Below are 288,358 nucleotides of genomic sequence, written 5' to 3'. Positions count from 1 at the left end.
TTCTTTCTGATGAAGCAGAGCAACTAGACTAGCATTGTTCTAGTCTTTGGTCACAGTCTTTCTCCTGTAGTTTTGTAGGGCGAGCAACAATAGCCAAACTTTGACATTTTTTCAAAGAAAATTCCGCACTGGCTGTATGAACGACTTTTTTTTTATTTTTTTGACCGGTTAAATTCATAGTCGTTCTCCTGAAGTTATTCTGTATACAGTTCAGCAACTTTCCATTATCTTTCCTCCAACCTTAAACATTGCACTGGACACTGCATTTCGAATAGCTTCACACACATCATTTGATTTCACTATCAATATGTCATTAATTTTGTTATTAACTATCCATGTTTCTCTCATTAATCAATGTAATACTTTAAAATATTTTTAAATAAACGCTTTCTCGTTTACGTTTTCTAGTGTGGCGCCATCTCTCGCCTTTACTGATCACAAGTGATATCCACTCTACTCTAATTTTTGTTTCGCCTCCTTTATTCTGTAGCTGTATTCAGTTATTTCTCTAATCAAATTTTTGTTGGAGAGTGTCTCTGAAATATTTCCAAAAAATTATCGTAAGGTATCATATATCTGCTTAGTTACTTCGTAACATATTCCATAGAACATTTGAACAATTCTTTTATCGAAATGTTAAGAAACGAGTCAGTTTCCAGGGTACATACACATGCTTAGTGTTAACATCAATGAAGCCATTAGTTCTTTTAGTCCTACTTATGCACCAACACTTATTTTTTTTTTTAATTTTATTCATTGATTTAAGAGGACAACAGTTTTTAAACAGAAATTCATCCTGAAATATCCAGGATAAATGATTTTACGGCAGATTCAAAATTTGCTTCGCTATCTGTCACACGTTTTACATTATTGGACAAATGATGTAAGATTTTTGTTGTTGCATTTCTGAGCCACTAATGACTTTAGTAATATGTAGTAAAGGTAATTCTTCCTTCTAGTTTTGTAGGAATGAGTCCGACTCTTCTTCTCAAATTGTAGCGGATTATTTATGACGAATTTAATTAGCGCGAGTAAGTATTGTGACGGCACAACTAAAATAACTAACTCCATGACGTGCTGCCTACATGACGTCTGTAGGTTAAGACCCAAATTATTCTTACTTTTGGCTTTTGTGGAACTACATTTTATTTCTAAGTGGTGAGTTACCACATAAAATTATCCCACAACATATTATTCAGTGGAAATACTCAAAATATTTAGGAGGTTAATGCGTTTGTTTAGAATACTAGCAATTATGTGATGAGCCCAACTATCTGAACTTAACTCTTTCGGAAGGAAAACAATTTCTTTCTTCCACTTCAGGTTTTCACCAGTATGTACCGTCAAAACGTTGGCACATGCTAACGTATTTACTGACTTCTGCACATATCCTACATTAATTGTTGGAATGACACTATTTATTCTACAGAAGTGAATATAATACGTTGTTCGTAAGAACCGCTTAAAAATTCCTTCGAAAACATCATTTGCAGTATCGTCTGTTGCATTATGTCTAACAGTATTTATTGTAACACTAGTATCGTCTGCCAGAATTACCAGTTGTGCTTGTTCCATGTCAAATGGATGGTCATTCACATGCGAGTGTGTAAGGAGTAGAAGTGAAACAACTCTGAGTGACTCCTTTGTGATTTCTCCTCAATCATTAAAGTTTCCAACGCTTTCAAAGTTGTTTAAATTATTCAGCACAACTTTTTGCGTTTTATTTGTTAAGTACAATTCAAACCAGCTGACCTGAAGTGTGATGTATGTTTTGCATTTCTTGCTTCTGTTTTCGTTTTCTTTAAAGGCAAAGAGAAAAGACGAAGCGGTAGCCCAGCGTAGAGCCTGCGCCTACCGTCATGTATTTTTTATTTTCAAGTGTGAAAACATAAGATGTTTTTCCTGTGCTTCGGTAAGAGGGAGGACTCTCTCTCTGCTAATGAACGAAGGTAGACGCACGTTATTTTAGAGCGTAATCGGCGGTAGCCATTTTGGTTATGAAAATAAGTGGAAAGTCTGTACTTTTGATGTGTGAGAAGACACAATACATTCGCATCTCGTTAGTGGAAAATTGAGTTATTATTCCAAGTAGTACTGTAACATAGAAGAATTGGAGAAGCCCATCTGTGTACTTGGAGGTTATCATGAAGATCCGATTACTATGTGATGCACACGGAGAAGATTTTGTAGGCGGATACGGCGATCGGACGTAGTATTATTAATTGGTAAGCATAAATCTACAGCAAGAGAAAGACTATTTCGTCCATGCAGAACTAATATGAAATAATATGAACCCATTTACGTACATAACACCGGTTATTGTGCTTGTCGGCGTGCCGAAAAATTGATCTCATTATTTAAATAAACCTAAACATTTTTAATTATATATTTTTTATTATGTAATAGAAGCCATCATTCCCATTAGAGTTTTGTTTTTCTAGGAGGATAGCATCATTTAAACAATCAAAAGCCTTGGTAATATAAAAATAATAATACCAGCTGGAGACATATTATTTCTGAAGGCTTGTGCTACTTGACGAGCAAATGTATAAACAGCATTCTCATCCGGCAAACCCTTCTGGAATTCAAACTGTGATATGCTAAGTAACTTGTTTCTACATAAATGTGAAATTTCTCTTTAGTGCGTTACTGTCTGCTGTAAACGCTTCCCTTCCACTTAGTAGTTTCCTTATTTATCAAACGTTATCTTATCTTCACAAGTGTTTGCTTGAGATTTTCACTTTGCCTTTAGTTCACTGTTCAATTGGAATTTCCTTTTCATTTGCATTTAGGCAGCAACATGTTTCATTGTTTATCGAAGGATTTCTACAAAAATTTTCATCTATCTTAAATGTTCGCACAGTCGTCTCTTTCCACATTGTTGAACATGTTATGTGTCTCTGTTAGTCACAGTGACTGAAGTCAAAGCATTATTTGGGTCAATGCTTCGTTTAATAAAGATTTTAGATACCGAAAATTGGCAAAGGCCATCCCCAGCACAACGGAATTTCCTGCTACTATATCATATAAAATCTGAGGTTCATGCGCATAACAGAGTTTCATGATATCTGACTCCTTAAAATAACACAGCCATCTTAATGAATCCTGTAATGGCCAGTACAGTGTCTGCTGCAAGGGAATGTAAACTGTTTTGTCACCGGCAGTGAACGATTGTGTGGTCAATGGGCGGTGTTGTCATGTTCCCCGGTAGTTATTAGTTGACACAAGAGGAGGCCATTAACCCAGCCTGGTCGTCGCGCTCTCCTAACTGAGCAGCCAGGCTGTAAATACGGGGCCGGGCCAGCGAACTTCCGAACGCGCCGCTCCGCGCTCATCACGTATGCGGCGACGAACCGCCGTCCCGGCCTGTGTGCCGAACCAGGGCTAGGCGCAAACAGCCGGCCGCCCACTGCTGTCAACCTCGAGTGTTGTCACGCCGCGCGGCCACTGTGCACGTGGCGATCATTTGCCTGAGGCGTGGAGCGTTATGACGAGTATATTAGGTGGTCGTAAACTGACAGACGTCAGATGAATGGATGGCCAGCAAGGAACAAAGGTGCAAATGTGCACAGTGATGATAAAATATACGCAGTTCACAGCAAATACTGTTCAAGTTTTACTTTTAACTGTTCGTGTCGGAAAGATGACTAACCAACACACCTTGAGGTGTCAAAAGTCATGGGATACTTCCTAATATCGTGTCGCACCTCTTTTGCCATGCGTAGTGCAGCAACCTGATGTGGCATGATCTCAACAAGAAGATGGAAGTTCCACGCACTAATCTTGAGCCATGCTGCCACTATAGCACCACCATAATTGAGAAAACATTGCCGAGGTAGGACTATGTGCACTATTGCCAGTGGAGGATTATGTCCGAGAACTGACCTCTCTATTATGCCCCGCCAGTGTTCCATAGGATTAATGTCGGGAGATCTGGCAGGACAGCTCATTCTCTCGAATTGTCCACAATGGTCTTCTAACCAGTCGCAAACAGTTGCGACCCAATGACTTGGCGCATTGTCATCCATAAAAATTCCATCGTTGTTTGGGAACATCAAGCCCATGGAAGGCTGCAAATGGTGTCCGGTCAATAATCGGTTCATTAGGACCAGAGGATCTTTTTCATTCCATGTAAATACAACTCAAATTGTCATAGAGCCTGCCGGTCGCTGTGACTGAGCGGTTCTACGCGCGTTAGTGCGGAACGGCGCTGCTGCAACGGTCGCAGGTTCGAATACTGCGTCGGGCATGGATGTGTGTGATGCCCTTAGATTAGTTAGGTTTAACTCGTTCTAAGTCTTGGGGACAGATTACCTCAGATGTTAAGTCCCATATTGCTTAGGGCCATTTGAACCGTTTTTTGTTATGGAGCCACCACCAGGTTGCACAATACGTTGATAACTTGGACCCATGGCTTTGTGTGGACTGCGCCGCACTCGAACCCTACCATCACCTTTTACCAACTGAAATTGGGAATGATATGATCGGACCACGGTTTTACGGTCGTGTAGGGTCCAACCGGTGTGGTCAAGATCCCAGGAGTGGCACTGCAGGCAGTGTTGTGCTATTAGCAGAGGTAGTGACGTCGGTCATTTGTTGCCGAAGCTCATTAACGCCAAATTTCTCCGCATTGTCCTTACGAATACGTCCGTCATACGTCCCACATAGATTTCTGCAGTTCTTACACGCAGTGTTGCATGTCTGCTAGCACTAACTGCTCCACAGAAACACAGTTGCTATTCGTTGTTAAGTGAAGGCTCTAGGTGAGAGATAAACGCTGAAAATTGGTATTCTTGGCACCCTTTTAGCACTGTGGATCTCGAATTATTCAGTTCCCTAACGATTTTAGAAATGAAATGTCCCATGTGTCAAACTCCAACTACCGTTCCGCGTTAAGACTGTTAATTTCCGTCGTGCCGCCATAATCATTTCGGAAACCTGTTCCCATGAATCACCTGAGTACAGATGATACCTCCACCAATGCGCTGCCCTTTTATATCTTGCGTAGGTCATACTACCGCCGTCTGTGAATACCTCCGTCTAAAATAAAACAACTTACATCTAAATCTACACCTGTGCTTCGCAACTCACCTTACGGCCTGAGGGTGAGTGTTTTTAGTGAGGCACTGTCACTGTCGCATTTCCCTGTTCCTGTCACTAATTTTTCGCGGGAAGAGCGACTGCTAGAAATACTCCTTGTGGTCTCGAATCTCTCTGATTTTAACTTCATGGCCTTTTCGGGAGATATTCGTAGGAAGAAGCGATATATTGGTTGCGTGTTCTACGATCACACGCTCTTGGAACAACAGTAAACCACTGCAGTAGGTGACTGAGCATCTCTGTGACAATTTTATCCTCACTAAGTCGACCTGTAACTTACTGTTATACAGCAGACTGTTTTATATGCCGTAAATACAAAAGGGACTAAAAAAAGTAAACTACTTATTATCATAGCAGGCAAAGTAATTTTCATTGAATGTTGCACTGACGCAGATAGAAGATAATATTTTTCAACGTTGTGATCAATCCTCTGTAAACAGTGGTCGAAGCGCTGTACAACTCGTTGAATTCTTCGACTACAGAAATTCGTTCCTTAGTCACGTAGCCATTCGAGAAACGCTGTGCGAATGTCTTCATCGTTGGAAAATCTACTTGTCACCAAGATGTTCTTACAGCTTGTCGAAAAGATAGAAATCGCAATGTGCAAGATCTGGACCTCCCGTTCGGAAACAGTATCGTCCGCGTGTCCTTGGTGAAATTCTTGGTAGCATTTCACTACGGCTCCATGCGACATTGCTTTTGGTCCATATACGGACAGAATTTCACGCTGAATCTGTGTACAGTTTAGACGTATGTTACCAGTTCTAGCGCCTATTAAGTTACGTCCTGTGATGCACCTCTTGTCAGTGCCGCAGTAGAACTGTCTGCAGGAAACCCGAAAAATTTACTCTCTTCTGACAATGTGCCACTCGAGTTGTGCAATAATCTTAGTGCAGCATGACACGTGGAATTTACTTTGGAAGACTCTATGTACGTTACAGCAGTGGGGCGAAGATAGGGTGTGAAACACAACCACTTTCCACCATTTATTAAAAGTAAGCATAGCAAAATCAGTACCCAACTAAAACTAAGCATTAATTACACTTTTCTACATTTTCACGTGCAAGCGGACAAATTAAAATAAAAAAAGTGAAATAAAAAATTATCACCACAACCATTACTTTCAATTTGTCGAATTTACAAACTGAAGTTAAAAAAATCATTCACAAGAACGATACTTTTACGCGACAATAATACCTTGTAAAATGTCGAAATTCTTACGACAATTTGGTAAAGGTAGTTTTTCTCAACTCACAGCCTCATAATTTTCTTAAACTCCACGAGTGATCCGTAAGTACTGAACAATAAATTTTTAAGCCACCATTTAAGCCCCTTGAAAGCAAGTAAATATTGAAAACTTAGTACAATCAAATACAACGACTATGGCTTAACTACTATAAAATTTACAGCTGCACCCAAGAAAGGTAGTTTCCTATGACCGAACCAGCCACGGTTCCCCAGTCAGTGCCAACTGACATCGAATTTTTTCAAAACCAAACGTTTACAGAACCTCCAATGCCCATTCAACGCCTCGTAAGTCAGATACTTCTTCTCACACTTAAATCAAACCTTTCTGGCTACAAATACAACATCGCTTTACTCCTCTAAGAACGCTCAATAATTTTCCATCTTCTCCGTTTCATTTCACAATCATAAGCCACCTCCACATATACACTCCTGGAAATTGAAATAAGAACACCGTGAATTCATTGTCCCAGGAAGGGGAAACTTTATTGACACATTCCTGAGGTCAGATACATCACATGATCACACTGACAGAACCACAGGCACACAGACACAGGCAACAGAGCATGCACAATGTCGGCACTAGTACAGTGTATATCCACCTTTCGCAGCAATGCAGGCTGCTATTCTCCTATGGAGACGATCGTAGAGATGCTGGATGTAGTCCTGTGGAACGGCTTGCCATGCCATTTCCACCTGGCGCCTCAGTTGGACCAGCGTTCGTGCTGGACGTGCAGACCGCGTGAGACGACGCTTCATCCAGTCCCAAACATGCTCAATGGGGGACAGATCCGGAGATCTTGCTGGCCAGGGTAGTTGACTTACACCTTCTAGAGCACGTTGGGTGGCACGGGATACATGCGGACGTGCATTGTCCTGTTGGAACAGCAAGTTCCCTTGCCGGTCTAGGAATGGTAGAACGATGGGTTCGATGACGGTTCGGATGTACTGTGCACTATTCAGTGTCCCCTCGACGATCACCAGTGGTGTACGGCCAGTGTAGGAGATCGCTCCCCACACCATGATGCCGGGTGTTGGCCCTGTGTGCCTCGGTCGTATGCAGTCCTGATTGTGGCGCTCACCTGCACGGCGCCAAACACGCATACGACCATCATTGGCACCAAGGCAGAAGCGACTCTCATCGCTGAAGACGACACGTCTCCATTCGTCCCTCCATTCACGCCTGTCGCGACACCACTGGAGGCGGGCAGCACGATGGTGGGGCGTGAGCGGAAGACGGCTTAACGGTGTGTGGGACCGTAGCCCAGCTTCATGGAGACGGTTGCGAATGGTCCTCGCCGATACCCCAGGAGCAACAGTGTCCCTAATTTGCTGGGAAGTCGCGGTGCTGTCCCCTACGGCACTGCGTAGGATCCTACGGTCTTGGCGTGCATCCGTGCGTCGCTGCGGTCCGGTCCCAGGTCGACGGGCACGTGCACCTTCCGCCGACCACTGGCGACAACATCGATGTACTGTGGAGACCTCACCCCCCACGTGTTGAGCAATTCGGCGGTACGTCCACCCGGCCTTCCGCATGCCCACTATACGCCCTCGCTCAAAGTCCGTCAACTGCACATACGGTTCACGTCCACGCTGTCGCGGCATGCTACCAGTGTTAAAGACTGCGATGGAGCTCCGTATGCCACGGCAAACTGGCTGACACTGACGGCGGCGGTGCACAAATGCTGCGCAGCTAGCGCCATTCGACGGCCAACACCGCGGTTCCTGGTGTGTCAGCTGTGCCGTGCGTGTGATCATTGCTTGTACAGCCCTCTCGCAGTGTCCGGAGCAGGTATGGTGGGTCTGACACACCGGTGTCAATGTGTTCTTTTTTCCATTTCCAGGAGTGTAGATTAAGCCCCCACTCAAAGTAAACAGCGATACAGTCCAAACCGGTGCTATTCTCCAGTCAATTAAGAAACTAGCTCTGCTAGTATACCGGGACATCACTGCGACACCGCACTGGCCTCCAGAACTAGACTTCACTCTGCCTCCCCATTGCTACTCTCTATGACATCCGATGGTCGCCACCAGCGCGTGTAAAGGAGGGGATACTTCGCAAATATGCCACTCATCTGCACAACATCATGGTTTAATGAAGAATGAGATTTTCACTCTACAGCGGAGTGTGCGCTGATATGAAACTTCCTGGCAGATTAAAACTGTGTGCCCGACCGAGACTCGAACTCGGGACCTTTGCCTTTTGCGGGCAAGTGCTCTACCATCTGAGCTACCGAAGCACGACTCACGCCCGGTCTCACAGCTCTACTTCTGCCAGGCAAAGGTCCCGAGTTCGAGTCTCAGTCGGGTACACAGTTTTAATCTGCCAGGAAGTTTCTGCATGGTTTAATGATTGCTCTACTGTATGGTTGATGATGGCATCCTCTGTGTCAAAATATTTCAGGGGTAAAATGGCCCCATTTATGACCCCCTATAGGGGTTTACTTTATGCGATGTTGCCAGAAAAATATATAATTAAATAAAGGCGGTTTTTGGTCGTAAGTGGACTGTTAGATCCCTTAGTAGTTTAAGTACACAAGAGAATGTAGAATGAGGTATTGGATAGACTGACCTTAGGTAACGTGAAGTGTAGAGTTGGGTATTACAGAAATCTTATGAACTGAGTTCAAGGGTACCTGCACCAGACCAGGATTTATGACGTATCACATCAGAATTCAACGTAAAAAGGCATAATTTTCTTAACGTGGATAGCATAGCCGTATATTTGTTGATGGACATTCTGAAGTTTTCCTCTTCAGTTGTTTTTCACATATACTCAGTTTATTATACCTCGTGCGACTGGCGTATTTCAGCTTCTACTGGCCATTTTCAAGCGCAGTAGGTGACAGGATAATTGTAAAACACATCGTGACCAATTGTAATTTAAAATGACCTCTAAGAAGGAACTGGCCAGTTGTACAAGATAAAAAGTATTGAACAGTTGTGAAAAACAGCGAAAGTGGAAAACTTCAGAATGTCCTTCAGAAAGATGGAGATTGTATACTGCCAGGGTGAATCCGAGTCTGTGATCGCAGCAGTGGAAGCAACGGATGTTTACTTCAGGGAGGGTAAGCTCTTCAGTTCCCCAAGGAAGGCCATACACAGGGGAACAAGAGAGATTCCACTCGCTTTTACGCTCAGTCTTCCGGTAGGAGGCTATAGTAAAAGATGTAATGCAATCATTAATAAGTAGTATCAACGGTGGAGGAAGGATACAGAATAGCTTTCTTACCTTTGTCAGAAGTTATCACAAGTACCTCAATTAATTAACGTAAATAGCAGTGATCACGAACAAAACAGTAGATAGGTAGGTTGGTCGGGGAAACGAATTCTGTTCATCAGACATCTTACACCGAAGTTCTTTGGAGACGGAGGAGTGAGCCGTACTTCAGACTGACAACAAAGAATAATTATGGCTCAGACTTACACATTTTTGGTAATCAAAGTTGGCGGGTTTGTCATGATGGTGTGTTCGTTTAAAATTATTTTGTATGTTAATACGTATCTCTTTTAGGATCTTCAATAGATTGTGCTTTTAGTCTAAAAGCCTCTTCTGCTCCACATACGTGATTGTGCTCGGAAAACTGTCGTACACCTCAGTAAATGTATATTTCCTTACACAATGTTCTCATTCTATGAGATATCTTACTGGAGGACGTAGATATTAACATAAAGTGACAGACTGAATAATTACAGAGCCGTTTCCTACAGCAACCTACCTTCTCTCTAGTGATATAGCGAAACAGCAAGCCACAACGTCACAGAAATGGCCTGATAATGAACAAGAAATTAGGAATGTTCCTGAAGTACAATGAACAGCACAGGGAATGCTTTATCACAGTTAACACCTACACAACCAAGAACGGCGACAACAGTGCGTGAGTACATGAACATTACTCGTCAGACACAAGACAGCTCTGATATAGGAAATACAAAAGATCCAAAGAAAAGCAGCACGTTTCCTTACATATTCATTCAGTAAGCACGAAAACGTGACGGAGATGCTTAATCAACTCCAGAGACTGGCGCTGCAAGAGAGGCGTTCTGTATGATAGCATGATCTAGTTTTTAAATTCGGAGAGTTTAAGCTCTTGGAAGAGTCAGCTTTTTCCTTAGTAAACCTCGTGTAAGGACCATGGACGTAAAATTATAGAGATTCGAGCCGACACAGAGGTTTAATAGCAATCTCTCTTCCCTCGAAGCATAAGCGACTGGAACAAGAGAAGTAGGTAGTGACGCGGTACACAACGTACCCTCCACCACACACCGTAAGGAGTCCTGCCTAGATGTGGCTGCAGTAATACAGCCAAGCAGTCCTGGAAGCAACATAGGTAGTAAAGTGATTGTAAAAATGTCTGAGTAAATAAAAGATATTATTGAGTATGTTATGGAGTACGACAATTTAATAATGATCTGCGCATTTGAGACTGGATAGATCGAAAAGGAATAGTACGACAGGGGGTGAGAGAATAAGGTACTTGGTACAATTCCGCACAGAGAGCAAATTAATCATTTCTAACACTTACATTAAAAATCATGTAAGTACGTTGCATAGCTAAATATTCCGGAATGTTTCCGACAGTGTATATAATAGGAAGACTGAGATTTGGAACACGCTTTTAAACTGGAAATCATCTACAGAGACAGATGTTGGTTTTAATCGTAATTTATTAGTTATGATATGAAGGTAAAAACTGGATACATTGCAGATTGCAGAAAGGTAGGAAGCTAATGATATAGGATGTCGATAAGGTGAAGCAATGGGATATTGTTGAGCCATTCAAGGGGAGCATTAGGCAACAATTAACTGAAACAGGGGAGGCCAGCGCATGGGAAGACGAACAGGTAACATAGAAAGAAGAAATAGTGAATACACAACCACACTTTAAAACTACGTGCCGTTGGTATCTCTGGATGAAACACAGTAGACTGAATATAACTGATGAACGGAGTTACGTTTTATAAATTGGTACAGTACGTACCACGCAATGAGGGCGAACGAAATGCCTCTCACACATCATGCCGAAGTCTGGAGCTCGTTGCGCTACAAGGCATCTGTCTTATTTTACAAGACGGCAGAAAAAACGCGCATGACAGCCTGGCGAGGCAATACATCACACCGCCGCTCCATCGGGGGCGCCATGACAGGCGAACAGCGAGCGCGAGATGGACGAGCAGATGTCACGGGAGACGAGTGGTGACGGTGGCTCACGGTACACGTGTACCAGCAGGAGGAGAAATCCGGCGCGACAGGTGAGGACACACGCCTACATCTCACAGTCCCTACCGCTCATTTCTTCGCCTCAAGCTACACAGGCCTGTATCGTGTTATCCTCTACATAATAGGCGGCAGGCGTAAAGAAAATTTCAGTACTGAGTGAAAGCAGGGGGAGCAAGAGAAAAAGAGAGACATAGAGGGAGATCTGGGGGTGGGGGGGGGGGGGGGGGAGGTGGGGTGAAGATTAAGAACTAAGTAATTCGTGTAGTAATTGGTTGCTGAAAAATGACTGCTATTACAGCATTTGCAGGGTGTTAAGAAGTTAGTTATTCAAAGGTAACCTATAATTGTGAACAAGATTAACAACTTACAGAAATGTTTAATAGAGCACTGAACACATTATATCTTTAAGTTTTATCTACAAATGTTCGATATGCCTACCTTGTGCAACACGAAAAAATGTACCATCTATAATTAGTTTTCTGCTAGACCTATGTAGCAAGTATTTATGTATGGCAACTGCTTGTGTTGTCCGTTGTCGCAGCTCGTCGACGTTTCCCGGAAGCGGAGGACCAAAACACTGCATTTAATGCAATCCCATACACAGAAGTCCTTTGGGGTTACGTTGTTGATCGGCCAGAATTCTTACGGAAATTGGTGGCCATTTCAGGAAGAAAATGTGGTGGCGCTCCATCTTGTTGGAAAATAAAGTGCCGGCTGCGGTGGCCGAGCGGTTCTAGGCGCTTCAGTCTGGAACCGCGCGGCTGCTACGGTCGCACGTTCGAATCCTGCCTCTCGCAGGGATGTGTGTGATGTCCTTAGGTTAGTTAGGTTTAGGTAGTTCTAAGTTCTAGGGGTCTGATGACCTCCGATGTTAAGTCCCATAGTGCTCAGAGTCATTTGAACCATTTTTTGAAAATAAATTCTGTGCCTGTATCCTGTTGTGGTTGAGGCATTAAATAACGTTCAGATATGTCTGGTTACTATATGACTATTACGTTTGACTCGGCAAAAAAGAAAGGACGGTACATTTTGTGACAGATTACGGTGCAAAAAAAAAAAAAAAAAAAGTTAAAGGAATCTTTGGATGGTTAGCGTACATGTTCGATTACATAACGTGGCTTCTGTTCACCACATATCCCTACATTGTGCCGATTCACTTTACTGCAAGTATGGAAGGTTGCTTCACTACTGAACAAAATTTTATCAAGAACATCACCTTCAGTCTGCATTTTGTTAAATACTTCTACACAAAACTCAGCTCGATTTTCTTTGCCACTTTCATTTACGGCTTGCAGCAGTTCCAGTAAGCAGCGCAGGAATGACAGACGTTTCCGTAATACCTTCCACAGAGCAACAATAGTCACTTTAAGTACTAAGCTAGCACATCTCATTGATTTACCTGGACTACGAATGTAGGACTGTCTATATTGTTCAGTTGCTGCCTCAGAGACGGCTAGGTGGCCTTGACCTGACGTCGTAAGTGATACAAACCCAGTCGGTGAAACCACTGTACCAGTTAGTAACAGTTTCTCTTTCACGTGTTAGCTTGCGATATTTAGTCCTGGATTGCTTTGAACTGTAGTAGCTTATATGGTTTCATGAAACCATAAACAGCACTGCGCACACTCTTCACCGCTGGAATAACTCATTCGCGCATGCCACCTGCGAGAACTAACAGTGTTAGGCGAGAATGAAACTTGAAGATATACTGCTTTCAGTGCTGTATCAAACATACCTATAAGTTATTTACCCTTGCCACATTTAAAGGTTCCTTTTATGTAATTAATTTATAAGCACCGGGCACTCGGCACGAATCTGCAAAAGGTGAGTCAACAACACAGTATTTACGCACATTTCGATGACATCTGATATTCAGCAGAAAAATGGTTCAAATGGCTCTGAGCACTATGGGACTTAACTGCTGAGGTCATCAGTCCCATAGAACTTAGAGCTACTTAAATCTAACTAACCTAAGGACATCACACACATCCATGCCTAAGGCAGGATTCGAACCTGCGACCATAGCGGTCGCGCGGTTCCAGACTGTAGGGCCTAGATAGAACCCCTCAGCCACTTCGGTCGGCTATTCAGCAGAAGCAGAGCCATTATCAGTAACCGTTCGCTTGCAAAAATTACGTAAAAAGCGTTGAAAATCAGTCCTTTTCACTATACCAATGTACCGTCAATATGAAGTAAAGATCCAGAATGAGATTTTCACTCTGCATCGGAGTGTGCGCTGATATGAAACTTCTTGGCAGATTAAAACTGTGTGCCGGACCGAGACTCGAACTTGGGACCTTTGCCTTTCGCGGGCAAGTGCTCTACAAACAGAGCTACCCAAGCACGACTCACGCCCTTCTTCAAAGCTTTTACTGGTTACTGGCAGTGGTAAAGCTGTGAGGACGGGGCTTTAGTCGTGCTTTGGTAGCTCAGTTTGTAAAGCACTTGCCCGCGGAACGAAAAGGTCCGGAGTTCGAGTCACGGTCCGGCACACAGTTTCAATCTGAACTAAAGATATTTCACATGTCTGTCACAGAAGTAGGTTTTTCTCTCTACAGATAGGGTAGTGTCTGCAATTGAAACAATTATATTACATTCAGCTAAATCGTAGAGGGAGACCAAGAGATGAATACACTAAGCAGATTCAGAAGGATGTAGGTTGCAGTAGGTACTGGGAGATGAAGAAGCTTGCACGGGATAGAGTAGCATGGAGAGCTGCATCAAACCAGTCTCAGGACTGAAGACCACAACAACAACATTACTGGTACAGTAGTTATTAGGGCGAACCACTATTATTTTTCACCGAGCGAGGTGGAGCAGCGGTTAGCACACTGGTCTCGCATTCGAGAGGACCACAGTTCAATCCCGCGTCCGGCCATCCTGATTTAGGTTTTCCGTGATTCCCCTAAATCGTTCCAGGCTAATGCCGGAATGGTTCCTTTGAAAGGGCACAGCCGACTTCCTTCCCCACCCTTCCCTAATCCGATGAGGCCGATGTCCTCGCTGTTTGGTCTCTCCCACCAAACCAACCCAACTAAACCCCATTATTTTTCACCTTAGTTAGCCTGTGAATATTAGCGTAGACTAGACGTACTTAACCTATAACTTTAACTTTCTAGTGCTATGCAATGTATCAGGTCACTTAACGCGATATTTTAGCGTACAGTATTAATCCAGTTCTAGTGAGATGCCACTTCATGTTTTGCGCAAAATACCATACATTATGATGTCTCCTTACAGAGGAAAGGTAGAGCATCGGATCAACTGCAGCAACGTTAGCCACGCCCACCATTATAAAATAGTGAACAAGAGGGAGAGAAACGGACATTTGTTTTCCCGAGAAGAACACTGAAAAACCAGGTACAAGTTCGTCTCACAAGTTTTGGTATTGCATAATGAAAATAACATGAAAAAGATTAGATTGTAGGGTCAGAAATTACAGATGACTGTATGTTACCCTCCCTGGAAAAAAGAGCTATGTAAATTAATAGTCGATAGCTCGTTAGACCATAAATTTAAAAATAGAATTGTAGGTAACACGAATCTGATATGTGACGAAATAGTTTCCATTATCTTGCACAAAAGAAGCAATGTTCTCGTATAAAATGTCAGTTGTTTCAGCAAATCACTTATGCTAATTTTTGAATCGTCCCTTCAACAAGGGAACAGGTTACAATGATTTCTGCAACCAGTTATCCTCGAATCCATTAGAAACGGACCAGTACAGAAAGAAAGAATGGGACAGCTTCTTCAAAAAGGTCATCGACCTGTAACAAAAAAATCGTTCAAATGGCTCTAAGCACTATGGGACTTTATATCTGAGGTCAACAGTCCCCTAGACTCAGAACTAATTAAACATAACTAACCTAAGGACATCAAACACATCCATGCCCGAGGCAGCATGCGATCCTGCGACCGTAGCAGCAGCTATAATTAAATTCAATTACTTTTCGATAGTAAGAAAAAGGCTTTTAGAAGACTAATAACAATACCAAACAATACAGTTACAATAGCCTTTGCAGCATAAACAATCAAAATCAGATTCAGGGAATTAATATATGGAAAATGTTTAGATAAAAGAATAATACATTTCGTTCTCATCATCTGTGAATGATAGGAATTAAACCTCGAGCTTAATTAACAAAATATAGATAATTAATCGTTTAGCATTGTCAGAATGCTTATTTCAGCAATTTCAACATTAATGTGCTTTTTATGTGTTTGGAAAATGTCTTAAACTTGTTCTAGCAAAGTAGGGAATATTATAGAGTGTTTGATAATATTGTAAAACTATTTCATATTATAAACTATTTTTGAATTGTTATAACGTGTAGTACATTGTAGGAAGAGTGTAAGTACTCGGTCTCTCGTATTGTTAGGGCAGACCAGTGTTGGACCCACTAGAGGACAAATCTGAGCGTACATTTGAGATAAGTTCTTGGTGCATGATCCAGGTTTGGATTTACCATAGAGCAACTCGTGTGTTGGATATTGTCTAAAGCAGTATAATACACTCCTGGAAATTGAAATAAGAACACCGTGAATTCATTGTCCCAGGAAGGGGAAACTTTATTGACACATTCCTGGGGTCAGATACATCACATGATCACACTGACAGAACCACAGGCACATAGACACAGGCAACAGAGCATGCTCAATGTCGGCACTAGTACAGTGTATATCCATCTTTCGCAGCAATGCAGGCTGCTATTCTCCCATGGAGACGATCGTAGAGACGCTGGATGTAGTCCTGTGGAACGGCTTGCCATGCCATTTCCACCTGGCGCCTCAGTTGGACCAGCGTTCGTGCTGGACGTGCAGACCGCGTGAGACGACGCTTCATCCAGTACCAAACATGCTCATTGGGGGACAGATCCGGAGATCTTGCTGGCCAGGGTAGTTGACTTACACCTTCTAGAGCACGTTGGGTGGCACGGGATACATGCGGACGTGCATTGTCCTGTTGGAACAGCACGTTCCCTTGCCGGTCTAGGAATGGTAGAACGATGGGTTCGATGACGGTTTGGATGTACCGTGCACTATTCAGTGTCCCCTCGACGATCACCAGTGGTGTACGGCCAGTGTAGGAGATCGCTCCCCACACCATGATGCCGGGTGTTGGCCCTGTGTGCCTCGGTCGTATGCAGTCCTGACTGTGGCGCTCACCTGCACGGCGCCAAACACGCATACGACCATCATTGGCACCAAGGCAGAAGCGACTCTCATCGCTGAAGACGACACGTCTCCATTCGTCCCTCCATTCACGCCTGTCGCGACACCACTGGAGGCGGGCTGCACGATGTTGGGGCGTGAGCGGAAGTCGGCCTAACGGTGTGCGGGACCGTAGCCCAGCTTCATGGAGACGGTTGCGAATGGTCCTCGCCGATACCCCAGGAGCAACAGTGTCCCTAATTTGCTGGGAAGTGGCGGTGCGGTCCCCTACGGCACTGCGTAGGATCCTACGGTCTTGGCGTGCATCCGTGCGTCGCTGCGGTCCGGTCCCAGGTCGACGGGCACGTGCACCTTCCGCCGGTCACTGGCGACAACATCGATGTACTGTGGAGACCTCACGCCCCACGTGTTGAGCAATTCGGCGGTACGTCCACCCGGCCTCCCGCATGCCCACTATACGCCCTCGCTCAAAGTCCGTCAACTGCACATACGGTTCACGTCCACGCTGTCGCGGCATGCTACCAGTGTTAAAGACTGCGATGGAGCTCCGTATGCCACGGCAAACTGGCTGACACTGACGGCGGCGGTGCACAAATGCTGCGCAGCTAGCGCCATTCGACGGCCAACACCGCGGTTCCTGGTGTGTCCGCTGTGCCGTGCGTGTGATCATTGCTTGTACAGCCCTCTCGCAGTGTCCGGAGCAAGTATGGTGGGTCTGACACACCGGTGTCAATGTGTTCTTTTTTCCATTTCCAGGAGTGTGGAACAGTGCAGTGACTGACTATTTCGGAGTCTTAAACAGTTTGATTTAATATTCGTAATTTGTTGAGTATTAGTGTTGAACAATGCAATGGACCACACACACGCACTTCTATCAAATTACTGCATCTGGACTATTTAATATCGTCACTGTAGTATGTGCTAGCACCAGTTAGATGTAGTAGTAACTACGAGGCTTATTACATCGAAGATTGATCGTGAGCTCATAAGATACAGGTTTTGAAGTGAATAAATCTATGTACTTACTTTACGTCAGTTGTGGCCAACATCATTGTAGTGAAATCCATTATGGGATCCTGTATTTATTGAACAAGCATATTTTAGCTAATGTATGTAGTCGTCGAAGGACACCGAAGGCAAGATATTCACAGGTATTTAAACCATTTTTAACTACTCACTAACCGGTGGGACGTTACAGACCTACATAGGCCGCTTCTATTTTAGAAATAAACAGTTTCGTGATTGGGACAATGGGAACACGGTCGTTGTAAATATTTGATTGACCTCTGAGAGTGGGACTTCTGGCCTTCATTACTACACATTCTCTAACCTCTTGTGCTGAGAACACCAATTCAGTTTTACGGCTATTTTAATCATGGCGTTAAATTTATTGCTTTGATTTCTCTTGAGATCCGTAAAACTGTTACTATAAAAAAACTCGTGCAGCTTGTTGTTCATTCATAACGACCATCGTACAGCCCTTTCTTGATTTCAATGTGACCTGAAACGTCCCTTTCTTGTAAGATTTAAATCACTTCGTCATCATTTCCTTTCCTTTCCTTCCAGATTTCCCTTAACCTCCATGTCCACGCTTATAGACGCATTCAACAGTCCGCAGCTCATCGTCTATTGGCTAGCGTTGCTGCCTCTGGATCGCGGGGTTCTGGTTTCAGTTTCCTCACGGTTTGGGGACTTCCTGTGCCCGTAGACTGGGTGAGTGTGTTGTCCTCATCATTCGTGAAAGTGTCTAGATTGGACCGTGTACAGATGGGGAATTTGTGCAGGCACTGCCGACGGCGCAGTTGAGCGCCCCACAAACCAAACATCATCAAACACATTAAACGTCTATGGCTCAATATTCACAAACCCATCATATTAGATTTACCGTGCCAGTGGTTCCACGGCTGCTCGAAACACCATAGTTATCTCGCATAATCTTTTAATGTATGCGATTCCAGTCATTATCCGTTACCGTCTGCTCACTTGATCAGAATTTAGCAATCATTTAATAACTGTAAAATTATTAAGCGATTTATATATTGTGTTATAAACTAGTTTAATAGTTTACATTGCACGGCTACACCTCATAGCTATTAGCACACTGTCACTTCTCAATATGAGGTATATGCACTGTAACTCTAAATGGAGAAAAAAATCAAAACTTTTGGACGAAAGATGTGACGAGAACAGTTTTGTATATAGAAGGAATGGTGAAGTTAACGCGAGACCGTCGGTGTACTGTTGCGATAATCTTCCGAAGAGCAACGTGAGCTGCTAATATGGAAGAGCAGCGGGGAGCGGCGGAAGCTCATGCCAGAGCCCTGATAGGGCTTCATACGTGCAGCACGTAATGCGGGCCGCTGTGTTAATTAATAGCAGCTTAACGAGTCCCGCCAGCTCACCGTTCAAAGGCGGCCTCGCTCCACGTGTGCCATCTATGCATTACTCATCTGCCGTGTTTTAATGCGCTGGACCACTGCGACGTATTACAGTGTAAATAAATGGCGAAAAATTACAAAAGCGGATTTAGTTCCGTTACCAGCTGATGTGATCGTCTCTACTCATAAAGGGATCATTACAGTGTCCCGTCAACTAGTGATACCGGCTCATTTTATACTTTTATCCTATATGTCACGTTTTTAGTGTTCTGTATCTCAGTCGGTAAAAACGGATCACGTTGAAGTCCGCCTGTCTGTCTGTCCAACTGCTGAAAACCCTTTCTCTCAGGAACGGGTACACGTATCAAGTTAAAATTTATGTTACATACTTGGCGGTGAAAAGAAATTGTGCTTCTAAATCAATGCAATAAAAAGATACGGTCATTTATGTCACAATATTTTATTATTCGCATACTCACTCATCAAAATCTATAGGGCACCGCCAGTTGACCAAGTCTTGAAACGTGGTTAGAAGCAAAAGGTAGAGATAAAGGGAAAAATCTGAAAGTTGTTAATTTGCAAATATACCCCTCCCATCCACCCACCGTATGTTTTGATCATTTGTTATTCGATTGTTTACATGTTTTCATGTTCCTCAGTCTGTTAGGATCACTTTTTTCAAGAACAGGTTCAAATTTGTGTGACATACTAAGATATATGGTCAATTGGTGGTGGAACGAAGTTAAGCTTCTATGTCTATCAGAGGATACCGCCACTTATGTCACATATTTTGTTACTCGGAAACGCACTCATTAAGACCATTGACCTAGAATCGTGGCATTCGGCAAATAAGCAAGGTTTAACACAGCAAGTACAGGAACCAATCAGAAATATATTAATTTGTAATTGTACCATACGAAAAAGGTTTTTGCATTATTTATCAGGGTGTCGGTCTGTTCGTCCGGCTGTTAAAAGTCTGTGTTCTCGGAACAGGTGGGAGTATGAAGTCGAAATTTAAGTCACATGCTGATATTTATATTACTTTAATGGTATAAAAATGTTAAAAATATAAGTCAATACAATCAGACGATATGGCCATTTACGTCATATGTACTGATACGTGCAAACTCACTCATTAAACAGACAAACTTGTATATGGGGCAACAGTATTCATTTTGGGTATTAATAACCGCTTCAGCTGTATTTAGTCCTTTTTTACTGGATAACTACCGGTTTCGTGGCATTAAAAACCACATATTCAGGTGGAAATAAGATTAAAACATTAGAGCGGAAAAGCTCGGAACCATTTTACCAATCATTCGTTCTCGGTCAAAACAAAACACCGCTAAAATCTATGTTATAGATTAAAAATTGACAGTACATTGAAATCTGACCGATCAGGGGGTGGGTGTGATTAGAAACATTGGCTAAGGTCACTGTGTTGGCGATTAATGAAATTCGGAGCAAAACACTAGGGCCGGCTTGTCATTTGTAGCCTTTATTCCTTATAGTTTTGGTGACTAGGCAAGGGTTGAAAAACCGAGCTGTCGAATGTGTATTTTTAATGAGCTTTATATGTGTTTTGGCATTAGTAGAAACTTGTAACAGCAGGGAAACCTTTTAAAGAGTTTCGTATGTCAAGATAACGGGACTTAAATGGACGCGATTTACAAGGTCAGTATGATAGCAAAGGGAGTTTCAGGTCAGATAACGTTCTTACCACTTCCGGTATCAGCGTACACATCCAGTGTCAGGTTACACATTTGGGCGACTTATAATGAATGTCGGCTCCAAAACCCCCGCCCATCCAATGAACGACCTGGAATTGACCAAGGTCCTTCAGAGAAACCCTACACTCACCTTGGACAGGGGGACTACTTACATTCAATAGCGTGAGGAAACTCGATACTGGCCAACTCATATAAAATTTACGGTATACCCCTCATCTCCCTATCCCTCTCAGCAAATAAGAGCGCAATGAAATAGCGATAAACCCAATGGGCCAATAAGATTCGAGTTCTGTCTCCACTCCATTATCATCGCTTTCTCAAATGGCTCTGAACACTATAGGACTTAACTTCTGAAGTCATCAGTACCCTAGAGCTTAGAACTACTTAAACCTAAGGAGATCACACACAGTCCGCAGCTCGTGGTCGTGCGGTAGCTTTCTCTCTTCCCACGCCCGGGTTCCCGGGTTCGGTTCCCAGCGGGGTCAGGGATTTTCTCTGCCTCGTGATGACTGGGTGTTGTGTGCTGTACTTAGGTTAGTTAGGTTTAAGTAGTTCTAAGTTCTAGGGGACTGATGACCGTAGATGTTAAGTCCCATAGGGCTCAGAGCCATTTTTGAGATCACACACATCCATGCCCGAGGCAGGATTCGAACCTGCGGTCACGCGGTTCCAGACTGTAGCACCTAGAACCACTCTACCGCTGTCTCAAATGTACAGCGTTCTTTATTCGAGGTCTGAGAGTAGTGGGAGAGAGGTTTAATTTTGCTATAAATAGTAATTCTATAGTGAAAGGCATTTTGAAGTAAAGAACTAATAACAATGATACAACAAATTTACTTTATGGTTTACTATCGAACCTGTCAATGCTTGACAACTGGGAATTGGATATGTGTCCTAATCTCCTTCTCTCCCTCTTTCTACCCATCATCTCGTCCCTCCTCTCTTTGTCCATCTCCTCCACCCACCCGTCTCTCTTTATATCACTTCCTCCCTCCTCTGTGTGTATCTCCTACATCCCCTTATGTCTCTCCTTATCATCGTCCCTCCTCCGCTGTCCCTCTCCTCCTCCCCCCCCCACCCTCTCTATGTCCATTTCCTTATGGCCCCACTCTTTGTCCAACTCCTTTTCCCCTCTCTTTGACCCTGAACCTTGGTTATTGTTATTGCCAACGAATCCTTGATCGGGAATTGAAGTCATTTAAAATGAGTGGGTAAATCGGTTGGGATCGTTGTGTACAGTGTACAAGACATCTCTCCTGATGCTGGATCTCCAAGAATAGTAGCGTTAATGACAGTATTTCGTATAGTTACAGTCTGAAAACTGGAAGCATTATCAAGTTTCGGATGATTCAGAATCCTTAGCGGTATTCACATCAGTCATAAGCTGATAAACCATAAATACGACTTTCCTGTTTTCCGTTAAATCCAACAATAAGGAATAAAGAAAATTAGCGGATTGTCGTGCAAACAACTTTTCCTTATTTTGTTTCAAATTCTCTGACTTTGACTGACTTTGTAAAGCAAAACGAACCCACTCATTTTCATAGTAAACCATTTTCTTAGTCTCAGGCAGTTTTAACAGAGAATCTCTAAATAGTTACTTAAGAAGATATGTAGCCTGTTAGACTATGGTGTAAACATCTTAAGTAACTCGTCAAGAACATTGCAAGATGTTTACAAACAACGTTTCCACTCACACAAACACACACACACACACACACACACACACACACACACACACACACACATCTGTCACGTCGCTCCGCCAGCAAATGCCACTGTCAGGACGGGACATAACTTGGCCTTCGCTGCTGTGCCAAAGTCCTGATGCTGCAACACCGGGTACTCCCCTAGGACTGTTGCCAGCTGAATTGTTTGGAGTTAATGAGGAGACGTGTCCCATCCTTTTGTGGAATTGATGATATAATAAAGTTATATTATTAAATTGTCCACAGCATTTCCACTAATTCCCCACCACCTACGGCAACATCATACATACACCACCCCCTACAGAAGTGCAGCTAAGCGGTAGCCCATACATGTTTTTCAGTCACTGCTGTTGATTTTTATTCAAAATGTAAATAGTGGTGGGGTTCGAACCTGGAACCCAGGGCGTTTTGATTACTAATCAAAAGCGCTGTCTCTTGCCTGTCGGTCCTTGTCTTTGTATACATGATACATAATAGGTATACAGTATATGCACAATAATGTATAAAGAATCACACACACACACACACACAGTTCATCCAACTATTCCATATACATATACACATCAAATCTTGACAAATACATACACAGCCACACACTCATTCGCGCCAAAGAATAGTGCTAGTATAGTGAGGTGCTGATTCTGTCCCCACCGATGAGCCATTTGACGTTATGCTGTGAAAGATTTTCAATTGCTGTGAGGTGTGTAAATAATTGCCTCTCGATTGAAAGATTGATCTGAGCTGCACAGTCTGAAACCGATTCACCTCGTCTCATCAGGTCGATAACTTTCTTGTTTTGGGGTGTTATTCCAGAATGATATCCAACCACACATCCATAGGTAATGTAGCAACCATGTAAAGTGAGTTTGGGTTGGCTAAGTTTGGCATTGCAAAGTCGTAGTGAAGGTCTTACATCAGAGAGATTCCTACGTAGACAGGCTTAATGAACTGCACTGAAACCTTGGCCATCTCCACAGCGACTATCCATCATTGAAGATGGTTACCCGTTTGAAATTTGGTCTGGCATATAATTTATTGCGCCATGACGCTCCTGTCACTGAAAATTATTGGAATGTCGTGGTATACACTGATTTTGTCCGTGCTTTTTCCGAAAATTAAGTTCTTCATTAAAGTGAAAGTTTATTTATTTATTTATTTATTTTTTTTTCAAAATCACTCCTCACAAGAACCCTCTGTTCGTTGTTTACATCAATGTATTCCTTCAGCAAGAAATACTGCCTGAAGGAGATTCTGTGGATGACACAATTTCCGTCCGAAACCTGAGACCATGCTGGAGGTTTCTGTACTGCAGAATAAGTCGCTGATTGTTCCCCAGCATTGTCAGCAGATTCGGAATAGAATCAATTCGTGGGAGTAGATGCACCAGACACATTGGTAAGCCACTGGGCTCATCATGAAAATGGGCAGGATACGCCAGTTGCACCTGCAGAATATATTCTTCAACAGTATCCTCGGCCACATCATAGATCTTTTCCTTCAATCTGGCGATTTTCTATTCAGACAGCCATCAGTACCCTCCAAATGGTAGACTTTGTGGGTTGTGTATTCGTAAAGATTCTTTACATCCAGGTAAATGATGTAACTTAAATCGTCCGATGGTCCTTACTCCTCATCATTCACTGCAAGCTACTCAGCCTGTGCACAGACTGTCGAAGTCCACTGTGATTCCCACGTTTGACGAAGATCGGCATGTCAACATACGTCATCAGTTCGAGCTCCCAAGTGTTCTTCTTAAGATTGCTCCCTGTGGAAGTCCTGGTGCAGTGTAATAGAAGGCAAGATTCAGATGGTATGATCTCAGTCACATATATCGCAACTTCTCAAAGATGTTCACAGCAGGTGTACACATGTTCTCATGTAGTCTTGCATATTCTTTGAAAATAGAGATGTTCAACTCCTGCCACAATAATTTCTCATAATCCACCTCTGGTACGGTTGTGACTCTAAGTTTACTGGACAATACGGTTTTGTCGGGCAATTTGGTTTGAAAGAGTCTCCCCACTGAAAACAGGTATTGGCACTGAAACATCTCTCTTCTTCGCCGCAAGCTGAAACTTTGCATCGTCAGGTTATGCGGCTCTTGTGATATGCTTGTCCTTCTCAAATATCCTCTCAGATAGTTTTTGAGAAGACGTATGCGTGAAGCGATTCAAAACAAGGAATTAGAGTGTTAGCATTGATTTGACTCTCTTGGGAAACGAGAAGTTCTTCACAACAGGATCATGTGACACTCACCTCATCGCCCTGTAAACCGAAAACACCCAGGTGCTGAACGAGAAAGTAATTATCCTACCCACTCAAATTGTGAAAGAAGAGGGGTATGTGCTGTGGCAGTTGGTACTTTAAGTTGCGTGCATTGTGATCTTCAGCAGTTTCCGCTTCTCTATCCTACCGCAGCACACAAAAGATTCATGTGTTTTGAGCTGCACTAAGAACTTCCTCGTTAGATGACAGTGGTCTCTACGTGGAGTTCTCGCGTCTGTATCCAACTGCAGCCAACAAAAGACACTCAGCTGCTTACTCGTATTATGCATCGCTCACCTGCGAGTCGGTTACGGGGACGTTGTTGTGATAAATCACATCAACTTTCCAAGCATAGTTTTCGAGATCAGTGAGGAGCTATCTACCAGGATTATCTCTCACATAAAATTCTAATGTATTGGGACTGGTGTCGTAGGAGAATACAATTTCAAAAAAATCGGTTTACAGTACACACCATTTTGTGAAGGTTGTATGGGAGCCATTGGAAACGTCCTCAAAATGCGACGCAGGAGCTAGGAGGCACCTAAAGTTGTCGTAAACGACGAAGGGCAATGCTACTGATACTGGGCGTTTTTAAACCTCAAGAACTTTTTGTACTGAGTAGAATTTCCATGCATACCAGTTCTGTGGGTTGAGCAGTCAGGCAGTTTCCTTTCAAGATACTCATTCTTAGCTAACGAAATGAGCCAAATATGCCAAAAATGTCTTGTACCAGAATGTTTTCACTATTGGGTGGAAATCAGGTGGAACAGGTTTTTGATTAATAACTTTTCTTCTCAAACTTTGAGAATGTTGAGAAATCTGCATACTGACAGGGTAATTTTGAAACGTACAGTTGTCCAAACAAAAGTACAGTGCGCTCATCGTCATCTTCTGGGTTACTATTGTCAGCATGTAGGCTGCGCACGTGAACTGAATAATCAGGCTTCTGCCTCACTAATTACGATAGGTCCTGGAGTTTTGAAGGAATGAGACGCCTTGAAATTGCAAAGTCTGCGGTCATCAGATATTTGATTTGTTTTCATTTTTAATATAATTTAATATAATTTATATCGCAAACAAGAAGCGGTCAGTCAAAAACGTTTTTATCTCCAAGATTGTAGACATTAAACCACATTTTCCGGCAGCAATATTTTTTGGGAGAGAGATGAAACTCGACTCACCCTTTAGTGGATCATAGACATGCAACTATATATCAAGGGAGTACACGGTTGAGTGCTTTACCTCAGCCTCTTTCCTGCATATTGGAAAAATAGCTATGAATGGCACTCTGGACAGAAGTTCAGAGCCACTCTGTGATGGAATAGCCCCATGATATCATGCCAATTTTTCCTTATATTTGGATATTTAGACTATGCTCCTTTCTTCACCAGCATCACTACCTTTTTTTGTGGGAGGGGTCCATGAGCTTACAGACTAGAGCTGTGTTACACTTAATGGCAGGATAAAACAGGCCATTGACAATTTCTGGGAGAATCCTTCCCAATACACCTTAGCAGGCCTTGAGAAAAGTGGTTAGATCTCGGTAGTCCACATTCATGTTATCGGTGCAGTTTTGTGAGAGTGTGTGTGCAAGAAGCCAGCATCCATGGAGCAACTCAGTGCAACCACAGGACTTCCTTGGTGATCTGCAAAGGGGGAAGTCAGAGGTACTGCTGTTGTTGCTAGGCCCAGAGTGATGTTGAAGGGGTGTCAGATGCCATGAACGCTCATAACAGTTGATACTTGGTCAAGGGTGCAACTGCATCGGCAAATGAGCTAGTGTCGCCTGCTTCACTATGTTGTTGTTATGGCGATGATGATGATGATCAACCTGCTAACATTGGTGTTTGCAGGTGTGACGAATATATCGTCAACAAACCAGGCTTGAGTGATGAAGGCATCAAAGGTGGCTACATGGTAGAGTAGTCCTTAAGGTGGAAGCCCATGTCTGCATATGGCCTGTATTTCATCTGAAAATAATAAACAAATAAAAGTTAATAAGTGTGAAGCCTAAATAAATAATACTAAATGGGAGCGTCTATAGTAATTTGCTGATCTTCTGAATTAGTGATGGCATCTGAATCAGAGGTCCTCATCACATCGTAATTTGTGTCAGTGTTTCGTAATTTAGTATCCTGCCAATCCAGCGCAGTATTAGCGTCGAGTGGGTGTGGAAACGTTGGTCTGGGCCATTGGCAAACGAGCGATGATGACGACGAAGTAGAATTTTGTGCTGATGTTTGCACTACTGCCGAATACATTGTGCGCGAACTGAGCTGGAGTGACGAACATATCATCATCTTTGCAAATCGTGGACTAGTTGTTACAGGTGTACTTCCGACTCCACACACATTCATCACATTTGCAACAGAAGAAGAAAAAGAAGAGGCAGAAGAAGAAATGAATCATTAATCTCAGACTCGCAATTGTCGGGTCAGTGCAGTCAATTCGGGGTCATTTTAGTCGCTGATAAACCGTCATTTCCATTACGACATTTCATCTCTGGTGATTCTGTTGGTACTGTTGATGTTGCTGCCAGAAAGTTTCAGACTGGGACGGTTTCTCACAGCAAAATTACTCGTATTTGTAGCCGAAACCCACACTGATTTTCTTATCTCAGTCATTGGGGAACGAGTGTTCATGTCTCAGTAGCGTGGTTTTTGCATACGTGATGGTGTCTGCTCACGACGGTGCAGATACCTATACCTCACATCACGTCTGCGCTTGTTTTTAAGTACAAGACAATTTTTCAGTGCAGGTGCACACCCTGACTTATAACATGGGCCTTGCTTCTGCTCTTCAAAGGGAAAGAGTAGTTTACCGTCGGCTTGAGACTCCCTCTGCACCACGACAGGCATCTGCAACACACTACCAATGCATCAGAGGCAGCTTCAAATAATACCATACTTGTTTTGGTAATGTGCTTTTTGCAGCAGTCAGCCATCGATGTAATTGTCAGGTAACAGTCTGTCTACTAGGCACCGCTTCCGCAATAATAATAAAGAGAGTTACGGAAGGTACTCAGGATAACTGTTCTTAGTCTGCAAGCAAGGGCTCTCAAGTTACTTGCTGACAATCCAGTAGTACTGGGCAGCTGCCATCGCACAGAGCCTACCTAGGACTCTGCTGCCATTATATGGAAATACAGGAGCATGACTCTATGAAACAGTTACCTGCCTCTGACAAAATATTGTAGAATCCTGAATGTTTTTGACAATAGCACTGTGCAAGGAACGTTAAAAAATAGTTCTGTGGAATTTTATGCGTTAACTAGATATGTTATATTTTGACTAAAGTTCAGTCTTGATCACGTCATGTATCACGTCATGTATCAAGACTGAACTTTAGTCAAAATATAACAATTTATTGATCACTGCTTTCCAAAAATGTTTACCAAAACTAGATATGTTAAACTAGTAAATCCTACTTAAATTACTAAAATTACGGACAGATAGGTAACATATTGTCATTGGTTCCCCACACGTGAAACAGTCGATTATTTTGAAAAATCAAGAAACAGCAAGACAGTTGCTTAATCCTAAATATGTTATTTTGTTCAACACTGGTCTCGGAACATTTAAAGTTCCATCAACTGGTATAATCTGTGTCACTAAAAATATTCCGTTGCACACGAATGGGAGGAGGTCCTCAAGTCTGAAGCAGACGGGGAAGTATACGGATGAAGTTTCTAAATTAAAACAAAATGAAAGAGGGAACAGGGCGTTACTTACAAATAAAATCAGTTAATCATGTGAGTTTATCCTCACCCCAGTGAATGGTGCCAACAACAACAGGAAGTCAACGATCACTTTGTGAACACTGCAATACGGTCCGATGAAGCAGCATTCACTCGTGAGGGTATCTTCAATATGCACAGTGTCCACCACTGCTGTGATGTTGACCTACAAGTCATCCGCGACTGTGGATATCAAGTTAGCTTTGGTATCGACGTCTTGGCCGGAATATTGGGTGACAGGTGTATGGGCTCCTACATGTTGCCTGGTTGGTTGACTGCACATCGGTATCATGAATTCCTCTCAAACTGTCTGCTTGTTGCGCTGGAAGATGCTCCACTTCATGTTCGGCAGAGGATATGGTTCCAACATGAAGGTGCACCTCCACACTTTGGAATTAATCTGTGACAGTATTTGGACAGAACATTTCCCGTGGATTTCTTCCTTTGGGGACACCTGAAAGGGCACATATACTGTACTCTGCCGACGAATGTGGAACACATGTAGCGCGTGTTAATGCTGCTCTTGTTACTGTGGACGCAGCTTTGCTGGGAAGGGTCTGAGCATCTGCTGTTCTGCAGACATTTTCTGTTGTGAAATATCATGCGGTCATTAATATGGACATTATTATTGTAATTGGTTGCTAATATGCGACATCTGAGTGTTCATATTACATGTAGTATAAATGACAAGTAGATGTTGTGTTATTGTACTGTGATATCATCTTTAGGATCTCGGAATTGATATTGTTTTTGTAGTTATTGTGTGCTATGGCAGGTCATTTGTTTCAACTGTCTATTTCTTATTTGTCTAACCACGTATTTGTTAAGTTCAGCATTACAAAATGTTGTAAATTTAGGATACGTGTGACCTATGAAAGGGTGTATATTACAGTGAGAAAAGTCAGAATGAAATTAGCAAATAGAAAAAGATGCCCCAACTGAGGATCGAACCCTCGATCTCCTGTGTGCTAACGGAAATTCTATCCACTGCACGAACTGTACAGGAAGACTAAAGTATGCTTATAGAGGTACTTACCGTACATGTGATTACAGTGTTGGCACTCTTTAACATCCTTTTTCTGCCGGATGTACTCGCCGGACGAAATTTTGTGGCACTTTTTTTAATGCTGGCATGTGAGGAGTCGCGCTGCAAAGCCCAAGTGTGCGAATTTTGCTTCACCATTTATATATATAGTAACGTTTATGTCTAACATCTGATGTTAATGTCTATCAAAGAACTGGATATCTGATTACATGTATCTATGTGTTTACCTTAACCTGTTTTAAACACTGTATCTACTAGCAAGAAAGCAGTACCAGTAACACCAAAGTGATCAAAACCTGTGCACTGTAACGACAAATTAGAGGTAAGTACATTCAGTTCTAATCGATCTTACAACAGTCCTGTAAATCTGAATAAGCACAAAAGTGGACCGTGTGCGAAAATCCATAAACTGTGAAATTTATATTTCTTACCTCGTATTGGCGTCGCCTTGGATAACGCATTGTTTTGCTCTCAGCACAACTAAAGCTAATGACAATTGCAAAACCTAAAATGCTACTCTCATCTCTACTAAACTAACTATAGTGTCATGAGCTATAACTCTGAGATACATTTAGAATTTGTTTAAATAAAAATGACTTGGAACTGGGAGGCGCAACATGATTGAGGAGAATGACTGTAATATCTTACCTGAAAATCTTACTATATTGTGAAACTGACTTTACAATTGTTAAGTCATATCATAAAAATTGTATTTACAAACGATTTACAAAAAATACAGTAAGAACACTTGCGGTTACATACAAACCTTGTCTCATTTAAATTCGTTCTAAAGCAGAAGCGCATACATACATGAATGTTGATTACCTTATTGGAGATCGATGTTACATTACATTTAACGTTTTCCATGGATTCCTTGGAGAGGAGTCTCCAGGATGTGAAAAGAGTCAGAGGCTTTTTTTTTCTTACTCAGATACATGAATATTGTACAGTTCTAATACAGACAGAGTTATGAGCTATAATCCTTGTGAAGATATTCATCGATGAGGTAGAAGGAGTTGACCAACAGGAAGGGCTTTAATTCAAACTGAAACCGATCTTTATCACATACAGGGCCTTTTATATGCTCTGGTAAGTTATTGAATATATGACTGCCCATGTATTTGACTGCCTTTGGTAGTAATGTTAAACTTTAATAGTCTTATACCTATTTTTTTGGTTCTGGTATTAAAATCATGTTTTGCACTATTTTGTGGAAAAAGGACATGTTGGGAATGACAAAGGACATCAATAAGTATATGTACTGAGAAGTAGTAGCTAGAATACCAAGTTTCTTAAAGAGATCTCTGCATGATAATCTAGGACTGAGACCAGATATAATTCTAATGACTCGTTTCTAAATTTTGAAAATGTTCTCTTTTTCTGTGACAACTGGAAGCTGTTTCGAAAGCCAACAGCTTCCCTACACCGTATTAGACATGGTGTTGTGTCGTGTTTTTGCTGTTTCCATGTTTTTCTTTACCCAATGTACTTAGACCCCACTTTCTGCACAGCACAATACTAAGACATTTAAGACTACATCATTTGCTTGATGACCTGCTAGGATATTTGTATCGCAACAGATCGTGCAAAATGTTTATGTTCATTTGTTTCCGCCTGTAAAGTATCTTTCCTAACATGCAGATAGAAAAATTAAGAGAAATATTTAAATCTTGTTAACATTCTGCAGTATAAGAATAAAGGTTTACGTTGGGAAACGCATTGGCACAATGTAGTTAGACATGTAATACACTCATGGCAATAAATATATGAATTCTTTTAGTGCTTCTTATTCTTTATGTTCTCGTGCCCTTGCTCGTGATGTATCATGCCCTGGTCGTTATTTACTTAATCATTGGTTGAAGGCACATTGCCGTAAATGACTGTCACTGTTTCCACTAAAATGGTTTCAAATATTTAATCAGACTTCACGAAAAAGCTATCCAGGCTCGACTGGTGGTTAGTTAAATATTTAAATGACTCAATACGATAAGCAATCAGTTGTTTTGCCTTTCAGAAATACTGAAAACGCATCTGGCAAATAACAGCGCATAAACATATTAAAATATATTACTGGCTTTGAAGGGAATACTATTATAATTAGTAGACACCATGTAACTGAAGTGGAAGTAGCTATGGTACATGGAAAGTTTCGTAAAAGAAGATTGACTGTTCATTTTACAACCTCAAGACAGCCAAGACAGAAGTAAGTAAGATAACAGGAAATTTGCGCTTCCTTCCTTCAGTTGTTTGTTTTTCAGAAAATAGAATGTGCCCCTATAGAGATGTTTTGTAACCTTCCAAAAATATAACGGGTTTTTAGGTAAGGCCTAATCAGTGTCATTGCATACAACATAGCATATTACAGTTTTTATGTTTATTATTATTATTATTGTTATTATTATTATTACAATACGTTTTTGCCCTTGAGACAGTCATTGGACTTGAATGTTACATGATTATTCAATATTCCCCTTTTTTCATATCTTCTTCTTCTTTTTCTCTTCTCAAAACCTCTTCATTCTTTGACTGTGTTCGTGTTTACTTTGTTCTATCCATATTTTACCTGGTCTCTTCCTTTCTTTTACTTCAAATTTCGTGTTCATAATTTTGTTTCTGAATTTGTCTCTTTCATCTATCATTTCTGTATTGATTCCTTCTTGTTTTAGGTCTTCTTCTATTTCATGAAACCAGTTGGTTTGATTGATTGAGCTGTTGACTACATCAAAAATCCTCTTTGTGACACTAGTGTTGTTCATTCTGTGTATGTGCCCAAAGGATTTTAATCAACTTTTTCTGATTATGTCTGTGAATCTGCCTGTATGTTTGTGTAGTTCCTTAGTTAGCCTCTTCATGCATATACCATCTCTATGTACTGCTCCAAACATTTTTCGAAGGATTTTACGCTCTATCTTTGCTGTCCATGTGATACCTGTTGCCCCGATTGTGGTTGTTTCTGGTTCACAGATGGCCTCTAGTTGTACAAATGTACTGTAGTTCCTGAGTTTTGCCTGTATTGAGATGCTTCTTTTATTGTAGTGCATCCATGTGAGTTGCTAGGCTTTCTGTAGTTTTTCTGTTCGTTCTGTTCTGGATGCCTTGTTTGATCCTTCTGTTTGTAAGTATTCTCCAAGAATTTTTCCAATCTGTTAATCAATCCGAATTTTGTCTGCATGACTTGTGTATTGTGGTTCTTTCTTTGCATATATTGTGTTTTCTCATATGATATCTGTAACCCCGTTTTGGCACAGACCTCATACACACTCCTGGAAATTGAAAAAAGAACACCGTGAATTCATTGTCCCAGGAAGGGGAAACTTTATTGACACATTCCTGGGGTCAGATACATCACATGATCACACTGACAGAACCACAGGCACATAGACACAGGCAACAGAGCATGCACAATGTCGGCACTAGTACAGTGTATATCCACCTTTCGCAGCAATGCAGGCTGCTATTCTCCCATGGAGACGATCGTAGAGATGCTGGATGTAGTCCTGTGGAACGGCTTGCCATGCCATTTCCACCTGGCGCCTCAGTTGGACCAGCGTTCGTGCTGGACGTGCAGACCGCGTGAGACGACGCTTCATCCAGTCCCAAACATGCTCAATGGGGGACAGATTCGGAGATCTTGCTGGCCAGGGTAGTTGACTTACACCTTCTAGAGCACGTTGGGTGGCACGGGATACATGCGGACGTGCATTGTCCTGTTGGAACAGCAAGTTCCCTTGCCGGTCTAGGAATGGTAGAACGATGGGTTCGATGACGGTTTGGATGTACCGTGCACTATTCAGTGTCCCCTCGACGATCACCAGTGGTGTACGGCCAGTGTAGGAGATCGCTCCCCACACCATGATGTCGGGTGTTGGCCCTGTGTGCCTCGGTAGTATGCAGTCCTGATTGTGGCGCTCACCTGCACGGCGCCAAACACGCATACGACCATCACTGGCACCAAGGCAGAAGCGACTCTCATCGCTGAAGACGACACGTCTCCATTCGTCCCTCCATTCACGCCTGTCGCGACACCACTGGAGGCGGGCTGCACGATGTTGAGGCGTGAGCGGAAGACGGCCTAACGGTGTGCGGGACCGTAGCCCAGCTTCATGGAGACGGTTGCGAATGGTCCTCGCCGATACCCCAGGAGCAACAGTGTCCCTAATTTGCTGGGAAGTGGCGGTGCGGTCCCCTACGGCACTGCGTAGGATCCTACGGTCTTGCCGTGCATCCGTGCGTCGCTGCGGTCCGGTCCCAGGTCGACGGGCACGTGCACCTTCCGCCGACCACTGGCGACAACATCGATGTACTGTGGAGACCTCACGCCCCACGTGTTGAGCCATTCGGCGGTACGTCCACCCGGCCTCCCGCCTGCCCACTATACGCCCTCGCTCAAAGTCCGTCAACTGCACATACGGTTCACGTCCACGCTGTCGCGGCATGCTACCAGTGTTAAAGACTGCGATGGAGCTCCGTATGCCACGGCAAACTGGCTGACACTGACGGCGGCGGTGCACAAATGCTGCGCAGCTAGCGCCATTCGACGGCCAACACCGCGGTTCCTGGTGTGTCCGCTGTGCCGTGCGTGTGATCATTGCTTGTACAGCCCTCTCGCAGTGTCCGGAGCAAGTATGGTGGGTCTGACACACCGGTGTCGATGTGTTCTTTTTTCCATTTCCAGGAGTGTAGATATTCCAGGGCTTCTTGCGCTTCTTCTCTGTTGTTGCTGAGTATTGCCAAGTCATCTGCAAATACTAGGCATTTTATGATTATCTTTTTTGCACGTGTTCTTCTCAACACAATTTCTTTTACTTTTTCTTCCCACTGTTTGATAATTTTGTCCAGGTCTATGTTGAATAGAAGTGCCGAGAGACCATATCTTTGTCTGATCCCTGTATGTATCTGAAATGGCTCTGAGATTTCTCCATAAATTTTGCTTTGGATGTGGTGTCTGTGAGTGTGTTCTATCAGTACCCTTGTTTCTATCTATTCCATATTCTTCTAGTGTGTCAAAGAGTGTCTGCCTGTCATTAGAGTCATAGGCCTTCTTAAAGTCCACTAATGTAACTACAGTGTTGTTCACCTGTCTGATCTTCAAGAGTGTTCGCATGTTCCAAATTTGTTGAATACAGGACCTTCGCTTTCTGAACCCTGCCTGGAATTCACTGTCTTTATATGCAATTGTAGTTTCAGTCTGTTCAGTAACACCTTGGACAGAATTTTAAAGGGTCTGGTAATAATGAGATCCCTCTGTAATTATTAGGGTCTGTCTTGTCTCCCTTTTTGTGGAGTGGGTAAATCAGTGTGCATTTCCATTCCCGTGAAATTTTGTCCATACTCAATATTTCCAAGACAATGTTGTGAATTGTCTTTGTAATACTTTGCGCTGTTAGTTTCCAGATCTCAGCGTTAATGCCATCTTCCCTTGGGGCTCTGTTGTTCATTAGCTGTTTTATAACCTCCTCTACCACCGCAGGCGGCTTCGAGTCTGGGTTTAGTAGTGTTTTCGTGAAGTTTAATTTTTCGTTTTGCTTCTCACAGTTGAGGGGTTTATCAACGTATCCTTTAAGAATATTGCAATTTTCTGTAGTGTTTGTTTCTAGAGATCCGTTTGTTCTTCTGAAGCAGGTACCTGGAGACTGATAACCCATTATATTTTCCCTAAATATTCTGTAGAAATTTCTCGCGCTATTTTTCTTGAAGTCTTCCTCGATTTCATTTAAACTATTATTGTTGTATGCCCTTTTCACTGCTTTAATATCTTTTGAGGATTGTTTTTGGACTTTGTGGAAATCCTTCCATGTTTATGTTGTTCTGTTGCTGTTAAACTTCTTCTATGCTTTAACTCTTCGTTCAACTGCCTGATCAAAAGTTGTGTTCCACCATCTATGTTTGCGTTTCCTGGGAAGCTGACCCCTTCGCATTGCCTTCTGAATTGTCTTCACCTGGTCTGTCCATTCCTTGTTGTATTCTCATTAATTTGTTCAACAATTTTGTGTCTGTTTATCTTTATGTATTCTGAAGCTGGTGTTATAATTTTGTTCTGTGTTGTCTACCTATTCCTTGGAATTGGCCTAATCTTTGCTTGTAGCAAGTGATGGTCGGAATCGAAGAATCCTTTGCGAGTCTCACATTTAGAATTTCACACGTGTTCTTACTTGTTATGGCTACGTGGTGTATTTGGCATTCTCTCGATATATTTTTGGGCGTTTCCCACGTTGTGTGTTTTCGTCTTTGTTTCTGAAATTGTGTCGACATAGCTTTTAAGTTAAAATTTTGACAGTATTAAATACTCCCCGTTCGGGCTTGTGCGTTTGTGTGCTGCATGTGGGCCTGTGATTTGCTTGTACTTCTACTCTTCACCTAATTGTCCACTGAAAACTCCTAGTGCAATTTTGTAGTGTTTTTCTCGTATTTTGTATGTCATTTCTTCCATGTCGTGCCAAAAGTCTTCTACTTCTTATGATCTCTTCCTGTTGTGATGGTTTGTATATGCATGTGTGTTGATGATTGTGTATTTTTTCCCTGATTTGTAGGTTATTGTGGAGATTCTTTCTGATATTCAGCTGAAATCTATGATGTTAACTATGACAGATTTACGCACTGTAAATACTGTGCCAAACATTGTTGGTGTTCCTCGCCTGACAGTAGGTTCTCCTTTGTGTATATTGTTGTTTTCCGTGTTCAAATGGTTCTCGTCAGTAAAACACGTCTCTTGTATTGCGAGGATTTTGATGTGAAACTTTTCTAGTACATCAGTAAGCTGTTTAAGTTTGCCTATCTAAACCAGTGTATTGGTGATGAGTGTGCCAATAAAATGTTTGCGAAGAGGTTTCGGGTATCTCCGACTCTTCTCTATTTCATGATGATCCTGATCCCCCAGACTCCGATGACCAGGAAAATCCAATAAATTTACTGGGGCCTGGGGTAGTGGGTATCTTTCCTGTTGTTCCATCATGATTCTTTCATGTTGAAATTGGTTGTAGTGACCTCTGTTGGAGATTACAATTGTTAAAGACTTGATTGTTGAGATGAGGACTTACTTGTAGTATCTGCACCAGTTAGGAGAACGGACGCTGACCACTAGCCGTTTGTATATATTGCAGTTTTTTGTATTAGTAAATTGTTTTGCGCTGTAGATGTGTCCATATTTGTCCGTTCTTGTTGTGCGTGAGTGTGTTAGCGCCCGTTTACCCGACCAGCGATATACATGTCACAGGTACGAGATATGTGACCCATGGGTACACAAGAGCGATGTTTCGCTAGAGTGTGCACTCTCTGCTGGGAATATCTCCACGTCAGAAGGCGACTGCTTCATCAAAGGTAACGCGCTATCCCGTGTGGGTCAGAGAAACACAGGTCATAAATGTCAGCGCTTGTGAACGCGTGCAGAGGCCTGGGTGGCACGAACGTAGGGCTGCGCACGTGCTGGGCACGCGAGACACGTCTGCCTTCGTCTAGGGTGAGCTGTTTACGGCGCTGCCAGCACGCAGGGTGCCACGGGAGAAATACGTGGAGCTGCACTCTCCTGCGCAAAACAGCAAACCATCGAGAAGGCTAAAAGCAGCCCGGTGGGCTGGGTGCAACGTAGAAGGAATGTCTGACGTTTACGAGTCTGCAAATCCAACCCTAGAAACCATTCAGAATACATGAAGGGAAGTACGTCTGTAGGTCTGTAGTAAAAATCGGCAAATACACTGTTCTGCAGAACTTAAGGACGAGATAAATAAAGTAACACAACATGTTAAGAACTCGATGGAAATGAATGAAATTAGGAAGCATGCTGTCCGAAGTTTTCCAATCGTGCGTAGAAAACTGGACGTCACATGGCCTGATGGTAGCGTGATCATAGCGCCGAATGGAGAAACTGGGGTCGTGTGCTCTTGTCAGATGAGAGTAAAATCATTACAAGCACTGATTTTGGATGTGCCCTTACACGGCGAGAGATGGGACTACGTAATGGGCCCAGAAAAATGTAGAACTTGATGTACTGTCTGAAATAAACTGCATAAATGTGCAGTCACATCTTGATAAGATTTCAGAGCTGTGCAAAGATTGGCTACTTACTTTAAATCTTCAAAAATGTAGAACTGTACACAAAACGGAGGAACGTAGTATCCTATGACTATAGTATCAGCGAGCCGCAATAGGAATCGGACAACTCATACAAATACTTGTGCGTAACAGTTTGCAGGGATATGAAATGGAATGATCACATACGTTCACTTGAGAGTAAACCAAAGGCAGCTCTCGGTTTACTGGTAGAATGCTGTGGAAGTGCAATCTCCCTACAAAAGAGTTTGCTTACAAATAACTAATGCGACTCATTCTAGAATATTGCACAAGTGCGTGGGACTTGTAACAGTAGGAGTAACGGAGAACACTGAACATATACGGAGACCGGAAGCACGAATGCTCACAAGTTTGTTTACATTACATTTACCGTTTTCCATCGATTCCTTGGAGAGGAGTCTCTAGAATGTGGAAAGAGTGGAAGTTTTTCTTTTTATACTCAGATACATGGCTATTGTACAATTCTAATGCAGACAGAGTTGTGAGCTACAATCCTTGTGAAGATGTGACGATATTCATCGATGGAGTAGAAGGAGTTGGCCAACAGAAAGTTGTATAATTCACTTTGAAACCGATCTTTATCACTTACAAGACCTTTGATATACTCAGGTAAGTTACTGAATATATGAGTACCCATGTATCTGACTCCTTTTTGTACTAATTTTAAGCTTTTACAGTCCATATAGAGATTGTTTTTGGTTCTGGTATTATAATCATGTTTTGCACTATTTTGTGGAAAAAAGACAGGTTGAAAACGACAAAGGACGTCAATGAGTACATGTACAGAGAAGTAGTAGTTAGGAAACCAAGTTCCTTAAAGAGGTCTCTTCCTGATGATCTAGGACTAAGACCAGATATACACTCCTGGAAATGGAAAAAAGAACACATTGACACCGGTGTGTCAGACCCACCATACTTGCTCCAGACACTGCGAGAGGGCTGTACAAGCAATGATCACACGCACGGCACAGCGGACACACCAGGAACCGCGGTGTTGGCCGTCGAATGGCGCTAGCTGCGCAGCATTTGTGCACCGTCGCCGTCAGTGTCAGCCAGTTTGCCGTGGCATACGGAGCTCCATCGCAGTCTTTAACACTGGTAGCATGCCGCGACAGCGTGGACGTGAACCGTATGTGCAGTTGACGGACTTTGAGCGAGGGCGTATAGTGGGCATGCGGGAGGCCGGGTGGACGTACCGCCGAAGTGCTCAACACGTGGGGCGTGAGGTCTCCACAGTACATCGATGTTGTCGCCAGTGGTCGGCGGAAGGTTCACGTGCCCGTCGACCTGGGACCGGACCGCAGCGACGCACGGATGCACGGCAAGACCGTAGGATCCTACGCAGTGCCGTAGGGGACCGCACCGCCACTTCCCAGCAAATTAGGGACACTGTTGCTCCTGGGGTATCGGCGAGGAACATTCGCAACCGTCTCCTTGAAGCTGGGCTATGGTCCCGCACACCGTTAGGCCGTCTTCCGCTCACGCCCCAACATCGTGCAGCCCGCCTCCAGTGGTGTCGCGACAGGCGTGAATGGAGGGACGAATGGAGACGTGTCGTCTTCAGCGATGAGAGTCGCTTCTGCCTTGGTGCCAATGATGGTCGTATGCGTGTTTGGCGCCGTGCAGGTGAGCGCCACAATCAGGACTGCATACTACCGAGGCACACAGGGCCAACACCCGGCATCATGGTGTGGGGAGCGATCTCCTACACTGGCCGTACACCACTGGTGATCGTCGAGGGGACACTGAATAGTGCACGGTACATCCAAACCGTCATCGACCCCATCGTTCTACCATTCCTAGACCGGCAAGGGAACTTGCTGTTCCAACAGGACAATGCACGTCCGCATGTATCCCGTGCCACCCAACGTGCTCTAGAAGGTGTAAGTCAACTACCCTGGTCAGCAAGATCTCCGAATCTGTCCCCCATTGAGCATGTTTGGGACTGGATGAAGCGTCGTCTCACGCGGTCTGCACGTCCAGCACGAACACTGGTCCAACTGAGGCGCCAGGTGGAAATGGCATGGCAAGCCGTTCCACAGGACTACATCCAGCATCTCTACGATCGTCTCCATGGGAGAATAGCAGCCTGCATTGCTGCGAAAGGTGGATATACACTGTACTAGTGCCGACATTGTGCATGCTCTGTTGCCTGTGTCTATGTGTCTGTGGTTCTGTCAGTGTGATCATGTGATGTATCTGACCCCAGGAATGTGTCAATAAAGTTTCCCCTTCCTGGGACAATGAATTCACAGTGTTCTTATTTCAATTTCCAGGAGTGTAATTCTAATGACTCGTTTCTGAATTCTGAAAATGTTCTCTTTGTGGGAGGAGTTTCCCCAAAAGATGATTCAATAACTCTTTAGTGAATGGAAGTAGGCCGAATAAGCTAACTTCTTCATTTTTAAATCACCTATTTCTGCTATCATGCGTACTGCAAATGTAGGTCAACTAAGGAAGTCTAGAGTGTGAGATTTCCAATTTAGGTTGTGGTCAGTTTGTAGTTCTAGAAATCTGACACAGTCTACAACTTTCATTTCATTATTTCAATGCATTATACATATAGGATGAGGTGTTCTTTGTGAGGTATTAAACTGTTTGTACTTGGTCTTGTCAAAATTCAGTGACAACCCATTTTCTGTGAACCACCCATTGATACAAATATTTCATTAGCTGATTGCTCAATGAGATCAAGGGTACTGTTTTTTGTACCAATACTTGTATCATCTGCAAATAAGACAAAATTTGCACTTAGTGACACTGCATGTAAAAGATCTAAAGTGTTCAGTGAGAACAATTTACGTGTGCAACAATAAGAATGCAGTGGGAATGCATTTACATCTGTTGGACGAATGTTATGGAAACAAACACTCCAAAGCCACGTAAGCCACATGCAACGAAAATCTGTAAGGCAACCATCTGTGGGTGGTATGCTTATAATTATGTATTATTTATATATTAGGACAGTTAATCTGTAAAAAACACACCACATGTCATAAAGAAAGCGTGTAAACCGTCTGAGGATGAATCACAACGATTCGAAACCGGTAACGGTATCCTTTGAATAAAGGAACTGAAAGTAAATTTGTGGCTGGTTGCTGTCATTTGTCTTCAAAGAACAGCCACGGTCTCCATCATGTCATCATATGACAAAATTGCAAATTACGTGATCTGTGAATGGATATCTAATGTCACATACCTTCACAAACGTACCAAAAAACTTTCATATCCGTGATATCTGAATCAGTCATGTATTTCGATCCAAAGACGGACAAACAAACTGTTGACCAGGTGGTCATAAGGTTTTGGTTCATCAGTGTGGCTTTACTCTGAATGCTGGATACACTGCAATATTTAATCGAGCGCTGATAATAGAGGCACGTATAGCCCTGAACTTTCTGACTGGTTCTTCACTCCCAACGGTGGATATATGTGAAGCACGATGGTGTCCTGAGATGGCAGTTATCGGATGGAATGTCAAAGTAGTCTTTCCAGTTAATGCTTTCTGGTGGTTCTTTTCTTATACTATAGTTATCGTAACACTTTACCATATCCTTACGTAGTGTAAACTGTAACATCTCTGCTAGGATAAATGTCATCAGGAAACACAAAACTGAGATATTACGAGTCGGAGCGTAAGAGTTGATAGGTTAGAAAATTTAAAAATGGAAATGGGTCGGTTGCAGTCAAGAAGTTCGATATAGAGGGAATTAGCAAAGCACTGTGCCTGAAGAGAGGGGTCTCTTAACATTGTGTACAGGATAATCGATACAGTATTATATAGCGGTAATGCAGTAGTAAGTTCAATAATGAATAATAAAATAGGAATCCAGATAAACTACAATGAACAACATACAGAACGCATTGTAGTAGCCAAGAAGAATACAAGCCCACACCCTCTGTCCCCTCTACCCAAGTAGCACCAGTTTATATGAAGACTAGCTAAGCTGATGTGAAGAAACTGTAAAAATCAGGAAGGAGGAACATGGACTGGAGGAAAGAGGCGAAAGAGAAAGCTCCCTTTTAGAGGCGGCATAATGTAGTCACCGCTAATGATTTGAGAATTACGGAAGAGACCTGAGGAGACTGGTTGATTATATAATATTAATATAGAGATTTCGAAATTAGTTGTTAAGGTGTAACATATTATCAGGCGCAGATGTGGATTCAGACTACACTTTGTTGGTGAGTAACAGCAGACTAAAACTGGTGAAATAGCAAAACGGTAGGATTTGAAGGAGATGTGACATGAATAAACTGAAGGAACCAGACATTTTTGAGAGTTTTGGAGGGAGCATGAGGCAACGTTGATCTGAAACAGGCGAAAGGAATACAGTAGGTATAATATAGTGAAGGCAACAGAGAATTACATAAGAAAATGGATGGTAGAACTTCTTGGAGAACACATAGGATATTAACTGACGAAAGGAGAAAATATAAGAATGCAGAATATGAAGTATGCGATAGAGAATACGGACGTCTGAAAATGATATTGACAGGAAGCGCCAAATGACTAAGCAGGAATAGCTAGAGGAGAAATGCCAGGCTGTAGAAACATGCATGACTCGTGGAAAGATTTATTCCGCTAACAGAAAACTTAGAGATCTTTGAAGAAAAGAGAAGCGGCAATATGAGTATCAAGATACAGGTGGCAACCGAATAGTAAGCCAATACCGGAAAGCTGAGAGGTAGAAATAATATACAGAGGGTCTACAACAGCACAATAAACTTGTGGACAAATGTATGGAAAGAGAAGAGAAGGTATGTGGATACAAGATGGAGATTTGATGCTGTAAGGAGAATCTGACCGAGCAATGAAAGACAAAAGTGGAAACAAGGCCCATGGAGTAAATGACATTCCCTCTGGATTACTGAGATCCTCATAAGAGCAGACCATGACGAAATTATTTCACCTAGTGTACTAGATATACGAGACGGCGCATGTATCTTCAGACTTCCTGATGAATGTAAAAATTCGAAATCCAAAGAAGGCAGCTGCTAACAGCTGTAAATACGACTTAATAAGTCATGGGAGGAAAACATCCACACGAATTATTTACAAAAGAGCAGAGAAACTATTAGAAATTTTGAAGGTATCAGAGATAAGATACAGGGAGCAAAGATTATTTACAACTTGCGTGGACACCGGACTACAGCTATAATATTCGAAGCACATGATACGGAATCAGTAGCGGATAATGGAATGAGAGAGTGTTGTAGCCTATCCCCAGTGTTATTCAGTATGTACACTGGGCAAGGTGTGATGGTATCCAAGGAGAGATTTGGAAGGGGAATTACGGTTTAGGGAAAACAATTAAGGCTTCTGGGTTTGCCAAAGAAATTGTAATTCTGTCAGTGTCAGCGAAAGACTTGGAAGAGCTTTTGAACGGAATGGTTGGGGTCTGGAAAAGAGATTATAAGGTGAAGACAAGCAAAAGTAAAACAAAGCTAATGTAATTTAGCTGATTTATATCAGCAGAAGGAGAAGGACTTAGATTAGGAAAAGAGACACTAGAGTTAGTAGAGGAGTTTGCCTGATGGGCAGAAAATTAACTAACGTTGACCGAACTAGAGACGATGTAAAAAGAAGACTGGATAAAGAAGTGGAAAAGTTTTTTTAGAAATAGGTGCACCTTAACAAGTAATGTATGGTTAAGTGTTCGGAAGCGCGCGCCGTACGGTAGTGAAGCGGGGACAATATTGAGAGAAAATAAGGTTTTGAAATTTAGAGGTTACAGAAGAAGATGGCTATATCCAATTATGAGGAGATAATGAATTGAAATGTGGGAAAATGAAATGTGTGGCACAAGTTGCCTAAATTAAGGGATCGTTTGAGAAGATGCATCGTGTGACACCAGGAATAGTCAATTTAGTGATGGAGGGAAATGTGGTGGGAGTGGGGGAATAAAAATTATAGAGGGAGATCTGGACATGATACAGTAAGCAGGTTCAAACAGATAGAAGTTTCAGAAGTCATACGCAGATGAAGAAGCTTACACAGGATATACTGGCATCGAGAGCTACATGAAACTAGTCTTCGGAGTAAATACCAAAGCAACAGCAACCTTTGCAAATATGAATACAGCTATCTATAGCCGACAATATTATTCATGATGTTTTTGAAGACTTCTCGTGGGAAAAACCAAAACAAAATAAATTTTCTCGTTTGAATTATACAAATCTGTGATGATGTGGAGTTTTACAGCTGTAAAGAAATTGTGAAACAATATTGTAGATGACCAACAGCTGTTTCTTTTTATTCTGAGTGCTAACGGTTCCGATAAGTAGACGATTATCAAGCCGAAGCAAAGTGCAACCGGATTCTCAGTACAACGTTTGAAACGAAACACTTTGTTTTAGATAGAAAAACATAGCTTCTGTTACAGCAAATAATTTCCAAAATATGTAGGAGATGCACGCAAGAGAATCATACATTTCAAACTGAAGAAATTCTGAATTGTAGAGGTGTGGAGTTCCTATATTCGACTTCTCTCACGGACTGACCCACCACATTTTACATTGTGTGCGTAAGAGAGGCTTTGTCTTATTATTCTTCCGTATCTCTAAATACATATTGGCAAAAATTTACGGTAATTCTGTCCTTTAGTCACCAAATTACATCCAGTCTATATTATTTGTTCGTTCTGCATTAGAAGCACAGGATGAGGGCTAAGGATTGGGTCTTACGAGCTCCTATTTTCTCTAGCCATTGCCCTAATTACAAATGCCCTTGTGGAGGGTTTGTAGTTAAGAAAATCAGATGCTGTCAACTTACGTCTAATTTTCGAATCCTCTCCTATCTGTGGTGCGCTCGCGTGGCATCATCGTATTACTAGCATCAGAAAGTTATAATAAATTATCAATGTCTGTTATGCATTTAAGAGGCGACATTCATGAATCTGACTGAAAAGTCAATTTTCAATTTAAGTGTGGTTTATCAGTAGAAATCATCGACAATAAGTTCCCGAAGTTTCAATGATGGAATCACATCCGAAGTGTCTGAAGAATAAAAAAGTTTGCGACGCGACCTTCCTGCCACGACCACACCCACTTCTGAAGCAACACAATATTAACTCGGTCCGTGGACAACTTCCAAACAAATTTGCACGGGTTATATATAGAACGCTGTGATATACACGCTTGTGTTTTATAGATCATCTGTGACTCTCTTCTATATCTTAGAAACAATATCAAACCAGCTGCTTTGTTTATGAAGAAGAAATTCTTCTTTTGCCTTGTGCTACTGACGGAGGTTTACACAAGTGTTCGATCCTTGTATTTAGCGACGGGAAAGTAGGGAGAATGAAGGTATTAGAGAGAATGGACTTCAAGATAGGAAATTTCGCTTAAGGCGTATCTGGAAAACATAGATTTACAGCACGTCTCTGCAGCTAAAAATCAGTTACAGACCTGGTAAAGAAAAGGACGATCAAAACAAATCAAAATCTGGGCGCTTCTGAAGATGTGACATAAGTAAAAACGTTTTGTTTATCTTTAAAAGGCATTTTCTGAAAATAATGTTTCTTTATAAAGTTTATACACCTTTTCCCAAGAATCTATAAAAATTAGAATTATGAAATTTTGTACGCTTATTTGTAAGAACTCAATAAATGTTGTTTCAAGAGGAAATTTTGAAATTCTGAGAGTAAGCTGAGATATGGGGCAAAGAGCTAAGAATATTGCATGAATTTTAGATTATATTTACAGAATTATAATGAAAAAATTGTTAAAATTCTCCTACTCGATGTATTCAAGAAAACACGCGAGAGAAGCTTGCTGTATGCAAAGAGAGTAAACAGAGAAAATTTTGTAGAAATATCTAGTCCAATTTCTGAGGAAAAGGCACATATCTTATTTTTGGAAAATTCCTTAAAAGTTAAATACATCCAAACCAGTAAATGTGTTATTTTCATGTAAAGCCTGGTACAAAATTTCATTGTCCTGTCTTCCCAGTGTGGACTTGGTGCATTTTTTAAGTATATATGTTTTTCATGAACGTCCCCTCTTTAAGTCCGCTCTTTATAGCCAAAAATTATCCACATTTATACATTTCTATCCTAACCAGTTAGTTACAATGAGAATATGGTACGTGGTGTATCAAAAGGAGTCATGTGATTTGGTATGTCTATATTCCCGAAATAATAAACATATACAATGAATTTTGTTTCTTGATGGACGGGAAACTCAAAATGTTTTTTTTTTTTTTTTTTTTTTCAATACGTTTTCTTAGGTGTTCAATATGCCCTCCTTGAGATGCAGAGCATATGTCAGTGCGGTATTCAAATAGTTTCCACACTGCATTGAGCAAGTCTTGAGTTACAGCTTCCACACTTGTTATGCGATGTCTCAGTTCATTCAGTGTTGTTGGTAACGGAAGCGCATAAACAGAGTCTTTTATAATTCACCACACGTCCGGTGACCTTGAAGGCCAGTAATGTAAGGCTAAATCATTTGGTCCAGTGCGACCTGTCCATCGTTCAGAAATCCTTTTATTTAAAAATTCCTGTACTTTCAGAAGCTGGTGTCGGTAAATGAAGTTGTTCGAATCAGTCTCCAACCGTGGGAAAATAAAGTTCTCACGTATATCGAGATATGTGCTTCCTGTAACAGTGTTCCCGGCAAACAAAAATGGACCCTCCACCTTTTCCCGTGGAACTGTACAAAACACATAAAATTTTGGAGAGTCCTTCTCATGTTTCACAACTTCATGTGGCTGTTCCGTACCTCATATTCTCACATTGCGACGGTTCACCTTTCCATTTAAATCGAATGTTGCCTCGTCACTAAACACTTAGAGCGGAAGAAAACTGTCTTCCTCTATCTTGCCAAGAACGAAATTACAGAACTTCACACGTTGGGGTTTGTCACCTTCACGAAGACTTTCAGTAGCTCAATGTTGTTTGGGTTCATGTGTAAAAGTCGACACAACGCACGCCAGACGGACATCTGGGGGCATGTTGAGCTGTCGGACTGCACGGCGAACAGATTTCTACGGACTCGTTGTAAAACTGTGGCGGATGCGTTCGACGTCTGTTTCGGGGACGGCCCGGCGAGTTGCCTTTACACAAATAACCTTTTTCTCGGAACTGTTCATGCCATCATCTAATCCTCTGAACTGTAGGAGTATCCACATCGTACCTAGTAAGAACATCACGCTGAACAATTATTACTGACCTGCACTGCGCAAAACGTAGAACACAAAACGCTTTCTGTAGTCCCGACACCAGATTTACTAGAACTGAAGTTGGTGCTCACTGCTGCTACCTAGCGGGAACCATGTAAAACTCGAGAGTTTACTCCTTTCAGCAGTACGTTGTTCATGCACGTATCTCAAATAACATAAGAGTTATGATTTTTTTTAAAATCGGATGATTCTTTTTGATACACCCTGTATTAACGTTTAATCTGAAACTGGCGCAATATTGGAGTATCATTGTGAGTAGGCGCATCATGTCCCAATATATGTCAATCAAAGCATTAAAGCGGCTTGTAGTGACTTACGCGGGCGGCCTGTAGTGACAGTACCGGAATGTGGGCTGTCGACAGCGGCGCAGAGCGCGCTTCTCCGCAGCCCATAAGGGCGGAAAGCCGGTAGTCTGTGTGGATGTCGCGGACCGGCGGCGGCGGCCAAGTGTTTGCGGCGGCAGAGTGTCCGGTGTCCCGGAGACGCACTCTACGCTGTTTACGACCCTCTCCACGGCTCTCCAGAGCTGCGCTATCTCCGTATTTACTTTCACAACGGAAGCTCGGGACCCTTCTTTCCACAATCCCTGCGCCGCCGTGGCTACACTCCTGTCTAGGAATGTTTCCTCTAACACTGCCTGCTTCACGTCTGACGATTCGATGTTCACATGTTCACAAAAAGCGGGTCAGGAATTTAACAATTTGGAATCCCTCCGGAAAGCTAATAGAACGAAGTGTCGTTATTCAGTAATCGACGTGAAAATTAGTGTTAATAACTCAGACACAGAACACAGAGTACCGAAGAAAAAAGTTTTAAAGTTTACAGTATACTCAACAATTTCACCTGACAACATACGTGTATTTATGAAATAAACTTTTCAGTCTCAGACACTTTTATTTGTCAATATTTATTAATGCGTCGCGTTTCGGCAGAGTGCTGCCATGATCAGGTACTTTACAATTACATGCACATTAAATTTAATTATACATCCCTTTGGAGCGTGAAGAAATCTGTGTAATAAGTATGCCTGTGGGTTTATACCAGGTATACCGTAAATTATCGCTTTCTATGAAGATTTACGTACTTTAGAGTGCACTCTTATGTGCGTTATACTTTTAAATCATCTCCGTTGTCTCCACAACATTTTTGTTGAATGTATCATTCTTCGGCACACTAGACTCGACGCAACACCCAAGAACAGTTTTATATACCACGGATCCTTAATTGTTAAGATAAAACTTACTTCAGTTGCTAAGATAGTACATATATATAGTACTTCATATATAACCGTATCTATGTCATGATAAAAATGGAGATATTCGTGTTTCTCCCTCTTCTTCTTCCCTTTCATCTTCGGCATCGAGTCACGAAAATTCAATAATGAGAAACACATCTTGCTTTATTCGTACATGACACCTTCCAAACAATACCTACGGGTGAACAAGTAGATTACGTATTCCTAGGTTTCCGTAAGGCGTTTGAACTGTGCCACAGCCTCGACTGCTAATCAAGACACGAGCATATGGAGTATTGTCAGATATTTGTGTCTGCTTCCATGAACAGATATTGGACAGTACAAGTACCAAATAAAAGTAAATTCGAGTGTAGTGCAAGGAAATGTAATAGTATCCCTAGTTTACACTTATAGGTAAACGATTTATTACCGGCATGATAAGCTTATTCGCTCGCGATGATGCTGTGTGTAGGGAAGGATTGTCAATGGTCGACCGCAAGAAATTGCAAGTTTCCATTTGATGTAATAAATGGGTAGCTCTTTACATAAGGATGAGTGTAAGATAATACCTACAACAAAGAGAAAGAACGCGATGTATGCGATTATAAGATTAGCAGTGTACTTGTTGACCACATCGCTCAGTTATTTTGTGGTTCTTGTATTGTAAGAAGCTATGCGAAATGGAACGATCAGATGAAACCAGTGTTAGGAAAGGCATATGGAGACTGCCTTTTTGACAGGAAGCGCAGTGCGCGTTGCATCTGTATCGAAAGTCGCATGCGAATCGCACTGGGATTCAGCCATCCTCATTTCGAATACACATTCATTTCGAATACACTTTCTTGCATATCTATTATGGGAGAGTTCTTTGGTATGTTTTCCTAGCATTCGCTGGTCGCTTTCGATATTCCTTTGCTACATGGGAAGTATTTAGGTTTTTCTGGCGTTCTTTGGAATGAGCATCTCAGGCAATGAACGCTTAAATTGAGGTCGTACCACGTGAACACGTTGAATTTGAAGGAAGTAGTCATCGTAGTGAAGAATTTTTAAGCAATCAGTTGTAAAATAGTTGTAAAGAATCATTTGTGTGGAAGCAGTTGTACTGAGGCATTCAGCCTTGCCATGCAGTGCAGTGCAAATTAATGTGTTTGTCGGTGTTGAGCAGTTTTGCAGGTGAACTGCATGTTCTTGTGAGTTGGTGCGGAGCAGGCAGCGCTGAGCCGACAGTGGCCGGTAGGAAACTGTTTGTATCAGACAAGCGGTGGTCTGATAATTCTAATGCCACTCAGATTAAAGTGCATAATATTGGTGCTGGTATTGACAGTGCATGCAATATTAAGTTTGAGAGAACAAACTATAATTTTTTGAATTGATTCTGACAAGCTAATGTTGCCCCTCTATTAATTCCCCTCAGCTATTCGAGGTAACGTGTTACTGCTTTCGTTTTCAAACGGCTTAACGTGTTTCTAATAGCACTGTACCTAATTAGATTTTATAATGAACCACGTAAGAGAGTGGCGATTAGGCTGAGCTAATATTTAACAAGGGGTCTGGAGTTAGTAAATCATTGCTTTCATTCACAAAACACATGGGAAACATTTCTTCATTTTCTAAATACTCCAGAGTCAGTGATCGAACCAGTGTAACTATATTAAGTATAGCTAATGCTATGTGTTGTATTAATTTTTGAGAGAGTTTGTTGTTGTAATTCCGGAGTACCAGAAATTAAACTGAACTTTCGAATTTCTTCACCTTGATCAGATTAGTGCTCCCAGATCTGGTTTGTCTAGAGCAACAATAAAGAAATATTTTATGATTAAAGTTATTGAGGATTATTAACTTTTGCTGACTTGTAAGAGATGAGTGAGAAGTAACAGTTGTATGTTATGGTCACTTTCATAAAAGTAAGGCAAGTCACTCTTCCGAACGACGAAGCTGCACCCGCCGAGTTCTTATCTTACTCTTTTTAGGTTGTTAGTTCATGAACGACTAATTAAATCTGTGATTAAATTTTTTAACCTCATGTCAAAGGAAGTAGCCGCTTGAAGCCTACAGAGGTTCTTACCTAATCCAATCACATCAGAACATCTCTGAAAAACTGATAGATTCTACCGTTGCGCAATACATGTATTAGAAATGTGATTGAATTTACACAGATATCATCGATATAGATATATCCTTTTAACAGCTGCCATACAAATTCACAACTGCGACCAGTTGTGGAGTACTGTTGCAATGTTTGGAGTCCTCATCAAGTCGGCGTGACAACGGTCATTAAAATGAATTAAGAGACATTCTACTATAATGGCAACAGGTATGTGAGACCTCATTGGATGCCCTGAAATACGACTTAACGGGCGGGAGGAAGGTGGAAGCTGAGTTTATGGAAAGCCATCTGTTGCTTCACAATAGTTGACAATCCTTTATTTAACAAGATATGAGTAAAACATAAATAAGATATAAATCAATAGTAACTTTTTCAGACTGATTTCAGTGTGACAAACCACAATGATCCCCAGGAGGAAGTTTAAGGCGAGTTAACCCAAGCTACATATCCCTTTAAGCTGTTGTAAAATTTCTTTTTTTTTTAGGACAAGTAATACCTCTTTAAAAAAACAAGTTCAGCATTCGCAAAAATACAACTCGAGAGCCCTTTAGGCACTCGTAAAATTTCAGTCAGGCAAATGTGACTTCTCTGCAATTACAGAAAGAACATTACCATAACAATTTGAGACCGATTCATTTGGTATTAAACTTAAAACAGGGAAGGTGGCCCTTATTTAGTAAAATTTTACAAGTTCAGGATTAGGATAAAAACTAACTTGAGAGCGCTTTCGGCGCTAGCAATTTAGGAACCGAAGGATAATCCCTTTGTTTTAAGTTCTAGGTTCAGCATTTCACATAGCTGGAGGAGCTCTTTGACGTTAGCAATTTTTCAAACATGAAGGTAACAATACGCAAAATTTAATATGCTCAGCATTTGACAGCCTGAAGTCCCTTAGGCTTTAGCACTTTTTCAAACAGGATCGGTAACAAAAATTTTAAGATGTACCTGTTCAGTGTTTCACAACTCTGGAGAGTCTCCTTGCCATAAACAGTTTCTCATGGAGGAAAGACAACAATATTTTAAAATTTACATGTCCAGGATTATAATAAAACTTTTGGAGCGCCCTTTGGGCACTAACTATATTGGGACAGGAAGGTAACAACGATTTTAAAATTTATGGTTCCAGAAATCCGAAATTGAAGGATTGAAAGATCTTCAGATCAAGGCAAATTTTAAGGCAGCAGTAATAAGAGAAGGCCGGGCTGGCGGAGGAAAGTATTCGCTATAATGATTCAGGGTAGTGGACACTGATTTAAACTTATGTCCAAATGCGATAAAGAGTAAGAACTGAACTTGTAGAGAGATGCCTTAGCAAGCGAGGAGGCCGAAGGACAGTAGGCGGAACACCACGCCACACACACGTACACGACGTGGGCTAGCCGCGCCCGTGAAACGGGGGGTAGTGGATAACAAGCCGGAGCCCACGGCTCCAACGCTGTGAACAACTCGGGAAGACGAGAACTAAGAAACAGACATATAATTCATGCAAGACTGAGCACCAAAGATAAGTAAATCCTGAAGGACCGATACAAGAGTGCCAAATACCAACCCCGTTCGAGACACCTTCCAAAATTTATGTGTTACAATGACTGCTTAACGAAAGAAAGGTGATTAACCGGTTAATCATTTAACAGTAATGCACAAACAAAAGAACTAATTTGGTTCAGCAACAAGCTACCAAATTAATTTCACACCCAAGCAATACTGACAAAGATCACCGAAATGCTGAACAAATTGGAATAAAGAGGAAAACACAGTTTAAATACACCGAAATATACCAACCATAAAGGGAGTTCACACAGAGAGGGGGGAGAATTTAGTAACATGAGTACGGAGTGACGGAGGACAGCAGACAAATCAGTCAAACGAGAGCCAGGCCAGCAACGGAGTACATATGCCAAAATTCATAAACTGAAGTACTTTATGCAAAAATAACTTGGAGCCTACATCGGCAGACGGTCACACCCAAATCCAGATAGTCAAACTGGTGCAAAAAATGGTTCAAATGGCTCTGAGCACTATGGGACTTAACTTCTGAGGTTATCAGTCCCCTAGAACTTAAAACTACTTAAACCTAACTAACCTAAGGACGTCACACACATCCATGTCCGAGGCAGGATTCGAACCTGCGACCGTAGTCGTCGCGCGGTTCCAGACTGTAGCGCCTAGAACCGCTCGGCCACTTCGGTCGGCAACCTGGTGCAACAGTGGAGAGCCCAACACTCTACACCAACACCGTCTTGTACAAATACTCGCCCACTTGGACTAAGAACCGCCTATCAGGCTGGTAATGGTACGATCACGTTCCCCTCTGCCATTGCCCCACACTCCGTCAAAAAGCTGGCACCAACTCCCTTTAACCAAACAGCCAGCTACAAGGTGCTCGAGGTGCCTCCCCGTGGCTTGACAGGAAATCGGATTGCGCCAGTAAGCAGAGATATAACAGCTCGCAACACGAGCCGACACGGGTTTGTAGGTATAGCCTTCACTAATGAGTAACACAAGTTCTTGGGGAACTAAAATGAGAGTATCCATTGAGTAAAGACGACGTGCTTCTAGCTTGGACAGTGTTAGAGAGTCTGTACACGAAAAAGAAGTTGCGAACACTACGCTGCTACCATCGAGCATCTCCCATATTGGTTATGAGAATGTATTTAAGAGACATTACAGCACGTTCAGAGAATTATAGTCAGTCACTTTAAATACGGTAATGGAGCAGGACAGAAATTCGATTAAACCTTTTACAATGCACTCTCCGCCAAGCACCGTACGGCGGATTTCTGAGAAAATATGTAAACGTAGATCCTCATTCTTTTCCTCTCCGTCAGCCTTGAATTATCACTATTAATAACCAACAGGGAGCTTGTATATTTTATCCCCATTTCCATGTCACTTAAGACAGGTGACACGTTCTCCCACTCTTTGAAAAACGACGCCATCGAAGTTCACTTACCCACTAAAGCTGCACGAAAAATTACTGTATTTAGGAGGTGAAAAATTTTCTAATCCTGTGGTCGAACTTTCTCCGCCTCTAGTTTCTAATTATTTGCCAAATGTGACTGCTGAAAGAATTGTAACGTAGTGCGTTTCTAATATAATAATTCAGTTCACTCTGTGGTTTCCGCATATTTCTCGTCTTGTATCAGCAGACGCCCATTCACGTCTCTTCGAAACTGTTAAGGAACTTGTCATCTGTACTTCTACTGCTACTTTTATGGAAGTTGGATCCTCTTGTTTTACTACTGTAACTACTCAATGATATTTCTCACCAACATCACACAGATAACGTTCCCGTCAACATTTAGCATGTCTGAAGGATGTTATGATCTGCCACAACTGTTAATCGTTTAACTGAGCGTAAATAACGTCTTATTGTGTTACCACTGCACTCCCTCGTGAACTATAAGTTCCAAATTCGGATTGTCAAACGCCTTCCTATATCTCACAGACGTGAGTGATGAATATCACCGTCAAAGAAGCAATGGGTTGGACATGTTCCGTCAGTAACCAGTTTAGTAGTACTGGAGAATTCATCATGCCAGATTCTCTGATCATCATGAGCAACATATAGGGTTAATACTTAAAAAGAATTCGAGCAAAGATTCTTAAGAGTGACAGAAATTAATAATCCACTGCTTCTCTGTGAAAGGAAAAGGGGAAAGACATAACGATACTCACCCCCGTGCTTAACCAGGGCGAGATTTCCAAAACAGCACTATGTATTCAATGGTACATGGCTAAATTTAGCATCAGATCTTTGTGGCTAATAGCAGGTGTCACAGAGATTTTTTTTAAGATTCCTTCACCCCTGCTTTGCTATCAGATCTGTATGCCTGTAGGAAATACGACAGTTGTCATCTTGAAAGACCAGAGAACACTCAATATGAAGATACTGGAGTAAGATCAACGTTCGGTCACCAAGAATGTTGAAGTGAATATCCTGGTTCACGTTCTCGGTAAGCTCTTTGAGTAGGCCACACTGACGTTACCAAAAGCATCCCCAAAATCAGCACACAATCATCTTCGAAACCTTTAAGGAACTTGTCATCTGTTAGCAGTCAAGCGGCTTCCATGCAAAGAGGAATTTTACAGTAGGAGTACTTTCTGCCTACCAGCTCAGTTTCATTCAACTGTTGCGAGTAACGCACAAAGTATTATCTTCATACCGCTGATTTTTTCTTGTACTGGAGATATATTGTAGGTAATTCAAGTGCCGGAGACTTGCGACTTCTCTGAAGCATATCACAACCTTTTTACACCTACTTTACGCTAATAAAGGATTTGGTTCCCCCACTCACGTTTGACGAACAACGGTATGGACAAACTCCATATTAATGTAGCCTAATAGGTGTCCAAATACTTTTGATGAGCTAGTGTATATTAACTCGGACTTTCCAACTTGTCTGAAAGGAATAAGATCACTCGTAGACGTTTCATACGGAGTAACAACAGTGGTCGTTACCGGAGATTCTTTGAATAATGAAGTATGCTGTGTGATCCTACAAGGCGTGATCTTTTTAGCTTTTCAAGGGGATGAGTGCAGTGGTAACACAATAAGGTGTTTAACAATCCTAATTTGGAACTTAAAGTTCACGAGGGAGATGGTTGTGTGCTGATTTTGGGGATGCTTTTGGTAACGTCAGTGTGGCCTACTCAAAGAGCTTACCGAGAACGTGAACCAGGAAATTCACTTCAACATTCTTGGTGACCGAACGTTGATCTTACACCAGTATCTTCATATTGAGCGTTCTCTGGTCTTTCAAGATGACAACTGTCGTATTCACTACAGGCATACAGATCTGATAGCAAAGCAGGGGTGAAGGAGGAAATAAGGAGTCATTCTAATGATGATACAGGCAACAGATTGTTTTGGCCGGCGTCTGGTAACAGGTATTTCGGGAACGCTGAAGCTGGTCGGCTGTTCACACATTACTGTTATGATTACTTGTGGTAAGTGTAATCAGAAGTAGGCGACAAGTTGTTGGACGTCCGCGTCTAGCCATGGGACGTGGAGATCGGATGATTGCCGACTCTACAAACCAGAATCGGAGCAGACAGTAGGTTACATGGCAGCAGAGCATGATGCTGGTGCTTACACACATGTTTTGAACCCTCGGTTCAGCGCACATCGTTGAATATGGGGCTCAATTCAGATCCGTACGTGATCCAATGTTGACCGAGCAACATCATCAGTTATGATTGCTATGGTCTCTGGATCATCGAATCTGGAGTGTGGGTCAACGAAAACGTGTTGTCCAGTCTGGTGAATAGCTTGTTGCGTCAGGTCAATGGTTGCATTCGTATATGCTGTCATGCAAGCGAGCTGTTGCTCGAATCATGCATCGCATATGGATAACAGCCTATAGTGCGTTATTATACAACGGGGGAGATCTACGTGAGCTTCCATGGGACATGTGGTAGTAATCGAATGAACCACGACAGCTGCCGACTATGTGAGCGTTACTGCGAACTACCTACATACTTTCATACTTAAATCTTCCCCAGATTCGTAAGATTCTTTCGGAAGGCAAACTGTCCATGTTACAAGGCCACATTCGTCTTACAGTCGTCTCTGGAGCACGTTAGTCAACTCACGTTGACTTAGTGGCTACCAAATTCGCGTGATCTGAAATCGATGAGCCTCACGTGGGACGCATTTGTGTGCCAACTCTGCGGCGACGTACCAGGGGTCCGTTATTTACTGGAATTGAGTGACCTGTGCTGACACAACTGGTGGCCCATACCTTCGGAAATCTAAGGACTTGTTGAATCTGTGCCACGTAGAATCATTATTGCTCGCATTGAAAAGTTATACTGACGTGCTGTTAAGCAGGTGTTAATATCGTTTGGTTCTTCAGTATATGTCTAGCATTAGCCACAACTAAGACAGTCTGAGAGCCATTATGTACGAGAAAGATAATAACAAAATACGGTCACTTAGCATTGAAATTTAAAAATACAAATCACCATATGTTGCAAATTCTAAAGAGAAAGGAACCTACTTGAAGTCATCATAACATTTTTGGGAAGATGTAGGACAATTGCATGAGGAGATATATTGTAGGTAATTCACAACTGGTGGCACATACCTTCGGAAATCTAAGGACTTGTTGAATCCGTGCCACGTAGAATCATTATTGCTTCGCATTGAAAAGTTATACTGACGTGCTGTTAAGCAGGTGTTAATATCGTTTGGTTCTTCAGTATATGTCTAGCATTAGCCACAACTAAGACAGTCTGAGAGCCATTATGTACGAGAAAGATAATAACAATATACGGTCACTTAGCATTGAAATTTAAAAATACAAATCACCATATGTTGCAAATTCTAAAGAGAAAGGAACCTATTTGAAGGCATCGTAACATTTTTGGGAAGATGTAGGACAATTGCATGAGGAGATATATTGTAGGTAATTCACAACTGGTGGCACATACCTTCGGAAATCTAAGGACTTGTTGAATCCGTGCCACGTAGAGTCATTATTGCTTCACATTGAAAAGTTATACTGACGTGCTGTTAAGCAGGTGTTAATATCGTTTGGTTCTTCAGTATATGTCTAGCATTAGCCACAACTAAGACAGTCTGAGAGCCATTATGTACGAGAAAGATAATAACAATATACGGTCACTTAGCATTGAAATTTAAAAATACAAATCACCATATGTTGCAAATTCTAAAGAGAAAGGAACCTATTTGAAGTCATCATAACATTTTTGGGAAGATGTAGGACAATTGCATGAGGATTTCAGAGTGATGTGCAGCTGATACACATACAGCGCTTCAATCATAATATTGTTTCTCTGTGGACTTTACAGGTGGAACTATTACTTGGAGGTAGAGTGATACAGAAGAGACAAAGAAGAAAAATCCATTGTCATAGTAAAATCCTACATATTGGGTAGAGTTTTAATGGTTTTCGATAACTATCTGGAATTAATTTTTCTGGAGTGGATTGGGCAACCATTTGTTTGTGGATTATGTGGTATGTTAAGAACCATAGATATTTAGTATCCAATGTACCTAATGATTACCTGATATTGCCATTAATTGTAAAATTACTAATTACATCATATAAGACGATGTGGGACGCAACTGAAAGATGGATTTTAGCCACGTGGCTGTGATATTATTCACTTCTTTTTATTTATAAAATTTATTTCTCTTAAATAACTTTACTATTTATGATTTATTATATTGCATGTACGTCGATTTCTCAGTCACTGAATTCCATCACCAGGCCCCTTGGAAGACGCCCTGCAATCATCGGTGTCGCAGTTGCTTCTTCAAAAACGCTATTGTTTATAACAAGCATGGGCAAGAATTATGCACCGATGCAGTGGTCTCGCTCACGTGCCGAGTTCTGTCGCCTGGCTGCACACTTCCAGCCTACACCGCCCCATTGGGAAGACTGAGAAGAGCGGGAATCTGTGAATGCGCTGCATTTAGATGGCAGTGCAGTCGTTCAAGGAACAATGAACGCCTCTCCTGAAGCTTGGTCTCATATTTCATAACAACACAGATCATGAAATAACATTTCAGAATCATTTCATTATTTTCGGTGCAATGAATACATAATAAGATTAATATCTGGTACCAACTGTTGGCATAAGCACAGACACAGGTATTTTGGCAGAATTTTGTCAGTCAGGCTGCTACGTAATCATCACTCAATTATTTTCATGATCAAAAAGAGGCTCTCACGTACATATGGTGATAGAAAGAGTGTATCAGGTTTACAGCCTCATTAAGAATACCCGGAAAATTCTTCCCGAGGAAAACAACTATGGTCTCCAGGACTGTTTTATCACAAAAGAGTTTGTCTTAAAACGGGAATTGCATTTCAGATCGATTGGTTCCATCTGCACATGTAAAGGGGCGCTTTCCTCTGAAATGGCAAGCGGACTCGGAGGCCGCACAGAACTGATTCAGACAGGCTGCGTTCTCAACACGATTAGAGAACTACTACTGTAGTTCTTTCGATGCTATAACGAGTGCTTCAAATTCCTCATTGTCCTTAACGCCAGAGCGCTCAGGGAAATGGGAGACTTTTTTCTGAGAAGTTGTTTCTACCGCGAAGCTGTTATCTTTTTAAATGCATCCACATCAAATCAGAAATAAGTTAGTTCTCATCTTTCAACGTCATACTGCGGGCAATATGCCGTCAAGCTGCTACGAGAAACGACCGACATCAGCAGACGCCCACTTAACCTGAGCGCTCCGTAATCCATAATGGATCTTCTGATCTTCGTTTCTACTGTCCTTTTTCCTTCAGAAACTAAAAAATAGCATATCTCACATATAAAAATCGTACCAGGCATGGCACTTGACTTGAACAACGATTTTTGCATTGATACATAATGTCTCCATATTCTTCGTTCAATTCCATCAATAACTATCGCAACTAGCGATGTTTTTTATGTGCATCTCCAGAAAAGTTGCTATTTGTACCACAATTTCGCCACGTATTCCTTGGTTGCTACTTTGGCACAAAGTGCTTTGTTGTGTACAGAGTAATCAATACCACACAAATCGTCTGTCGATAGTTGTAATTTTCACCGACAAAATCTCTAAATTCTTTCTGCGTGTTGCTGTGATGTTGTTACATAGCAAATCTGCGAGGCCCATTGATTATTGCATAATAGATACTGAGAAGTCTCATCCTTCTCTCTGTGATTCCCTTTCCTGTTAAAGGTTGGGACAATAAATCGCTAGACATGATAGTTTTGTGCATACAGCCGCTGCTTCCTATGAATTTCTTATTTTACAAAATACATGACACTGTGCTGTCTATAATAATGTTATTCTATTTTGCTACCGGTTTCGGTTCTGAATCATCATCGCCCGCAGGAAAACTATCACAGATGTCTCCCATGTCATACACGCTTTGACATAAGTTACTACCCAAAACCATAATTGACAAGAAAAACAAAAAATTTTATCAAGATAAAAATATGTCAGTACAGTGACGACATGGGATCCTTTTGTCAATGCGCCATCATATTTTTCTTGTCACAGTTTCTGATTTTTATTGGCAATGTTGGTTTTCTGTGGTAACTTATTTCAAATCGTATATGACATGTGATACATCTACGATAGTCTACATGATTACTCTGGAATTCACATTTAAGTGCTTGGCAGAGGGTTCATCGAACCACAATCATACTATCTCTCTACCATTGCACTCCCGAACAGCGCGCGGGAAAGCGAACACCTAAACCTTTCTGTTCGAGCTCTGATTTCTCTTATTTTATTTTCATGATCATTCCTACCTATGTAGGTTGGGCTCAACAAAATATTTTCGCATCCGGAAGAGAAAGTTGGTGACCGAAATTTCGTAAATAGATCTCGCCGTGACGAAAAACGCCTTTGCTTTAATGACTTCCATCCCAACTCGCGTATCATATCTGCCACAATCTCTCCCCTATTACGTGATGATACAAGACGAGCTGCCCTTTTTTGTACCCTTTCGATGTCCTCCGACAATCCCACCTGGTAAGGATCCCACACCGCGCAACAATATTCTAACAGAGGACGAACGAGTGTAGTGTAAGCTGTCTCTTTAGTGGACTTGTTGCATCTTCTAAGTGTCCTGCCGATGAAACGCAACCTTTGGCTAGCCTTCTCCACAATATTGTCTATGTGGTCCTTCCAACTGAAGTTGTTCGTAATTTTAACACCCAGGTACTTAGTTGAATTGACAGCCTTGAGAATTGTACTATTTATCGAGTAATCGAATTCCAACGGATTTCTTTTGGAACTCATGTGGATCACCTCACACTTTTCGTTATTTAGCGTCAACTGTCACCTGCCACACCATACAGCAATCTTTTCTAAACCGCTGTGCAACTGATACTGGTCTTCGGATGACTTTACTAGACGGTAGCCGGCCGGAGTGGCCGTACGGTTCTAGGCGCTACAGTCTGGAGCCGAGCAACAGCTACGGTCGCAGGTTTGAATCCTGCCTCGGGCATGGATGTGTGTGATGTCCTTAGGTTAGTTAGGTTTAATTAGTTCTAAGTTCTAGGGGACTGATGACCTCAGAAGTTAAGTCGCATAGTGCTCAGAGACATTTGAACCATTTTGAACTAGACGGTAAATTACAGCATCATCGGTGAACAACCTAAGAGAACTACTCAGATTGTCACCCATGTCATTTATATAGATCAGGAAAAGCAGAGGTCCCGGGACGCTTCCCTGGGGAACACTAGATATCACTTCAGTTTTACTCGATGATCTGCAGTCCATTACTACGAACTGCGACCTTCCTGACAGGAAATCACGAATCCAGTCGCACAACTGAGACGATACCCCGTAGGCCCGCAGCTTGATTAGAAGTCGCTTGTGAGGAACGGTGTCAAAAGCTTTCCGGAAATCTAGAAATACGGAATCAACTTGAGATCCCCTGTCGATAGCAGCCATTACTTCGTGCGAATAATGTTTGAATACAGTATATGCTCCAAAACCCTACTGCAAACCGACGTCAATGATATAGGTCTGTAGTTCGACAGATTACTCCTACTACCCTTCTTAAACACTGGCGCGACCCACGCAATTTTCCTATCTGTAGGTACAGATCTATCGGTGAGCGAACGGTTGTATGTGATTGCTAAGTGGGGAGCTATTGTATCAGCGTAATCTGAAAGGAACCTAATCGGTATACAATCTGGACCTGAAGACTTGGCCGTATCAAGCGATTTGAGTTGCTTCGCAACGCCTAAGGTATCTTCTTCTAAGAAACTCATGCTAGCAGCTGTTCGTGTTTCAAATTCTGGAATATTCCATTCGTCTTCCCTGGTGAAGGAATTTCGGAAAACTGCGTTAAATAACTTCGCTTTAGAGGCACAGTCGTCGGTAACAGTACCATCGGCACTGCGCAGCGAAGGTATTGACTGCGTCTTGCCGCTTGTGTACTTTACATACGACCAGAATTTCTTCGAATTTTCTACCAAATTTCGAGACAATGTTTCGTTGTGGAACCTATTAAAGGCATCTCGCATTGTAGTCCGTGCCAAATTTCGCGCGTCTGTAAATTTTAGCCAATCTTCGGGATTTCGCGTTCTTTTGAACTTTGCATGCTTTTTCCGTTGCCTCTGCAACAGCGTTCGGACCTGTTTTGTGTAGTTTTCCTGCCGTTGATGATGGTTCAGAAGCGAAACAGGAAGCAAAATAAAATAACTTTATTAGACAAGACAGTGTCACGCATTGTGTAAAATTTGTACACGCTGTTGGCCATCAGCAAAATAAGGGATCCAGTTTATTGCCTGTGAATATCTCTTGTAACACTAATAAATACTGAAGGATAAACGGCGCTGACACGACGATTCTGCGAAATTTGAAGAATGTTGTCCCTACCGCAGACTGCGGCACCAAATACCGAAACAAACATTGTCGTATCCCACTGCTAAACGGAATGTCACTCTGTACTGCAAGGGGAACTGCGCATCACACCTCCCTTGCGTTTAGTGGTAAAATGGCCCAGTGGATAGCCCATCAAAAACTGAACACAGATCGAATTTGAAAACGAGAAGAAGGTTTGGTGACCTATGAAGCACGAAGCACACTGAAAACAGTGAATTATTAAAGCTCCAAATGCGTAACATCGAGAGAATAGCGAGATCCACGACACTTTAGTTGTCACGGTGCTCGACTGCGAAACCTGAGATCCGCGTTCAAATCTTCCTACACTCCTGGAAATGGAAAAAAGAACACATTGACACCGGTGTGTCAGACCCACCATACTTGCTCCGGACACTGCGAGAGGGCTGTACAAGCAATGATCACACGCACGGCACAGCGGACACACCAGGAACCGCGGTGTTGGCCGTCGAATGGCGCTAGCTGCGCAGCATTTGTGCACCGCCGCCGTCAGTGTCAGCCAGTTTGCCGTGGCATACGGAGCTCCATCGCAGTCTTTAACACTGGTAGCATGCCGCGACAGCGTGGACGTGAACCGTATGTGCAGTTGACGGACTTTGAGCGAGGGTGTATAGTGGGCATGTGGGAGGCCGGGTGGACGTACCGCCGAATTGCTCAACACGTGGGGCGTGAGGTATCCACAGTACATCGATGTTGTCGCCAGTGGTCGGCGGAAGGTGCACGTGCCCGTCGACCTGGGACCGGACCGCAGCGACGCACGGATGCACGCCAAGACCGTAGGATCCTACGCAGTGCCGTAGGGGACCGCACCGCCACTTCCCAGCAAATTAGGGACACTGTTGCTCCTGGGGTATCGGCGAGGACCATTCGCAACCGTCTCCATGAAGCTGGGCTACGGTCCCGCACACCGTTAGGCCGTCTTCCGCTCACGCCCCAACATCGTGCAGCCGCCTCCAGTGGTGTCGCGACAGGCGTGAATGGAGGGACGAATGGAGACGTGTCGTCTTCAGCGATGAGAGTCGCTTCTGCCTTGGTGCCAATGATGGTCGTATGCGTGTTTGGCGCCGTGCAGGTGAGCGCCACAATCAGGACTGCATACGACCGAGGCACACAGGGCCAACACCCGGCATCATGGTGTGGGGAGCGATCTCCTACACTGGCCGTACACCACTGGTGATCGTCGAGGGGACACTGAATAGTGCACGGTACATCCAAACCGTCATCGAACCCATCGTTCTACCATTCCTAGACCGGCAAGGGAACTTGCTGTTCCAACAGGACAATGCACGTCCGCATGTATCCCGTGCCACCCAACGTGCTCTAGAAGGTGTACGTCAACTACCCTGGCCAGCAAGATCTCCGGATCTGTCCCCCATTGAGCATGTTTGGGACTGGATGAAGCGTCGTCTCACGCGGTCTGCACGTCCAGCACGAACGCTGGTCCAACTGAGGCGCCAGGTGGAAATGGCATGGCAAGCCGTTCCACAGGACTACATCCAGCATCTCTACGATCGTCTCCATGGGAGAATAGCAGCCTGCATTGCTGCGAAAGGTGGATATACACTGTACTAGTTCCGACATTGTGCATGCTCTGTTGCCTGTGTCTGTGTGCCTGTGGTACTGTCAGTGTGATCATGTGATGTATCTGACCCCAGGAATGTGTCAATAAAGTTTCTCCTTCCTGGGACAATGAATTCACGGTGTTCTTATTTCAATTTCCAGGAGTGTAGTTCCCCAAGTTGTAAGAATATACTGAAGTAAATATGGCGAACAGTGAGAGCAGACGAGATGCCGCATGACCTCTCACAGAAATGAAAACAACAAATTGACGTGTATGCACTATGTTAGAACAAAGGAATTCGATAGTCAAAACTTCTAAAACCGAGCGCAAGAGTCATAAAATGTAGTACTTGAGTAGAAATAAAATTGGATAAGTACGTCTGGAAGTCCCTTTTAGTCGGAAGTTACACCAAGACGAAGACACAAATCTGAGTACAACGAACAGACACGTCAATGACAGGAAACAAGTCATAATTTTGTGAAATATATAATGGAGCACGAGGGAGATTTGAACACGGATCACCCCTTTCGCAGGCCAATAGCATGACCACATAATTACGTCGCCACCGTTCTTCTTGGTGTACATATTGAGCCTGAATCGTTCACTGTTTCTGTTTGGCTTCTTTTTGCACAGCCCGATACACTTTCTTCGTTGTTTTCGTGCTTGATCTGTGTTCATTTCATGAGTAGCTATCCACTGGGACTTCTTACCATTAAGTGTGAGGGTTTCCCTTCTGAGTGGTTCTGAGAAGCCCTTCTGAGTGGTTCTGAGAAGAATCGAGCACAAGCCGAGAGATGCTGATACAAGCCAAGTCTTTGACGGCACGCGAGCAACACATGTCGCACGCCATGCAATGGGTCGGAATCCCAAAAAAGTGACTTCAGATAAAAGAAAACTTCGGAGTTAAGGAGCTTCGTTTATTAGGTTGGCTAGAGTAATGTAGAAACAACTGAGTGCCGGTCTTAAAAGCAGCCAAGGTTGTTCCGAAGGTTGTGTTTCATTCCGACGAAATATTTTTCTTCAGCGAATGAGACAGTTTTTTTCTTAAGTGGGTGCTATTACAGAAGTTATGTAGTTAAATACGAATACTTATTTCGTTAGTTAATCATTAATTAACAACTGGTGTTAGTTAATTAACATCTTACTAGTATGCGACAAAAAAAGCGTAAAATGCAAGTGGAAGTCGTAAATTCCAAAACATTCCGCCTTTCTTTTCATTCCGTCCTTAAGTATGTACCACTAACACCGTGAATCAGACTTAAAATACTGTTACTTTCCGCAGCTCAGGCTTTGTGCTGTTTTTTAAGAAATACTTTCAAAATGCCGTTATTACTACTGACTGTATAGAATTGAGAATTATTGTTGTATATTTTTTCTTTGTGGTTACCATCTCCGAAAAAAAGTGCAAATAATGTCGTCGTAAGGTGTTGTGCTATTGGTAGTTGCTGGAGACGATTACTAGGAATCACATGCTGAGGATGATGAAGAGGATACAAATGTCGGCGAGAAAGAAGATGAACAGGGAAATGAAGATGGAGATGAAGAACAAGAAGTACAACAGGAAGAAAATTAAGAAGAGGAAACTTATAAATCTTAAATATTTTCAACATTTCGCGCCCCTGTCAGCAACTGTATAAATTTTAATTTTAATTTTAATAATCATCAGCCTCAGTTGCACCGTTTACCTAGAATTTACCTAGGTTTCAGTCTGGATAACCACAACCTTCTTCAAAATAACAGTAACTACCGTTTGTCCATAATGGACATCTTCCAATTAAAATTAAAACTTATAAATCTTACAGTTTTCGTTACCAATACATACATTTTACGTAATAAAGACATTAATAGAGTCCGTTTGGATCTCCCATTTCGAATTCTTCACTTTTGATGTAAATGTCTTAGCAGAAGCGACAGAAACCTCGGGTGATCGATGACGAACTGGACTAAAGTTAGACTCCTAAATGGCCTGTAACTGCTTCGAAAATTGGTGAGAATGCCGAGTTTCTGATGTACCACTCAAATCTTAAGGACTTACAGAAGAATGCAGACCAAGAAATTGAACAGATACGTACAGAAGAAGAAATTTTTTTTTCTTGTTCACTGAACGTATGAATCTTTGGCAGCTGATTAATATTACTCTTTAATCAGATCACTTGCTTACATGAACGATGGTGGCAGAATTATGCTCGCTGGAGTACATTAAGTGAAGTCCCGCCTCAATAGCTCCTAACTCACACGTTTACAGTGCTAATGTCTTATATATTAAGCGACAGCCGGCCGCAGTATCCGAGCGGTTCTAGGCGCTTCTGTCCGGAACCGCGCCACTGCTACAGTCGAAGGTTCGAATCCTACCTCGGGCATGGAAGTGTGTGATGTTCTTAGGTTAGTTACGTTTAAGTAGCTCTAAGTTCTTGGGGACTGATGACCTCCGACGTTAAGTCCCATAATGCTCAAAGCCATTTGAACCATTTATTCAGCGAGTTATCTCTGGCGAGCAGGTTGCCGCCAATAGCACCTGTCATCATCGCGAGACCACCGTCTCTTTGTCATTGGTAAGGAGTCATCATCAAAGAGAAGGAGCACAATAACTTACCCATCGCCGCACACAGTTGCCACCAGAGGCTCGCTTGGAATAATTAATGTAAAATTACCATTCCATCCAGGTAAGATACTACAGGTTTTATTAGATATTTGGTTCACTTTCTTTAATTTTGATAATGTATGGGTTACCTGTAACCTATTACCTGTTACCTGTAACCCAGTCGATAATTATGGATGATATAAGAAGACGGTGATTTTGCAATTGATTCCCAATTCTGGACTCCAAAGGTAACATAAAACAACAGTCAGAGAAGAAGTAGTACCTGTGAAAATCACTTACAAATTCTCAGTTTACTCTTCAGTCGCACGACAGCCTTTCGTGACCACTGATCTTGTAGAGATGATTATTCCGTTCCTTCTGTTTAGTGCCGAACTCCTCGAATCCTGAATTGTAGTTTTCGTTACGTCCTCTCTGACACCTTCTTGCCATTTTATGTTTTTCCTTTCATTTCTCCTGTTACCTTCTGTCATTACGTTGCGTATTTTCTTAATCTTTCTGTCATTAGCTCTCAGTACATGGCCTGCAAATTCCTATCATAAGTCAGCTGATAATGTCTGGTGCATTACGTAGTTCTGAATTTAATCCAGAAAATTTGCTGCTGTTTGGCGCTGAGAATTGGGCTAACGAATGCGCGAGGCGACAGCAGAGCCGCCGGGTTAAGCAGACAGACCGGGCCGCCATGCATTATTCAGCGGTACTTGCGCAGATAACGAGCAGCGGGCGCCGGCGCTTGAGGCGGTTCGCCAGCGTACACATTACGTACTGTATGGCGGCCGGGAAGGTCCTCCATTAGCACGTTATTAGTCCTGCACCTCGCCGGGCAAGGTGTGAGCAAGTGAAGTCGCTCGACGTCTGTTTCCTTACAAAGCTATCAACTGTTTTTAAAGAACTAATACCAAGCGTGTGTAAAGAAATATACATACGAACTGCCGGCTATTTAGACTATTTAAGTGAGAGTTTTCTTCTCTCCTGAACTTTTGCGGAAATCTAGAGCGACGTGGTCAGCGGTAAGTGTGGAGGACTGGGGTTCCGCTAAGTAAGCTGTGTGCGACAAGTTGAGAATTTAAACCGGGCGGAAAGTACTCTCGGATAGCCGAAATTGTGTAGGCGACCACTGTGGCCGATGTCATAATTTTTCTTTTCATCATGGTATCCACTGTTGAACTGTAGTATTTACATCTAGGAATGAAACACGGGGAGCGAGAGTTAATTTACAAGTTGTACAAAGACCGGACTGTACTTGTAAGAATCGGAAATGAAAGGGAAGCAGTAGCTGAGACAGTAAAACGGCTGTGCCTACACTCTATGTGGTTCACTGTGTACATCGAGTAAGCCGTAAAGGAAATCAAGAATAAATTTCGAATGGGAGTTAAAGTTCATGGAACAGAAAAAACTTAGACATTGCAAACCTTCCAAAGAGGGAAAAGGAGTTGGAATCAATACCTTGAAAATAGGTTATAAGATGAACACCAACAGAAATAAAAAAAAAAAAAAAGATGCGATGTAGTCGAGCTACAACAAGCGGTGCTGAGGAAATTATATTAGGAAAGCATCCATTAAAAGTAGTAGATGAATTTTACTTTTCCGGCATCGTAAACCTGACAATGGCAACAGAAAGAAAAATATTTTCATAAAACAGATATTTGCCAATATTAAAACTAAATTGTTAGCAAGTGTTCTCTGAAGGTTTCTGTCCGAAGTCGGAAGTGAAATGATGGCAATAAACAACAACTGACGAAGTAACCAAATGCTACCAGTATGATTCGAGTGTAGTGCGGGATACGTGGCGCAAATTAGCTGTTTATATAGACAACCATCTGAATCGTGTCTAAGGCGCGCAAGTTGTTCGCTCTGATACCGTACGGACAACTTGAAACAGCTTCTTGAAGCTTACTGCCGCCGTGCGTCGCACGTCACTTGTAGAGACTATTCGAAGACACTTTATACCGTCCCGTATCTTGAAGGGTGCAACGCAGTCACCAGGTATTGCAATGCCAATATTCCGGGCAACTGATTTGTCGACGTTCATACGGCTGCCCGTAGCAGCGCCATATCTAGTGATCGAGTCCAACGCCCCTTTTTTGTAGTTGCCAGTCCGCACCACCAGTAATAGGTCGTCTGCATACGCCTTGCACTCAAAAGTGTCTACCGCAAGCCCTGTCAAGCGTTGGCAAAGGCCGCTGAAAAGTGGTTCAAGGGCCAGTGCACATATGATAGTGGATAAGGGACAACCTTGTCGTATCTATCTCGTAGTAGTAATGGGTCCCCATCAATCGGCGATGAAGAAGCACATTACAGGTGGCTCCGTATAATAACCACATCATCGTGGCGACGTAGGGCTGCTTGAACTTCATTTGTGTCAACACTTCCATGATGCAGGTATGGATGGTCGAAGTTTATGAATATCAGAGCTCCGCATAGTCGACACGCTTTCCCCAGTGCGATCGAATCGCGGTATTCGCCGAGTGCCGTCTGGATGTTGCTATGTCCACCTAGAGATGTCTTATCAAGTGACACCACGTGATGCAAAATTCTTGTAAGCCATGCCGCCATCAATCTAGTAAAATTTCTTAAAACTTCAGGTAAGTAGTTTTAGTGGGCGGTAGTCTCTAAGTCGTGTGCCGCCTGAAAATTTCCAGCCTTTTAGCAATTTCTTGCGGTCGACCACTGAAGATCCTTTCCCATATACAGCAGCATAATAAGCTTATAAGCTTATCATGCTGCTAAGAAATCTTTTAAGTATACGTGTAAATTAGGGATACTTTGCATTTCTTTGTACTACAGCTGGTCGATGTGGCTGAGCGGTTCTAAGTGCTTGAGTCTGGAACCGCGGTGCTGACACGGTTGCAGGTTCGAATCCTGCCTCGCGTATGGATTTGTGTGATGTCCTTAAGTTAGTCAGGTTTAAGTAGTTCTAAGTATAGGGGACTGATGACCTCAGATGTTAAGTACAATAGTGCTTTCAGCCATTTTATTTTTTTATCAGCCTCTCTACATAGGCGGAAGTGGGCCGGTGGGAGACATTAGTGCGCGGCAGATTTCAGTCCAACAGGGACCACGAAGTGTTAAAAGGCCCGATAGAATCCAACGATATTCCGTCCGGCTCCGGAGAGTTATTGGGCGCCCCCTTGCCTAAATCTTCCGCCACTTCGTCATCGTTAATTTCTCCCAGTAGTATGGCCTCCAACTCTTGATCGGCTGTCCCGAAGAGTGTGTGAGGAACGTCTTGTAGGGCTTTCCTGTCGTGTCCTTCTTCGCTATATAAATGGGAATAATGATCAATGAAGGCATTTACTATGTCACTTTGTGTCGTCATCCGTGCGCCGCCGTCGGTGTCAGTGCTATGTATTAGGGCTCTGCGGCGCTGCTTATGTTCATCAATGATATGGTGCCCCGATGGGCGTCGCTCGCGACCTGATCTGGCGTCATCGCGCGGACCGCCGCACTTTTTAGATGAGAAAACTCAATGCTAATTAATCTTGCCTTGTCTCGTAGTGCCACCACCTGTCGTTCATTAGAGGAGGCCGGGTTGCTACATTCTCGCAATATAGTCAAACAGAAGTTTAAAGTCTGCTGTCTCCACTGTGAGTGTTCTCGTCTCAAAGCAATCGATGCAAGCCGTATCGCCGGTTTGGTACATTCCAACTGCTAACGTAAGGCCGCAGGGCATATCCGTCGACGCCCGTTACAAGGTAGCCAGACTTCTTCAACAACTTGCTGACACTCAGGAGCTTTCAAGTAGGCTACATCCGTTTTCCATAAGCCACGGATTCGCCACACCTGCTGTCTTTCGAGGGTGATCGTGCAGATATATACCGAGTGGTCGGTGAAGGTTGGAGACTGCGCGTGACGTAGCCGCGTCCAAAGTGGCTGGTGGAGTGGTTAGTTACATACATACATATATCCGGTTCGGTCTCCATGGATAAGTCCCCATGAATCTACTAACTGCAGGTGTTGTACCAATGTTCACAATTCTGGGCGCGGACTAAAACGTGGGAACTGATGCTTCGGCTCCCGCTCACAACTGCAGTCGCTGCCGAGGATATAATGAGCTTATCGTTCTAGAAGGAGCTATTTCTTCCGCCAAGAAACGCGATCTTTCTCTTCGTTAGTCCGTGCCTAACGACGCGTAGATGTTGACAATCCGCAGACCAAGCACAGACACAGCCATTCCGCTTGCCGATGGTAGGTAGGTGACATCCTCCGCTACGATGTCTTACTTAACAAGTATCGCTGTGCCACTACTAGTTTCAGACGCTGGTGAAATCAAGTTATGGTATCCGTAGAGAGATAGGAATTCGTCACATATGGCTCCTGTAAAAGAGCGATGCATGTAGCATATCTCCGAGTAAGGTCGTCTTTATCTGTGAGCGTATGGTGTGAATATAAATGGATACGACGCGGAACGCCTGTTGATATCGTGTGTGCTGTGGGGCATGCATGGTAGGCCCACTTTGTCCTTGTCGGTGCGCTCTACATTCATGGCATAAGTGAGTCAGCAACCGTCAGTTATAAAGTGATATCCGCGGCTGCAGGTGGTTGCATTTCCTCACTGTCAGCGGCCCAGTTCTGCCAAGACAACTCCCGGGTACGGAACGTCTCAGCCTCTGTTGTTCACGGACATGCCTTTCTCTTTTGTGCTGAGTTCTGAGACTTCCTAGGGATGTGCTTGAATGCATTCAGTGGTATTACGTCGGTCATTGTAGGAGACTGCAGCACTTTCTACTGTGGCATCGTCATCATCTGCCTCGCCTCGTTCATCTTCTCCGTGCGCAGAAAGCAATCGTCCGGCAGTGTAAGACGTCTTTTCTTTCGGGGTTTCGTGACGTCTGCCTCCATATCCGAACGCCGTCTGGAAGGCCCGTCGTCTTGAAAGTAGAGTCAGAAGCGGCCATCGGTGTCACGAGCCGGCCGATTTCCATAATCGTCTACTAGCTCACGACGTCAGATCTCTGTCGGCTCAGCGGGGCATTCCTTTCTTGACATCTTGGACGCATTGTTATCTACCGGTGTCATCTGCTCTAAGGGATCGTCCTTCATTTGGTAGTCGGGAACGTGCAAGGGTGACTCTTTTTGGAAGGCGGCAGCATATGAAAGAGGCACGGACGCTGTCGTGGGCGGGGTTACAGCTTCGCCCGTCGGTACTTGGATTATTATTCTTTGGGTGTACTGTGAGTGTATCTGTCCCTCCTTGCCATAGCCCGAACACGTCTTGAGCTGTGCGTCGTAAATAATTGTTGCTCTGCAACCACCAGTAAGAAGGTAAGATGGGACATCCCTTGTAAGTCCGGTCCGAACATGCCTCACCACTTTAAGACGGGGTACATCGTAAAAGTGTTCCATTTTTCGGCGACATGGCTGAGTAGAGGTCTGTATAGTTGTAAAGTTTTGACCACGATGGATTCCGGAGCCTCGAGCGGAAGTTCAAACACTCTAACCGTGCCGGGTCCAAGTACCGCGTGATCGATTGACTCTGTCCCCACATTACCATCAGAATGTTTGAATTTAGCCCTTTCTTATGGTCGCGTAAAATTTTATCACGTACTGTCCCGTTGTTCAGTTAAAGGTAAACCACACTACTTATAATAGGGAGATGGATATTTATCAGCTTCTGTGGATCTATACTTACCTCTTCCCATACGAAGCGTTAGATTTCCAAGCATTTTGGTCGCGCAAATTCACGAGGGAAGGTGATCTTGATGGTTAGTTTCAACAAGAGTGAGCCGTGTTGTGTCAATGCAGAAGTTACTCGCGAAAACCACTAGAGCCCTCCCGGCTCACCGCGCGGTCTAAAGCACGGGAAGGCGTGTCGGTCCCTGGCACGAATCTCCTCGGCTGATTAGTTTGGAGGACCGGTGTGCCGGCCAGCCTATGGACTGTTCTTAAGGTGGTTTTCCATCTGAATCGACGAATTCGGGCTGATTCCCCTTATTCTGCCTCAGTTACACTTTGCCGGCGATTGCTGCGCAAACATTGTCTCCATGTACGCGTACACCATAATTACTCTACTACGCAAACGTTTCAGGTTATACTCGTTTGGTATGAGACGTTCTCGGGAGGATCCACTGGGGGACGAACCGCGCAACAACCCTGGATTCCGTGTGGGGCAGCGGTGGTGTTGGTGAACTGCTGTGGCCTGTTGTGGGGTTGTGAACCACTGAGGCCTACGGCGGGACGAAGCCTCTGCGTCGTTTCTAAGTCCCTGGTATAATAAACAATACATAATACACAAACCAGTAGAGGTAAACAACCATGCGCGCAACGCTCCGTGGCTTCCGAGCCACGCCGCCGCTGGAAGGGCGTTTGTCCATCTGAGCACGACACACAGCCAGACCGAAACTTCCACATGTCGTCAGCTATGTGCCTACAGCCTGTACTCGTACATCTGTTATATATATTCCCGTACAGGAGAGACATTTTACTTGAAACTCGCTTGCCCGGTGTTGATGGAGAAATATGATATGCAAGGTTCCTTCGGACATGTATGCACGTAAGGACCCCGCTCGCAATGAGCGGGAGATCCGGGTTCAGATCCCGATCCGGCCAAATTTTCATTGTCATCATTCCATTGTTCAGCTGGTGGTTATTCATACTTGCAACTGCTAACTCATTTAATGTATTTCATAACGACTGTAGTCGCCGCAGTGGCTGTTCCTTCCGACATACGAGCAAACATCGTAATTCGGAATAACACATACACTGCAGCATGCTTCCTGAAGAGAGGCAACAGCCTCTCAGTAGTTGCAGGGGCTATAATCTGTCTGCTTGACTAATCTGGCCATGTAACATCAACCGAAACTTCCTTGCTGTGCTTCTGCTGCTGAAAACAGAGGGCTCTACAGCCGTAATTTTTCCCAAGAGCACGCAGCTTTACTGTATGGTTAAACGGTGATGGCGTCCTCGTGTGTAAAATATTCCGGATGTTAAATAGTCCCACATTCGGATCCCGGGCAAGAGCTACTGAGGAGGGCGTCGTCATGAGAAGAAACAAACCTGGCAGATAGGTTGGGAAATTTAAAAAGGGAAGTGGATGCTTTGAAGTTAAGTACAGTGAGAATTAGTCATGTGCGGTGGCAGTAAGGACAGGATTTCTAGTCAGGTGAATATAGAGCTATAAATACAAAATGAAATACGGATATTGCACGAGTACGTTAGTGTAAGAATATAGGAATACGTATAATAATGGGTAAGAATACAGGAATACGGGTAAGCTACTATGAACAGCTTAGTGAACGCTTCATCGTAACCAAGACAGGCACGAAACAAACACCTTTACATAAGCGCAAGTTCGTTTGCCAACTAGCTCCGCAGATGAAGAGATTGAAGGAATGTATGATGACATAAAAGGACTTACTGCTCATTAAGGGAGACGAACATCGAACTGTGATGGGCCATTTGAATACGCTAGTAGAAAAAGGAAGAAATAAAAAAATAGTCGTTGATTATGGACTGGGGGAAAGAATGAAAAAAGAAGCCGCCTGGTATAATTTTGTATAGAGTATAATTCAACCATCGCTAACACTTGGTTTAAGAATCATGAAATGAGATTGTATGGTGGAAGAAACCTGGAGACACCGGAAAGTTCCAGATTGATTACATGATAGTAAGAAGATTTCCGAAACATGTTTTAAGTCTTAATACAGTTCCAGAGGGAGATGTGGACTATGTCCACTATTTATTGTATATGAAATGTAGATTAAAACTGAATAAATAGCAGAAATGTAGGAAATTAAGGTGACGGAACGCGGATAAGAAGAAAGAACCAGAAGTTGTTGAGAGTGTCAGAAGGAGCACCAGGCAACAATTGACTAGAACAGGGGAAAGGAATCCAGTAGAAGGTGAATGGGAAGCACTGAAGATAAGTTAGATGAATTAGTGAAGACCACGGAGAACCAAGTAGGTAAAAGGTAAGTCTAGCATAAGTCCTTTGATAACACAAGCGATACTGAATTAGACTGATGAATGGAGAAAACATTAAAATTGAGCAAATAAAACAGGCGAAAGATAGCACAAATGTCCAAAAAGTGAGTTTGAAAGGAAGTGCGTAATACCTAAGTGGGAATGGCCAGAAGGCAAATGTAAGGATTTAGAAGCATACACCACTAGTTGATAGATACCGCCTCCAGGAAAATTAAGGAATCCTTTGGAGGAAAAAAGAAAAGCCTCTCTATGAATGTCAAGAGCTCAGATGGAAAAGCAATGCTAGGCGAAGAAGGGAAAGCTGTAAGGCGGAAGGAGTATATTATGTGTTAGAAAAGGGAGATGAACTTGAAATCTGTATTATAGAACTGGAAGAGGTCATAGATGGGGATGAGATGGGAGTAGGATATTGAGAGAAGAATTTGTTAGAACAGTGAAAGACTTAAGTAGAAACAATGCTCCTGGAGTAGAAATGCTGATGCGTTTGGGAAAGACGCAATTACAAAATTATGCCGTCTGCTATGCAAGAAGTATCAAACAGGCCATATACCCTCAGGCTTCAATAAGAAAATAGCAATTCTAATTCCAAAGAATGCAGTTGCTGACATGTGTGAATATTACTGAACTATCAGTTTAATAAAACGTTGTTGAAAAATACTGACACTAATTCTTTACAGAAGTATGTAAAAACTGGTAGAAGTCAACTTTGATTAAGATCAGTTTGAAACTCTGAAGGTAGCTCGGGTAAAATACAGGGACCGAAAGCCTACTTACAACTTGTACAGAAACCACAAGGCACTTACAAGAGTCGAGGGGCATGAAAGGAAACAATGATTGCGAAGGTCGTGAGACAGGTCTGTAGCCTATTCCCGTTATTATTTAACCTTTACCTTGAGAAAGTAGTAACGGAAACAAAGATTTGTTGTAGAAATCTAAGCTCAGGGAGAAGAATTAAAAACTTTCTGGTTTGTCAGTGATATTGTAATTCTGACAGGGACAGAAAAGGACTTGGGAGGAAAGCTGAACTGAGTGGATATTGTCTTGAACTGCGGATATAAGATCAACATCAGCAAGAAAAAAAAAAAAATTAAAGGAATATAGTCGAAATAAATCAGCTGATGCTGAAGGAATTAAATTAGGAAAAGAAACAATTGAAGTAGTAGATGAGTTTTATTATTTTGGCACAAAAATAACTGATGATAGAGTAAAGAGAGACGATATAAAATATAGACTGGCAATGGCAAGAAAAGCGTATCTGAAGAAGAGAAATCTGTTAACACCGAATATAGATTTAAGGATCAGGAAAACTTTTCTGAAAGTATTTGTATAGAGTGTAGCCATGTATGGAAGTTAAACATGGACGGTAAACAGTTTAGACAAGAAGAAAACAAAAGCTTTTGAAAAGTGATGCTACAGAAGAATGCTGAATATTGCATGGATAGATCATGTGACTCATACTGAACAGAACTGGGGAGAAAAGGATTTTGTGGCACAACCTCACTAGAAGGATGTTGATAGGACACATTCTGAGACATCACGGGATCACGAGTTTAATATTTGAGGGAAGTATAGGGGATAAAAATGGTAGAGAGAGACCAAGAGAAGAGTTCAATAAGCAGCTTCAGAAGTATGTAGGTTGCAGTAGTTTTTCGGAGATGAGGGGACTTACACAGTATATAGCAGCCTGGAAAAGTGCATCGAACCTGTCGTCGGACTGAAGGCAACCCCCAAAGTGAAACTGAGGTACGTTATTTCCTAATATCTTGAGGTTAAAAATTGGTGTAAAGAAACCTCCTAATTTACCTCCATATCCACTTTCTGGTTCTACAAATTGCAGAAACTATTTAATGTAATTTTTGGAATCACAAGTAAACGAATCATTATCAAACATCTTTCATTTGGTGATGACACAAAAATAATTACTACCAAGCCAAACACACTCCAGAGAAGCTTCATCAGTTTACTGCCAAACGTGATACTCAAATGTCATACGAGAAACCACTATGGACTACAAGTGTGTGCAACTGTGGTCCCTCATTACGAGAAACGGTAACATCGTTCAGGTTATTCAAGTACTTATGTGAAATTATCGCTAGCATTACCATCAAAAGCTAACCAGGCAGTTGAGAAATAATCACTGCCTATTCATACCCATGTCATCGTGTAAACGGGACAATATATAATGTTGTAAATAAGCTTACTGGGCAACGTATCATCCGCCCACATAATAGAATATACTTGTGGCTTTCTTGTGCTATACATGGTTTAGAACTGATAACCAGGCAGTCATGTGACTCTCCAAGACTGATGTAAGTCATCAGATAGGAGTGGTATCGATGTCACAGTCAGTTATATGAAATCAGCGCCTTACGATGGGTCAAATTGAGACGAGACATGATACGAGAGGGTAGCTTTCGTCTTCGCACCTGCCAGACCATAAGTTAATTTGCCCGATTTGTTGGTGTTCTAACGCAGAGTATCCAACATGTCTGCTACGAATGGTTTTCCTCTCGCAGCCATTTCACAAGAGTGACAAGGGTTTATAACAGTAGACGTTAATCATTGTGAGTGCCCCTTCTTGTTAGTCACGGATGGCCTCGACAGTACAGAATCAGTCCAATGGGAGTGAAGACGTGTATCTGCCCATGGTAGCTGCAGTCGGCCTCAGACCAGCCAGCACTAGTCACTGTTAACGATGGTGGGTACTAGAGTTGGGCAACACGATTCTTTTTCCCGATTCGATTCCTACGATTCAATCTCACATTACGAATCGATTCCTACGATTCGTTCACGATTCTTTCAAGATTCATCGTAGTCTGCTATGGCACGATTCTTACGGAATGCAAAAAGTTCTACATCTTACTCACAGATGGCAGGGCATGTCAAATTGTCAATGGGGTTACAATCGAACTGTGTCAAGATAAGATATGCCAGAAATAGTTTATTTATGAGTAAACATGCATACGACGTTACAAGTGTGATTCTCGATTTATACGTGTAATACCTTAATTGATGAAAGGACACGTTTCATTTGATTGCATCTATTGTTTTATTTCAGTATGCCAGGAAAGAGGAGTCGATTTGTGCGAAAGGTAGTGCAAAATTACGTGGTATGCCAGTCTGGTTGTGTGGCTTGAACGTATCTAACTACAGACGTCTGTTTTATAGTAACAAAATCTAGCAGTGAGGCAGACGTGGTTTGGCTCACATCATCCTATTCAAATAAAGTTGAAAGCAAACAGTTAAATAAATATAAATTTTCATTTCCGAGATACCAGCGATCAGAGGAAACCATGTCTAACCTAAAACATATCTAGGATGATTGTTACTATTGGATGTACAGTAAGTCCAACATGTTCGTATTCGGATAATGTTATACCGCCATCTCACAAAATTTTGATACACCTCTACTGTAACATCCAATAGTAACAAGGATTTACGAAATTGTAATATAAAATACTTAGTGTGTAAAATCGAGTTTTTTCAGGAAACACACCAATATAGATAAATTTAAAAATCAAAATCCTTATCTAAATATAAAATTCTATCAAAACTGTTAAAGCCATTCCCAAGAAACACGAAATTCGCGTTTTTATTAAAAAAAATTCTTTTGTGTAAAATCGCGTGCTGTAAGGAAAGACACCTATATACAGATAATGATAAAAACTAAAACCTTAATTACATTCAATATGTAATAACAAAGTCTTACGAGATGGCGTTATAAAAACATGTGAAATAGCGTTTTTATAATGTAAAATTGGGTTTTTACGAATGGAACTATGTAGGATATATATACTGTAAAATTGACTTTTTACGGAAGAATGGAACTATGTCGGTACACTCAAAAAGCAAAAACAAGTCTAAATACAAAATTTCGTTCAAATCGTTAGGGCCGTTTTCGAGATACGTGAAATATAATACATAATCCAAGTGCTATTCCTCGTGTGTAAAGGTGTGTGTGTTTTGCATTGCATCTGCAACATATAAGAGGTACGTATTTATTCATCATACTTGGATTTCTTGATTTTAATCGTGTGTATTGGGAGCTGTGTACTCGCTGTATATCGTTCCTGTCATCACTAGTTCGCGCAAAGTAAGCTGACGTAAATGGGAAATGCCTTTACGCTCGTTCCCCTCAGCCACCGCCAAGTGTCAGCTTGAGCTTGGTTTTCAACTTTTCACAGTAATATTACGGCCCACGAAATTCGTTTGTTGGTTCCGAGCTTCCTTTGTTCACACGCATCCTCCACTTGACTGCCATCTGGCGGTCGTAATCATTCGGCACGACTCGGCATGATTCGGAAGTTGCCTTCGAAGCATAGCGTACTAAGAATCGATGAATCGTTGGAACTTGGAATCGTCACGACTCGGAAACACGCAATCGCTCTTACGATTCTTTTGAACGACGATTCATCCGTATCACGATTCGATTCTTACGATTCTTTATTTAGAGTCGTTCAAATGAACGACTCATTCACGAATCGCCACAACTCTAGTGGGTACAAGTAAACTGGCTCTGAGTGAGTGTTACATAGAGAAATGTAATGAGTAACACACAAGCAGGACAGTAGCTCACTGTTGGGACTAGTGTGGTGTGACAGGCCACTACTTAATCCCTTTCCAAATGACAGACCACTGAAGCAGTTAACTTGCAAAGATCATACTTCAGGGCAGAGGCGATTCTGTGATGTCGGAATACTTTTCGTTCCAAGACGAGTCCTTTGATGCAGGTTACACTGCACATAAACCAGGTTTTTATTTCATCCTTCTCAGCGACCCAAGCTTTGCCCTGTCTTTCATCTGGTTTGATAAACTCTCATTTACCCTACTGCACTATGACTATCAGGTTAAATTACCGGATGTTAATCACACAAAAAATGACTGGGTCAGTTTGAAACAGCTGCTCAAATGCTGCTATCAACACTCAAGTATACAATCGTACTTCAATTGGCAGGTTAAATTACCCTACGATAATCACACAAAATGACTAATACAATCTCGAGCAGCTGCTGAATTGCAGTGATCCACAGTCAACAATGAGTGGCCTCAGCCAAATGTGGCGCAACTGGAAAAAACTTGTAGACTGTCTTCCTTTCCGAATTGAGGTCATTGTCAGCTCTAGCGAACGTTTTACAGAATATTGCCAGTAACGTCATCTCCTATGTGTGAATAAATTTTGTCCTGGCTTCTTCTCAGGAATTGCGGTAGCGTTCTGCCTTCCCACGCCCGGGTTCCCGGGTTCGATTCCCGTCTGGGTCAGGGATTTTCTCTGCCTCGTGATGACTGGGTGTTGTGTGCTGTCCTTAGGTTCGTTAGGTATAAGTAGTTCTAAGTTCTAGGGGACTGATGACCAGAGATGTTAAGTCCCATAGTGCTCAGAGCCATTTGAACCATTTTTTCTTCTCAGGATTCACAATCCGAGAGGGTACCTGGATGCTCTAAAGATTAGGAGAATAGTATTTATTGACCAAATGATTTAGATTACTAGCAAATTACGCCTAAAACTACTGGGACATGAAACACGCAGGGATAGTTGACAGTCAACTAAGAAATTCTTCCTCATTATACACAGGACCCGAAAAATCAAATTAGGATGGACAGCCGACATGAAAAGCGTATCACAGTGGAGGCCGATAGCCCACTGGCAGCTAGGACTATACGGGTATACGTAAAATATATCTACTTTTGGAGGTTCAAATTCGAACAAGTAGCAGAAAGGGGTCTAACCCCAAAAATTCGTGGAGACCTTTAGGAACATAACGAGAATAGGAGGATGGAAGTTAAAAATGATTTCTACGTGCTGCATAAAAGTTCAAACGAAATAACAATGACGTGTACTATTGTGTCGCACACGTATGCGTAACGTTATAAGAGCGATGGTCTTGACAATTAACACGTGCTCTTTCCTGTTGAAGCAGGACTACTGTCAGGCTGTCTGTTTTCATGTGTCTCTCTCTGCTGCACCAGACTGGCTAAGTTGTTTGTAGATGGAAAGAATGTTACGATTTAACGACCCATCGAAAACGAAACCATTATCTCCATTCGAGTAGTACAGTAAATAGTTAAGTCTGCACAGATTTTGTAGCTGTTATCATTGATAGTATGATCTTCTGAGACGTTAGAACGCATCATATTCCGGGTCAAACTTCTTCAGCACTTGACATTCCATCCATGTGTTGGGATCTTCATGATTTAACAGGTCTTCTTATGAAATAGAACTTGCATATTAGGTATGTCGCAGAGAAGGTGACTGGTAGCGTTTAGTTCATTGAGAGAAATCTAGCAAAGTGTAGAACGTCTATCAGGGAGGCCACGTATAAAATATTCCGGTACCTTCTCTTGAGTACAGCTCGAGTGTTTGGGACTTTCGCCAGGTCGGATTAAAGAAAGACATCGAAACAATTCAGACGCCAGCTGCTTCATTTGTTATGAGTAGTTTTGATGAACACCTTGCATTACTGTAATGCTCCGTGAACTCAAACGGGATTTCCTGGAGGGGCAAAGACGCTCATTCCGCAATATGCCTTTGAGAGAGTTTTAAAGACTTCCGTTTGCGTCTTGCTGCAAAACGAAACCACTGCCACAAACTTAAGGACCATGACCAGAAGATAAGGGGAATTCGAGCACGCTCATAGGTATATAGTTTCTTCGGTTCCTCATCTGCCAGAGGAACAGGGAAGGAAATGACTGTCCATGGTACAAGGTACCCTCCGCCCTGCAACGTGTGGTGGCTCGCGGAAGATGTATGTAGATGTGAGCACTGTTCAGGCATCCAGGGACACCAGTGGAATCTTGAGGAACACCCCAACAGAGGCATCGAAATGTCTGGCAATTAAGAAGTTTCAATAGGTATAGGAGGCATTTAACTACACCTTATCATCACGGGTAATGTGCTTTATGCCTCTTTAGAACAAAAATACTCACAGTCATGTAAACCAATTTAGGGAAACCATGGAAGCCATGGAAAGTATGAGATCTACTTCTCCTGAATTACCGAGCGAGGTGGCGCAGTGGTTAGCACACTGGACTCTCATTCGGGAGGACGACGGTTCAATCCCGCGTCCGGGCATCCTGATTTAGGTTTTCAGTGCCCTAAATCGCCCCAGATAAATGCCTGGATGGTTCCTTTAGATGGACACGGCCGACTTCCTTTCCCGTCCTTCTCCAATCCGATGAGACCAATGACTTTGCTGTTTGGTCTCTTCCCCAAAACAACCCAACCCCCTCCTGAATGCGAAACCCAGCTCCACCTAAAAGGATGAATTAAGTGAGGAAAAATAGTGACGATCAACGGTCATGGGTGGTATTCGTCCCGAAACAGGAATCTTCGAGTTGCTCGCGCATCCCTGTGCTGAAAGTATATGTAAGCAGTATCAACCAATCCATTGAGCACCACCGCCGACGGAGCTCCAGAGATTCACTTGCGACCGATACACGAATGATCATCAGCAACAGCGGGAAAGTGTAAATGAACTAAATGGTTTATAGAATGAAGGTATCCTCAAGCGGTTGTCTTAGCTGCTGGTGATCTTCTGGATTGTAGAATCGTGACCCATGAAACTTTCTTCTCCTAGAGTTTAGTGCATAGCCGTCGTGGACAGCTTCAATGTTGCTCTTGATTCCTGTGAATCTAGCCGAAATGTTCCAGCGCAAGCAATAGCGTCTTCAAGATATCCAAAGCAGCCCTGGATGAAATGTTAGGCACAACAAAGTTTCATGGACCGTGACCATTCAACCTGGAAGATTCACCAGCAGCTAAACTAAATGGCTGTCAGCGTCGTGCAAAGCAGTCTCAATAGCTTTCTCAGAGTGGCGTAATGAGTTACAAAGATGCTTGTGGTACAAAATTACGTAATTAATCGCAAAATTTCTTTACCTTAAGATCATGACTGTGCCATCTGCTTGTACACTGACGTAGTACTGTAATAATGTGAGTCTCAGCCAATACTTAAATATAACAAGAGGGTACATACGTGGTGAAATACGTATTTTAAGTTTCAATACGGTAGCAAATCGACCCTCTCTAGCTTGTGGATGTGAAGTCACGCAGTGGGTGAGGGAAGGACACTGAGAGTGAGGAGCAGGAACTCATTCCTTGGCTCAAAATTTGTCGTATTCTCCGCAAGGGAGTTATCTGCGATCCATATCCATACAAAATTATCAAATGTTTTTGTTTGCTGATTTCTGTTTTCTATTACCAATTTACTTGTTCCCGGCAGTGTCGTCCACCATTAGATCGCTTATAATGAAACGTATTACAATAGGTTGTAATTCTATGTTGAGAAATCTTACAATTTTTTTTTCTTTTTTTAAAAATCAGATACAATACAGAAGTTGTCGTCTGCAGCAATGAAAAGTGCAAACTAATGTAAACCATAATACTGATGTAGAATACAAACAAAAATGTTGCTAAGCAGTAAATTCAAAAAACTTTTAGAACGATGTTTTTGCTTTGCACTCATACTAAAATTTAAAATAACTTGATTTTTATATTAAAATAATTTGTTATTCGTGCATACTGTATGTGGAATTTTAGAATTCTATCCATATGAATTAAAATACCACACCGAAACAACTAATACATTACACATTTGAAGGTACATAACATAGTACATTGTTGACGGTTTCCTAGGTTTACTGAAATATTTTTACTAAAAGTAGAAAACTGATATAACGTTAAAGAAATTAAAAAAAAATTATATTTCCTTCTTCCCTTTGAACGATCGTAGAAGGTTCCATGTATGCACCGGCCGGAAACAGCGCCACAATGACGTTTCCTTCCCAGTGTTAAATTCGCTTTTGCCAGTATACTGCAGAATGCCAGTACTTCTGCGCTATCCTATTCTAAAGTAAAGATAAAACTTGTCTTTCAAATTTTTATAGAAATACTATCTGGAGAATCACTCTGTTCTTTGCTGGTGTGTTCATTGGATGGGTGTAAGTGTCCAGTTCCTCCAGCACAGTCATATAAAAACTTCTTACAACTCAATGTAGGACTTCCATTTATTCACCTAATGTCCTAAGTTTATGTTTGCTACCTATTATGTGCTCACCAAAAGCCGTCTGATTACTATGAGCACAATGCTGCCTACATCGAATTTCAAGCATCCAGTTTGGCCTATATAATATTTATCTCATGTTGTATATTCGTTTCTTGTCATGTTGGGTCTATGCCTTAATCTGTGCGACATTTACTCTTCATTTTGATACGACATGCAAAGTTTTTTGGACAAAAATTGGGAGTGACTTCCTGTAAAAAAAATTTGTACATCCAAGTGAGTAAGTCCCCTTCACATTAACCTTCTACCTCACGTGACTTTTGTTGGTAGTTTTCTTTTTGATTTTGGTAAACTTTCTGTCGTGCAGGTTAATAATTTTACTGTACATGTTGAAATTATTCAAAAGTTCAACCAGGCGAGCTCAGAACAGAGTAGATTAGCGCCAACTCAATCGATCCCAGTGCAAGTGAAGCAGAAACGCAAACACTGCTTTGTTGCATAACGAGCCACTGTGAGGTAACCCAAGCAATTTCATCGTCAGCGTGCCACTATAAAACCAAACGTGCAGAGTTAGAACCGAGCTCGGAGGCCAGAATATTCACTGAATAACCAGGAGTCGTGGTGGGTCTGATTTCTTTCTTTTTTTAGTCATCAATATTTTGACTGAATTGATGCAACCCGCCACGAATTACTCTCCTGTGCCAATCTCTTCATCTGAGAGTAGCACTTGCAATTATTTGCTGGATTTATCCCAATCTATGTTTTCATCTACTGTTTTTCTCCTCTATAGTTCGCTCTAGTACCATTAGTACCATGGAAGCCATTCTTTTATGTCTTAACAAATGACCCATCGTCCTGGCCCTTCTCCTTGTCAGTGTTTCCCACACATTCCTTTCCTCTCCTATTCTTCACAGAACCTTCTCATTTCTCACCTTCCCAGTCCACCTAATTTTCAACATTCGCTTGTAGCACCACATCGCAAGTGCTTCGATTGTCTTCTGTTCCGGTTTTTCCACAGTGTATGTTTCGCTATCATACAAAGCTGTGCTCCAGACGTACACTCTCCGAAATCTCCTCCTCAAATTAAAGCCTATGTTACTAGTAGACTTCCCTTGGCCTGGAATGCCCTTTTTGCCAGTGCTACTCTGCTCTTGCCGTCCTTCTTCCTCCTTCCGTCTTTGGTTATTTTGCTACCTAGGTAGCAGAATTCCTTAACTTCATCTGCTTCGTGACCATGAATCGTGTTGTTAAGTTTCTCGCTGTTCTCGTTTCTCTACTTTCCACTACATCCTTCTTTCTTCGATTTACTCTCAATCCATATTCTGTACTCATTAGACTGTTCATTCTATTCAACGCATTGTCTAATTCTTTTCCACCTTCACTCAGGATAGCAATATCATAAGAGAATCGTATCGTTGATATCCTTTCATCTTGAATTTTAATTCCACCCCAGAATCCTTGTTTATATCCAGCATTGCTTCTTCGATGTACAGATTGAGCAGTAGGGGCGAAAGACTACATCCCTCCTTACACTATTTTTAATCCGAGCACTTCGTTCTTGGTCTTCCACTCTTATTATTTCCTCTTGGCTCTTTTGCATATTATATATATTGCCCGTCTCCCTATAGCTTACCATTGTCTTTTTCAGAATTTCGAATATCTTGCACCATTTTACATTGCCGAATGCTTTTTCCAGGTCTACAAATCCTATTACTGTGTCTTGATTTTTCAGTAGTGTGGCTTTCCTTATCAACCGTAACGTTCGAATTGCCTCTCTAATGCCTTTACCTTTCCTAAAGCCAAACTGACCGTCATGTAACGCATCCTCAACTTTGTATTCCATTTTTCTTTATTGTATTCTCATCAGCAACTTAGATGCATGAGCTGTTAAGCTGATGGTGCCATAATTCTCGCACTTTGCAGCTGTTTTAGTCTTCGGAACTGTGTGAATGACATTTCTTCGAAAGTCAAATGGTCTGTCACCAGAATCATACATGCCACACACCAAAGTGAATTGTCGTTTGGTTCCCAATTTCAGAAATTCTGATGGAATGTTGTCTATCCCTTCTGCCTTATTTGATCTTAAGTCCTCCAAAGCTCTCTCAAATAATACTGGATCCCCCATCTCTTCTAAATCGACTCCTGCTACTTCTTCTATCATGTGAGATATCTCATAGAGGCCTTCAATGTACTCTTTCCACTTATCCACTCGCTACTCTGCATTTAACAGTGAAAGTCTCCTTACACTCTTAATGTCACCACCTTAGCTTTTAATTTGATCGAAGGTTATTTTGACTCTCCTATAAACTGAGTCAATCCTTCTAAAAATAATTTCTTTCTCGATTTCTTCACATTTGTCTTTCAGACCTTTCGTCTTTGCTTCCCAGCACTTCCTATTTATTGCATTCATCCGGGATGTATTTCTGTATTCTTGAAATTCCCTGAGCATTTCTGTATGTCCTTCTTTCATCGATCAGTAGACGTATTTCTTCTGTTACCCATGGTTTCTTTGCAGTTGCCTTGTTTGTACCGGCAGTTTTTCTTCCGATTTCTGTGACTGCCCATTTTAGAGATGTGCATTCCTCTTCAACTGTAATGCCTACTGATCTATTCCTTATTGATGCATCTATAGCCTTAGAGAACTTCAAGCCATTTCTTAGTACTTCCGTATGCCACTTCTCTGTATCTTGATTCTTCCTGACTAATCTCTTAAGCTTCAGCCGTCTCTTTATCACTACTAAATTGTTAACTGGCAAGCCTTACAATCTATTATCTGATTTCGGAATCTCTGCCTGACCATGACATAATTTAACTAAAATCTTCCCGTATCAACCAGCCTTTTCCAAGTGTACATCCTCCTATTGTGATTCTTCAACAGAATATTCGCTATTACTAGCTGAAATTTATTGCAGAACTCAATTAGTATTTCTGCTATCGGAGCCCGTATTCTCCTGTAACCTTTACTTCTGTTCCTTCCCCTACAATTGCATTACAGTCACCCATGACTATTAGATTTTAACCTCCCTCTCCATACTGCATTACCCTTTCAATATCCTCATATTCTTCCTCTATGTCATCATCTTCTGATTTCAGTGTCGACATGATGCCTGAACTGTCGTTGCCTGTTTTCGTTTGCTGTCGATTCTGATAAGAACAACGGTAACACCAAACGGTTCACAGTAACAACCTCTCTGGCCCACCTTCCTATTCATAACGAATCCTACTCCCCTTATAGCATTTTCTGCTGCGGTTGATATTACTCTACACTCATCTGACCAGAAACCGTTGTCTTTCCTTCATTGACCCCTACTATATCTAGATTGAGCTCTTGCATCAGATTTTCGAGCTTCTGTACCACATTCAAGCTTTTTAAATTCCACGCCCCGAATCGTAAACCATCCTTTCGTTGGTTATTGAATCTTTTTCTCATGGTCACCTCCACCTTAGCAGTCCCCTCTCGGAGATTCGAAAGGGGGACTATTCCAGAATCTACTGCCAATAGAGAGATCATTATGACACTTTTTTAATTACAGGCCAGATTTTCTGTGGATGCTTGCTATACGTCTTTAATGCAGTGGTTTCCATAGCCTTCTGCATCCTCATGCCGTTGATCACTGCTGATTCTTCCCCCTTTAGAGACAGTTTCTCTCTCGAAGGACAAGACAATGCTATGAACTTATGTCCACTCCTCTGCCCGCTTTCACAAGGCCTTGGCAGAATGAGGGTGACTTCTTATGCCGGAAGTCTTGTTCGACAGCTAATGCTGATTATTAATCAAAATTTAAGCGATGATGGGTTTAGAACACAGGATGGAGAACTTTTTTATTACTAATCAAAGACGCTACTCCGAGACCACGGTTTACGATAAATGAGGGCAAATCCGCTCATTCACTGAGAGCCCCTATGATGCTTTAAGAGGTGAAGAGCTCATTGTACCATTCTGTCCATGTTCCTAAAACCAGAGAGAAAGACGGTCTATTAGGTTGCAGTGAAACCATGACAAACTGATCGATGACAGGCAGCCTACTTGATTGCCGACTTTAACACCTAGATGGAGCCCATGTGATACATACGACAGCCGTTGTCTGCCTGTGCTGTCTACTGGATCATCGTGTATGAGAAGACTGGGGTCCAGCTAGCCTTCTACCCTATGGATGACCGCGGATGACTGCAAGCTGCAGGTCATCGACCAAGTGTGGTACATCCGCACAGCCTCCTACCTCACAAGTGAGTATCTGCTACCGTTTCTGTTGAGCCATGTTCTATGCCAATGCCTAGTCATCACCTCGTCGCCGTCTCCAGCAGAGAATATAGCTATGGCACTGACCTGGAGGAGCGTAGGCACAACTACCTGATGAGGCACCACCAGATGCCACGCGCGCTTTTACCTGCTCGCCAACTGCAGCCATAAAGATATTTATGAATCTTTGTGCCTTTCACGATAAATAAACATTATTAAAGATACCGCTATGTCACTGATGCATCCGGGCGTGATGTTTACCATGCTGCCTCACTCTATGCTTGACCTCAGATATGACATCAGCACATGAGTTGGAACGGTATGCATGACACTTTGTGCCCCATATCCATTAGTGGTTGTTACTTGTTTAACCACTCCAAATTCTCTTCATAATTCGTCTTCTATGAGTGGCAAGCTAAGGGCTCTGTTTCACATTGCATTAACGTATACCCTCGTATGCTGGGCTTGGTGACACGCGGTCTCTCGTATTTGTGCAAGTAACGTTTCTGAATATACTGAAGCGTGCTTTCCTCCCTTCCTTTCACTGGTCAATTTCAAAATGCCAACGGCTCCATTCTCTTCAATCTCTAATGTGATCAAATGTTTGAACACATGATGTTTAATATTTGTGCCGTTCCCATCCCTTCACCTTTCACCTTTAAAGAGCAAAATGGAATCACCAACGTATGTCTGTAATCGGTTACCTTCTCTTTAAATTTTGTGAAACGAAATTAGTTCTCAGTTCCCAGAATTTCAGATGAAATGCCTGGTATGTAAATTCTCTAGGAAAAACCTTTGTCTTGCATAAAAACCTTGTTGTCAAGGATTAAATATTAAAAACTAATGCAACTCCAGCTTTCAACAATACTCATTAACATGCTCCTTATCATATTATTACTAAGACTTTTTGAAAGTCCTGAGATAGGTAAATTTGTGAGTAGGCTAACAGTGTCTAAATGAGGCTAGTATAGCATCCTCCAGAACTGCTCTTTCACTTCATTCGTGAAGCAAACTATTTTTGCTTGAACCTGTAACCTGACTTCAACATACAGCAGAAAACTATAAAGACTTAATTAATTGCTGCTCCACTACCGCAAAGAGCCTTTATCGACTTATTGCCCTTCTGTACATTTATTTGTGTTCTTGCTTTTAATGTATTCAAATTCACCAAAATAAATTCAGATTTTTCGCTTCGAGTAACCAAAATTGCAGTACTTTTAATTTAGCATTTAATTCTACCTGGAACAGTTTACTAGGTTTGATTAATTTATGTAATTTAGTTTTCCTGAGAAACACAAATAGTTCTGCTTACACAATGACACCTATAAATTATTACGGAAGTGTTATCTTTATGTGTTTAGATCACAGTTTTTTACTGTAATTAGTTCAATAAAAATTTATGATTTGCAACCATAGAATTTCTACCAATAGTAATTTATTTAGTTTGTTTAATGGATCTCAAGATGGGCAACTTTGTCCGAAACTATTAGTTTTGAAATAAAATGCAGCTGTCAGCAGACTGCAAAAATTAGATAGTAGGGGCAAGACGTCTGTATGCTGTGAGACTAGCCAATGCCTTTAGCAAATGAGTTTTGTAGAAACAAAACATTTACTCAACCTATCAAGACAAATTCTGAAACATTGAGCAGTTGTATTTGAAAACTGTACTACAATTTCAAATAATGATGGTTCACTTGATAAATGTTGATGAAATTTCAAGCAAACCAAGAATTGTGATTTAGATACTGAACTAAGCGAAAACAGCATGCAAATGACGAGTCGTTGAAGAGTGTCATTTTGAAATCGAAGCGATTTAGAACGCCAACTCGTAGTTCATTGAAAGCCAGACTACGTATGGCGAGGGTAAACAGCCACCACAGACATGTGATGCCACCGAGGGGCAGCAGCAATCGACGCCAGACAGCGGGGAACCCAGCGAGCAGCAGCAACGGCAATGGGCAGAGCAGTACCCTGGCGTAACGCGTTTGGCAGGAGGCAGCAGACCTATAAAATAAGTATAAATGACGAAAGGTGAACTGTTTTGTGAAGAAGTGTGTTTTCGGACTTGTCCTTAGTTTAGTGAGAATGATTATATCAGAAGGAAATTGTGTCAACAAAATCATCAATGACTGTAAATCATCAGAAAATAAAGTCATTATAGGTGTACAGAATATCTTTATATGAATGTGGATCTTGTAACGTTTGTATTGCTACTTGCAGCGCAAAATGAATAGTCAGTTTGGGTAAAATTAAACACACTATGAAATATCAAGGAACTGAAGTTTGAAAAAAGGCCTGCAATTACAGGAAAATGTTTTATGTAACGGAGAAACTGACGTTAGTAACAAACTAAGGTCAGAGATGGTGAAGTGGGGGTGTAAACGATAGCAAGTTAGGAGCTAAATGTTCAATGATCGAGCAAGCAGCAAGATAAATCAAATGAATGTGAAAGAGTAAATATGTCGATACTGATGTAGATCAGTAAATGTGTTGCTTATTTTGTTGTTGCTGAGGTTGATTATTTTATTTCATTTAATGAAGAAGTGAATTCCAATGAAGCTATTAATACTGTTGTCAGTGATGTACAGAGTGATGTAGTTTATTATGATTTAACACAGTTTTAAGGAAGTCTTTACAGTCATTAAATCTGACACAACAATGGAAAAAGTATATGATACTGTGAAATCATGAGGGTGATTATCGAACATGGATGCATTATTAGAAACTATTACATAGTGTCAAGTATTTAAGGCCATTGATGCAGCTTTGTTGATGTAAATGGGAGATAAATGCAGGATAGTGCAGGAAGGAGATGATAGCAAAGTGGCAGGTAATAGGCTCTACAATTATTACAATGAGAGAATTTAGAAAAAAATATCCTGTCTGTGCCATCAAAAGCAGTTCTACAAGGGTTAACATGTGGAGTAAATGAGAATGTGTCATAGAACGAGAAATTAAAAAATTATTTGAAGGTATACTGGAAATAGAGTATTAAGAAGAGTAACATAGAAAACGAAACATAAAGCCACCTGTCTCTAAATACTTCTTTTCATGAAATTAACTATGAATTGTATATGTACTGAAAAGTACTAAAGGAAGGAAAAAAATGTGTAACAAGATGGGATAACAGACCTAGTTCGACAGAGTTTTCCTAGAAATAAAATATTAATATGTATCTTAAAGTTTATTTAAGTAAATTAATGTGGATTAGGATTTTTTAAACGTTTCCATGAGCCACACAGTGCTTATACGGTAATTTATTCGTAGTCCAAGAATTCCAAGGTTTACGAAAATTTGTGGCTTGAAGACCTATAAAAGCCTTATGTCTACAGAAGAATCTGGGATTAAGATTTACTATTTATAGTACTTTATTCTTTTTCTTTATATGTGTCTCCCTGATTTTTAACATTATTAATTGTTATTGCTCTGCGGTATTTGGGAATGTTCGCTGTAAAAGTCTAGGGCCAGGGGAGCAGAGGATGGTGTTAATTCTTTTCGTAATTTTAACACTGATGATTATTGTATTTTTCCTGTAGTTTTCTAAAAGATGTGTTCATTAATGGTAAGTGAGAGTAAAATATCTATCTGTGAGACAACTCATAAGATATGTGGGAGTACTGTATGTGTGGATTATATAGATGTACAAATTGTTTGCTACCATGTAAAATACGTAATGTTAACAGTTGTATGGGGAGCAGTAGCATTTTATCATCTGAATAGGTCTGGTTTTATTAATGATTACAACGTGTTTATTTACAACTCCTAATTTAAAGTTCAAAATACTTCTTTATGTTACTCGCGACATAGCCTGAATAATATTCCACTTGAATTATCCTCAACATACAAACCTGAGCTAAGGCATTAAACTGAGCAGTGAGTTCTATGAATTTAATTTTTTGTTTTATCTATTTCTTATACATGTTCATTTGAAATGATTAGGTTGTTTCAGTGTTATGTTAGAGTGAATATACAGGATAACCCTGATGAGTGAGTGAGTAGTATACTGAATACTAAACTGGGCTCGCTTGAAAATTGAAGCTGCCCTGGCCCAGAACACTGGAGATCACAGAGGACGTTCCGTCCAGGTGATATGTAGCAAGATAACGGATAGTTATGACAGAACATTCAAGAATGGAGAACAAGTTCAGTGACTGGAGTGAAAGTACTTCGCGAAAAATTAAAAGCAAAGCTGTTTTGTTGACATTTCTGTTGCTGTGATGAGTATGGCAGGTGGGATAAGAGTACACTTGAGGTAAGAGTATGCAAGAAGTTTTATGGTCCCTCAAACAAAACTTCACCTTTCTGCCACTAGGCAGCGCATACTTCATCTACTCAGTCCTACTCTGAAAGCTTACCATTGTCGGATATTTATAACGAGAGAAAATGGGGTATTCACTTTAGTACTTTTTTTATGTAAATTTTGTAGTACTGATCGTTATGTGATCCTAAATCTATTTAAAATTGAGATAAACAAGATACTGGAAGTGGCTGCTATAAGCTGTCAGTATCCTCATTGATCTCCATGACTTCAGTTTTCCATGTTATCTGTAGGACGCCAGGAAAAAATATAGTGGAATAGTGTAAAACTCCGCAGGTCTAATGGGGTAAACTTTCAGAGAACTTACCCTTAGCCCATCAAGAAACTATTTGCGAACTTTTATCCCTTAACCTGCAGTTTGACTTGTGTATACACCCTTCTAACATACTGAAGCATTTTTTGTTATTTATTTACCTTAGGTGCCTTGGTATTCCGCTTAGAGAATGTAAATTAAAGTTTCTTTGTAAAGATGCATTGACATACCTCATTGGGGACATACTGAATATGTGTGCCCCGACCGGGACTTGAACCTGGGATTTCCTGCTTACATGGCAGACGCTCTATCCATCCCGTGAGATCCACATTCCCAGCATGTCCACACCACTACATTCGTAGTGCGCCTAATAGATGTTTTCCCATCATGCTCATTACTCGTGGCAGATTAATCTACCAAGTCCCGTACGAGTTCGGATATAGCGTGTGCGTTCGCATGAGAAGGTCAATGGTCGGGAAGCCATTGTTGCTGTTGTTGTTGTGGTCTTTAGTCCTGAGACTGGTTTGATGCAGCTCTCCATGCTACTCTATCCTGTGCAAGCTTCTTCATCTCCCAGTACCTACTGCAACCTACATCCTTCTGAATCTGCTTAGTGTATTCATCTCTTGGTCTCCCTCTACGATCTTTACTCACCATGCTGCCCTCCAGTACTAAACTGGTGATACCTTGATGCCTCAGAACATATCCTACCAACCGATCCCTTCTTCTAGTCAAGTTGTGTCACAAACTCCTCTTCTCCCCAATTCAGTTCAAAACCTCCTCATTAGTTATGTGATCTTCCCATCTAATCTTCAGCGTTCTTCTGTAACATGACATTTCGAAAGATTCTACTCTCTTCTTGTCTAAACTATTTATCGTCCATGTTTCACTTCCACACATGGCTACACTCCATACAAATACTTTCAGAAACGAATTCCTGACACTTGAATCAATACTCAATATTAACAAATTTCTCTTCTTCAGAAACGCTTTCCTTCCCATTGCCGGTCTACATTCTATATCCTCTCTACTTCGACCATCATCAGTTATTTTGCTCCCCAAGTAGCAAGATTACTTTACTACTTTAAGTGTCTCATTTCCTAATCTAATTCCCTCAGTATCACCCGACTTTATTCGACTACATTCTCTTATCCTCGTTTTGCTTTTGTTGATGTTCATCTTATACCCTCCTTTCAAGAACTGTCCATTCCATTCAACTGCTCTTCCAAGTCCTTTGCAGTCTCTGACAGAATTACAGTGTCATAGGCGAACCTCATAGCTTTATTTCTTCTCCATGGATTTTAATAGGTACTCCGAACTTTTCTTTCGTTTCCTTTACTGCTTGCTCAATATACAGATTGAATAGCATCGGGGAGGGGTTACAACCCTGTGTTACTCCCTTCCCAACCACTGCTTCCCTTTCATGTCCCTCGACTCTTAAAACTGCCATCTGGTCTCTGTACAAATTGTAAATAGCCTTTCGCTCCCTGTATTTTACACCTGCCACCTTCAGAATTAGAAAGAGAGTATTACAGTCAACATTGTCAAAAGCTTTCTCTAAGTCTACAAATGCTAGAAACGTAGGTTTGCCTTTCCTTAATCTTTCTGCTAAGATAAGTCGTAGGGTAAGTATTGCCTCACGTGTTCCAGTATTTCTACGGAATCCAAACTGATCTTCCCCAAGGTCGGCTTCTACCAGTTCTTCCATTCGTCTGTAAAGACTTCACGTTAGTATTTTGTAGCTTTGACTTATTGTACTGATAGTTCGGTAATTTTCACATCTGTCAAAACTTGCTTTCTTTGGGATTGGAATTATTATATTCTTCTTGAAGTCTGAGGGAATTTCGCCTGTCTCATACATCTTGCTCACCAGATGGTAGGGTTTTGTCAGGACTGGCTCTCCCAAGGCTGTCAGTAGTTCTAATGGAATGTTGTCTACTCCCGGGGCCTTGTTTCGACTCAGGTTCAAAAATGGTTCAAATGGCTCTGAGCACTATGGGACTCAACTGCCGTGGTCATCAGTCCCCTAGAACTTAGAACTACTTAAACCTAACTAACCTAAGGACATCACACACACCCATGACCGAGGCAGGACTCGAACCTGCGACCGTAGCAGCAGCGCGGCCCCGGACTGGAGCGCCTAGAACCGCACGGCCACCGCGGCCGGCTTTCGACTCAGGTCTTTCAGTGCTCTGTCAAACTCTTCACGCAGTATCATATCTCCCATTTCATCTTCCTCTTCCATTTCCATAAAATTGTCCTCAAGAACATGGCCCCTGTATAGACCCTCTATATACTCCCTACACGTTTCTGCTTTCCCTTCTTTGCTTAGAACTGGGTTTCCATCTGAGCTCTTGATAATCATGCAAGTGGTTCTCTTTTCTCCAAAGGTCTCTAATTTTCCTGTGGGCAGTATCTGTCTTACCCCTCATGTGATAAGCCTCTACATCCTTACTTTTGTTCTCTTGCCATCCCTGCTTAGCCATTTTGCACTTTCTGTCGATCTTAATTTATAGACGTTTGTATTCCTTTTTGCCTACTTCACTTGCTGCATTTTTGTATTTCCTCCTTTCATCAGCCCTCGTCTTTTTACCTACTTGATCCTCTGCTGCCTTCACTATTTCATCCCTCAAAGCTACCCATTCTTCTTCTGCTGTATTTCTCTCCCCCATTCCTGTCAATTGTTCCCTTATGCTCTCCCTGAAACTCTGTACAACCTCTGGTTCTTTCAGTTTATCCAGGTCCCATTTCCTTAAATTCCCACCATTTTGCAGTTTCAGTTTTAATCTACAGTTCATAACCCTAGATTGTGGTCAGAGTCCACATCTGCCACTAGAAATGTCTTACAATTTAAAATCTGGTTCCCAAATCTCAGTCTTACCATTACATAATCTATCTGAAACCTTTTAGTATCACCAGGGCTCTTCAATGTATACAACCTTCTTTCATGATTCTTGAATCAAGTGTTAGCTATGGTTAAGCTATGCTCTGTGAAAAATTCTACCTCTTGCATTTCCTAGCCCCAATCCATATTCACCTACTACATTTCCTTCTCTTCCTTTTCCTACTGTCAAATTCCAGTCACCCATGACTATTAAATTTTCATCTCCCTTCACTAGCTGAATAATTTATTTTATTTCATCGTACATTTCATCAATTTCTTCATCATATGCAGAGCTAGTTGGCATATAAACTTGTACTACTGTAGTAGGCGTGGGCTTCGCGTCTATCTTGGCCACAATAATGCGTTCACTATGCTGTTGGAAGCCATATATTAACTATATATGAAGATAGTATCTCTTCCCGAAAGAACACTTACCGTTGATGACCATGCAGCTTCGCTAGAATGAAATGATAATTAAATGGACACCCTAACTGCAAACAGGCGTTGATATACTTCATTGGGGACGTGTTGAAGTCCCGGTCGGGGCAGACATTTTCAACATGTCCACAATGAAGTATATCAACGCCTGTTTGCAGCTAGGGTGTCTATTTAATTATGATTTCATTCTAGCGAAGCTGCATGGTCATCAGCGGTAACTGTTCTTTCGGGAACAGATACTACCTTCATATACAGTAAACGTTTCCTTTCTGTAATTCTTCCTTTATTGGGTAACAGCTCGAATATAATCACGTCTTCCATAGTAACATTCTTTTTAGAACCCGACCGAGAACAGAAAACTCAACAGCCATTAACAGAGCCGCACTACCATCAAGCCGCTCGCTTTATTGAAAGCGGGAGCTCAGTACGGCAAGCACCCAAAGCTACTGGGGTTTCAGAGGTTGCCCGAAGGAAACGCCTGAAAAGCGACATTAGTGAGCACTTCGGCTGATTGAGAAAAACTGTTTCACTGGCGGAAGATCAAGCGACAGTGCAGCACTACATTTCCATCTACAAAATGTTTTTCAGGGTTATTCTCAGGTAATTACGACATCTACTTCTTGGGCCGAGAAACAAAGAGTTACAAATTTGTTTTCCCATGTATTTATTTGTAATCCATTTAATTTTCTTCAGTACGCACTGGTTACTCTTGTCATAGGCTTGTGTGCTGTTACCCCACAACATGACGTAAGACTATGCAAAATTAATTCTTAGGAAAACTTTAATTACTCCTCTGGTAATAATTAGATGGCAAAGCAACTGTTACACAATGCTACCAAGACGTCAGACTAGGTGTTGCATGCGTAATTCATATAACATTGATGCGAGTATTTTCAGTATTTAGCAAAACCCAAAACACATAATTTTATGTCCTCTTATCCTACCTTACGACTGGAATGTAAACTCTTCCGGAGTACTATTTGTTATTTTTTGAAGTAGAACTTTTCTTATAACACATGTTTGAGTGAAATGTAATATGTGTTTGGAGAGCTCATGGCTGCGGCAGGAGGAGAACGAGACTCATTTATGGGTGCCATATAACTTTTACTTCCATTATTTACCTCAACTTAATAGCATATACACTAGTATCAGTTTAGATATTCAAGACTGCAGTAACCAGTTCTTTGCCAGTAAACTTTATTTGAATGAAACGTAACAATAAAATGAAAACTAAAACTGACAACATACTGTGTTTAAGGACTGGAGCCACCGACTATTAGCCCTTGAAATATAACACACACAATAACTAAATACGTAAATTCTTAGGGGAAATAGAATGTTTATCTATGAACGCCGCAATTTAAAAGAAACTCACTTCTAGGCATGGTTAGTGAAATTGCATCTCTACTGAACTTAAGCTTCAGCTTCATATATCGCGTTGCCATCAAGTATTTATAACCACAGGGATGCAGCCAACCCCTTTTCAAGAGGACTTAAAGCAAGACACAATTTTATGGCATTTAAACGAACATGTTTTAGAGAAAAATAGAAAAAAAACTTTCAAACAGCAATTTTAGTTTGTCTCTTCTGTAGCCTGATGGGCCAAGTAGATTCAGTATTATCCAGCTACTCTTACTTAAAATTACATTATTTAAAGCAAAAACATTTTTCCTTACAGAAAGAACCTTCTTATCAACATTGTGTTGTTGAACTACGGGGCACATTGAAAGAGCTTAGACCCCACTGACTGCCCTCGACGGCGGCAGCACCTAAAGCAGCCTCGGACACGATACAGACAAACAAGTTGTATCCAGCAACATATGGAAAAACCAATAAATTTATGCCAAGCGTTGCGAATCCTGTGAAGCCTTTTACGCATCACCAATTAAAGATAGCAAACACTGAATTAACAGATAGTAGGAATACATTATTTCGGTAAAAACTACACCCCTCGTGTTGTGGCTCATATAGACCAACTTCCAGAGAAGGAATTGAAAATTAATTATGACTAGGCGGATTCTACGTTTCCACTGAAGATAACCACAGTGAAAACCGACAGAATATTAGCATTTAATTATGCAATACAATATAGAAGCAGTGGGCGATTAAAAGGCTTAACTGGCCTAAGTAGCACCGAGTTCCAGTAACGTTCAGCAAAAAGATTTGAAATTTACAGTGTTTATAACGACACCTCGAAGACTGAATGTGGTTTAAGAGTCACTAACAGAGCTACAGGTACTTAGCGTTTTTCACTAGTTTGACAATGAAACAATTTAAATAGTACGTGTCTGACACAACCATAGAAACTGACTTTTAAGGGACAACCGTAAACACAGACTACTTGAATATTTACAACAAATTGATGTAAAGATGGATAGCAATATGAAAGGGGCAGAACTCGGGCACTGCTGAGCCAGAAAGTCGAGTAGTGCAATCGCAACACGGTGTGGTTTCCAGCAGAAAAATAGCCGCCAACAACTTGGTATTCCCGGAGCACAGAACTGCAGACGGCTTACCCCCTAGGAAGGACACCATCGTGAACAACAACAATATCAGAAATTGAGTCCTCCTTGTTGCGATAGACCTTATTATTCTTTTATTTCTTTATTCTCCCAAACTAGTTTCGGAGACAAATATCACTATCGTCAGTGGGTTTTTTAATCTAAAACATGCAGAAAATAGCATGGTTATATAAACACAGTGGCACATTAGTACAATTTTAATATTCATTTGTGAGATATAGTTTTCTATGGATACTTTCATACTACCTTATTTATTGTATGTTACAGCATGTTTCTGAGAATTGTTGTCGCTGTTTGCAGCACGAAGGGTGAAGATACTGGGTGATGTACCTGGCCAGGACACAGCCACAACCAGGCCTAAATAGCCCATGGACAGCAACGTCTTCCACTGCGGACACTACTGCCGCCAATTCCGCTACCCCAACGTGGCCTCGCCCATTCAACTGTATCACTTGTCTCCGTCACTCCAAACCAAAAGCGAATCCGCACTGTGTCTCAGTACCGACTTCTCGCTGCGACCGCCATAGCTGTACCACCCTCGGTACAGGAGAGTACTACCCGCACCCGGACGAGCTCGTTACTCCCTCCAACTTTGCTGGAAACCGATCTGGCAGCCTGACTCATCTCGCTCCTATTAAACTTCACATGGCCAGTCACGCCAAGTCAAAGCAAGCTAAGGCTAAGAGCCGATACACAGTTGGTGCCAGAGGTGAAGAATAGGCACCACGGCTCAGAATGTTTATTCAGTTTATAATTGTTCTCAAGACAAAACAGTAATTAATAAATACATGAATGCAAATTTAAAGAAACAAATGACTTTTTCGATATTGTATAGAACTGAGATGTACTTCGAATTAAAACTGACTTTTGGTGCCATTTTAATTACAAGCGTCTTTAAATGTGAGCTTTGTCTGACAGCATACTTCACTACAGCCTTAAATTAAAGCTATTGGTACGCAACTAATGCTAACCAAGTGGACCGACACCTGTTATGAATGTTTTGTAAATTGTTATAAAATGAATTTCTGGTGTTATCTTCGTTTTGATAGTGTTGTAATTTACTGTCCTCTGATTATCATTATTATCATTATCATCGCGTTATTATTGTCATTATTGTTGTTGTTATTAATAGAAGTAGTAGTAGTAGTAGTAGCGTTATTCGTATGGGTCAATTTGTTACCTCTGAATACTAATGAAGATTTTTATTTTTTTTTTCATTTCTGTGTTACTTACCTTATGAGCAGCAACCATCTGTTTTTAAATTTTGCTCATCGTATTATTTATTAAAAATTTTGTGGGGTATTGTGATAGTATGAGTCACAGTCTCTACCTAAATACGACATGTGGTCAAACATGCACTTTAAGAGGGCACTGGGCAGTGAACGTACCTGCTATAGCTGGCGGATGTGACGTCAGGCAATTGGTGCAGGAGGCCTTTTTGAGAGCACGGAGTAGCACTGTTACTATTGACGATAGGAGTAACATGTTTGTAGAGTGTGAACCAAGAACTGTATTTAATAAAAGTTTTTTGTTCTGGTCGAAATGTTGTTCAACCTTCATAACTATTTTTAAAACCAATGTGAGAATATCATAATATAACTAATATACTGTGTCTGCTCAGGTCTTATGATGGCCTTTATTGACTGGAATTAATAATCTGATTTGTTAACAATTTATGATCGGTGACTGAAATACAATAAATTAAACTACAGTTACATACTGAACACAGAAAATTTCCTTGTCGTTGCAACTGTCTAAAAGTCTCCACGACTACCAAAACAGCCAGGAGGACTGTCCAATGTAACTACCATTCTATATCATCCCCATTTTTTACTAACAGGGTAGCAGGAAAAAAGCTGAGTTGAAATTTTATAACTTGCTTTGCTTATTTATTTAATTGTTTTTTCCTCGTATGTAAGGTTTTCTGTCTAGTGACAATGGCAAACTATGCTAGTCAGTATATAATAAAAGGAAATTTTATCTTAATGTCATAGTTGTATCATAAATTTCAGAATAATATATTACATGTCTAGTTCAACATATACATTATACGCTGTTTTCCATGAGTTTAAGTTAAAATTACATGTAGTTTGTAATTGGTCGTCTTATCCGAAATGCGTCCTGTTACCAGCAGATTCAAATGGGTAAGTCCAGAGCGGACGCAGCTAAACTGCGTCAGATAATTGTATCGTTCACCACTGCTTTCCTGACCTGCCAGAAACCATAATGTTCAATGTCTGATAATATCTAGTAAGTGATTTATGATTTTTGGATGAGTTAACTTCCTCCATGAAAAATGTTGATCACTTCGTGCACAACCGCTGAAGAATGATAATGTTAGTAAAAAGCACAACATCTCTTACCGATCATGTGATTTAAACATGGGTATGACACCAACTATGCAATCGATAGAGGAATAATGTTGATCGATGGCTTCAACTTTCGACTTTTTATTCAGTACCGCATTAACACCTTTTAAATGCAAGATATCCAAACAAGGTTTGAGACTGAAGGCAATTTGCAGTACCTGAAGTGGGTGAGTCTTATGATAGAATTACTATACAGATTATAAATTAATGAGAGGAGATAGTGTAGTTGCAGTTTTGGCCATGTTGGCGCTCTTGGAAAAATTTGTATGCCAGATAAAAATTGATAAAAATAGAACTAAGAGTGACAGGAAGATTCGAGTTGGTATTCATGGACATAAAAATATATAAAGCTAAATTATCTAGACGCGCCACAAAGATATATAATAGTTTAAAAGTTATTATCGTCTTAAAAATTGTAAATTTATGAAAGTTCAAAAGGTAGTAACTCGGCAATGCTCTTGGCGATTAATATAAACTAATTGTTTACTGATGCGGCTAGTACAGCTTCATCGAGCAATCATAGCGAATTTAGGAAAACATGTACCATTTTTTAATGAGAGGTCGGAATATGGGATTCGACTCAGAGAAACTGTGTTTTTGGTAAGAGATAAATTTAAAGAGACGAAACTAGCGGCAGCATTCTAAAGTTTAAAGAGGTACATGAGTAATTAAGTATGTATTTTTATTTGTTTATTAATGTTTGGTATGAACAATCTGGGAAAACAAAATCACGCCACAACGACATTATTTGTGAAAAAACTGTGGAAAAGAGAGAAAATTGGACTTCAAGTTGTTACTGCACAGATTTTCCATATTTTTCAATGTGTGATATGTGTTTTTGGGTTTAATTTTAGAATATTCGTAATTCTTTTTGCCAAACATTGTTTTGAATTAGGCAGCCGTTTCGAGGGTGCATGGGGCGGCCATCTTTGACGACAGGGGCGTGGGGTTTGAGCGACGCTAAGTGACGGACGTGCCGCCCATCTGGCGGTAGTAGTGGCTTGGTAGCCACGTTCGTGGCAAGTAGCGACTTTCGAAAGCGATCAAGTGGAGCACAATATACTGGTTTACGACAGCAGACAAGAGTGTATTTTGTGAATGGTGAACAGACTATCGAGTGGCGTGATCGCAACATACGAATTTTATAGTTAAGTGCTGTAGCATCGGTTATTAACGGCTGCCCTTACGTTAGAGCCACTGAGACTGCATTTTAAGTGTTCAGTGAATATATAGAAGAAAAATAGACTTCTTGTTCAAATTATAAATCAACGTGAGTGACTCAATATTTTAAATTTAACAGCAATACCTGCCTGCATTGTTTTATTATATTTCATTTCAGCTTTAAAATTGAGTTTACGACAGGTGTGAGCTGGCGCTCTATGACGAAAAACGTAGCTAAGCACTGAGACCAGCCACATCTCTGGGCCACTCAGTTAAGGTGAGTGTAACAAACATGTATATTTTCATGCCATAGCACGTGGGGGTGTAACGTCTACACTCGGGCGTATGTTAACTCTTTAAAGCCTGTACTATGGTAAGTTGACGGGCTTCACCATATAAGAAAGGATTTTAGTAAATATGTCGACCACGTGTACCTGAATGGAGGCAAAATCAGACTTACACCCACTCAGTAACAACAATGATACGTCAAGCAAGTCTTAAGTGCAACTACACGTTAGGACGGGCAAGAAACATACACAGCAGATGCTACCAATTGTTAATAATACGGTCGCCAGCCCAATTAGGCATTAAGTGAGTTTTTTCCTTGAACAAGTGGATGTACGTACAAGCATAACAACACGTAGTAATACTGCATTATATGGTAAATTTTAGAACCAGAAAAATCTACTGAACTAATATTTTTCCTTTTTGTACTAATTAGGACAAGCTATAAATACACAACATTACACTATAATGATTGCTACAAACTGCGTTTTGTCTATTGATCCGACTGAAATCAGGCATAGGTTACCCTAGAAATAGCACTTTTGAAACACACATACAATGTCAATTTTAAGAAGGGTAAAACACTGATAAATTTAGGTTTTATATTGACTTTAACTTTGCTGGTCAAATCAGTTCAGTACACTTCAGAATTTAAATGAATAGAAAAGAAAAGGGGAGGGGGTGGGTGGGGGGGGGGACCCTGAAACTGTAATTGTCACTGTATTGAAATTCTTTGACTATTGAACTCATTAAGCACTCAAGGTTTCCAATATATGAATTACTACTCTTTTTGTCTTATTTCTTGCTTATTTAACTACCATTATTTTTGTCTCAAATTAATTGTACTTCATTACTAAACCAATTTCAGCATTATCTTCCAACTTTGTCAGACCTATGTTCTTTACTTGTATATTCATTAACAATAAAGTTCCTTAAACATCATTCTAGCATAGATAGGTCTGCAGGTACTTCTTATTAACATAAACTTTAAATCTTCATTTCGGGATACTCGGATTGCACAACATGTGGAAAGGACCCTGTCTAGGTTAGTGATGAGGATAATTAAATGATAGGACAATTCTGGTAAAAGTTAAGTTGCTATTGAACAGTCAGGAACAAAAGTAACACTGGTCCACACGAATACAGTACTAAATGATTCAACCTGTTCGTGTCGATGCGGCGGTTGGCGGGCGGCGAGATGGCGAGGCGCAAAGCACACATACAATCACAGCTATGGCTCTTGATGTATCGGCACTTTGCTTCTTCTTAGTGTCGCAATACTTTTCCATTGAGTGCCTATGGAATATAGCCATGCTGTATAGTCGTGGAAACAGCACATCCGAGGCTCAATGAAATCACGTTTTCCAGTAGAGCCTCCTCGATCCAGAGCGTGTTTCTCAGACCGATGCCCAACTCCGACTAACTCTGCTGAGCTCGTTATGCCGTGCAGCGCCCGTGTGCATTTTCCCGCGCTCGCCTGCCTCCACCTTTTACCGCTCCCCTACAGACAGGGTATTCACCAAAGGTTTTACATTTCACATATCCTAATACATTGCCTACGTATGGACCAGGCGCACAATTACAATTTTAAACATGTTACAATATATTCGACATGGGTTACACTTCAATTCTGTTATAGCATTGCTTGAAATTTGACATAAATGTTAATATTCACATTGAAAGTTGCTTACAGTTTCTTTAACATAATGACACGAAAAGAAAAAGAAATGAAATCAAAACACTGCTTACACTAATTTATCGAAAATCTGAAGAAAAAATTATTATATGTACAGTTGTTGTTACAGGGGCTCGAGCCAAACTACACCTCAATGTGTAGTGTCCAGTACAGTCATATTATGGGGTATCTCGTTCGGGATAGTCTTAACTGAACAGGCTCTTTAGGCAGTGCAGAATTGCTTCTGAAAGTGAAGAAGGCTGGGAGAAACGCGTTGCCGATCGCTGAGCAGTACGCTGAGTCCGACGTCGACTGCCAAAGCGTGTGCTGAAGCGCCGCTGACCGCCAAAGATCGAAGCGCCTTCTTCTCCGCCGCACTCCGGAGCTAGGGCCGTTTCAGCCGCCAACTTGCAAGCCGTTCCAAGTAGAGGTGTACATGTCCCGCTTTTAACTCGACCATGCTTGCCCGGTGGCCAGGCGGGCAGGACGCCGCTCGTTGTCAACAGAACGGGCAGGCTGCTACACTCCCAGCCAAGCCAAGCAGAACCCAACCCGGGCAGGCTGCGGGAAACTTGCTTGCCTGCCCATATTACTGCTGAGCTGCGCTACGCAGCCGTTTAGTCTGCGCGCGTCATTGTCGTATTATGAACGTTAATCAAAAGTTTTTATTTTACCTGAGCACCAAAAGACAAACCCCAACATTATATATATATGTATTAATTTCAGGTAAAAAAAGTATTGGTTTTATTTGTATATTCTTCCTTTACGCGTATATTTCGGGCTTCTTATCTATATAAATAAAAATTAATTGCCAAATGTGTTGATAAGCGTAAAACCCGAGAACGCCTGGACCAGTTCGGCTAATTTTTTTTTGCTGTGTTCGTAATTCTCAGGACAAGGTTTTTATGAAATAAAATTTTTCGAAAATCGACCGAAAAATTGTAAAATTTGACAAAAACTGAAAGTGCGTTTTCATTGTGTCCGTGTGTTTGTATTGCATACAATATTGATGAAATTTTGCACACTATACCTTGAAACCAAGAGGAAGGTCACAGTCTACATAAAATTTCATATGGTGCATGGCAGAGGTTCCTTTACATAACGGAACTCGACAAATTGTACGTATTTATTCCGATCTTGATGAAATTTGGCACACTTGATATTCAAAGCAGGATGAAGGGCGCTGCCTGCTTAAAATTCTGAATGGTGCATGGCGGAGGGTACTTTACGTACACACTTCTACACCAACCTACAATTTTATTCTGATCTTGAAGAAATTTTGCACACTTGACCATCAAGAGGAACATCACTGTCTACATAATATTTCGGACAGTACATTGAAGAGAGTACCTTACAAAAGATTTTGACATCGTTTGCGGGTTAACATGAAAGTTCACTATGTACGCATGTTTCCATGGAGAAGGTTTTTAAATATTTACATGTGCATGTATATGTATATATATATGTATATATGTTTATGTATATATATATATATATATATATATATATATATATATATATATATATATGCGTATATATATGTATATATGTATGTGTATGTATATATATATGTATTTGTCTATGAGTATAGACATTTCGTTTAAAAGAAATGTGTATATATATATATATATATATATATATATTTCTTTTAAACGAAATGTCTATGATCTTTTTGAAATTTGAGAGCTGTCTGACACATTCACAGTCATCGTGTTGGACAATTCGCGCACAGCAAATGTCGTTTAACAGTTGCAAACCATTTTTGGTTGAGTGAACGTGTTATATTGGCTGCAAAAAACCTTGATGTTAACGAAATGAATTTTCAGATCCAAAATATGACACCTGGCGAATTGCTGACATACAAGTCGGTTTATTCCGTTACTAACCAAGATGATGTAGTCAACTATCCTACGGAATTTTTAAATTTGCTGGATTTCCCCGGATTACCGCCTCCCAATCTGTAATTAAGTCGGATCGGCAATCATGTTGCGAAAGGTAAACCAGCCACGTCTTTGTAATGGCACCCGGCTTGCGGGGAAGAAGTTAAAGAACAACGTAATCGAATCCACAATTTTAAAAGGAAAGTACAAAGGTGAGGACAGTTTGATTCCAATATCACTAAGATTCCGACCGACATGCCATTCGACTTTAAACGGTTATAATTTCCAGTGCAGCTTACATTTGCCATGTCGATAGATAAATCGCAGGGGCAGTTGTTATATGTTTGTGGCATCAATCTTGAAAATCATGTTTTTCACATGGCTATTTGTATGTCGCATATTGCCCTGTCGGGACACCTTCAACTTCATTTGTTTACGCACCAGAAAACCAAACTATCAATGCTGCGTATCAAAAAGTACTACAATAAATGCTACCTAGCAATAAACTTTGACACTGATTCACTGATCACCACAAAAGTTGATAGATATATATGAGTTTTCATAGATAGGTGAAGAGGAGATGAACTGAGGTGGCGGAATCCAACAGAGAGAGGACGAGGAGAAGGATAGAGGTTGGGGGGAGATGGGCCAAGGGATGGGTTCAAAAATGGATCAAATGGCCCTGAGCAATATGGGACTTAACTTCTGAGGTCATCAGTCCCCTAGAACTTAGAACTACTTAAACCTAACTAACTTAAGGACATCACACACATCCATGCCCGAGGCAGGATTCGAACCTGCAACCGTAGCGGTCGCGCGGTTCCAGACTGTAGCGCCTAGAACTGCTTGGCGACTTCGGCCGGCCAAGGGATGGGGAGTGGGGGGGGGGGGGGGGGTGGAGGTGATCAAAGAGATAGTGGGAGAAGAGGACTAAATGGATAGAGAGAAAATACGGGAGGGAAGATGGACTACGAGAGTATGGAATAAATAAATGCCCAGGCAACGCAATGCAGTCTGTGCTGCACTTTTCAACACCGAAACGGATGGATATTTGTACTAAAGAAGTGAACCTCCACCCCCCAAAAAGAAGATTGGTCACCTCCCCAGAAGAATAAATTATATACGCCCCTATTAACCATTGTACTGCAATGAGAACCAAATTAAGATTTTGGAAGTCTAGATTCTTTAACTTTAGTATGTTTCAGCCAAGTATGACACCAATTATATAAATATTTAATTACGTTTCCAGGATGTATTTTACTGGTTCTGTGAATTCATTCGAAGTTAGAAAAATCATTCTAAATTGCCAAAATGCATTTTAACAAAATCGAAGGGCTTGTTTCGTATCCAGTTCGTCTAAAAACTATAGTACTGGGAATACAATGGCGACCCTGAGCCATTTTTCGCGGCTCCTACGTTTGCGTCATGAGAGTCCACACTTGTAGTCTAGGTCTGCATCATGAGGGACCATATTTCGGACCATCATGATGCAGACTAAGACGACGAGTGTTTACTTGCATGATGCAAATCTAAACAACGACTCTAGACCCTGATAACACAGACCTAAACGACGAGTCTGAATCCTCATGACGCCGATATAGACGGTGTGGAGAGTGGCTCAGAGTTTCCATTATATTCCTACTACAATACATTCATGGAAAAAGACGCTCTTCATTTTAGGAGTATTTGTAGTGTCTAGGCCTTCAGCATCTTGACTCTGCATGTGGGATTCCCCTTAATATAGAAATACAAAAATAAAATTACATTTTGCAATGTGTGTGGAACTCAACAAAATAAATTGTAATTTAAACTCATAATGTGTATTGCCTTACTCCACAAATGAATATTTTATTTTGCGGAACACTTTTCAACATAAAATCTTTACAAATTTTCCTTCAGTTCCCCTGAAAGTATTATTTAGGCCAAACCAGATACTCCTAAAAATATTTGGCTACTTTTGCAAACCCAAGTAGCAGAAAATGGTTTACAAACAATAATTAATGTCACCTGGAAGGATTGAAATCAAAAAGTTTAGTCTAAAATAAAAATGAACTGTATGCATTACAAAATTTCTATCTCAGAAATTGACGCCCAGAAAGCACAAGAAAGAAATCTGCACTCTTAATTAGTAAATTTGCGCTCAAACTCATAGTTTCCCGTTTAATGTTCTACTGTATTTTCAATGTGTCTGCTGATTAGTGTTTGAATTAATTATGACGAGATCGTTAAGTCTGTCTGCATTAAGACGTGATCGTTTTTCGCTAATTAGGATTCCAGCGCAACTAAAAATTCTCTCACTAGACGCACTAGTGGCTGGTATATTTAATGTTTTTCTTGCCACACACGCAAGTCGAGGAAGTCGTTGAGAGTTATTTTTCCACCACTGTAGAATATCTCCCTCGTTCACACAGTGTTCTTGCAAGTATCTGCTGACTTCATCATGTAGGAGAGGAGGCTCTTCTGCCCAGTCCTCAAATTTCGCCATTTTGTACGGCCCTGGATTTGTTTCTTGGTTGCTGTGATTGGGCACTTGTACTGAAACTGTACAGGTTCCAATTAGTATTTGCAGAATAATGTGAAGATCGTACTACACATAGTTGAAATTATAATAGGTTTTAGATGATGCTATCATTTATCGTCCTGTAAAGTCACCAGAAGATCAAAACTAACTGCAGGACGATTTAAATAAGGTATATATTTTTGGTGTGAAAATTAGCACTTGGGAATAAATAATGACAAGAGCGAGGTTATCCCTGTGTGTACTAAACTAAGTCCGTTAAACTTCGTTTACAAGATCAACCAGTCAAATCTAAAGGCTGTAGATTCTACTTAATACCTCTGATTACACTTACGACCTACTTAAATAGGAATGGACACACAGAAAATGCTGTAGGCGTTTTAATGACAAAACACTCTTTTGGAGCATTGCTACGAAGTTGGAGAGCCTTACTATTGACGGAAGAGGTCGAAAGAGTCTAAATAAGGGCAGCTGGTTTGGTATTATCGTAAAACAGAGGAAAGAATGTCGCGGAAATTACACAAGAGTTGGGGTGGTAATCATTTCAACAATGGCGTTTTTTGACGTGGCGCGATCTATATATGAAATTTCGATCACCAACTTACACCTCCGAATTCGAAGAGATATTTTTGAGTCCCACATACATTGGAAGAAATGATCATCATAATAAAATATAAAAAACCAGCGCTCAGACGGAGAGCTGTAGGTGTTCTATCCCGCGCGAAATTCGAGAAAAGGAGACAAATAAGTTGAAAGTGGTTCGATGAACCCTCAACTAAGCACTTGCGTGTGTCTTGCAGAGTAACCATGTACATGTAGATGAAGAATATATGCATTATCTTAGGAGCTTACCTTCAGCACACATCTGTCGTGCTGCTTGGTAAACTTCAATTTTTTCATCCTCGGTTAACTTTCTTAATGTGCGGTAGTTAGCCACCATAAACGTTGCAATTTTATGCAACATACTAACGCACATTTTCTGTTCTAGGAAGGCATCAGCGGCTTGTTTCAAAGGTTTCATGTCCTGAAAATACATTTTCTCAACATACATATTTCACAAGTGGTTCTATAATATTCAGATGGAATAAAATTACAAACCTCTTCATCGTTATCCCGTACGGTACAGTGAGTTTTTAAGGCATAAAACCACGGTAGAACTAAATGTAGGGTTGGATCCTTGTCACTCTCTAGATCAACTGTGGCTTCTTTAAACGGCTTAAGAAGTTCTATAAGCTGGCCAGTTATATGGTGGTCATAACCCAGCATCTTATCAGAGGCACCTTCATTATGTGAAACAGCCTTCACTGAATCAATCTGAGAATGGACTGATACAAGCATGTCAAAATAACTATTCCAACGAGTTGAAACCCACTGCTTTAAAGATGAGTTCAGTCTCACACAGAGACCTCTTCTCTTGAAGTACGAAACCGTAGCCCGCACTGTATTAAGAATGGCTAATATATTTGGAACATTTTCTTTCAAAAACTGTTCGCTCAGAACATGTTTCAAGACTGTGTTTATACTATGAGCCATGCATGGAAGACGCTGATATACTTCGAGAGCTTTGACAATGTTACTGCCCTGGTCTGTGACAAACGTAATTTTGTCAATGTCTTCACGAGAAACACCCATAGTTCCTAAGCCATCTTCCAACTCGTTTCGGATATTCGAGCCAGTTTTTGGGCAGTCAGGAAACGCAGAGCACATTAGTACATATTTATTCAAACGCCAGTCTGAATTTATGTAATGCATTGTCACGGACATGTAATGCACCCCTTTGTAATTGTCTGTCCATAGATCAATTGTACTGGCACATATACCAGAACGAATCGCATGCACTATATCTGGGAGCATTTTGCTGCGCACTTTATCAGCTAAGGTTTGAACTTTCCTAGCTACTGTCACTCGGGAAGGCATAACATTTTTAATATCAACTGAGCCATATTTTTTACCTATGTCGATCAGTGTCTGCCCTAAATTAAGAAATCCTTCTCCCTCTATACTGCTAAATGGTCTCTGGTGCTTAGCACACATTTCGACGCACTTTTCGGCCACTAAATCTTTGTCCTCTTTCAAGATATTTACGGAGTGAGGGAACTGCTTGTCAAATTTGCACACATGTCGTAACATACTCGAGGTTCCCGAATAAGTACTTAAGAGCTTTTTACATAGTTTGCATTGAGACACACCTACCGATTTATTTGAAGCGGCCTCATAAACACACGAAAACGTTTCCCATGCGGCACTTGTGCTCTGTTTCGTTACCAGCATGTATTCGCCAGTTGTCAATTTTTTTTTCAATCTCACTAAAGTTCGACCTATTCATTGTGCTGCCTCCACCGTTGCGATAAATGAACTGCAGGCTAACTACCTGGCTACTCTAGTCACGGTAGCTTGACAGCGCAACCTGTTGTCAGGCGCAGCAAGCTGAGCGAGTCCCGTGAAGCTTGGCAGGCTTGCGGGAACCCAGGTAGACCGGGCTTGCGGGAGCCCGTATCGCCCGCATTGCCCACTATGCCTCAGTACACGCGCACTCTTGTGTTTACATCGCGGCAGGCTGACCTGCATGAATGGTTGCAGAGGTGCTAGGGGCAAGCAGGCTGCAAGGGGAATTTGTACACCTCTGGTTCCAAGCCACACTTCAGCGCACAGCAGCCGACAGCATCAGGCAGCAGTTGTCACACAGCAGCAGTCTTAACAAAGCTAAGTGTTTGCAGCAAGCGCATTAGTTTCTCAGGTTTCTGTCTCACACCCAGGCTAGTTATGGAGTCCGAATTTCGCGAGGTAGTGATACAGAAGTCAGCTAGTGATGTTGAATTTACAAGCAGTGGGAGTGACCTTCAGAGCCCACACAGACAGGGAGAATTCTATGATCAATTGGGGGATTTATCAGAAAAATTTGAGGAGGTAGAAGAAAATTTGAATGCTAAGATGGATGGTGTTGCTGTTGAATTAAGGGTTATAATTGATTCTGGCAGGTAGTCGTCTGACACAATGAATGATGAGATAAGGAAAGCTCTGATTGATGTGGATCGGCAGATTGTGGCTAGTTGTGATATAACAAGAACTTTATTATTAGGTCAACTGGCAGAGTCAGCTAGCGACCTAAGAAAGGAAATTGAAAATGTGCTTGCTATTACTGTAAAGAGTAATGTAGAAATTGACAAAGTTAACAGCAGATTGTGTAATGTAGAATTATGTGGGGCTAATGGAAGTACTGTGTGGCCTATGTTACAAAGTACTCAGTGATCAGACTTTTTCAGGGGAAACCAAGTACCATGCTGTAGGTTTTTTGGCAGCATGCAAAGACTGTTTTATTGATGGTATGAGTGACAACAGCAAAATTAAACTAGTAAAAAGATTCATGGAGGATTCTGCTCAGACATAGGCAAATCGTATAGTGAACAGTTTACATCATATAGTATATCTGAACACATGTTGTTAAATAGGGATTGGAGCCAAACATATCAATGCAGATTACAGAACGACTTTTTTGAATGAGCCAGTTTACTGAGGAGGTAGACAAACTGTGAGAGAATATTGTCAGGAAGAATTACGGAAGTTGGTACATTTGGATACGCCCTTGAGAATTTTGACTGAAAATTTTATTCTAAGGAGGAGGTTCCCTGTAAATGTACAGTGGGAACTGATACATTGTCCAACAGATTCTATAGAAACTGTCTTGGATTTTATTGAGAGGATGGACCAGGCAATGTCCTATAATTCAAATTCAGGAGGAAATAATTCAGTGAATAATCAGAGGAATAATGGAGAGAGAAGAAATAATGTGACTTGGGTTTATAACCACCATAATTCAAGCAGGGAAGGAAATCAGAATGGTAACTGGAGAGAAACCAGAGAGAGAATTCAAAATGGAACTTGGTGGGATAACAGGGAAAGATTTTATGATGATTTCAGGTATTAGAGAAGTGTCTGGGGAAATGGAAACAGGAGTGATCAAAGGACAATGCAGGAACAGAGTGATGGGATAGGAGAAATTAATGCAAGGGGACCACAGCGACAAAATTCCTTAAACTGTGATTTGTTCCAAACAGGGTCACATCTGGAGCAAAAAACTATGCAGGAAATAGGACCATGAGATGGGACAATAATTATGGGAGAAATAATGGTCGATCTTTTAATAGTTTTAAGGAAAATAATGGGAGGTATTTTAATGAAAGCAAAAGCAGTGGAACAAGGGAAGAGAGAGTATGGAATAAGAATGATTGGCAAACTAACAGGGAGTTTGTTGATCATGATAAAACTAAACAAGTGAAAGAAGAAAGGATTTGAGGAATGGAGGAAATTTTGGGTAATGGTGAGATGTTTGGAGGCTGGTTTAATGAGCATGATAAGAGGAGGGCCTTTAGAAATAAAAATAATAGGAAATGTAGGAATCAGAGGGGAGAAATAAATGTTTGGGCATTTTTAAATAACAGGGATCAAAATGTGGAGGATAATAGTTCAAATAGTATTGCCTTGGCAATTATGTTCAGTAATGAACTTGTTTCAGCTGCACAGTCTGAGGGAGAAAATGGCTGCCGTGATGTTGAGAGTGTGTATGTGAATGACAGCAGAAACAGCAATGTGTTGGATGCAATGGAACTTTCACCAGTGGTAGGAGGTATAAATTACATGGAGGCCAAAGTGCCTGACTCAGAAGCTGTTGTAGATGGAGATATACAGGAAGGTATGTGCTTTAGCAGTGTGAAAGTATTAACAGTGAGCAGGCAGTAGTAGTTCCTGTATCATATGTAATTGTGGGTAATGATGCTGATATGTGGCACAAGGCTGCAGAATGTGTTGTTAATGTATGTGGAGGCACTCACTCTAGTAATTATAGGGAAGGTACAAGTGAGCAGACTACAGTTCCTGTAACAGATGAACTAGCAGTAGTTGTGGGTGAAGTTTTTAATGTGCAGAATGCAACTGCAGATGTTGCTACTGTGGTTGAAACTGTGAGGGATTCTGTTGATTCGAGTAAGTTCATGTCTGTTGCTAACGATACAAATGAGGAATCTGGGGACATACATTTTTTCAAGGAAGCATGGGAGAATAAGGCAGAGAGTGAATTTGATTCTGATGATTGGGTAGCCAGGGCAAAATGGTTTCAGAAGTGAGCGCCTGCCGATTGGGAGATTAGCAAGCATGATTATTCCAGGCAAATCAGGGAGTTAGGTAGGGAAAGTGAGGTGTTCAAACATGCTTACAAGGATAAAGACGTTAAATCACTGGATGAAGAATGCGTATTTATGATGGGAAAAGATGGTATAGGTAATGATACAATTATTGTGGATATCCCAAACAACAAAATAATGATGAACAACAAATAGCAATGCATGAGGAGCTAAACACTGAATGAATGGGGGAAGATGAGTGTGATTATGAGGGTATGACCAGGTTAATTTTGCAATGTTGCACCAACGGTTGATACTAGAGACCTGGGAGGAAGATAAATATAGAGTTGCTAGAAAGCTACAAGGGTTGAGTGTAGGAAACTCTGTGATTAAGGAGGTCTTTGATTTAATATTTTCAGGGGATAAGGATACTGAATCTTTTAGTGAAGAGCTGGTGTGCACCATGACTAAAGATTGCATACATGAGATTGAAAAGGTACAGCTGATAATAACTGTTGGTGTGGCAGGGGTATGCGAAACAGTTTTGGTGGATACTGGAAGTTCTGTATTAGGGTGGCGGAGGGCTTTTACTATCATATTAAGAACAGAGAAACAGTGGAATTTCCAATCACTGGGATGAGAATTAAAAGTGCTACAGGAACTTCCAGTAAACCAGTGATAAAGGAGATGGTTCTAGATGTGAACATTGGAGGTGAAGTATTTAGTCACACATTTTTGGTTTTCCCAAATTTAAGTATGAATTTGGTTTGGCGAATTGATTTTCTGAGTAAATATGAGGCATATCTAGATTGGAAGGGCCAGGTAGTGGAACTGAATACTGTTGAGGAAAGAAAGAGGGTTAAATTCAAAACTGCACTCTATGTTGGAGAATCATTGGCATGTAGCACAGTGCTTAATGGAGAGAGAGATTCGGAGTAAAGTACAAGGGGCATTTCTGAGGATGAGAAGGCAGAATTATATCAATTATTGAGTAAAAACAAAGGCGTGTTTTCTGAAAAAGAAGGGAAGGTGATTGATTTTGAGTATTCACTCTGGATGAATCCACATTAACACATGAAGGTCACGTCATACCCTATAGCACTGGCAGAGAGGGAGGCAGTTAGAGGATAATTTATCATGTGTTTAATAGCTGAGGTTTATGTTCCAAGGGACTCCTTGCTGTATAATATGTTTAGTTTTAAGAATTTTTCAGATGGCCTAGTGGTTTTCATGTTTATCTCGATAAAAGTATAGTGGTACTTGGAGTTGTGGAACAGCTAGCAGACACAGCTGTTTCTCTCATAATGACTAGTGATACAGGCTACAACAGTTGAAATCACTATACAGCACTTATGTACACATGATAGGATGTGAATGTAAGAGAGACACATTCAGTGGCATTTTTCCGATTGCTTATAATGATACGACTATTGATTCAATTTTTCATTAGTGGTGTTTGTGATTTGTTCACACACGGATTTGGTCACACACCATTTTTTTGTGTGTGGGTGTGGAGATAGCTCATCATGGGATTGACTGATGAGAATATGGAATTGAATAGTATACATATAATATGTCCTTGTAGTCATTGAAGAAATGTTTAAATTTGGGGAGATATAAAATTTGTTGTTTTTATTTTCCTTCATATGTTTAGAATTACTTAATTTCAGGGGAATATAGGTCGATTTGTGGATTATGTTGTGCCATGGGGTGTTTTATATATTTGATTTTATTCAGTCTGCTGTACTGTAATTTTCGTTGGTCATTAAGCAACAGTGTGATTATTGATTGGGTTAAGACTAGAGACAGGGTTGTTGGTGGAACCTACCATGGAACCCATCATACATTAAATTTTTGAGTACTATTCTGGTCACATATTTTCTTGGATTCACTTTGGTTAGAGAAACCTTGTCTCAATTTTGTATAGTTGCAACTATTTGGGCAGTTTCTGTTCTCGAATGGAACAAATTGTTGCGATCTAAGAAAAGTCTGTAATCAGCATGTACTTCTTGCTGATACCATCGTCTGTATATTAGTATCAGGTTTCGCCCAGAAATTTGAATTTAACTGTGTGAAGTCCGGATAGAAGAGGCGGTGGGCGTACATCCGACCAGTTTCTGGTAGCAAGACAAGTTTGCTGATAGGAAATAGATCGAATGAATTTTGTTTGTTCCTCGTAGAATCAGGTTAGCTGACTGACTGGAGAACTATAGAAATGGCTCCTGAGGTCTGAGCTGCAGCACTAATGCAGGTCAGAGGCACACCACAGAAGACAACAAAAGGTGTAGTGCTTACTGTATGTGCTGTTTAATTTCTAGTAAGAAATACAGTGCATCTTAACAAAAAGATTGAAAAAAGTAAAAGGACAATATTTAAAGGACTTTAAGAAAAATTGCTGGTCCACCTTCGGTTCGTTTGTTTTGTTACTCATTACCTTTGGCCAGTCATATCAGCATTACGAAAATTTTGATGAACAAATGTATTTAGCATCAGTTTAGTTAGGTTAGGCTAGGAAGTGCTGCCGCATAAGATAACATAAAGACTTGTTCATTTCCATTTTTCCGCTATCGTATGTAGTTTACTTTTGTGTATTATTTCGTTCCTGAGGCACAGACTGGGTTTGGTGCCACTTGCGACACTATGCACTGCGTTTATGGAGTAGCAAGTGGAGATGATTGAGAGCATACAAGCTGTGGAGTGAGATTAGAGCGGCAGTATCCCGCTGCAGAGCACGTGACTGGCGGTTGCTACGGGCCGTGGCGGGCGGCTAGAGTTAAGCGGCCTTGGAAAAACCAGGGTGGACGCTAGGCAGGGGCGCATATGGCCGTGTTTGCGTGCTTGGAGAAATTTATACGGCAGACAAAAATTGATAAAAACAGAACTAAGAGTGAAAGGAAGATCCGAGTTGGCTCTCATGTTTTTTTTTTTTTTGGTCATCAGTCTACTGACTGGTTTGATGCGGCCCCCCACGAATTCCTTTCCTGTGCTAACCTCTTCATCTCAGAGTAGCACTTGCAACCTACGTCCTCAATTATTTGCTTGACGTATTCCAATCTCTGTCTTCCTCTACCGTTTTTGCCCTCTACAGCTCCCTGTAATACCATGGAAGTCATTCCCTCATGTCTTAGCAGATGTCCTGTCATCCTGTCCCTTCTCCTTATCAGTGTTTTCCACATATTCCTTTCCTCTCTGATTCTGCGTAGAACCTCCTCATTCCTTACCTTATCAGTCCACCTAATTTTCAACATTCGTCTATAGCACCACATCTCAAATGGTTCGATTCTCTTCTGTTCCGGTTTTCCCACAGTCCATGTTTCACTGACCATACAATGCTGTACTCCAGACGTACATCCTCAGAAATTTCTTCCTCAAATTAAGGCCGGTATTTGATATTAATAGACTTCTCTTGGCCAGAAATGCCTTTTTTGCCATAGCGAGTCTGCTTTTGATGTCCTCCTTCCTCCGTCCGTCATTGGTTATTTTGCTGAGTAGGTAGCAGAATTCCTTAACTTCATTTACTTTGTGACCATCAATCCCGATGTTAAGTTTCTTGCTGTTCTCATTTCTGCTACTTCTCATTACCTTCGTCTTTCTCCGATTTACTCTCAAACCATACTGTGTACTTATTAGACTGTTCATTCCGTTCAGCAGATCATTTAATTCTTCTTCACTTTCACTCAGGATAGCAATGTCATCAGCGAATCGTATCATTGATATCCTTTCACCTTGTATTTTAATTCCACTCCTGAACCTTTCTTTTATTTCCATCATTGCTTCCTCGATGTACAGATTGAAGAGTAGGGGCGAAAGGCTACAACCATGTCTTACACCCTTCTTAATACGAGCACTTCGTTCTTGATCGTCCACTCTTATTATTCCCTCTTGGTTGTTGTACATATTGTATATGACCCGTCTCTCCCTATAACTTACCCCTACGTTTTTCAGAATCTCGAACAGCTTGCACCATTTTATATTGTCGAACGCTTTTTCCAGGTCGACAAATCCTATGAAAGTGTCTTGATTTTTCTTTAGCCTTGCTTCCATTATTAGCCGTAACGTCAGAATTGCCTCTCTCGTCCCTTTACTTTTCCTAAAGCCAAACTGATCGTCGCCTAGCGCATTCTCAATTTTCTTTTCCTTTCTTCTGTATATTATTCTTGTAAGCAGTTTCGATGCATGAGCTGTTGAGCTGATTGTGCGATAATTCTCGCACTTGTCAGCTGTTGCCGTCTTCGGAATTGTGTGGATGATGCTATTCCGAAAGTCAGATGGTATATCGCCAAACTCATATATTCTACACACCAACGTGAATAGTCGTTTTGTTGCCACTTCCCCCAATGATTTTAGAAATTCTGATGGAATGTTATCAATCCCTTCTACCTTATTTGACCGTAAGTCCTCCAAAGCTCTTTTAAATTCCGAGTCTAATACTGGATCCCCTATCTCTTCTAAATCGACTCCTGTTTCTTCTTCTATCACATCAGACAAATCTTCACCCTTATAGAGGCTTTCAATGTATTCTTTTCACCTATCTGCTCTCTCCTCTGCATTTAACAGTGGAATTCCCTTTGCACTTTTAATGTTACCACCGTTGCTTTTAATGTCACTAAAGGTTGTTTTGACTTTCCTGTATGCTGAGTCTGTCCTTCCGACAATCATATCTTTTTCGATGTCTTCACATTTTTCCTACAGGCATTTCGTCTTAGCTTCCCTGCACTTACTATTTACTTCATTCCTCAGCGACTTGTATTTCTGTATTCCTGATTTTCCCGGAACATGTTTGTACTTCCTCCTTTCATCAATCAACTGAAGTATTTCTTCTGTTACCCATGGTTTCTTCGCATCTACCTTCTTTGTACCTATGTTTTCCTTCCCAACTTCTGTGATGGCCCTTTTTAGAGATGTCCATTCCTCTTCAACTGTACTGCCTACTGCGCTATTCCTTATTGCTGTATCTATAGCGTTAGAGAACTTCAAACATATCTCGTCATTCCTTAGTACTTCCGTATCCCACTTCTTTGCGTATTGATTCTTCCTGACTAATGTCTTGAACTTCAGCCTACTCTATTGTGATCTGAGTCTATATCTGCTCCTGGGTTCGCCTTACAATCCAGTATCTGATTTCGGAATCTCTGTCTGACCATGATGTAATCTAATTGAAATCTTCCCGTATCTCCCGGCCTTTTCCAAGTATACCTCCTCCTCTCGTGATTCTTGAACAGGGTATACGCTATTACTAGCTGAAACTTGTTACAGAACTCAATTAGTCTTTCTCCTCTTTCATTCCTTGTCCCAAGCCCGTATTCTCCTGTAACCTTTTCTTCTACTCCTTCCCCTACAACTGCATTCCAGTCGCCCATGACTATTAGATTTTCGTCCCCCGTTACATACTGCATTACCCTTTCAATATCCTCGTACACTTTCTCTATCTGCTCATCTTCAGCTTGCGACGTCGGCATGTATACCAGAACTATCGTTGTCGGTGTTGGTCTGCTGTCGATTCTGATTAGAACAACCCGGTCACTGAACTGTTCACAGTAACACACCCTCTGCCCTACCTTCCTATTCATAACGAATCCTACACCTGTTATACCATTTTCTGCTGCTGTTGATATTACCTGATACTCATTCGACCAGAAATCCTTGTCTTCCTTCCACTTCACTTCACTGACCCCTACTATATCAAGATTGAGCCTTTGCATTTCCCTTTTCAGATTTTCTAGTTTCCCTACCACGTTCAAGCTTCTGACATTCCCCGCCCCGACTCGTAGAACGTTATCCTTTCGTTGATTATTCAATCTTTTTCTCATGGTAACCTCCCCCTTGGCTGTCCCCTCCCGGAGATCCGAATGGGGGACTATTCCGGAATCTTTTGCCAATGGAGACATCATCATGACACTTCTTCAATTACAGGCCACATGTCCGGTGGATACACGTTACGTGTCTTTAATGCAGTGGTTTCCATTGCCTTCTGCATCCTCATGTCGTTGATCATTGCTGATTCTTCCGCCTTTAGGGGCAATTTCCCACCCCTAGGGCAAGAGAGTGCCCTGGACCTCTATCCGCTCCTCCGCCCTCCTTGACAAGGCCGTTGGCAGAATGAGGCTGACTTCTTATGCCGGAAGTCTTCGGCCGCCCATGTTGATTATTTATCAAAATGTAGGCAGTGGCGGGGATCGAACCCGGGACCGAAGACGTTTTTGATTATGAATCAAAGACGCTACCCCTAGACCACATGTATAGAAAAGTAAAAACTGGCTCAAATGGCTCTGAGGACTATGGGACTTAACATCTGAGGTCGTCAGCCCCCTAGAACTTAGAACTACTTAAACCTAACCAACCTAAGGACATCACACACTGTAACGTTCCCTGGCAACACTCACACTATTAATAAACTAAAATTTGATTGTACTATATACGCCGTTATGAAGCAATTTGTATATACTGTAATTATTTAACATAAAATATTATTTAATTTTGTGTAAAGGACATTCGTTATTATTGTAATATTTTCTGTAGTAATATTCTCGATGTATTTATGATTGTAATATTTCTATACTCATAATGTAATTGCGAAATGTGTCAATATCTGCGATAACAAAAATGTAAAATTCAGCCACAGAGGAAAATAATGTTGCAAGATTACAAACAGATATTAATGGTCAGCAGTAGTATAAAAAATATCTCGTAGTGTGTATTCTTTGTCGTCTTCCTGTCGAGCTGAAAGTGAGAGGAACCTGTGACATTGCATTTTATGAATGGGTAGACTTCTTTATTCTGTATCTATATTTAGCCGCCATTAGAGGAGAAATTACAAACTAATGTAAGTTGAAGTATTGTTGTGGTCTAAATACATTATAATTTATCAAAAGTGTGTATTACTAATGTAAATTAGCTTGCCCATGTCATCTATAATATTTCTTTAAAGAATTTTCAGCATTTTTAGCGGTGTTGCTGGGCTGTGCCGCGACCGAACGATTTGCAGCGGCGGCACATTTAAAAAATTGTTCCGCTAAGAAAAATTAACCAATCCCGTAAATCGGGAGCAGATAAAAATTAGCAGTGAAATAAGAAAATGTTTTTCTTTTACAGCGATCCTGAGACTGACGGAATTTATTACTAGTTTCACATTTGTGCGTTCATAGGCGGATAGTTAACGTTGAAATTTAACAATTTTGGTTCTTTCAAATAACTTAAATGTGTAGTGAAGTGTGTTTTATCAATGATAATTAAACGTCGGCTTGGCAATATTTAACCATTTCCTGCTAATAGAGACAGTCTTGCTTCCATAGCTAACGCCGGGAAAGAATTCAGTAAATATAAAAAAAAAAACCACTGCATTTAGAAAATGTGTGCCAAGGCCGAATTATGTAAACGATTTAATTCTCAACTAAATATTCTTAATCACTTAATATGAACTCACGTAATTTTTAATGTACTTAATTCTGTGTAAATGAATTTTTATTACAACAAAGTTAATACGTACAGAAGGAAAGAAAGGCAAATTAACTAAAAACAAATTTAAAAAAGGTAACTGATTATTGTTTAATGTAATTTCATTAAAACACATCCCTACCCGAGTCAGGATTCGAACCTGCGACTATAGCGGTTGCGCGCTTCCAGACTGGAGCGCCTACAATCGCTTAGCCGCACCGGCCGGCGACAGAAAAGTATGTAAAGATAAATTATCTAGACGCACCACAAAAATGTATAAGGATTCGATAGTTACTGTCGCCTTAAAAATTGTAAATTTATGAAAGTTCAATCATGCTGATATCTCGGCAATGCTTTGGCCGATTAATATAAACAATGTGTCTATGATTGCGGCTAGTTTATGCGGCTAGTAACAGTGCCTTTTGCGCCCTACAGCTATATGGAGGAAGTTTTTTCCTTTCGGTTTTTCACTCGGTTCTCTGGCTTAATATCAGGTTGTTTTCCTACACCTTGTACAGCAGGACCAAAATGAAACTGCTCCAGAAAATATATCATGAAACTTAAGACACGCAAGCCAGCTAACATCATCCACAGCTGGGTTGCCTGTCTTAAGTTCCACGAAATATTTACCAGGCCAATTTCGTTTCCCACACCATTTTCAAACAGTTTTAGTAGCACATCTGTATTGTAACAATTTCTAGCACAAGGACAATTATAGATATTCTGGAATTTTCTGTGGGTAAACGTATACCTGCATGTTAGCAGCAATTGTATTGTTATTCCATGTCAGTAAATAGGTTTTTCAGAAGAGGGAACCAAATTATTCCACTTGATAAACAAAAGTTGCAGTAAAGGATCGTCAGCTTCTGCTCTGCAGTAAGACCTGTACATTGTATTTTATTTGCTTCACATTTCGGATGGGGTGGGATTCAAATTATTATCTGGTATTTCATTCAGCTTCTAATCATATATAAAACCCACTCGATAATATTTTCTTCAACAAGATCATGGTGATCTCTTACATGTGTTCGAGTATTGCTCTGAAGACGGTGACTAGGTTGGCCGGTGACGATAATCGTCCGGAGCCAGAATGTGTAGCTGTCCCTCTTAGAAAGCAGCCCAAGGTGCCGCGTCGGACGCGGTGGCGCGCTTAATTACGGGCCTAATTAGTAGAGGGAGATTAATCGCGGCGCGAAAGGGGGTTCCCCGTGGCGGGCGGCGCTAATGGCTTCCCTCGCCTTGCCTTACCTGGCCCTGCCCTGTCCTGGCCAGTAGCCGGCGAGTGAGCTGCAGCTAACTAGGCGCCCACCTCCACAACCAACAGGGATGACCTCTCCTTCTGCCTGTGGCAGTGCCGTGCCTCCTATTGTCTCCTCATGAAAACGATTTGTTGACAAACAGGAAACACGCATTTGGGAAATAGAGTTCTTGTGGAAGCCAGATAGCTCTTCACTCTATTGAAGTACAGAGTGCACAGAGGAGTCAAATTGATTCCATATTTTTACAATGCCGGAATGCTTTCGGCACGCTTCCTGATAAGCAACTTCCAATCAAATTGCTTACCTAAGAAGTACCGTCTTAGATGTGAGACTGGATTCATGATTTCCTGGCAGAGAGGTCACAGTTCGGAGAGTCGTCGAGTAAGGCAGAAGTAGTATCAGTCGTTTCCCAGCAAAGTGTTATAGGCCCACTGCTACTCCTGATATGTATAAGCGATTTGGAAGTAGATCTCACCAGCCATTTTAGATATTTGCAGATGATGCTGTCACTTACAGTCTTGTAAAGTTCAGATGATCAAAACACACTGAAAGACGATTTACACAAGATAGCTGCATGGTGTGAAAATTGGCACTTAATTCTAAATAATAAAACGTATGAAGTCGTCCACGTGAGTGGAAATCCGCTAAATTTCGGTTAGACGATAAACCATACAAATCTAAAGGCTGTCAATGAAACTAAGTACTTAAGAATTACAATTACGAATAATTTAAATTGGAATGATCACATTGATAATGTTGTGGATAAAGCGAACCAAAGACTGCGATTTATTGGCGGAATACTTTGAAAATGGAGCAGGTCTGCCAAAGAGATTGCTTTTCACTAGGCTTGTCCGTCCTCTTCTGGTGAACTACTGCGCAGTGTGCGATACGCATCACATGGAGTCGACGGATGGGCATCGAAAAAGTTCAAAGAAGGGCAACTTGATTTGCATTATCGGGAATTAGGGCAGAGTTTGTCACGGATATGATATGCGAGCAATGATGCCAGTCATTAATACAGAGGGGCTTTTCGTTGAGGACAAATATCTCATGAAATTTCAATCACCAACTTTCTCCTCCGAATGCGAAAGTACGTTGTTGACATCCACCTACAAAGGGGGAAATCATCATTACAATAAGTTAAGAGAAATAAGAATTCGTACGGAAGTATTTAAGTATTCATTTTTCCGTCGAGCTATTCGAAAGAGGAACGGTAGAGAAATAGCTTGAATATTGTTCGATGAACCCTGTGCAAGGAACATAGTAGTGAATTGCAGAGTAACCATGCAGATGTTGACGGTAGATGTGGATTAAACATTATGTACTGGAGAACTACCTAAAAAGTTTAATAAATCGAAATTATGAGAGTAACCATGGAAGGAACTGACGAGGATAACTACCGACCTCTCTCTCTACTCAACATGTCATATAAATTGTTGGAAACTATAGCTCTCAGTCGCATTCTAGAGGTCACTAATAACATAATTTCATTCGAGCAGCATGTGATCAGGCTATAATGGTTTCTACTTTAGTTGAATCGTGTAGGACAGGCCTCACGTCAGCTTTCAACTGTCTAGGGTCTAGCGGCAGCTTGCGAGACAATGTGGAGAAAAAACCTTATGCTCAAGTATACTAGTAATGCTTAATATCAGAAGTTACGTAGTTCACTCCACAACCAGATCTCTGACTTTCAGTTTTCGGTTTTTATGTCTGGAAACGCTATCAAATGCTGAATGCTGGACAATGGCGTGGCTCAGGGGTCAGCACATTTGCATCTACATAAACCACTCAGAAGACTGATAACTCCAAACAAATAAATATATAAACAAATAAATCTCCGCTATCCACGAAATTTGACCTGATGCAGTGCAACTCAATTCTGGACTGTACTGCCAGGACTCGTGACACCATTATCAAATTTCAGTTAAGACATATGGGGTACGTGAGGGCGTTATGGCCCATATCTTATTATGAGTTTTCTAAGCTTACCTTCAGGTAGAATGGAGACAAATATACTACAGGAAGTACCCAAGAGTCGATTAGGTCGGTTTGAGAAATGGGGACAATGTGGCCTTGACTAGAAACCACCATTTTCTAGATGAAAACGAAGCAGGATTCCAAGCTATTATTTTTCCTCCAAGTTCGTAGTATCTATTATCTTAGCTGTTAAGCATATTATTTTTGCTTTGATATTTTATCACTCTGTTACATAGAATTTAGCAATGGAGACATTTTTGTGTGAATTAAGTATTAACGGTGTGGTGACGCATTCTTTATCAGAAATACACGATGTTTTAATACATCAGTGCATGCCAGGTTGGTCATAATACTAACAGTGTTATAGCGTGGTGGGCCGTATCACAAACAGGTTAATAATAATTCAAAATGATTACAATTGTATGGTTTCTTCCTAGCAGATTTCCAGTAATGATAAAAGAATATAAGCCTGATGGCAACCGATCCAAGAGGAGGGGTTCATGGAAACATGAATCACTATCCAAGGCGATGAAAGAGGTGAAAGAAAACAATATTTCCATTCAGCAGGCAAGTACTCAAGAGAATTCTTCGTCGATACCTCTTCCAAGACTGAACAGCGAAATGCCTGAGTTGTAAACCTACCCTCACTGTCAAGTAAGATAAAGGTCTATGTGTCTGTATTGTGTAATGGATAATGATGGTTATCGAATTGCATTCAAATGTCTGCAATTTAATATTTACCAATATTGCACTGAAGACAATATCAGCAGCAAGATTGGGCGAAGAAATGTTGGAAAGTGGTCCCTGAAAGGTTTTGAAAACAGAAACCCAGAAGTTTCAGAAATAAAAGCACAGAGCACAAAGATTGACTATTACACACGTTCAATGTAAACGTAGAAAAACTCAGAGAAGAATACAATTCCCTTAATTGTCGCGAAAACATCATTACTGTCGATGAAAAAGGGTGGTGGTCGCATCTCCATAAGATACAGTTAGATTTGGTACAAAAAGGGACTAAACGCGTCAATATATTCGCCAAAAAGCATTGGGAAAGTGCCAACATCGTGGTTTATGGTATCGCTACCGCCACAATCATTCCCCTAATAATCTTATTCAAGGGACAAAGAAAAAACGGCAATGGAGAAAAAAATTGCCTCCAGTAAGTCTGATTAAGGCGACTTAGAAGGCGAGTAAGAACATTGCCACCTTTGTGGAGTTTGTGCGTCATCCTGCCTGGTTCCAGCCACAATGGAAATATTCGTCGATGTTCGACAGAGCCACATGTCACCTGGGCTCCAAAATCTGCGATACTGCTGAAGCAAACGATATCATCTTGTATTGCTTGCCTTCATATACTGCAAATGAGTTACAACCTTTTGATAAAAGTGTCTTTCGAAGTGCTCAGTTTTTTTTGGGGTGATCTGGAATAGTGAACCAGACCAGTACAAAGAGTGGCTTGAGGGCGGCGAATATATATCCTTGTAACTCTTCAGCCATTCCAGAAGAGGCCTTTCGCCTGGTGTCCCAATGTATTTTTTTGTTGGAGGCAAAAATTCATATCAAATGCACGCTGCCATCTTTCCTTATAATATTAACACTTCAAATTTAAGAAAACAATTGAGGGAACTGTAAATTAATTCATAGTTAAATTATGGTATACATTTTTGGATGGTCTGAATAGTTATTATGGTTCTATGATTATTTTGAAGCAGCTCGAAGTCGGGCTCATAGTTTCTTTACTTTGACTTGCTTCACTCGATAAACGCGATCATCTTTAGGAATTGGGTGGTCGGGGATATACGTTACAAATACCAGTCAGTATGTGTTGCCGCCATCATACTTGATCTATGATGACGGTGATATACACAGCCCCATATTTGTTACATGTGGCCCTCGGCTACGTAGTTTCTGAAAGTGCTTGCGTCTGTCGAGTGGAACATGCCCAAGTAAAGAAAGTTACATGCAACTCGTGCCTGGCCGGCCGAAGTGGCCGTGCGGTTAAAGGCGCTGCAGTCTGGAACCGCAAGACCGCTACGGTCGCAGCAATTACCAATTAATTTGAGTTCTACTCACGATTTATTAGTATCATAAACTGACTGCACATTTAATTGTAGTAAATCCCATGTGTAGTTCATCTGGCACTTCATGAATAAACAAAACAATTTTCATTTACTTCTGTTCTTCTTCACTCATACAGCACTCATGCTGCTAATTACTACACATATAAATCAATTATAATTATGCAAATACATTAAATATTAATCAAATATAACTTTACAACATTGTTTTGACTACGACTACTAGCACTGTCCATCAACTGCTGACCTCTACCGCCTACTAGTACAACTACGTGCAGCTCTGTAACTCAGGCCCATGTCAGCTGGTGACATCTGTCGATAACTCATGCCTATAACGATATCATCCTAACAAGTGACAGGAGCGATGCGAAGGCGCTACGCTTCAACACCTAATTCCGTAAAGCTGGAGAAGTATTTTCAAGAGTGGACCTGTCATACGTTGCAACAACCAATTTTCTGCCCTTGGAAACCATGGGTGATATAACGGGTAATACAAAACAATCATTATGAGACAAATCTTATACTTTCTGTCTCATGTAAGCCAGGAGTTTGGCTTGTTGGGAGGGACATTGACATTAGCATAAATGGATCTAATGGTGCTTGGATAGGACAGAATATTATTTCCACTGCTAAATTTAAACTTGTAAGCATGGTTTAAAGTGAAAAGCGGGCTCAATGCGGCCACTGGAATGTGGCAAGCACGTTCACGACTTTGTGGACGATTCAGGTGGCCCCTTAGAGGTTTCACAAACGATCCTCATTTGTATTACTTGCTCAAGGAGGTCCTTCTCAATTTCCTTATAATTCAGTCATGGAAACATTATTCATTCGGAAGTTAAATTTCCAAGTTATATTTCGTTCTTACATCTTAGCTTAACATGTTTCAATGTTAAGCGATATTCTTGCGCCAGGTTAAGTGTATATCAATCTCGTGTAGTCTAATGTAGTTTTCTGTAATGTTAATAAAATCATTTGTGTTGGAAACAGTAAATGCTCAATTTGAAGCAATATAAATGGTGATAAAAGAGCCTAACTTGTCAGAAAATAGTTACCCACCATCAGTCAATCATTTCTATATGTTGCACGTAAGTTGGTAACTAGAATGACATGCACAAAATTATAAGATATTTATTAGGTTTGCTTGAAAAAAAAAAGTGCAGTAGCTGTATTTCTGGCCTTAGACTTGTAATGGAAGAAGAAACAGAAAATTACTTACAGTATTTCCCACCATAATGGATTTATCGAATATGTACTGAACACAGATGGCCTCAAAATTGGTCCAGACACTTTTACATTTATATGTCAGTAGCAAATAACTTAGATCATAACTGTTCCACGGCGTAGAACTACAATTTCTGATAATAAGTGCATAATGTACATAAGTACATAACAACTTTAAAACAATGTACTTATATCATCGCTACATAGTGGTTCTTTTGTAAGGGAATGTTATATGATATTCATACCAAAATATTAATCCTTCTTTCAATTGATATTTATAACATCTGAAGCTACTTTCATATTAATTCTCTTTGAAGTGCTAATTTTTGGACAAGCCTCCATACTGGAGGAATGTTCTCAGATAGAATCAACAATTTCTGAGTGAATCATGGACATTCGAGTTCATAAGCACTTTATACCGAAAAAGGTATCAGTGACAAAATTTTTTGAAATTATCTGAGACAGCAGAAGATAATGTTATGTTAGAATTAATTATATAACTGTTTTATCTTTAGGAATATTTTGTGATTTACCTACAATTTTTGAGTGTATGAACCTCTATATCTGGCAATCATTAATATATTATCAGATATGAAATATAGTATGTAATTCTATTCCTTATTTTATGGAATATGACGCAACATGTTTCCATGTCATTCACACAGAAACAGAGTCTGTGAAATTAAGGTAATCAAAGTGCCATACCATTAGGTTCTATGCTGCACTTATTGTTCTTTTTAATTCACAATATATTATTATATAATTAAAATGCCACAGGATAGCGATTTCTCCTTCCTTTTGTGGATGACATTTGCGAATAATTTAAATATTATAACAGCACTCTTATGAATGACTAGACTGTGTTACATTTAAACACATAACTGGTCAGTCAGCTGTCATTACATATTGAAAAAAAAAACGCATATAGCTCAGTAGTTCTCATAGAACACCAAAGGTTTAGCTATAATATATTTAATCAAAGAAATATAAGAAATTAATTTTGTTAAGGTCTTGTGATGCATGTGAATCAAGAGAAACAGAATCGAGAATCTGTGAAGTTCTTCATTGCATAGTTAAACTTATTTTCATCAACATGACAATCTACAGGAAACTTTCTATGGCTAATATAGTAGTAAAGTACGAATTATTGAATGTTTAATTTGGATATAATCTCAACTGGAGATTTAATACTGATTCTTTCAAATACATCGTATTTATGTGCATCATAATTGACATCAAGAAAAATACTTATTTAGTGAATAAAATTCTGGAATAGGACAGTGAAACCTAGACCACTTGACATTATTTCAAGATCTCTCAGCTAAAAGTAAAGACAAGACTGGCTACCGCCCCTGTATGACAATATTTTATTGAATGAGCATAGGAAAGGAATCTTGTAGATTTTATATGATGGGTAGAAAAACTGATACAATAAAAAACAGACCAGGACAAATGTTTGTTTTAAAAGGCTAATTTCAATTTTCCCTCGAAAATTTTATTTCATCTGTAGATTGATATATGTCATCCATTATAGCTCTGGGGAGCACATTCATAAGGTAAAACATCTGCTTTGCAAACTGCCAAGATGGATATTTGACTTACTGTAATAGCTCATGACATTACAATAGTTTTGGAAACAGTAAGAAATTCCTATGAGTTGTGGAACTTGTTCGTATATGCATGTAAGGCATGTTAGGTACATAAATTAAATGATATAAATATTTTCAGGTTTATTGTTCACTTGTAATTTATATGTCACATAACACATAGACATCAACCTGTTTTAATTATAAAGAGAGAGATTGTACCAACTGGAGATCACTCGTTGCTGGTTGCATCTTTTTTGTCAGAGGAACGATGTTGAAATCTGAAAGGAAAAAAGAATAAAAATTTAATACTTTGATGATCGAAAACTATTCAAGTTTAAGGAGAAACAGGACGATTATTTTCAGTGTGGTAAGAAATTATAAACATTCAAGTTAACCACAAAGTACATTCTCATCACTGACATACAAATAACCATTTCTTTCTAAAGCTACATCTCATTAGATGCGCCAATGTGCAGTGAAATTAGCCTTCAAGTGCCATCTTGAGTGTAGTGTAAAACGTTTCATTGCTAGGTTTATTCCGTACAAATGACAGTTTTCTATTTTTCTTCATACATGATGATGATGCAGTGTCTGTTTTATATTTTTGATTATAATGTAAATAGTAGGATACATGCAGTGAACAGCAAAGCAACTGGCGAAATTTTTGTAAACATCTGGGAGAGTTTTGGTACTTTGTAGTTGTGATTTTTTGCTGTCAGTACTGTTTACATGCGGTCACAAGAGAGTAACGCATATAGTTGTGTCACCACATCGACATCTTCACACCTTTTTTGTTACATGTCGAGTAAACAAGCAAGATGAAAAGAGGCACATTTCACAAATAATGCAGACTGGGTTTCTTTACTTACACATAGCTTTTTTTTTTAATATCTATAGTCCTTAACTATAGTCTGCCTGCTTCTCTATGACCGAAAACCATCGTCTCGGAAGCTCTTTATTTCATCCAGTACACCACTCATGTTCATCTGTCGAATGGCTCGTGTAACAGTGGTAGAAAGCTATCCCACAGAAGCATAATGAAGTCAATGCGTAAGTTTTTTCAACTTACGGAATAAGTCGAATTCTGGTGGACTCACGTATGGAATATGCGACAACACATCCTATTAGTATTCCCTCAGATTTGGGCTACAACAGTGTCGATATGTGGTCGAGCGTTGTCGTGGAGAATGAACGGCACACCTTGAGCAACAGAGGTTGGGAATTTTTCATTTTTCTGCCAAGGTTTTACGATAATACTCTGCTACGACACTTTTTCCATATGGAACACTACCTGTCATGATGATTTCTTGGTGATCATAAGGAAAAGTCAACAATTGCTTGAGCTTCCATTGAGAGGGCCGAAATATTTTTGGACTTGGAGAATCTGAAGTTCTCCACTGGACCGTGATTTCAACTCTGATTCAAAATCTCTACTCCACGTTTCATCAATAGCGGCAATTCGACAAAAGAATCCTTGACCTTCACAGTCGAATTGTTGTTTGAGCAACATTGCAATATTCAGGTTTTTCTGCTTCTCTTCAGCAGTCAAACAGTATCGGACCCATTTTGCACCAATTTTTCTTTTCTTCAAATCATTTCTGACAGTATGCAGTACGAATGTTTGTCTTCAGAGAGTTCCTCACACGTCGCACTACAATCTTCTTCAAGAGCATGTGTCACAAGCTGTAAACTCTCTTCGTCTATTAACGTTTTCGGCCTTTAGGGTCTTAGATTAAACGTCTATGCTCATGACCACAGCGAAAACGTGAAACTGTACACGGTCCACTGTAAAATGACCATAAACTTCTCTTCAAGCACTGTGGATTTCTCTCGTGTTTTTGCCGCGTGAAGTTTAGATCTCGATGAATTACCTCTGGTATTCAACAGTCACAGGCCCCGAGACCACTACAAGGCCTACTTCTACGTCTCGTCACGTACTTCTTCATTAAGCTCCCAATTATATCTGATGTAATTTTTATTGCTGTTGCATCAAACAGTCCACAGTAATACCAACCTGTGCATCGTTTATGGAATGTCCTCCGTGCAATAGCAATGTAAGTATATATTTCTTAAGCTAAAAGGTATTTTGTAATTTGCTTTGGTATTGCGATATTTATTAAATATGGTTATTTAGGTATTCAGACAATGTTTATTTGTAGAGACTACTAGAAGCATACCAGGATACAATGAATGCTCATTTGATGTGACACAAGCTGTTTTGCATGCTTTGTCGTAGTCTAGCGTTTCTAAAGCCTAAGCCACATCACAACAATAAGTGTGTGGAGGCGACGGCTAAAACATGGAAAAACAGTACTCAATAAGCAAAGATTAAATCGTAGTAAGACGGAATGACTCATAAGCAGTCGGCTGCTGACCGAAGAAAATCGGCTCGACAAATACGGGACCACCTGGAACAGCCTCATGGAGTGAACCTACTCGTCTGTAGTGTAAAAAATCGCCAAGTAATAGGTAATTTAAGTGATAGACGACTACCACGTAAACCAGTCATTAATTAAAAAAATAGGAAGAACAGGATGTACGATACTATAAGGGTGTTTTCGCCTTTGGCCAAAACTAGAGCCCTTCTGGGATTTGCTAAAGATAATTTGGAATTTATGAAGCCTGGAATATATAACATTCCCTGTCAGTGCGGAGAGGCTTATATTCGACAACTGTTGGCACGGTTCATGACCAATGGGTTGAACATCAACGTCACACAGTCTTGCTTCAGCTTGAAAAATCTGCCGTTCTTTGATGAGGCGAAAATTATTGCTCTGCATTCCCGTTACTGGGATTCTGTTCTTATGGGATACATCGAATAAGATTATCCAATGACTTTATCAATGGAGTTAACGGATTCCCTTAAAGCAAGATGTGGAATCATGTTTTATCAAAAATAAAACAACAGTAATGTGCTTTCCAACCACCTGCATTTAATTTGCGATTCATCGCTTTTTTTTATTTTGTATCTCCGACGGCATTGCCGGTCTGCCATTCGCACGAGGCCGCCGATTTGCTTCTCGTGCATGCGCAGTGGCCTGTGCCCTGGGTATAAACGAGGTGCCGTATCTGATGTTGCATCAGTAGTGTGATTGTGCACCTGCAACCTCATCTGAGGACAGAGACCAGTTGGACCATCGAAATATCATGTCGTCAGGGCAATGAAATCCTGCTGCATATCCGTTAAGATCATCAGTAGCTATCACGCCAGAAAATGTATGTAATCACAACAGGCCACAACATAGTGTAAAAAAGAAACATCAAGCTTGCAATGCTACAGGTTGGCCGCTACTTTTAAGTATTTTCTTCTGATGGTTGATAGTACACTACTGGCCATTGAAATTGTTACACCAATAAGAAATGCAGATGATAAACGGGTATTCATTGGACAAATATATTATACTAGAACATAGATGTAATTATATTTTTTCACGCAATTTGGGTACATAGATCATGAGGAATCTGTACCCAGAACAACCATCTCTGGCCGTTATAACGGCCTTGATACGCCTGGGCATTGTGTCAAACAGAACCCACGCAGCTTCAACACGATACCACAGTTCATCAAGAGTAGTGACTGGCGTATTGTGAATAGCCAGTTGCTCGACCACCATTGATCAGGCGTTTTCAATTGGTGTGAGATGTGGAGAATGTGCTGGCCAGGGCAGCAGTCGAACATTTTCTGTATCCAGAAAGGCCAGTACAGGACCTGCAACAAGCGGTCGTACATTATCCTGCTGAAATGTAGGGTTTCGCAGGGATCGAATGAAGGGTAGAGCCACGGGTTGTAACACATCTGAAATGTAACGTCCACTGTTCAAAGTGCCGTCAGTGCGAACAAGAGCTGACCGAGACGTGGAACCACTGGCACCCCATACCATCACGCCGGGTGATACACCAGTATGGCGATGACGAATACACGCTTCCAATGTGCGTTCACCGCGATGTCGCCAAACACGGATGCGACCATCATGATGCTGTAAACAGAACCTGGATTCATCCGAAAAAATTATATTTTGCCATTCGAGCACCCAGGTTCGCAGGCGCTCCTGTCCGTGATGCGGCGTCAAGGTTAACCGCAGCCATGGTCTCCGAGCTGATAGTCCATGCTGCTGCAAACGTCGTCGAACTGTTCGTGCAGATGGTTGTTGTCTTGCAAACTTCCCCATCTGTTGACCGAGGGATCGAGACGTGGCTGCACGATCCGTTACAGCCATGCGGATAAGATGCCTGTCATCTCAACTGCTGGTGACACGAGGCCGATGGGATCCAGCACGGTGTTCCGTATTAACCTGCTGAACCCACCGATCCCATATTCTGCTAACAGTCATTGGGTATCGACCAACGCGAGGAGCAATATCGCGATACGATAAACCGCAATCGCGATAGGCAACAATCCGACCTTTATCAAAGTTGGAAACATGATGGTACGCATTTCTCCTCCTTACGCGAGGCATCACAACAACGTTTCACCAGGCAACGCCGGTCAACTGCTATTTGTGTATCAGAAATCGGTTGGAAACATTCCTCATGTCAGCGCGTTGTAGGTGTCACCACCGGCACCAACCTTGTGTGAATGCTGCCAATCATTTGCATATCACAGCATCTTCTTCCTGTCGGTTAAACTTCGTGGTGTAACAATTTTAATGGCCAGTAGTGTATATACATCGACCAAAAAACCAAGGGACAAAAGAAGTACCACGTACCGACTATTAAGCAGTGTTGGCAGCGTCTGGAGGTGGGGATTTTTCTGTTGACATGAGGATTGTCCTACAGTCCAGACAGAAGACAAAATGGATCATTTCATGCGCCCCCCCTTTTTTTTTATCATCAGTCTTCTACTGGTTTCTATGTGGTCTGCCGCCACGAATTCCTCCTATGTACCAACCTCTTCATCACAGAGTAGCACTTGCAAACTATTTTGTCAATCATTTGCTAGATGTGTTCAAATCTTACTCTTCCTCTATAGCGCTTACGTCTACGGCTCCCTCAAGTACCAGGGAACTGATGTCCCACCATCCTGTCCCTTCTCCTTGGCAATGTTTTCCATATAGGAGGGCTGTTCGGAAAGCAAGGTCCGATCGGTCGAGAAATGAAAACCACCGAGAAAATCTAATATTTCTCATTCGCAACGGTTGACCACACCTTACAGCTACATCTCTAAATTGTCACCGCCCCGACTTAGATATTTGTTGTGGTGTTGTGCGAATTTTCCAGTACCCTCGTCACACAAAGCAGCCGCCAGTGCTTTCCGCCAGTTCTCTACGCTGGTCTGCCTTTCGTTGTTTGTGCCAAAATGTTGTCTTCGTAGCCAGCGGTTCATGTGAGCACAGACGAACAACGGAGGAAGCCAATTAAGGGCTGTATTGTGGGTGATCAAACGCTTCCCATCAAAAACGCTGCACGAGCGTTTTCAGTGCCCCTGCAGAATGCATGACTTGTTATGGGGGATGTATAGCTTCAGGCGAAATCTCTCACCAGATCCACATACTTGACGGGAGGCACTGTTGTTTTAGGCATTTCTACGTGATAATTTTGCGCTCTGAACTGAAAAGAGCGACTTGAAACGATTGTGAGGCATACTAAAGACACTGCCCAACACATCTGTGGATAGTTACATCGGATTTTCAGAGTGGTTTTCATTCCGTGCCTAATCGTATCTTACTTTCCGAGTATGCCTCTTATTCCTTACCTCGTCGATTCTGCGGAGAACGTCTTCATTCCTTACCTTAACAGTCCACATAATTTTCAACACTGTTCTGTAGCACCATGACTCAAATTCATCAATTCTCTTATATTCCGGTTTTCCCACATTCCATTCTCCCTGCCATTCAATATTATGTACCAAAGGTACATTCTCACAAATTTCTTTCCCAAATTAAGATCCATGTTTGATACTAGTAGACTTCTGTTGGCCATAAGAGTCCTTTTGCCAGTGCTGGGCTGCTCCATCTCTCATGGGGTACTTTGCAGATTTCCTTAATTTCTACTTTGTGATTACCAATTTGGATTTCATGTTCGTAGCCCTTCTCATTCCTCCTACTTCCCATTAGTTTCCTCTTTCCTCGGTTTAGTCTCAGTCCACAGACTGTACTCATTAGTCTGTTCATTCCATTCAGCAAATCCCGTCATCCTTCTTCACTTTCACTGAGCATAGAAATGTCATCAGCGAATCTTGTCATTGATATCCTTTAACCGTGAATTTTAATTCAACTTTGAACCTTTCATTTCTGTCATTGCTTCTTCGATGTATAGACTGAACAGTAGAGGGGAAAGGCTACTTATTATCTTTGACCCTTGTTAATCGGAGCACATCGTTGTTGTTCATTCACTCCTATTATTCCTTCATGGTTGTTCAACTTACGGTATGTTACCCTTCTTTCGCTATAGCTCACCCATATTTTTCTCTGAATTTCAAACATCTTGCACCGTTTGAGATTGTCGAAACGTTTTTGAAGGACAAGAAATACTCACGTTAAGAGTTCATTTTGCTTTAGTCTTTCTTCCATTACCAATTGCAACACCAGCTAAGCGTCTCTGGTGCATTTACCTTTCCTAAAGCCGAACTGATCGTCATCTAACAGATCCTCAATTTACTTTTCAACTCTTTTGTATATCATTCTTGTCAGCAAATTCGATGCATCAGCTATTAAGCTGATTGTGCGATAATTCTCGCACTCGTCGACTCTTGCAGTCTTCAGAATTGTGTGGATGATCTTTTCCGAAAGTCAGATGATATATTTCCAGACTCATATACTCTACACACCGAAGTGGTCGTTTTCTTGCCACTGAGTCATTTTCGGAATGAATATGGTTCCACATGGGAGAAAGACTATCAGGACAATAATAGGAAACACATTTCTGGCCATTAAAAACTTTGCTTCTAAGATAATAAAAATCAAACTTCTGGTGTGACCAAGCTACAGCCCTGAGGTATATCCAGCTGAACGCCTCTGGGCTGCATTGGATCGACGTGTGCGTCGTAGAATTTATTCAAACAAGGATCAATTTTCTGCTACCTTATTGGACGAACGGCCAAAGCTCCAACTTGACCTTGTGGCTGGTTCAAATGGCTCTGAGCACTATGGGACTTAACATCCATGGTCATCAGTACCCTAGAACTTAGAACTACTTAAACCTAACTAACCTAAGGACATCACACAACACCCAGTCATCACGAGGCAGAGAAACTTGACCTAGTACAAAAGCTTTTGTATTAAACGCAAATGTGCAGCTGTGATCGAAGCCCTTTTCTATGCAACGACATATTGATATTTTCTTCACATTTCAAAATTTATTTGTTTTATATGTACACTCTTTGACATAAAACTCGACCGGCGGCCGGCCGCTGCAGAGTCTAAGTCCGCGCCGATCGCGACATGTGCAAATAAACTGGCCAACTCGCTGATTCTCAAGCCCGGCAATCTGCACAATCTGGCAACACTGTAGACTGCGGCACTTCCTGGAGGAAGTCTTGCCCAATATAAGAGAAACCATACACTGATTACGCCCGTGGTATAGCGGTACCGTGCGTTGTTTTTGTCTCCGATGTCTGTGGATCGAAACTAGCTGGCGCTAAAAAATTTTATAGCCTCTTCCAACTTAATGCTGAAGACATGAATGTAATGGTAATGCAGATTCAATCTATTTCACTTTCTATCACACCGATAACAAACTTTTATCCAGTACGCCTCTGTACGCCGCATGCAGCAAAGCTCCCTTGCTGGCTACTGGCAGCGGCCGAGGCGACAGCAGAGGCGCAGCACTCCCCCGTTCTTTATCGAAAGCGCCTGCTACCGCTCATCGCTTTTGATAATTTAAAACGCTTTTTTATTATTAAATATTGCTCCATAGAAGATTTCTACGATTTCCATTCACGCTCGAAAGCAACATAGACCGACGCTCTGATTAGTGGATTGGTACTGTATTACATTCAAAAATGTTCAAATGTGTGTGAAATTTTATGGGACTTAGCTGCTAAGGTCATCAGTCCCTAAGATTACACACTACGTAATCTAAATTATCCTAAGGACAAAAACACACACCCATGCCCGAGGGAGGACTCGAACCTCCGCTGGGACCAGCTGCACAGTCCATGACTGTATTACATTAATCGGCAAGAGCTGCGTATGGTCCGAAATTAATTTGACAGACTTAGACGAAATTAAACTGTAGTGTTGGCAGAAGAGCCAACACTGTTTTTCTAGAGGAGGCCGAAATGCACGCGTTTAATTACACGCTGACTGGCGTGAGATCTGGAACAGGACAATATCTTGAGAATTGCAAATAAAGTAAGTAGTTGATATAATACTTAACTTTAATCCACAATTGTAGAACATCTCTCTTGATGATACATGCTTCATAATATTAATTATCAATTGAATACGGCGCCTTGCTAGGTCGTAGCAACTGTAGCTGAAGGCTATGCTAACTATCGTCTCGGCAAATGAGAGCGTATGTGTCAGTGAACCTTTCCTTGCAAAGTCGGCTGTACAACTGGGACGAAAGCTAGTACGTCTCTCTAGACCTGCCGTGTGGTGGCGCTCGGTCTGCTATCACTGACAGTGGCAACACGCTTGTCCGACGTATACTAATGGACCGCGGCCGATTTAAAGGCTACCACCTAGCAAGTGTGGTGTCTGGCGGTGACACCACATAAACCACCGACTACATCGATAAATTTATAAATGCTTCATACCTCTTTCTATTCCTTTCAAAGTCCATTATTTGTACAACTTTTGGCCAATATTCGGATGTTTTCGCCAAGCCAGAGTGAGCGACTGTGGTGTAAAGTGTATTATAGATTTTGTTTCATTCCTTATGGTAAGTCTATGAGATAAACTGTGTGAATACCTTGCAATGCGTACTCTGTAGCAGTGCTGGAACAGTGCGCATTTGGAGTTCCATGTATGGATTCATGAAGTATTTAACGTTGATCGGAAGTGATAGCTAAGGTCATCAGATTTAAACCAGAAAAAGGTATCGATTTTGAGGTTTCATAGAATGGAAAGGAATTGCTAACGCCGGTGTCAGCAAACGTCTACAGTTAAATGCTATTGCAAAATTTAGAAGCGAGGAACTACATTTATCTACATGTTCACTTCATAAACAACCTCCTGACATGTTAGATCTATATGACAAACAAAGCTCAAATTCGAATCGTTGACAGTAGGTTTGAATCTTTTCGGAGACTATTTTACAGTGAAGCACCTTGCATTTGCAAAACTGACTTTCATGATATTAACATAATTTACTAAGTCGAAATTGCAAGAAGATTTATGTGTAAAGGCATTCTTCAGATTTAGCAGTTTGCAACTCCATTAGTTAAAATGGAAAATAAAACGTTATGTTCAGCGGCCTTCACCGAGATTGGAACTGCCATTTCATATAGGACCAGCATCGCAACGCATAAGCGAATCGCTGAGCTAACAACACACTGGCGGCAAGAGGCGGACTATAGTCATTGCGATATTGCCTGAGCTCAAAACGCAACATTAAACACACAAACAGGTGTTACTTATGTGAAGAATGCCGTTCTTGGAGTACAGAAATTAAATATACTTTCTAAGTCTCTCATCTTACAGTGGATTATATCGTATGAGTCTTCGATGTGAAAAACGAATTCCAAGTGAATTTAGCGACGTAATACCGGGCTACACCCGGAACTAATGCACTCTCACACTGTTAACAAATACTTGCTATGACGCTGCCAATTCTCAGCTCTCTTACGAGACAGGTCTTTAGCGAAATGCTTGTCGTGATTGTCCGATACGGTTCTTCAGAGAAGACACGCACGCACACGTTTGATTTTTATGCGGCGTTCTTCCCTGATAGTTTCTGACGTCGCCTTGTGGGCTATGTATACATTTGAGGCACTCAGTTATCATTAATCCAGAATGAATTAAGTTTCAGCTTCCGGCGTGGAAGAAGGCTGTTGACGCCGACATTATATCATTACAACGCAGGGAAAGCAAAACGGATGATTCAGTCTTTCTCATTCAGCATAAAGCATGTGAGACAATTTTCCATAACGTTCATAATCATCTCAAAATCGAAACGAAGTAAAAATACATCGAAAGCTTGTTTTAATTGAATATAATGTAAGATATCAAACACTTTGCACCTCGATGTCGAATGTGCCCACGTGCAATCTTTTGCAGCATACATATACACTCCTGGAAATGGAAAAAAGAACACATTGACACCGGTGTGTCAGACCCACCATACTTGCTCCGGACACTGCGAGAGGGCTGTACAAGCAATGATCACACGCACGGCACAGCGGACACACCATGAACCGCGGTGTTGGCCGTCGAATGGCGCTAGCTGCGCAGCATTTGTGCACCGCCGCCGTCAGTGTCGGCCAGTTTGCCGTGGCATACGGAGCTCCATCGCAGTCTTTAACACTGGTAGCATGCCGCGACAGCGTGGACGTGAACCGTATGTGCAGTTGACGGACTTTGAGCGAGGGCGTATAGTGGGCATGCGGGAGGCCGGGTGGACGTACCGCCGAATTGCTCAACACGTGGGGCGTGAGGTCTCCACAGTACATCGATGTTGTCGCCAGTGGTCGGCGGAAGGTGCACGTGCCCGTCGACCTGGGACCGGACCGCAGCGACGCACGGATGCACGCCAAGACCGTAGGATCCTACGCAGTGCCGTAGGGGACCGCACCGCCACTTCCCAGCAAATTAGGGACACTGTTGCTCCTGGGGTATCGGCGAGGACCATTCGCAACCGTCTCCATGAAGCTGAGCTACGGTCCCGCACACCGTTAGGCCGTCTTCCGCTCACGCCCCAACATCGTGCAGCCCGCCTCCAGTGGTGTCGCGACAGGCGTGAATGGAGGGACGAATGGAGACGTGTCGTCTTGAGCGATGAGAGTCGCTTCTGCCTTGGTGCCAATGATGGTCGTATGCGTGTTTGGCGCCGTGAAGGTGAGCGCCACAATCAGGACTGCATACGACCGAGGCACACAGGGCCAACACCCGACATCATGGTGTGGGGAACGATCTCCTACACTGACCGTACACCACTGGTGATCGTCGAGGGGACACTGAACAGTGCACGGTACATCCAAACCGTCATCGAACCCATCGTTCTATCATTCCTAGACCGGCAAGGGAACTTGCTGTTCCAACAGGACAATGCACGTCCGCGTGTATCCCGTGCCACCCAACGTGCTCTAGAAGGTGTAAGTCAACTACCCTGGACAGCAAGATCTCCGGATCTGTCCCCCATTGAGCATGTTTGGCACTGGATGAAGCGTCGTCTCACGCGGTCTGCACGTCCAGCACGAACGCTGGTCCAACTGAGGCGCCAGGTGGAAATGGCATGGCAAGCCGTTCCACAGGACTACATCCAGCATCTCTACGATCGTCTCCATGGGAGAATAGTAGCCTGCATTGCTGCGAAGGGTGGATATACACTGTACTAGTGCCGACATTGTGCATGCTCTGTTGCCTGTGTCTATGTGTCTGTGGTTCTGTCAGTGTGATCATGTGATGTATCTGACCCCAGGAATGTCTCAATAAAGTTTCCCCTTCCTGGGACAATGAATTCACGGTGTTCTTATTTCAATTTCCAGGAGTGTAGAATGTCATGATTACCACGAGAATGAGGAAATATGTTAGTAGGGATGGAAGCAAGAAGAGACGCAGCCAAAAGATATTCTATTCCACATGGAATTCATTTCATTTGAGATTTAAGAAGAGGTAAAGCGGCGTATTACTTTCGTTAATACGAAAGATATGCCGCACGTATGGATAACGAAGAAGTCTGTGTCTTCACACGTTTCCTCCTTGAAATGTGTATGCTCTATTGTATACTAAATAGCCTGATCATTGTTTCCATGATGTTATCCTTTTGTTTGGCCCCTAAACAATGAACAGATTCCAAATGGATGTCTCTGCATGAAAGTAGTTGTTCGAACCCCTTTTCAGTTGTTTTTTGTGTATTTGCTTGGAATTCATTAAGCAGACCCCCTCGAGGGTTAGGTCTCAAATCTAAACCGTTTTTTATCTACTGGAATAATTTATTCAGACAGCATCAGCACAAGACATCAAAGCCTTCCACTTACAGATGCAACACTCTAACCAGCAGCTGACCCAAGAGTAATTCACGGTCATGGTCCGAAATTAGCAGCTCTCTGCTACTGTGGTACAGTCTGTACTACATTTTTGGTTCCGCGGCACCAGTTTATATGGTAACACTGTTAAATCAACAGGCGTAGTTGCATAGCTGTGCCAGCGTATCGGTCCTTCTATTGACATCTTTATGTATCTCACTTCTCCTGAAGCGTTGATCACGAGGTGCCGAAGTAAATGAGTGTATTCTGCATGACGTAACATTCATTATTCCCTTCTTTCATGGCCACTCTTCATGTGCATCGATACCAAATAGGGATGTGAAAACTCTTGGGAATGAGAGAATGACAATAATTATCGCAACAAGAACAAGCAAGTAATGAATGAAGTTTATTGCAATGGAGAACGAGAATAGCTGTGAAAATAAAAATCTATAAAAATAGGCTGATCATCGAGCTGGTTCAATGCAAATATCTTCTTAGCATTTTGTTACTGAATTTAGTTCTGGATGTTCGCAGAGAAAAAGGAAAATTCGGTACTTCTCGCTTGTGTAATATGATGTGAACCAGCAACTACCCTTTTCTTAGAACACGACTCAAGCAGGTCCCCAAGTAGTTACCAAGGCACTGCTGCGTTCTGTTCCCTGACATTGCTCTGATGACGGTTAATGTAGATAGTTCTGATTATGAAATACAAAACATATTGCAGGTTATTTCCTCGGATCGTAATATTAAATTTGCGTTGCAGATGGCACTTGAACGTGACGACTAACCAGATGACTCATCAATATAAAAAGACAATATAATGACAATTTACCAGGATTACTCAACATGAATTCTGAAATTGGGTGACTGACCGCAAAGGTGCTAAACGTCGTCAAGAATATACGAAGTCTCAATCGCACTAATAACATGAAGATCGTCTTCGACAGCTTGCCACTTTCACGTTGCTATCTCCATTCCACTCCAGACAGCCCTCGGTGGAGCTGCACTAAGTTGCCGATGTAATTGAAGGCCTTCAAACCGACAACAGACCACAGATTCAAAAATACAAGCGAATTCTATTGTAGCGTAAGCTTATTTTAACTAAACCTCAAATGATTGTCCTATTCAAAAAAGTAAAATGTTACACACTGTTGACGTCAAACGGACATTATCTACTTTCTGTCTTGTGTCCTACTTATCTATATTATCAGGTGTACTATCAAAATGATTAGATATAATGGTTGCTAATGTAAAGCGTTGATACCAGATGGTGGATTCACAACAATGATTCTGCAAAAATGAAACACAAGTTCACAAAAGTGCAGTTGTGCATTTTCGTACGTTTTCACCTCCAGATCTGCCACAGATAATGCATACTAACAAACTTGGTCATTGTCCCTGTAATTTTTGCCCTCTTATTTCAGACCGAGTTAATGAACAAAGTAAAATTCGTGACTCTCATACATGCTTCGAATCTGCTCAGTAATTTTATCAGTAATTTTGATGTGACTCAAGATTAGTGAGGCCTACGATCATGGCAACTCCTGCCAGTTTGCTAGGACACACTTACATGTGACAGGTAGCACCTGATTTAAAACTTACCGAAAGGAATTGATAAGACATATATTTTGCAGCAAACCTGGAACTACTTTCGGAGGCAACTACCGTTTTATAAAGTCACTACTTTACAACTATGATGCCAAGGAATTCCTGCATAAACTCACTCATTGCCATAATCGATAATCGCGGCTGCAGTAGATAACTGATAACTCACAATGTAAAGGATGAGACAAGGGATAGATTCTGCAAGAAATGATCTTGTACTCACAAAATATTACTAACTCAATAAGATATCATCGGAGGGAATATTCACAGTATTTCATACAGATGTCAAGAAAATGCCATGCGAATTTAGCAGGATAAATCAGTCCCACAGCTGCAAATCATTGTTATGCCAACAGCGTTGCCAAAGGATGCCTACAACATTGCAGTCTGGACCGCGCTGACAGGAAGAAGAACGTGTTTTCGTAGCCTGAATATTTCATGGTAGGATCCAGACATCCAATTTAACGCGAGAGAATCTCCTCTCCAAATTTTAGATACGTGGTGTGGCCATGTGCCTACAATTCAGTAATAACCCTCTGACTGTTATTCCCATTTATGTGATTCTGATGACGAGAAAGCTCTACCATGGGTTATCTATATGTCTACTGAAAGCAAGCGACATAACATAATAGCAGGAAGCCTGTCATATACTTTCAGATAAGGTTTCCTGAGCGTCAGATATATATGATATTAGCATCCTTACCCCATCAAAAAAGATTTCTTGTTGTTGAATTTTACATACATTTTACTACTGAAGGCCTCAGGTTTCTTGCTTCCCACATAGCAAACAATGGCTACCACTCTCGCTGTCGCATGTCATAACCTAATTCCTTCAGTATCATCTGGTTTAACTTCGACTATAGTTAGTTATCCTTAAACATCTACATCTACATCTACATCTATACTCCGCGAGCCACCTTACGGTGTGTGGCGGAGGGTACTTATTGTACCACTATCTGATCCCCCCTTCCCTGTTCCATTCACGAATTGTGCGTGGGAAGAACGACTGCTTGTAAGTCTCCGTATTTGCTCTAATTTCTCGGATCTTTTCGTTGTGATCATTACGCGAGATATATGTGGGCGGTAGTAATATGTTGCCCATCTCTTCCCGGAATGTGCTCTCTCGTAATTTCGATAATAAACCTTTCCGTATTGCGTAACGCCTTTCTTGAAGTGTCCGCCACTGGAGCTTGTTCAGCATCTCCGTAACGCTCTCGCGCTGACTAAATGTCCCCATGACGAATCGCGCTGCTTTTCGCTGGATCATGTCTATCTCTTCTATTAATCCAACCTGGTAAGGGTCCCATACTGATGAGCAATACTCAAGAATCGGACGAACAAGCGTTTTGTAAGCTACTTCTTTCGTCGATGAGTCACATTTTCTTAGAATTCTTCCTATGAATCTCAACCTGGCGCCTGCTTTTCCCACTATTTGTTTTATGTGGTCATTCCACTTCAGATCGCTCCGGATAGTAACTCCTAAGTATTTTACGGTCGTTACCGCTTCCAATGATTTACCACCTATGGCATAATCGTACTGGAATGGATTTCTGCCCCTATGTATGCGCATTATATTACATTTATCTACGTTTAGGGAAAGCTGCCAGCTGTCGCACCATGCATTAATCCTCTGCAGGTCCTCCTGGAGTACGTACGAGTCTTCTGATGTTGCTACTTTCTTGTAGACAACCGTGTCATCTGCAAATAGCCTCACGGAGCTACCGATGTTGTCAACTAAGTCATTTATGTATATTGTAAACAATAAAGGTCCTATCACGCTTCCCTGCGGTACTCCCGAAATTACCTCTACATCTGCAGATTTTGAACCGTTAAGAATGACATGTTGTGTTCTTTCTTCTAGGAAATCCTGAATCCAATCACAAACCTGGTCCGATATTCCGTAAGCTCGTATTTTTTTCACTAAACGTAAGTGCGGAACCGTATCAAATGCCTTCCTGAAGTCCAGGAATACGGCATCAATCTGCTCGCCAGTGTCTACGGCACTGTGAATTTCTTGGGCAAATAGGGCGAGCTGAGTTTCACATGATCTCTGTTTGCGGAATCCATGTTGGTTATGATGAAGGAGATTTGTATTATCTAAGAACGTCATAATACGAGAACACAAAACATGTTCCATTATTCTACAACAGATTGACGTAAGCGAAATAGGCCTATAATTATTCGCATCTGATTTATGACCCTTCTTGAAAATGGGAACGACCTGCGCTTTCTTCCAGTCGCTAGGTACTTTACGTTCTTCCAGCGATCTACGATAAATTGCTGATAGAAAGGGGGCAAGTTCTTTAGCATAATCACTGTAGAATCTTAAGGGTATCTCGTCTGGTCCGGATGCTTTTCCGCTACTAAGTGATAGCAGTTGTTTTTCAATTCCGATATCGTTTATTTCAATATTTTCCATTTTGGCGTCCGTGCGACGGCTGAAGTCAGGGACCGTGTTACGATTTTCCGCAGTGAAACAGTTTCGGAACACTGAATTCAGTATTTCTGCCTTTCTTCGGTCGTCCTCTGTTTCGGTGCCATCGTGGTCAACGAGTGACTGAATAGGGGATTTAGATCCGCTTGCCGATTTTACATATGACCAAAACTTTTTAGGGTTCTTGTTTAGATTGTTTGCCAATGTTTTACGTTCGAATTCGTTGAATGCTTCTCTCATTGCTCTCTTTACGCTCTTTTTCGCTTCGTTCAGCTTTTCCTTATCAGCTATGATTCGACTACTCTTAAACCTATGATGAAGCTTTCTTTGTTTCCGTAGTACCTTTCGTACATGATTGTTATACCACGGTGGATCTTTCCCCTCGCTTTGGACCTTAGTCGGTACGAACTTATCTAAGGCGTACTGGACGATGTTTCTGAATTTTTTCCATTTTTGTTCCACATCCTCTTCCTCAGAAATGAACGTTTGATGGTGGTCACTCAGATATTCTGCGATTTGTGCCCTATCAATCTTGTTAAGCAAATATATTTTCCTTCCTTTCTTGGCATTTCTTATTACACTTGTAGTCATTGATGCAACCACTGACTTATGATCACTGATACCCTCTTCTACATTCACGGAGTCGAAAAGTTCCGGTCTATTTGTTGCTATAAGGTCTAAAACGTTAGCTTCACGAGTTGGTTCTCTAACTATCTGCTCGAAGTAATTCTCGGACAAGGCAGTCAGGATAATGTCACAAGAGTCTCTGTCCCTGGCTCCAGTTCTGATTGTGTGACTATCCCATTCTATACCTGGTAGATTGAAGTCTCCCCCTATTACAATAGTATGATCACGAAACTTCTTCACGACGTTCTGCAGGTTCTCTCTGAGGCGCTCAACTACTACGGTTGCTGATGCAGGTGGTCTATAGAAGCATCCGACTATCATATCTGACCCACCTTTCATACTTAACTTAACCCAGATTATTTCACATTCGCATTCGCTAATAACTTCACTGGATATTATTGAATTCTTTACTGCTATAAATACTCCTCCACCATTGGCGTTTATCCTATCCTTGCGGTATATATTCCATTCTGTGTCTAGGATTTCGTTACTGTTCACTTCCGGTTTTAACCAACTTTCCGTTCCTAATACTATATGCGCACTATTTCCTTCAATAAGAGATACTAATTCAGGAACCTTGCCCTGGATACTCCTGCAGTTTACCAATATTACGTTGACTTTTCCTGTTTTTGGTCTCTGAGGACGGACGTTCTTTATCAACGATGATAATGTCCTCTCTGGTAAGCCGTCAGGTATTTTATCGTTTCGCCCAAGGGGGGGTCCCTCTAACCTAAAAAACCCCCGTGTGCACGCCACACGTACTCTGCTACCCTAGTAGCTGCTTCCGGTGTGTAGTGCACGCCTGACCTGTCTAGGGGGGCCCTACAGTTCTCCACCCAATAACGGAGGTCGATGAATTTGCAACCATTATAGTCGCAGAGTCGTCTGAGCCTCTGGTTTAAACCCTCCACACGGCTCCAAACCAGAGGACCGCGATCGACTCTGGGCACTATGCTGCAGATATTAAGCTCAGCTTGCACTCCGCGTGCGATGCTGGTTGTCTTCACCAAATCAGCCAGCCGCCGGAAGGAACCAAGGATGGCCTCAGAACCCAAGCGGCAGGCGTCATTCGTTCCGACATGTGCTACTATCTGCAGCCGGTCACACCCAGTGCGTTCAATAGCTGCCGGAAGGGCCTCCTCCACATTACGGACGAGACCCCCCGGCAAGCACACCGAGTGCACACTGGCATTCTTCCCCGACCTACCCGCTATTTTCCTAAGGGGTTCCATAACCCGCCTAACGTTGGAGCTCCCTATAACTAATAGGCCCGCCCTCTGTGACTGTCGGGACCTTGCCGGAGAATCGGCCACTGGCCCAACAGGCGAGGCATCCTGTGGTGGCTCGGAAACGATGTCATCACCACTAGGAAGCACCCCATACCTGTTGGAAAGGGGTAAGGCAGCTGCCACGCGGCCAGATCCCACCTTCGCCTTTCGGCCAGGCACGCGCGAGCCCACCACTGTCCGCCATTCACCCTGGAGTGATGGCTGACCGGTAAGATGCTCACTGCCGGAAGACGCAGCGACATCAGGGGTTCCATGCGATTCCAAGGCCACCGAAGTAGGCATAGGTCTCACCACAGTTGCCCCAACGCCACTACGAGCCGACGCCTGCGCCTCGAGCTCGATGAGCCTAACAGACAAAGCCTCCACCTGCCCCCGAAGAGTGGCCAATTCTCCTTGCGTCCGCTCACAACAACCACAGTCCCTACACATGACTATGTTTACCCTACAAGCGAACGGTGTACTCGCCTTATTAGCAGCAGGAAATCGAAGTGCTCTCTCACTGACGGTCTAACCGACACTGAGCTGTTCTAACCAAACAAACAAAAGCCTGTACGATACGAGGGTCAGTAGCAACGGCGATACTGTACACTACACTGTTATTAAAATAAAAGGTTGTGTCTAGTAGGCACTCAAACACGCAAGAAATTACAAAAATAAAATAGTAACTACCCAGATAACTGAAAATAAGTTGTACCTGTTTGAAGCTCGTAAAAATGTGTAACAAGCGAACGGTGCACTCGCCTTATTAGCAGCAGGAAATCGAAGTGCTCTCTCACTGACGGTCTAACCGACACTGAGCTGTTCTAACCAAACAAACAAAAGCCTGTACGATACGAGGGTCGATAGCAACGGCGATACTGTACACTACACTGTTATTAAAATAAAAGGTTGTGTCTAGTAGGCACTCAAACACGCAAGAAATTACAAAAATAAAATAGTAACTACCCAGATAACTGAAAATAAGTTGTACCTGTTTGAAGCTCGTAAAAATGTGTAACAAGCGAACGGTGTACTCGCCTCATTAGCAGCAGGAAATCAAAGTGCTCTCTCACTGACGGTCTAACCGACATATGCCTTTACTTCGAAAACTACAAGTATCATCTCTAGGTAATGTTCACTGCCGGATTACTCAAGAAGCTTTTCGAATAGAAGCGAAAATCGTTTAGCGGATGAGAATTTTATTTCGTGGTACACCTCAGAACGAAAGAAACAAAATAACAGTAAGAGCAGCAGGCTCATCATATCGAGCGTGGGCACCGTCAACGCAGCACCATGAATTTGGCCATATTCCTCCGAATTTACTTACTGATAGCCCAAAGGTGCTGTACTTCAAAAATATCAACCTATTCGCACGGGAATTACTACCCACATGTAATTGCTAGAATATCTTGCTACGTCAGGTATCAGGTATCTGTTATCAGACGCTCGATCTGAGCTGTTGATTTTTATTGCACCAGCCTGCTGTGTTTAGGAAATTGATCACAGCAAGTGGATGAGTTTATTATTTTGGTATAATGTATGAAAACCCACTTTTACCACTTATCTTATCCTAAATAGTCCACGATTTGGTTGAGAGCAAGGTAGATAGTATGCATTATGGATAGAATGGGAGTGAATATTGAAACGAAATTATTAGAATCATGGGAAGGCAATGATGTATCGATATGCAGTGACATGAGTGTTTTCTGAGGTAAAGGTCTGTCTCTGACATTGGAGAGAAGGGGGCTAGGTTTGTCTGTATTCTTACGTTAAGCTCATTGAGTAGAAAAGCGCGGGCGGATATCATTGTGTGCTGGGAAGAAGACAGCCGGGAGTTTCAAATGATTGAAATTCTGGAGCCTTGATTGGCCAGGGTGCACACCACCCTCACCGTAGGCAGGGGGAGAGCGGTAGCGTGCTAAGAGAAAGGCACTTGCCTGGGGACGACTGAAGCAGCCGGATGGACTGAGGAAGTGGTGGAGCAAAATGCTCTCCTCAAAGGGAAAGGAAATGAGTTATTTAAGGCTCTAATGTTACACCTTACATGGTAACATTCTCTTTCAGAGTATATTTAATTTAATATAATATTTTTGAGGGAACCAAATTGTTTATAGACAGGTAAAAGATAGGCAATTGTGAGAATACTATGTCGCGACCGCGAAGAGTAACTTGAAAGTTAACAGAATTTGATGCTCGATTGAGTAATTCGGTGAACAGTAAAGTGTTAGAATTCGATTCTAAAGCAGGTACGACACAAATAAGATACATGTGACGAGCTATTATAGTCTAAAGACCTGGCTCTCACCACATGAGGCTGATGAAGAAAATTATGAAGAGTGGATGACTGAGTGCTAGGAACCATTAGTTTACAAGTAGGAATGTGTTGATTTACCATAATTCTTTTTAGTAATGGTCAATTTAAATTGATGATTCTGGTTCGTTTGTTTAAAAATCTGATCTGGAAGTGTAGGAAAATATTATCTCGTGGCTTTAACTAATCAAGCTGCTAACAGAAATTCATGCTAGAAAGTAATGCTCTTAATTTTGATCTGAAAGAATTAGTTTTCAAAGAAGCCATTTGTAGCTTGCGTGTGTTAATTTGTAATTTGACGAGTTTCTGAAATTCATGGATAAAGAATAAGAAGTCATCTTTTGTGGAATGAGTCAGTAGAAATTGACGTGTGAAGCTGATTTTTAGAACAACTAGATTTGAAAGATACGTGAGAATCACTGAGATCGCTTTCCTGAAATAAAAAGAGGGGAAACAGCATAATTGTAATTCGTGTTGCCATGCTATCCACGCTATACACGAACTGTAAGTATTGTGAAAATTTCTGTGTGTGTATTTATGTATCTTTTGGAGGGGAGGCTTTGGATGGTATATTATTTAATGGTGCCGACATATAATTAGGAAATCAGTCCAGGTAACTTGTGAAGGGCATTTTTTCAGTTGAAATAACGTGCAGCGCACGAATATGAGGGGAACGTAAATTTCGGAATCGCGACCGCGTGAACTTTCCAGCCACGCCGGACTTAGTTAACATCGAGGCACGTCAATAAATGTTGGTTTGATTGAAGAAGTTTGACTTTTTCTAGTACTGGTCCGCGTGGAGATACGATCATTGCTTTGCCCAATGGTAATAAGAGTGATAGTGTGTTGCTGTGACGTTGTGAATCAAGCACTGTGGGCTATCCTCCATTCCTTCCCGTGGGTTAGAAACCATAGGAAGTAAAATATCTTTATATGTGCTGTTACAAGATCAGCTGTGAGGAAATTTTATCCTGTATGTTACTGGTAATACCGTTATTATGTTTTGAGAGATGAAAGTAAGACAGAATGAAATGAAATAGCTTACAGGACGGAGGAAGAGTTATTATGCAGGACCAGTTACGATTCCTGTTACTTAGGTATTTTCTTTAAACACAGTCGGGTGATTAACAGTGTACCAAATTTGGGGTTAACACTACAAAATTAAACATTTATCCGTTGCGCGTACATTTGTTTATTTATTTCTTTGAGTAAAGAATTTAATTAGTAATTGTTATGTGTAAGAATCACGTAGTGACACATTTAATGAGAATACACATGTACCATTTAGCATTAGTACGTTTCCGGAGCACTTTAGGACCTCGCAACAGGATTGCTCGAAGGCGTCGAGGAAATGATAAGGCTAAATTCATCGAGAGATTGTGATGATCGTTTATCTCCCACCATGTATTCTCTATATTTTCCCACAGAGTTTCTAAATTCCTTGACCCAAGTGGTAACGACCTCGTAACCTCCGCCCACATATTTCCGCCGGCCGTTGTGGCCGAGCGGTTCTAGACGCTTCAGTCTGGAATCGCGCGACCGCTACGGTCGCAGGTTCGAATCCTGCCTCGGGTATGGATGTTTATGATGTCCTTAGGTTAGTTAGGTTTAAGTAGTTCCAAGTTCTAGGGGATTGATGACCTCAGATGTTAAGCCCCATAGTGCACAGAGCCATTTTTGAACCACATAGTTTCAGTGGGGTTGAGGTCTGGTGATTTTGGCACGAAAGAAAGAAGTTTTATTCTCTGCTGACCTTGGAACCAGTTCTGGACGGCTCTGCTATTATGAATCGGGCTATGGTCTTGTAAAGAAATGATCATCCATGAACTTAGAAATTAAATATTTCTGACTAATACTAAGAATTTCCATACTCTGAAAAAATTCGACATCTGCATTGGCTATGTAGTCTAAGCTACAGGTTTATAAATTATTCGGAGGATTCCACATTGCAAAATCCTTTGCTGATAGCTGATGAGAAAAACCTACATTGACAAAGGGAGGGTACTGGGACGGGGATCAGAATATAGTTTAAGGCGTCAGTTATAAGACGCAGGTACGACTTCTTTCACAATATGCCGTCCTCCTATGCTTTGGTAATGATGAGGTGGGGTGTAAGTTTTTAAATACAGTGCAGCAGTCTGTTGAACTGTTGGACTCTGTTGCATGGTTGTAAATCTAATCTGCTTCGCTTATTCAAAACGATTGCTAGCCTTCACTATACAATTCTTTTTTCTATCTTTCCACTGACAAAGATATATAGAAGAAAGAAATCTATTTTATAGCGAGATATTCTCTAAGAACTTTACACGTGCTCGTTCGCTGAATGTGTTGCATTTACTGCAGGAGACCGTGGCCGCTGATGTCGCCTGTTCACACCTCGTGGCAAAGCGGCCCGCGCTCGGAGTGATCACTACAGTTGATTTCATGAATGTTAATGAAATAAGTCATCCCTTTATATTATTGAGAACTAAATACCACTACCAGTGCGTATCTTTATGTAATACTCATTGCTCAAGAAAAATTTGTGTATGCAGCGTTGCTGTTATGACTAAGATCATAAAATTTGTAAATCGTAACCCAATTCATATATTTGCATGCGCCTACGGAATATTAAACATGAAAACAATTTGTTTCTTTGTCATATAATTTTTAATCAAGGCAATGCAGGCAGTTTTCAGCTGATATCAAGATTGAATGTAAAGGAGGAATAAAGAAAAAGATTTACGAGAAACAAATCTCGTGAACAACTGTGCACTATCTTGGAAACGTGCTGATGCGGCTATCTCACAATTTCAAAGGAAGAGAAAACCATCCTGTTCACTTTCCGAGGACGATATTTCCTGACAGAAAGCACACTAGGGTGAGCGGCTTTAGGTTGAAACACCAGGAACCACAAACAGTACGTTCACTCTCCGATTCCTAGCCCCGTCATCAGGCACTTCCCATGTCAGAGTGGATGGCAGAAACGAGCGCGAACGACCTGGGATTAGGTGATACACACCTCGCCTCTCCTGTTTGACAGATGTGTTACCATTCATCCATGCCAGGAGGTGAGAAAATACACTTACGAAACGTTGAACACATTTTAATTTTACGTGTGGACATTACTACGCAATTATATTTGAAACGTCCCCTTTGAAGAATGATACATAACTGTCCTTAAACTGACATACATTTTTTAGCGCAACGCAATCTGACTTTCAAAAATCCCTGCAAAAGAATGGCCCTGAGTAACATTAAACTATACCTTTCACAAATCACTTACCTCACAAAAATCTTCGCTACTCAAGCTACTGCAATACAGCGAGCGCCACTACTGCCAGCTAAATAAAAGATTCAAACTACTGAAGGCACTAACTAATGATAGGGATAGTTAGCAAATGAAAGATATTAATAGAGAACAAACAATGTATTTACCTTAATATCATCAAAAGTCATAATATATATAGCAGTTCATCACAAATTACAAAACTCCGCCATCTCTCTCCCCACATCCACCACTGCTGGCGGCTCACCTCCAACTGCGCAACGCTATGCGCTGTTCACATCCAGCTGCCTAACACTACAATGGCGAGTATTACAACAATGCAAAGCAGCCACAGACTGCACACAGCACAGTCAGTGATTTTCATACAGAGGTGGCGTTACGAATAAAAAAACCTAAACAGCCTACTTACATATTCTAAGTTTCGAGAAGTGACCTGGAGAAAAAGTGTGTATACCTTGGGGGATATGTTATAGTTCATGAGTGTAATGTTAGTAAAGTACTGTAAAGTATATTTTATCTTATGCTTAACTTTAAAAGAAAAATCAGCCAAGGCATTCAACAGTGAAAAGTGCAGCATGCCTCCAAGAAACATACGAATATCGTACAACTTTAATAAGAGGAAATATAGATCGGTTTATTGGGGCAGGCCTATTAGGGAACAAAATAAGAATAACTAAATCAGTTACAGGTTTGTATGTGCTGCTAGTTTAAAGAGTAGAAATGAACCGATAAAGAAATAATTCCTTCATTGATATAGGAATGGTTCCAAATGGAAGGTATAATTTTACTATGATAAAAAACTGGCCTGGACTGAGTTGATTGGTTCCAATTTTTGAATACATTAGAGCCCAATAACAAATACAAATGGAATAAAATAGGAATATAAAGTCTGGAAATGAGCATGGACGTCCTTTGTCTACATATCTGCTTCGAATACGGGGTATTAAAAACAAGTAATCCATATTTCGAGAGCTGATAGGATGGACAGAAACAAGACAAACATATCCACTGAACAAGAGAAATTAGTCTGAAATCAATATCTTAAGAGCAATGAGCACTTCTTCACTTTTACTGCTGTGAAACAAATCTGTTGTTCTACTTAAAACACTTCTCTTGTACTGAAGGAGGGCGTGTAGCTCCTACAATATGCAGGTTGTCTTCTTTTAATCCATACTACCGACTCGCGAAGTATGGAGTACCACCTTCCTTAACACCGTGTGTATATATATATACAGAAGCAATACAAGCGACGGAAGAGGAAATATTAACAGTTAAATTCAATTGTGAAAAGATACGCTGCCTCACATTTGTTAACAATTTCGTAATATTTCCAGATTTAGACAGAATAAACAACATTTTGCAAATATTATCCGAATAAAAACTGATGGCATTAAAGGTACAGCACTTCAGGACCAGAATAAGAGAGAAATAGATGCTTAACAAAAGTAAAGCGAAGAACAGCGATAACAAACCATTTATGTTTACAAATAATATTCTTTGAAGTAAACATACAAGTGATAGAAATATAGAAACACACTGCAAAATGGATGATGTGGAGTACTCTTTTCTTTGGAAGTGAAAGAGGGGATCTGAAAAAATAAAGTATGGTCTGCCTACAGGTCACAGGATACTGAATGAAGGGGAAAATGACCAAAACAAGCTAAGAGGAGATAGAAACGAATCGCAGAGTCGTATAAGAATGAACTGTGGAGAGACGCCTAAGAAGAGAAAATGTAATGGCTGGAAGCATTGCCCTCATGGGCGGTATAACAAACGCTAAAAACATTTCCGTGTTAATGCAAATACTAACAAATTGAAGGGTCCATTTATTTATCAGCTGAGGGATGAAGTACTAAAATCATGATATAGGGAACTGTTTATATTTATTATTTTGTGCTCTACAAATGTAAAGTCACTAACAGCATAAACTGATAACTTTATGGAGAAAATTTCGTGTCTCACTTGAACAGGAGCATCGCTACAGGAAGAAAATATTTTATCATCCGAAAAGATTACTGTACTGCAGTCAAAGTCGATATATTCTGCTGAAAATGCCTTGCGGTCAGCCCTCTGATAATCGGTTAATTGCTGCTTTATAACAGCTCTCCGACAATGTAATACGACGTCTTTCAGTCTCCTCGTAACAGTCTTTTTGCTGCCGGGAAACTGAGATAGCTCTCTCAGGGGACGGCTACTGAAGAATGGATAAGCACATATATTCGCCAAAACACGTTAATCTTCTGCTGCGGTAGACACACGGAGCCGTCCACTTCCTCTTTTGCGCCCTATATAGCCCCTTTCCTTGTATCCTTTCCACCTCGGTTCATGTGTTGCCGGTACAACACATTTTTCTCGAGGTTCTGATGCCGAATAGCTGCCATGCTCAATCAGTGCAACCACACGCACCCTGCTCTTTCGATTCCACTACGACTCCATTGCGACAGTTGCCCTTGTGACGCTACTAAGCGTTTTATAAAGAGAACCGTTTACAACTCAGTGGAGGAACGAAGACTGACAAAATAAAAGAATATCTTTTTTCAGTTATCTGTCACACACAAATATTAACTTCGTTAAAATTCTTTGTCAAGGATCACTATTAAGAAAGAAACGACAGTCAATAGGCAAGATATTAAACGAAGGCTTTGTTTGATAGTCTTGTGCTGATGCTGTCTGAATAAATTATACCAGTAGATAAAAAACGGTTTAGATTTGAGACCTAACCCTCGAGGGGGTCTGCTTAATGAATTCCAAGCAAATACACAAAAAACAACTCAAAAAGGGTTCGAACAACTACTTTCATGCAGAGACATCCATTTGGAATCTGTTCATCGTTTAGGGGCCAAACAAGAAAATAACATCATGCAAACAATGATCAGGCTTTTTAGTATACAATAGAGCATACACATTTCAAGGAGGAAACGTGTGAAGACACAGACTTCTTCGTTATCCATATGTGCGGCATATCTTTCGTGTTAATGAAAGTATTACACCGCTTTACCTCTTCTTAAATCTCAAATGAAATGAATGCCATGTGGAATAGAATATTTGTTGGTTGCGTCTCTTCTTGCTTCCATCCCTACTAACATATTTCTTCATTCTCGTGGTAATCATGACATTCTATATGTATACTGCAAAAGATTGCTCGTGAGCACATTCGACATCGAGGTGCAAAGTGTTTGATATCTTACATTATATTCAATTAAAACAAGCTTTCGATGTATTTTTACTTCATTTGTATTTTGAGATGATTATGAACGTTATGGAAAATTATCTCACATGCTTTATGCTGAATGAGAAAGACTGAATCATCCGTTTTGCTTTCCCTGCGTTGTAATGATATAATGTCGGCGTCAACAGCCTTCTTCCACGCCGGAAGCTGAAACTTAATTCATTCTGGATTAATGATAATTGAATGCCTCATATGTATACATAGCCCACAAGGCGACGTCAGAAAATATCAGGGAAGAACGCCGCATAAAAACCAAACGTGTGCGCGCGTCTCTTCTCTGAAGAACCGTATCGCACAATCACGACAAGCATTTCGCTAAAGAGCTGTCTCGTAAGAGAGCTGAGAATTGACAGCGTGAGAGCAAGTATTTGTTAACAGCGTGAGAGTGTATTAGTTCCGGGTGTAGCCCGGTATTACGTCGCTAAATTCACTTGGAATTCGTTTTTCACATCGAAGACTCATACGATATAATCCACTGTAAGATGAGACACTTAGATAGTATATTTAATTTCTGTACTCCAAGAACGGCATTCTTCACATAAGTAACACCTGTTTGTGTGTTTAATGTTGCATTTTGAGCTCAGGCAATATCGCAATGGCTATAGTCCGCCTCTTGCCGCCAGTGTGTTGTTAGCTCAGCGATTCGCTTATGCGTTGCGATGCTGGTCCTATATGAAATGGCAGTTCCAATCTTGGTGAAGGCCGCTGAACGTAACGTTTTATTTTCCATTTTAACTAATGGAGTTGCAAACTGCTAAATCTGAAGAATGCCTTTACACATAAATCTTCTTGCAATTTCGGCTTAGTAAATTATGTTAATATCATGAATGTCTGTTTTGCAAATGCCAAGGTGCTTCACTGTAAAATAGTCTCCGAAAAGATTCAAACCTACTGCCAACGATTCGAATTTGAGCTTTGTTTGTCATATAGATCTAACATGTCAGGAGGTTGTTTATGAAGTGAACATGTAGATAAATATAGTTCCTCTCTTCTAAATGTTGCAATGGCATTTAACTGTAGACGTTTGCTGACACCGACGTTAGCAATTCCTTTCCATTCTATGAAACCTCAAAATCGATAACTTTTTCTGGTTTAAATCTGATGACCTTCCGATCAACGTTAAATACTTCATGAATCCATACATGGAACTCCAAATGTACAGTGTTCCTACACTGCTACAGAGCACGCATTGCAAGGTATTCACACAGTTTATCTCATAGACTTACCATAAGGAATGAAACAAAAACTGTAATACACTTTACACCACAGTCGCTCACTCTGGCTTGGCGAAAACATCCGAATATTGGCCAAAAGTTGTACAAATAATGGACTTTGAAAGGAATAGAAAGAGGTATGAAGCATTTATAAATTTATCGATGTAGTGAGGTGGTTTAATTTCGTCTAAGTCTTTCAAATTAATTTCGGACCATACGCAGCTCTTGCCGATTAATGTAATACAGTCATGGACTGTGCAGCTGGTCCCGGCGGAGGTTCGAGTCCTCCCTCGGGCATGGGTGTGTGTGTTTGTCCTTAGGATAATTTAGATTACGTAGTGTGTAATCTTAGGGACTGAAGACCTTAGCAGCTAAGTCCCATAAGACTTCACACACATTTGAACATTTTTGAATGTAATACAGTACTAATCTACTAATCAGGGCGTCGGTCTATGTTGCTTTCGATCGTGAATGGAAGTCGTAGAAATCTTCTATGGAGCAACATTGAATAATAAAAAAGCGTTTTAAATTATCAAAAGCGATGAGCGGTAGCAGGCGCTTTCAATAAAGAACGGGGGAGTGCAGCGCCACTGCTGTCGCCACGGCCGCTGCCAGTAGCCAGCAAATGGATCCCGGAGGTTTGCCGCATGTGACGTCCAGAGGAGGACACAGTGCAAGAAACCTGCCGCAAAATGGTTACTGGATAAAAGTTTGCTATCGGTGTGATAGAAAGTGAAATAGATTGAATCTGCATTTCCATTACATTCATGTCTTCAGCATTAAGTTGGAAGAGCCTATAAAATTTTTTTGCGCCAGCTAGTTTCGATCCACAGACATGGGAGAGAGAAACAACGCACGGTACCGCTATACCACGGGCGTAACCAGTATATGGTTTCTCTGGTATGGAACAAGACTTCCTCCAGGAAGAGCCGCAGTCTACAGTGTTGCCAGATTGTGCAGATTGCCGGACTTACAGAATTAGCGAGTTGGCCAGTTTATTTGTCCCATGTCGCGATCGGCGCGGACTTAGCCTCTGCAGCGGCCGGCCGCCGGTCGAGTCTTATGTCAAAGAGCGTACATACCTAGATCTACAAATTACTTTTGAGGTAGAAGAACTGTTTGTTTTGATGTAAGCGAACTTTGTATAAGATAAATGTACTTGTGTGCTAAAGTGATTATATTACTATATGATATTTTCAGTTATCCACTGGCAGCTTCTTTCCGTTTAACGCTTATCTTTATGTTATTGTAATTAATACTGTCTACACAATAGTTTCGAGTGTTACTTTATGTTGCCACAGGTTAATTTCGTTGTTGAGTATTGACTAGAACAGAGACACAGGCATTCATTCTGCCATTGACAGTTCGTGAATGGTGACAGGCATTGACAGATGTGTGATGCTCTATATTCTGGGTGATGGTGCGATGCTGCGCGGTTTCATAATTTCAGGAAGGTAGGGTAGTTATCCTTAAATCGCTGCATTGTCTAGGTCAAATGCTGTGTTGCATACGCAGGACCACACTGCCTGCCCGTGGCTATCTCCTCAACTGAGTTAGCGGCCAGGTGTCAGCCCCCCCCCCCCCCCCTACAGTGACCTGACTACAATGCTCCTAGCAGCAATCCTTTCAGCTCGATACTTGCGAACGCTCTCCGTTTGTATTAGGGCCTTCTAACTGATCCTATGAACCTACCAAGCGCCTAGATGTCATTAACACAATTTTTGAGGATAAGTATAAAGGAACTGCCGAAATATCTGACACAGTTTTGGGTTTCAAGAGAAACAATTTAAGAGTTCTTGATCAACAATTGTGTGATTATCGTGACCTGATCACGGGGTTACGGATTAATGTGCATTTTCTGAATAACAACTGGAAGAATCTACTGAAGGAAACACTGATAGAACATTACGATGGCTTCGTTACTCTGAAAGATAACACTGACAATATGTGACTAAACACTGTTGGAATTTGATTTTAATATTGTTGCAGCTCCTCGTAAGGTGAACAGTGAAAAGATACGTCCTGAAATGTTACTGAAACTCATTGGCTTTTAGAGTGATCGTAGAGGGAGGGAGAGTTTCAAACTGCAGAAAACTTGTAAATCTTGCTCACGAAAGTTTTTCGTCGACATTTCCCGTAATTGTTATAACAGCTGCTGGAGTGTGCAGTTAGTTGGCAAGCATATATCTGTATGAGGAGATTTTTTGTGAATGAGGATATCAACGAAACTTATGCTTATGAGTAGTCACTGGAACAATGTGTTTGATGACCAGTAGCTGCACACTAAACATCAACATTATAAAAAAAGACATTAAAGAAATTGATGACTGATGTAAAATGTTTTTTCCTCTCTCGCAAACAGTAGGCCTCCTCCGCTCTTGGTGCTCCTCTATGTTAGCAGGTGTTTAATAAATAGCACGCGATCTATGCTTATTACTGTGTGTGTGTGTAAGTTCTGTTTGTGACCATGAAGTTAACAATCGCTTACAACGTTTCGAAAACGTGTAGACTAAAGCAATAGAACGAAATAGGTATGTGTGTTCGCAACAAGCAGGACAGCTGCAATTGTCGACTGTTTTTTCCTGCAGAAAAGACACTCAAGCCCTGCGCTATTAACTGTACTGTCCTGCTTCTAGTGCATACGAACCGGCACACAGGCAGCTTGTAACTTTACGAATATGATCTCGATGGATGCTTTAAAGCTTTCTAGGTCATCTTTATGATCTTGAGTGAATTAATCTGTTCGCACAATATATCGGTAGATAACATTTGTAAGCACTCTAGATAAGGTAAGTAAGATCTTACCGAGTGTCGAAAACTATCATCGAAGTTGGCTTCCAACCAAATTTATAGATACACAATTATCTATAAAACATAAATAATGGAACGAGAAAATGACTTCAAGACTTCCAAGTCTCTGAACATTAACAATGGAAAGCAACTTCTACTTTCAATAACAAATCAAAAGACGAAAATTATGTTAAATTATAAATTAAATTATGTTTTGGAACTTCATATCACATCACGAACCTCAGAAGATACTGACACTGAAACGATTTCTCGTTTTGATAAGTTCTGTCCCAAAAACAGAATATCCTAATTTGAAATATGGGAACTACTTCCTAATTTGGGATTTGTAGACATATTAAGCTCATGAAACTGCTCACACCAAAATTCCTATTATAGTTTGTTATTCGTGATACTGAATATACAACATGTATTACTTAACAGCAGAAAAACTTAAAACAGCGAAACACCTATTTGAAGACTGGAATGGAAGACCAAATCAAGCCTACCACTGTCTTCACAATAGATAAACTTCTATTCTCATAAATAAACACCAATAAAGACTGTAAGCTTTATTCACAACCCATATGTTTTTTAATATACTAATTTTTATAATGTTAGTAACCTATCTCAAAAATGTGTAAAATAGAATTAATAACTTCAGCCTGAACGTGGAGGTTTTGCAAGATCACTGGCTTCTCGTAGCAGACGCTTCACTACGTTATCAGGCATGCTAAGAAGTAGATGTGTGTTACGGTTTGCTCTGTAAGCTGTTACATCATCATAACCATGAGAACAATTTTGTCAACTGTAAAAATGTACCGAATTCTGAAATTGAACGATTAAAACGACGTCATGCTATCAATTTAAAGAAAACGTCAAATATAAGTCTGCTACCGTAACCTACTTTTATAAGTTGCACGAGAAGAAGCAACCTGGGAGATTAAAATCAAGACTTCAACTTCATGAAGTTAATTACAATTATTTCAGCTGCTTCTTCTTTACCATGCTCGTCTCTAAGTACGTTAGGGCAGAAGACTGGTACGAAAAGTGTCACACCCAAAGTATTAGGACAGAAGCGGTTCTAGGCGCTACAGTCTGGAACCGCGCGACCGCTACTGTCGCAGGTTCGAATCCTGCCTCTGGCATGGATATGTGTGACGTACTTAGTTAGGTTTAAGTAGCTCTAAGTTCTAGGGGACTGATGACCTTAGCAGTTCACTCCCATAGTGCTCAGAGCCATTTGAACCATTTGAACCTCCAAGTAGAGCCCGGCTATTAATGTCCTGCTGTAGGGACTTTGCAACCTAATAACGATTTTGCTGATTGGGGGGCATAGAGAGTGCCAATTGGAAATACCTGGGAGAGGAATTATTATTCCTCAATTTGTCTTACAACCAAAAGAAACCTTCTAACGAGCATGGCTAGAGGCGGTAGGAGATATTTAATTCTGGGATACTATGACGCAAACAAAAATTATGAAACCGTGCTCAACCATCGTGTGTACTACTTTTTATATTCGAAAAGTCACTTCTTATTGAGTGTTGACAATTAGTGAGCGCCTCAGAGGCCTCAGAGCTGGGTACTGGTATGGCTAATTCGATTTTGATAAGCTGGGGCTGATGGGCGCCACCAGACTTAACAGTAAGGTTCAGGCATGATTCAGTGATTGCTGTGCGGCATGACTGTGGGACGTTCTGTGTCACAGGGTGTAGGGTCTGAAAAGCCCTGACAGTTCCGGTGTTAAAAACTTATTTAAGAAAAACCTCAACCTGCATATGTACTGCGCGTCAGTGAGAGGGATGGCTTTTGAGATAAAACAGACATTATCAGACTAACGTAGGAGGAACATGCTACGTCTCACTTGCACAGAGCTTACCCAGCCAAGCACTGGATAGCCTCGTATTTCGCTAAATTTTCGTGGGACGTCCATGAAGCTTACATCGTTTTCCAACTCTCTCAGTGGTTCTAATAGTCATTTGGAGATTACTAATACTCAAATCCTCGAGAGACCTTGTGTGGCTGAAACACCTGAGATGACGGCCTGTACCATCGTTATTAAATTTTCTCTGTCCCTCTGGTGGACGTCAGCGATCATATCATCGAAAGTTTGGTAATCGTCTGATCAACCAACACAACCAATGTCGCATGGTCTAACGCTTTTGACATGATTTTCCTGGCTTGATGGCTTTCGTCTCCAGTTTGGATTTTGGTGGTGGTGTTATGCAGCAGCCTGATAGATTCGAGTTGTTGTCCTAGTTCTCCTATTGTTGTGGCATCGCAGTCTTTTGGGTATCTCGGGCGAACGTCGCCGAATTTTCATAGAGCAAAAGGTCACGGTAAAAGTTCCTGAGCACCATAGATATTTTCACTAAAAGTGTAATAGTATGGAAGAGCATCAGCTGGATTTCTGGGAGAGGCAAGAGGCGTACAGTGGCAGTTGCATTGCTCAACTAGTCTCCAGGCTAACCGTGAAATGTTTCTAAGACAACGGCGGATATTTAACCACAGCTACCACCGCTGCCTGTCAGGATGCAACTTTCCGATGCTACAGAGTATCCACTGAGGAGGTCAGCTAGGACCAAAGATCCACCACTGATGAAGAAATAACTGCTCCTTTTGCATATGTGTGCTGGATTCTGCATTATCTCCGAATCATCAAACATCACCTGATCACTACTGGGTCCATGGTACAGCACGTAACTGGACAACTGCTTAGCAGCTAACTATGTTTGTTTGGAAGAATGGGTGGAGAAGTTTTAGTGTCTCAAGTGGGTAATTTGTCTAATTTTTTACTTGTTCAGTTTTTAATTTTATTAAGATTAGGACAATGGATACTGTTCTTACTTTTAAGGAAATGGCGAAATTTCTGGGTCTCACCTTTGATTAAATGCTTACCTGGTTGCCACACCTAAGGGACGGTCTTTAAAAGCAATCAATATTTTAAAATATACACTCCTGGAAATGGAAAAAAGAACACATTGACACCGGTGTGTCAGACCCACCATACTTGCTCCGGACACTGCGAGAGGGCTGTACAAGCAATGATCACACGCACGGCACAGCGGACACACCAGGAACCGCGGTGTTGGCCGTCGAATGGCGCTAGCTGCGCAGCATTTGTGCACCGCCGCCGTCAGTGTCAGCCTGTTTGCCTGTTTGCCATCGCAGTCTTTAACACTGGTAGCATGCCGCGACAGCGTGGACGTGAACCGTATGTGCAGTTGACGGACTTTGAGCGAGTGCGTATAGTGGGCATGCGGGAGGCCGGGTGGACGTACCGCCGAATTGCTCAACACGTGGGGCGTGAGGTCTCCACAGTACATCGATGTTGTCGCCAGTGGTCGGCGGAAGGTGCACGTGCCCGTCGACCTGGGACCGGACCGCAGCGACGCACGGATGCACGCCAAGACCGTAGGATCCTACGCAGTGCCGTAGGGGACCGCACCGCCACTTCCCAGCAAATTAGGGACACTGTTGCTCCTGGGGTATCGGCGAGGACCATTCGCAACCGTCTCCATGAAGCTGAGCTACGGTCCCGCACACCGTTAGGCCGTCTTCCGCTCACGCCCCAACATCGTGCAGCCCGCCTCCAGTGGTGTCGCGACAGGCGTGAATGGAGGGACGAATGGAGACGTGTCGTCTTCAGCGATGAGAGTCGCTTCTGCCTTGGTGCCAATGATGGTCGTATGCGTGTTTGGCGCCGTGCAGGTGAGCGCCACAATCAGGACTGCATACGACCGAGGCACACAGGGCCAACACCGGGCATCATGGTGTGGGGAGCGAACTCCTACACTGGCCGTACACCACTGGTGATCGTCGAGGGGACACTGAATAGTGCACGGTACATCCAAACCGTCATCGAACCCATCGTTCTACCATTCCTAGACCGGCAAGGGAACTTGCTGTTCCAACAGGACAATGCACGTCCGCATGTATCCCGTGCCACCCAACGTGCTCTAGAAGGTGTAAGTCAACTACCCTGGCCAGCAAGATCTCCGGATCTGTCCCCCATTGAGCATGTTTGGGACTGGATGAAGCGTCGTCTCACGCGGTCTGCACGTCCAGCACGAACGCTGGTCCAACTGAGGCGCCAGGTGGAAATGGCATGGCAAGCCGTTCCACAGGACTACATCCAGCATCTCTACGATCGTCTCCATGGGAGAATAGCAGCCTGCATTGCTGCGAAAGGTGGATATACACTGTACTAGTGCCGACATTGTGCATGCTCTGTTGCCTGTCTATGTGCCTGTGGTTCTGTCAGTGTGATCATGTGATGTATCTGACCCCAGGAATGTGTCAATAAAGTTTCCCCTTCCTGGGACAATGAATTCACGGTGTTCTTATTTCAATTTCCAGGAGTGTATTTGAAACGATCCATTAGGAGCGTACGAAATACTTGTGTTCCACTTGTAGAGAGTCTTATCACGAACTTGGCTTATTTATGGGTGCAACACCTTCCTGTTTAGCTAGAGGATGAAGAACAGCTTCAGTTGTAATTTCTTTTTTTATCACGACCGGTTTCGCGCTTTCATAAGCCCATCCTCAGGTGTCGCAACTGTGATGTGGCCCCCGACCGCCGCGGTGGACGTGTACTTAGCGCGGTTGGCTACCTATAAGCGCAGGATGTTGTGCACTGTGAGGCACTTTCGATGGTCATCCTGGCCTTTAGAACGGGAGCCATACCCAGGCTCTGCTTTGAAGCTTAGTGTCAGACGGTGACTCCCCATGGTTCGGCACGATTATGAATGATATCCGTACTACATACGTCAGAAAACCACACCTTGCTCAGTCAATAGCGAAAAGATTGTATAATACTTGGCACTGGGTTATGGGTCTCTATGGCAATTTCTGAGTTCTGGCGGAGATGGGTCATTCGGGGCCTACCAATCGCCGTGTCACCGCTCTCCGAGTTTTTGACGGCTTTATTGACCTTTTAGCTGCCGCTGCTCAATCAAGTATCTCCTCATTTGGTTTCACGAGGCTGAGTATACACCGTTGCAGTCCTTCCATCAGTCCTCTCACAGCGCTGGGGCATCGAAAGAGGGTCCTCCACATAGCAGTCAGACATGCAGACCACTGAACTTCATAGGTGGATAAAGTACTACGGAATTTATATGAAGCACTACCAGTTAGAGATGTGTGTGCCAATTTTCAACATCCGATATAGCAGGATATAGCAGGCAAGGTCTTATTGGGACTGAGGGATTCCTGCCTGAATAGTGGTTTCCAGTTCCGCCAGTAGCCTTGCGACAAAGGAAAACCTCCGAAACCTTTGTCGGAATTGAGACACGAGAATGCTGCTTAATTTAATTCTGGGACAGCTTTTCCATAAATAAATGCAAGCATAGTGTATGTGAAATGGAAGTTATTTGTGAATATACAAATTACAGTCGGTGACCTATGTCACAATCGACGGAGGCAATACAAATGATGACTTGTAGGAGGCACTTTTCTTTATTTATACTTTTCATTCCATATCTCAAACGTGTAGTGTGCTGCTCAGAAGTCAGGCTCTTCTCAGCCAAATACCAGACGAGATATAGTGGGGTAAATGGAGTCTCAGTTGCAGCTTTCCTTCAAACACCTTTCATTCACTACTCCTATATTTAGAGTGGCCTGTTCGAGTGATAACCAATTGCATAGAGAGTCAAGGGCTTTTCATCCAAGTAGCAGGTGTGTCGGTAGCACGGCTGAATGAATCCAAATTAGAAATACACTCTAAGAAGAAGAAGAAGAAGAAGAAGAAGAAGAAGAAGGATGAAAGAAAGAAAGAAAGGTAAAACATGTAGAGACTAATAAATGTTTACAACTCTAGAAAAACTAGGTGTTTTATTCAAGAGAGAGCTCCAAAAATCGGTCAAGTCAATAATGCTCTGGTCCAGTTCTGTCCTCATGCAAGTAGTTATTCGTCTTGGCGTTGATTCATAGGAATGATCATATAATGTTGATCGTCGGTAAAGCAGATGCCAGACTGAGATTCATTGGAAGAATCATAAGGAAATGCAATCCGAAAACAAAGGAAGTAGGTTACAGTACGCTTGTTCGACCACTGCTTGAATACTGCTCAGCAGTGTGGGATCCGTACCAGATAGGGTTGATAGAAGATATAGAGAAGATCCAACGGAGAGCAGCGCGCTTCGTTTCAGGATCATTTAGTAATCGCGAAAGCGTTACGGAGATGATAGATAAACTCCAGTGGAAGACTCTGCAGGAGAGATGCTCAGTAGCTCGGTACGGGCTTTTGTCAAAGTTTCGAGAACATACCTTCACCGAAGAGTCAAGCAGTATATTGCTCCCTCCTACGTATATCTCGCGAAGAGACGATGAGGATAAAATCAGAGAGATTAGAGCCCACACAGAGGCATACCGACAATCCTTCTTTCTACGAACAATACGAGACTGGAATAGAAGGGAGAACCGATAGAGGTACTCAAGGTACCCTCCGCCACACACCGTCAGGTGGCTTGCGGAGTATGGATGTAGATGTAGATGTTTTTGGAAGTTCCCCTGAGGGGTATCGTGCGAAATTCTGTGTAATTTGCACATTAAAACATCAACATCCCGAGCTCTTTGATGGGCCATGACTACAACACTCCGCACATTCTCATTTTGGGCGATATCCGACGACCTCCTTGGCCAAGGTAGAAATTAGCAAGCACGGAGACAAGCAATAGATACTCTCGCCATGGGTGAGCGGGCATTATCATATTGCAAAGAAGAGCAAGATATCACCACGATTCTCCATTACTGGAGTGGAATTGTCTTCAGTGATGATTCCTGATTTGAAATGAAGCCTGATGACCCGCGAAGAAGTGCTTGGAGCCGCCATAGATACCAGTCTGACTGCCGCCCGTCATACGGCCTGACATTTAGAAGTGATCGTCCTGGATACTATTTCGTTTCATAGCAAGATCCTTTTGGTTGTCACCCGTCTCACGTTACAGTACAACGGTACGTCGACGTTATTTGAAACCATGTTTTGTTGTCTGTCATGGCAAGCCATCCTGGGCTTACATTTCAGCGCTCGGCGTGAACTTCTACTGCTTGCCTTCGTGTTTTCAGAACACTACATCGGCTAACGAGATAACCGTATCCCTCCCCAACTGAGAAAGTTTGCAGTGTTATGGGCAGGATCCTCCAAACAGCCCGGGATTTTGACGATCCACCGTGACAGAATTTGGCACAATATTGTTCAAGAGGACATTCTGAAATTTAATCAATTCTAAGACGAATAACTGCTTGAACAAGGGCCACAAGCGCACTAACGTGTTATTGACTTGCTCAATTTGTGAAGCGCTTTTTGTTGAATAAATCGTCCAGTTTTTTCTAAAGTTATAATCATTTGTTTGTCTCTACATGTACATCACATATACTGATTTCCGTGCTATTCGAATAATTCATTCTTGGTGCGTCGTACTTTTTTTGTCTTAAGGGGTAGTTTGGAGCGGATTTGCATTCCCACCACTTCGTTTGCAACTATTTTCAATTTAATTAATACATCCCAGATGAAGGATGAAACCCCAGTGTATGACAAAGTGAAAATCTGTGTGTCTATACAGTGCAAAGTCGATGACTTGCTCAACATATTCGGCGTAACTACATAACGGCATGGAATTTGAATCCCTCCAGTGCTGTGGATAATGCTGTGAGAGAGTTATCTCCCAGTTTGCCTGCGTAAAAGTCTTTGTGACAATGTACTGAACTGTGATAGAGTTAGGCAGCATTAATAAATTGGTAGAATGTGCTGATGGTTCAGTCTTCTTTTACGCAATTGACTCCTTCTGTTTCCATTTATGATTTAACAGAAACGAAAGAGTGTTATGTGCGTAGCTATATATGAGATACAAAATTGCAAAGTGAATTATAATAGTCGTCTTGGTTACGAACAATCAGTTAACAAGATTATTTTATCAAAAAAGAATACTCTTTCAGAAACGTTGTCTAAATGATTTTGTAATTTCGAGTGTATCAGTTTATCTGTAATTAATTCACAGATCTGTGATTCAACTATGAGAATTAAACTGTTGGAAGCTATTAACGTATTTCCTATGAATTTTTGCAGCAGTGTAATTAGAAATTGCAACCGCATTCTTATTTGTTCCCATATTACAGCTGTTCACACTTAAATTCATTTTGAACAGTCATCTTTTTCAATTCGTTTAAGAGATATGATGTCACTTTGAATCTGAAGGCCTTCACAGTCGTTTCATTGTACCATGACGAAAATTACAAGGTATGGACATTATACTTTTTGTTGCTAATTTTGAGTTTGTGCATTTTTTGGATATCCTTAATTGTAAAGCAACGTCCTAGTATGTGAGTGCGGTTCCTTAACACTGTCAATTTATTTATTCATAAATAAGCACTCTTCATAGATCCCATTATACAGTAAGTGATCAAAAGTATCCGGACCCACAGAAAAACATACAGTTTTCGTATTAGGTGCATTGTGCCGCCACCTACTGACAGGCAATCCATATCAGCGACCTCAGTAGTCATTAGACATCGTAATAGATCAGAATGGGGTGCCCTGCGGAACTCACGGACTTCGAAAGTGGTCAATTGATTGGGTGTTAATTGTGTCACACGTCTGTACGCGAGACTTCCACACTCGTAAACATCCCTAGTTCCCCTACGTCCGATGCGATAGTGTAGTGTCTACAAGATGATCTCGGGTGAACTCCACATATTATTCTTACAGTACGTTTTTGGGCAATGAAGACCTTCTTTCTTAAAAATGAGTCACCCTAGAGCATAATTCCATACGATATTACTGAATGAAAATACGCAAAATATGTCAATTTACCGATTTCTCTCTCCCCCAAATTTTCTATTATTCTAAGTGCAACTGTGGCTGAACTAAGCTATAAAGATAGCATAGTTCAGTATTTGTGCTGGGTACTTCCAACGACTTGTTGAGTCCACGCCACGTCGGGGTGCTGTACGACTCCGGTATAAAGGAGGTCCGACACGATATTAGGAGGTGTCCAGTGACTTTTGTCACCGCAACGTATTTTCATTTTACTGTCAACGTCTACTATTAGTTTAACTATTATTATTATTTGAGTTACATTGTCTCACTTGTGTTTTTTTTTTTTTTTTTTTTTTTTTTTTTTTATTTTGCTGTGGGTTTACGCATGGAAATTTCCTGTCCAACATGCTCAGAAATTGCACTTGGCTTCTCCTGCAAAATATACTTCTTGGGGTTGCATCCTTTTCTAGATAAATGCGTCAGTTACCTTGTAGTACCAGACATACATGGGCAGGTAACTATAAATCGTCCAGCCATACATTCAAATTCCTCGTTAAACTACTGAATTATAGAGGTCCGACTTATCTTTAGTAAGTCACTCGGTTCAGCAAAATGTTAGGTAGCCGTCGTTCAAACCTTCATTACGTTGTAATATAAGTAGTACAAGCGAATATCTCTTTACATGAAACAGAACAATTCGTATGGTTTCGGAAGCGCGCCGTTGCCGTGCACATCTAGGAAATATCTACTGCTTCTAAGAAAGAACCTTGGCAATGTATCTATTTCGCATAAAGTCTATGTCAGAACGCAGAATAATCGTTCTCCGCATGAACGCCGACTACGATAACATACTTCCATATAAAATAATCAGTCTTACGCAGAATCCATGTGTGCAGCGGCTGACAACTTCATGAGTACCTCTATGACCTGTCTCAGAGGCTCAAAAGTCAAATCCTGAAAATTGTTTGGGTCAGTCATGTTGTCAACGAACTGATGGAGTAAGTCGTCGAAGACCTGGAAGGCAGTGACGAAGGCAGCTGACGCCGGCGGCCGCGCCTCGCAGAGCCAGGCGGACGTCGTCAGCACTGCAACAGCAAAATCCACCGCACACCGAAGTTGTCATGACGTGTGAGAGTACATGACGATCAGATTGGCTGTCGGAATCGTAAATGCACCAGTGAGACCAATGTGACATTGGGTTTTATTATGGAAACAAGACTTATCAAAAATTAGGACATATTCTTTAGATTGGTCGACTTATGTTTAGCGTTCTCAAATATAAAGTGATGGAAGATGTTTTAAATGTCGATAAAAATAAAAGTAAGCTTTTGCTAAGTACGGGAAATATATTCAAGAACCACGAGAGAAAAATAAGAATGGATGACCAAGTAAATAGTGGTTGAATGAATAAGGGTGTAAGACAGGGATGCGGTCTTTCGCACCTGCTATTTTATCAGCACGGTCTCTCTTCAAAGAATCGTCTGGTACATTTTTCCTGGTGTTTCGGGCGGTAAATTCAATTTAATTTTGCATTGTGTAGCTACAATCAGCCCAAACAAAGTGATTTATAAAACAGAATTTTACCTGCCTATTTGATAGGGCAGTTCCAGATGTAGTCTTGTGCAATATACATTTTATCGATATGTGTTTACATGGACAGTAAAAAGAAAACGAAGAATAACTGGAACTCCAGCAGCGACTGACCAGGAATACCAGTTGTTCTTCGTGTTTTATACTTTCTTAATACATGTCTATAAAACTAATATCCCACTGGACTTACTTTTGTACCACCCTACCTAATGGGCAAGTAAAATTACAGTTTGAAAATAATTTTTATTTTAACGGAAAATAGGGGAAACAGATCGACGCTTTCCGTCAACATTGGACGTCACGTTAAAGATGAAATTACAAAGAAATCCAGACCACTTGCTGCTTACAGGTGTTGATAAATGTCAATGGGGACAGTGGAAAATGTGTGCCCCGACCGTGACTCGAACCAGGAAGCTCCTGCTTACATGGAAGACGCTCTATCCGACTTTTTTTATCTCATTTTGTTCGTTCTGTTGGTTCTGGGCGGTCGTCAAATGATGTTTGTTTAAGTTCATTATTGATCCATTAACCCAGTTTTGACCACGCTGAGCTACCGTGCCAGCATCCGACTGAGCCATCGAGGACACAAGAGGATAGTGTGACTGCAGGGACTTATCTCTTGCGCGCTCCCCATGAACTCACATTTCCGACTTACTGTCCACACACTACATTTGTAGTGCCCACTATACTCATTACTCGCGGCAGCCCATCTACCGTTTCCCATATGAGTTTGAGCAATGCGAGTGCATTCGCACTGAAGAAGATCGCCAACTATACGAATATGGTACCTGTTCTTGCGGACATTTTCGCGTTGGATTTAACAGTTAGTGTTTACAATTGGAGAAATAAGTAGATACCGTGGCTAGGTTGAGAATCTATACCAAAGCTTGTAATACCACAGCCACCTTCGCCAAGTCACCGATACAGAGGAGGAATTGAGGAGCTTTGCAAGGGCTCTAAAGCAAGGATGCTCAGTGTCATTAAATCAGTTCGACAGATAGGGAGAGAAACTGATAGGCATACAAGAGGCATTGTAATTGGAGGAGGAAGTTTCCAGGCTTTAAAATACGTGGATGATCACTAGCTGAATCAGAAGAAGAGCTACAGAAAATGCCGAAGAATATCGCAAGAAGAGGCGAGAAGTATGGAATGAAGATAAATAATATAACGATAAATGTAATGGGAATAAACAAGAAGGAAGCGCCAGTTAACATATTTTTAGACGGATAAAATATAGAACAAGTAAAATCTTTTCTGTAACTTGTAAGCTTCATGACATGGAAGGGAAGAAATCAGGCGAAAAGTCAGAATTTGAAAAGGAGAGGCAGTTACCGACAGTTAAAAGAATTACAATGGAGCTGCGAAAATGATTTTCTTGTATCTGTAGCGTAGAGCTATACACCAGTGAATCATGGACAGTTAAAAAAAAGAATCATGGGCAGTTAAAAGAACGAAGAAAGGTAATTACTCCGCGACACTGCAGTAGGTACGAAGCAGTATCTGTTCACAGTCGAATAACAGCACTGCAAAATGAAATATATATGGCCATAACAATGACTGATTATTGTTTAAGGTGTGTTGTATGTAAGTGGAGTATCATGAATCAAATGTTGGGAAGCGAACGGGTTATCACACTTTTAATACTGTGAACACAGATGCGTACGAAAATTATGCGGATACGTAAACCACGAAGTATGTTTTCACGGGTGATGTTAAATTATGCCAACTAAGTAAAGGCTTTCGTGAGAGAGTCAAATTTCATCTGCAGTGACATTCCAAATGAAATTAACTTACATTCAACTACTGAAGTGACTAAAAGCAGACAAAAAGCGGAAAAGTACGAATCTGAAGTGGGGAAATATTTTGAACAATCTACAACTTAAGTTCTTCACTTTTCATGATATTGCTTCCTGGTATATGGCAGTCAGTCAGATAATTGCTACAGTCAAGAAGTTAAATAAAATACATATGACGTACAGTAACGAATGAAAAAGTTTCTTGGCATCGAAGTTAGAATGTGGAGAAAATTTGAAGAAGTGGTTAGGAACTCAATATAAGTATGCGACAAGGAGAAGAATAAATCCACCCACCATGCAGAGTCAGACGGTGTTAAATCCAAAATAAACGTTTCATACAGGCAAATACTCATCATACACTTTCCAACTTACGTCGGAAACGAACACTTGACACAGAACCATCACACAGACGTTATGTATGCCGAATAATAAAAAATGGCAAAAAAGTGCTAGTATGTCAGCTTCGCTTCCTGAAAGTTCTGGGTTCGAACGCCAGGACCCCTAAATATCGTTTTTCTGAATGCATCACCTTCCAACGTTCCTTAAATCGTGCAGTTTATGTCGGAGTGTTATTTTGTACATATATACTATCAAAACATTATGACAAAATTACTATTAAGAATAATATACTGCAAGCACAGTTACTAACCTAGGAACGTAAGACACGCGAGAGTCCTCATGCTGGCACCCGAACGGAGTGAAACACCGAGGTACCGCCTGTTGCCGCCTTCTGTACATGGACGTGCCAGAAGAAAGGTCTGCGCGCTCCACTGAGGCAGATAGCGGGTGTTCCCAAAAGAACGTGTACGTCTGTTTATGTGTCAGTCACGAACTAGGAACTTCCAATCAAGACACAGCTATAAACTAGTCATTTCCTTAACATGGTCCTATCTGCGGCAATGTTGCTACAGTCAACAACAAATTCAGAATGAAATTTTTTTCTTGATATTATGATTAGTTACGGTTAGTGTTCCATGACAGCTGTGCGTAAAAGTTATTAAGTCGCTGCTGAAATGCAGTTCGCGAGATAAACTTACAGCTAGATAGCTCAGTTGTTCGCTTCCATTTTCTAATTTGATCACGATACGCCGCCGCAACTGACATTGCTTAAATCATTACCTTCCTAATGGCTTCCTTACATGTAGACGCAGAACAGCACCTGCTATCAAAATGTTACGTTCACTGTTATTCTCACTTAAGTAATTACGTATTACGGAACTTGAATCAGTTTTCGAATTTTGATAGAAAGGACGCTAATTACGATGCTTGTAATGGCACAACTCGCTGTGATGTGCAACACACCAGTAGGTTTAAAAAATATTTCTTTCCTCTTCAAAAAAATTACTACGTGCGGAACATTTGCATAACTGTATTTTTACTTTAATTTTAATGTGCAAATGTTATTAAACGTAACAAATGTAAAATTAATATTACTTATGCATTCAAGCATTTATGGATCAAAAGGACTTGTGATGCAGAAATGAATTAAATATTTGTTTAAAATTACATTTTTTCTTTTCTAATTTTACGTCTGACAGCTCCTTAATTCACATGTCGGTTGTCACATTTTTGTATGGCTGCATATTCTCCTTCTTCTCTGCAAGGAAAAGTTAATTTGTGTATGGTGGAACTTGTTTTTGTTCCTAATGTTACATTACTGGACGGTAATAGTAAAACTGAGATTACTCCTACCCCGACGGTGACGATATAATTAATATATTATGAGACAGCTCAATCGTGTTCTGAGGGGTCAGGGCCGGCATGGTAGCTCATCGTGTTACGTCAGAAGGCTCTGGTTGCTCTCTGTAATTAAAAAGCTGAGTGAAGTAACCAACGATGAACTTGATGGAGTGTCATGTAACGTCTGCCCAGACCAAATGATGAAAACAATGACGAACAGAAAAAAAATTGGTGTCTTTTACTAGTAGCTTAAAAGCGACCACACTTCCGGGTTCGAACCCAACCACTGTTTAAATTTTGAATTAGAAGCATCATAAACAGTGGCTAAATACTACCGGCATAATAAATTACCCACCTTGTCAAACACGGCGGTAGCGGGGACACAGGTTCAGGGCACTCTCTTGCCCTTGGCGTGGGAAACTGGCCTGTAAGGCGGAAGCTTCTGCATTGATCGATGGCATGAGAATACAGAAGCCAGTGGAAACCACTGCATTATATACACCCAATGTGTATCTACAGGACATGTAGCCTTTTTTATTGAAAAAGTTTCATGGTGACAAAAGATTTCGGACTAGTCCTTCAATATGGATGTCCGGGAGGGACTTCCAAGGATGAGGTGCCCGTGAGAAAAAGATTGAATAATCTCAGACGTCTGAACGTGGTAGGAGAGCTAGAAATTTTGAAAGCTGGCGACAAATGAAATGAAATGGGAAGAAGGCAAGGATTTCTAGTCAGCCGAGAATGTCACCAGTAGCAGAAAATGATATAACGGGCTTAGGATTCTTTGTAAATAAGGAGGTAGGGCAAAGAGTGAATTACTATGAACAGTTCAGTAATATTTTTGTTCTCATCAGAATCGGCAGCAAGCCAACACCGATAACCATAGTTCAGATATATATGTCGATGTCGCAAGCAGAGGATGAGAACACAGAGGAGGTTTATCATGTTATTGAGTTGGTAATTCAGTACCTATAAAAAACTGAAAATCTAATAGTCATGGGGGACTGGAATGCGTTTGTAGTGGAGGAAATATAAGAAAGGGTTACGGGAAAGTATGTACTCGGTGGTAGGAACGGGAGACGAGAAAGACTACTTTTCTTCAATAAATATCAGTTAGTCACAGCGAATACTATGTTCAAGATTCATACGAGAAGGGGATACGCTTGGAAACGGCAGGGAGACATGGGAAGATTTCAGTCAGGTTACATCAAGGTTAGGCAGAGACTAAGAAATCAGCTATTGGATTGTGAGGCGTGCCCAGGATCAAATATAGACTCATATCAAAATTTAGTTACGATGACGAATAAGCTGGGGTTAAGAGACTATGCAAAAAATGGGGATACGGAAGTACTAGGGAATGAAGAGGTACGCTTCAAGTTCTCTGACGATATAGGTCCTGTGATAACGAATAGCTGAGTAGGTAGTTCACTCGGAGGGGAACGGACGTCTCTAGAAGCAGCAGTCATAGAAAAAGGAAATAAGAACGTTGGTACATCATAGGTAACGGTCAAGAAATCATAGATAGCATGAGAAATACTTCGGTTGATCAACGAAAGAAAGATTTACAAAAATATGCGTGGAAATCCAGCAATACTGATGTACAAGTCACTTAGGAATGGAACAAATAACATGTGCAGGGAAGCAAACGCGAAATGGCTGGATTAAAACGTGAAGTAATCGAAAAAGAAATGATTGTCGCTAGGAATGAGTCAACATAAAGAAAAGTCAAAATAGCCTTCGGTAAAATTAAATTCAACGGCTGTAATGTTTCATCAATAGTTATAACTTAGTAATTGCAGTACTATACAGGGTGTTACAAAAAGGTACGGCCAGACTTTCAGGAAACATTCCTCACACACAAAGAAAGAAAATATGTTATGTAGACATGTGTCCGGAAACGCTTAGTTTCCATGTTAGAGCTCATTTTATTACTTCTCTACAAATCACATTAATCATGGAGTGGAAACAGACAGCAACAGAACGTACCAGCGTGACTTCAAACACTTTGTTACAGGAAATGTTGAAAATGTCCTCCGTTAGCGAGGATACATGCATCCACCCTCCGTCGCATGGAATCCCTGATGCGCTGATTGCACAATTCCGTGCGGATTCTCGTCAGCCCACACATGTTGACTGTGAAAATTTACAATTTCATCACGTTGGAATGAAGCCTCATCCGTAACGAGAACATGTGCACTGAAATGAGGATTGACACATTGTTGGATGAACCATTCGCAGAAGTGTACCCGTGGAGGTCAATCAGTTTCTGACAGTGCCTGCACACGCTGTACATGATACGGAAACAACTGGTTCTCTCGTAGCACTCTCCATACAGTGAAGTGGTCAACGTTACCTTGTACAGCAGCAACTTCTCTGACGCTGACATTAGGGTTATTGTCAACTGCACGAAGAATTGCCTCGTCCATTGCAGGTGTCCACGTCGTTCTAGGACTTCCCCAGTCGCGAGTCATAGGCTGAAATGTTCCGTGCTCCCTAAGACGCGGATCAATTGCTTCGAACGTCTTCCTGTCGGGACACCTTCGTTCTGGAAATCTGTCTCGATACAAACGTACCGCGCCACGGCTATTGCCCCGTGCTAATCCATACATCAAATGGGCATCTGCCAAGTCCGCATTTGTAAACATTGCACTGACTGCAAAACCTCGTTCGTGATGAACACTAACCTGTTGATGCTACGTACTGATGTGCTTGATGCTAGTACTCTAGAGCAATGAGTCGCATGTCAACACAAGCACGGAAGTCAACATAACCTTCCTTCAATTGGGCCAACTGGCGGTGAATCGAGGAAGTGCAGTACATACTGACGAAACTAAAATGAGCTCTAACATGGAAATTAAGCGTTTCCGGACACATGTCCACATAACATCTTTTCTTTATTTGTGTGTGAGGAATGTTTCCTGAAAGTTTGGCCGTACATTTTTCTAACACCCTGTATAAAAGAAAGTTGTTGACTAACTGTTCAACTCTCAAGAGCACTTTATTATGTTGATTCTCGTTTGCTGTAGTCACCCAAGTACGCCTCGGAACACCATTTTCATTTCTTCTGGCCCTTCTTTTTTTGATGGCCTTGAGTCCTTTTAGCGCATAGGGTAAAACGGACTCGAGGTTAGCTGAGACCGGTGTGCGGGTCGCGGAAGCAAGGGGTGTGTACAGTCATTCTAAATGTGCGACACTTATTCATAATGGTTTACGTATCAAATTCGGATGACGGTCAGTATCTAAACATTTTCTGAGTGAACTGAGCCTAATTATCAGAGAGTGAATTTGTGTAAATCACGTTGTCAGGTGTGTACCTAAAATATGCGTTTACGTGCGATGAAATATTAATCGAATTGTCTTTGAAGCGTGGCAACAACATGCACGAACTGAAACTGACTCTAAAATCATTGGTCGAAGATGCAAGATTCTCAAGCACATGTTTTGGTGAAATATTTATACGAGGAGCACTTCTAGAAAAATGGCTCTGGTTGTCGATACGGCGAACCATTATTAATCCACAATATGAGGCCTGAAGAAATAGTGTAATACATTCATCACCATCTCCAATGTCTTCTCAACTGCAACAAGGTAAGAACTTTAATGTAAATCTAAAGTTAACTTCTGAATTATGTGAGCTATTCTTGAATTTTCAACAGCAAAGTTAATTTAATTTTAATAATTATATATTTCAATGTTACCTACGAACATTCACAATGCTTTTCCTTTGTCATTTTGAAAAGAAGTAATTGCGTAGCTGAACTGTGTTTTAACAAAACTTACAAATCTGAAACGAAAATTTCTAAATGTCGCAATATTTAACAAGCTACTGACTGTGAGTAGAATTAAATGCCATTTTTCAACGTGCTACAGTTAAATTTTCTTGCGCTTAAATCAATAAATAACAAAAATTAATTTTCAACATTGTGTCAGATTAAATTTCTAAAGGTTTTCCAGAAAGCTAAGCAGTCGTCACATTGTCTTCTTGCTTTCTACTTACTTTCAGAATAACTTTGCAACAACAAAAGATATGTATGGATTAAAGTAATTCTTTTTATTTCAAAAGGATATCGAGAGTTTATTCCATTAGGACTGGCGACAGTCTCATTTACTTTTAATATTCATTTCAGAAGTGTATGCTAATGATAAGTTAGTTGCTGCTTGCATCCCAAAACTGATGAATCACTATTGGCTTCGTAGCTGTTTCTGAGTATCAAAACAATGTTGTAGTTGGGAAGTGAATTGTATTTGTACTTGTGTTTTAGGTAAGTGCTTGAACTTCGTATCCACCCTGCACTTTGGAGTTAAACATATGACTAACATTAAGAATAAATTCTGTTCAGGCTTACGGGTGGTCATAATTAGACGATATTGCTACGGGTGACGTATTTTCGCAGACTAGTAACAATTCATAAGCCAATATGGTTACCAGAAACTGTGTAAAAACTAAATTATCTGCTTTTTTGGTGTGCGAATTTACGAAACGAAAGGAAGTCAAGGTCACGTAGCGAGATTGTGTGCTGCTACATACCGACTGTTAACGAATATGGCTAACTTTCCTAATCAGATTCCCTGACGAGAAACCGTATTTGCGATGTACCAAAATTAAGAGGTTGGTAGTAGGTTGGTATTTGGGCTATGAACGAGTTTTTTTCAGAAAATGCGCCTCACCGCTGTCATTGGATTGAGCCGTGCACATCTGCTTCCATGGGCTTTAACTAAAATAGTTGAAGTAAGAGTTACTGTGTAAGATACTACAGCCAAATAGCTGACGTACTGCCAAGTTAGCGATAAAACACGAAATGCAATTAAATAAGCAACAATAATAGTTTGCTAATTTACGTACAAGTTTCCTGGAGCACATCTTACATTGATTGCCCACAGTTAAAGTTCATTCAAACCCTTTGAGTCAACCTCCCACTTGCCTCGGAATTTCACTTACTGTGAGCATATTTTAGAGTATTTGCTGCAGCTAGTCCTCATATTCTATCACTTTACCCCAATAACTGTTTCGCAACGTCAAACGTCTCCTCTATAACATCTAGACACGAAGTTCACCACATCACATCTCCACAACAAGTGTTGCGACTCTCTTGTTTCGACATGAAGTTGGGCGCTGATGACCTCGATGTTGAGCGCCCATAAACCCCAACACACACACACACACACTCGACATGAAGTTCACAGTATCACCTCTCCACACACGTCTTCCACTGTCTTTCATCTCTCGATTCAAAGTGTCACAATATTCCAACTCTATCAGATATCCCACTTGTCTCCCAGGAGCCCCTCCAGGAATCCGAATGTCCGGGCGCCTCACTGCTCTCGCCAATGGGAAACACTCGCCCCACCAACAAATAGCATAATTTACTAAAATCTAAATTAAGGATCACCATTTCGATAGTAATAATATTACAGATTACGCAAATGGCTTAAAGTAAAGAACATTTTCTCCCGCTTCTGTAGAGAACAAACACGATGTTGTACAAATAACAACATAGATGTAATTAATTAGTCGATCGAGAACATACATGATAATGAAAAATAATAAAGAGTACACGTTACAACATGTGAATTATACGTTTGGCCTGCTCAGCTGACGTGTCTTTTCACGCTCTATCTATTTGTGATGTTAAATCTTAGAGGCTATTTGCAATTTGTAAAGCTAGCCAACATAACTCTTAATCATCATACAGAAAGAGTTAGCAATCAACGTAACATGTTCACGTATGGCTAGGCTCGAAAACTGTGGTACTGATTTCCTTTCTTGTGTTAGTGTGGAGGATATAATAATAGGGCACATGTCCATAATAAAATGATATAAAAAGTAATAAATCAATAAATAAGGTATGGATTAATGTGTGACTTTCAGGTATGGTAGCTGGAGACCTGAGCTAATATCAAATACTTCGTTTATTCGTTTATAAAGATTGCATGAAGCCTTCAGCTTTTATTAATTTACAATTACTTTTATAAGTACTTTTGCTAAGTGTGGTCGACTAACTTTTACGGTCTTTATGACATTTACAACATCAAAGTGTTAATATATGAGTCACAGTGCTGTAGGATTCCTTATGTGTGTGGATTAGTTACACTGTGAAACATGGAGTTATTATAGAATTATGAAGCATTTCACACTGTCGCAAAAGCGCCATTCTACCGGACACGGAAATGCTGGAGCACCTCACTCTGCTTACTAATGGCAGAAAATCCCTATTATTGACCTCGGCTAGTCGAGCCTTTGTCGACGCACGTGGCCTGTCTGGAAATCCCCTGCGGCAAAACCCCAGTCTCATAGCGCATTTTAGAACTTCCCTGTGGCTGATTTCTCGAGATTATGCGTTATATTATAGTCGCCAGATGCACTCATCTGGCCCAATCACTACTTTAATATCAAGAGTCATTTTAGGATGAGTTTACACAAGACTGGCTAGCGCGGAACCTTGGCTTACTAAATATTTAACAAGAGGAAACTGGCTAATGTTACAAGTATTCTTTTATTCTTACATACATTTGTGTACTATCCTCGTTAAATGAACTTCGTGGACTTATATTACTTGGTAAATTTCTTTTGTCTCTGTGTAATGGATTTCAGGATATTCTCATTTTATGGTCAGACCTCGTGATTTTGAGAAGTCAAGTGTTAATAGTGTTAACTATGAAGATAAAATTTCCACTAATTCCTCCTACAAATAACTGAGAATTATTTAAATGAGGGAAGATTTAATACTGTTTTGTACAAATCGTGCTATATTTGGACTGGAGAACAAAAATTTTTCTTTTTTAGGTATTGAAGTAATGTACTTAGGGATTCTGGTGCATATTTGAGCAGTTGCTTAATTTTGGAACATACGGTGTAACAGTACTTCTTGTCATTATGTTTTTACTCAAATTACATTCTTTTGTCGTGGTTTTGCAATAATGGCGAGTAATTTTACACTGTATGTTACAGTCGTCTGCTTCTGTCTGCTTCAGTTGCATACTATATTTACATTGTTACCTTATAGTAACCTCTACATTTATTGCACTACTTATACATTTCTTAACCTATGGCAACACTTTGTGGAATAGTTTATGAGAGCTTTTGCTAATATGTTGTGAGGTGTGATGAATAAACTGTGCCAATTTCCCAAACTTGCTTCTTGATATATGTCGAATAGTTTGATGCATTGATGTTCGATGTTTCAGAATGTTGGAAGATGTTAGGTGATGATAAAGGACGACGATTGTTGTCAGTTTTGTGTTTCATGTGATCGTAAGTGAATATGTTGCTAGGAAGTGAGAATTGGTACTTGTTGTGAATGATGCGAATTCGTAATTCTCTTGTTCTGAGTGCATAGTTGTTCAGCAACCTAAGGTGCGATTTTTCTGTCCTGGAGCGTTGATAACTGAATTTTAATCTTATAACTGGTTGCTTCTGGCGTGCAATGTGCCTGTGACGTTGAAGAAGTTGTGCCTGGTGTCTTATTATCAATAAATCAATGTGAATGTGGATGTGAAGTGACATGAGGTTTTTATCTCACGCCGTCAGGGGACATACTTCTGTGGATAATACGTATTGGCAAGGGCAAGGTGGCCTAGCTGAAACTACATCTACATAAATACTCGGCAAGCCAACTGACAGTGAGCAGTCGGGAATACTTCCGGTACCGCATTCTGATTCCCCTCCCACCCCCTCCCCCTTATCCTGTTCCATTCTACACTCATATTTGGCGTGTGGGATGATAGACTGCGGATAAAAGAATTAGCTGGGATCTGTGGAATTTTCTCGTTGTGGTCATCTGTGAGGCGTATGTGAGGACGAAGCATTACGTTGTCCGACTGTTCCCTGACAGCAGTCTCTCGAAATGAAAATAGTAAACCACTTTATGACGAAGAGCGCCTCTCTTGTAGTGTCTGTCTCAGCAATTTGTTGAGCTTGTCTGTAACACTCTCATAAGGACTAACGGAATATAGAATCTTGTGACAAGACGCATTACTCTTCGTTGGATCTTCTCTCTCTCTCTCTCTCTCTCTTTCTCTCTCTCTCTCTCTCTCCCTCCCTCTCTCTCTCTCTCTCTCTCTCCCTTCCGTTATTAGTCCCCCTTGGTAAAGGTCCCAGAGTGATGAGCAATACTTAAGAATCGGCCGTACAAATGTTTAGGAAGCCACTCCGTTTCATGGATGAGTTGCGTTTTCTTGAGAATTTTCCTGTGAATCTCAGTCTATCATCTCTTTTCCTACTATTTGCTTCATGTGCTCATTCCAATACAGATTTTCTTGCATATTTCATGTTTATCCTCTATGATGTGTCCTATTATTTTCTGTCCTACGTCGTTATGAGTACGATTCAGTTAGTATCAGTATGGAGCTTGTGAGAGTTGTTTTAAGTAAGTTGGCATATGAGAGAGAGTATGTATGTCCATGTAATGTGACAACGAAATTAAATAGTTCATGTTGCGTCACTTGTCTAGCAGAAAAGAGTAATTGTAATTGTGGATGATGTTGCAAGTATATTTTATGACGAAAAATGTCTTTTGCAGGCTGTTGTACCAGTGACTGATTAAGACGTGTTTACAAAATGGATCAGGAGGTGAATGTGTGTTTATTGATTCCGTCCATTTGAGGATTTGGTTATATTAAATTCTGCTTGTATTGACTGCTACTTACCTTCACCTACAATAGAGCCTCAGAGGCCCGTTGTTTAGAACTAACTATAGATTTTATTTCAGTCAAATTTTATGACCTTTCCTAATTTCTCAAGTTAGTCATAAGTGTCGGAAAAATAATAACAATTTACCTATTTCTTTTTGTTAAAATGTTGGTACACGGTCAACAGAGACCAGAAAAAGGTCGAATATCGACAATTATTTATGTAGTCGAAACTTTTTGTACAGTAGGAACGAGAGAATGCAATGAACAACATACCAGAAATCCTGATCGGTGGGGAATAATTGTGGGAGTGGGGATAATTTTAAAGGTCACTTTTGTAAGTTTTTCTTGAATAACTTGGAAACTGTGGCTCTTAGAGAAAATATACTCCAGTACAAAATTTAACTACAAATTTTCTACAAGAAGGTCCTGCGCTTTATTCCTGTAGGACGAGTAGTTTGTGCTTAGCGAGCGAGAGAATCTGAAAATCTCGAGCACGCTTTAAGAAGATCAGCTTTAGCATTCCGGGTTGCATAAAACGACGGCGGTAGGGGCAAGTGAATCATGCTCTATTTTTCGAGGTGATAATTAAGAGTTTAGTAGTAAACTCAAAGCTATTACAATCCAGGTAAAACAGTAGTTATAAGTAAATTATTATGACATAGTTAGCATAGTAGGAATCATTTACATTCCTTTCTATAATATCGACAACGGTCACTAAAACTAGGCAAGCACCGTCCAATAGTACAGTTATGCATACTGTACACACCAGTAACGGTAGACTTTACTAACAGTCATCATAGTCCACCACATGACGCCGTTGCCTTCTTGACACTGTAAGCTTACAAAAGAAGACACTACCCCAAAATCTGAGTGTGTTACGCGATGACACAGAGACCCGTTGCTTTTTCGTGTTCGAAAGAGTAGGTAGCTACGAATACTAAATCATTTGATGTACAATATACAACCAGTTACGTTACGCTTGTAACCTCATTCAGTTTTATATTTAACGGCGTGTTTTGTTCCCTGTCATATATAACAATTTCCATCCTCTGTGGACGCTAAAAACGCACCGTTGCGAAGCCAGTGATACAGAACTCGGAGCGTCCGTGTATGGGCGTGATATATTATGACAGAAGGCCGCAGACGGGGCGGCAAGTAAATTGGCCGACTAATTGCCGGCCGCGCTGTAAATCAGAAGCAGCGGCGTGCCTCGCCTGTGTGGCCGTTTGGATGAGCCGCGGCTCCATTAGGAGGCCAGGGCTGCCGCTGCGAGCCGCGTCATACAGACGAACAGACAGACAGCGGACTTACTGGCCGAATCTGCCGCACGTGACCTGCCGGCGGGCTGCCGGGGCGCAAGCTTTTAGGCTAAATGGCCGTGTGTTCGGCGCTCTGACGCGGTGCCTGTAAGTCCTCTTTAAATCCACCGGTAAATTGTGTCCAGTTACCCCACCAACGGCATGGTTCATTTATTTATTTGAACCTCTATATCTAAATCCATATTGATGCTAGGTCGCGTGGCGCGAGGTACCCCGTACCACTACTATTCATTTCCTTTCCTGATCCGGCCACAAACAGAACGAGAGAGAAACGACGGTCTAGACACCTCTGCATTAGACCTGATTTCTCGTATCTTACCCTCGTGGTCTTTGCGAGAAATGTATGTTGGAGGTATCAGAATTATTCTGCGGTTCAGATTCAGCTGACGGTTCTCGAAATTTTTGCAACAGTGTTCCTCGAAAAGAGCGTCGCCTTCACTCCAGGGATTTCCATTTCAATTACCGAAGCATCCCCATGTAGTACGATCCTACCAGTAACAAATCCAGCAGCCTGCCCATGAATTACTATTACCTGGTACGGATCCGAAACACTCGAGCAGTATTCAAGAACAGGTCCCACTAGCGTCGTATATGCGGTTTGCTTTACAGAGAAGCAGACTTTCCTAGAATTCTCCCAATAAACTTAAGTCGACCATTGCCTTTCCTACCACAATCCTCACCTGCCCCTTCCGTTTCATATCGCTTTTCTGCGGTACGCTCAGATATTTAAACGACGTGACTGTGTCAAGTAGGACATTACTAATGCTGTACCCGAACTTTACTCGTATCTTTCTCCCACTCATCTGCCATATCCTGCATTTTACTACGCTTAAAACTACCTGCTATTCATAGCACCAACCAGAAATTTCGTCTAAGTCATCTTGTATCCCCACACACTCACTCAACTTCGGCACCTTACCGTGCCCCACAGCATCATCACCAAACAGCCGTAGAATGCTGCCCACCGTGTCTTCCAGATCATTTATCTCTACATGGAGAATGACAGCGGTCCTGTCACACTTCAGTGGGGCGCTCCTGACGATGTCCTTGGCTCTGACGAACTCTTGCCGTCAAGGACAACATACTGCCTTCTATAACTTAAGAAGTCTTTGGGCCATTAACATATCTCTGAACCTATTCCATTTACTCGTACTTTCGTTAATAGCCTGCAGTGGGCCACCGTGTCAAACGTTTACCGGAAATACAGAAATATGGAATCTGCCTGTTGACTTTCACGCATAGTTCGCTTATTATCATGTCAGAAAAGGGCATGCTGAATTTCTTACGAGCGATGCTTTCTAAACCCATGCTGCTTCATGAACATGAGCTTTACTGTCTCAAGAAATTTATGATATTCGAATTGAGAATATGTTCACGTATTCTGCACCGAAACGATATTAGGGATATTATTCTGTACCTTTGCGGGTCCGTCCTTTTGCCCTGCTTATGCAATGGAGTCAGCCGCTTGCGACTTTATGCTGGGCGAGACATTAGCGATAAATGAAAGCTATATAAGGGGCCCATGCCCAAAGTCCTCTCTGCAAAACTGATTGAGGATTCCATCTGGACCTGGTTACTTATTAATTTTTGACTTCTTCAGTTGTTTCTCTACACCATGGATGCTTGTTCTATATCGTCCATACGGGAGTCTGTAGGGACGCAGATGTAGAAATCATCAACAATCATTCATTGCTGTCCGTCAACGTTTTCTAACACGCACCAATCTTTTCATCTTTAGTAACTACTACACCTGACATCCCCTGTAATATATTTTGCATATTCCAGCCCTTCTGCATAGAGTTTTCCGAAATTATTTCACAAAGGAAGACGAACTAAATATCCCAGAGTACGAATTAAAGATCGGGCGGGGTTGCATAGCGGTTATCACAATGGACTCGCATTCGTGACCACGGTTCAAACCAGCGTGCGGCCACTCTTATTCAGATTTTGCCTGGCTTTCCCAAACTGGTTAAGGTAAATGCCTGGATGGGACCTTCGAAAGAAAACGGCCGCTTTCCTTCTCCATCCATCCAGAATCCAAGCTTCCGCTCCGTCGCTAATGACCTCGTTGTCGACGGGACTTTAATCTCATCCTCCTTCTCGAATCATGAACTGCTGCCGGTATGAGTAACGTAGATGTAGATATGCACGGTGTAGGACAGGAGCTTAAATCGCTTAATAAAGCCAAGTCCTCTTGTTCAGATTGTACACCAATTACATTCGTTTCAGAGGACACTGATAGACTAGCTTTGTACTTCACAATCATATATAAAGGCTCGGCCGATCTTTACGTAAAGACAGGAAAGTATGCACAGTACGTATTTTCCGTACAGGGCTGTCTGGTAGCAGCGGATAAATACGTTATTGCATGCATGTCCGAACGAACATTGCATCTTTCTTATTAACAACACACAGGCACTTCAGTACACCGTGCAGCGACTTCCAATTAAAATGTCCTCCCCTGTACGGGAATTACATAATGAGTGTACGAGTTTATACTGTGACGCATTAACGATGACATACGGAAGTTCGGCCGTGGGTTGTGCAGGGCTAGCCAAAGCGGCAAAGGCGACCGCTTGTGTAAAGCGGTAAATCCCGGCTCATATCCTGCTACCGCACAAATTTTCATTGCCGTCGTTCCCTTATACAACTGATGGTTGTTCGTATCCGTAACTGCGAATGCATTTCATGTAACTCTTTACTATCATGAATTAATGGCTGTTGTCGGCAGCGAATCTCAAATTGATTCCATATTTCTAGATTTCTAGAAGGCATTTGACACAGTTCCTCACAGGCCATCAAATTGCTTGCATACAGAGGGTCGTCTCAGTTGTGCGAAAGGATCCGTAATTTTCCGTTGGGAAGATCACAATAGTAATCGACGGGAAGCCACTGAGTAAATAAGAACCCGTATCTGACGTTCCCCAAGGAACTGTTGTAGGCCCCTGCCGTTCCTAATCTGTATAAACAATCTGAGCGGACAGCTTAGACTGCTTGCACGTGATACTGTCATTTACCGCCTAGTTAAGTCATCGGAGGATCAAAAACAATTGCAAAATAATTTAGACAAAATATCTGTATGGCGCCAAAGGTAGCACTTGATAATGAAATGTGAGGTCATGCACATGAGTATTAAAAGTAATTCGTTAATTTTTGGCTACATGATAAATCACACAAATCTAAAGGCTGTCATTTCTACTAAAAACCTAGGAATTACAATCACGAATATCTTAAATTGGAATGATCACACAGACAGTATTGTAGGGAAGGCAAACCAAACACTGCGTTTTATTGGCAGACACTGAGAAGATGCAACTGCCTACACTACGCTTGTCCGTCCTCTGGTGCGGTACTGATGTGCAGTATAGGCTTGTTACCAAATCGGATTGACGCAGGACTTCGCAAAAGTTCAAAACAGGGCACCTACTTTTGTGTTATCGTGAAATTAGGAAGGGATTGTCATGAATGTGATCGAGTTTGGGTGGCAATCTTTAAGAGAAAGGAGTTTTCCGTTGGGACGATAATTTTCACGAAACCTCAGTCACTAATGTTCTCCTCTGAAGATGAAAACATTTTGATCACACCCACCTACATAGTGGGATCATTGTTCTAAAATAAGAGAAATCAGAGCTCGCATGGAAACATTTAAATGTTCGCTTTCCCCGCACTCTGTTCGAGATTGAGATGGTGGAGAAACAGTATGAAAGTCGTTCGATAAGTCCTGTCTCAGGCACTTCTGTGTGAATTGCAGCGTATTCACGTCACGTATTCTAGTACTAGCCTGCATTAATTGTTTTTCAACGCCATACCGCGTTCCAGTGTCAGGTTGACTTCTTACCGTAGCAAATGTCTCAGTATTCTGTTCTGACACAATATGCTTCCACACCTTTCTTTCCCCATCTGTTCTCTCTGTTATTTCTTTATTTATTATTTTGTGTATTCAATTAGCTTTGAACATTCTTCGATGGCACCATTTCTTAAATGCTTCCACTTTAATCTACTCTGGATGTCTGATGATCCACGCTACTCTTAAATACAGTGTTGTGCTGCAGATGTGCAGATTATGGAACTTCTCCGTGTCTATTTCAGTAACTTGAAAGCTTACCACCATGTTGAAAAATTAACCCGAATTTAAAATTTTGAAGCAAGTTTTTCCCTGATTTTCACATGTGATTCTGTGAAAACGCCATCTGAATCCGAAATTTTAATGACAATGATAGTGCTTTTGGAAACGCAACAATAATTTCATAGCAATGTTCCTGAAGGAACATATTTACTTTATACACCTCCTCTTTCTTCTCTGTAGCATAAGGTCTCTTCCGCTTAGGAAAAACATCAATTTTTATAAAAGAATGAACGTGTACTGAGCCTAATTTTGTAGACTAAACTCATGTGCTATACAACTCATTTTCTACCGGTAAGGTTCGGATATAAACACCCAGGTCGACGAACTTCTAATCCCAATAAACAATAACGAAATTTGTGTATTGTTTCTGATCGGATGACGTAGTTGACCTGAACTATGTTCATCAGCTAACTACATCACGTCAACTTACCTAATAGCTGTAAATATCATGAAAGACCGCCTGGAGCAAATATATAGGGTAGTCAGTAACAACCTGAAAAGTACATATGGGTGTTTCAGGACAGGGTGTGCTGAGAAGTAATTCTTAAGAAAGAAATTCGATACGGTACGCCGTTTGCGAGTTCATTGGCACTGAAGTTCGGCAAACAGGCCGTCGCGCTCGCTAACTCAAGCGGCCCACCAGATGCAGTTAATGTCAGTTGTTGTCACTGCTCAGCCTTTCGCTCGCGTTCGATTCTGACTACTGTCTCATGTCCAATATTTGTATCGCTTTCTTGTTTGATTTTAGGAAACCAGATGAAGGCATGTTGGGCGACATCGTCTCTGGTGGACCGCTTTAATTTGGGCTCTAACGGCCTACTTTGCTAACTTCAATGTTAATAACTCTGAAACGGCGTAATTTACTGATTTTTTTCCCATAACAATTATTTCTCAGCACAACCTACCATCAGACCGCCTTACAAGAATTGCAGACTATTTATGTGTAATTTTCAGTATGTTGAAACAAAGGAAACCTTTTAATACGAGGAAAATACGGAAATAGATTGTGGTAGAGAAATATTTTAATGTCCAAAACGATTAATTACAAGATAGACAATCCCGTATGGGTAATTACAATTCGCACAAAATCATAAATTGTATAGTTATTCAACAAGACTAAAATATGATACAATGAAAGCATCCTCCCTACGTTTAGTTGAGAGAGAGAGAGAGAGAGAGAGAGAGAGAGAGAGAGAGAGAGAGAGATTGAACGCCATCGGTGCTCATAGATGTGTTAATCGCTTGTACTTGGGCACATGGTTCCGAACTGATCACATATTAATTCAGATATTCACTACCATTTGAACAACGCAAGAATCTACCCTGTGTAAAATGATATCACAAGATAGTGATCAGTCCCGATATCAGAACATCTTTATAATCTTGTATCTTTAACTGACCTTGTATTCTTCTATTCACTGTTACATAATATACAACTGAATGGTAATTCTACCAGTCCAAGTGCAGCTGTGCAGCTGTGAATATCAATTTTTCTAAGAAACTTTGTAGTTGCTTTTAAATAATTAAGAGTTTCAAACTCTCCAAATAGTTGTCTGTAGTGATTACGTGTTGTTTCTCCGTAAATTCCAAATATAGGTACTGAATTTGTTTCCTAGCATTGCATGTAGGTCACCAAACAGAACAACTGTATGCTTTGGGCTATACTCCTCCACAATTTTTTGAAAAGTATCGGAAAATGTAACTGATTTCTGAATCTTACCTTCCTCTAGAACATAAATAGCTATCATAGTTAAGTTTTCTGATTCTGTTTCTATGGTTGTTGTTATAAGTTTTCACGTATATACACTCCTGGAAATGGAAAAAAGAACACATTGACACCGGTGTGTCAGACCCACCATACTTGCTCCGGACACTGCGAGAGGGCTGTACAAGCAATGATCACACGCACGGCACAGCGGACACACCAGGAACCGCGGTGTTGGCCGTCGAATGGCGCTAGCTGCGCAACATTTGTGCACCGCCGCCGTCAGTGTCAGCCAGTTTGCCGTGGCATACGGAGCTCCATCGCAGTCTTTAACACTGGTAGCATGCCGCGACAGCGTGGACGTGAACCGTATGTGCAGTTGACGGACTTTGAGCGAGGGCGTATAGTGGGCATGCGGGAGGCCGGGTGGACGTACCGCCGAATTGCTCAACACGTGGGGCGTGAGGTCTCCACAGTACATCGATGTTGTCGCCAGTGGTCGGCGGAAGGTGCACGTGCCCGTCGACCTGGGACCGGACCGCAGCGTCACATGGATGCACGCCAAGATCGTAGGATACTACGCAGTGCCGTAGGGGACCGCACCGCCACTTCCCAGCAAATTAGGGACACTGTTGCTCCTGGGGTATCGGCGAGGACCATTCGCAACAGTCTCCATGAAGCTGGGCTACGGTCCCGCACACCGTTAGGCCGTCTTCCGCTCACGCCCCAACATCGTGCAGCCCGCCTCCAGTGGTGTCGCGACAGGCGTGAATGGAGGGACGAATGGAGACGTGTCGTCTTCAGCGATGAGAGTCGCTTCTGCCTTGGTGCCAATGATGGTCGTATGCGTGTTTGGCGCCGTGCAGGTGAGCGCCACAATCAGGACTGCATACGACCGAGGCACACAGGGCCAACACCCGGCATCATGGTGTGGGGAGCGATCTCCTACACTGGCCGTACACCACTGGTGATCGTCGAGGGGACACTGAATAGTGCACGGTACATCCAAACCGTCATCGAACCCATCGTTCTACCATTCCTAGACCGGCAAGGGAACTTGCTGTTCCAACAGGACAATGCACGTCCGCATGTATCCCGTGCCACCCAACGTGCTCTCGAAGGTGTAAGTCAACTACCCTGCCCAGCAAGATCTCCGGATCTGTCCCCCATTGAGCACGTTTGGCACTGGATGAAGCGTCGTTTCACGCGGTCTGCACGTCCAGCACGAACGCTGGTCCAACTGAGGCGCCAGGTGGAAATGGCATGGCAAGCCGTTCCACAGGACTACATCCAGCATCTCTACGATCGTCTCCATGGGAGAATAGCAGCCTGCATTGCTGCGAAAGGTGGATATACACTGTACTAGTGCCGACATTGTGCATGCTCTGTTGCCTGTGTCTATGTACCTGTGGTTCTGTCAGTGTGATCATGTGATGTATCTGACCCCAGGAATGTGTCAATAAAGTTTCCCCTTCCTGGGACAATGAATTCACGGTGTTCTTATTTCAATTTCCAGGAGTGTATTAATAAATCTTGATAAATTTCTTTATCTATTCTCTTTTTATGAATATTGCTACAATTTTCATTGCTTTTTCCTTCTGTTATATTCCATTATACATCATCACATATTCCCCATTATATTAACTATCTATCAGCTTCTTCGTAATTTCTAATACAGCTGTAAAATCTGTATTTGTGAGTACGTATTCACTATTTCTTTTTCTTTGTAAGCAATTGCTCTTGCATTCCATGCAGCTTAACTTGAGTTTCCAGGTATCCATCATTTCTTGTCATTTTCTCTAGCAGGAGGTGTAACAGAAAATCGTTCCGTTTTCCGAAGCAAATTTGGAAACTACGAATATTTTGAAATGTCCGTGAGTGTGTGACCTACCTGGAGAACGTAAGAGACCACCGTCTGCTAGCTTGCCAGTCAGAGCTCTATCAGTAATTAAATCACAACAACTAAACGTTCCATGAAGAGTTACGGAACATACTAATTTGGTATTGGTCCTGCATTTCTTCTTTCCTCCATCCTGCAGTCGTACCGCTGATACTCGGTAGTCAGCGGTTAGTTTGCTTGACAGGGTACAGCAATAGGAGGTGAGGTTGACATTAGAGAACAGAGAAGCTTTACACCCGCACCGTAACCCCATAAATAACTTCTTACAGATCACTATAAAAGGTTATTCACATACATCCCTTTTCATTCGAGTATTCTTCAACGCAGGAATTTCACGCAACAGAATTTGCAGATACCTAAATAAACTATGACTGAATCGTATTAGGGATCTGTGGAAATTCGAGATATGTTCGGAAACGACCATGCCTGATAATAATTAAATGCTTTCGCTTAAAACCAGGTAACAGTTTATTTCGTTCAATTTAATGTGAAATGTGCGTAATTATTTGCGGCAATTATCTCCTCGGTCGCAATTAATTACGGAACCATTTGGCTTCTTTGCATTTGATTAAAAAGCAGACCTTTTTCGGGCTACTCTCAACACCAAACCCTCACACTCTGATTTCTCCCCTTCGTAAAAGCACACTAAAAGATCTTGTGACCACAAGCCTACGCAAGAGCTTTAATCTCTTTGATTTTACTGCCAGGATCATAACACGGAACATCCGTCGCAGAAATTAGTATCTTCCTTAATTCTTCACGGAGCGTTTAGTAGTTGTGGTTTTCATTTCAAATACAGGTTTCACGTAGATCTCCACGCCTTATTGTGTAAAGCTACTGCATCCTTCTTCTATTTGAACATCCTTCTATTAATCAAATGGTGGTCACACAAATTTACAAAATCTACACCCAACATTTAGCTACATTACCAAATAAATAAAACATACTTAATGCCATACAATGTGCCCTGTCACGTTGCACCGTTATTTTATTTTCTCCTTCACTCAAATCAGAATTTTCCGACCTATCCATCTCTACTAAACATCGTCAACATTTACTTACATAGAAGGTAACGCTCGGAACTGATACTTACAGGAGATTGTTTCTTACAGATTTACGTGGCAGAAGGGGCAGGAAGAGACAAAAATAAGAAAATGCCAATGATACATCACTACGTCTAATAAGCTGTAGAAAAGTCGTTCGCATGTGAAGCAACTTCCAGTCGTTTCAGAATGGATGAATACAGACCTTGTTTGGTTTTCCAGAGAATCTTATAACATTCTTCCCCCAAGATGACGGCAATTTCAGGTAACAATGATGGATGAGGGTAGAGATCAAGCAGTCTTCTTTCCAAAGTAGACGACAAAGGCATAATAATATTGAGATCTGCTGACTATGGTGGCCAGGGCAAATGCAATAATTCACCTTCGTGCTCAAAGAACAACTCCTGAACAATGAGAGCTATGTTAACAGATGTTCTGTCGTTCTGGAACACAGTATCACCGTTAGTATACAAACAGTGTATCAAGAGATGGAACTGAACATCAAAATGCTCACATAACCCTTGGCAACAATGCAGCCTTGCAGAGTAATCATTATACCTATGAAATACACGATATGTCTGCCTACATCATCACTGAATCTGTGGCGGAAGTTGGAAACAGCGTAGAACAAGATTCATCCGACCAAATGACATCTGTTTCTTTATAATCCAATTTTTCTGTTGTCGGTACCACCTTTTCTTATTATGGACATTTCCCTCACTGATCAGTGGTTTAGAATTACAACTGGCCGGACCGGCCGTTGTAGCCAAGTGGTTCTAGGCGCTTCAGTCTGGAACCGCGCGACTGCTACGTTCGCAGGTTCGAATCCTTCCTCGTGCATGGATGTGTGTGATGTCCTTAGGATGGTTAGGTTTAAGTAGTTCTAAGTTATAGGGCACTGATGAACTCAGATGTTAAGTCCCATAGTGCTCAGAGCCATTTGAATTTTGAACCAACTGGCCCAGTAATCCCAGCTGGCTACTGAAGTCACTTACGGAGATATAGTGACCGAACACCAAGGTCCTCTAACATTAACTACGAACTCCACACACATGCCTTACCTTACTAGAGCACAAATTCGTCCATTTCTATGTTGCTGCTTCTTGGGAATAAAGAAAAGACTTGTCTTCTGATGACGTAGAACTAACGTTTCATATCGTTCGCATCATATGGCATTATACTAAACGTATTTTCCAAAAATTAACTTAAGCAGTAGCCTAGGCAACCAGTTCGTGATGAGATGGCAACATGTCTGATCAATGACATTGTAGCATTAGTGGCCATTATCATTCTGTTATTTTTAATAAGACGGAGAAGATATTCCTGCTTAACAGAGGTGACAAGAAAAAAATTATAAATTATCGAAGTCGACGATAAAAAACTGTACTGGAGAGGAGAAAGGGAACGATATACACTGGAGCGCCAAAGAAACAGCTGTAGGCATGCGTATTCAAATACAGAGAGATGTAAGCTAGCAAAATATGGCGCTGCGGTCGGCAATGCCTATATAATATAAGCGTATGGCGCAGTTGTTAGATCGGTTACATCTGATACAATGGCAGGTTATCAAGAGTTAAAGGAGCTCGCACGTGGTATTATAGTCGGCACAAGAGCGATAGGGCATAGCATCTCCGAGGCAGCGATGAAGTGGGGATTTTCCCGTTCGACCATTTCACGAGTGGACCGTGAATATCAGGAATCCGCTAAAACATCAAATCACCTACGTCGCCTCAACCGGAAAAAGATTCTGCAAGAACAGGATCAACGACGACTGAAGAGAATCGTGCAACGTGACAGAAGTGCAACTCTTCCGCAGATTTCTCCATATTTCAATGCTGGGTCTTCAACAAGTGTCAACGTGCGAACCATTCATCGGAACATCATCGATAAGGGCTTTCGGAACCGAAGAGTCACTCGTGTACCCTCAATGACTGCTAGACACAAGGCTTTACGCCTCGCCTGGGTCCGTCAACACCGGCATTGGACTGTTGATGATTGGAAACATTTTGGCTGGTCGGACGAGTCTCGTTTCAAATTGTGTCAGGCGGACGGACGTGTACAGTTATGGAGACAACCTTATGAACCAAAAGACCCTGCATGTCAGCAGGGAACTGGTAAGGTGGTGGAGGTTCTCTAATGTGCAGAGCGTGTGAAATTGGAGTGATATGGGACCCCTGATACGTCTAGATACGACTCTGACAGGTGACACGTACGTAAGAATCCTGTCTGATCACCTGCATCCATTCATGTCCGTTGTACATTCCGACGGACTTTGGCAATTCCAGCAGGACAATGAGATACTCCACATGTCCAGAACTGCTACAAAGTGGCTCCAGGAAGACTTCTGAGTTTAAAAACTTCCGATGGGCACCACACTCCCCAGACATGAACATTATTGAGCATATCTGTGATGCCTTGCAACGCGTTGTTCAGAAGAGAGCTCTGACCCATCGTACTCTTACGGATTTATGGATAGCCCTACAGAATTCATGGTGTCGATTCCCTCCAGCACTACTTCAGGCATTGGTGGAGTCCACGCCACGTCGTGTTGCGGCAATTCTGCTTGCTCGCGGGGGTCCTACACGATATTAAACAGTTGTACCACTTTCTTTGGCTCTTCAGTGTATATAAAAAATTCAGAAACATATGCTACATAGAATTGTATCATGCAAAACAGAAAGGAATCTAGTTGGTTCACTAACTACATTACAAAGTAATTGTCAAATTAGAACTACGCAATAGATTCACACGAGATCTAGTTGTAGCTGAAAAACAAACGCTGAGCAAAGCCAAACAACCGAAACGACAGCTTTCGGAGAAGCGTTCAGTGAACTCGAAACAAGATTTTTCTTGCCAAGTTGATAAAACGTTTTTGTCCTATGTAAACCCACAAAATGGAACGAAGGGTTCTGTTCATATGTCCGTTGATCATGATGATACTGACATGGGATACGATAAAGTGGAAGTTGAAATGCTACTTTCTTTGCATATCCTAAGTTTTCAACTAGGAATATCACAAGGCACAGTCGCAGAAATGACTGATGGAAATAAGTGATCAAAAAACAACCGATAAAACTTGTCCGAGAGCAAGGCGATGGACATAATGTAACGGCTAATGTTGGGACTCAATGTCCTATTTTTTTTTCTTTTGTTTAGCAATTGTCTGCCGTAGGTCTTTTGAAAACCCGAGTGTAACACAAAATGAGAAAACACACAGCTGTTGCAGTCTTTTTTGGGAAGGTAAATAATTATTCTAGTAAATTCAGCACTAGTCTCGCACACACATCATGTTAAGCTCGTCTTATTCTCTCCGTTCACAAAATCCAAAAGGCAACAAAGAACGAAATAATATTTCACATGAAGTCCCTGACTTCAGCTAAATATTCGATAAGATTCTATACCGTCACCTCTTAATTAGACGTGTAGTTACGGAATATCGGAATGGTTATTCTGCAGGCTTAAAGTGTACATAGAAATTACAATCCAATATGCCGATTTTAAAAACGCGGCATTTTTTGAGGGGAACTTTTAGAGGGGAACTTATGCGTTAGTGTCCACTGCAAATACTTACTGACAGTGCTTATTTCTCCTGATGCTGTTCGCGTGCGACTCTGTTGTGTACTGAGACGCAAACGTCAGTAGAAAAATTTATATGTAATGGTGAAAGACTTCAGGGTGAGGCACGCTGGATGAAAAGGCTGTTAGCTGACCTTCAGCACAAAGTAATGTAAAATAATGTGCGTTAATAAACAAGAAGGACAGCACGTACGTCTACATTTACATCTACACGCATCTTCCGCAAGCCACCGAATGGTGCACGGCGTATGGTCCTTAAGGGAAGAGACGTTGGCAACTGAAAAACCGTTCATCACTTAGCATCAAATTCCGATTCTCTAAATTTTCTTAAGAGTGTTTCGTGAAATGAACATCGTCTTACCTCCAGCAATACCCGTTTGAGTTAAAAGAAACCGTGACGTTTGGAACAGGAGCTGAACGTTTCATTGTTTGTTAAATTAGCCGAAAAGCGTTGGATAATTCAGTGGTGGAGGGAACGGAGGAGACTATGAGAAGGGTGTCGTGTCCCAAAATACTACGTAGAAAGGGGAAATGACTCTTATAAACATTAAAAGCTCAACTACACACCGTACGACTGTGTAAGGTGACATTAGGAGTACAACTGTAAACGTGAAGGTTCTTATATCTTTGTTTGATATGCAACATGCTTCCCACATCTCAGTTCGTATTATGAGTTAGAAATTACATGCACATCTTCATGCGGTTTGTGGCAGACTTCGGTGAGTTACTCAACTAACTATCCACCAGTCTGTTCCTCTGTAATCTTAATTTATTACGAATAACATGAATGATAGTGGGCAATAACATTTAGAGACTGTAGAATCCGCTCAGAAAAATTAAGTAAATAGGTTTAGATTCACTACGTAATTCGACATCGCTACACATACAAAACCGAAACTGTGGAACTACACTATGGTTCGCTATAAACCATGCACAAAACGGCAAATGATTCAATGTAGTGTATAGTGTCAAAAATATTACGTGAAGAATCAATGCAATAAGTAAAGCACCTATAAAAACCTAGTCCCTTACAGGAAATCAAGAAACGTAGCTTTCGTCGTGGTTAATCTGTTCTTCACATAATGAAATACCGTAAAAGTGCTGACGCTGCCATGCTGCTTCACCCCCCCCCCCCCCCTCCAAATCTTCTGTTTACGTCTTGGACAGAGGTACGAGGCGACTGGCCACCACAGTGTGACAGAGCTGGGCGAAACACCACCCCCAGCTGCGTAGCTATCTCTAGCGGGTCTGAATATACAGCGCTGTCGGATTCTCCAAAAGTATGAAAGCACATAAAAAAAATTTCTGCAGCACTGTTTAAGACCACCCATATTTCATAGTAGCAAAGACTCTCAGAAATACTTTAGATTCAGACACGCACAGACACACACACACACACACACACACACACACACACACAATATATATGAATATAATGTAGTAAATGGCAGAGTACTGGTTTCCAAAACAGCAAATACAGAATTTAGCATCGGAAATTAATCTGTAAATAATTGTGTTACGCATGTGTATAAGTTCACTAAATATTTCAATATATTGGATATTTCCCGATACGAAATTTCACAATAATTTTCCAATACTGACAGAAACATAAAAGAGATAAAAAAAAAAGGAAAACACTACTACCATGAAAACCCAATATACGCCCTTGGAATTGCCACTACGTTCATTGTGCAGGAATCATATCTGTGCTACTTAATATCTGATCTTTATGCTTCTGAAGCCTTTCTCGTGACACAAATTTGATGGAAATCATTAGGACAAAGGGATAGGGTCCACAGATCACACCTCGATCGTTTTGTACTCATGTCCTGCGAGGTATGATGCTAACATATGTAAATGTCTCATTTGAGTTCGAATTCTACTATAAGTGGAGCTCATGTAAATGTCTCATTTGAGTTCGAATTCTACTATAAGTGGAACTCAGATATCACAGTTGGCATTATACCGTCGAGACTGATCTTCAATAATTTTATCATGTGCTAGCACCAAACATCCAGACCTAAACTCAGTCCACTACGTGTTTCTCTCTTTCTCTCTCTCTCTCTCGGACCTCTCTCAAAGAACCATACTGTCCACATTTCCTGCGAAATGCCAACAGAAAAGTCGTCCACAGTTTACTTAAATTCTTCTTCAGTTGAAAGGTACAAAAATTAGAAATCGTAAACTTCCCTCTATTACAGGAAACAGTACCAACATACATTTATGTTTATTTTTAGACAGTTGCCAGAATTATGATTTTTTTTTTTTCAAATCGAGTCATAAAAGTTGGATAGTTAGCAATTGAGGATAGAGAGGGGAAAGGAAAGGGAAGGAACTGATGACATCGACTGCATCAGGAATTTTATGTGGAATCAGCGGCGACAAGTGAAAAACTTCTGCCGGCCTGGGACTCCAACCCGTTATCCTCTGCTTACTAGGCTGCTGAGTTAACCACTGCACCATCCGTACTCAGTGTTTACTGCAAATGTGCAGACTATATTGGCACCTATCCACAGTCCCAACCCATGTTATCCAAGCTCGCTAATTGTAGCGCAGCTATATCTGTCGCTTTCATGTTCAGAGTCCTGCAAAGGCCTTGTTCCCTCGCCTCCTTTGACACATAAGGCTCCTGTCTCGTGTCTGCTGCACTTCTCGATTTCAAAACTTTCCCAGAAAAGCAATTAATATACCCAGAACCCGGCTAAATTAAGGACTGTTAGACTATCGGAACTTTTATATTGGCTGTCTCTCTCTAATTCAACTTCCATCGAGTAGAATTATTTATCATACTTAAATGAAAAGAGATGAGCAAAAAGGCATGCCATTTTGCAATGAAATATAACATTTTTCGAAAGGTGAAAAACTTCGCAGCCCTCTCTCCTGATGGCGTCTGTGGTTCCAGTTGGGAGTGTGCCTATGGGGTACTCATGAACAGTATGGCCGTGTTCTCTAGAGCCCAGCGCGGATACAGCGTACCGCCCACTGAGCAGGGTCACATCGAAACAGATTCAAGTGACGTAGTAGACGTCCACTGCTGTCTGAAGTTAATGATGTCACTGTCAATCATTACCGTAAATTTATTTTCTCATGAATAATGAATCTAAACCTCCAGGTTCCAGGAGGTAAGTCTCATTTCCCACTTTGTTTAGATAATGCGTAGCACTGACAATCACCCTCGAACTAATACCCTCCCCCTTGCCGTCCCCTTTGATAGTGCTCCATTCGTACGATAACGAATTTAGGTTAATTACCTGAGAATATTTTGAGCGTTTTCTTTAGAATTACATCGTTTGCTCCCGTTTCCTTAGGTTAAATCAATAGTTCCTTATTTGACACCTGAAATCCCAAACTGTAGAGCCAACTCTTAAACACGTTTAAAGTTTCTATTCAGAAAGTAATGCTATTATATTGTTAAACAGGAATCTATAAGGTTTTAATTATTTAAAATTTTTAGTACTTGACTTCGAGATCCGCAAAATTCTGCAAGTCACCCTAACATGCACCGTGTGTATTCAGGAATGAGTCAACGGAAACAACACTTAGAGCTTTTGTTACGCTGGCATGGTTCACTTTGATAGTCCAAGAAGTAACTTGTGTTTATTCTTATCTCGATTCTCCGGGAAAAGTCCGCCATAGATTGTTCATAACTCTGTGACGGGGAAAGGGGGGAGGGGGATGTGTCTTTGGCAACATAGCCAAGTTGTGGTTGACCAGGAAAGCTGGACCTTTGCCGTGGTGCCACTGCTGGGTGTAAGCGATCTTTCATATTGGGACGCCCTTTCTTTGTTAATCTGTCCTATCATCCACACACTGATTGTTCAAAGTATTAAGTTGGTTTCACCGATTGACGCCCACCCATACCGAAATTCATCAACTACCTCTTTCCAGCTATCATTAACCAACTACAGTCACCCTGAAATGTGAGTAAACACCAGAGAAGGGACGTCACAGGCGTGCTGATGTATTCTGGAGGTGCGAGTGAAACTTTGTTGAGCTCAGCGCATAACGTGACTACGTAATCTCGTTTGAGTGTTCAGTCAGTCACGTGTCGTGAAAAATGAACGATCAGGCGATTTGATAAAACAGCTATGCCCATATTCCTAGAGCTCAGATTCGACTGACCTAGGTATTTCGTCCTCCGACGCATCCCTCGTCCCCCCCTCCCCCCTCCCGAACCAGGAACCTTTGGAAGTGCTCAAAATGTCGCAATTGCAATTTAACTGGTATCCAATGCGTGTCATTAGAAAATACGATTCACCAAAACATTAAACACATACAAAGGGCAGAGAAAAATATGGAAACATCAGAGACACAACACATTACCACGGGGCACTACATTAATGGTGTGTGGATATGCTGAGAGTATGGGTCTGACGGGAGGCGTGCTACGGTAGTCTGTACAGTTGGGCTGACCACTGTGGGTAGATGGTGCAGTGGTCAGTGCATTTGGCTAATAGGCTGGTGCCCAGGTACGAATTCTGGCCCGGTAGAATTTTCAATTTTCCCCATTGATTTAAATCAATGCCCACTAGCAGTTTCTGTCTGATTCCTTTGTGTCATAATGCACTCATATACTGCATTATTTTGGGGTCAGTACACCCATACCGGGAGAAGATGATTTCTCTTTCCATACCAGGAAAAGTGTGTGCTGTAGCACGTTGTACTGGATGTACAGGAGATCACGTTATCATAAAATATTAAGTTTTAGAATCAAGACGGGACTATATTAATTAATAACGATAAAGCATCATTAAACGAGCCATAGACAGCAGTCCTAAACTTCAGTGAATTTTTTTTTTCCATAGAATCCAAGTTCGCTAGCCTGACCCGTCTTCGATTGTGACTGGAAATCACTAACAGAGTTTTTATAACTGCCTACAAACAGGCCACATATAATAAAACTTAAACATATAATCCTTCGTACATCCAACTTGAGGATATTAATGGGTTCAATATGGTAAGAGTTGTATGTTGAAATTATTTGTGTGAACTTCGTTGGTCACATGTCAGAACACATGTCAGAGAAAATAGCTAAACACCTTATGGATAGAAATAATAAACTTCGCATACAAATATGTGAGTCTGCTACTATAAATAATGAACGTGTCCTCGTAATTTGTTTGAGATGTGTCATGGCCATTCCTCTGAATTTTTTGGTATTCTGATAAGTTGACTGACACGAGAGCATTTTCAATGAAAGAGACTCCGCTAAATAGTTTGGATTCACGTAATCAAATGCTACTTACCTTAAAGCAAACCTGATTGGATTTGCCTGTGGCAGTGCCTCCGTAACTCATGGTAAGATAAAAGGTATTGCAAAAGAAGTGAAATAACTTTTTCACCATACACAAATATGGCTTTGCTCAAATCATAGTTTGGAATTAACTGTTCATGATACAATGCGTGAAGTGGAGATGTTGCTAATTTCCATTGCGTTATTGATTAATTTTATTCTACATACAGCACGTTTCCTAAAAATCAGATACAACTTAATAATGTGCAGCAGCTTTAGGGCAGACATCTTTAGGGCAGACATTATACAAGATCAGTAAGATATTAACCGTAAGATGGGCAGCTTCGAATTTGCAGCGGGAGAGGGCTATAGATCCTATGTGAAGCATTTTACAGAATCTGCGATTGATTCCAAAAGAGATGGCAAGAAAAGAAGCAAAAACAATGGCCTACGGAAAATCCTGACTAGTAATGAATTTATTTATATAATTTCCATGATGCTCTAATAGGGCTTTCTGATTTGCCAGTGGGCCTACAGGGAAGAGAGATAACACCCTCTGTTGCACACAGGTCAATTAAAAGGATAATCCGTATTGTAGAGCCAATAAAAAATTGTCCAGATCCATACTTAGAACAAAGAAACGGTGCTGTGAAGTCACACTCATTCAAAGACTCAACCCTATAATTTAATGGTAAAGAAAAAGAAATTCACTGTGGACATATTTTGCGAATCCTGGCAGAACATCCGAGGCAGTGGTTATTACAAAATGTTAGCCAAGCTTCACACACTATTTCTTTTGAAGCCAACCTCGTTGGACAATTGGACGCACTGTTTTACGACTTGGAAACGTCATTGGCGCGTGTGATGGTTTCCAGTTAAAAGACAACAGAAAATACACGAATGGATTCTAGGAATATATACAGACAAATGTTATGCCCTTGATTTCAAACCATTAATGCAAGTCATGCATACAGTTTCAGTATCTGAATACGAAAGGTCATTAAGTGCGATGACTGAAGTGTTAAGAAAGAAAACAAACAGTCTTCATGGGAAACGTTCGAATTAATTTAGATTGTATGAGTGGGAACATCAGTTGACGTTTTTGATGCTGCTCCATTCGTCAGGTGACAGCTACGAGGAGGCAAGAGGACAGCAGAAGAAGCGCAGCAAATGTTGACCAAACAACGATGTGCAGTACGAGGCGGCAAGGAAAATTTTGAAGTGAGGTGAATACCACCAAAAATACTTCCAACTAAAACGTTGCACTCACAACTAGACAGAAAACAGTTCTGGCCAGAATTGATACTTGAAACGTTTTGAGAACATTGCTCAAGTGCTGTTTGTGGTCAAATACAACAGCGCAGTCTGTAGGCTTAGGTAGCTTCATCACTTACGTCAGACATGTAAGTCTAGCATTCCTTCCATATTTTGGTCCAATCGCTGTAGATAAGGCTTTAGGTCCTGTAATATCTTGACATATGGGTCTGTTGGTACAGTTTAATGGTATCACAGACCTACAAATATGAGTAGAAACATGTCATCTTAAAGTTTAATCTGAGTGAAAACGTAAAGAATGATATAGGAAACAGCATAATTTGCTTATATTACATCAAAAAACCACATAGGAACGAAAGAGACATTTTTTCGATTTTTCACGTTTCTTACGTAGCAATGTTCCTCGTCTGCATAAGAAACAGACCATTTTGAATCTTGATTACAGAAAAATTGACGACTGCTTACTTAAAGCATATATCGACATTAACTGTTTTGTCAGGCAGGTATAACAGCAAAAATCATATCTCTTTTCGACAGTGAACTCTACGGATAAAGTCGTGGAGAGGTTGCTGCTGTTTTATAATTTTAGAAGTTCACAGACCCTGTATTTGCCGTCGACTCGACAGTACTGTACTTCGCACTAGTTCAAGAGTTTCGGACACTCCGTTGTTCATCCAGCTGAGAAAATACCAGTAGCAAGACAGTCTGTTTCCTTTCACAACTGTGAGCAGTAATTTCCAGTGTCAGAGAACACTGCACCTGGTTGCGGAGCGAGAGCGGCCCGACGATATTACGGGCGGTCTAAATCAACAAGATCCATGTTTGAAGCTCCAGTAATTCAAAATATGTTCACCGCTTTCTCCGGTCTATCCTCGAATGTAAGTATCACAGGAATTCTGTGTCAGGTACTTCCTTAGTAACTGCAACACAGCACCATATAAAAAAGAGTCTTCTTGATTAGGAACCTTGAGAACATCTACGGAGTAAGTGAAACAGTGAAAGATAACGGTGGAAATATTTAAATTCTTAGCGAACGATATGCCTGTTGGAATTAAGTTTTCCTTGCAGAATGTGAGGAAGTATTTTACCCTATAATGTAGGGTAATACGAAATTATTGAGGAGGTTACGACGTACAGAAGCAGAATGCGCGTCGCTAATACTGGCTAAGACCTGTCGAGATCAAATGAATCAAAGTTATATTAAAGATGATGTAGAGACGTACGGATTCTGGTTATCACCGAAGATAAGTGGTTTTCAAGGCAAAGAAGCGATCAATGTAGGCTCTAGCAGATACATGCCCAGTGGATCGAAATTACGAAAAAATAAATGCACTTAAACAAAATATATAACATACGAGGACGTACTGGAAAGTAATGCCTCTGAAATTTTTATTTGAAACCTCTTAAAGCTTTTGAAATAAAACATATGTCTTCCATGTCTACACATTTGCAGCGCTCTGCCGCTAGAGGGCACCGAATTATTCTGTGTAGCGTGGCAGCGTGAAACTTAACGATGACGGTCCTTGGGAAGGAGCGTGCTGTAAACGACATTCGAATTCGCTCGAACGTGAACCATCCTCTCCTTCAGCATAACAATGCCGGACCTCACTCGAAAGCTGCTACAGTCTGCTATAGTCCGACGCCTTGGGTTCACTGTCTCGACCATCTTCCATGCAGTGCCGACCTGGCCCCATTCGATTTTCATCTGTTTCCAAAACTTAAAGAACACCTTCGAGGACTTTTCATTGAGAGTGATGAAGTGGTGCAAACAGAGGTGAGATTATGGTTGCGTCGACAATCTCAAACATCCTATGGCGACGGTATCAACAAACTGGTCTCGCTTTCGAAGAAACCTGTTCATCGCCAGGGTGATTATATACTAAATATGTATACATGAGGAATAAAGATGTAGAACTAAGGAAGTATCGATGGATTTGAAAATAAATATAGTTTACGCTTCTGGAGGGAGGGCGGGAAAACGTGAAAAATGTCCCACAATCCGTTTAGTATCACACGAGGAAAAAATTAACATGCAAGTACTTAACTGAGAAATGGAAGGAAAACTGAAAAAAATAAGGAGAGGGAAAATTTGCTTTTAGGAGTCATAAGAGCAGTATATATGCATCTCTATAGGTCATTCGGTAACAGTTATACACTGCTGGCCACCGTAAATGCAACACCCTGAAGGAAGCATCCGAATCAAGTGAAATTTACACCATGGGTTTGCAGCGATGAGATATGCAACTGATTAGAATTTCAGCGCAGACGCACATCACGCGCGCCTGTGGCGCCACCTCATAATGCCATTTAAGGCTTGGCGATTTCGACGAGTGTACGTTCGGCACGTGTGTTTACCTTGTGGTTGTTTCACAAGACGATCAGTTATGCCTCGTAGACAACAGCGAACATCGTTTGATCAAGTATCTGAGTTCGACAGAGGAAGGATAGTGGCTTACCGAGATTGTGGATTATCAAACAGAAAAATCGCTAGTCGTGTTGGACGAAACCAAACAACTGTAATGCGGATATGTGACCGTTGGATGCAGGAGGGTACGAAGGACCAACGTGGTCGATCGCATTCACCTCGGTGCACCACTGCACGTGCTGATAGGCAAATTGTGCGCATGGCAGTGACGGATCGCTCAGTGACATCCCGAACCATAGCACAGCACATTGCGTCTGTAACGCATCATCCAGTGTCTGCGCGTACCATTCGACGCCGTTTACAGCAGAGTGGTCTGTCCGCAAGACGTCCATTGCTTCGTCTACCATTGACGCAGAACCACAGACGTCTCCGTCGCCAATGGTGTGATGACAGACGGATGTGGACGGCAGAATGGAATGACGTCTTTACTGACGAGGCACGCTTATGTCTACAGCACCACGATGGTCGGATTCGAGTGTGGAGACACCGTGGAGAGAGGATACTGGACAGCTGCATTATGCACCGCCACACTGGTCTTGCACCGGGTATTATGGTATGGGGCGGTATTGGATATTACTCTCGCACGCCTCTAGTACGCATTGCCGGTACTTTAAATAGCCGGCGTTACATATCCGAGATGCTGCAGCCAGTTGTCCTTCCTTACCTTCAGGGCTCGGCCACAGCCATATTTCAACAGGATAATGCGCGACCACACGTGGCACGCATTGTCCAAAGGTTCTTCGTCAATAACCAGATTGAAGTGCTTCCCTGGCCGGCTCGCTCTCCGGATCTTTCGCCGATAGAAAACGTGTGGTCCATGGTTGCTCAACGAGTGACCCAGATAACGTCCCCAGCTGCCACACCAGATGATCTTTGGCAACGTGTGGAAGCTGCTTGGGCTGCTGTACCCCAGGAACACATCCAAAGTCTCTTTGACTCAATGCCGAGACGTGTGGCAGCGGTGATCTCCAACAATGGCGGCTACTCTGGCTACTGATTCTGGCAGGAACCACATGCCACAGACGTCTGTAAACGTAATCATTTGATACTTGGTCAACATGTTATCTACAAAATAAATTTTGTTGTGCTACCTCTTGCCTTTCTTGGTGTTGCATTTACGGTTGCCAGCAGTGTAGTTAAAAAAGGAAAATAACGCTAATATCGCTAACTTAGATAAGACTTTCAATGATACAGTAATTTTCAGCCGTTCTCAGCCAGTGTGTTACACACTACAGGAACAGCGTAGTAACAGACTGGAGTGGTCAACTACGTTGAAATGGCGCAAGAATCTGAAATTCAGGAGAGACCTTAATCGCTGTTTTCATTATTACTACGGAAATGTAATTTATATATTGAACGGGAGTTGAAGGAAACAAAGCACAATCTCTAAGTTGTAAGGGAGTGTGTTCTACGTTTAGGATTGTGTGCCTAGTAGCACAGTATGATCATTGGTCGGCATTTCAGTCCCCGTGATTGGTTTTAGAACTATATGAGCTCACTAGTGACCACAACATGCAGTTTTCGGCATCTTGTGAAATTTTTTCTTCCCTCTTAACTGAGTGCTCAGCGCGTCTGCCCGTCATACAGCGGGCTCGTGATCGATTCTCGGCAGGGTCGGAAATTTTCTCTGCTCGCGGACTGGGTGTTGTGTTGTCCTCATCATCATTTAATCATCATCGACTGGCAAGTCGCCCAGTACGGCGTCCGCTGGAGCAACTTGCAACTTGGAGGCCAAACTTCACCAGGTTGGAATTCGCCGCCATCAATGCCATGCGATCATTCCATTTCATTTCTTCACTTTTTAAGAGATTTCAGTTTTTGTTTTGGCAGAATTTGTTAATTGTTAATTCTTCAGTTACAACGTATTATAGTGAGTAAAATACTATATATTTTTAAAACTAGTTGCATAACGTGTGGATGGTTAGGCCGTACTTGATGGGTCGTGGAGCATCTTGTACCTGGACCAACTTGTACCTTGAGACGGAATAATGTCTTCTACCACGGAACACCTGACAGTTGCAAATGAACGCAGTTTCATTAATGTCCCAACATCTTTTCCTGCCTGGAAATAGTAATTCGTGTTACTTGCCTATAGTTTCTGTTTCAAACTTTTTGAAACTTAAATTCGTTTTTCATAATACTGCTTCTCAGTTTCACTTGTAGATTGTTGGTGTGCAGTGGAGAAATAATGTTAGACCATTAAACGCACTACCGATAAACATTTCTAGATTTTTAAATTTGGTTGGTGTACATTGAGGTGACAAAGGACGTGGGATATCTTCTAATATCGTGCCGGACCTCCTTTCTCACGGCATAATACAGCGATTCGACGTGGCATGGACTAAAGAAGACGTTGGAAGTCCTCTCCAGAAGTAATGGCTATGCTCCCTCAATAGCCGCCCATAATTGCGGAAGCGTTGCCGGTGCGAGCTTTTGCACGTGAAATGACTTACCTGTAATGTACCATGAATCTTCGATATCGTTCGTGACGGGCGATTTGGGTGGCTTAATCATTCACTTGAACTGTCTTCTTTAAATCGATTGGGAACAACTGCGGCCCGGTGACACGGCGTAATGTCATCCACAAAAATTCCATCGTTTTTCGGGAAAATGGTGTCCATGATTGGCTGCTAATAGTGGCCAAGTAGCCGAACATCCAGCCCTTTTCATATTAACACAGCCAGCCAACACCATTATGGAGCCTCCACTAAGTCTTAACAACTGAAATTGGAACTCATTTGACCAGGCTACGGTTTTCCCGTCGTCTACGGTCTAATCGATGTGGCCACGAGCACAGCATTAATAAAATAAAAGAAGTAAAAGTTGATGATTATAGTATGCGCAGGTAGAAGCCAAACGAAACTGGATGTGCAGCAGGTGGGCGTACTGGGAGGCTAAACTCAGCTTATTATAACAGCGAGGTCAAATCTCACTTATCAAGTATCGGTAATTCAAGAGATAAAAGACTGACCTTTTTCAGCCCCTTTTCAGTTACTGATATTCACTAGCCTGTAATCTACCCAATATTTATTCTGCTTCATATACACATCAAAAAAGTTTTGCGTCACACCCATACACAGAACCCCTGAAGGTAGACGTTTACTGTGGATGTTGTACCACTGACATAGTCCCTTTGACTGTTCGGAGATGTCACTAAACCGTCACAGAGATGTAAACATGCCTAGACGCTCAATACTGCGGTTCAATCGCGTCCGCGTTGTTATTTTGTGCGAGGAAGGGCTCTCAACAAGGGGCGTTTCGGAGTGAACCAAAGAGATGTTGTTTGAACATGGAGGAGATACAGGGAGACAGGAACTGTCGATGACATGCCTCGCTCAGGAAGATCAAGGGCTACTACTCCAGTGGATGACCGCTATCTACGGATTATGGCTCGGAGGAAACCTGACAGCTACGCCACCATGTTGAATAGTGCTTTTCGTACAGCCACAGGACGTCGTGTTACGATGCAGACTCTGAGCAATAGGTAGCATGATGCGCAACTTCACTTCCGACCTCCATGGCGTGGTCCATCTTTGCAACCAAGACACCATGCAGAGCGGTACAGATGGGCCCAACAACATGCCGAATGGACCGCTCAGAAATGGCAACATGTTATCTTCAACGATGAGTGTCGCATATGCCTTCAACCAGACAATCGTAAGACACGTCTTTGGAGGCAACCTGGTCAGGCTGAACGCCTTAGACACATATCCGGCCAGTGTAGCAAGGTGGAGGTTCACTGCCGTTTTGAGGTGGCATTATTTGGGGCCGACGTACGCCGGTGGTGGTCATGGAAGGCCCCGTAACGGCTGTACGATACGTCAGTACTATCCTAAGACCGATAGTGCAACCATATAGGTAGCATATTGACGAGGCATTCGTCTTCATGGACGACAATTCGCGCCCCCATAGTTCACATCTTGTGAACGACTTCCCTCAGGATAACGACATCGCTCGACTAGAGTGACCAGCGTGTTCTCCAGATATGAACCTTATCGAACAGGCCTGGGATAGATTGAAAAAAAAAAGTTTATGGACGTCGTGACCCACAAACCACTCCGAAGGATCTACGCCGAATCGCCATTAAGGACAAACGCCGAATCACGGTTGAGGAGTGGGAGAATCTGTACCAACAGTGCCTTGATGAACTTATGGACAGTATGCCACGACGAATTCAGGGATGCATCAGTGGAAGAGGACGTGCTACTCGGTATTGGAGGTACCGATGTTTACAGCATTCTGGACCACTACCTCTAAGGGTCTCGCTGTATGCTGGTACAAAATGCAACCTGTGCTTTTCATGGGCAATAGAAAATGCGGAAATGATGTTTATGTTGATCTCTATTCCAGTTTTCTGTACAGTTTCCGGAACACTCGGAACCGAGGTGATGCAAAACTTTTTTTGATGTGTGTATAAGAACACGACAGGGCCCTCCCTTCTAGTACTCTTCTAATCTTCCCCGTCTCCCTACAACTGTGGTGCATGCAGAGGGAACTTAGCGTTCAGGCACGTTATCGTTTTTTTCCGTTGCAATTGCTTATAGAGCACGCGAAGTATGAGAGGTTGAATGTTCCTCTGTGCATTGCACGTATTTAGTCTAAACTTTTAATGACGGTCCCTGCGGCAGCAATGTGCCGAGGGTTGGAGAATATGGATTTTTCTCTTGATGCCGCCTGTTGAAACGTTGTAAGGAGGTTATCGCGGGATAATCTTAGTCTGCCTTCAAGCGTCGGGAAATTCAGCTTTCCGGACAGTACTGTGACTCAAACGAAAATGCGTTAACCGCTGTTAAATTTGATTGGATGGATCACACATACTTCAGCAATATTCTAAGTTAAGATGCAATTTCCTTTTGAGGTTTACGGCATTTTACCATGCTCGTGTCTGTGAAACGATGATTCCTTCCTGTCTTACCTCTAATAGTCCTGTGTGATCATTCACTCTATACTCCCACAAATTAATACTACCAGCTGTTTTGTAGGACCTGACTGCTGACTGGAATGGTGACTAACTTAAGTTCATGTCGGAAGCTTGTACTTTTCTGCATTTCATCAAGTGCCCACTTGTCCACCCCTCAGCAGTCAAAGTAAAGTGCCAATCTTTACGTCTCTATGAAATATTAGAAATTTTTTTTGACGTATTACTATGCAGCTTCCTTCAGATAGTACTTCATTATAGTCAACAGCACCACCTACAAAAAATTATGCCGTTAATACTAACGTTGCCAGCCAGATCAGTAGTATTTAATATAAACACAATGTGTACCACTATCCTCCCATGGGGAACGCTATCACTTATTTCAATTTCTGTCAATGACTCATCATCCATAGCAACCTGCTACGTCTTCTCCACCAAAAAATGTTCATTCAAGCCACAAATTTTGTTTAGTATGTTATATTATCCTCCTTTTGTAAATAAATATGTGATCTGCTGACGAGTGAACACATACTGCTTCCACCCCCCTTTCCTAATAATGTCTTTCATGGTGTCATGTGAGAAAAGGGCTAATTAAATTCTACACTACTGGTGTTCTCGGAATACATTCGTATTGGCGTGAAAGCAGTCAGTCTTTTCAGAATATAAATTGGCAAGAATGTACATTACACTTTTTAAACTGTAGAACACACTCTTTGTTCTTCTTCCACTTTCTTTTACATTTCTTTTTCAGTTATGTGTAACTTCAATATTTTTTTTTCTCATTACTTGTGCTGTACTACCTCCCCACGCTACTCTACCTTCGTTTCAATATTTACATCTTTGAACTCTTGTAATACGTATCTTAGTGTCATGGCTCATTGTTTAAATCTATCAGTCTGTATACTGTTTCTATTATCCTTCATTTTACAAATAAATATAAACCAAGCTTTCCAGCTGTAGCCGCCCCTGTTTGTGAAGGTCAATATAAACGACCAAATAATATATTGGCATTCACTAATATTGTCGAATATTTGATAGTGTGCTGGTATGTTCCTCATTTTTTATACAAACGTAGACCCTAATAAAAACTGCAGAGCCTCTGCAAGTCACATGTAAGTTACATGCGACTTGTCGCGGCTCTACAAATTTAATTTCTAACGGTGGTTGTTAACCTGGAGGGAATTTCCTACCCTCACTAAGCATAGACGATGTTGGAGAGAAATTTTGAGTGACATATCGTGAGTTTCCGTAGCATGGAAACTACGAACAAAAGGGTACATGGATAAAAATAAAAGAACGTTGGCGATTACCAAAATGGCAGAGGTGTTGCGTCTTTGCCAACCATACGTTACTCGGGGAGACACAAGATGATGATCAATGTTCTACGCGCAACATACAAGCGGGAGTACAATCAGAAATATCGAAACTCTCATGTTTTTCCACGGACGATGTTCCACGTTGCGTTATTTCAAGAAGTTTCATTATATTTCATGGGAATATTTATCTTTCAATTTCAACCATTACCTGAGCCAGTGTCTTGCATGCTTTTTCTTCTATGTACACGGTGCTAAAGTGAATGTAGGAAATGCTTTGTCTGCGTTGACAAGCTAGGGTCAAAATACTTTGCATCAGCTGCTTCAAAAGCGACGTATAATTTCACAAACTTTGTTGCTAAGTCGAGCCATCGGCTCTGCCGCAGTGGTAACACCGTTTCCCGTCAGATTACCGAAGTTAAGCATTGTCCGGCTTGGGTAACACTTGGATGAGTCATTACCGTCCGGATCTGCCGAGTAATGTTGGCAAGCGTAGTGCACTGATCCATTGTGAGGCCAATTGTGGATCTACGTGACTGAGAAGTGGAGCCACAGGTCACGAAAACTGACGAAGGCCGGGATAGCGGTGTGCTAACCACTGGTCCCTTCTTATCCGCATCTGGCGACGCCTAAGGGCTGAGGATAGCACGGCGGCCGGTCGGTTCCGTTGGGCCTTCGAGATGCTTGTGTGGTGGTATATCTGCGAGCATGTGGGACAAACACGTGGCTAGGAAAGACCAACAAACAAGTTTAATCATAACTATAGCTCTTAAGAATACTGTGCCTGCACTATTCTCTTTGATTAGCGTGGCCTAGACGGCAAGTGCGACATTCTGGAACTTACGGTAGCATTTTTTGAGGCAACGGGGGCACTATCGAGTCGCGCCGGATTTTTCCTGTGGGTAACGAGGGGGAAGGGGGGGGGCAGAGGTGGGCAGGTCGTAGTCTGGAGCTAGGGGTGTCGGTCGGATCGTAAAAAGAGTCATCAGATGCTATAAACGCTAGAGACGTGGTTGACGGGAAGAACTGTGTTAAGAATTCATGTGGTTATTAATGAATAACTATACACTGATAAGACAAAACATTGACAACTGCCCACGGTCAGGCTGGATGCCACCTGATGACAAAAAATGGCTCTGAGCACTATCGGACTTAACATCTATGGTCAGCAGTCCCCTAGAACTTAGAACTACTTAAACCTAACTAACCTAAGGACAGCACACAACACCCAGCCATCACGAGGCAGAGAAAATCCCTGACCCCGCCGGGAATCGAACCCGGGAACCCGGGCGTGGGAAGCGAGAACGCTACCGCACGACCACGAGATGCGGGCACCTGATGACATTTCGGGCCCATGATGTGCTATGAAAAAGTACGTAAGCACAGCAGAGACTGGAGGGGGGAGGGGGGGTCATCCTAGCTAAGATATGGGTTGCAAATGGGGAAATCCACTGAGGTAATGGACTTTGTCAAAGGAAAGGTTATTAATACACAAAGCGTGGGAAGGAATATCTGGGAAACGGCGAAGCTGGTCTAATGTTCATGTGGTACTACCTTGAGCATCTATAGTGAAACTTCCGCTAGGCGCTAAATGGTGGGACGCTTACGACTCTTCACAGAACGCGGGATTCGGAGGGTCGTCTGCACTGTAAAGTAGGATAGACGGTGATCTTTGGCATCTCTGCCAAAGAGGACAGGGCTGGTGCACGCACAAGTGTTTAGGACCACACCGTTCATCGTACATTTTTGAACATGGAGCTCCGCAACAGACCACCCCTATGTCTTCAGATGTTCACCCAACAACATCAATTACGGTTGCAGTGGGGACGGGACTATAGGGATTCGACTGTCTATCATTGGAAAAGTGACGGCTCTTCGGGAGAGTAACGTTTTTACTACGCTTCGTCGCTGGCACCCACAAACGCCGTCATCGCGCTGAACATCGGCTCGAAACGTGTAGCGCGCCACAGACGCAAGCTGGTGGGAGCGGTATTATGCTAAGGGAGACGTTCTTCTGCGCTTGCATGGGACATGTGGTAGTAATCAAAGACACGCTGACAGCTGCGAACCACCTGCATCCCTTCCTGCTCGATTCCCCGATGGCGGTGTCATCTTTCAGCACTGCAAGTGTCTGTGTCCCGGAGACAGAAACCTGCTACAGTGGTTTGAGGAGCATTATAGTGAACTCACGTTGATGTCTCGGCGACCAAATTCACCTGATATAAATCCTTCTGAACTCATCTGGGTCGCTATTGGTGTCATCATAGCGTGCGCAAATGAATGGCCTGTTATTTACGCTAAATACATTATTCACGCTAATTATATGACCTGTGCTTTGAGTTCTAATGCCTACCCACACAAACCTACCAACAAACTGTCGGATCCCTGATAAGCTGGATCAGTGATGTATTTCGTTTCTAAATGGAACAAACAAGCAATTAATCCGGCGGTTATAATGTTTGGCTCATCAGTGTATACACGATATGTGTAAAAGTTAGCAGAAAAATCAAGCGTTAACCACTCTAGAGTAAGTAGAAATGGAGAATTTACGCGAATTTACTAATTATAGAAGACTACAGTCAAAGTTGGGACAGGTGTCCATGGGAAAGTCAAGATCAATTAAATGTTGACTATTACATCTGCGTGATCCAACAAACTAAATTTGTAAACAGCCTGGTGTCTTTTACAACAAATTCCAACCATATCTAACTAAAATCTCGTTTGAGACTAATTACAGACAAGTCATGAACAAAAAGTAGACGGTTTATTCATGTGTCAGTGGTGGTCTGTTATACGTCGTCTCATTAAAATTCCGATCGCCAAACAACAAAATCAATGGTATTTTATCCCAGATTCAAAAGGGACAGTTTTTCATTATATATTTTGCTACGTTTACCTTCTTCTGCTCTGATTTAAGCGTGACGCATTTGCATCTATCGAATTATTTTTGTCATCAGCGTTTTGAAGTACTGGATTATGTCCTAAAAACAAGACTTACTGTAACGCATGTGTTAAAATGAATTTAACCGCGTGCGATGGGTAATTTTTGGGTAGAATTACTTCAGTAAATCAGTAAAAACTTTTGAAAAATAATCGGTCTAATGGTTTTTGAACTGGACAAAGCTATCCCTCCTTATACGCTGGACTGGCTGTCGATGAAATTAAAATATTGATGATGTATTCACTAACAATAATTCCGCCAGAGAGTATGCCTTTGAGTCATCAAAGTATACTTTTACTGACAGGTGAAAATTACTTTCATGCAAAACAGTAGTGGCCTTTCCTCATCGCGCAGCAAACATCAATGACGTGTTTAAGTAGAAGGGAAGTAATTAAGAAAATAAACGCCTGGATCCGTAATCGACTACATGGTGTAGCTTCTGAGAACCTATTTTTAAATGCTTTGTTTGCTGCGAAATTACAGCCAGATATCGAGGTATTTACCAACGTTAATGAGGCTTTTTCCCCAATGAGATTCACACTGAAGATGTGGCCCTGGAATATGCGTCTTCACACGTTCCTCGTGGTGCTTCGAATTATTTTGCTTGGGACGTTTTTGTGGTAGATGTCACCCTGGGAAGACACTAGTTTCCTTCAAGTATTAAAGCAGACACCAGATCAAAAATTATTGTTAATTATAACACCGCCTACATTCGACGTCATCTTGCCGTAACCGGTCGCAGACGGCGGATTTCTGCACTAGCACCAGAAGGTATATAAAGCGTGTCGGAAAGACACATCAAACAGTGAAGTCGTTGCTGTAATGCGCAAATGGAACGATTTATCTGGCGTTCAGAAAGACATGATTATGGGATTTCGGGCCAAGGGTATAAGCATTTCCGAAATGTCAAGGTCTGTAAACTGATCGTGTGCCGCTTTATTTAAGGTATACGTTAATGGCAAAATGGCAACGTTCTAAATCGGTGTCGAGTCGATTTTGATGAACCACGAGTCATAAATGGCAGGTGTGAACGACGGATGCGGAGATGCGTAATGGCGAATAGACAAGCAACTGTTGAGCAACTGAAAGCCCTGATGAACCAGGAGACCACCAAATGGGCCTCCTCAACGACTGGTCAGCAAACTTTGCTGAGTATTGGCCTCGAAGCAGATGTCTGACTGCCGTTCGTCGACGGAGGAGGCTGCAAATTGCACATCAGTAGCGCAACTGGATGGCCTCTAAATTGCGATAGGTGGCCCTGTCAGAGGAGTCACGTTTTATGTTCCATCGGACAGATGGCCATTGTCGTGTGCGGCGTGAAACGTTTGAAAGCAAACACCTTGCCCCACTCGCACACTCGTCGGGAGGGATCAGGCTGGAGGGGGCAGCGTTATGGTTTGGCAGTAACGTGCGGTGACCATTTAGATAGCCGAAACAATAAATATTATATTTATGTTCTATAAATTTATTTGCATATTATTATTAACTGTAATTATATTAATAGTTAATTAATTAATCATGTTAATATTAAAATTCTAAGTAAACAGCAGTAACTCAGAGGATAGGCTCATTTCGATAACACTCACAATTCAAATGGCTCTGAGCACTATGGGACTCAACTGCTGATGTCATTAGTCCCCTAGAACTTAGAACTAGTTAAACCTAACTAACCTAAGGACATCATAAACATCCATGCCCGAGGCAGGATTCGAACCTGCGACCGTAGCGGTCCTGCGGTTCCAGACTGCAGCGCCTTTAACCGCACGGCCACTTCAGCCGGCACACTCACAGTTCATAATATTTAAAATTATATAAATAAGACTGAAATCACAACTGGTTACAATTTAAATTGAAATAATAGCTACTGAAATAATTACAATAATTTGAATTTATATTACTACAAGCAGTCTTTTACAAAAATTTTCGAATTTCTGACTATAACTTCCACTCTGACGGCTTGGTAAACCAACTCTGCAAGATCAGCGGAATTGAAATTCCATTATTCTCTCCAGGGAGGCAAATTTGGTAACGACCTCTTTAAAGAAATTTCCTCCTTTCTGAGTTCCTTGAATATACAAGTTTTAACTGAAAGCCGAGATGAGACAGTCTCTCTTTTTCAGTAGTATTTCCAGAGTTGCCATTGATTCTGTTTACAGCTGAAAACGAGATTTTCATTGCGGACGTATTTACAGAAATTATATTCAATAATAACACTAAAGCATTGAACTGCTGGAAACCTTTTTTTCGGCGATCAGTTAGTGGTCTGTAGTTTTGCAAGTTGACTGCTGGTTTTATTTCTAAACTCTTGAGTACAATGCCGAGAGCTCATTTTTCTATCGAGTGGCGTCGAAGAACTTTCCATTTGTAACTAAGTGACTTTGGAAGATGCTTTCGGAAAACTGGTTACAGTATTGTCCACAGTTATCATGTGACAGTACATTTCTAAAATTTCAATTTAGATTAATCTTGAAATCTTGAATCCAAGTGGGTATCAATGTTATCAAAAACATCTCTATAGATACATTGATAGTTGATATTTTTGCTCTTCGAAGGTTCTCCTACATGAGACAGATTTTCTTAGAAAACTTCTTCACCATGAAGCGGCGAGTTTCTTGAAATTTTTGTTCACAGTACAAAATATCACTGGCTTGTTTCTTCAGGACGTTGCACAGCACATCACTGTAGAGAATTATTTTGTTCAAAGTGTTGTAGGGAAGCAGCCTACTCACGTCTCATAAAATTCTCATCAGTCTTTCCATTGTGTGCCAGCCTAGTCCGCTGTAACTAGCTCTGACGTCATAAATGTTGCGCAATACTTTTAAAATCAAATAAATAACCTGAAACGTTTCTGGCATGTCAGGAGTAATACTATATCAATATGTGTTGAATGTCAGTTCAATAACTTTAACCATTTTCGAAATTTGGACGTTTTTCTGTAAAAATCATTGGCGCAACAGAAAAGAGCTAGAGACTTAAAAATGTATACTTAGATTCCTTTTTCATAATAATTTAGTAGAAACAGTGTTCTGGATCTCACAAATTAAAATTTTTGTTGAAATTCATGATTTTCTGGTTTTTGTCTTAAAAATTAAGGAAGCAAGATAGATTAAGTAGGCTAATAAATTTCAGTAGAATGGAGATCCGCTATAATCATAAAGATGTGAGAAGTTTCAACTCAATAACTATATAACTATAGCGATAGTGTGTTTCCAAAGGGCAAGTTCAGAGCTCATCTACTACGTGTAGTGTAATTAAATTAATTCTCTCGCCTAAAATAATTGACTTAGCCACATCAGACTTTTATTATGATTACTTACCTGTGTGCTGAATGCACATTTAAATTGAGAGCTTCATCGACCATCAGCAAAGGAAGCGATGATTTATTCAATAACTTAATGTGGTGCATTACTAGTCCAGCAGCTAGTCGGGAGAGCCGATTTGATTAGGCGGTCCCTTAGCCGTCCGCACCGCGGCTTTATATATAAGAACGCTGCGCGAGGAAGCAAGGCCCCAGTTCTCTCCAGACGCTGAATAGCACACCACCTGAGCCGGGAGTCGCGTCGTGTCGGTATCATTGCTATAAACAGCCTCGGATGCCGTAAAAAGTTACTCGGGATACGCGTAACCATGAAATCGTTTTCGAGTGAAGTGTTAATTCTGGGATAATTTTAATGATATATCTTCAGTTTGCGTATGTCGTATTTTCACGTGCCGCCGCGGGACTGACATTCTACCATTATTTACCGTGGCGTTTGATGAACATTATCATCAAATTATGGCGAGCATTCACTTAAACATTTAATTTGGACAGTTATAGTTGCATCAGCGCATTAGACTCTGAACTGCTCTAGTAGTTGGATTGCGTGGATTTTTTTTTTGATCTGTGACTTTCAGAATATAGCGAACGTTTTTACAGGATCGTTTTCGATTATGAATCCCAGACAATCTCGTAATTTCTCAGAGCTATAAGCTGTAGCTATAAGTGTATTTCTCAGATGAAGTGGGCACTAGGAATTCTAATTAGAGGCTTCACATTTTGCTAATCACTTTCTGGTTGCCAATATTGTAGTTAGATAGCCAGTGTTGAGAACGGCAGAAGACAGCATAAATAATAGGAACATTTGTATTAACAACAATTAATTCCACCCGCCGCCCCACATATGGTTAATTGGTCGGGAAATGCTTCTTTTCTACATTGCATTACTTTCTACATATTTAAATAACAACAATTATTCAGCATCTCTACATAACAATTCTACATTACAATTCAAATATTAATTAACAAGTATTAATTCCACCCGCCGCCCCACAATTCGTGCATCGGCTGGGAAATGCATCTTTTTTACATATATAAATAACAACAATTATTCTGCATTTCTACATAACATTCTATCTACATTTAAATAACAACAAATTTTACCAGCCCCCCCTCAGTTGGTGCATCGTCCGGGAAAGAAACTGAGTAAAAGTGAAAGTGATTTTTAAATATTCTGATTCGGGAGTGAAATGCGACACGCAACTGAGTAATAGAACAGTGAAAGTGTTACGTGTGCATGTGGACGACGCAACTGGATTAACAACGCATCTGGATTGACAGAGCTGGCGCTGAGTCTAGCTGTACTGCTGGCATTGCGAGAAGCCAGTTTCGCCTCACCGCAATCGTCTGCTGGAGCAACCGGAGCCGCGCTTGCAGTTGCAGGCCACGCAAACACACAGCAGCCGTCTGCAGTTCAACGCGTTGCGTCGCATCAGTAATCCTGGTACGCCGCGCAGGCAACGCCATACGTCGTGCAGAAGGAACTAAGTTAACTGAAAAGCTGTTAAAAATTTTACTAACCTGCACTAAAAGACTGTCGGCGATGGAACAGCCAGAAGAAACCAAGGTTAAACTTAAATCAGAACCGATGTCTGTTGAGGGAACTGTAAATCCAGACAATGATTCAAGTGTAAATATACATGGAAATAGTAATGTTATGGTGAAATATGAAGTATTGTATCCTGACAGTAGTATGAAAAGGGGCAATGATTCAGTAATAGAGACCCCTGTAGTAAAGCAGAAATCAGAAATTGTCAATTTATTGGATGATAGTTTCTCTGATGAATTAAAAATGAAACAGTCATCAGAGATGGTAGAGTTTAAGAAGGAGAAGTTAGATATGACTGATCAATCAGATGTTTCATTTAGTTTTGATGATTCTGGTATTGGAGCTAGTTTTTCGTCACCCGAGTGTGATAAGAAACCAGCTAGTGAGCAACCCAAAGATACTGGGGCTATTGATTTAAATGTTATATTACAAGCAATAGCTACCAGTAATGCTAAAATGACAGCTGAGTTAAAATCTGATATAATTGAGGTAAATAACAGAATTGTGGCCAGCCAAACTAATTTTAATAAACGATTCGAGGAAATGGACAACACCCTCAAGGCCTGGTTGCAATAAGTTGAAAGAGGATCTGGACAGTTTAAATTATAAAATTGATTACAACCATGAGGATATTAAGAAAAAGGTTGCTCAACAGTTATCTGAGATGTATAAAACAGTAAAATCCGAAGTTGCTGAGGTTCGCAAAGACTTCCAAATGGAAGATGCGAAGCTGGAGCACAAGTTATCAGAAAAGATCGAGGCGGAATCTGAACTGTGCTCAGATAGGTTTAAAGATGTTAATATAAAAGTAAACATAGGTCAAGCAGAAGTAGATGCAATCAAAACTGATACTACTCATATTGTGCAAAGAGTAGATAATGTTGAAATGAGAGTAGAAAATATTAGTACTAACATTGCTAACATTGAGAGTAAAGTAGCTTCAGTAACTTCTGGTAATGGTAGTATGCAACAAGTTGTAGCTGGAAACGCCACTTTTATCGGGTGTCGGCAAATCTTGCGGTTCGATCCAGATAAAAATATCCACCTGCTAGATTTCTGGAACGATTTTGAAGATGTGATTCCACCAACTTGGTCTGAACGAGAGAAAATCTCATTTATTACAAGCCATTTGGCAGGTGACGCCATGCGTTGGTCAGCTGATGTTATGTTGAAGTGTAAAACTTTAGCGGAATTTAAAACAGCTTTCATTAATGAGTATTGGTCTAGCAATAAGCAATAAGCAAAATGAAGTGTCGTGAGAATTTTGGAGTGGAAAACGCTTCAATGCAGGCAAGGAATCTATTAAAGAGTTTGCTAGGTCATGGATCTCACGTTTGTCACATTTGGCCGAAAAGCTAAAACCTGAAATGATAATACTAGATCTTGAAGCCAAACTGCCATGGTATTGGCAAACTAGAATTATATCTGCCCCTAGAGACAATCTTGATCGTTTCTTGAGTATTTGGAACGTGTAGATCGTGTTGCTGCCAATGAGGAGCAAGCACGTAATAACAGAAATGGTAATAACACTAGTAGTAATTTTAAGAACGAGCAGAATGGCAATGTAAACATCAGAACAGTAGGTGTTCGCCATCCTAAGAGAGGTAGGAATTGGAGAAATAATTATCAGAACCAACAATGGCATCCAAATGATATTAATTTTGTTCCGAACAAAATTATGCAGATAAACAACAGTGCGGAAAGCAATGCTGTTCCAGTTAACTATCATACAAATAAAGGAAACAGTAGGAGGCCGAGGCAGGAAAACTAGTTCCCGTCTATGAGGACACTGGCGCTCACCAGGCGGTTACTTTTCCTAAGCCAGTAGTTACAGTAATTGATAAGACAGATCAGAATGCTCAGACTAAACATGTGGATGAGGGGTCGGTAGCATCTAAGGACACAGCAGAAATATTAGATCACTCACAGTATTTGATAGACACTGTGTTGGAGACGCATTCTAAGTGGGAAGAGAAAGAGAAGGCGCAGCAGTGTAACGATAGGGACGAGCTACAAAATACTGAAATGACAGGTGAAGAAGCAGAAGAAATTCATGCTTATATCTACGATGAAGGTGATGTGCTCTTATCTAAAGTGCCTGTGCAGGATGTTGATAATGTACTAATAGATTTAGGACAGGAGGTAAGTGAGAATGTAGAGGATAGCCTGTTGGGGGTCAATGAACCCAATAGCTGTGACCAGTTGTCACTTGAGAAGAAACCCGACTATAATAATGAAAGTGGTTTAGCTGTAATTAGTGTTATGCCCGGTCTGGAGGCGCAGAACCGCTCAGACTACAGTAATTTGGGTCATGTTCAGCAAACTAAATGTAATGAAGTCGTGCGGTGTTTCGATTTAAAATTAATAGACCGACTGGAAAAGGCAGCTGAAAATGTAATTCAGGAAACCCCTACACACTTTGACCTAAATGTAAAGAAGACAGATGTCGATCACTTTAGTTGGAGACAAATTCAACAGGAACTGTTGGATGAGTTTGAGGAACCACCTGTAGAACCTAGAATAAGCCACCCTATAATAATAGTGAATATGTTGGGTATCAATGTACGTTGTCTCTTAGACAGTGGAAGTGAGGTGAGTGCGAGATCTCAGTCCTTCTTCGATGCATTACCTGGTAAAGACAAGCTTACAGTAATGAGGGTATCAGGACTAAGAATAATTGGTGCTACTGGCAAGGTGTCAAAAACGGAAAAGCAAGAAGCTTTACTGCCCTTTGATATTAATGGTAATTTAATTGATCATCCATGCTTAATTGTAAACAATCTCAGTATTGAGGTTCTAATTGGCATAGATTTCTTGTCAAAATATCAGAGTGTTGTTGACTTTGAAAGAAGCCAGTTAAAAATGGTCTTGCCGATAACCGGAGTAATTACGGTACCTTTTAGTGATAAACATGTAGTAACTAGTGATGAAACTTGGGAGCTGCCTATACGAGTTCTGAAAAATAGGAGATATTGGGACGAAGGTGTTAATCTTAGTAAAAGTAAGCTAAACACAGAGAAAGAAAGGAAAAAGCGTCATGACGCAAAAGCTGTACCCATCAGTTTTGAAATAGGTCAGTTAGTCCTTGTCAAAACCAAGGAAAAATCAAAGAAAATAAATGCAGAAACAAAGATATTCATGTTCCTATACCAAGGACCTTTCAGAATCATAGAAAAACCACATGCTAATGCATATAGGCTAGAGTACCCTAAGAGTAAAAAGATATTAGGTCTCAGGAACGTGATCGACCTAAAGAAATTCATAGGTAGTGAATGAATTCTGTAGGGAGGAGGTTGTTCTGTAACCTCTACACAGTGTGGCAGCTGTGCAGTCCCAGCTGTGTGAGATCTTTCCTTTTCAGGTCTCACTCATTCTTCATCTTTCCTATCTACAAAATGCATCTTTTCTACATATTTAAAAAACAACAATTATTCTGCATTTCTACATAACATTCTATCTATATTATAACAATATAATTCCACCAGCCGCCCCACAGTGTCCAAGACAAAAACAAATTTGAAACCTTCAAAAAGTGCTAAAATGGGTTAATAAATTTCTCGTGGTTGTTCTGTTATGGCACTACATTACAAAATTTAAGTCTGTTTCTACGCTCAGTGCTCACCAATTATCGTGAGTAATTCCATCACGTTGGGCAGACGTGTGGAAAACAACGTAGCAAAAATGATTGGATGAGTTTTGGTCCGACGTACAAAATCAGGTTCTATAAATTAGCATAACAGTAAAAAAATATGGTTTCAGGATATATGACTTTGATTAATGCTTGAGCCCCATTCAAATTTCCCGCCATAATCGCCGCCCGTCAGATGTTTGTGTAATAAGTTTTTCAGTACATAAGAATTCCGACAAGAAGTGCCGGATATGTTCTGCAATAGCCTTGGCATGAGTGTGACTACATCTACATCTACATCTACATCTATACTCCGCGAGCCACCTTACGGTGTGTGGCGGAGGGTACTTATTGTACCACTATCTGATCCCCCCTTCCCTGTTCCATTCACGAATTGTGCGTGGGAAGAACGACTGCTTGTAAGTCTCCGTATTTGCTCTAATTTCTCGGATCTTTTCGTTGTGATCATTACGCGAGATATATGTGGGCGGTAGTAATATGTTGCCCATCTCTTCCCGGAATGTGCTCTCTCGTAATTTCGATAATAAACCTCTCCGTATTGCGTAACGCCTTTCTTGAAGTGTCCGCCACTGGAGCTTGTTCAGCATCTCCGTAACGCTCTCGCGCTGACTAAATGTCCCCATGACGAATCGCGCTGCTTTTCGCTGGATCATGTCTATCTCTTCTATTAATCCAACCTGGTAAGGGTCCCATACTGATGAGCAATACTCAAGAATCGGACGAACAAGCGTTTTGTAAGCTACTTCTTTCGTCGATGAGTCACATTTTCTTAGAATTCTTCCTATGAATCTCAACCTGGCGCCTGCTTTTCCCACTATTTGTTTTATGTGATCATTCCACTTCAGATCGCTCCGGATAGTAACTCCTAAGTATTTTACGGTCGTTACCGCTTCCAATGATTTACCACCTATGGCATAATCGTACTGGAATGGATTTCTGCCCCTATGTATGCGCATTATATTACATTTATCTACGTTTAGCGAAAGCTGCCAGCTGTCGCACCATGCATTAATCCTCTGCAGGTCCTCCTGGAGTACGTACGAGTCTTCTGATGTTGCTACTTTCTTGTAGACAACCGTGTCATCTGCAAATAGCCTCACGGAGCTACCGATGTTGTCAACTAAGTCATTTATGTATATTGTAAACAATAAAGGTCCTATCACGCTTCCCTGCGGTACTCCCGAAATTACCTCTACATCTGCAGATTTTGAACCGTTAAGAATGACATATTGTGTTCTTTCTTCTAGGAAATCCTGAATCCAGTCACAAACCTGGTCCGATATTCCGTAAGCTCGTATTTTTTTCACTAAACGTAAGTGCGGAACCGTATCAAATGCCTTCCTGAAGTCCAGGAATACGGCATCAATCTGCTCGCCAGTGTCTACGGCACTGTGAATTTCTTGGGCAAATAGGGCGAGCTGAGTTTCACATGATCTCTGTTTGCGGAATCCATGTTGGTTATGATGAAGGAGATTTGTATTATCTAAGAACGTCATAATACGAGAACACAAAACATGTTCCATTATTCTACAACAGATTGACGTAAGCGAAATAGGCCTATAATTATTCGCATCTGATTTATGACCCTTCTTGAAAATGGGAATGACCTGCGCTTTCTTCCAGTCGCTAGGTACTTTACGTTCTTCCAGCGATCTACGATAAATTGCTGATAGAAAGGGGGCAAGTTCGCTGCCCAGACTATCTTCGGTTGTGGTAGAAAAAGCGCACACTTCGCATGAGCAACAGAGCTCCGCGCACAATTCTCTCACTGCTTAGCTAAGCTACATGGATATTGTTTAGGCTATGCTCACACTGCTCTACCAGTAATGTAGCGCAATGATGGTGTTAATTCCAAGAACTGTGCGTGTTTCCCCAGATATTGCTGTATAAACATGTGGTTATAGTTACGTAATGTATCGTTGCAGTTACTGTTACGGAGGCAATGTTTCAGTTGCTTCCCGTGAATGCTCACAACTAGGTCTGGTGAAAGTTTTCACGGCATTCTCTGAGTGATCTTGTCAGTCTGGAAGTCACAATGGGTCGATAAAAGAGTCATCTAACCTTGGGCACAAAATACACACCTACATGAATTTAGTTTTTTTCTCGTCACAAAGGAATCGTGCAGCAGGACAGTTCAACATGTCACGCAGCTCTCGTGTAAGTGCGTGGCTCGACAAGCATCAGGATTAGTTTACCGTACGGCCCTGGCCACCAAACTCCACGGATTAAAACCCAACCGAGAAACCCCTGTTGGTACATTTCAGCACCTAACTGACTCTCTCCCGCACGACTCGCAGCAGTCCGCGCTGCAAATACTGGTTACTCAGGTTTTAACGTAGGATCACATTAACGTTAGAGAACAGTGTGTGGTGAAATATGTTTTTAATAAGATTTGAAAAGCTTATTTCTCTTGTAAGTGATTCAACTGTATTTCTCAATACCGCCAAAATATTCATGACACTGATGTCACGTAATTCCGCCACAACATAAGGAAATAAAAAAGCATAAGTTTGGATTGGAAAACAGACTGCGAAAATTCGAAAGTGTGCTTCTGTGCTACCTTTTCCTTTCTCTCTTTCTCTGTCTCTCTCTTTTCTTTTTACTTTTTTTTCTTGATGTAATATTTTCGCTTCAGCTTCCATTAAATTTTGTATTTTTCTTGTAAGCTTCAAATAAGGAATTTAAAATTGTTGGATGTGAGGTCCGCTAGTTATGCAAAACACCGTTTTTATCGGTTTAACTACAAACACGGCCAATACAAGTAACTGCAAATCAAAATGATGGAATTTATATACAAAATAACTAAGATATCAATTAAAAGAAAAGCCTTCTTGCAAAACAAATAAACTTCTTCTTCTTGACTGAAAAATTCTGAAAATGAGATACACATTGCAAAATTAATAGAATAGTATCGTTTATTACTCTACCTACATTCTGCTGCTTTTTATTTGTATATGATGTAATATCTGAACTTCATTACTTACATCCTATTATTATTGACTTGTTTCCCTTCTTTCTGGTCGTTGTCATGAATCCAAAGTAGCGACGGAGAGAAAAATAAATAAATAAATAAAAACACTGGCCTGTTAACGGCGCACGAGTATTGAGCCAAACTTATACTAGCGTGTTACGCAATTGCTTTCATTTAAGAAGTTAGAGTAAGACTCTTTATATTTCTTCGCCTTGGGCAGATTATGCTTCTGTGTGATAAGATATGGCCACAAGTCTTCCTTGCATTTGGTATCTGTGGTCAGGATGTAATGGATTGTACGTTTCATAAGTTAACTGATGGCATTTCTTTTCATGTTGAGCTTTATTGCCCCATCCAGATGCCATCAGTATGCTGATGTGACATTCCTTGGTGCTGTCCTAGATACACAAGCTAACTCCCGCCTAATGCTGTCCCAGGCGTGCTTTATTTTTTCATATACAAATCTGTGTTCCTCAGTACAAGAAGTACACAACGGCGACTCCCATAGGTGGATGGTAAAAAGTTAGAAATTGATTGATGTATTTTAATTCACGTTCAAAGATAAATGTTGTTGACTAACGTTTTTTCCATATCGCGGTCCACTCGGAATGTTGGTATTTCTATACTATTACGTTTATTTTCTTTTATTCCTTTTTCGGTATATACCTTTTACTTTTGTCATATTTCTAGTACGGAGTTTCGCTTAGCTATTGCCAAATTCCATTACAAGCTACCTTAAATGATTAAATCCGTTTGGAATGTGCTGCACATGTATGGGCGGGTTCGTATTTAAATGAATGTTCTCATTCGGTAAATGGATCGTTAAACTTCGTCTATATCTTGAGGTGGCTACAGACGTATAAAGCCTAAGACTCAAAAATGACATGAGTCAGGTTTAATCCAGTATCGTCGGCCGGGAGCGGAAAACTGTCCGATTTCGCTGTAAAAATATTGCCACGGTTTACGTAACGTCCTAATGCTGACATTATATTCATTGATTCTTTCTTTGGTATTGATAAAACTTGGGCCATATTGCTCAATTTGGATGTTATGTGTGCATTTGCAAGTCTACTCTCCCAACCTCGTCCAGCTTCCTCATTCCCTGTGCTTGGACTGCAGCACGTTTGCTCGCTAATACTTTCCTCTACATCTACATACGTTCTCCGCAAGCCATCGTACTGTGCTTGGCGGAGGGTACCCTGTACCACAACTAGTCGTTTCCTTTCCTATTCCACTCACAGATACAGCGAAGGAAAAACTACCGTCTATGTGCCTCCGTATGAGCCGTAATTTCTTTCCTAAAATTCTCCCAATAATCCGAAGCTGACCATTCGCCTTCCCTACCACAGTTGTCACATGCTCGTTCCATTTCATACCGCTTTTCAACGTTACGCCCAGATATTTCAACGGTGTCGCCGTATCATGCACCACATGATTAATGCTGTATCCGAATATTACGGGTTTGTTTTTCCTACTCATTCGCATTAACTTACATTTTGCCACATGAAAAGGAAACTGTCATTTATCACACTACTTAGAAATTTTTTCTAGATCATATTGTATCGACCGACAGTCATTATTTTCAACACCTTCCTGTATACCACAGCATCAATACCGAACAACCGAAGATGTCTGTCGGTCCACCCCGTCTGCTATATCATTTATGTATATAGGAAAAAGCAACAGTCATGTCACAATTCCCTGGAGCACTCCTGATGTTATCCCTGCCTCCAATGAACACACACCGTCGAGAACAACATACTGCATTCTATTTGTTACGAGGTCTCCTAGCCAGTCAGACATCTAAGAGCCTATTCCGTGTGAACGTACCTTCGTTACCAGCCTGCAGTGGGGTATTATGTATAAATGCTAATCGGAAATCTAGAAACATGGAATCAACCTGTGGCCTTTCATACATAGTTCGCAGTATATCATGCGAGAAAAGAGTAAGCTGGGTTTCGTGCGATAGATGCCGTGCTGTCTCTCTGACATGAACTTTCAGGTCTCTAGGAAATTTATTATATTTATGCTGTAGAATTCTGCTGCAGACCGATGTGAAGGATACTGGTCTGTAATTTTGCAGGTCCCTTCTTTTACCCTTCTTATGTGCAGCAGTCACCTGCGCTTTTTTCTAGACGCTTGGCACTTACATCTTGTAGCTGGTAATAGTGGTATGCTTTCTGTTACACCTATACTCGGTGCCTAACGTTTACGTACGGGAGACCGCTTTTAATTGTGAGCTATTTTACGTGAGTAGTACTTCATCATATCCCCATTATAAATGATTTCGTCGTATTTAGCTTAGCACCTGACGACAGTTCGGATTGGTTTGTAATATACAGTGCAACCTATACATCAGTTTCATTTCTTATAACAGGGCCTACATACGGAATTCAAAGCTGCTCTTTAACGGACCGTTGATCATGATATTTCATGGTTATCCGCTTTTTAGTATTCAAGAAATGAGATTGATAAATCGTAGTGGGAAGCACATTGCACTCATTGCGTCTAAATGGTACTGATGGTTTACCATGTAAAAGCCTTTTCGAATTCTAATGATATTATTTCACACCAATGAAAGAACATCTGTCGTTGCTATTAAGTGTGTATCATCACAAAAGGTGTGAAGGATGATATAGCCTCGAACACTGGCCTTGTCCATTTTAGTTTGAAAGGATGTGGTGACCTTTTGCATTATCCGTTTGGGCCTTTGTGTGAGGATACGGCCCATTATTTTGTAGTCATTCTTAAGAACTGTGATAGGTCGTAGGTTTCCGAGAGACACACTTTGTGGATACTTCGGGGCGAGTACAACCGTTCTTACCAAGAAGTCTTTTAGGATATCGTAATCCGGCTTTACAAGTTACTTACGTACTTACAATTTAGCTGTAATTTGCACCTGGAAGGCCTGGTAAAACTCCGCAGATGTGCTATCTGACCCAGGCGATTTGTTTTTCGAACTACGTGCTGCTGAAGCATGTAGAACACCTACATCAATCTGCTGTGTAAGACTGTCAGTCGCTTAAGTGTCCCTTGAAGATTTCGTAAATGTCCTCTGTGCATTTTTATCAACAGCACTACAGTACATTAGTCGTGCAAAATGACAGCATATTACTTCTATAATTTTATTTTTGCTGGCTAGAGCAGTGCAATAGTTATTTCAAAATGTGTAAATAGTTTCCTCTGCCCCCTCTTCTTTTCAAGTGAAATATGAGAAATTAATACTTCTACGCAACAATCAATGTCGTGCGTTCTCGACCGAAATTTGTGTCTTATATGTTTGTTTTTCAGACACAAGATATTCGATTTTGTTTTCTTGATCTGGACATAGTTCGCTAATCCTGATGTATATAGTTTACGTGGGCCCCGCAGCCATTGATTGTAAAATTCTGCCGCGCGGAGTGAACACGCTGTTAGAGGCGCCATGTCACGGGTTGCGCGGCCTCTCCCGCTGGAGGTTCGTGTCCTCCCTCGGGCATGTGTTTCTGTGTTGTTCTTAGGATAAGTTAGTTGAAATTAGTTTAAATAGTGGGTAAGGCTACGGACCGATGACGTCAGCGGTTTGGTGCCTTAGAAATTAACACACATTTTAACATTTGTAAAATTCTACGCCAAAAACTTTTTCGTGCGAATAGTCAATTAACATTCTTCTTCATGTTAGCTTAGAATATTGAATCCATCATGTCAGAGTAGAGTTATAAGAAGTAAACTTTCTCTCATATGCCTTCCATGTGTTGCTAAAACACTTGCAGCATCTCTCAGGTGCGCGAAGTTTATTTTCTAATATCTTTGGGCTGGGTGGGTTCTCTGTCGTTCCATATTTAGTGTAGTTATGTAAGTAGCGTTGTCGTAAAAGCTCATAGGCCACACTTCAGTCTGTAGTACTGCTTATATACTACAAGTTGTTACAGAGGTACATTCTGTCAAATCCACTCGGTGACGCATTCATAATAGTGGAATTGTGAGCACTGACCATTCTTCGACAATATTTATTATGACAGTCCAAAAAGTCGAGACTACTGCAGAAATATATTCAGCAGGCAACTTGAACAGTAGCTCGAAAATTCTAACAGTTCCGATACCGAACCCGGCATGTGAAACACTAACATCAAAATGCAATCAAAATACTGGAGGACTAAGAATTAAAGTAGAAAAGCTTCATGTATGTTTAGAAAATATAGAGAGCTTTGTAAAGATAGACATGCAGCGCCTATCTGAGCATAAGGTAACCACAGCGTTTGATAAGTTACATGTAAAAGATTACATTTTAGCAGCTTACTAATACAGAACTATTACGGGAGAAGGAGGAGCTGTTAGGTACTTTAACACAAGTTGAAACGTACTCAGAGAAGTAAATTTTGTAGTGACCAGCACACAGAAGTGTATGCTTATGCATTAAACCCGAAAAATAATTCCTTTTTAATTGTAGCTGTATACAGATCCCCACTGGTAAATTTGAACTGTCTATGAGGAATCTAGATTCCTTAATGTGCTATCTGACAGACAGCAGCCAGCAGTTAATCGACTGTGGTGACTTCGGTGTAGATTTTGTAAACGATTCACTTTGAAACTGAATAGAAGGGATATAAACGATCAGACGTAGGTAGCAAATAAATTTAACGATCGTTTCTTGAATAGAGTACAAAGAGTGGGAGAGAACAGTTAAAGAGAAACATCGCAGCAATATGTTGAAAAAGTAACTCTAATAATATTCAGTCATATCACTGTATCAACAAATGTTCTTCTGAAATTAAGAATATTGTACATTCTCTCAAAAATTAAGGTTCATCTGGTTTTGATGTTCTTACAATAGAGCACTAATGATTTGTTCCCATATAATAAGCTAAGTCATATGTGAAATATACAACGCTCCACTAAGTCAATGGATTTTTCCACAGAGATTGAAATGTGTTATTGTTAAACCTCTCTTTAAGTTTCACTGCTGACACCATTTTCCAAAACCTTGATGTATTCTAGAATGATATCCTCAACAATTCACAGTTTGAGTTTCATGAGACTCGTTATATCTAGTGTGCCATTTACATGTTCATACATAAAATTTTACAAGCATTAAATAATAAAATAGTGCCGGTTTCTATTTTCTGCAAACTATATAGGTATTTGAATGTGCTGTGTACAGTATTCCCCTGGATAAATTTAACTTTTATGGGACTCATGGTATATCTAACCAATTGATAGCGTCACATTCAACGAAAAGTATGCAGAAAGTTGTACTAATAAAGTCTAGGAACATTATTCTGGCTGGGGTACAATCACATTAGGGGTATCCCAAAGTTCAGTCTTTGGTCCACTTTTGTTCCTTAAATATGTAAATGATCTACTAACTAATATACAACAAGCAGAAATAGTTCTTTTTTCTTGCAGATGACACTAGTTTTCTAATCAGTCCAAGATTACATACAGAAACAGAAGAAATGGTGAGTAATGTTCTTCACACGTGTGACAGGACTAGTTACTCTCTCACGTATATTTCATATTTGGAAAATTATTAAAGAATTTGTTACAACCAGACGCATCTTAAGCGATACTCTAGAGAGTTAATGGCCTGAGCAGACCTTGATGGAGCCTGGTAGGGCTTTACAAGCATGGGTTATTTTTATGGTTCTTAGTTAGCAGAAATGGCATGTTGGGAGTTGGATGCAATTGGTGGCTAGCACATCCCTTATTAAATCTTGCCGGTCACGCCCACAGCTGTACAGGGCAGATGGAGCAGACCCTTGTCGAGACAGTTCTTCAGCAGAACAATGCTGCTATACCTGCATTGGCAGCAGCTGAAGGCTGAGCTGGGGGCTACGAACTGAAGGGGTGTGTCTACACAGTGGAGTCATTAACTGGGCATTGTGTGCAGAGCCACACGTAATAAAAATTCACAAGTTTTCATGTTCACTGATACTGCAAATAGGCCTGTGACCCACTTTCATCAGCCACCTTGGCTGTATAAAAAACTCTGGCGTCTGAGGAACTTTTAGAGATAGAGTATTTATTACACCTCATAGTTATGACTGACAAGCTTCAAGGCACAGGTGATTTACAAAAAGATCTTTAAGATTGTATCTGTTCTCTTGTTGCTGTGGGAAGTGACGTGAGTTAGGAGAAAAACATCTTCCCTTTCGTGGAAACTTGGGAAAAAATGCGGCTTCTTCTTTTTCCAGAGACGCAGGTTTCTTAACTCTTGCCCTGATCCGACAGGAGTTCGTGCTGTCGTGTGGGAGGGGAGATTAGTGCCTCTAGAGCTCAGTGATTGGCTCAAGACTGCGTGAAGGCAGTGTCATTCGTGCACTTTGCAAGAAAACGAATTCCTTTTTTTTTTCTGAAGAGGTGTGAATCACTCGGGTGCTGGACTTTGGTCTGGTATGAGGTCATCTGGTCGATGCTCTGGCATGTGGGGTTGTTGCTTGAGACCCGTCCTGAGAGTGACGTCACTTGTGAGTAGCTTAGGACTGGGGATCCTGTGGTGAAGTTCTTACTGTACCGACAGTGTGACCTCAAATGTCTCGGACTAGTTGCTTGCCAATGCCACACTTATTCACTTTTGGTTTACACGTCTTGTTGTTTGGTATTCTTGTGCACTCTGTCATACAAGTGAGCCAAATTGGTACTTGGTACAAACCAGCGAATGGGTATGTCACATACTGAAATCTACCGTGATTTCAGTGTTCAGGTAGAGAGTAAATTGCGATCCGTCTGCCTGATAGCTAGGCCATGAGGTTTTTTTTTGCATTTATTTTGTGTCAGCGATCGATCAACATGTGCCGCCTCATTTCTCACCTCCACCGCACACATCTCGACAGCCGCAAGTTACATTGCCACAGGAAGCAAAAAGGGTCACGTAATGCTGCGCTGGCCTTGTTAGAATGGATAGATCTCAGTCGCCACTTGCTTTCAGCTGCACCTATATAAACTTCTGTGGATTTGAACAATCAAAGTCTGGACATCGTCAGATCAGTTCAGATTGCCTTTTCAACATTTTTAGGGTCAGACTACTTGACTCACTTGTGCACCCAGGATCCTTGACCATTGTGGCCTTAAACCACCTGTTAGTTGTTTACGGTATTCAAACATAATTTAGCATAATTTATGTCGGTCTTTGTTTTAGGATAATAAATGTTGTCAGTAAACTAGATTTTGCATACATTCTCAATCATTTTTTATATATTCAGCGCCATGGATTAACTTTCATAGTGGCATCCCCTGCCAGGATCTCGGTTTGATGGCACCTTCTCTGACGGTCAGATCGTGTTGCCTAGCGTAGTCATTCAATTTCCCGTCCCTTGCGCAGAATTTTAAATTGTGGCACCTTCTGTGACTGTCAGATAGTAATAGTGTTTCATAGTGAAGTTTCTGTTTCCCATGTTTAATGTAGTGCACTGGGTAGGACAGATCTGCGTTGCTGGCGCCTAGACATAGTACTAATATTTAACTATTGTGTTTGTGTATTTTCATGTTGTGGTTGTGTCTTCTGTGTCACTTGATTGTTTTTTTCTGACGGCGAACGGCGTTGTGCTTATTTGTTACGATTGTGATTGTCGTTTGTGAGTGTAGACAAGCGTGCTATTATTTGACTCAGTTGTCAGGATATGGGACTCATGAGCTCACAAGAACGTAAATTAGAGTAGAATCTGTGTGACATAGGAATGTGTAGTTTTTAAATACGTCTGGGTTAGAATTAGAGTGCATGCTTATAAGAAGCAAGGCACGTTTGCTACAAGGTCGCGGTAGTAATTGTGTTTTGTTAACCATGGATCGACGTCAGATTATTAGTGGTGACCGGGCAAATATTACACAGTATTCTCAGGTAAATGCAGACCGGACAGAAATGTCGAACGTAGAACCTGCAGAGTATGACGACATGTCTCAGTCAGGTGACGAAAGTGAACGGGAGACCGCAGCAGAACGAAATGTCGGCGCTGCTGGTACGAGACGCACTGTCAGTGAGACTGGCAGACCGGAATCACGAACGAAACGTCACAGAATGATGGAATCTAGTCATGGCGGATTTAGCGGTGGACCTCAGTTTGGGGCTCTTGTTCAATTCATGCAAGAGGCAGAGGAAAGGGGACAGGAGGAAGAGGAGGAAACACACTAATTAGTCATAAGAACAGTCACAGACGGTATAGATGGAGTCAAGAAAGAGATCGCTGGAATCCAAGAAGAGCTAAAGAATCTCAAGAAAACGACAGTAGAAATGCGTGAGCTCGCAGACCAGGCGAAGCGCGATGCCGTAACAGTACGATTGGTAGCGCAAGTAGCCCGAAAGGACGCATCAGTGGCTAAAGAACAAGTTAAACTGGCAGGAACTGAGTCGTGTGAGACAAAAAAGGCACTTGCAACTCTCCAAAAGCAAGGCAGAAAAAGAGTTCAAGAAACGCAGGAAAAAATGAGTGAGGCTGCGAAGTGAATTGAATATACAGAAATCGAACAGGCCGAAATCCGTGAAGATCAGGAGCCCGAGTCGCCGCGCAACAAAACGAGTTGGCTAAGGACGTTCGGCAGGCACATGAGCGGGTCGCGCAATTCAGACACAATCTCGTAGGGCGCCATCGAGAGTATCACAGAAATGAAGAAAATGTTTTGCTACTATTCGAAACGTTATATGAGGATACATCCCCTCCACATGGGTGAATGCATCAGGAATATGTTCCTGCCGCGGCGGGACGCTTAATAGGAAATGTTCCGTCGGTAACATGCAGCATGTGAAAGACAGAGCCGAAAAACAATTGTACATGTCTACGGTGGTTAGAAGCATTATGTGAATCTGTTACCATAACAGTGCACAAGCATCGCTGGGGCACGGATACATGGAATCAAGCGCTGCAAAAGAAAGGGGAAATATGTACGGCGGTTACGTCGAACTTTTCGACCACAAACTTTTCTTGATCATCCAGAATTTTCAAATCTTCAACGAGCCAAACAACCCATTACATGCAATGACATGGATGGCGCAAGTACGATCACATGCTACCAGAATCTTGGCCACTGAAGTACAAGCACCAGTTTATCTGTGGATTCTTAGAAGGATCGGTTGCGGAGCATATGCTCGGAGTTACGGAGAGTGTTCGCTCCTACCAAGAACTTAAGGACGCATTCCTTAGCATATATTCGTCGCAAAACACACACGAGAGTATAAAACAGGAGATAATATTAGGAAAGGAGTTAGAAGCGTAAGGATTCAGCAGTCCTGTCAAATTCTTCGGATCCCTGTTCAAGATGAACCAATTCTTAGATGAACCGTACAGTTCCAAGGAAATTATAATGCACTGCTACATTGAGTTACCTTTACGTTACCAGCAACTGCTCATCGTTAGATGCAGCGATTCAGTCGAAGCTTTCAAGAGTACGCTGTTCGAACTCTAGTACGTGAATGAAATTCACAACTCGCGGGAAAGATGTAGAAATAATGACCGTAACTGACCATATTTGCCAGGGAAAAATGACGATGGTCGAAATGAGGGAAACATCGGTCGAAACAAAACCGAAATTCAAACAACAATGGGAATAACAAGCTATCATGGGAAAAAAGATGAAGACAAGGAAATTATAAGCATAACAACAACGACAACTACCTGCGAAACAGAAACTGGAGAGAGCAACACAACTCGAACTAGGATCAACTGGATTCTGGGGACCAACTGCAAATCAGTAGCAGGATATACAACGGTCAAGGTCAATGAAATGACCAAAGTAGCGAATATGTGAAATTGAGGCCACCTAACCCATCGCAGGGGTCACACAGAGAAAATTCCAACTGGAATTGACACACAGCCGCTGCGCACTCAGCTCTTAACAGTGCCGCAGCAACTATCGGAATGATCGATATTAACCAGTTAGAGTACTTAGATACAAGGGACCTGCAATGGGAAGAGAAAGTGCAGTATGTAAATAGTCTCCATGGATGAACTGTTTAACGTAATTTAATGTAGATATTGTGTTGCTTAGCGTAATTTTCCATTTGTTGTATTTCAGTGTTATTTTGTTTGTTTGTCGTTTCCATTAGTTTTCAGCATGAGTCCTTGTTGAATGTGGTCAAATGAGTTGCGTATTTGTGACACCTTCACTCCAACATTTACTGGAAGGTTGTAAGAGGTCCGAGCCGATATGCAAGGTATAAGAGAATCGCTGACCAGAGAGCAGTGTTGACTGTACGAACTGTGTAGCAGTAGAAGTAAGTTGTTGCCAGTGTGTGCGTCTGCTCTGGTCTGGTCTGGTGTATCATGTTGGCTGGGCCGGTCGCGGTGCAGCGATGCCGGAGCCTGAGGATTATTGTATAAGGTAAAAAAAAGCAGCCTCGCGCATATCTAGTAATATTATTAAACTCCCATGTATATCTTTTAAAAATGTCCTAATAATAACAAGTATTCGTTTCAATTTAAAGAATTTAATTTTTTTTTCAATGCATGATCATTCCGATTGTTGCAAAAGAAAAATCATTTGCTTCCTTTCATAAATAACAAATGTATAGGCCAGCATTGCATAGAGCTGTGCCGGAAAAGAGCTATTGTAAGAGCAGATAGTTGCCGACTTTATCGAGGTGAGAATTTTTGCTTTTATTCAGAATGATCTTAGAGGGCCATGACGCAGCACTGCTGTCGTCCAAATTTTACCAAGTTACTGAATTTATTTTTTATTACGAGGTTTAGGAATTTTTCTGTTTCGAGCTTCTATTAAATGAGAAAAGAATTTTGTGGGTACATTAAGTGGGAACCAGTTTTGTTCTGAGGTTACACTAAAATTAGAATCATTAACCAAATAATATTCAATTATTTATATTTTTTGTGGGGAGGTTACAAGGTGTCAAATTGAATTAAAATTCCGTTGCCAGTTACATATGATCACTAATTGGCACTTTTTGTGGCTTACCAAACCAGGCACGTTGCAATACTGAGTACTCCAAACAACTGAGTACTGCTATTATTTCTTTGGACCTCGTACTCTATCATAGCAGTCTCGCAGAAGAGCCTTCACAGTTGTCACCATGGTCGTTGTAATTGTTTATGTTTACTTTCGGTGGTGTCTTGTACACCGCCCAAAGGACGGAAGAACGTCAGATTATGTTTTTTGTGGTGTCAATACAGTAAATCGTGCCATAGAGCATGTGCATCTCGATTTTCGAATGTGTTTCGTTTGGTGTTTAGTGGTCCACACATTGGGCGCGTGTCGACGCTAGGACTCGGTGTGATACGAGCCATCGCCTGTTGAGTGATGTAGTCTGTCCGGTGGTGGAATTTTCCCAGCGCCATGTGAGCGTTGTCGGCGAAATATTGTGTATGGGGAATTAGCACGGAAAAGTGCAAGTCATGGTAGAGTGGCGAATCCCAGACCCGGAAATAGGTAGCAGAAACGATATTATGTACCATGGAGGAGACTTAAATTAGAAGAATATTTCTGTACTTATGTTTCAATACGCTTTGGTTTCGTTGCAGCAGCAGCGATCCTGACAAACAGAAGGCCTCCTTGGACCATGTAAAATTTCGTGCACATAATCATAAATGCCACTACAAAGGTCTCAGGAAAATCACCAGCACCTGAGTGAGTAGATGCACTTCCTGGCCACTTCAGCGTCAGCAGACAACACCGCTGGACACCGAGAAATAAAAGAGGAGTATACAAGGAATAAAATTCATGACAATTCGCTTCAGCAGTATTCCCAAAGACATAGGATAGTACAATAAGTTAGTATTCAGTATTGGGAGAAGTCTGCACGTTTGGTGGAGGTATAGAGGTAGCGCCAGCGTAAAATTAGTGTGCATGACAGGCATAGAACTAACCACAAAGCAACAAAAACTCATGCACATATAAAGACACCTCATACCACGTGATTTACACCCATCCAAAGTTAACAGTGCCCTGCAGTCATTAAATTTATTTTTTGATTTGCGTCCTTAGCTGTAAAATAAATATATTAAGTAAAAAAATAGTATTCGTAATTATTTTCTTTTCTGTATGTTGATTATATGGATGTAATCACATTTGTGAGAGAATATGGCACTTCCATACTTGAGGATGGTGCAGACTACAGCACCAACACAGCAGACGACATCACGGCCCCCGCCAGCCAGAGAGGGTGAAGGGAGTAGACAGCCGTAATGACACAGCTGTGGCAGCCCAGGTGAGCAAGGGACTGGACCGCCCACTGCGACGGAACCGGCCTGCCAGCTTACACTCCTACGTCAGGCAGCCCAGTCGTCTACCAGTGCAGGCTGCACGTCTCAAAAACCAGCGCAGACAGCGTGATTCCACCACATGCCGACAGCAACCCCCTGGCGCCAACAACCCGCCACGCTGCTAATCAAGGGACAAGCGAGTCGCGTCGCACAGCAGTCGATGAGTGCGCCAAGCCTAACTTGACTCAGCAGGGTGCTAAGAGGGACATGTCCCATCGACAACAGGCGACCTAATTCGATGTCCCGCACTAATAGGCGCGTTTCGATGCAGAGGTGAGCAGGAAGAGCAGGGCTGCCCCACATCCTGCTGAAGCTGAATGGATTTCTATGATAGCAGACGGGGTTGGGTTGCTCCTCAAATGCAATAGTCATGCAGTCGCTGACAGCTAACTGCTGCCTCACCAGGATGATGCCAAGGTTCCAGCCGTGGTCCGCAAGCTGCCCAAGTTGAAGGTTGCGGCCCAGACAATAGATGCTGCGACACAAGAGGAAACGCTAGAGATATCTGCCGCCACTTCTGCCACGTCAAGCGCTGAGTGAGAGACCATTCCACTCTGGCACAAATTGCTTTTCTTCTATCCTACCAGCCACAGTTTGTGCGGGTGCATATGTGCCATTTTTGCAATTCTTGTGACATTCTCAATTGTAAAATTAATCTTCCCAGGGACCGTTACGGAATAGCGGGTGCGATAGCATAAATTTCTGTAATATCATTATTTAATGTCGTGAGATATATATTTGTCTGCACATTTAGCAATTCTCTCATTACGTGTCTGTAATTTTTTTTTCATGCTGTAGTAAATAATACACAAATTTTGACAACTTAGGTAACAAGAGAAACATATTACACATATGATTTCCTTGTTCACTGAAAATTTGAGAATGTCTGTGGTTGATGTTCCAACATCTCTGACGTCAGGATATGGTCTGAATAGGTTTATTTCTTCGCTGAAAGGCTTTTAACTGCATATCAAACGTTTCTCGGAAGTCAGTGACGTAGCAATGATCTCTGGGTCTAACATATTCATACTACTCACAGCAAAGTTTATATGGAGTCTTCCTGGCTTGCACCTTTGAGTGAGTGAATGGTCCCTGGAATGAATGCGGTCAAGTTAGGACGTGTTTTAGCACTGAGCAATCCTGATTAGTACAGTTACCTTTTTTCACACATATATCGTTTAACAGGATGAGATTCTTTTACTATTTTGAATGATTTCCTCTGGTTCGTGTCACACTGAAGAATATTGAAGTGAGACACTACCCATGTAGAAATCAATGGCAAGTAAAGGGCAGTGATAGAGGACAAGTTACTCTCTCGCCTATTTTTCATATACGGAAAATTATTAAAGATTTTGTTGCAATCTGACGCACCTTGAGCGAGAGTCTAGAAAGTTAATGGCCTGAGCAGACGTTGATGGAGTCTTGTATGATGCTAATAGCATAAGGTATTTTTATTGTTCTTAGCTTGTAGAAATGGCATTTTGGGAGTTGGCAGCAATTGGCGGGGAGCCCATCCCTCAGTAAATATTACCAGACACGCCCACAGCTGTACAGGGCAGACACAGCAGACCCTTGTCGATAAAGGTCTTCAGCAGAGCAATGGCGCTATGCCTGCATTGGCGCCAGTCAAAGGCTGGGGTGGGGCCATGGACTGAAGGGACGCGTCTCCACAGTGGAGTCGTAAACCAGGCATTGTGTGCAGAGCTATGTGTGATAAAAATTCACAAGTTTTCATGTTTGCTGATACTGCAAATAGGCCTTTGACCAACTTCCATCTTCCGCCTCGGTTTTATAAAAAGAACTCCGGCGTCTGAAAAACGTTTAGAGATAGAATCATTATTAGATCTCACAGCGAGGACTAACAAGCTCCAAGGCAGAGATGATTTATATAAAGATCTTTAAGATGGTATCTGTTCGCTTGTGGCCGTGGGAAGAGACGTGACTTCAGAAAAAAATTTCTTCGCCTTCCTCGAAAACTTAATAAATCAAGCCGGTAATTGGCGGTTTCTTCCTTTTCCAAAGATGCAGGTTCCTGAACTCACGCCCTGGTTCGATAGGAGTTTGTGCTGTCGTGTGGGAGGGGAGATTTAGCGCCTCTAGAGGCCGGTTATTGGATCAAGATGGCGTGAAGGCAGTGTCGTTTGTGCACTTTATGGGGAATAATGGATTTTTTTTCTGAAGAGGTGCGAAGAACACAGATGATGTACTGTAGTCTGGTATGATGTCTATTGGCCTATGCTCTTGCATGTGTGGTTGGTGCTTGGGACCGGTCCTGAGTCTGACTTCACTTGTGAGTAGTTTAGATTACGGATCCTGTGGTAAAGTTCTTACTGTACCGAGTGTGTGACTTCAAATGACTCGAACTACTCTTTTCCGATGGCACATTTATGCGTTTTTTGGTTTAGCAGTCTTGACTTTTGGTATCCTTGTGTGCGCTATCGTATAAGTGGGCCAAAGTGGTCCTTGGTACCACCAGCGAATGGGTGTCTCACACACTGTAGTCTACCGAGATTTCAGGGCTCTGGCAGAGAGTTTTTTTTTTGGTCATCAGTCTACTGACTGGTTTGATGCGGCCCGCCACGAATTTCTTTCCTGTGCTGACCTCTTCATCTCAGAGTACTTTGCGATATTTCTGCTTGATAGCTAGGCTGTGAGATTTTTTTGTATTTCTTTCATGGCCGCGATCGATTCACAGGTGCCGCTTTATGTCTTGCCTCCGCCGCACACATCTCGCCAGCTACAAGTTACATCGCTGCACGAAGCAAACAGGTTAACGGACTGCTGTTCCGGCCTTGTCAGGACGTACAGACCTCAGTCACCACTTTCTCTCACCTGCACCTATATAAATTTCTGTAGATTTGAACAATCAAAGTCTGCTGATCGTCAGATCAATTCAGATTGCTTTATCCACATTTTAGGGCCAGAGCACTTGACTCACTTCAGCCACTCAGGATACTTGGCCATTGTCGCCTTAAACCACCTGTTAGTTGTTTACAGTGTTCTAACATAGCTTGTTTATCATAATTTATGTCTGTCTTCGTTTTGGGAAAACAATTGTTGTCAGTAAACTAAATTTTGTATTCATTCTCAATCATTTTTATGTAGTCAGCCCCACAGGTTAAGTTTCACACTGTTGTTGACTGGTTTTGTGCAAATGATCCCACCCTCCATTACAACAACAAATAAAACTAATTCGGTTTTGTTCTGCACATCTAGTGGTAGTCCACTGAGAAATCCAACACAATGTGAGGAAATAATAAATTGTTGGAAACTTCAAAATTAGTAGGTGTCTGTATTGATGAGAATTTTAATAGGAAAAATCACATTTTGGAAATTCTAAAAAACTTTGTTCAGCCACATTTGAAATTGTAATGATTGCAAATATTGGGGACATATAAAGCACTAAGTTGGCATATTTTGCATACTTTCATTCAGTAATGTCATATGGAATAATGTCCTGCTGTAACTCATCTTTAAGAAACAGAGTCTTCATTGGTAAAAACGTGCTATAAGAATGAAAGAATGATACCTGGTGTGCACCCAAATCATGTTATAGACATTGTGTACGGAGTTGGATTTTTTAACTACTGCTTGACAGTATATTTATTGCTACACGAAGTTTGTTGTAAATAATCCACTACAGTTCAAACACGATAATGATGTACATAATTACAATACCAGATGGAAAACCGACGTTCTTTAGTCCACGTTATGGTGGTCTTTATCACGAAACGTGTGTACAATTCAGCAAAATTTTTTCATCACTAATCTACTGACATAAAATGTCTGACACACAGCAATGTAAAATTTGAAAACAAGCTGAAAGTGTATACGATAGAAGAATTTCTATTATTGTTATGTGTAAAATTTTGTGAATATGAATTACTCACTCACATCTGCAAACTAAAAAAAAAGTTATTTATAAAAGTTCATCATGAAGCCTTGTTTAGAAATTAATTTGTGATGTGAACGTAAAAATGATTTTTCCACATAATTACGATTTATCGTGCAAAGTGATCCAAACGAACCAACTAATAACGTCTAAATTTTAAAGCTCCTCCACATGATTCTATTATTTAGATACTAAGTTCAGCATTCGCCTGCTTAACGAAACAAACACTAATCATGATCGACATATGGATTCCAATAATGTCATCAAAACTCAGTTTCAAATCTTTTTCAAGCAACTCTTCAACCCTATAGATAACTGGTCTAACATATACACATCATAAAAACGTTTTTCATCATCCCAGTTCCAGGAACTCTTGAAGATAGACTTTGACTGTAGATATAGTATCACAGACAAAGTTCCTTTGAATGTTCAGAGATGTCACTAAACCCGCCCAAAGATGTATACAACCATGCACGAGCAGCGCCTCTTAGACGGAGGGCATCCGACAGCCTATCAGTTCCAGTCATTCCACCAGGAAGGAGGTACACGGCTCATGTTGCCTGTAGTTCAACCATGCCTAAACAGTCAATACTGCGGTTCGATCACGTCCGCATTGTTACTTTGTGCCAGGAAGGACACTCACAAAGGGAAGTGTCCAGGCGTCTCGGAGTGAACTAAAGCGATGTTTTCGGACATGGAGGAGATAGAGAGAGACAAGAACTGTCGATGACATGCCTCGCTCAGGCCACCCGAGGGCTACAGCTGCAATGGATGACCGATACCTTTGGTTATGACTCGGAGGAACCCTGACAGCAACGCCACCATATTGAACAATTCATCTCGTGCGGCCACAGGACGTTTTGTTACGACTCAAAATGTGCGTAATAGGCCACATGATGAGCAGCTTCACTCCCGACGCCCATGGCGAGGTCCATCTTCCCAGCCACGATATCATGCAGCGCGGTACAAATGGGCCCAACAACATGCCGAATGGATGGCTCAGGATCGGCATCACGTACTCTTCACCGATGAACATCGCATATGTATGGTTGAAGACCAGACAATCGTCTTAGACGTCCTTGGAGGCAACCCGGTCAGGCTGAACGCCTTAGACACACTGTCAGCGAGTAGAGCAAGATGGAGGTTTCCTCATGTGGCAGTGTGTGGGGCCGACGTGCGCCGTTGGTGGTCATGGAAGACGGCGTAACGGCTGTACGATACGTGAATGCCATGCTGCGACAAATAGTGCAACCACATCGCTGAAGCATTCGGCTTCATGGACGACAATTCGCGCCCCCATCGTGCACATCTTGTGAATGATTTCCTTCAGGATAACGACGTAGCTCGACTAGAGTGGTCAGTATGTTCTCCAAACATGATCCCTATCGAACATGCCAGGGATAGAGTGAAAAGGGCTATTTATGGACTACGTGACCCACCAACCTCCTTGGGAGATCTTCGCCGAATCGCCGTTGAGGACAATCTGGACCAACAATGCCTTGACGAACTTAAGGACAGTATCCCACGACGAATATAGGCATTGCATTACATTGCACTGATGCAAGAGGACGTGTTACTGCGTATTAGAGGTAGCGGTGTGTAAAGCAATCTGGACCACCACCTCTGGAAGTCTCGGTGTATGGTGGTACAAAATGCAAAGTGTAGTTTTCATGACGAATAAAAATGATGGAAATCATGTTTATGTTGATCTCTATTCCAAGTACCTGTACAAGTTCCGGAACTCTCGGAACCGAGGTGATATTTCATCGAAAGTGAATTTGAAAGAGTCTTTTTTACATGGTTGGGGCGTCGCACCATTGGCTACCATTCAAACGGTACTGGGCGCAACATCTGTAAGCCGCAAAGCGCACAAATTCACCTAGCCTCAAGTGAAGTCAGCCACAGCACACCACAAGCGGCTCCACACTACCGATGTCACCAGCACACTGTTACCGACTCACTTGTTTTAAGGTAACATGTGCTAATTGATGTAGCACCGTATAAACCTTGGATCACTTTCTCAGAATGTTTTGAGTGTTGGTACTTGAGACAAAATAGTTTCCCCTTTGTTTTCACCGTTTTTGCACCAAACAAAGTTTCGACTGCGTCTGAGAGCGACTTACAGGGAATTCCCCTCTTAAGATACAGTTTTGAAAATCAAGTTCTTGCATTATTTTCGAACCACAAACATGTCTCGGCCAACCTCTACCGATCCAAAACGTCTGTCTCTAGGGACTATCGACCTTAATCACAACGTGTTGTATCTCCCGGGACTGCTGTGGTATTAGGCTCGTTAAACTAAGGTCATATCGTACTGAATCCGTGGAAACTTACGTTTCGTTTCCTGAGACTTGTGAACATCATCATGTCAACAATATCAGTGGTGGCTTTCCGATGAAATTACGGGTTAGTAGTTGGGTGCTGCATCGCACAGGAGCTAGGTTGTTAATATAGGACGTCGTACATTCCTCACTGCGACCTCAAGTTACCAAAATGTATAAAATAAATTGAAGAGATTCTCAGTGACACATATCTGGCATTGTTAGGAGTGTAGGGGAGATCTCAGAAAGGGAATATCTATGGAATAAATAATTTAAATTTGAACTCAAAGGGTGTTATTTATTTCATCCACTTCATTTCATCGTAATCTGATGCTGTACCAACGTTCGACATTTTCAGCTTAGTCCACGGTGATGTCAAGGGTAAGTTGTGCTTTGGTACTGTCCTATTTATTTGACACTTAACTTATTACTTAAGCAAGAGCCGGCCGGAGTGGCCGAGCGGTTGTAGGTGCTACAGTCTGGAACCGAGCGACCGCTACGATCGCAGGTGCGAATCCTGCCTTGGGCATGGATTTGTGTGATATCCTTAGGTTACTTAGGTTTAAGTAGTTCTAAGTTCTAGGGGACTGATGACCTGAGAAGTTAAGTCCCATAGTGCTCAGAGCCATTCGAACCATCTGAACTTAAGCAAGATCCGATGAGCAGTTGTATCAGGATACGAACTGATGTGCTCAGGATCTATCTTAAAAGCATTATTAAGACTGAAACTTTCTGGCAGATTAAAACTGTGTGCCGGACCGAGACTCTAGCTCAGGACCTTTGTCTTTCACTGGCAAGTCCTCTACCATCTGAGGTACCCAAGCACGACTCACGCCCCGTCCTCACAGCTTTACTTCTGCCAGTACCTTGTCTCCTACCTTCCAAGCTTTAGAGAAGCTCTCCTGCGAACCTGGTTTGGAAGGTAGGACGGGGCGTGAGTCGTGCTTGGGTAGCTCAGATAGTAGCCCAATTGTCCACGAAAGGCGAAGGTCCCGAGTTCGAGTCTCGGTCCGGCATACAGTTTTAATCTGTCAGGAAGCTTCATATCAGGACACACTCCGCTGCAGAGTGTAAATCTCATTCGGGATTATTAAGCCTTTCCAACAGTGTCGAAGATGGAATTACAATTAGTGCTGTGCAACGAGTCCAGATATGCCGCAAATACCTCCGCATTTAAAATTTCACTTAGATAATTCTCACATGTATGTTGTAATAGCCTAGAGGCGCGATTAGTGTGATATATCCCGGACGTTAACAAATAGCAAAACGCGAAATCTGCGTGGTACTGCGTAGAAATAACCGTTCCACGCTCTTTTAGGGTAACCACTTCTTGTTACTTTGTTTCCTTTCTTAAGTTACCTGAAAACTGAAAAGCTCTTTCATCAGGCACGTTTCGCTTTTATTGACGAAGCAGTCATTGCGAATAGACGATACTTTTCCTTCATTTGGGTTCTGTAGAAAGAATGACAGATTTACTTAAGAATGACCTACGTAAGACATTACTGTAGTGAGTTTTTGTTCCATGTTTCACATTCTCAGCTGCATTTCTTTCATGTTACCAGAAGCTGGACTCGAGCTTACGCTGCGTTCATTCTCTTGTTTAATTTTCTCTGCAGCTTCTGAGATCTATCATTAGGTCCTTGCGAAAGATATCCTTCCACAGTTTGGTTTTCTGAGACCGTTTGTTATACGCAGCTTATTAAATGATTCTTTGTGACTGTTAGTGTTTTGTGATCTGTGTTATGTCTTCTTTTCATTTGCGTTACTATGTGTTAAAAGAGGTGCCAATGAAAGGATTCGTAAGGAAAACTGTTTGAAAGTGTATAATGTTAAAATAAATTTTGGTTACTCATAATGTAAATAGCAGGAAAATTAACTATGACAATTACTGAATGGGAAAGCCACCTACATAATTTCCCCTGCTCTTTATTGATTATGTTCGAGTTGCAGTCACTAGACCTGGACAATAGTCGCAACTATGCTGTAGATCCTAATCATAATTACTAAAGTGGCAATAAATCTGATTGGCCTACATTTCTGGTACTTGAGTTCCCAGCCAAATTGATGGTAGCCGGCGCCGGCGCTCCATCGAAGCGCGTGCTTCCGCACTGCTAGCCAGCTCGAGAAATACATCAGCTGAGCAAACGTATTCTGCCTGTCACTAGTACAATGGCAAAATGGCAATGCTGTAGATTAAATTTGACAATTAGAGTGGTTCAGAATAATTCTGGTAAAGTCACTTGATATCTTCTTATGATTTAGAACAAATATTGTAATTCTCACTTAAGGGATGACACAAATGTAGGAAATTTTGATGAGTCTAATAATCTCATTCCAACAGGAACTACATCTTACTTCGCCATTTGAATTGTGAACTCTCCATCTTAGCCATCATTGGGACAACGAGGGAGAGATGTCTGCTACAGTTACATGCCAGCTTTACTCAGAAGTGTTCGCGCTTCAAGCGGAATATTGCATTACTTTCTGATTCTAAAGTCTTCTTTCACAGAGCCACTGCCAGGCAGATCGACAGTCAGGAAATAAATCTTAAGACTACTTCTTCCCCATAAGCTGTGTCACTAGCTTGGTTCTGCACTCTGCAGAAATAAAGGTGAAAAGCTTGCAGAATTGAACACTTGCTAATGGTTGCTTTATATGCGTGTGTCAGCTGTACTGACATAATTAATAAGTGTTTTGGTAACTTTATTTCGATATATATCTACCCTATTTCTACAAACGCACTCTTTCGTGACTGTCCTTCCTGTAAGGCTCAGTTCGACTGCCAAATGAATGTCACCACAGACTATATAGAAAACGAAAGTGCTTATTATTCTGCTGATTTTGGATGATTTTGGTTATTTCGTTTTAGGAAAACAAATTTCATTTTTGTAACGTTGTCATGGTAGGTTGTAATTCAGTTTGATCAGTACAATGCGCAGTAAATTCATTTTTTTAATTTGTTTGCTTTATGGACGTGCAAGTAGGCCACCTCAGTACTGGGAACCTAAAAACAACACCCATTCCCATAGCGGAGCGGTCTCCGACCTGGTCAGGAATCGTACCCGGGTCATCTCGCTTAGCTACAAGCCGTCCTGCCAGCGCAGCTAACATGGCGAACAAGAGCGTTTTCTCAGTAATGCTTTTAACGCAAGAGATAAAAGTAAGAGAAAACCTGATCGGCAGCAGTATAGTCTCCCACCTTATCTAAAACAGTATGACAGTGCATGGATAGCTTTCCGACACTACGTCTGTAGACAGTACGTTTGTAGGACTTCTTTTTGTAAATTATGCGGTAAAACAGACAGTTAAGTTGTACATTTCAGCATGACGACAAGGCAGGACGTCTCGCGAAATCTGTCACCGACCATACGTTACCTATTTTCTATGTTATGTAACAAAGAAAAATTATTTTTAAACTGGAATTTTACGTGTGCATTCGACAGAACGCTCCCTAATTAGCCTAGTACAATATTTCTTGTCAACAGGTTTTAGTATAAACGGTACAGCACGAAGAATAACCACCTGCTGCATTGCGGCAGTAATGAATGCGGGCCAGGACCGTGTTGTCGGTAGTAGATTGCTAGCTATTCTTCCTGTGTTACTGTCCCTGCCAGAACATATTGATAAAACAAATATTGTACAAGAAGAATTTGGTCCGCTCTATGGAATGGGCACGTTCAATTCCGCTTTAGGAATCATTTTATATATTGAACAAAACGGAAATTAAATAACAACTTACATTAAATGTGTACTTTCTGAAACCATTCGGATTAGGGGTATACGTCCATATTTTTGCTTCACGTAATTATTCCAGTCACATCCCTGAATACTGGCCATTCCTCGCACCCAGTATATGTACTCAGAACATTCAGAACTTGAGTCCGGCAAAACAAAGGTGATTTGGAAGTGATCGCCTGTATCTATTATAGTACAGGACTCTCCACGAGGGACGAACTTTCAACGCCGGCGCTTGACACAATGTCCACGTGCACGACTAGATGACAGACTATTAATACTGGCGTAAGAACTTGAAAACGTCAGAGCAGCACAGCATGAGCACGTGCGACAGTCGTTGGTCTCCACAAACCCCGTTCGAGTGTGTATGGGTTGCTTAGAAAGACTGCTCTGCAGTTTCGCTCGCATGCAAGATTTATTTGGTTCACACACAGGGCTGGCGTGGTCCATCAAATATGGTGTGTGAGTTTCCTTAATTTCAGGGCTGTATTGTCTACCAAGTGTTGCATTTCGTAAGCGTTAAGCTGGAACTGTCTTCAACCAAAAAAGACTCACCAACATTTCGCAGATTTTAGTTAGTTTTCGTGAACAGCCATCCTGCACCCGGTACCATTCTTGTATATCGAATCTCACAACAAAAACCACTATCATGAAGAATAGTTAAAATAATTATGGTTCACTCGTTACTATCGCAAGAAGACAAAATTTTCTGGAACCACCAGAAAGAAAAAGCGCAACTGAAATTTTTAGCGTTAACCACTGATTAAAATTTTATAGTGAGAAAAGAATTTAATAAATTTTTAATTAACATTAGACACAAGAAGTAGTTTCTACATCTCTTATAAACAGTCATTATTCCGGAGGAGTAATTATCTTGGAAAGAAACGCATCGCGGTTGTCGTAATCTATCACAACGTTGTACATTTTTCGTTTTACGAGTCTGCCGAGCTCTCAGAAATACTAACAATTTACTTTTCTCGATATTCGACGAAATTATCTCGCTTGATCCTCTCGTTAATCCCCGAGGAGATTACCACGAATTTTAATCCTCGATAATGCGTTACAATGGGCTACTAACGAGTCAATCTCACCCTCTCTCTCTCTCAATAAACCTAGAGGAGATTAGTTCGAATTTTAAACCTCCATAATATCTTACACGTGGGATAGTAGCGAGTGAATGCTGTGAGCTGTAGTTGCCTCAACTCCAACAAAATATGAAGGAGAGATTGGAAGATTAACGAAGTTCTTAATTGGATACTACCAGAAATAATATTGTCTCTAACTTCGCTGATCTAAATACATTAATTAAGATGTCATCTGTATCTAAGCAGGCTAGTCTGAAAAATCTTCAAATATCCGTGATATATTAAGAGTTCGACCATGACAGAACTACACTCTACACCACGAGTTTTCTACTACCAACCTGTTCCATAAATCTTGCCTTTAGTGAATGAATATTATAGAGGTACTTAAACATCATGGAGCTCTCATTCTGTTCTACGTCTTCTAGTTTGTGTGTCGGTTTTTATTGGTAGCAGAGGTTTCAACGTGACAGCCACAGACTACAGTTACGTTGCAGGCCTTTCAGTGGACTGTGAGGTGGCTACCAAGGAAAGAGTTCTTGAAACATTCTGGCACTTGACTGCATTTCGATAGCTGTACACGCTATACAATAGATAACAAAGGAGACCTTATTAATACTCCACAAGGTACTTTAGGGCATTGTGGCACAAAGTACTTATGTTACGACAATCCTTACCCCCCCCCCCCCCCCCTCAACTCAACCTACCTTTTCCACTCACGGCTGTTGCGCAGGAAGAAAGACTGTAAGTAAACTTACATATGAATTTCAATTGCTCTCATTTTCTCGTCTTGGGCATTTTACAAGTCTCATGTGTCATATGTGACAACGTCTTCTTGAAACATACATTTTCGAAAACATTCCCTTGTTCGAAAACTCCGGTCTTGAAGCGCCTGTATTTTAGTTTATGTATCTCTGTATATTGTAGCTGTCAATAGGCGATCCCATGCTGAAACGTGCCGCTTATCGTTGGAGCTTCCCTATCTCTTCTTCCCTATCTCTTCTATTAACGGCACTAGAATGAATAACAACATTGAAGATTGAGTCAAATAAGTATTTTGTAAGCCACTTCATTTATCTATAATTACAGTTTACACCAATAAATTTGCGACTCACACCTTCCTTTTCTACTGTTTTCTTGTTTGTGTCTGGTCGTCCCACTTTAGTCGCTCCAGATAGTAGCACCTATTTTACCGTAGCCGCAGTTTCACTTAATTTGTCACAAATGGTACAATCGAACAGTAGTAGTTCTGTTGTCCTGTTCATGCGTAAAAGGCTGAATTATTTTACATTCGAGTGCAACCTCAAATCCTTGCCCCAGTTGTTGATCCTCTATAGGTCTCTCTGCAGTTCGATGCCAGCTGCTGCTGTAACCTTTCTTCGGCCACCGAGCAAGGTGGCCCGGAGGTTAGCACGTTCAGCTGTCATTCGGAAAGACGGTGATTCAAATCCTCTCCAGCCATCCCGATTCAGGTCTTCCGTGAATACACTATAGCTATCTAGGCTAATGATTACGTGGTCCCTTCCAAGAGGTCACCACTGATTTCCTTCCCCATCGTTTCGTACCCAAACCTGTATTCCGTCTCTAATGAGCTGTTGACGTGATCTTAAATTCTGGTGTTCTTGTACGATCAGTTTAGTTGAATGCTCCGATTATTTTAGAATATTAAACGATGTGAGAAACAGTACAAAAATTATTTCACTAAATATATGATGTAAAAAGCACTATCACTACCTTTTGGGTCAGGTTTTTTTCAACTTAGCTGTGCTCTGACTTACTGAAACGTAATTGCTATAATGAGGAACATTAACGAATAAAAATCTATTCTTAATTAACTTTTATGCGACCGTTTGCTAGCTAAATGTTACAAAGTTTACAACTCATATTTTACGGAACAGTGGTGTAACAACCACATCAGGTTTGTAGCGTTTCTAATACAAATACGTGGTGCAGACTGCTTCATCAAGTACGAAAGAGGCTGATATAATCTTTTCCTTTGCAAGAAACAGGTAACGCTGCACTGTACATACCTCGTCCTAGTTCCACTGCTGCAGTGCTGATACTGACATTCACGTTGTGACAAAATTTCAGCCACTGTTGGCCACATCGTTTCGCTTGTCCAGGCCTAGTTCTGGAAGATGTTCGCATAATTTCGCTTGTTTAGAGGTACGCAACTCATCTAAATATGGAAGTTCTGTCTGGGCAGTCGAAAGAGCCCCTACCATAGACATTCTAAATTTAAGGTGATCCGTAACCACTCTGTCTCACGGCCTGATTTTCACGGCAGTGCTCTCAGTACAGAAACCAGAAGTTGTCAACTGAAAGATCTACGGAGTGCAGTAAACTCTGAGGTAACACCACTCAAATGAGAGTCCTCTGACTCAGAACATGTCTGATCTCCTAACAGACCTGCTTCTACAAAGCCAATGTGCGCCAAAATTTTCCTAGATAAACAGGACACAAACAGTTATCTAGGGAGCACACAATTATGACCATCCAAGGCAAAAGCCGTGCAGTAAGCACCAACTGGTACAAACGTTTTAGTACAAAATTAATACAAAATTACAAGGGAATGGTATGGAGTAACCAATAACTGTCGATAGTACATTATATAATCATTTCCAAAGAACGAAACCCATCAGATCGCAGAAAGAACTCAGATTAACGTAAATATGAACGACTGACCTAGTGACGGTATGATGCTTTCATCTTGACAATACTCAATTACGTGTTCTTCTATCTAAATACATTAGCATGTATTTATTTACACAAATATCCAAACCGTGTAATACTTCGCCTGGCGTATTCACATGGACGTAAATGATAATTCTTATATGTAATTCACCGTCGTAAGGCCTAGTTTTGTGAGGTAGTAGATCGTAAAACAAATTTCGAAAGTTACAGTGAGCAGCAGGATGGTTGTACTGAGCTAAAGTTGAGCAAAATTTTTAACTATATACTGATAGATTTTTCTCTTGCAATTTGTTTTGTTCGATTTAATTGTTAAATTATTTACGTGAATCATAGTCCATATATTCTGTGAACAAGTTTATGGGATGTGCAAAAAGTAAATGCTATAGATGCTGTTTAAACTTGATACAACAGTTTGTTATAATAGTTGTAAAAATCTATCTTGTTATAGAATCAGTATTTTACATTACAAACAAACAAATTTAATTTAAATCACTTTGGACATACTGTTCAGTTTAGTACAAGGTGCCATCTTAGTCCTCTCAAGAAAATTAATCTCTATGGGAAGCCGTTTTAGAACTAGATTGACCATTACACTGTTTTCCTATTTGAAAAAAAAAATGCAAATAATCACAGCGACAAATTCTTCTACGGAAGTATGGAGTGTTTTAAACATTAGAATTAAAACCATATAGACGTTAAAGGATCCTAATTTGAGTATCTGATTTAATGACTCAATAGTTGTAAATTCATAATTAATCACTAAGCGAGTCTGAATGAGTAATGCGTGCAAGGCACTTGCTTCTGAGCTACTTATGTTTCAGTTAGTTAGTTAGATACATGTTCAATAGTTCATTCGAACGATATTTTCGTCGAAATTGTGCTGAACGAGTCCGTTTACAGGATATGTGTACATGATTACTGTGTTATTTCCGTTACGATGTTCATACTTCTGGTCTTTTTATTAACTTTCCTTAAAAGATTACAGTATGTATGTAGGATGCAAGCAACGCACATCTTCACTTACTCTGGCCTATATTTAAATTTCCCTCTTAAATGAGATTTTAGTTTCCTTAGTTGTACGCAGATTATCCATCTCTCTGACAGATCTTGTGGATAACTTTTTAGGTAAGCGACTAACAAATGACGATAAATTTTTTGTGGAATAAATTCAATTTGACATCAGTAGCTGTTTTACATACATACATCACCCCTGTTTACTTACTCTTAAAACATTGTGTCATGTTCTTCTTAAGAAGTATCACTGCTCCGTACGACCCTGACTCAGGGCCGAAAGGCTCCATATTGTTTATTTATATTAACCTTGCATCCTGGTCCGATATCCCATTAAAATTAAATGCTAATCGCTTCGGCCTGAGGACTGTATTAAAAAAATGTTACCTTGCTGCAAATAAGTTGGAGAATGCACTACTGAAGTCAGACTGAAACACCCAAATAAATGTTATGGTTCGTTTTTACTGTCCATACACTTTACAAAATTTACATTTAAGTCTCCTCAAACTTTTCTTTCTTCTTGTCTGGCTGGTAGCTCAATAATGCATCTAGATTTGTCATAAATAGCTGAACGTTTCCTGGAGGGGATTTGTAGACTGTCATAATTATGAAAGAAGTAACAGTGCACATGAACAAGCGTCTAGGATATGATCAACATAGAAACAATTTCTTTCAATATTTTTGACTCTGTATCCAACTTTTACATATTTTACATCTCCCTCTTTTTCCATGTAACTCTACAACAAAATGATGCTAGGGTGTAATACCTGTTATATAGCTTTTTCATCCCTGTGGTTACGTGATGCACAGAGAAAAATAACATCTATAACTCCAGAATTTTTCACATCTTCTACGCATACAAGTAGCTCACCTCTCTCGCCCTTTACACCCTTAATTAACTTCATTTTTTTTTTGAAATCTTTATCGATACTATAGCCCTGTTCAGCTCTCATTTCTTTCACTGTTGTCTGCCTGTAACCTGACTCTGACCTAGAAAAATGTACCTTTTTCACTCCAGTAATCACATCGATTTTGTCTTGTGTTCTTGTGAGTCCCCTTACACTTTCTGCCAGTTGCTCAGCTTAATATTACTTCTCCCTGTTATTCAGGTGCAGGTCATGCTTCTTACATCCTCTTCTCCCAATTGCAGCAAAAGCAAGGCAGAGATAAGAGACTTTGTTAAACCACAGCTGGTCTTGGCACAGTGAAAGCTCCACAAACGTGACACTTTTGTGTGCCACTGTTGCTCCTATTTCTTTCAAGTCACCTTTTTTAATGCTGCATTCTAAGTTAATAGCCAGGTGGTTTTCCGCTCCATCAAAATATCTGCACAAGACCCCTATATTTTCCGTCACTTGGCTAAACTTGGCACTGTTTCACGATTTTTGTAACCTTACTTTCTACACCTACCTTTTCCTGTAGCGATTGGCCTACACCTCTCTTCTGAATGCTGCGTTGCAGCAAGGATCCTTTCTTTCTATGTGATTTTTCTACCGATCTAGCCTCAAATTCGTTCCTATAGTGTGCTGCACTCTACTTGGCTACAAAAAATTGGTTGAGGCTGTTGTGCTACAAGAAACACATTGTGAATCAGAATTTTGAAACGTGATTTCAGACGTATTCTCCTTTTGCCCACTACTTGTCGCCATCTCCCAGCTTCCACTGTCTCTCTCCACTTTCAGCTTATCCAGTTCAAAATATTTATAGTTCTGCCTGAGGGACACGTACCTTTCTTCCATGTTGCACAGTTTTCCTGTCTCGCATACATAATCTACAACTATATAGAGGAGTCTCATCTGACATCAAGCAGATTTCCCGGTGCATTCTTCTTAGTGAAGCACAATCCAAGATCCTTACATGTTTCTGCCACACTATTTACACTATGCCAACATATGCATTTTTCAGACATAACGCTATACTTATAATAAACTAAAAAGCACAAGAACACGCTTACACAGCAATAATAAATAACAATTAGTAAAAATAATAATTAGTAAGATTTTATCTTTCAGTGTGTTGTGTAGCTATCTTCCAAGCACCAGGTAGATGTAGAATAACCGACTGAAGTCCGCTGAACTCCAGTTCAATGTAGCAGAAGACACAAACTGAATGAAAAATAAAAAGTACGAAATTTTCAGGGACAACAACCTTAAACCGACGCTATCAAAAAATTATGTAACGCACTGTAATTCATCCAAAACAGCGCGTGCCAATTAGACGGCAGGCAGACGTTAAGACTAACTTGCAAACAAATGACCAGTATTTTCTGTGCGTAAATTTTAAGTCAGTTAGCTCCGAGATGTGGAAGAGAGAACATTCGCACGACTGTGTATACATTTCCTACTCGGCTAGCGCTCACGCAGTGCAATCGTTGATGGTTCGTACCGGTATTTGATATCCTTCCATAGGCTTTTGCCTCGTTGGGATCGCCATTATGGACAATAATGGTTACAGCTCTCCTGCTACACAAATTTCGTAAACCCAGCCTCCCGGTGTTGCAAATGGTATCGAAGGACTTCATGCATACATCAGTGAAGTCATTAGCGACTCAATCATCGATTTCCACAACGCAAACACACACCAGCAAGTTCCAACCGTCGATGTGCCTACAACAAGAGACCTGCAGCCTTCGCAGAAACTTTAGTAGAATTGGTTGACGGAAAAGGCGACGGCCAACAAGACAAAATGAAGATATTCATATGTGTTGACGCCAGCCAAGAAGGAACCATCACCCACCAACATTTGAGTTGCACTGCTAAGATTTTGTTTGTTGAAAGTAGAGAAAAAACGTAGGGTTGGGTTGTTTGGGGGAAGAGACCAAACAGCGAGGTAATCGGTCTGATCGGATTAGAAAAGGAAGTCGGCAGTGCCCTTTCAAAATAACCATCTCGACATTTGCCTAGAGCGATTTACGGAAATCGCGGAAAACCTAAATCATGATGGCCAGACACGGGATTGAACCGTCGTCCTCCCGAATGCGAGTCCAGTGTGCTAACCATTGCGCCACCTCGCTCGGTAAAAACATAGGCAGGCTCCTCGGGAAGGAAAACTCATGTGAAAACTGACTGTGTCAGAATTAACCGCAAAGGCGTTGGTTTAATATTCTCTTTTAGTCAAAGCCAACTAGGAGATCTTTGTTCCGAAACACTTCGCTGCTAAACAATGTGAGAGGTGACAGGCCCATCTGGACTGTCGTTGGAAGGACCAGGACGTTCTGTCCCATACATTTTTGTTCTTTTCTTTCTTTTAATAATTCAGCGTGCAAATAGATCGTAATTTAAGTTTTGTCATTTTATTTCTGTTATGGAACACGAAGCACGAATCACTCATAGAGTACACAGTAGCTGCAGGTCTGGGGAATTTCATCGGTTAGGGGATGGGTTCCTTTCCATAATACTACGTTTCACCCACTGCAAGCGGTGGCTGTATTCGACCGAGGCAGGGTGGCTAGCAGTCGCGTGAATGTGGCGAGTCGGTGACCTTTACGGAAGGAAGCTAGTACAATAGGTGAGAGTGGTGAAGAGTCGTCCGTCTTGTAAGTTACCGTTGGGGTGCACAGGCTCGGGGCCGGCCAAATCGCTTTACAGCTGGTTCTCTTGTGTTGCTAGAAGCTTCGTTTTGCAGCCTTGGCGGCAGAGTGCCGGGCTGCGGTGGCCGCACTGCTTGGTGTGTTCGAACTCACAGGAACTTCCCACTGGCTCTGTGGGACGCCCGCTAGAGGCGCCACACGTGGACAAGCAAATTTACATGTTCAGTCATTGCACCCATGCCTGAGTTGTCCCGCGTGCAGATCTGCCGGGGCCTGTCATTGGTGGGCGGACTGTGACTTCTGCCCACTTTCAGAGTTGCCCTTCTGTTTTGGCGGGGAGCCGTCAGATTTATGCAGGGTGTTTTTCTGTTTTTGTAGTGGGAGCAGAGATCGTCTGTTTGAGGGTCATGATTGGTGCTAGTTTTGTTGCTACGCCAGGACTGGAAATTTTCTAAAGAAACGGGTTGGATGCCCTTGTTGTGGCGCGAAAGAAAATCGGGGACTCGCTTGTGGTTGCTTGTACAGTAAATTCGCTTTATATCTTCTGTATCCACGGAGAGATCCGCGCTGAGGTTTGCTCGACCAGACACCCGGTCAAAAATTTACTTTTCACAGGGCCGCAATTAATCGTGCTCCACCACAGAGTATAGCAGACGACATGCTGGGCAGCTGACGACTCGTGCAGCCTGGACATCTCGACATCGTGACCTTGCACCCGTCGGCTTCCAGTTACATGTCTGCGGTTTTGATAAAGTGTCACAGCACTGGCAAATAAGAAATTCTTAACTGCATTACCACCACTTGCTACACTGTTGCTATCTGCAGCAGCTGTAGTCAGCGCCTCCCAGATTCTACGCAAAGCCACGTATTTTTATTTGTGTGGTCAATCACCGTTTTGAATTAGGCAAATTGTAGGTTAGTATTAATGGCCTTCCACTCACAGTAAAGTCAACGGCGCATTTTGAGTAGTCAAACTAGGATGACAGGCGTGGTTTGTTAGCAAACTACCAGCAATTATTACACAAGGTCGTGATATTTGTGCAATCGGGCACTCCATTATTCTGTGTCAAGGTCCAAGTTTCGCCCTTATCCGAATAAATCTATTTGTTATAGCTTAGCACATTATTTTCTTGGTTCGTGATTATAACGTAACTTCCTTTCTCAGCTCACATATTTTAGAGTGGTTACCACATATTTCTGTAGCAACAGTATTTATTGGAAATTAGTCACCTCATTAGTACAAGTACAAGGGCCGAAGTAAATTACCGTCCCGTAATATTTGTGCCACAGTATCAGCGTGGATCTTCCTGATGGTATTTGGTATCAAAATTCGCAGGGATGACACAGAGAAAATTCAAACAGGGATTGATACACAGCCGCTGCGGACTTAGCTCAAAACAATGCCGCAGAAACTATCGGAACAATCGATATTAACCTATTAGAGTACGAAGATATAAGAGAACGGCTACGGGAAGAGAAGGTCCGGAATGTAAATAGTCTCCATGGATGAACTGTTTAACGCAATTTAATGTAAATATTGTGTCGCTTAGCATAGTTTCCTGTTTGATCTATTTCGGTGTTCTTTTGTTTGTTTGTCATTTCCATTAGTTTTCAGCATGAGTACTAGTTGAGCGTGGTCAAATGAGTTGCGTATTTGTGTCATCTTCACGCCAGTTGCACGCCGATTGTCAAATGATGCGTGATCAACATAAAACGGCAGTACTACGAAAATAAACAGGAGTGGAACTAAATTGCGGATCACTTTATGTTTTCCGTGGTGTCATCATGGTAAATCATGCCATACAGCATGTGTGTCTCGATCTTCGGATGTGTTTCGTATGGTGTTAGGAGTCCACGGTTTGGGCTCGGGTCGACGCTAAGACTTGTTGTGCTATGAGCGATCGACTATCGTGCAGTTTAGCCAGTCTCGTGGGTGAATTTCGCCATTCTTTTCTTTCTGTAAACTGATTATATCGATGTTATGACATTTGTGAGAGAATATGGCACTTGACCACACTTGAGGATTGTGCAGACTCTGGAATCAACATGGTACACTGGACATCATGGCCCATGCCATCCAGTGAGGGGTGAAGGGAGCGGGCAGCCATAATGAGTCAGCCGTAGCAGTCCAGGTGGGGGGGACCAACTGCTGCGACAGAATCAGTCACTGCTAGCTGACACGGTCGTCTAGCAGTGGAGGTGGCATGTCTCAAGCCAGCGCAGACAGTGAGACGCCACCTCGCACCAGCAACAACTCCCCTAGCAGCAACGACCCGCAGTGCCGCTAATCGAAGGACAAGCGAGTTGCGTGGCACCACAGTCGACAGGTGCGCGTAGCCTAATTGACTAACAGGGGTGCCGAGAGTGATGTGTCCCTTCGACAAAAGGCGAGCTAAAGCGATGTCCCGCACTGGCAGGCATGTGCTCCAGTGCAGAGGCAAACGGGAAGACTAGGACTGTCCAACGTCCTGCAAACTGTGAATGGATTTCTACGCCAGGGGAGGGTAGCATATCAAATGCAATGCTGTCATGCCAGTCCCTGATGGCTGGCTGCAACTTGATCAGGATGAGGCCGAGGGTCCAGCTGCAGTCCAGGGGCTGCCAAGACGCCAAAAGTGGGGCTGAGCACTATGGGACTTAACATCTAAGGTTATGAGTCCCCTATACTTAGAACTACTTAAACATAACTAGGCTAAGGACATCACACACATCCATACCCGAGGCTGGATTAGAACCAGCGACTGTAGCAGCAGCGCGGTTCCTAACTGAAGCGCCTAGAACCCCTCGGCCACAACGGCTGGCGCCAAGACGCCAGGTGCTGACAGAGACAAGAGGGAAGGCCAGAGACGTCTGCTGCCACTTCTGCCACGTCATGCGCTGAGTGAGAGGCCATTCCACCCTGGCGCAAATTGCTGTTCTTCAGTCCTACCAGTCACAGTTTGTGCGGGTGCGTAAGTGCCATGTTTTCAGGCCATGTGACATTTTGAATTGTAAAGTTTGTCTCCCCAGGGATTCTCGTGGAGGGAGTGATAGGATACTGTTGTCTAATATCATTATGTAATATCTTTTTTTGATTTTGTATGAATCAATTGAACTGTTTTGATTGTGAGGTGTATGTTCTATCTGCCCTTTTATTAGGTTGTGTCTGTAGTTTTTTCATGTCGTAGGAAAGAATACACAAATTAGCACAACTTAGATAATAAGACCAACAGATTACACACGTTATTTCCTTGTTCATTGAGAATTTGGCAATGTATGTGTTTGATGATTGAGACCAAATGAGTGATAGAGGAGGGGTAATCAATGACCAGAGAACAGTACATACTCCAGGACAATGTAGATGATTAGGGACATCAGACGTCTCTGATCTCAGGATATGGTGTCAATGGGTACATTTCTTTGCTGCAAGGCCTTTTAACCATATATGAAATGTTTATCGGAAGTCTGTGATCTAGCAATGACCCCTGTGTATAATATAATTCATACTACTCACAGCAGTGTTTAAATGTACTCTTGTTGGCTTGCAGCTTCAAGTGAGTGGATGGCTCCTGGAACGAATGAGGTCAATCTAAAATGAGCTTTAGACATGGGTAATCCTGCCTGGCAAAGTTACCTTTCTCACATATATATTGTTTATCAGGATGAGATTCACCTACTGTTTCCAATGATTTGCTCTGGTTCGTGTCACGCTAAACAATGTTGAAGTGAGACACTACCCGCACAAAAATCAATGGCAGGTAGAGGGCAGTGAGAATGGACAAATTACTCTCTCACCTATTTTTCACAAACGGAAAATCATTAAGGATTTTGTTACAACCTGACACACCTTGACTGAGACTCCTGAAATCTAACGGCCGGAGCACACGTTGATGGAGCCTGGTAGGGCACTAAGGGCATGAGGTATTTTTATGATTCTTAGCTCGTAGAAACTGCTTGTTGGGAGTTGAAAGCAACTGATGACAAGTCATCCCTTAGTAAATCTTGCCAGACAGGCCCACAACTGTACAGGGCAGACAGGGCAGCCGCTCATCAAGACAGGTCTCCAGCAGAACAATGCCGCAATACCTACTGTGTCGCCAGCGGACGCCTGGGTAGGGGCAATCACAAACTGGGCATTGTCTGCAGAGCCTCGTGTAGTAAAAATTCACATGATTTCTTGTATGCCATTAGTGCAAGTAGGTCAGTGAACCACATCCCTCGGCTGCCTCAGTTTTATAAGGAAAGTCTGGTGTCTGAGAAACATTTAGAGAAAGAAACTTTATTACACCTCGTAGCTACAGCTAATACGCTCCAAGGCACAGGCGATTTAGATAAAGATCTTTGAAACTGTATCTGTTTGCTTGTTGCCGTGGGAAGCGACACCGAAAAAATTCATCTCTTCCCCCTCTGTGAAAACTTTGCTGTCATATGGGAGGGGAGATATAGCCTTGTGATTGGCTCAAGACGGGGCAGAGGCGGTGTCGTTTGTGCATTTTGCATGAAAACGGATTTTTTTCTGGAGAGGTGCGAAGCACTGTGGTGCAGGACTTTGGTGCGGTAATGGACTTCGAGTCGAAGCTCTGGCATGTGTGGTTAGTACTTTTGACCTGTCCTGAGACAGACTTCACTTGCGAGTAGTTCAGACTGGGGACCCTGTGGTGACCTTCTTAGTATACCGACAGTGTGACTTCAAACGTCTCGGACTACTCATTTGCCGAGGACATACTTATTCTTTTTTGGTTTACCAGTCTTGACATTTGGTATCCTTGTGCACTCTGTTGTATAAGTGAGCCAAATTGGTCGTTGGTACGGCTAACGAGTAGGTGTGTCACACAGTGAAATCTACGGTGATTTCAGGGCTCTGATAGTAAATTGCGTTCCGTTTGCCTGATCGCTAGACCGTGAGATTTTTGCATTTCTTTCGTCGCCGCGATCGATTCACACGTGCTGCCTCCACGTCTCACCTCCTCTGCCGCACACATCTCGCCAGCTGCAAGTTACGTCGCCGCACGAAGCAAATAAGGTAATGAACGTACTGCCACTCCGACATTGTCACGGGATACAGATCTCAATCGCCACTTGCTCTCAGCTGCACCTATGTACAGAAACTGCAGTAGATTTCATAAGTCTGCTCGACGTCAGATCAATTCAGCTTGCGTTATCCACATCTTTAAGGCCACAGTACTTGATTCACTGATCACCTAGTTAAACTGTCTTGGCCAACCAGGATCCACTCAGTGGGCAAATAAATCACCTGTTAATTGTTTAGGATATACAACTACTACTTTTTTAGTATAATTTATGTTTTGTTTGAAAAAAAAAAACATTCGGAATCAATTAAATAGTCCAAACAAGTTGTCTTTCAAGTTTCAGAAAGCGATGCAGTCCTGAAGGAACGAAAGGAGGCATGAAGAACATAAAAATTCTCTGTAACGATGCACACTTTATTGCCCTTCATATAACGCAAGCTACAGCCGAGAGAATACTCGAGTACAAAAACAATAAAGTCGTGGCAAAATTCCCCCTAAGACATTCTGAATGAACATGCACATACCGCCTGAATCCATGGACAAGTGAAACTAGGTGGAATATGTAGAAGACAATACTGTAATTACACAACGCCTTCCCTGGAAGAACGCCAGACCACGCTTTCCCAAAATTGGCTTATTAAGCGTCACTTATTCTTATCCTTATTCTTTTCCGAAACCTAAGTTGTCTTCGGAAAAGAATAACGATAAGAATGAGACTAAGCAACAACTACCGTTAGTTACAGACACAAAGATAAATTTCTTTCTGATTAGTTGTGTGACAGTTGCTTTCAGAGACTTGACTAAAAAAGTAGTTCCACTCGATCTTAAAAAGAAACTCGTAGAGTCAGTAACATTCCTATCTTCGGTTACGGTTGTCCTATTGTCTAAAACGTTCGTATGAGAGCTCACGTGGGCTGGAACTGGCGATAATTGCTTCTGTGGAATATGTTTTGGATGTACGCTGTTTCGATGATATCAGTCTTGCCTATGAACAATTACCATAACTACGTGCCAATAAAAACAGAGATTATCGTCGCTCGCGTTTTCTGTATTGTTTTCTCAATCATCGCACTCCTTCCTATTTCTCCTCACCCTTACGCTACTATCTCAGCAGCTCAGCAGATACACTCGTTCTCAACAAACAAAATCCTTTTTGTACCACTACATAACACTGCTATGTTCTCGAAATCATTTTCTGTATTAGGAAACTGATTTTGGAAAAATCTCCATCAAAATATTACATAAATTTGAAACCCTTTCAAACTTAAATAAACAGTTAAATTACCACTGTATCAGAATAGTTATATCTTCCTACAGTTTACTCTCTACACTCCTCATCCTCCTCCGCCACTTTTCCCTCCCCTTGTCTACCGAGATCTCTACTGAAGTTCTCTTCTTTCTTAGCAGCCAATGTGCTCTACTGTTTCATCAGCCCTTCCATTTTTTCTAATACCAAACAAGTCTCCAGAATCATCAGACTAATCAAAATCATTCTCTATGCCTTCAAAGTTATTACTATGATTATTGCAAATTGTAGCTTTTCGTTAATAAAGTACTGTTATTGATACTGTTATGAAACAACGAATTAATATAATTCTTACTTCCTCCATTATTTTATCATGGTTATTCGTGTTCAGATTTTTAGTATTGCCAATTATAATTACTATTAATAATGCAAATTATTATTAATGAAATTGTTATGTAATATTTTTGTATGTGTTTTTCCTGGCAAGATCTAACAGAAGGCCTTAATGTCTTAACTTGTTCAGGCTAAGTAAGCAATAAATAACTAAGATAAAGCGAGCGACAACGTCGTCTTGTCAGCTTTCGGAAAAACTTGGAGAAGCGTAGGATTCTAAAACCATCCCTGCACGCATCTACACCTACATACATACATACTCCGCATGCCACCTTATGGTGCCAGGTGGACAGTATCCTGTACCACTGACAGCCATTTCCTATTCCTCTCGTAAATAGAAAGAGGGAAAAACAACTGTCGGTATGCCTCTGTTCGAGCCGAATCGCTCTAATCTTATCTCACATCTTCGACCCTACGCCGAATGTACGTTGGCGGCCGTAGAATCGTTCTGAAGTCAGCCCCAAATGCCGCTTCTCTAAAGTTTCCCAATAATGCTCCTTGAAAAAGAACGTCGCCTCCCCGTCAGTGATTCCCATTTCAGTTCCAGAAGCGTCTCGACAACATTTGAGTGTTGTTCGAAACTACCGGTAGCATGTATAGCAGCCCGTCTCTGAACTGTTGCGATGCCTCCCTTTAACCGCATCTGGAACAGTACTCAACAATGGGTCACAATGGTGTCCTATATGTGATCTACTTTACAGATGAACCACACTTCTCCCAATAAATCGAAGTTGACCATTCGCTTTTTCTACCGCAACGCTTACAAGATCAATCAGTTTCATATTACTTTGCAACGTTACGCCTAGATATTTAATCGACGTGACTTTGCCAGTCAATACACAACTAATGCTATAAGTATTTGAAGATTACAGGTTTGTTTCTCCTACTCATCTGCAATAAGTTACATTTTTGTACATTTAGAGGTAGCTGCCTTTCATCACACGAACTACAAATTTTGTCGAACGCGCCATGTGTCCTCAAAGTCGACGCCCTTCCGTATATCACACCATCATCAGCAAACAATCGCAGATTGCTGCTCACCCCTGTAGGCCAGATTATTTACGTCTATAGAATATAACAACAGCCCTATCATGCATCCCTGTGGCAATCCTGATGATACCGTCGTCTTTGATGAACGCCCGCCGTCGAGGACATTCTTCGAGCCACTCACGCATCTGGGAACCTATTTCATATGTTCGTACCTTCATCAACAGTCGGAAGTGTGGCACCGAGTCAAATACTTTGCAGGAATCTAGGAATATGGAATCTGACTGTTGCGCTTCATCTATAGTTTGTAGGATATCATGTGAGAAAAGGGGAAGCTAAGTTTCGCACGAGTGATGCTTTCTAAAACCGTAACGATTTATTGATAGTACCTTTTCCCTCTCAAGGAAATTTACTGTATTCGAACTCAAAATATGTTCAAGGGATCTGCAGCAAACCGATGTTATGGATATCGGCCGGTAATTTTGCGGAACCGTTCGTTTACGCCTCTTATATACAGGAGTCACCTATGCTTTGATCTAGTCGCTTGGGATTTAGCACTGGGCGAGAGATTCGCGATAAATGCAAGCCAGGTAAGGGAACAGTGCCATAGAGTACTCCTTGTAAAACCGAACTGCCAGGGAAGTTTATTACTACGTTGTCAATATGGTATTCTGTCCGATGGTCAAATGATGGTATATTTGTAAGATTTTTCTGTGTGGACGATTTCTTGAACGTGAAATTTAAATCTTCGGATTTAGTTTTCCTATCTTCAACTGCTAGGAGACAATCAAATTTCTGTTAGAACAGGATTTCGAAGTGCAATTCAAGCACGAATATCTCATCCACCGTTAACTGACGACAATGGCCATGTCACGCCTTTGAGAATGAAATTTAATGTGGTGGAGAATCAAAATTCCGCTCGTGTAAACACAAAGTAATTTGAACGGAAAGAGGGGCAAGAAAACATGAACATCAACAATAACACAGACATATTATACAGTAATAGATCCTACTGACTGCTTCACATGTCCACATGTTAATTCCTCGGTTGAATTTCGACAAGAGCGTGGAACATCTTACAGTGTTATGCTGCCATCGCCTGCTTGGTACGTGGCAGTCATTTTAATCAACATTACTCAAGGTTTTAATAACACGCTCTTGGACTTTTACAAATCGTCACTCGCCTGTATTTCTACTGAAATTCTTTGATCCTCATGTTCCATGCTTTTCTCACCCTCAATGACTGTTATTGGGCTAAATTAAATGCTTACTAAAATCTTGTGCTGATGGTCTGTTCTCCCGTTTGGGGTGCCTATGTGGACAGATAGGAGACAATGACCAACCATATAAAAGTCCACTGAATGGCGAATTATTTCACACGCTGCTATTTCTTAAATATTTCACTTAGGTCACACGGTTTTCCTACATAGTGGCACACAAGTTCAATAAATCATCTAAGTTATTCAAGTGACGACCACGTGGCTACTTCGGACAGTGGGTGAGGCCTAGTTTACCAATAAAAGTCTCATATATTTATATGAAATGTAAACGTTAATCGCAGTATGAAAGTAAATTGAATTAAGAATTCAGGTAAGATCAGTTGTGCTTAAGGCAATAAAAGGTTGACTTCATTCTAACGGATGGCAGGCAACACCATTCTTGCACCTGAAACCGAAAATCCTAGCTGCAGAGTTTAGTCTCGCAAACTACTACATAAAGGTGTTCGCAACGAAAATTTAAATATCAATCGCCTGTAAGGGAATAGATTACACTCATAAATGTTGTAATACAGCATCCCTATTGTCATCGAAACTTCGTACGGCGGGGAGCATCACTGGCTCCGTGCTGACCCTCTCCCGTTCCGGTAACAAATAACCGAAGGGGGTGGGGGAAACCGCTACCAACCACTGAAGGCTGGACGGCAACAGGAGCATCTCCGACCGAAATCACACTAGCGTTTAGGTTGGCACCAGAAACCGAACAGCTAATGTATCATTGATACTTTATCACCCAGCAGAAGATCTTTCCCACTTGACAGCTCAACATTTAATAAAACATAGCAACCTAGAGGGAGAAGGATAGGATATGCATAATGTGATTTATAATGAAGATATACATAGATGTCCTTCACCAGAGGTTCTAAGAACAATAAGACATAAAATAGAATAAGTAATTACGTTACTGAGACGAAAAAACTATTATTCCCTCGTGATAGGGTAATAAGACGGAGTAACTGGTTCCGCCTCAGACTGACTGGGTAGAAGCCTTGGACGCACTTAGAGAATTTACGTAGCACCAGAATTTTCTCAGGTTCTCGGTCACATCTTTTGCTAATGTATGACGGTGATACTTGTTGTAAGCATCACGCTTCGGTCTTTTTTACAAACGCACGAATTTCTACTACCTTTTCCCAGTCGTCATTTGCGTTTTCTCTTTTGAACCGAGAGTGCAAGAGCTTTTGCTACCTCAGCATTTTTCGAATTTCGTTGTTAAGCCACGATGTGTGTTTTCCATCCCTAATCCACGTACTCAGCAATACTTCTCGAGACTATGACTTACAATCTCTGCCTATAGTTCCTCTATATCCATCGTACTGGAACTAATGATGTCTGTGCATCTCTAAAAAGGATGCTAACAACAATCGGCTCTTTCTAACAGAAATACTCTCCTAGCCTCTTTATTGATTTATTATCTTCGGTAACCAAAGTTGCTATGACGATATGGACACTAATTCATATCTTCGTACTGACGCTGTAGATTAGATTAAGCCTGTTCCTATCTACAGGATCTGAGGTATTTCCAGTGCATGCGGGCTGTCGCAGTACCTGCTCAAAACACTTTGCGGGAAACAGGTCCGAAAATACTTCGCAAGATTGTCTGTCTGAACTTCCTGCAATGAACTCGTAGACGTCTCAGTCTATAATCTGTAGGTTAGAGTTGCCTCCTACTAATATTGCATGATCTGGGTATTTCCGCGCTACTGACAGTAGACTTCCTTTAAATGACTCTAGAACTGTCAGAGCGGAATCTGGTGGCCAGTACAAACATCCAACAGTTAACTTGATTTCAATAGAGATATATGAGACTAGATAATTTTACTGACACACTATTTTTGTCAGCTACAATGAACACATCACCTTTAACGACGTCTAATATTTCTTTTCGATATGCACTCCATGAATCGCTGATATCTCAAAGCTTTCGACTTCGCGTTTCAGCCACCTCTCGGACCCTAGAATTATCTGAGAGCGAGAAGTTTCCTCGAGGGCAGTTAATTCGGAAACTTACAAATACTTCCACAATTTTTGCTATGAACTGATTTCGCTAGCTCCAAGTCGTCTGGCGAGTGTTCATCAAAGTGCCTCAACCCAACGCCTAAGCTTAAAAAAAACTTCATGTGCATTCGACAAGTACTCTGCTACCCAGGTAGCAGCTTGTTTTGTGAAGTGCAAGCGTAACCTATCGAAAGAAGTATTACAACTGTCAACCCTACGACGCAGGTACATAAATCTGCAGCCAAGATCGTCACAGAGTCGACGAAGCCTTTGGTAGAAACTCTTCACTCGGCTCCAAACAAAAGGACCCCGATCGCCTATGGAAACAATGCTGAAAATTTCAAATTCTGCTTGCACCCCACACGCGAGGTCGATAGCCGTCACCACCTCAGCCAACCGTCTGCGTGAGCTGAAGTTGGCCTCAGAGCCCAAGTGACGAACGTCGTTCGTACCGACGCGAACCACAACTTGAAGACGACTACATTCTGCACGCTCTATAGCCGCAAGCAAGGCCTTCTCCACATCTCGTATGAGGCCACCGGCAGACGTAGAGAGTGCACACTGGCTTTCTTTCCTGTCTTAAACACTTTATACCTAAGGGGCTCCATAACGTACCTAACATTGGAGCTCCCGATAACTAGCAAACCCCTACACCCCGTGGTTTTGCTCGAACCTTGCTGCAGGAGCGGCCACCTGCACATGAACAGGGTGAATCGGCGGCGCCAGACGGCGAGCCTCCGCCTCGGCATAACACTGTAGGCTTCCTGAGAAATAGGAAGCTTTGCAGCACTAAGGGGAAACCAGCACAGGACTGCCGCAGGGATCAATCTTGTCTCTCTTATTATTCAATCTCTATACCGCAGATCTTTATGACGTCTATGCCAATAATATCCAAATATTGTAATACGCAGAGGACGTATGCTTGTATTCTGAAGACAGTACTCTTCAGTCCTGTCATCGGAACAGCATACCGCTCCTATACGCCCGCATGAGTAGTACATGGAGGGTGGCTTAGAAATCCCTGACAAAACGTCTACTGTAATGAATCTCACTCACCACAAGACTCCATTTTCCCAAACAATCCAATTGGGACAACTGAATTTTCCAGTATCGGAAACAACACAGTATTGGAATAGTTATCGATGACAAACTCAGACGGACTCATCACATCCGACAGACCATGACTAGTTATGAAAAAGTACTGGAGTGAGGTGTGCTTCAAATCGGCGGAAAGGGATGACTTTGTACGGTCCCCACTAAGGACAGACTTTGATCATGGGCACATGTGTTACGGATTAGCGTCAGACAGCTCACTTCAAAGACTCGACACTATGCAGTACCAAAACTTAACAGTTACTGGAGCGTTCATGACAACCCCAACCTATGCGTTGCTGGTTAAGCGAATGAACCACCGTTAAAGCTGCGATGAATATTCCTCCGTAAGGAATTCTCAAATGGTTTAAATGGCTCTGAGTACTATGGGACTTAACTTCGGTCATCAGTCCTTTAGAAATTAGAACTACTTAAACCTAACTAACCTAAGGACATCACACACATCCATGCCCGAGGCAGGATTCGAACCCGCGACCGTAGCGGTCGCGCGGTTTCAGACTGTAGCGCCTAGAACCGCTCGGCCACTCTGGCCGGAAGGAATTCTGCTGCGTCTGTATTTTGACGAATATCATCCCCTTGAATAGAAAATTCCAGGAATTTGCATTCTACAGTGTGCGCAGAAGATATCGGCTACACAAGCAACTTCCACCTGTCGTGTCTAGACGTACGGGGATGCAGGCATTAAGCCCCAAAGAATGATAAAGTCTTCTTCTACCACACTACAACGGACCGTACGAAATGTCCCATTTGCAAACTAATGCTAAAACCAATTTCAAAACCAGGATCCAACTAACGCAACGTGAACGAAACTCAGCAGGCCGCGTTGGTCGAGCGGTTGTAGGCTTTTCAGTCTGGAACCACGAAGATGCTGCGGTCGCAGAATCGAATCTTGCCTCGGGCATGGATGTGTGTGATGTCCTTAGGTTAGTTAGGTTTAAGTAGTTCTAAGTCTAGGGGACTGATGACCTCACATGTTAAGTCCCATAGTGCTTAGAGCCATTTTTGAACGGAATTCCGACCTCACTATTACAATGCATGTGTGGTTTTTACAGATGGGTCCAAGTCTTGTGAAGGAGCTGGTAGTGCCTGAGATCTCCTGCTACACCCGCAGATACTTTAATTTGTGGAAAGGGCCCAAAATGAGTGACTGTCAGTTGAACTCGAACATATTACTTTATTCATATGACAAACATCACGGAGTAAAGAAAACATTAAAAACAGAGCAAACCAAACATTAATTTTAGAACTTAATTCCCGGATAAATGCGCCATTCAATTTCACGCCTCAAGGGCAAAACAACTTTAATTTAAAATCGGCTAGAAGCCATACATAAATAAACAACAAGGAAAAATAAGAAAAGTCAACACATCAAACGTTTCCAAGGGTCAGCCTGGAATTCAAACATTAACGCTCGCTTAGGTGAGACAGACAGTAGGCCCAACAATTCTCAGTCCGACGGCAACACAACCGACAGACAATAAACGGACCAAGCGGCAGGATAACTTCCGCTCCACCCTACCAGCACGCAACAGGGAGTTCAATGGAACACCCGAGAAGATATCGCCGGCAACAACGAATTACACATTCGGCTGTCAAACTACTCGCCGTGCTGGACAGGCACAACACGACGAGGAAAATACGCTGCCGAATTTTACGTCAACGGCTAGGGCAGGTAACCGGAACGTTAATGGCCACAAGGCAGAAGATTCGGCTGGTACACTTCAATTCCAAAGTAATCAAGTAAAGTTAAATTCTACAGGAGGGCGACTAGAATTTCGCCAGCTTACAAAGTACTTCAAACGACACAGTGTGAAGAGTTGGGGCTGGCTGGCAGGTCAAGTAAACACTCGACTTTCGTGTCCGAGATCGATGAGATACGGACCTCGTCGCAATAGGAACAGCTACTCACACTCCGACCGCGCGTGGACCCCGCCAGCGGCGCCTGCCAGACAGTCGCCACGCTGATTTCCTCGCTGCTCCACGCCAACCGACCAACTGCCCAGGCACAGAATCGGTGAAAGGACCAAATATACGTCGGCTGATGAGACGACCAACCGAACGACCAACCAACGGACGTCCCGCTCCAATCTGCTTCTGTCGGACAGCTCAAGTGTGTCGCCAATGGTCGGCGAGCACTGGCTGTCGGCGCCTCACCGGCGCTCCGTCCCCGACTTCACTGCTGCTGCGTCCCGACTGCACTGCTGGTCCTTCCCGAACTGACTGCCAGATACACGACGACCCGGAAATACTACGGTCGCTCGAGAGATGATACGACCGTGCACTTATCGATAAGCGCTGCTGCTGCCACTCAAGGGCAAGTAAGACAGGAAGTTAGTGATGCCAGTAAATGGAATAAGGAAACGAGGCGGCAGTACAGTAATAGAAGAGGACAAAAAATAAATGGAAAAAACACGAGACGTTCACGACTCAGTGCTCATTGGATATACCAAAGCAAGTTATAAGACTATACAAGCACTATTATGAGAGTGGAGCTAATTCCCAGTTTGGAAGCCCAGATATTCGCCCATACAAACGCAGCGGAAACAATTGTCACAATATCTTATAATACGTCAGCCCTACAACTGACATGAAACCTTCACAATAGATGAACTAACGCTATGTTGCTGCAATTATCGACAATGTGTTTCTGATGCAGAGGAACTATCGTGATATCGTGATGATATGGATGAAAGGGCACTCTTGGATAGCTGCAAATGAACAAGTAGATGTCCTAGCAAAGGAAGCATCTCCACCTGGAGCTACACTCATCAAAAAAGTTTTGCATCACCTCGGCTCAGAGAGTTCCGTAACCTGTACAGAAAATTGGAATAGAGATGAATACAAACATCATTTCAGCCCGTTTTATTGCCCATGAAAATCACACATGGAATTTTGTACCACCATACAGCAAGACCTTTAGAGGTGGTGGTCCAGACTGCTGTATATACCCGTACCCATAATACCCAGTAGCATGTCCTCTTGAACTGATGCATGCCTTTACTCTTCGTGGCATATTATCCGTAAGTTCATCAAGGCACTGTAGGTCCAGATTGTCCTTATTGGCGATTCGGCGTAGATCCCTGAGAGTGGTTGGGGGGTCGCGTCGTCCATAAACAGCCCTTATCAATCTATCTCAGGCATATTCGATAGGGTTCATGTCGTCCATGAAGACCAACGCCTCGCCAATATGGTGCCAATATGGTTGAACTATTGGTCGGAGGATGGCATTCACGTATCGTACAGCCGATACGACGCTTCCACGAAAACCAGCAGCGTACGTCGGCCCCACATAATGCCACCCCAAAACGGTAGGCTACCTCCATCTTGCTGGACTCGCTGGACAGTGAGTCTAACGCGTTCAGCCTGACCGGGTTGCCTCCAAATACGTCTCCGACGATTGTTTGGTTGGTGCCATATGTGACACTCATCGGTGAAGAGAACGAGATGCTAATCCAGAGAGGTCCATCGGCATGTTGTTGGGCCCATCTGTACCGCGCTGCATGGTGTGGTGGCAAAGATGGACCTCGCCATGGACGTCGGGGGTGAAGTTGCCTACCACGCAGCGTACTGCGCACAGTTTGAGTCGTAACACGACGTCCTGTGGCAACACGACGTCCTGTGGCTGCACGGAAAGCATCATTTAAAATTTTGGCGTTGCTGTGAGTGTTCCTCTGAGCCGTAATCCGAAGGCAGCGGTCATCCACTGCAGTAGTAGCCCTTGGGCGGCCTGAGCGAGGCATGTCCTGTACCCCTGTATCTTCTCCATGCCCGAACAACATCGAAGGTAGTTTGCATCTCTGGGCGGGCTTAGTGAGATCTATGGTCACGAAGTCAGTGAAGTTAAGGAATTCTGCTAGATAGGCAGTAATATAACCAATGACGGACGGAGCAAGGAGGACATCAAAAGCAGACTCGCTATGGCAAAGAAGGCATTTCTGGCCAAGAGAAGTCTACTAATATCAAATACCGGCCTTAATTTGAGGAAGAAATTTCTGAGGATGTACGTCTGGAGTACAGCATTGTATGGTAGTGAAACATGGACTGTGGGAAAACCGGAACAGAAGAGAATCGAAGCATTTGACATGTGATGCTATAGACGAATGTTGAAAATTAGGTGGACTGATAAGGTAAGGAATGAGGAGGCTCTACGCAGAATCGGAGAGGAAAGGAATATGTGGAAATCACTGATAAGGAGAAGGGACAGGATGATAGGACATCTGCTAAGACATGAGGGAAAGACTTCCATGCTACTAGAGGGAGCTGTAGAGGGCAAAAACTGTAGAGGAAGACAGAGATTGGAATACGTGAAGCAAATAATTGAGGAAGTAGGTTGCAATTGCTACTCTGAGATGAAGAGGTTAGCACGGGAAAGGAATTCGTGGCGGGCCGCATCAAACCAGTCAGTAGACTGATGACAAAAAAAAAAAAAAATAGTTACATCTCTGATCACTCAAAGGAACTGTGATAAACTCCCACTCGCAGATATGATACTCATGCTCACAAACCTGTTTTCATCGGACTGGTAAGAAGAACGGTGGAGAACATCTAAAATGAAAGTTTGTCACTACAGACTAATTAATTCCAAGATTCCAAGAGTACCGTGGTGTAATAAGACACACATATCGAAGAACTTAACGACAGTGATGGCATAGCTAAAATTTAATCACTTAAATTTCTACAAACACCTGTATCGGCTTTGTGTTTGCGGATAGGAAGAAGATCAAATCAATGTATTCTTACAATGTCCTTGGGACACGTATCACATAACTGTATTGCAAGTAATGCTTGGGGTCTCGGTCAGCAGCTCCCAAGCAGCATCCAAAGATATAGCAACGTACAAAATACTGTATGATGGCGTCAACAGGAGAGGGGCCGCGGAGTCCCAGGTGTTGTATGCCGGGTGATTGACGCAGCCTGCTGTAAGTAGCAGAATGGTCCAGTATTCATGTCGGGAACAAGCCGAGATGGCGTTTGTGTACGGCCAACCAATGGAAACGGTTGAGAGACAGCATGGCTGTACCAAACCAAATACCCTCACAGACACGAACCACACCACACATCATTTCAACTCGTTTTTGGACGTTTGTGTGATCATGGATCCTTTGAGAGAAACGAACGGGTGAGGAGGCGGCGGACAGTGCGTACACCAGGTTTGAAAGGAACCTAGTACAAGTTCCAGGCAAGTGGCTAGTCGACATGGTATAACACTAAATACGATTATGTGTATCCAGCATGAGAATCGTTACTCTCCTTACCGCTTGCAACGAGTGCAAGGATTATCAGTAGCAGATTTCCAAAAAACGCAAAGAATTTTACGAATGATTTTTGCACCATACCATCGCAGTTATGGGATTTCTGTCATGAGTCACTTTACCGACGAAGTAACCTTTACCGAGACTGTCATCATCAATCTGCATAATCGTCAGCTGTGGGCCACGGACAATTCTCGAGGAAAGGCTGAGGCGTCTCATCATCACGGATTCAGCATCAGTCTGTGGGCAACGTCTTGGCGACCACATACGGGGACTAGTTATTAATCCACAACGTCCTGACGGAGGAACATACCTGGACTTCCTGCGGAATGCTCTGCTTGGGGTGCTTGAGAATATGCCTTTGGCAATGCGACAGGTTATGTGGTCTGCATGACGAAGCGCTTCCACATTACAGTTCCGCATTACAGTTCTCCTAAAGCCCAAAAACGTCTTGGATACGACGCGGAGTCGCTAGATCACCGGCCTTAAATCCCTGGTATTTTTACCTCTGGGGACGTATGAAAAGCAATGTGTTTGGAGAAACATTTACTAATGTGCAGACCCTCCGACTGGTTGCTCACGAATCCTGTGACGCTATTCGGAGAGAGCTCGGTACGTGCGAAATAGTGCTCCAGTCCATGATGTGCCAAGTGACCGCGTGCATTGTATCCGACGGAGACCACTTTGAACAGCAGTTGTGAGGTGAATACGATGCAGTTCTGTATTGTGTTCCTGGACGATTTGTTGTCGTTGCAAACACGCCTCCTATTTCAGTTCATAGGATCTTTTCTCATCCATTTCCAGACAAGAATACGTCCTTGAAATTTGTCTGTTTTTTATGTTCCCGCTGAATACGTATGGCTGTAATACACAACTCAGGTTCTTGTAAATTGTCCTCATCTTATGCGAATTTTAAAATTTTTCCCGGCGAGTTGACTGTTCAAACAAATTTCGGGCTTGCAGCTGGTCGTCGTTCAATACTTCGCACGATATTTCCACTGGGCACCTGCCAGTCATCTCCAGGTGAGCCGTCTCAGACTGGCGAAAACGTCCTTCGTTCCGCAATATATAGAGTACTGTAACTATTCTGCGCATGCGTCGAAAATTTGTTAGATGAAACACACTGCCCGCCGGCAGCGACCCCGCTGGTGGAATAGCGGAACTCAGTCGCCCTCTGCGTTGCTGTTTGCCACGGCCGTCGACGCACTCTGTCGTCTTCGATTTGAGCAAATCTTGGAGATGGAATTCCATGCACTGTCCAGCTGATAGCCGCTGTCACGGTTTAACAGATTTTCCGCCAGTCGTATTTCTGCGGATTCTTTAATAATGGAGTCCCAGAAAGACGTAGCTGTGGACAAAATCACTGTTTTCTCATACTCCATTGAATGGCCAGTAGAAATACAATGTTCAGCAATAGCGGACTTGCTTGGCTGCTAAAGGCGGGTGTAACGTGGATGTTCAGTGTAGCGTTGTTTCACGGTGCGTGTGGTTTGACCTATGTAAGCCATACCACATTGGCACGGCAAATTCCGGCCTTTCGTAGTAACTGATTGTCCTTAACTGATCCCACAAGGTCCGCAAGCTTCGATGGTGGGCGGAAAACCACTTTTACCTGAAATTTTCGGAGGATTCTTGCTATTTTAAAGGAAGTGTGGCCAACGAAAGAAAGAAAAGCTAAAGATTGTTTCGGCATGCTCTCCTCTTTATTCACTTCCTGCTTCTTAGTTTTAACTGTTAGTGCCCTGTTATCTGCCAGATGGAATACCCATTTTCGCTGAATACTGCCTTTACATGGGCGAGTTCTTGAGGTAAGCTATCTAGATCTGAGAAAGTATGAGCTCAATGAACAAGTGTTTTAAGCAAACTCATGGTTTGCGATGTGTGATGGCAACTCGATGCTTGCAGGTACAAATCAGTATGAGTGGGTTTCCGCTAAACTAAATGCCCTAGAGAACCATCATTCTTCCTTCGAACCAGGACATCCAAGAAAGGCAAAAAACCATCTTTCTCTATTTCCATGATGAACCGGATGTTGTTATGAATGGAGTTGAGGTGATGCAGAAACTCCATTAACTTATCTTCTCCATGAGGCCACACTATGAAAGTGCCATCCACATACCGCCAAAAAAAAATGTTGGTTTCAGGGCAGCTGATTGAAAAACTCTCCCTACAAAATCCTCCATAAAAAGGTTGGCCACCAAAGGTGGTGTTTCAGCAGATATCTGTGATTTCATTTAGGCAGTGTGTAGATAAAGTCAGTCTAAAAAAATACTGGTCACTGTGAGTTTAATTGCGACGCCCAGCGTTTACAGGAAACGCCACTTTATTTCTAATTACGGAAAGAGTGTTTTAAAGAGGAATTTTATGTGTCTATTCGATAGCTGATATACAGGGTGTTACAAAAAGGTACTGCCAAACTTTCAGGAAACATTCCTCAAACACAAATAAAAAAAAGATATTATGTGCACCCGTGTCCGGAAACGCTTGATTTCCATGTTACAGCTCATTTTATTTTCATTCCAACGTGATCAAATTGTAAATTTTCACAATCAACATGTGTGGGCTGACGAGAATCCGCACGCAATTGTGCAATCACGTCAACAACACAGGTTTTCTGTGAACGTTTGGGCAGGCATTGTTGGTTATGTCTTGATTGGGCCCCATGTTCTTCCTCCTACGCTCAATGGAGCACGTTATAATGATTTCATACGGAATACTCTACCTGTGCTGCTAGAACATGTGCCTTTACAAGTACGACACAACATGTGGTTCTTGCACGATGGAGCTCCTGCACATTTCAGTCGAAGTGTTCGTACGCTTCTCAACAACAGATTCGGTGACCGATGAATTGGTAGAGGCGGACCAATTCCATGGCCTCCACGCTCTCCTGACCTCAACCCTCTTGACTTTCATTTATGGGGGCATTTGAAAGCTCTTGTCTACTCAACCCCGGTACCAAATGTAGAGACTCTTCGTGCTCGTATTGTGGACCGCTGTGATACAATACGCCATTCTACAGGGCTGCATCAGCGCATCAGGGATTCCATGCGACGGAAGGTGGTTGCATGTATCCTCGCTAACGGAGGACATTTTTGAACATTTCCTGTAACAAAGTGTTTGAAGTCTCGCTGGTACGTTCTGTTGCTGTGTGTTTCCATTCCATGATTAATGTGATTTGAAGAGAAGTAATAAAATGAGCTCTAACTTGGAAAGTAAGCGTTTCCGGACACATGTCCACATAACATATTTTCTTTCTTTGTGTGTGAAGAATGTTTCCTGAAAGTTTGGCCGTACCTTTTTGTAACACCCTGTACATGCGCCAGGCGTAAGGCGCTCTAGTTACTAGCAAGTTCTTGACACGACTAACGCTGATCCATAGTTGATGGTTTCTAATCTGATGACTTCCTCTATTTACTTCATCTAATTAATTTATTCTTCGCTCTCTTATTTCCTTCGTCATTCCACAGAAGTCCACCTTCATCAGCAATTGCTGGAATTCTCAGTGTATATCACGCCCAGTTTATTTTACTTTTCTTAACCAGATATAGAAGTTTTATCCGCTGCTTTGCCCTTTCCTTTCTCCAAACAAGTACCTCCATTGCTTTAGTTCGGTCTCTTGGTTTTTTAGTGTCCAGCTTTTCCAACCGTACAGAGCACATTCCATAGTAATGATTTCCTCAACCTTTTCCTTAACTGTAAGCCCGTTATGTTGTAAGCGTTTCTGTTTTTGTGGAAACGCTATGTAGCCATTGAAATCCTTGATCTTATTTTTATGTTCTCATTTTCGTGCGTTGAGTTATCAACTGGAATGCTTCCCAAATATCTTTATTTCGAAACTTTTTCTATTTAATCTTCTGTTTGTTTTTAGTTTCATATAGTCTTTGCTACGTACTCTTATTAATTTAGGTTTCTCTGAGTTAGTTTACATCCCATATTCTTGCAGTCCTTCTTCAGGTATGAATAGTGTTCTTAGAAGAGAATATGTAGTGCCTTATTGGACTTTACGATATATATTAACAAGAACAACCAAATTTTATAAAAAAACTTAACTCCATATGCATCTGCATAGCAGAGATACATGACACAACAAACAGATACTGTTGCATGGGGCAACAAACTATAGAAGAATCGAAGAAAGGACATCTCTGACAGTTGTAATGGGGTTGATGTAACTGGTTTGCACTTCTGTATGAACCAACCACATAACGCAATTTTGTTTCTGTCTCTATTGTAACGCCTGGATATTATGAAACCTCTACAGATGACTGTAGTTTTCGCTGTCAGCCGTTTACGGTTCATTTCAAAGATGGCGCTGTCACCTGTCAGGGATATCCTCTCGCCGATTATGCAAGAGACGGAGCAAGTTGTATGGTGTTCAGTTGTTCATGAAAAAAAAAAAAAAGTTAATTTATGAGTTACGCAGTCCTTTTTAACTCATACCAGTAAACCGAGTACCACACCACGGTACTTTTACGTTCACTCTATAGGACGTGCACATACCTGTAACGTTAGCACTTAGGTGTTGCATGGATACTTGGTGAACATTAGTCGTACGGGCTCACTCTATCTAATACTAAAAAGGAATTCTGGAAATCCAGTATTTACATATTAAATTTAGTAGCGCACTGAAGGGCCACTCAACGGTTGACCGTGTCAGAGGACAAAGTATGGATACTGAACGCAACCCTACGCATCATACCTGGTTGGCAGCCATTAGATTAGCTATACTGGTATGGATTTAGCCACTTATGATAGCGCTGCTTTAGAGCTAACGACAACAGGTCACACTTGATTCCGAAGAGCGTGCCCGAACCAAGATTTGTGTCCGGCTAAAAGACTGTAAAAAATACTTTTTAGAGAGATTCTTGAAAGTTCAAGGGATGCAGAATAATTAAATTTCCTTATCTTATTAAAGAAGACGTTACTTACAATTTATCACGTTGAAATAATTTTACAGACTAAGTTCAATAGCTCTGTTACTTTTCTCTCACAGTCTCCATGTTTTTCGAAACATTTTTGTTGAGGTGATATAAGAATTTCCAAGCCAGTGTAGCGCCAGCTGTTCAATGTTGATGTGACTTCGTCATCGGAGTGCTACCTCGCAGATGACCATTTAGCTTGGGGAACATGTAAAAGTCTTTTGGAGCAGTATATGGTGAATACGTAGGAGATAGGAAAACATCAGTTGACTTTTACCTGCTCCGGCTGCGTCATTCGAGCTGTATGAGGCCGGTCATTTCCCTGAAGGAGAATAACTTTGCACGACGACAGTTCAGGACGTTTCCTCGCGATTCCTCGAGCACAGGACCCAAAGTGGTACAACACCGGTTTGGAAAACTTGTGACTCGTTACCAAGTGCTTGTAAAAATATGGTGATTAAGTAGAAAAATAAAAGAAGCATTGTTAGATGTTAGTAAAATTATTTCATTATGATTAAGTGTGTATATTTTTTTTTTGTTTTATACAGTAGGGAAACTTACCTGCTGGGCGTCCCTCGTACGTAATGTCTTTCATTTTGAAAGCTGAATTCTGCGTGGGATGATTTAGCTGCCTACTGATGTCGTTTTATGCAACCCACAATGTTAAATCTGGTCTTCATATACCACACACGCGATTTACGGGTTCTCTCGCTCGCTACGCGCAAATTATTAGTCATACGGAAAAATTGAAGTAGAGATTCTTGCGGAGCCACATCTATATTGAACCACTGAATCTCCTTTTACAGATTTGCTATCTTTCCTACTATGGTCAAATTACCGGCATTCCACGCTGCAACACGTAAAAAATTACCCCGTCTTCAGTTATGCTATTAATCTCCTGAACTCGTGTTTCGGTCTTCCTGATTAGCGGACTCTAAGTAAATTTTTCGATATCAAAGTTAACCCAAGAAGTTGGTGTTACATTCCTACAATAATCATTGACGTGAATTACATTCTATTGATAATACGAGAGGCACTATTGGCCATGTATCGTTTGCCACTTCTTTTCTGGTTCTCTCTCTTGCAGCTGTTTAGCATGTAAGCATCCTTGTAATTGCGCCTCCAAATTTTGGTAATGGTAATCGCCTCTTTTATCCAGGTTTTATTTGTAAATCACTGTTATTTCCCTCTGTCACTAGGGATTTGTAAAAGTTTGTCTATTTCAATGTAACTGAAGGTGGAAGAAGACCAGTTCGGTAACGTGTTGATCTGGGCACCAACCACGCGGCATTATGTGCCGATTTACACACTATAGAAAAGCACATTATAGAAAAGTCGAACCTCTACAATCTAAAATTATTATACGGAGTCGGATTCATGTCATTCAGTGTAATGCAAAATTTTTTGTTACGTTGTATTTAATATAAACTTATGTACTAGACATCAACGATTCGGAACCTGAAAACCAGTATGGCACGTAACCAAATTAATTATAAATGACCATCCACAGTTGAAATAGTAATACATCATTATTACTCGGTTCGATCATGATTGCAATATTCAATTCCTGTTACGGTTACTGCGACTCATCCCGTTTCTGAACTGTTAAGATTCAGAGGCAGGCTACGTCAGCAGTTTTCTTAATTCTTCAAATAAATTTAAAAACATTTTAGATTTTCCATGTCTCTTATTATAGGATGAGTTACAAGACTTACAGGAAACACATTATGCCTCTGATCCTATTCCCTCCATTTTAAACACATATGACATAACTATAAACAATGGTATCATATGGCAATAGGATATTAGGAGTTCATCTTCCGAATAAAGAAACCAGCATACTGTCGTTCGCTGACAATTTCTCTTTTAACAACTGAAGTTGGAATATGCGTGAAATAGTTGTACCGACATCAGTCCATTTTATGAAGTGGTGACTTCATCGGGATATAACGGTCCCGATACTATCAGGAAAATAAAAAATTAATCTCAGTTGTTATTGCTATCAATTCATTATGACAGAAATGGGAATAGTACGAATTGCAACTACTGACCATCCCATGTATCCTATTTGCTTGAGACCATGTCGACCTAAATGTATTATCTAAACTCGAACGGTAAGAAACTAATGTATCCGAACATAGTCTTGAAGAAGCACCTTCGAGAGCAATGTTCCCTTTAACTATGTGAGTCCTGGTTGTACAGTTAGTTTATTTAAAGTACAACATTCCTTCTTATTCTTGCGCCTATTTGTATGTCACATGTATTATTCTGTTCTGTACAGTGATAGAGATTAATTGGTTTCAAAAACTGGAGCATATGTTTTAAGTTTTGGGAAAGGGACGGGGAGGTGAGAAATGTGATATGGGATAGACCCTGGTAATAATTTTCCGTACATTGCCGGTACGGGGCACTGGTGAACGTCAATATTCATTCATGCATCGTCGCGCGTGCCAATCCCGCGCCATAACTTACTTGTTAGTTCCATTTCCTCTCCCCAATCACCGGTTCCGCTATAAATCCCCTCCCCCCCTCCACCCCTATCCACACCCACAGTGCGCCATCACAGGTTGCCAGATGGCAGCGTGCCAGCCGACTTTTTGCCAGCTAATTGGCGTGTCGCCGGGACATCGATTACTGCATTAACGAAAGTGCGGTAATCCGTCGCCGGTTTTAATCCACGCCACTGGTGTTGCCATGAACCTGGGCAGCGTGGAGAGTTTCAGTAATTGAATCATCCCATCATCAATTCCACTTTGCTAAACTTGTTGGCTCTACGTAAGCAGTCGGTACAATTCGACAATTAACACAGTAGGGCTATGAAGGTGTTCTTTTTGTTATTTACAAATGTACTGATATTTAGTCTAGTGTGAAACCACACAGGCAGTTTTTTCATGTGACAATACGATATACAGGGTGATCAAAAAGTCAGTATAAATTTGAAAACTTGATAAACCACGGATTCATGTCATTCAGTGTAATGCAAAATTTTTTGTTACGTTGTATTTAATATAAACTTATGTACTAGACATCAACGATTCGGAACCTGAAAACCAGTATGGCACGTAACCAAATTAATTATAAATGACCATCCACAGTTGAAATAGTAATACATCATTATTACTCGGTTCGATCATGAAGCTAACGTTTTAGACCTCATAGCAACAAATAGACCGGAACTTTTCGACTCCGTGAATGTAGAAGAGGGTATCAGTGATCATAAGTCAGTGGTTGCATCAATGACTACAAGTGTAATAAGAAATGCCAAGAAAGGAAGGAAAATATATTTGCTTAACAAGAGTGATAGGGCACAAATCGCAGAATATCTGAGTGACCACCATCAAACGTTCATTTCTGAGGAAGAGGATGTGGAACAAAAATGGAAAAAATTCAGAAACATCGTCCAGTACGCCTTAGATAAGTTCGTACCGACTAAGGTCCAAAGCGAGGGGAAAGATCCACCGTGGTATAACAATCATGTACGAAAGGTACTACGGAAACAAAGAAAGCTTCATCATAGGTTTAAGAGTAGTCGAATCATAGCTGATAAGGAAAAGCTGAACGAAGCGAAAAAGAGCGTAAAGAGAGCAATGAGAGAAGCATTCAACGAATTCGAACATAAAACATTGGCAAACAATCTAAACAAGAACCCTAAAACGTTTTGGTCATATGTAAAATCGGTAAGCGGATCTAAATCCCCTATTCAGTCACTCGTTGACCACGATGGAACCGAAACAGAGGACGACCGAAGAAAGGCAGAAATACTGAATTCAGTGTTCCGAAACTGTTTCACTGCGGAAAATCGTAACACGGTCCCTGACTTCAGCCGTCGCACGGACGCCAAAATGGAAAATATTGAAATAAACGATATCGGAATTGAAAAACAACTGCTATCACTTAGTAGCGGAAAAGCATCCGGACCAGACGAGATACCCTTAAGATTCTACAGTGATTATGCTAAAGAACTTGCCCCCTTTCTATCAGCAATTTATCGTAGATCGCTGGAAGAACGTAAAGTACCTAGCGACTGGAAGAAAGCGCAGGTCGTTCCCATTTTCAAGAAGGGTCATAAATCAGATGCGAATAATTATAGGCCTATTTCGCTTACGTCAATCTGTTGTAGAATAATGAAACATGTTTTGTGTTCTCGTATTATGACGTTCTTAGATAATACAAATCTCCTTCATCATAACCAACATGGATTCCGCAAACAGAGATCATGTGAAACTCAGCTCGCCCTATTTGCCCAAGAAATTCACAGTGCCGTAGACACTGGCGAGCAGATTGATGCCGTATTCCTGGACTTCAGGAAGGCATTTGATACGGTTCCGCACTTACGTTTAGTGAAAAAAATACGAGCTTACGGAATATCGGACCAGGTTTGTGATTGGATTCAGGATTTCCTAGAAGAAAGAACACAACATGTCATTCTTAACGGTTCAAAATCTGCAGATGTAGAGGTAATTTCGGGAGTACCGCAGGGAAGCGTGATAGGACCTTTATTGTTTACAATATACATAAATGACTTAGTTGACAACATCGGTAGCTCCGTGAGGCTATTTGCAGATGACACGGTTGTCTACAAGAAAGTAGCAACATCAGAAGACTCGTACGTACTCCAGGAGGACCTGCAGAGGATTAATGCATGGTGCGACAGCTGGCAGCTTTCCCTAAACGTAGATAAATGTAATATAATGCGCATACATAGGGGCAGAAATCCATTCCAGTACGATTATGCCATAGGTGGTAAATCATTGGAAGCGGTAACGACCGTAAAATACTTAGGAGTTACTATCCGGAGCGATCTGAAGTGGAATGATCACATAAAACAAATAGTGGGAAAAGCAGGCGCCAGGTTGAGATTCATAGGAAGAATTCTAAGAAAATGTGACTCATCGACGAAAGAAGTAGCTTACAAAACGCTTGTTCGTCCGATTCTTGAGTATTGCTCATCAGTATGGGACCCTTACCAGGTTGGATTAATAGAAGAGATAGACATGATCCAGCGAAAAGCAGCGCGATTCGTCATGGGGACATTTAGTCAGCGCGAGAGCGTTACGGAGATGCTGAACAAGCTCCAGTGGCGGACACTTCAAGAAAGGCGTTACGCAATACGGAGAGGTTTATTATCGAAATTACGAGAGAGCACATTCCGGGAAGAGATGGGCAACATATTACTACCGCCCACATATATCTCGCGTAATGATCACAACGAAAAGATCCGAGAAATTAGAGCAAATACGGAGACTTACAAGCAGTCGTTCTTTCCACGCACAATTCGTGAATGGAACAGGGAAGGGGGGATCAGATAGTGGTACAATAAGTACCCTCCGCCACACACCGTAAGGTGGCTCGCGGAGTATAGATGTAGATGTAGATGTAGATAATGTAGATAGAGAGGTAAAAATTGACACACATGCTTGGAATGACATGGGGTTTTGTTAGAAACAAATGAAAATAAAGTTCACAAAATGTCAGACAGATGGCGCGTGAAAGATCTCTTGCGCGCGTCGTTTGGTGATGATCGTGTGCTCAGCCACCACTTTCGTCATGCTTGGCCTCCCAGGTCCCCAGACCTCAGTCCGTGCGATTATTGAGTTTGGGGTTACCTGAAGTCGCAAGTGTATCGTGATCGACCGACGTCTCTAGGGATGCTGAAAGACAACATCAGACGCCAATGCCTCACCATAACTCCGGACATTCTTTACAGTGCTGTTCACAACATTATTCCTCGACTACAGCTGTTGTTGAGGAATGATGGTGGACATATTGAGCATTTCCTGTAAAGAACATCATCTTTGCTTTGTCTTACTCTGTTATGCTAATTATTGCTATTCTAATCAGATGAAGCTCCATATGTCGCACATTTTTTGAACTTTTGTATTTTTTCGGTTCTAATAAAACACCATGTCATTCCAAGCATGGGTGTCAATTTGTACCTCTCTATCTACATTATTCCGTGATTTATTCAGTTTTCAGATTTATACTGACTTTTTGATCACCCGGTACATACACTGAAATGCTAAATGAATTCATAATATTCAAAGTACCCAACTATATTTGTCTCTATATCTGTAGGAAACTGTTTATTTAGGAGATCTAAAACTGGCAAGACTTCTTTAAAGTGATAACGTGAACATTTTTTATGTATCGAGGCGATAGTGACGTAATAAATTATTACACTGTTATTATTGTTATACAGGCATACTAAGAATTAAATTTAATAAAAGAGTCGAGGAACCGAAATTTAAGAATGCAATGTTTGTTATCATTTATTATTATTGTTATTATAATACAGTCATACTAAGATTTAAATTTAATAGAAGGGTCGATGAATGAAAAATTTGAAACTGCAGCGTTTGTTTCTGCATTTAGCTGATTATCGTTGATGATAAAACTAGTACGATGGTAATCTACAGTAGTATGACAATCAGAGGTAGTATGATCTGACTCTGATTTTATTTTTGATAAGATTCCGAACTATAGCCTCCAATTACGGTAGCTGGTAAATGCTACAGCTTTCCCAATATGTACGAGGTTTCCCATCTTCAGCTTTGTAAATGTATCCTGATCCTCCGCTCCACATACGTTTTACTTTCATATTATAAAAAGCAAAGGAACAAAGTATACTACGAATTATTTTTATTACATTTATTGAAATCGAATAATAATCATGTTATAGTTGGTTAAACATAATTGTGTTTTTAAATTATATTTCCCCCTATATGCTGGCCAAGCAAGGTCATGCGTCCTCTACGAACAAAACGGTATTGTTTTTAGTATAAGACGCTTTAGCAGGTACGGTGGTCGACTAACTCTGATAAATCTGTCAAATGTAAATGATACATGTCTGAATGAAGGAATATTCTTCATGAAGACTATGTCAATAGTGTTCGTATTTGACAGTACGGAAGCACCATAGGAATTTGAGAATAACCTCTGAGTACATACGAGTAATAAATTTACTACGACATTTCTAGGGTGTGATGCAGAGATCTGGACGCAAGTCGTGGAGCGTGTGGTTGCACGGTGGGTTGTCTGCTCCACGAAGCAGCGACCTACGGGTTGTCCGCAACAACTGCGCGCAGATAAAGCCGGGCAGTGGCGGCGTCATACATCCACCGTGCGAGATATACTGTGCCGTGGCTCTGCCCGAGATTCTGTCGCTGGCTTGCCTTATATTGACCTCGCAGAGAGCGCAGCTGTCACTGCAGAGCTCCGCCGTTGGTCCCAGAATTCTCAAAATGAAACACGGAGAGGGACGTTCCTTTCTTGACCAAACTCACAACAGAGGAAACATATGTCGTATGCAACGATTACATCCGAACAATAGGTTTTCTATCAACGCTGATGAGGAATCGTGGAGCCACTAGTTGTACTGTATGTGGTTTGTCGTTACGTCGCTACTGAAAGAAAAAAAAAAAAAAAGCGTGGCCGGAGGATCATTGCATCGTAATTCTTAACATCACATGAACTCCAGTATCGTTTATTCGCCGACACCGGGCAAACGCCTTCTATTAAAATGTCTCCCGCTTACAGGATTATACATAATGAGTGTACGACTGCAGGTTGTAGACACATGATTCAAGACACGTGTAATTTTGGGTCTGGCCATGCAGCGTGTACGGATAGCCTGATGACAAGGTAACCGCTCGGGATAAGCAGGAAACCCACTTTTCAGTCCCGGTCTCCGGCACAAATTTTCACTGCCGTTAGTCCGTTATAAAACTGATGTTTATCTGTATTCGCAACTCCTCATATACACTCCTGGAAATTGAAATAAGAACACCGTGAATTCATTGTCCCAGGAAGGGGAAACTTTATTGACACATTCCTGGGGTCAGATACATCACATGATCACACTGACAGAACCACAGGCACATAGACACAGGCAACAGAGCATGCACAATGTCGGCACTAGTACAGTGTATATCCACCTTTCGCAGCAATGCAGGCTGCTATTCTCCCATGGAGACGATCGTAGAGATGCTGGATGTAGTCCTGTGGAACGGCTTGCCATGCCATTTCCACCTGGCGCCTCAGTTGGACCAGCGTTCGTGCTGGACGTGCAGACCGCGTGATACGACGCTTCATCCAGTCCCAAACATGCTCAATGGGGCACAGATCCAGAGATCTTGCTGGCCAGGGTAGTTGATGTACACCTTCTAGAGCACGTTGGGTGGCACGGGATACATGCGGACGTGCATTGTCCTGTTGGAACAGCAAGTTCCCTTGCCGGTCTAGGAATGGTAGAACGATGGGTTCGATGACGGTTTGGATGTACCGTGCACTATTCAGTGTCCCCTCGACGATCACCAGTGGTGTACGGCCAGTGTAGGAGATCGCTCCCCACACCATGATGCCGGATGTTGGCCCTGTGTGCCTCGGTCGTATGCAGTCCTGATTGTGGCGCTCACCTGCACGGCGCCAAACACGCATACGACCATCATTGGCACCAAGGCAGAAGCGACTCTCATCGCTGAAGACGACACGTCTCCATTCGTCCCTCCATTCACGCCTGTCGCGACACCACTGGACGCGGGCTGCACGATGTTGGGGCGTGAGCACAAGACGGCCTAACGGTGTGCGGGACCGTAGCCCAGCTTCATGGAGACGGTTGCGAATGGTCCTCGCCGATACCCCAGGAGCAACAGTGTCCCTAATTTGCTGGGAAGTGGCGGTGCGGTCCCCTACAGCACTGCCTAGGATCCTACGGTCTTGGCGTGCATCCGTGCGTCGCTGCGGTCCGGTCCCAAGTCGACGGGCACGTGCACCTTCCGCCGACCACTGGCGACAACATCGATGTACTGTGGAGACCTCACGCCCCACGTGTTGAGCAATTTGGCGGTACGTCCACCCGGCCTCTCGCATGCCCACTATACGCCCTCGCTCAAAGTCCGTCAACTGCACATACGGTTCATGTCCACGCTGTCGCGGCATGCTACCAGTGTTAAAGACTGCGATGGAACTCCGTATGCCACGGCAAACTGGCTGACACTGACGGCGGCGGTGCACAAATGCTGCGCAGCTAGCCCCATTCGACGGCAAACATCGCGGTTCCTGGTGTGTCCGCTGTGACGTGCGTGTGATCATTGCTTGTACAGCCCTCTCGCAGTGTCCAGAGCAAGTATGGTGGGTCTGACACACCGGTGTCAATGAGTTCTTTTTTCCATTTCCAGGAGTGTATTTCGTGTATTTCATAACGGCTGTAGTCGTCGCCGTGACTGTTCTTTCGGACACGCAAGCTTGTCCGAAGGAACATTGTATCGTAGCTCCGAGCAACACACGGTACTGCAGTATCGTAGTTATACATATAAGCCAATGATGCCCTCTGAACTTCGTCGACTTTCCTCGTGCTGTGCGAGCATTTTTTGCAGTTAGTAGCGATAATGTGCTTTATCTTAGATATGTAGACCGTAACTAATCTTTTCATATTGGAGGACACACTGAACTGCCCTGCCTTTAGCATAGGTATCCCGCATACGATATTCATGATATTTTATTTCGATTTATCTAGCTTTTTGTCCTGACAGCAGTCGGTAGTGGCCAATGATTCGTAGAGCAATTTCTACATCATTGTCATTGGTAACCACCTGAACCCACGTCATCAGTTCATTCTCTACATACAATATTTTGAGCATTTATGTTTTGTCCGCTAAGCTGTTTTCCTTTTTCGCCGATCGTTAATTACGTTTCTGGATGAATTTCGGCTTAGTATTCTGAGAATTAAATTGATAGAGCATTGTGGAACACCCATTGCATTCATCGTTTCGCACATAAGTAATTATGGTTTACTCTGTCAAAGGCTTTTTGAATGTGTACTAACATTAGAGCGCAATTTACTTTGAGAAAATCTGTTATCGCTGTTACACCTCTATAATAACACACAGTCAGTATAGTGCTCAAGCTAATTTTGTAAGGACTGGTTACTGGACGCATTAAAGTCTTGAGCCTTTCAGTTGATATATCTGCCTTCCTTTTATAGTCACTATGTAGCTGTAATGGGTCAAAGGTTTTCAGTGACTACATTGTGTTGGTTTTTGAGCACTCAACCAAGTCCTTACACAAAGACCTCCGGAATTCCAGCATAAGGCTTCGTTAGTCTACTGTATTTATTTACATAACAATTTACTCTTGGAAAATACGAAAAAAATCTGCGGTATTCATTTAGGGTACGTCGATTTAGTTTTAGGACTGTGTTCCACTGTCGTTTAAAATCCTACTTCACCAATCTTGGACTGAGATTTCCTAAGTTAGTGTATCTCAGTTATTTTGAAGATTTTTCCAGAGGGATTCTGTCTGTCAATCGGTCTACTGGACATCAAATAATCGAAATGATTTTGGATGCCTTCTTTTATTTAATTCTTTGTATTTATGCTGCATATTAATTCCTGTCAGTATTTCCCTTCGTACACTCTTACTTTCACGTCTGACGTATGGTGTACATTATCACCCTATAACACTATTTGTTTATGAATCATCCAAATTTTTCATAATTTCTTGCTTTAACATATTCGGATATTGGTACTGTATTTTCTGTATATGTAAAATAAAGTGTGCTATACTGGAGGCTGAAGTTCTTTGCATTTTATGTGAGTAATGTATGTAAAATACAATGTAAATTGTTTATTATATTGCATGATTTTTGATGACATTTTGTATTTAAAAATATTTGTCTGTATAAACTGTTCATGTTGATGTAAATTTGACAATTGTAAGAACGGTTACGCTGAGGAACAATGTAAGAAATAGGTGTTATGTAAAAGCAAGTGTGCTTTTATTTGAAACGAAAGTGGCCCTGGGCAGTGGAAATGGTGGCAAGGGCGAATTGGCGCTCTAACTAGAGCACGCGCGGAAATAAGTAATACAGTCTGTAGACAGCTATGATTAAGGGAAACAACCTTGTGGATCAGGAGAAGATTTGCCTGCAAATTTGCACAAAACTGCCTCGGACGAAGATTGAAAAAGGCTTACGGCATAGCTGCGAGTTGTTGGGCTACTTTATGTAAAATTTAACGACGGCAAGAAGAGAAATTGAGTACATACGGCAAGATACTTCCCGGCCGTACTGTGAGTAGTGTAGCCGCCATAATAGTTCGCCCACTGAAGCCTACAGATAGCAGAAAAGATTTTTTTTTTGTATTTTACTTTTGTACAGTGTGAATCATTAATTTAAACTGTGTTTCATTAGTGAATAATCATTCTTTAACTTTAAGAGGCTGGTTCAGCCTTTTTATTTCATCATAATCATACACCTATATAGGGTTCCTTCCTGGTGTTTTATTAGTCCAAGTATCCTGTTATACAGACTTATGAAGTGCCAAGTT

This window comes from Schistocerca serialis, chromosome 7 (genome assembly GCF_023864345.2).
Source record: "Schistocerca serialis cubense isolate TAMUIC-IGC-003099 chromosome 7, iqSchSeri2.2, whole genome shotgun sequence".
Lineage (NCBI taxonomy): Eukaryota > Metazoa > Arthropoda > Insecta > Orthoptera > Acrididae > Schistocerca > Schistocerca serialis.
The sequence above is the reverse complement of the archived record's forward strand: the minus strand, read 5'-3'. Positions refer to the sequence as shown.